This window comes from Copadichromis virginalis, linkage group LG8 (genome assembly GCF_057382275.1).
Source record: "Copadichromis virginalis isolate Kocher_CV1m ecotype Utaka linkage group LG8, C_Virginalis_male_GT1.1, whole genome shotgun sequence".
NCBI lineage: Eukaryota > Metazoa > Chordata > Actinopteri > Cichliformes > Cichlidae > Copadichromis > Copadichromis virginalis.
Genome location: NC_140625.1, coordinates 6,622,176 through 6,900,628, shown reverse-complemented (window position 1 = coordinate 6,900,628; position 278,453 = coordinate 6,622,176). Strand labels below are relative to the sequence as shown.

At 41.3% G+C, this 278,453-nt stretch overlaps 19 protein-coding genes, 1 long non-coding RNA gene and 3 other non-coding genes across 30 annotated transcripts; 13 read left to right on the top strand and 10 right to left on the bottom strand.

Moving 5' to 3' along the window:
- The first annotated feature begins 22,838 nt into the window (after positions 1–22,838).
- On the top strand, positions 22,839–25,999 carry LOC146702607 (uncharacterized). The gene is made up of 5 exons (XR_014921863.1): positions 22,839–23,173; positions 24,432–24,526; positions 24,622–24,924; positions 25,005–25,049; positions 25,151–25,999. It is a non-coding gene; the product is annotated as an uncharacterized LOC146702607 (long non-coding RNA).
- A 4,616-nt stretch (positions 26,000–30,615) lies between these two features.
- On the top strand, positions 30,616–33,257 carry LOC146702606 (uncharacterized). Its single transcript, XM_085467195.1, has 4 exons — positions 30,616–30,769; positions 32,024–32,389; positions 32,495–32,619; positions 32,712–33,257. Exons 1-4 carry the CDS (start codon positions 30,673–30,675, stop codon positions 32,856–32,858), a joined length of 735 nt encoding a protein of 244 aa, XP_085323321.1. The 5' UTR covers positions 30,616–30,672; the 3' UTR covers positions 32,859–33,257.
- A 2,006-nt stretch (positions 33,258–35,263) lies between these two features.
- Positions 35,264–48,670, top strand: fdxr (ferredoxin reductase). The gene is made up of 12 exons (XM_085465537.1): positions 35,264–35,685; positions 36,070–36,167; positions 38,850–38,945; positions 42,135–42,257; positions 42,350–42,463; positions 42,610–42,711; positions 44,418–44,525; positions 45,378–45,462; positions 46,924–47,123; positions 47,204–47,375; positions 47,461–47,634; positions 48,137–48,670. The coding sequence occupies exons 1-12, from the start codon at positions 35,604–35,606 to the stop codon at positions 48,265–48,267; spliced, it is 1,485 nt and encodes a 494-aa protein (XP_085321663.1). The 5' UTR covers positions 35,264–35,603; the 3' UTR covers positions 48,268–48,670.
- Positions 48,671–53,861: 5,191 nt separating this feature from the next.
- Positions 53,862–56,936, bottom strand: LOC146702604 (uncharacterized). The gene is made up of 5 exons (XM_085467194.1): positions 56,744–56,936; positions 56,480–56,530; positions 55,905–55,982; positions 55,459–55,609; positions 53,862–55,062 (listed from the first exon to the last, which is right to left on the bottom strand). Exons 1-5 carry the CDS (start codon positions 56,877–56,879, stop codon positions 53,904–53,906), a joined length of 1,575 nt encoding a protein of 524 aa, XP_085323320.1. The 5' UTR covers positions 56,880–56,936; the 3' UTR covers positions 53,862–53,903.
- Positions 56,937–62,960: 6,024 nt separating this feature from the next.
- On the bottom strand, positions 62,961–65,379 carry LOC146702603 (uncharacterized). The gene is made up of 4 exons (XM_085467299.1): positions 65,160–65,379; positions 64,896–64,946; positions 64,322–64,399; positions 62,961–64,027 (listed from the first exon to the last, which is right to left on the bottom strand). The coding sequence occupies exons 1-4, from the start codon at positions 65,293–65,295 to the stop codon at positions 62,961–62,963; spliced, it is 1,332 nt and encodes a 443-aa protein (XP_085323425.1). The 5' UTR covers positions 65,296–65,379.
- A 5,245-nt stretch (positions 65,380–70,624) lies between these two features.
- On the bottom strand, positions 70,625–75,605 carry mrpl38 (mitochondrial ribosomal protein L38). The gene is made up of 9 exons (XM_085465536.1): positions 75,498–75,605; positions 74,213–74,401; positions 73,976–74,107; positions 73,690–73,892; positions 73,528–73,600; positions 73,339–73,384; positions 71,950–72,108; positions 71,011–71,147; positions 70,625–70,863 (listed from the first exon to the last, which is right to left on the bottom strand). Exons 1-9 carry the CDS (start codon positions 75,580–75,582, stop codon positions 70,727–70,729), a joined length of 1,161 nt encoding a protein of 386 aa, XP_085321662.1. The 5' UTR covers positions 75,583–75,605; the 3' UTR covers positions 70,625–70,726.
- Positions 75,606–75,980: 375 nt separating this feature from the next.
- trim65 (tripartite motif containing 65) lies at positions 75,981–81,485 on the top strand. Its single transcript, XM_085465534.1, has 8 exons — positions 75,981–76,044; positions 76,425–76,876; positions 77,004–77,099; positions 77,227–77,457; positions 78,386–78,554; positions 78,646–78,735; positions 78,836–79,053; positions 79,434–81,485. The coding sequence occupies exons 2-8, from the start codon at positions 76,427–76,429 to the stop codon at positions 79,740–79,742; spliced, it is 1,563 nt and encodes a 520-aa protein (XP_085321660.1). The 5' UTR covers positions 75,981–76,044; positions 76,425–76,426; the 3' UTR covers positions 79,743–81,485.
- Positions 81,486–82,367: 882 nt separating this feature from the next.
- On the bottom strand, positions 82,368–89,193 carry wbp2 (WW domain binding protein 2). The gene is made up of 8 exons (XM_085465535.1): positions 88,941–89,193; positions 87,788–87,896; positions 87,426–87,561; positions 87,249–87,341; positions 87,015–87,161; positions 86,808–86,930; positions 85,670–85,746; positions 82,368–82,809 (listed from the first exon to the last, which is right to left on the bottom strand). Exons 1-8 carry the CDS (start codon positions 88,997–88,999, stop codon positions 82,762–82,764), a joined length of 792 nt encoding a protein of 263 aa, XP_085321661.1. The 5' UTR covers positions 89,000–89,193; the 3' UTR covers positions 82,368–82,761.
- Positions 89,194–90,904: 1,711 nt separating this feature from the next.
- On the top strand, positions 90,905–108,234 carry unc13d (unc-13 homolog D (C. elegans)). The gene is made up of 35 exons (XM_085465530.1): positions 90,905–90,963; positions 91,978–92,168; positions 93,018–93,044; positions 95,187–95,240; positions 95,354–95,410; positions 95,499–95,606; positions 95,700–95,759; positions 95,972–96,038; positions 97,307–97,487; positions 97,568–97,612; positions 98,106–98,177; positions 98,258–98,327; positions 98,416–98,520; positions 98,802–98,894; positions 100,161–100,261; positions 100,680–100,797; positions 101,078–101,199; positions 101,289–101,379; positions 101,469–101,525; positions 101,615–101,712; positions 101,809–101,860; positions 101,958–102,088; positions 102,510–102,627; positions 102,717–102,869; positions 102,958–103,053; positions 103,135–103,341; positions 103,424–103,498; positions 103,781–103,860; positions 103,978–104,092; positions 104,806–104,877; positions 104,966–105,049; positions 105,130–105,250; positions 105,339–105,462; positions 105,554–105,774; positions 107,281–108,234. The coding sequence occupies exons 2-35, from the start codon at positions 92,109–92,111 to the stop codon at positions 107,391–107,393; spliced, it is 3,348 nt and encodes a 1,115-aa protein (XP_085321656.1). The 5' UTR covers positions 90,905–90,963; positions 91,978–92,108; the 3' UTR covers positions 107,394–108,234.
- On the bottom strand, positions 107,413–117,929 carry unk (unk zinc finger). Its single transcript, XM_085465531.1, has 15 exons — positions 117,600–117,929; positions 116,878–117,087; positions 115,239–115,415; positions 115,012–115,142; positions 113,649–113,784; positions 113,419–113,536; positions 113,241–113,325; positions 112,853–113,148; positions 112,649–112,714; positions 112,366–112,549; positions 112,178–112,279; positions 111,882–112,067; positions 111,621–111,802; positions 111,225–111,485; positions 107,413–108,900 (listed from the first exon to the last, which is right to left on the bottom strand). Exons 1-15 carry the CDS (start codon positions 117,746–117,748, stop codon positions 108,745–108,747), a joined length of 2,439 nt encoding a protein of 812 aa, XP_085321657.1. The 5' UTR covers positions 117,749–117,929; the 3' UTR covers positions 107,413–108,744.
- Positions 117,930–118,134: 205 nt separating this feature from the next.
- Positions 118,135–120,548, top strand: LOC146702597 (histone H3.3A). Of its 2 annotated transcripts, none has more exons than XM_085465533.1 (4): positions 118,135–118,254; positions 118,981–119,118; positions 119,202–119,355; positions 119,438–120,548. In XM_085465533.1, the coding sequence occupies exons 2-4, from the start codon at positions 118,991–118,993 to the stop codon at positions 119,564–119,566; spliced, it is 411 nt and encodes a 136-aa protein (XP_085321659.1). In that variant the 5' UTR covers positions 118,135–118,254; positions 118,981–118,990; the 3' UTR covers positions 119,567–120,548. The 2 variants fall into 2 exon arrangements, with proteins under 2 accessions (XP_085321659.1, XP_085321658.1); XM_085465532.1 differs by having other exon boundaries at positions 118,137–118,249.
- A 53-nt stretch (positions 120,549–120,601) lies between these two features.
- LOC146702596 (uncharacterized) lies at positions 120,602–124,821 on the bottom strand. The gene is made up of 16 exons (XM_085465527.1): positions 124,101–124,821; positions 123,692–123,799; positions 123,530–123,605; positions 123,260–123,416; positions 123,092–123,137; positions 122,950–123,008; positions 122,838–122,873; positions 122,659–122,711; positions 122,443–122,575; positions 121,687–121,901; positions 121,546–121,591; positions 121,399–121,464; positions 121,267–121,326; positions 121,108–121,193; positions 120,778–120,872; positions 120,602–120,690 (listed from the first exon to the last, which is right to left on the bottom strand). Exons 1-16 carry the CDS (start codon positions 124,135–124,137, stop codon positions 120,656–120,658), a joined length of 1,308 nt encoding a protein of 435 aa, XP_085321653.1. The 5' UTR covers positions 124,138–124,821; the 3' UTR covers positions 120,602–120,655.
- A 170-nt stretch (positions 124,822–124,991) lies between these two features.
- Positions 124,992–132,781, top strand: LOC146702595 (butyrophilin subfamily 1 member A1). Of its 2 annotated transcripts, XM_085465529.1 has the most exons (10): positions 124,992–125,178; positions 126,669–126,760; positions 126,857–126,955; positions 127,037–127,144; positions 127,222–127,380; positions 127,555–127,695; positions 127,976–128,027; positions 130,144–130,170; positions 131,466–131,492; positions 131,572–132,781. In XM_085465529.1, the coding sequence occupies exons 2-10, from the start codon at positions 126,698–126,700 to the stop codon at positions 132,129–132,131; spliced, it is 1,236 nt and encodes a 411-aa protein (XP_085321655.1). In that variant the 5' UTR covers positions 124,992–125,178; positions 126,669–126,697; the 3' UTR covers positions 132,132–132,781. The 2 variants fall into 2 exon arrangements, with proteins under 2 accessions (XP_085321655.1, XP_085321654.1); XM_085465528.1 differs by lacking the exon at positions 124,992–125,178 and having other exon boundaries at positions 126,611–126,760.
- Positions 132,782–133,181: 400 nt separating this feature from the next.
- On the bottom strand, positions 133,182–157,610 carry itgb4 (integrin, beta 4). 2 transcript variants are annotated; one of them, XM_085465526.1, is made up of 43 exons: positions 157,268–157,610; positions 155,353–155,435; positions 154,812–154,894; positions 154,182–154,283; positions 153,861–154,065; positions 153,690–153,786; positions 153,421–153,592; positions 151,926–152,189; positions 151,730–151,819; positions 151,521–151,643; positions 150,500–150,667; positions 150,338–150,414; positions 150,010–150,218; positions 149,447–149,550; positions 149,259–149,354; positions 149,029–149,161; positions 148,808–148,933; positions 146,409–146,527; positions 146,285–146,318; positions 145,999–146,193; positions 145,792–145,895; positions 145,657–145,715; positions 145,519–145,542; positions 145,264–145,412; positions 144,977–145,156; positions 144,730–144,878; positions 143,821–144,028; positions 143,400–143,717; positions 143,075–143,247; positions 142,543–142,723; positions 142,185–142,322; positions 141,917–142,099; positions 141,705–141,833; positions 140,886–141,041; positions 139,058–139,222; positions 138,814–138,960; positions 138,293–138,427; positions 137,085–137,234; positions 136,768–136,956; positions 136,502–136,657; positions 136,244–136,408; positions 134,513–134,632; positions 133,182–134,423 (listed from the first exon to the last, which is right to left on the bottom strand). In XM_085465526.1, the coding sequence occupies exons 2-43, from the start codon at positions 155,426–155,428 to the stop codon at positions 134,293–134,295; spliced, it is 5,982 nt and encodes a 1,993-aa protein (XP_085321652.1). In that variant the 5' UTR covers positions 155,429–155,435; positions 157,268–157,610; the 3' UTR covers positions 133,182–134,292. The 2 variants fall into 2 exon arrangements, with proteins under 2 accessions (XP_085321652.1, XP_085321651.1); XM_085465525.1 differs by lacking the exons at positions 138,293–138,427; positions 140,886–141,041.
- Positions 157,611–165,007: 7,397 nt separating this feature from the next.
- Positions 165,008–184,554, bottom strand: sap30bp (SAP30 binding protein). 2 transcript variants are annotated; one of them, XM_085465523.1, is made up of 10 exons: positions 184,228–184,554; positions 182,863–182,972; positions 179,872–179,916; positions 175,280–175,319; positions 169,865–169,953; positions 167,264–167,355; positions 167,036–167,148; positions 166,851–166,960; positions 166,138–166,225; positions 165,008–165,744 (listed from the first exon to the last, which is right to left on the bottom strand). In XM_085465523.1, exons 1-10 carry the CDS (start codon positions 184,367–184,369, stop codon positions 165,566–165,568), a joined length of 1,008 nt encoding a protein of 335 aa, XP_085321649.1. In that variant the 5' UTR covers positions 184,370–184,554; the 3' UTR covers positions 165,008–165,565. The 2 variants fall into 2 exon arrangements, with proteins under 2 accessions (XP_085321649.1, XP_085321650.1); XM_085465524.1 differs by having other exon boundaries at positions 166,902–166,960; positions 184,228–184,550.
- Positions 184,555–198,021: 13,467 nt separating this feature from the next.
- Positions 198,022–213,955, top strand: LOC146702592 (cerebellar degeneration-related protein 2-like). Of its 2 annotated transcripts, none has more exons than XM_085465521.1 (6): positions 198,022–198,340; positions 206,606–206,718; positions 208,234–208,382; positions 208,469–208,633; positions 208,755–208,962; positions 209,875–213,955. In XM_085465521.1, exons 1-6 carry the CDS (start codon positions 198,262–198,264, stop codon positions 210,640–210,642), a joined length of 1,482 nt encoding a protein of 493 aa, XP_085321647.1. In that variant the 5' UTR covers positions 198,022–198,261; the 3' UTR covers positions 210,643–213,955. The 2 variants fall into 2 exon arrangements, with proteins under 2 accessions (XP_085321647.1, XP_085321648.1); XM_085465522.1 differs by lacking the exon at positions 198,022–198,340 and adding an exon at positions 202,929–203,569.
- A 1,011-nt stretch (positions 213,956–214,966) lies between these two features.
- trnar-ucg (transfer RNA arginine (anticodon UCG)) lies at positions 214,967–215,039 on the top strand. The gene has a single exon. It is a non-coding gene; the product is annotated as a tRNA-Arg (tRNA).
- Positions 215,040–215,407: 368 nt separating this feature from the next.
- Positions 215,408–215,479, top strand: trnam-cau (transfer RNA methionine (anticodon CAU)). The gene has a single exon. It is a non-coding gene; the product is annotated as a tRNA-Met (tRNA).
- A 136-nt stretch (positions 215,480–215,615) lies between these two features.
- Positions 215,616–220,347, bottom strand: mrpl58 (mitochondrial ribosomal protein L58). 3 transcript variants are annotated; one of them, XM_085465519.1, is made up of 7 exons: positions 220,289–220,347; positions 219,744–219,785; positions 216,659–216,683; positions 216,502–216,561; positions 216,315–216,397; positions 215,978–216,147; positions 215,616–215,899 (listed from the first exon to the last, which is right to left on the bottom strand). In XM_085465519.1, exons 1-7 carry the CDS (start codon positions 220,340–220,342, stop codon positions 215,815–215,817), a joined length of 519 nt encoding a protein of 172 aa, XP_085321645.1. In that variant the 5' UTR covers positions 220,343–220,347; the 3' UTR covers positions 215,616–215,814. The 3 variants fall into 3 exon arrangements, with proteins under 3 accessions (XP_085321645.1, XP_085321646.1, XP_085321644.1); XM_085465520.1 differs by lacking the exon at positions 219,744–219,785 and having other exon boundaries at positions 220,289–220,344; XM_085465518.1 differs by lacking the exon at positions 220,289–220,347 and having other exon boundaries at positions 219,744–219,984.
- Positions 220,119–220,190, bottom strand: trnaq-cug (transfer RNA glutamine (anticodon CUG)). Its single transcript has one exon. It is a non-coding gene; the product is annotated as a tRNA-Gln (tRNA).
- Positions 220,348–220,557: 210 nt separating the features above from the next.
- Positions 220,558–222,725, top strand: LOC146702587 (uncharacterized). Its single transcript, XM_085465517.1, has 3 exons — positions 220,558–220,618; positions 221,681–221,769; positions 221,868–222,725. The coding sequence occupies exons 1-3, from the start codon at positions 220,610–220,612 to the stop codon at positions 222,598–222,600; spliced, it is 831 nt and encodes a 276-aa protein (XP_085321643.1). The 5' UTR covers positions 220,558–220,609; the 3' UTR covers positions 222,601–222,725.
- A 1,270-nt stretch (positions 222,726–223,995) lies between these two features.
- daglb (diacylglycerol lipase, beta) lies at positions 223,996–234,979 on the top strand. The gene is made up of 15 exons (XM_085465516.1): positions 223,996–224,693; positions 224,795–224,946; positions 226,104–226,278; positions 226,384–226,651; positions 226,783–226,905; positions 226,992–227,119; positions 227,201–227,327; positions 227,426–227,509; positions 228,412–228,489; positions 228,575–228,655; positions 230,222–230,349; positions 230,588–230,656; positions 232,674–232,746; positions 232,841–233,094; positions 233,815–234,979. The coding sequence occupies exons 1-15, from the start codon at positions 224,599–224,601 to the stop codon at positions 234,008–234,010; spliced, it is 2,031 nt and encodes a 676-aa protein (XP_085321642.1). The 5' UTR covers positions 223,996–224,598; the 3' UTR covers positions 234,011–234,979.
- Positions 234,980–236,847: 1,868 nt separating this feature from the next.
- spag9b (sperm associated antigen 9b) lies at positions 236,848–276,794 on the top strand. The gene is made up of 29 exons (XM_085465515.1): positions 236,848–237,478; positions 249,614–249,734; positions 252,075–252,145; positions 253,074–253,171; positions 260,104–260,251; positions 263,499–263,937; positions 264,046–264,139; positions 264,427–264,551; positions 265,085–265,142; positions 266,332–266,484; positions 266,592–266,649; positions 266,781–266,911; positions 267,029–267,085; positions 268,521–268,700; positions 269,860–269,989; positions 270,083–270,172; positions 270,299–270,460; positions 270,667–270,838; positions 270,989–271,189; positions 271,282–271,438; positions 272,245–272,373; positions 272,481–272,561; positions 272,652–272,719; positions 272,803–272,951; positions 273,039–273,210; positions 273,290–273,403; positions 273,579–273,758; positions 274,824–274,955; positions 275,043–276,794. The coding sequence occupies exons 1-29, from the start codon at positions 237,179–237,181 to the stop codon at positions 275,144–275,146; spliced, it is 4,074 nt and encodes a 1,357-aa protein (XP_085321641.1). The 5' UTR covers positions 236,848–237,178; the 3' UTR covers positions 275,147–276,794.
- The last annotated feature ends 1,659 nt before the right edge of the window (positions 276,795–278,453 follow it).

Here is a 278,453-nt window from a genome sequence, read left to right as displayed (position 1 = left end):
TCCTCCGGCGGTTCGGGGTCCCTCCATACCCCAGTGTTTGCCATCGTAACTTACGAATGTGCATTGGGGTTGCGAAATACCCCAAGGTGGGTACACTTTGACCCCATAGTAATCATGGAGTAGAGAGCATCCCTGGTCCTCGCGAAGGCTGGTTTACGCGTAACCCGAGGCCCATGAGGCTAAGCACTCACCTGCGAGGAGCAGGAGAACCGAGGAACAGGAGGTAGGAGGACTAGGATGCAGGGGGCATCCAAGGTCCTCATAGAGGCCGGTTTACGCCAACACTGCCCTCTGCAAAGCTAAGCATCCGACAGCGAGACACAGGAGAACCGAGGAGAAGGAGGAAGGAGGACTAGGAGGCAGGGAGTGTCCGAGTAAGTGTCCTTACTTAGGCTACAGACATTTTCATTCTGGTAAGTTCTAAATAAGTTCATATTAGGGCTGTTCGATATAACGATATATATATCAGATGATAATATAAAAACGTCTATCAATTCATTTTACACTAGGTGTCGCAAAATAAACTGTTTACGACAATATTTTTTTCATCGTTTTGATGGTCACTGTAGTGGTTATATTAATTTCTTAAAGTTCTCTCTTTCTCTTATATTTAATATAACCACACTAGGGATGGACAAGCGACTATCTTTATGCCTTGTCGTTAGCTACAACCACGGTAAAACCATCCGGTGTCCGTGAACTCTGCCCTCTGTAAAGCCAAGCGTCCAACAGCGAGGCCCAGGAGAACTGAGGAGAGGGCCGGTTTACGTGAAGACTACCCTCTGTAAAGCTGAGCATTTGCAAGCGCAGGGTAGAAGGACCAAGGAGAAGGAGGAAGGAGACGATGATGATGATGATGATTATGTGAAGTTGAGAGATGTTTGCTCCGGTGGTTCGGGGTCCCTCGAGACCCCAGTATTTGCCATCGTAACTTACGAATGTGGTGTGGGGTGGCGAAATACCCCATCATGATCACTAAGGGGTCACAGAGTACCCACGGAGCACGGAGCGCCCGCGGTCCCCACTTGGGCCGGTTTACGCGTAACCCGGGGCCCATCCGGCTAAGCGCTCGCCGGCGGGGAGCAGGAGAACGGGGGAGAAGGAGGAAGGAGGTCGAGGAGGAACGGAGAGTCCGAGGTCCTCACTGAGGCCGGTGTACGCGAACACTATCGAGAAGGAGACGATGATGATGATGATGTGAAGTTGAGAGTTGTTGCCGTGGCGCTTTGGGGTCCCTCCAGACCCCAAGGTTTGCCATCGTAACTTACGCGATCGATGGAGGGTTACAACCAATTAGGTGCCTTTGTCCGACGCTGTGACGAGACCCACTATAGCCGGGGGTCCGCCTGACCCCTATGTGCCCCCACCGCGAACCGGCGCCCTGTTTCGCGACGAGACCTGGGTCCGCGCTGCCGGGATCTGCGTGACACCCCCCCTCCTTTTTTTTTTTGGTCCAGGGTGCACAAGGGTTAAAACATTGCTTCATATTTGGATATGTATGATGTTAGTGTTTCTAAAATACTAAAAAATGTGTTTATTAACAAAGTAAACTAAAACTAGACATTATTAAATTTTATACTTTTAACTACTGAATTGAACATAATATGAAATAATGTGTTTCCACTGTGGAAATGATGGATCCAATGACAAATAACTTTCAGATTAGTAAAGCTATATTTTTAATTTTTCTAGTTTTCCATTTCTATTTAGATGATTTATATTTAGATTTGAAATGAACAGGATCATAACAAAATAACACCACTGCAAGTCTAACAAAAATATGTTGAAATCAAATGGTATGTTATTTGAAATCAATATGAAACAATGACACATGCATTTTATCCAATTTTTTTTAATTTATTTAATTTTTCCCAATTGTCCAAATTAGTCTGTGATTTGCCTTATTGTCCAACAGATCATATTTATATACAAATATATGTGACTCTCAAATATGATTTAAATGGATCATTCCTCACTTGATGACGAATTATCCATTTAAATATTTGCAGAGTCCTGAACTTGATGCCAGTGAACTTATCAGCGGTTGGTTTTAAAAAAAAAAGCCCAAAAAATCCCCTATGAGCAGTGTTGGTCAAGTTACTTGAAAAAAGTAATCAGTAATTAATTACTGATTACTCCCCCCAAAAAGTAATCCCGTTACTTTACTGATTACTTATTTTCAAAAGTAATTAATTACTTAGTTACTTAGTTACTTTTTAAAAACACGATTTACAACCTGAAGAGGTGATAAAGTGATAGATCTTTCAGCCCAATTCTACTTTTTCTACATAATCCATCATACAAAATGTAATCAAATGGAAAAGTCTCTTTTTTTAACTGGTTTTATCAGTTTTAATCTTTTAACTTTATGCATCAAGCAAAACATTTAATTATATGCAACATTCTCTGACTTGAATAAATTAGTTTAACATTTAAACCTATTTTCTACACATTCCAGCACATAAAATAAAATATTTTTTGTGTTTTCACTCACTCTTTCAAACAGATGCAAGTAAAACACAGCAGAAAATAAATAAAGTCAAAGACTCAGCGGTCCTTTTGCTCTATTTTCACCTGTAAAGCAGGAGCAGGGTAGGCGGAGGGTTACCCTGGTGTAGGTGTGCTGCGGTCAGTTGAAGAATCCGCGCGAGTGTCTCTGTGAGTTTCCCATCACGTCGTAGCTACTCGGTGCTTGCTCGGAAGTTTAGGGTTTTTTTTCGCTGTAAAAAGAAGTTTTCTTCCCACGCACGATGGACGCTAATGTTTTTGTCACTTTTTATGGAATCAAACTCAAAGTAAGGTCAGTACTTCCACACTTTAAACGCTGCACGCTCATACTCTCTCCCGCACTTGATATATTATCCATTGTTGATCTGCACACAGCTGCTGTCACCAACGTCGCACTTGCTTACGTCACTGTCATGAGACATTCTCGCAAAAAAAAATCACGGTTTTAGTAACGCAGTAACGCAGCGTTCCTACGGGAAAGTAACGGTAATCTAATTACCGATTTTGCAATAGTAATCCCTTACTTTACTCGTTACTTGAAAAAAGTAATCAGATTACAGTAACGCGTTACAAGTAACGCGTTACTGCCCATCTCTGCCTATGAGCAAGCACTTGGCGACGGTGGGGAGGAAAAACTCCCTTTTAACGGGGAGAAACCTCCGACAGAACCAGGCTCAAGAAGGGGTGGCCATCTGTCGCTGCCGAGTGGGCTTAAAATGTTCACTGTCCGTCCTCCTTCTGACAGGAACTTCCTACAGACCAGGGATGAATGATGCCTGAGTGGACAAACAAAACTCACAAGTTCCTGGCTCTCACGGCTCCTATGCAGAGGGTTAGTCGAAGAAGGAGGGGCATCGCGAGGGGCGTCGGGGGACGGGGGACTGTGCCTCACTGCCCTCCCCTTCTCCAAGAAACCCGTCTTCAACCGAGTCGAGAGAGCCGGGAACTTGTGAGGTGTGCATGTCCTGGTGAGCCTCCGCCTTTTATAGGTGGGTCCAGCCTCGACTGTACAGAGACAGACCAGACCAGCTGCACCACACAGACACTTCAAACCTCATCTGAGGACAAAAGACACATACATACATACATACACACATACATACACACATACATACATACACACCTACATACATACATCTTACTGTTAAAAAAATAATAAAGTTAGGGTTCCTTTACAATGTCAGAAGGAGGAAGGCACTAAGGCACCGCCTTCCGCCCCTCGACGCCCTCGCGGTGCGCCCCCCTTCTGACAGGAACTTCCTACAGACCAGGGATGAATGATGCCTGAGTGGACAAACAAAACTCACAAGTTCCTGGCTCTCACGGCTCCTATGCAGAGGGTTAGTCGAAGAAGGAGGGGCATTGCGAGGGGCGTCGGGGGACGGGGGACTGTGCCTCACTGCCCTCCCCTTCTCCAAGAAACCCGTCTTCAACCGAGTCGAGAGAGCCGGGAACTTGTGAGGTGTGCATGTCCTGGTGAGCCTCCACCTTTTATAGGTGGGTGCAGCCTCGACTGTACAGAGACAGACCAGACCAGCTGCACCACACAGACACTTCAAACCTCATCTGAGGACAAAAACATATACATACATATATATATATATATATATATATATATATATATATATATATATATATATATATATATATATTCAAACCTCAAGGACAAAAACCAGAGGACAAAAACTACAAGAACATAAATATGGAGAAAACTAACCTTAGAAACATGCAGGGTGACAGGAGACAGCAGCACTGCAGACATGAGGACAGGCAGACAGTTCAGGCTGTGTGAGAGTCAAGTTCACTCCTATATATGACCTCCTATCGCAGAATGCGTTACTGTGACAACGCAGGCTTTGTGCTTTGAAGTGTCGTGATATGTGACGTCATTGGAACGGCCTGTGATCTTACGTCACACTAGCCCGGATAAATTTGAAAAAGGCGTTTTCGTCTGAAAACACTCCGTGTCCAGACTACCGTTTTCACAGAGTTGTGCGTCCACATTGAAACAAACACTTACGTTCCAGTACTGCGCATGCGTGAAACGCAAGGTGACTCGACCTGCCTCATTTCTGTCTGCCGTTTATTTACTTTCCGGCTCTTTGAAACGTCGCAGCAAAATGTCGAGGAAAAACGACGAGTTTTTTAAATGGACTAACAATGAGGTGGAGTTGTTGCTGCAAGTAATACAGAAGTACAAAGTTGCAAAAGCGATTGAGAATTAAAGAATTTGAAGAAAAGCTATCTGGAGCATGTACAAACTGATATTAATCTTTCACGGGGCTGTCACAATTTATCACATGATTGCATCACTTGACTAGGCTACGTCCACATGTATGGGTATTTTTGAAAACGTAGATTTTTCTATGCATTTGTACCTTTCGTCCACACGTTTCGGCTCCTAAAAAAGGGAAAATTTTAAAAATTCCTGCCTGGGTGGAGATTTTCAAGAACTCCGTTTTTGCGTTTACTATGGACAAGGAAAACGCAGGGTCAAAGGTGTGCGCCAAGTTATTGTTTCGGTGAAATTAATTTCTACAATGGCGGACATAGACAAAATACTGTTAATTTTACTCTCTGTAGTGTTTAAATCCTTACATACACAGACAGTTACTGTCCCTCCACACATAGGACTCAGTTCTGCTTCTCTGCGCCGCCATCTTTGTTTACTCTTTCCCGCCCAGGCGTCTAGACATCTGATTGGCCAACATTTCTACACGGTTAGGAATATATCGCCACCTGTTGCTTTGGCATGCTCCTGGCAGCATTTTCCTTCATTTTTGGTGTTGAGGTGTGGATGGGATTTCTTAAAAAAACGAAAAATCTCAGTTTTCAGAAATACCCGTGTACGCGTGGACGTAGTCTACAATGTATCATTGTTTTTAAAAAGGCTCCAGTTCGCTTTCCACAATGCTACGCGAAAACGGCGTCAAATGTATACGCTTTGGAGAGCTTTTTCAAAACGCTGTCACAGTGTGGACGGAAGGCCAAAACGGAGAGAAAAAGATGCGTTTACAAACGAAAACGCATCTGAGTGATGAGTCATGATAGCATTACAGGCTGTTCACTTTTAAGTGTGGTAATTAGAAATATTGCAAAATAAAAAGAATACACACAAATATACTGTAAGAAAAGGCTTTTATTTTTTAGTATATGCTGAATTATCAGTTTCAAAGCTACTCTACCAGAGTTTAACTAAAAAATGAAACAAAGGATAAGCTTTAACCCTTTCATGCATGAATTATGACAACCTCTCAGAAAATAGCTTCTCTAAAATCAATAGAAACCCAACATTAAGTTCAGCTGAAGGTCAAACTGCAACAAAAAACTCTTTAATCAACAGTTTACGTTAAAAACGGCTTCTTTGTTTGGAAAAAAAAAAAAACTAACAAAAATCCCAGTACAGTACAGTTCCTTTGTATCGTGCTGCTGCCACCTGCTGCTCTCGGGTGGGAACAACAGCACTTTGGATTTGCGTTCGTTATCAGCAACAAATGAGTTTTACTTTTGAGGCTGCAGTTTTTAGTTATGTTTATTTGTTGGATCCCATCAGTTTTTCTTCGAAGAGCCGAAAGACTTTCAGTTACTTATGATAAACTGTTTGTCTTATACAAACAGATAAATACAGAAAACAAAGAAGAAAACAAAGCTTGTATTCTATTTGATTTTCAAGATATTGAACTTTATTTTTTCTATTTCACCGAGTTCTTTTTTCCATGTACTTTTTGTCCAATAATTTTTTTAATAATCAGATTAATGTTTATTTTAAAATTAAGAATTATTTATATTTTTTATATTTGCTATATACTGAGCTGAAACATCCTTCTGTGTAGTCATGTAACACATTATTTTAAAATAATATATTTTAAACAGGTGGACGCAGGAATTAAGAGTTAAAACAGAGTCTTGTTCCATTTAAGCTATCTTTATTTCACATTTATTTGTACACAATAAATACAGTTAAACATCCATGGGTGTGTAAATACGATGCCTGGCAGCCTCCGCATAGCCGACGCTGTAAAACATGGGAGTTTTTACGTCCTTTTTAAAAAAAATGAATTTCAGATTCTGACTTGATGCATAATCAAGACCAGTAAACAGGTTAACAAAAAATTCTCTAATGGAAAAGAAACTTTAGTTATTCTTTTAATACAACAGGGTAAATGCAAACTTCAAAAATAAGTTTGATGTCATTCAGATCTCAAGGAGATCAACGAGAACGCAGCATCACGGCTGACGGATACCTCTTTTCCTCTGATCAGATCAGATTATTATTAATTCACCGGCGAATACAGCATTTTGAGCAAAACTCTCAAAGCTCTTAACATGTGTGCTACCAAGTGAGTGCTAATGAAACTTCTCCATATTTATACCAGGATCATCTTCTAGCTGGCATCTGTCAGATATCAGTTATGTAGATTTTGCCTGATGCTGCTGGATGGATTTTGATGGCCTCTAAAATGACTGAAATAGACCAGGTAATCGCAGATAAAGAAGACTGCAGATACTCTGTCTCTTTTCATAACGTTATTGCTCAAGATGAATAAACAACAAGTGTTTGGACTTCTAAAACGAGGCGAAACTCTTTGATTTAAAGCACAAGACAAAACGAGAGCTTGGAAGCAAAAGTAAATGGAAAACAGTGACAGTCTTTTCCAGATTACTGTGTCTGTATCTTGTCTTATAATCACAGGTCATTTAGCAGTGAGGACAATGAGTTGAGACACTCTTTAAAGCACGCGTTTATCTGTTTACACTTCCTGGAAGTGTGTGATGACAGAAATTAAGTTCAGAGGAATAAGTGTGTGTTGTGCATTAACAATAAAAATGGAAAATGTCATTATATTGTGCAGATATTCCTCTGTGTTTAGGATAGCGACTAGTTAAGATATGCTTTTTAAAAGGTGCTAATATATATATATATACACTCAACAAAAATATAAACGCAACACCTTTGTTACTGCTCCCATTCCCCATGGGATGGACGTAGAGACCTAAAATTCATTCCAGATACACAATATAACCATCCCTCCCAAACAGTGGTCACAAATCAGTCCAAATGTGTGGTAGTGGGCACATCTGCTATATTGAGATAATCCATCCCACCTCACAGGTGTGCCACATCAGGATGCTGATCTGACATCATGAGTAGTGCACAGGTGTACCTCAGACTGCCCACAACAAAAGGCCACCCTGGAATGTGCAGTTTTGTCTCACAGCAAAATGCCACAGATGCCACAAGCAATGAGGGAGCGTGCAATTGGCATGCTGACAGCAGGAATGTCAACCAGATCTGTCGCCCGTGCATTGAATGTTCATTTCTCAACCATAAGCCGTCTCCACAGGCGTTTCCGAGAATATGGCAGCACATCCAACCGGCCTCACAACCGCAGACCTCGTGTAACCACACCAGCCCAGGACCTCCACATCCAGCAGGTTCACCTCCAAGATCGTCTGAGACCAGCCACCCAGACAGCTGCTGGAACAATTGGTTTGCACAACCAAACAATTTCTGCACAAACTGTCAGAAACCGTCTCAGGGACGCTCAACTGCATGCCCGTCGTCCTCATCGGGGTCTTGACCTGACTCCAGCTCGTCGCCGTAACAGACTTGTGTGGGCAAATGCTCACATTCGATGGCGTCTGGCACGTTGGAGAGGTGTGCGCTTCACGGATGAATCATGGTTCACATTGTTCAGGGCAGATGGCAGCTGAGAATGTCCCAGTTCTTGCATGGCCAGCATACTCACCGGACATGTCACCCATTGAGCATGTTCGGGATGTGCTTGACCGGCGTATACGACAGCGTGTACCAGTTCCCACGAATATCCAACAACCTCGCACAGCCATTGAAGTGGAGTGGACCAACATTCCACAGGCCACAATTGACAATCTGATAGACTCCATGCGACGATGTGTTGCACTGCATGAGGCAAATGGTGGTCACACCAGATACTGACCGGTTCTGGGTCCCCAGACCCCCAATAGCGCAAAAAACTGCACATTCCAGGGTGGCCTTTTGTTGTGGGCAGTCTGAGGTACACCTGTGCACTACTCATGATGTCAGATCAGCATCCTGATGTGGCACACCTGTGAGGTGGGATGGATTATCTCAATATAGCAGATGTGCCCACTACCACACATTTGGACTGATTTGTGACCACTGTTTGGGAGGGATGGTTATATTGTGTATCTGGAATGAATTTTAGGTCTCTACGTCCATCCCATGGGGAATGGGAGCAAAAACAAAAGTGTTGCGTTTATATTTTTGTTCAGTGTATATCGATCACCTGGATCACCTGTTGAGAAAGAAAAAAGAAAACAAGCAGAAGAGAACAAGAGTAATAGAATAAACAACATCACAATAATATATGGGAATATGACAGTAAATACTAAATATTAAACATTATTGTGCAAACACTCTCCACTTGCGAGTAAAAAAAAACACCCCTTCCCTATTGGTGTTAGATTGTACCATGTCAGCCAATTAAAAAAAATGATGTGGCACTTAGTTGTTTAGGGAGAGGGGGAAGTTTTAAGAGTGACACCTGCGATGGAAAGCGGGCGAGCAAAAGAAAGAGAGCGTGAGTTTTCATATGTGAGACATTAGTGATGTTTAGCGTGTTTGGAGGCTAGAGTTAATGTGTAGTGTAGTTATTGTTTTGTATTGTGTGTCAGTTATACTGCTGAATGTCACATTTGCTCCAAAAAAGCCATCAAAAGCAGATTCCAGTGTAAACGCGGTTCCCACATGGAAAACAGGACTGATACACCTCCTGTTGTCAGACCTGCAGGGTCTTCTGTCTTATACTGCACACAAACTATTTTTTGGACTGGCACAAATAATTTGTGTGCCTTCTTATTTGATGCAGAACACCTGATTGTTCTGTAAATAGATTTAAATGGTTATATAAAAAATTGCATTTTTAGGTAAATAGTACCATATAACTTTGTTTGCAAAACTTGTGCATGAACCTGAAGTTCCCAAATTGATATAAAAATTGTTAGTTTTCAAAAAAGTGTCCTCCTGAATGGGATTATAAGATAAGAAGCAGCGCTGTGTGTTTGGCAGATGGCAGGTCATGATGGACAGTTCAACTCTCATCCCACTCATGCCACTTTTTGTTATAAATGTTTTCATAAGTGTGCTACATTGGTTTTGCATCAAAATTACTTTAAAAAAACCAACAAAACCATGAGCAATTATCTGGAATAACTCATTTTAACATCTTATTTCTTAAGGCTGTATTTTTAGCAACAATTAATGTGTTTTTAAAACAAAATGGTAGGTTTATAAATGAGACTGAGTCTTATTTGATTTCCTTGTTTTAGGTCTCAAACATAGTCCAGCATTGACGAACCATCAGTTTGGAAGGGTTACCGATATTTGTTCGCGACGACGAGACCAAACTCTTCTTAACATGTCTGGTGAGCATGCAAATCTACTCAATCTTCAGTTTTGGTTTACAGAGACTTATATGTACTGTTGTTAATTTTGCATAGGATACAGATCCAGTTGAGAGGGCAACCCGAGGTGTTACGGCGGGCATCCTCACTGTTCTGGAGGACTGCGTGGGACCCAACTCGCAGTCCACAGGGGTCAACACTGCCATTGTTTTGGAAGAGGACATTATTCTTGATGATCTGCCAGACCTTCCCACTGCCTTTGCCTACCTGTTTGGCCTACTTTATGGGCTCAACATGGAGTTTCCCAAAGAACTCAAGTACACATTTGTTTGCTGTATGGAAACCAGATAGAAGAGTTCACATCCTGCCATCTGATGTTTTCATCTGTTTGTTAGTGACTATCAATCAAGATAGGTTTGATATTCTGACTGACAATACCACACCTTTAAAATTGGATGAGTAACATTTATTACAAAAATTTGACCTTTTTTTGTTTTTGGAAAAGGACTTTATTTGTGGCTGAATGTTGTCAGTATGTTAAAAATGGCTCATCTCAAAACATTGTCAGTGGTGCAGTTGTGTTTGAACACAATATAGTTATTTGAAAATCAACATTGTGTAAATATTCATTAATACAACAGGGAGCAACTTATGAAAACTATAAAGGGTACTTTTTCTAGACTTTAGGAAATTGATTGGCAAAACAAAAAAAATGTTGTGTAAACTTTAGGAAATACATTGTTAAAACAATAAAATATGAGTTAAGAAAAAGCACAGTTATTAATCTTGTAAAGACAAAAACATTAGTTGAAGCAACTTTTCTCCTAAACTTGAAATTATAAGTTATCCATCAGAACCCAAAAGTGTAAATGCAGTGGGTTGCCTTGAGTTTTGTTTTTTTTTTTTTTTTTAATATCACAATGATATATGGGAATATAACAGTAAATCCTAAATATTAAACATTATTGTGCAGCACGTAAGATCGACAGGCACACAGTGTGCTTTGAGGCAGGAGCCAAAAAGGGTGTAGTTTGTGTGTGTGAGCACCCGTGTGTACACCTGTGAGCATGGACGCGCTTGTTTTTTTTAAAAGGTTCCTTCATGTAATGATCTGCTAGAGGGTGTGGGGGGGCCACAGCCCCGTCCTCCAGGGCATGAAGCAGGTGTGGAGGAGATCAAAACTCCAGACATCCAGAGGCCCCCAGAACACAAGAGACCAAGGAAGACCAACAGAGGGGCAGCTGCGCCACTGTCCCAGAAAGAGCTGAGGAGAGTCCCAGATGAGGGCTCACTCAGCAGCTGCGGAGCAGAAGCCAGGGGGAGTTGCAGTGACGCGCCCGTGAGCTCCGCCGGCAGCCAGCTGTGCCTGAGTGACCAAGCCCCAGACCGAGAGGCCGGGGGCACCCCACCTCCGAAGTGGCCCGAGCGAGCCCCAGGCTCCAGGCCCCAATAAGCGGCCACCAAGGAGTGAGCCTGTGTGTACCCGGACGCCCATCCCCGGACACAAAGAACCACCAACGCACCAATGTCTGAGGGAGTCCGCCACCGGCAGGGGAAGTGGTGGTAGGGGGAGATAGGCCTCCAAACCTTGGAGGGCCTGAGATGTCCCCAGAGAGGTGGCGCCTGATACCCAACCTGACATATAGACACAGACATACAGGCACACACAGACACAAACATCCATTCCCCCCCTCATGCTCTCATATGCACTCACTCCACACTCAACCAACGTGGAGACAGACATAAAGAGACGCTGTACACACGATCACACTCCCCAAGCGTACTCTACGAACCGGGTCTAGGTACCCTTGTCCCTGGAGGGGGGAACTGCACCCAGACCCAGGTGGTGTTACCCTTTTCCCTGCGGTGGGGAGAGGCAGACCACCCCGACTCCGCAGCAGCAGGGAGGCCCCACACTCCAGACCCCAGAATTGAGTTTTTAAGTTATCGCAACAATTTTTTTTTTTTTTTTACAGTGTGTGACTGTATCGGAGCCAACAAAATCACAGTGCCATGTAAGAATTTTTTAATAATGTCAGGGTTAATAGATGAAAACTCCTGCTTATTTCTTTAAATGTCCATTTTAATATATAAATGACCTTCTGCCCACAATCCACCCCCGGTTTTGTAATATTTTTGTTATTCCTGCGAAGCCTGACGTGTCCTGTGGATTGAGACCGATGAACTGAATTGCATTGAACCTGGATGTTGTCTTACAATCGCAGCAGGGTTATTCAAGTGCAGCATTCAAGTTGCTGCCATTCAATGTGATCACTGCCATTTGCTTTTGATTTTTTGTCTTTTTTTTTGCTTTTCTTTTTTGTCTATTAATCCAATTAAATTGTCTGTTAAGTATGGTGTTGACCATGAAGTAGGACAGGCTTCAGATAGACCAGAGGTCAACTGGATGTAGCCCCAAACAGAAAGTCACTATGAAAGCAACAAAGACAGCAATTATCAGGTGTCTCCCTTCATAAATGCAGGTGTGGCGTATAGAGGAGAAGAGCCGGAGACCAAAGGCAGTCGGCTGCTAGAGGAGGACCGATCACCAACCACTTACCAATTCTGCTTGAACCATCAAGTGTATTTAATTCTGGCCCAGGGAAAGACGAACCATGGAATAGTGAAATCTCAATAGGTTATTCTTACTTTTAACCACCTGGGGGAGCTTGTCTGTATTTGCCTGTGGCTCTTGTGTTGAGCCCAAGGGCACATGACGATCCAGAGATTAACAAAGAAAAAAAATGATGCTGAGTTAATCAGTAGAGAGACAGACAACCATTCAAACTCACATTCACACCTGTGGGCAATATGAAAATCCCTAGTTAACCTAACCTCATTAATTGCATGTCTTAAGGCATGAGCTGACCTTGACAAACAAAACGTAGTTTAACAAACACTCCCTTGAAAATGGTCAGTTACAAGGCCTGGGATCAAAATAAGTTATTAGTAGCCAATATCCAAATTAAAAAAAAATAAACTGTGGATAACTATTTTTCTATTGTTTTTCTATTCTCTTACTTTTCTTTATTAATGACCCCAAAACTGGTAGCTGGTGGTTTATTCTTACCTGAAGTGCCCCATTGGTAGAGTTCATGTTGAGCAACCTGTCTGCTTCTTACTTTCTCTTCTTCAGGTAACTCCCACTGGTGTCCTGTGGCAGCTGTGAACTGGATTAATGCTGTCTCTCCTGGTTTTTGAGTCATTCTCAGATACCCTGCAAGGAGTTAAGTTCCCTGCTAAGTAAGTATTACTTTTCAGTGAACCTAGTTTACCAAAATTGTCTGCAAGAGATGGTATAAATTGCTTCTTTTCCCTAGAATACGTAATGAATGATATGCTTGGTTTTATTTGGGTGATAGAGAGCTGCTGATGCAAACAGATTTGCTTTGATCATTTTAAACAGATATTGGGAGAAATATTTTATATTTAAGAAAAGTGCCTTTAGGTGAGTTTGTGGAAACAAAATGTTGCATATCAAAAGTAAAAGTACCACTCTTACCTGTCTAATTTAATTTTTTTTATTAATTTAGTCAAATATGCATTGCTTTGATCTGTATAAGTCACATCCATTACATTTTATTATTTATTGTTTGTTTACTATTTGTTTTGCTATTATTTGCTTTTATTACTTTTAATAGATGATGCCTTTAAATTGTAAATGATGTGGATGCATGTGCAGGAAGCTGGCTGTTTACCATGATGACAGATGTGCAAACTTAGATCAAAGCTACAAAACTTATCATATTCCAACCATCTTAATGTGGACAGAATAATTGTTAGTTGAGGAGCTGCAGCTGTCCGATGAATGCAGAGGTTTAAAGTACAATATTATTCCCTGAAATGGGAACAAAAGTCTACTTTATTGGGAAATTAAAGAGAAAAATTATTAAGGATTACTGTGTGCTGCGGAGTATTGTTGATCAGCAGACTCCTGATCAATGTACTGTGACACACAATGTTGTTAGTAATGTACAGCCAAAGTCTATCACAACAAAAGATCAGGCATCAAATATTACAGAATGGAGTATCTTCATACCTAACCTGGTTTCAGGTGTCTTCCATGGATCAGTTATTCCACTTTCTGTTTTTTTGCAGGCTATCAGCATTCTTACTATTCTTTAAGGAAGCTGTCGAAACTTGTTGCAGGTTTTTTTTTTGTAATTCCACATAAAACGATCGCGCTCAGTAAAAGTGAAGTGTATTGTGTGTGCAAGTTCCTTTTGAGATGCTCACTGATTGCACAGCTTTAAACAAACTAACCTGACAAACACTGAAGCTTAAAAACATTCAGCTTTTGTTAGAGCATTTTAAAATTTTGCTTTCACTCATTGTTTGCATAAATGACTGCTATGGTTGTTTTCTCAAATTTTATGATGATCTTAAATTACACAATAAAAAATAAATTAAGACTACAAAACCCTGTTTCTAAAACAGCAACACTTTTCTGCTTCCTTCCAGTTTTTAAAGACATTGAGGCTTCCAGGATGTTCTACCTGTGCATATGCTTGAGTCTGCTCTTTGCTCTACAAAGCACTGTATCATCAGATCAAGGTAATTATACAATGTGTGTATCAAAAATAGAAGTATTGCTATTCATGTAAATGCATTAGAAAGAAGAAATATAATAATATCATTTGGTGCTTTTTTTGCTTTCAGCTGTGTCAGTGAATTGCAGCAAGACTGCAGAAGTTAGACAAAGTGTGACTCTAAATTGTACCATAAATTGGAAAGATGGCTCAAACTGTAGCGTTTTTGATATATATACCGTGGAGAACAAAAATGAGCCCATACAATGTTACAGGAGTTTGACAAAACACATCTGTAAAGGGGATCGTCTGAAGTATGTCTCAGTGACCGTCCCAAGTGTCACGAAAGAGGTGAACGTTACAGTTGAAATCAGGTCAGGCTGTGGTATGGCTAAATCCCATCCTGCACAACTATTCCCTTCTGCAGGTTAGTAAGTTTCAGTAATATCATCAGAAATATACAGTACTGTGCAAAAGCTTTAGGCAGGTGAGAAAAAATGTTGTAAACAGAGAATGCTTTCAAAAATGGAAAAGTCAATAATTGATTTTTGTCAATCAACAAAATGCAGTGAATGAACAAAAGAGAAATCTCATTCAAATCAATATTTGGTGTGACCACCCTTTGCCTTCAAAACATCATCAATTCTTCCTGGCTAAGAGATAAGAGATAAGATAAGAGGAGCCTCTGTTAGTCCCACACGTGGGAAACTAACCACAGATTTTCTGTGGACGTAGGCTTCCTCACATCCTTCTGTCTCTTCATATAATGCCAGACACACACAATGATATTGAAATCAGACCTCTGCGGGCGCCATACCATCGTTAGGGGTCGTTGTCCTGCTGCAAAATACATTTGGGGCCAATAAACAATCATTTATATTTCTGAAAGCATTCTTTGTTTACAACCTTTTTTTTAACACCTACCTAAAACTTTTGCACAGTACTGTACATTTACAAGAAATATGTCTGTGAATTAATATTTTGTATGTCAATTGTATTTCATGCTCATGTTAACTGTACTTTAATAAATGTACTTTACTTTGTCAGCTTCAGTAAGGGTGACAGGAAATGGACGAGGAATGCAGGAGAAGTCACATGCGATGGCCGTCGTACTCTGTGTTTTTCCCACAGCTGTGTCCATTTTCTCTCTATAGAAGTCACAGACACACAGAAATGTAAGTGGCACAGATTCTGCACTGTGAATTAAAGACTGATTGTGGTGTTATGTGGCATGTATTTGATGTATGAATGTGGATCCACCTGCTTCCCAAAAACATTACTGTCATTACTCGATAGGTTTATACAAACAACAACAACGAGCACAGCTGCAGCTGAATATTGTCTGCTGTGCTCCTGAGAGGAGCTTTGTTACAAAACTACTGTTTACTTTCATTCAGTGATGTGTGAACACTGCCTCTGTACTGTACACAAGCCTACAATGTCTCCAGTTAATGGTGGGATAGTGTGACCACAATAAATTCTAAATATTGTATAATCTGTTTGTTTGTTTGTTTGTTTGTTTGTTTGTTTGTTTGTTTGTTTGTTTGTTTGTTTGTTTGTTTGTTTGTTTTTGGAGGGTATTTTATATTTGATTACATGTGGAATAAAACCTGAAAATCTCTCTGTTACGTCCCCCCACCACATTACAATCTAGCATCTACAAACTGCACCTTGACTAGTGTACAAAGAAATCTAATTGTGTTACTGTAATGTGGCCAGCTAGAAACAGACCCTGATGATGTCACTAGGGCTGTCTCAGCTATGTCTGGAAAACCTGTGCTGCAATCTTGCTGGCTGTTTTACAAAGATCATAGCCACTCCTTAAGCAAGAGGAAATGATGAGATGTCAGATAAATAGTCAATTTTCAGTCTGCTTGGACAACCACATATTTGATTCTGGCCCAATGTACGATCACAGATAATTCTTCCATTCAGCCAAGGAACTGGTCAAAAACACGGCTCCATTTGAAGCTGAGCTGACGGCACATGTGTCAAAAGAAAACCAAGACATTGAGAGACAGAGTCAGCGAGGAAAAAAAACAAACAGAATAACCTTATTTTATGTTTTTATTTTACTAGTTAATAAGCAAGTGTACCCCCGGGTCCAAAACATACATACAAATACACTATACATAAGGGTTAGAATATAATATATATAAATGCACAAATTAATTACATAATCACGTTGAGGCAGTTACCTAACAGCAGAAGCATAGTCCAACCTGTTATAATACTTTGTGATATGTCGTTATATATGATGTCATTTTTATCTATTTGTTTACAAACGTCAGGAAGTCACAAGCAAAGTCAGGCCGATGTCACAGAATGTCACATGATATTAAATATAGGCTGGCAAATCAGCATCTCTCAGTGGGCAATCATAATACAGCAGTTTTCTTTTCATTTGTGGATTAAAGCTGCTGTTCATATTTGTGGCCACCAAATGTCACCAAAGAAGCATGTGTTGAAAAGCTTCAGTAGTGAACCTTTTTCAATACATGAGCCGGTGCTGCAGAAAGCTTCATTTGGCCATTACCAACTCCTCATAATAAGAAACAAAACACCACAAAAGTTCATACCAGGCTTCACTGCTACAGTAAAGAATAACCCTTCCTTATAAAGCAGCAAAGTCATCAGGAACAAGTGTGCGATTCACACAAGGTGTGTGGAGACCAGTTTCTAGTTAAGTGACGAGGATGGAAAGAGAGAGGACAAGAGGTTGTGGAAGAACAGAAAGAACAAGCGAGGTGAAAAAAAACATTGTTTAATAAAACAAGGGTTTGTACAGTATGAATTCAGAAACTTTAATATAAAGCAACTCTATTACCAGTTTACTTCATGTACAGGTATATTGAATGGCAGCCTGAGTTTCTAGTGTCTGTACTGATTAATGCTACTTTAAGTGCTCAATGATTTGTATGTGATTCTGTGTAAATATGAGACTGCACTCATGTTGTGCGTGTATCTCATCTGATCTGCTTTGCCACAAATAGTTCTTTACCTTGAGCCCTTGCCTTGGGTATGGTAACTAAAGGCTCCACCCTGAAAAGGGTGGATGAGATTGAAATGTCTGATTATTCACTCTGAATTATTCTTAGACACTACAATAGGTCATCCAACTGATTAGGTTGCTTTTCAAGATAGCCTTATAATGTTTATTCAGTTGAGTTGAGGTTTGATGATGAGGCTGATTACATTTGCAAACAGCATATTTCATTAACATAAATTACAAGGCACTGCATGCATAAAAGTTTCAACTTAGAATCTCCCCCGCTGTCATATATTTGTCATGTGAAGCTCTAAAAAGTCTGAACCTGTCTGAAACAAGAGCTGTCTCATTTCAGTGTAGACACTCTGATGATGCTGAAGTTGATGTAGCCGCCATTATGTCGCCCATTTGTTTTGGGTTTTGGGTTTTTAGCTTCAGTGCTACCTCCTTGGCCCGCATAAATATTTAGAGGCGAGGCTAGAATGTATGTCACGAGCTAACATTCGCAAGCACCCCGAGGAAATGCAGTTTCCTCTTTCATTTCTTGAGTGTGCGTCTTGGTTAGCATGAGCATGCTCAAATGCAGAATCAAAATAAGTATATTTACCTGGTACAAAAAGGTGTTTTTAGCATCTGGCTTCCACTACAACTCAACAACATTAGTGCTGCTGATATTTACTTGTTTGTGATTTTGTGGACGATTTCCTGTCTTTAAACTGAGAGCCTTCAAGAGAGTGAACACCAGGAAAGCAGCAGGACCAGACGGCATCCCAGGTCGTATCCTAAGAGACTGTGCATACCAGCTAGCTCCTGTGTTCACTGAGATATTCAACATCTCTTTATCTCAGTCGGTGATCCCCACATGCTTCAAAGAGTCCATCATTGTTCCTGTCCCGAAGAAACCCCACCCTGCTTCTCTCAATGACTATCGCCCTGTAGCCCTCACCTCAGTAGTGATGAAGTGCTTTGAACGCCTGGTCAGAGACTTCATCATTTCTTCACTACCAGACACACTGGACCCACTACAGTTCGCTTACCGTCCAAATCGTTCCACAGACGATGCCATCTCTCATCTCCTCCACACATCACTCACTCACTTGGACACTAGAAGGGGGAATTATGTTAAAATGCTCTTCATAGACTACAGCTCTGCATTTAACACCATAATTCCCTCCACACTCACCACCAAGCTGGAGCATCTGGGACTCAGCTCATCTATGTGTCTGTGGATCTCCAACTTCCTAACTGGCAGACCACAGGCAGTAAGGATGGGCGGACATGTCTCAGCCTCCACCACTCTCAGCACTGGAGCCCCCCAGGGGTGTGTTCTGAGCCCCCTGCTGTACTCTTTGTACACATATGACTGTGTGGCCACTACCAGCTCCACCACCATCATCAAGTTTGCTGACGACACCGTCGTGGTGGGCCTGATCTCTGATAACAACGAGACGGCCTACCTGAAGGAGATTAGGAATCTGGAGAACTGGTGCCAGAGGAACAACCTCCTTCTAAACGTCAGTAAGACAAAGGAGCTGATAGTGGACTTCAGCACTAAGCAGGAGAGGAACTACCAGACCCCCGTCATCAACGAGTGCCCAGTGGAGAGAGTGGACAGCTTCAAATACCTCGGAGTTCACATCACGCAGGACCTGTCATGGTCCTGTCACATCAACACCGTGGTGAAAAAGGCCCGACAGCGTCTCTACCACCTCAGACGCTTGAGAGACTTCCAACTGCCCTCCAAGGTGCTCAGGAACTTTTACTTGTGCACCATAGAGAGCATCCTGGCGGGAAACATCTTAACCTGGTTCGGGAACAGCACCATGCAGGACAGACGAGCTCTACAGAGGGTTGTGCGGTCAGCTGAGCGCACCATCCGCTCCGAGCTCCCTGACCTGCACTCAATCTACAGCAGGCGGTGCTGGACCAAGGCCAGGAAGATCGTGAAGGACCTCAGCCATCCCAACAACAGACTGTTCTCTCTGTTGAGGTCAGGAAAGCGATTCCGCTCCCTGAAGACCAACACAGAGAGACTGAGGAGGAGCTTCTTCCCGCAGGCGATACGGTCTCTCAATCACACCACCACACAGTACTGACCCACACATATGGTTCTTACACACACACTGGACTTTCTGGACTTTGGTTTTGCACAACACTGGTCACTATATTCTTCATTTCCGGTTAATACTTGTACAGCTGCTGTTATTGTGTATATATTTATTTATATTTAGATTTCTTCATACATTCTTATATAGTTCTATATTGTGTATTGTGTATTTTGTTGTACAGTTATTTTATTTTCAACTTTAATTTATATATTTTATCTTATTCTTCCCAGTTAAATTTACCCTTCATTCTAATTTGTGTTGTACAGTTATTTCATTTTTAACCTTAATTTATATTTTATTCCTTCCTAGTTAAATTTACCCTTTTTAATTTTTCATATTTATTTCCTATCTTATTCATAGCCTTTCCTTTTTTGTTCTCTTTAGGTCACGAGCAGTTGTCCAAGCATTTCACTACGTATCGTACTGTGTATGACTGTGTACGTGACAAATAAAATTTGAATTTGAATTTGAATTTGAATTTGAAACTGGCAAACGAATAAGATTAAGTTCCTTCAGAGGGCGTTCAGCACAGATTTAGATCACACATTAGATTGTTGATGTGATTGGCACTCTGTCAGTAAAAGTGAACTGAATCGAAATAGTTTGGCTCAGCATCAGCGCTACAGTCATGAGTAAACGTTTCTGTTCTCTCCGTGAGATTTCTTATGCAACACCTGCTTTGGCACCTATTTCACTTGTAAAAAAAAAAGGTATGTAAAACCTGCTGCAGGGAGCTCTGTGAGGATTTAAATGACAAGCTGGCAGCAAGGTTGATGACTTCCTGGAGTTTTTTATCACCTTTACCCAGAAAAGTAGCTTAGAGTCAAAAGACTCTGCAGTTGTGTGGTTCCGCACACATTAGCTTCAGCTGCTGGTTTGTTTGTTTTGGATTTTTTTTTTTACATCAGTCATGTAGATTTATCATGTAGGGTTGAGTCATCCTGCAAGAAAATGGTAATGTTAAATAAAAACCTTTGTGAATAATAAAAGGATACATTTGAGTTTTGTATAATCTGTTCAAAGTGGTTTCTGTTTTACAAATGCAGTGAATGGCGGTGCATTGTTTAGTGCTGGCACTTTTTCTGCAGAGTTTGTGAACAGGTCAGAGCTGTTGTTTGTTACGTTTCTTTGTTCTCCCTGTGCCTGTGTGGCATTTCCTCCCAGCACTCTGGTATCCTCCAAAGGCATGTTTGGCAGTTTAACTTGTGATTCTAAACTGGTTATGGGCATGTTTGTGGGGGTGTATGGTTGTCTTTAACTCTATGTCAGCTTCACGCTTTATTGAGAGGATAAACGGTCAAAAATGAATACACTACCAGTCAAACTTTCTCATTTAATGGTTCTTCTTTATTTTTACTACTTTCTACATTGTAGATACATACTGAAGACATCAAATATAGAGAGCAGGATATATGGAATTATGCAGCAAAGCAAAAATACTGATATATAACTCTGAATATATCTTATATTTTAGATTCCTGAAAGCAGCCACCCTTTGCTTTGTCGACGGCGCTGCAAACCCTTGGCCTTCTTTCAGTGAGGTTCGTGATGTAGTCAAATGAAATGGTTTTCACTTCACATGTGTGCCTTCTCAAGGTTCATTGTGAGACCATCAGATGTGTTGTACAGAAGTCAGGTTGGTACACAGCTGACAGCCCTATTTGACAGCGATTAGAATTCATATTATGGCGAGAACCAATCAGCTAAGTAAAGAGAAACAACAGTCTGACTGCTTGCTCAAAGGGGGTCATGTGATTGTTGGGTTTTCCTCTGTATGTATTATTGTAGGGTCTCTGCCTTGCAACATAAATCACCTTGAGGTGACTGTTGCTGTTATTTGTTTCTGGATAAATAGAATTGAATCATTAGTTTAAGAACTGAAGCTCAGTGAGTCCGGAAAATTGCTAAAACTTTGAATGTGTCCTCAAGTGCAGTGGTGAAAAACCATTAAGCGCTGTGATAAAGATTAGGGCCCAGATAAATGCCACACAGAGTTCCAGGAGCAGACACTTATTTACATCAACTGATCAGAAGAAACTGTGCGAATCAGATCTTTATGGTCTAAAACCACTGATAAGAAACCATTGCTAAGGAAAAGCAACAAGCAGAACAGCTTTGTTTGGGCAAAGAAACACAAGGGATGAACATTAGACCTGTGAAAATCTGTGTTTTTGTCCAAATTTGAGATCTTCGTTTCCAGTCGCCGTGTCTGTCTGCGACACAGAAAAGGTGAACGGATGGTCTCTACTTGCATGGTTCCCACCGTGAAGCATGGAGGAGGAGGTGGTATAGTGTGGGGGTGCTTTGGTGGTGACACTGTTGGAGATTTATTCTGAAGGCACACTGACCCAGCAACAACATGCCTTCCCATCCAGTTTAGTTCTACCATCATTTATTTTTCAACAATGACCCCAAACACACCTCCAGGCTGTGTAAAGGCTATCTGACCAAGAAGGAGAGTGATGGAGTGCTGCGCCAGATGGCCTGGCCTCCACAATTGCCTGACCTAAACCCAATCGAGGTTCGGTTTGAGATGGACCGCAGAGTGAAGGCAAAAGGCCAACAAGTGCATCTCTGGGAACTTCTTCAGGAATGTTGGAAACCTATTTCAGCTGACGACCTCATGAAGCTCATCGACAGAATGCCAAGAGTGTGCAAAGCAGTGATTAAAGCAAAGGGTGGACATTTTGAAGAATCTAAAGCATGAAACATGTTTTGAGGTATTTCACACTTTTTTATTTACTACATAATTCCATATGTGTTCATTCATAGTTTTGATGGCTTCAGTGAGAGTCTACAATGTAAATAGTCATGAAAGTAAAGATAAACCATTAAAGGAAAGGTGTGTCCAAACTTTTGACTGGTAGTGTACACGTGAAGGTATGAAAAAAACTCAAAGCAAAAATGTGTGACAGCTAAGTCTGTATGAGTTCCCTCTTTTACCTTTAAATTAACTAATAAATTAAAGTGAATGGTGGCACAGTGGGTAGCACTGTTGTTGCGAAGCAAGAAGGTCCTGAGTTCCGGCTTCCTCCCACCTTCCAAAGACATGCACCCCCTGTGACCCTGAAGAGGATACGTGGATGGATTGATTAAACTGGCATTAGCAATAAAAACAAGACTACAACTTATGTTCAATACTAATTTGTATTATATGCTGATTAAAAAATATAATATATGAAAATAAAAGAATGAAACTAATAACAGCATTCTCATTATAAAGCATTGTCTTTAACCTTTGCTTATTTCTTTTATTCTTACCTGAAAGGCCTCACAACTAGTTTTTGAATTCAGTCTGTTTTTTAACTTACCAACCAAACTTTTAGTAAAATCTAAAAAATCATTTCAAGCCAGTGTTATTCACTGACGAAGAAAAAAAGCATTTAGATCCAGTTCATTTGTTCTCTCATAAATGAAAAGTGTCACCTTAGACCCTGTTTTAAGGAATGTGTTTGCTTCTTGTTTTCCATTCTTCTTTGCCAATGAGTCTTGTAATCTCTGCAGGCAGTTTCATTTCACCTGCAAGAAACTCCCCCTGGTATCATGTGTCACCTCGACTGGATAATCTAATCTGCCCTGATTTTTTACGACTCATTCACAAATGTTGTCCAAAGAGAGACGTTCTCTACCAAGTAAGTATTAATCCTTTTTTTATGTATTTTAACTAATTCTACATGCTGGTAATTGTTAACAGTCTCGTTTTCTTTCAAAAAAGGTTATAAATCATATGCATCTTTTTATCAGGGTAATCAAGTCATTTAAATGTAAATAATGTTGCTTAGAAAACCTTCAACAAATTGCTCACATAGTAAAAGTTACTTCTTTACTTAATGCTTAAAGAAATTTACAAAAGCAAAATTTTGACTAACAAAAAAAAAAGTGCTTATTATGTAAAAAGGCTCATTTGGGGTATCTAAATTTTTATTACTATATCTATCTATATAAAAAAAAAAGTGAATACAACAATTAATTCATTTTATTAGTTTAAACAAAAATTATTATATTTTGTGATTTACAGTTTCTACACCTTACTACTAAATGCTTTCCTCTGTTTTTCTTTCTGCATCTGACAAGCTGTAATTTATAAGCAATCTATGCCACTTGTAGCTAGAAGCTAACAGGTAACACGAGTTTCCAGGCAAAAAGGAGAAAGAAGAATATTAATAAGGAAGTACTAGAATAACTGCAGCACTCCATGAATGCAGAAGCATAAAGTGTCGGAATATGAATCTGCTTTTATTGGGGAAACCACCAAAAATGCTTCTTGGGTGCTTTTCACTGTCATCCAGGAGACTGTTTAACAATATTAAGTCATCCTAATCTGGGGAGTCTTACAGAATACAGAAGAATGTACCGAACACATATGCTCAGAAGCACATAAAATGTGACACTAAAAAAAAGAGGTGGGATTATTCCAAACAGTCCATTTTGTCCGTTAACACCCGTAAAGTTTTCTGTTTTAATTCTGCAAAGCTATGAATCTGGTCTCAGCAGTGCCACGCGACTTGATGATGGCACATGACCTACAGAAGCTCCTGTTTGAACCAACATTCTTGGCAGCTGTTGTGGAGCTGTTCAAACTTGTCAATCTCACAATTGTTTGGTTTTCACAGCAAACTAAAGTAGGAAGCGTGACTCCACATGTGACAGAAGATACAATGCGTGTAACACTGCTGATATGTCCGTTTATGTCTTAATAGAACTATTATAATCATATGTTACTGTCGCTGCTGTTTTTCTTGCATTCTCAAATGATAGAAATTTAAATGATTTTTTAGGTATAAGCACATTTTACTTTATGTTTAATGTGTCAAAGAGAACATGTTTCTTGTGTTTTCTAAAACAGCATGACTTTATGTGAACCTGCAGTAATCACTTTGTTCTTTCCAGCCGTTTGGGGTGAGGTGAAGCTTCCAGGATGTTGTACATGTTGACATGTTTGAGTTTGTTCTGTGCTCTACAAAGAAGTGTTTCATCAGATGAAGGTATTTCTATACTGCTTGTACCAGATATGTTACTAATAGACATGACCGCTCTAAAGGAAGAAGAAATTGAACATCAAATATTTCCTTTCTTTCAGCTGTGTCACTTAATTGCAACAACACTGTCAGTGTTACAGCTGGAGAAAATGTGACTCTAAATTGTTCCATAACTTCGACTTTTGGAGGGAAAGTGTGTACTGGTCAAAAGTATGACTGGCATAACACAAATGGCAACAAACTATGTGAAACTGATGCCACAAAATACACTTGTGCATGGGATGCCCTTACCTACCTGTCACTGACCATCTCAAATGTCCAAGAAGAGGCAAATGTCACAGCTGAAATCGTGTCAATCTGTGGAATGGTGAAATCACTTCCTATCAGAGTACAGCTAATCATTGGTGAGTGTATGTTTAGTTCAGATATCCAGAATAAATTGTTGTCATTGCCACTGTTAAAATAACTGCAATTTACTATCCAGATCCAAAAACGGACGTTTTCCAACCAACAACACCACCAGATAACGGTAAGCTGAAAGACAACGACTTAACCATTGTACATTGTTACATATTGTAACAAATGTTATTCAGTTAGAATAACTGTATTCCACTTCCACATGTGAATCAGGTCCAAGACCAGAACCCAGCGAGCAGCAGGAGGAGTCAACACACTTGACCACCATTGTACTTTGTGTTTTTGCCTCTGCTGTAGTTGTGTTCATTTTGTATTTCCTGTATAGAACTTACAGACGCAGAGTAAGAGAGAGGACAGTGACATACACTGCACCAGTCAGTAAAGACTTCACGGTTGTTTAAAATTTTATTTTTTCTTTGTATGATTGTTTATCAGTGCGAGGGGAATATGAATGTATATGAATGTATGTGACATATTTTCCATTTGTAAAAGATGCTGCTCATCACTGCTGACTCTTTGATCATCATATTGTTTGTTTGTTTTTTATTAACCTTTTTTTTTTATTAGACTTCTTTGATGTCTTATATACAATATATAGATATACAATAACAGGATGTGAATAACAGAGCGTTCACATGACTTTCAGTCTGCTCAGTAAAATGAAACAATTTTGGGGAAATTTAAGAACATTTGGGACTGAACCTGTTATGTGTCTGATGAATGTCTACAGATTTGTCACAGCTCTGACTCTTCATTGTGTGAACATCAGGTCAATTTTGTTTACTTATCATCCACGATCTAATAGGGAAATGATCCAAAGTTGGATTACATACTTACTTTGTAAATCCACTGATGTTTCTGTACCTTGACTTCTTTACATAATTGTGACCACAGCTCACAGTAAAAATCATCCAACTGTTACTTTAGGCTGTGATGGATGAATGAATGGACAGATGGGACTCTCGTGGGCTGTGGATAATGCATTTCCCTGTTCCACACATGGATTTTTTGCCACCTGTGTAGCATTATTATATGTTAACTCAAGTAAACTCAAAGACTGTGGCAAGACAGTCCGTCCACATCGTTACATCATTACAGTGCTGCTGTTTTTGTTGCACATTGGTTGGCACATTATCAGACATATACTTCCTTCAGAAATGACAGAGAGCAAAAAAAGAGCAAAAGGAAGATTGACTGGTAATATTTTTCCAGGCCTACGTGTAAACCACTGTTTGTTAAGATGTTAGCCCAAAATTAAATGTCAGTGTTGTGTTTATAGATGTTTACAGCTAACACCTAATGCTGGAGTTAAAAGAGTCACTTGTCACTACAAAATAACTGTAAATGTAATAACTGTGTAAAATTGAACAGTGTTTTGTTCAAAATACACTCAACTTGTAACAAGTCTTTCAATCAAATGTGTCATGGTTTTTTTTTCATCCCATTTGAAACTATTCCAGCCTCCTGAAATGACCCATACGAGCATTTCTCCCTGAAAGGATTAAAGAGAATCTGTGTTAGGTGAACCTTTAGGTCAAGTGACATACAAAAAAAAGTTTTTAAAAATTCTTTCATGTAGTTTCAAAAGACGGTGAAGCTTCCATGATTGACTCAAACATATCCACAGGTAGAACCTAGAACCTGGAACACACTAGAACCATCATCTTTTCTATTATCCCTTCACTTTCAAGCCTCAACAGTTACTTTTTCACAAGAGGCATGAAAAGTTTAGGTACTCGTCTGACTGCGTGAACTGCATATGGCTGTGCATCTTGTTTAAGAATTATTTTAACTGGTTCAGTTTTTCATAGTCTACTTGTACCAAAACAGTACTGATGTTTTCCACTCATCTGCTGAGTAAACTGCTATTTTGCCCTTTAAACATTATAGACTTTAGGAAGTGTATTAAAGGTTTCTTCACTTCTTACAGTCACATATGGTCCAGTATCTATTTTTAATGTCAGAGGAACATCATCAATGTTCATGGTGACAGTTCACTTATCCTGGCTATTTTTTTTTTTTTTTGCTGTTTTTGAAGTCACCTCATGCATGAGAATATCACCGGGTTAACACGAGACATTATTTTATGTATACTGTTGGCCAAGCACAATAAAAATGACCGTTTTTAAATTAACTTTGCAAACATCACAGATGAAATATTTGGGGTTTTATTTCCTGGACTGAGCCACTGTACTTGCTGTCATTGCTGAACATCTGCCCCCCTTCCTTCTCTCACATAATGAGCCCAGTCTACCACTGCATCTGATTGGCCGAATGGTGTTCAAAATAAAGTCAAAATAAAGTCTCAGCAGGGCTGATGGCTATTAATAACTGAAATTATCTCACAGACCAGATGTGGCTCACGGGCTGTATGTTTGTCACCACTGACCTAATCTGCCCTGTTTGTTATGACTCCTTTTCAAATGTTCTCCAAAGACAGAAGTTCTCTGCCAAGTATCACTGCTTCTTTTACATATTTTAACAAAATTCTCTTCATGCTAGTGTTATTTGGCTTTTCTTCCCTTGATAAAGTCATGAAACATATGCATATTTTTATATGCAATGCAAGTCTAATAATGCAAATAGATTTGTTTAGATAACCTAAATTGCTCACAAAGTTTTATTTAAGAAAATTAAGTTTACAAAAGTAAAATGCTGAGTATCAAAATTAAAAGTTCTTATTATGTAAAGAGACGAACTAATTTAAACAAAATTTATTACATTTTGTTATTTAGTGTTTCTTACGATAACTACTAAACTTTTTGCCCTGTTTTTGCACAATATGAGATTAGATGTCACATTTACAGGCATTCTCTTTTATCTGGAAACTGACCAGTTATTCTGGCAATAAAAAGTCTGTTAATTACAAATCCTCTGAGGACTGTTACACAATAACATATTTATGAGATAAATGAGAATTCTGCTGCTGCTTCTGTAAAGTCTATAAAATGTTACACTAAAGGAGAGCAGTTAACGTTATTGTTATTGAAGTTATCTATGTATTTGTGCTGAAATGTGGGAAAAACTCAAATAAACAGAAAGCTTGCATGCTATCTTTGCACTTAACTGTTTCTAGTATTTATCTCTGCTGTTTCTTTTGCACTCTCAAATATGAGAAATGTTTAAATCTGTATTTTCAGTAATCAGTATACAGTATACTTACAACTACTACTCAAAGAAACATGAACTAAACTTAGCACAAAGGACATTTGTGTTTGGCCAATTATGTCTTTCTTGTAACAATGCTTAATGCCAATAAAGCTTATGTAGCAGGATACTTGCTCAGCTGGTGTCTGCTCCAAGTATGCCATGTTTCACTGATCTGATTAGGGTCTGTGCTATAGGGCAACTTCAAGCTGGCAAGTTGCAGCATTACTTGGATCTGCTCATAGCCAGTGTCCGGCCTCATAAGGCTTGTCATGATTCACGGCCAGACCTGTTTGCGCTGGTGTCAGCAACATGTGCACTCTAACCTGAATATGCAGAGGAACATTATGTTTAGCGATGTGTATTTGCGAGTGGAGAGGATGGCATGGCCTGCCTGCAGACTTGACTTTTTGAACACTTGTGGGATCAGCCTGGGCGTGCTGTTTATATCAGAGTGACCAGCACAACTACACTGGCTGACTTGCAGTGAATGCTTGTTGAAGAATGGGATTCTACAGCAGTTTGTGACCAAGGTAGTGAAGAAGAGGTGCAAGGCTGTTGTGGCTGTGTTTGGTTCTTTCATATAAATAGGGTTCAATTGCCAGTATGTCGTGTTTCTTCAGACTTATCACTGGTGGAGAATATCCACCAATCCACATGCTCAACTCTGCTGCTCAACCCAAAAATGCATTTGACTGACAAATGTTGCACCATTTAAGGGGAATAAACCATATAAGATTTCACTGCCATGAAGCATTGTTACAATAATGATGTAATCAAGCCAGTAATCAGATTTTGAGATGACTTTTTCATTTAAAACAAATATACAGGCAAAACCCTGTTTCTTGATTCATATGTGTTTTTTTTCTTTCCAGTAATTTCAAGTGAAGTGAAGCTTCCAGAATGTCCTGTGTGTGGAAATGGTTAAGTCTGTTCTGTGCTCTACAAAACAGTGTCTCATCAGTACAAAAGTATGTACCAAAAAGCATGACAACTCTAAATACATAAGGAAGAATAAATGTAATAATATATTAAACAATATTTTAATATTTTTTCTCTTTCAGTGGTGTCACTTAATTGCAGTAACCCTGACTATGTTACATTTGGAAAAAACGTGACTCTAAATTGTTACATAAATTCAAAAGGGGGCTCAGACTGTAGAGCTCTAAATTATTCCTGGATAAACCAAAATCATACCAAACTCTGTGGCTTGTCACAATACGGCTGTAAATGGGATCCCCCGAATAGCTTGTCAGTGACCATCTTAAATATCCAAAGAGAGGAAAATGTCATAGCTGAAATCGTGTTAAACTGTTGCGTCCACTTACAGAGTGAGTATCTATCAGCATCTTAAAATTTATGTGTTTGAATGAGTGTATGTTTTGTTCAGACATACATAAATTGTATTCAGTGCATCTGTTAGAATAACTGTGTTGTACTTTGTCAGGTGGACCAGCTCCAACACTAGGTCACATCATTAGGCCCGAGGAGTCAACACGCGTGACAACCATTGTACGTTGTGTTTTTGCCTCTGCTGTTGCTGTAGTAATTTTGTATTTCCTGTATAGAACTTACAGGTACAGAGTAAGTGAGAGGACGGTGACATAGACTGCACCAGTCTGTAGCAGAACATAAATGCATATGTTTGCTGTTTGTGAAAGATTCGGCTCATCAGTTACCACAGCTGACTCTGTACATACAGAATAATTTTTAGAATTCTTTGATGCAGTCTAATATGCATACAATAATAGGATGTGAATAATAAAGCATTCCACGTGACTTTAGTCTCCTGAGTAAAAGGGAAAGACTATGGGTCAAACTTGGGAATGTGAATTTCTTGCCTGATGAATAAACATTTAAGAAAAAATAGGACTGTACCTGTATGTGTTGTAAAACGGAGTCTAATTAATGTCCACAGAGTTGACTTCTCATCCATGTTCTCATTATGTGAAGTGACGAGAAGTTGGATAACCTACTTACTTTGTAAATCCATTGATGTCTGTCCACCTGGACTTCTTCACATAATTCTGATCACAGCTCACAGTAAAAGTCATCCAGCACTTGCTTTAGACTGTGATGGATGATGAAAGGGGATGTCATGGTGGAAACATAAATTCTTATCAATACAGTCCATATTTATACAGTAGACTGAATGAAGCATTGTAAACATGTTATTATGGAAACAATGTAATTCCTCTGAGACAACTCTTCCTCTGTTTCATCTTTTTTTTACCATTTCTTTCTGTGTATATGTGTCATTTGAAAGTGAAAACCATAATGGAAATAGGAATCATAAGAAAATGTACCGTGAAACTGAGAACTGTGAAAAGTGATTAATATCCTGTATGTGCCGCTTGTACAGATTAACTGTAAATCAGACAGTTTTCGTACAATGGAACATCTTTTCAAATAAATTTATGTCAGTAACAAACTCTTCCACATCTTTGATGTTATGTAACACATATGCACACACCCACGTACAGCTGATAAAATACCAAGAGTCAGTGTCTCATTTCCTCTTTACGCCTCATTTCTCTTTGTCACACTCGTTCATGTTGTAGTCAATCTGTCTGTCAGTCAGAGAGCATATGCGCGAGCCTGACTGCATGATGAAAGCCTACTGGTGGAGCTGTGTGCTGGGACTGCTCTGCATGCCTGCGGAGGTAATATTAGACATCAGGAAAGGTGAGTGTGTTTTGGAATTTTTGAATCCACAAAAATTATAAATTTATGTGGGAAAAAATGTTTTTCACAGGTCTCTCTGCAGTCCTGTGAAAAACTAAGTGCACCCTATGATTTAGGAGCTTGCAGAAGCACTTAGGCAGCACTAGCTCGCAGTTATGCTTTGTCTGTGTGATTTTATCAGTCTCTTATGTTCTTTTGGAGAAATTTTGGGCCACTCTTCTTTACAGCACTGCTTCAGTTCACTGAGGTTTGCAGTCATTTGGTCATACACAGCTGTCTTAAGATCTGGCTGCAACATGATTAAGCTGAGTTATTGAACGCCTGGATTCTTTTGCTTCTCGGCCATTCTGTTGTAGATTTGCTGCTGTGCTTCGGATCGTGACACAATTTCAGCCATGCTTTGCTCTTAGACAGGTTGCCTCACATTTGAGTCTTGTTTTAGTACACAAAACAAGATCATTATGTGCTCATTAACTGCAGAGTGCCCAGGTCCTGTGGCTGCAAAACAAGACCAAATCACTACCCCTCCTCCACTATGCTTCACTGTTTACTGTGAGGTGTTCGCGCTGATATGCTGTGTTTGGTTTTCTCAGTGTCGTGCATCATGACCAAGGGTCCCCACATTGCTTTAACTCTGTCCAAAGTTCATATTTCCAGAAGTCTAAACCTAAGCTCTTACGTTTTTTGCCTATTTCTCTGAGCCCTGCATGGTCTGACCCCAGGGTGAATTTATTGGGTTTTCTGCTCCTGGGAAGAAAACCCTGTTTTTTACATAACTGTAGATGTCATTGAAGATGAGTCTGAGTCATCTTTTCCTGTTTGTTTGCAGCTTCATCCTGTTTTGGGCCTCTTAGCAGTGTCTCAAAAAACCCATCATTTAAAAAGGTCTTTTTAAATCACTCTTTACAGTAAATGTAGTGATGCACCAAAAATATGTACGTAGAAGTTAGTTGTCTACAAAAAAAGCCCACTGCAAGTGACATGACTGGAATATGTTGCTGCAGCTAAATCTAGGTTAGGCCACTTTATATACAGTTACTGGGTGTAGTTTGGTTTTGTGGTTACCTTCTGCAGCCCCAACAACTGTACTGAACTGAGCAAATGACGAATTGGATCAAATTGTGCCTTTTCTGCTTTATTGCAATTAAAGTTTATTTGCCAGTGCCCTGTGGTGGAGCTGATGTATAAGGTGTTAAAACAAAACAAAAATTCTGCATAAGTGATTCTTTTAAACGATCCATCTCTCCCTGACAGCTTTCCAAAATCCTTCAGCCATCACTTTCATGAGAGTCAATTCATCTGCTGAAATCGTGTGCACCACATCCTTGGAAAATCCAATGGGGCTGTACATGCATAGGCGTTTCCACAAGGAACAAGATGTTGTGTACCTGGACTTGAATGGATTTTCAGTCACCAAGAATACCACATCTAACAAATTCAAAGGCCGAATAATCATAAGTCCAGCCAAGAAGATCACACAGGAACTTCGTGGGTTCACTTTCCAGTTGTCTTTGCTGGAGCTCGAGGACACAAACTTGTATTACTGCGAGTGGATTTACACGGACGAGAAATTCAACAAGCTGCTCATGACCAGCAACGGCACAGTCATTATCGTCAGAGGTGAAGAGAATTGTGCATTTCAGTATATGCAATCCACTTCCATTAAAAGTGGTGTAACTTTCAATTTAATTGTCTATAACGTGCTTTTTTCTCTCTCACACACAGAGGGTGGCCCAGAGGAACAATGCACAAACTCCATACTGGATCTGACCTTGATTTGCTCTGTCGTCATAGGATTTACTGTCATACTGTCCCTCATCATTGGAGTGCTGATTATGAGGTGCAAACGAGTAAGTGTGAAGTAGATAGACTTGTTGTTAAAAGTCAAGCAAAGAGGATGTGACTGTGTTCGAGTGAAAACGTTTCCTTTGTCTTCCTCCAGTATAAAAAGAAATTCAGACCTGCCGTGCCTGAATTACCACCAAGATCCCAGAGGCCTCGGCAGACCTGCTCTTGCCACCATCACAATGCTTACTTAGTTACATCTCTAAGCACGGATGTCAACACAGACTTCAGGGGTCTCCTGTAATGCTCAGAGACGGTGCAGTGCTAATAATTCAACACGCGGTGATGCACAGTTAATTGCACAGACGGCTTCAGATGGCTGAACTCGTAATCTTTAACCTTTTGCTGTAGTGCATCTCTCTTCCTTTTACAGAAATTTGTGTTTTATCTGCAGTAAAGTGATTGAGCTACCACATCCTGGTTTATGCTTAGTGTTCAGGTGCAATGTGTGAAGAGTGTGGGTGAAAAAAAACTGCAGACCAAGCACTTTTTCCTTTGATTTAGCACACGCTGGCTTTACCTGTTGAGTTTTCAACAGCTTTGTGTTGTTTTGTTCTTTTTTCTTTGTGAATGCTCTAAATGTTTTGAACCATAGTTTTCTACCTGATTTGATGTGTACAATAAATCAAAGATATTTTTAACATTTTGCCATTCCTTTGAAAAATCTTTGTTTTGTTGTATTTGTTTTTTAAATGATAAGAACAACTCAATGGGGCTCAATTCAAAGTACTAGTAAAAGTACAAAAGTATCAAAGCATCAAAATATTCTAGAAGTGAAATAGTGAATAGTATTAGTCAAATAGTGGAAGTACTGATATAACGCAGAAGGATCCGTTTCACAGTCCCATACCATGCATGCATATTGATTTACTGTTGAAAATGATTCTAACTAATTAGCCTAGTAGATGTACCACTGGGTCATTTAGCTCTATTAACACAAATGACTTACTAGTAGAGAAAAAAGAGATGCTTTCAGCTGCTCCCTTGTCATATGGATTGCCACAGCAGCAGGTGCTTCTGCATATTTGATTTGGCAGAGTTTTACAATGGAAGCCACTGACTTTCAACTGTGACTAGGAAACAGCTATGCCTGCAACAAATATGTGAATACATGTGAATTAGTCATGAGATAATCCCAATCCAAACAGTCCACTATGTTCAGGGAAACTGCAGAGGTGGCACTGCTGCCACCTAAAATATGATTAGAAAATGTTTCTTGTCTTTAAAGTGAATAAAGTAAAATACATGGCAGAGTAATCAGGAAACAGAGTAATCAGCAAACAGAGTAATCAGGAAAGTAATCAGGAAAGGGAAACACAGCTGGGACTAATTGGGCAGGATGAGACAAGGGAAGCAAAACAGAATACACTGACATAAGACAAGGACCTTCAACATAAAACAGGAAACACACCAACTGAACTTACAGACTCAGAGATATGAGCTTCACATTATGATAATACTGACGGTACAGAGGGAACACATGGGCAGGGATGACTAGACAGGACACGTGGGACCAGAGCAGGCACAGAGACACAGACTAGACACTGAACAGAAGGAGTATGGAAACCAAAACCTAAGAACTAAACTCTTAACAAGAATTAAACTGAAGCATAGGATAAACGAATCAAAACAGCTCAACTAGTAAATCAGAACATAGACCATAATACAGAATAACACCAGGACACCAGAAACTCAAAATGCTGGGTCAAAATGACCCTGACTCGTGACAATAAGAGTACATTTAAACACCTAAACTTAACTTAATCATTATGCAGAATGGCTATTTTCAGTTAATTAAATAATGTCGGCTAGTTTGACCTATAGTATTGCTATTTATCCGCAAAATAAAAACTAAATGGTAGAAAGGAGATGGGGTGCAAAGCACAGTAGTTACCAAAACAGTGGAGTAGAAGCCGAAAGTAGGATGACACATATACCTACATAAAAAACACATATTTTAGCAAAGTATTTGAGTGAATGTTCTAAGTTACATTGCACTGGTACCTACTAGCATAAAAAAGCTTCAATAAAGCGATTCCGTTTCTCCATTGAAGAAAACAGTTTAAAGCCTTGAACAACCAGCTGCCAGCTATAAGGTAAATCATGACTAAAAATACTTTATTTGGATTTAAAAAAATAAATTTTAAATAAATACATACATACAAAAGTAAAAAGGAAATGTACAAGATTGTGCTTATAATTACTTTTAACGCTGAAGGAACTAATCATCCCATAACCCACTCCAAATCCAAGATTCCACAGCAAATAACTCCCAAATTTATTGAATTTAGTCCTTTTCATTCGCGTAGTAAGGTATTATTATAGTTTTTTTTTTATATTTTTTGTTGTTTGTGTTGTGTATGTGTAATGCTTTGTTCGCCTGGTTTCTTTAACTTCGCGGTCACTAAGTATCCTGTTTCACCAATCACTGTTTCAATATAGTTTTATGGGTAAAATAGTTCCTTTCCGATCCTTTACAAATAACTCATAATTTTTGTTAAGACAAGGTTGAGATAAATACCATCATTTCACAATATCATAGCTTGAAGTAAGTCTGACAGTCACGTGTAAAAGTCAATGGAAGGCGCTAATAAATGTATACTTAACCATGTACGCCGTCATTGTGGAACTTTAATTGTCAATGCCGGTTTCCCACGGACTGTTATGGCCGTAACGCAAGGTACAGCCTTGAAAACAGTTTGTTATGGTAATGATGTTTTACGTGATAAAGTGCATATGTGTAAAATAATTAATCGATATTAGCATTAGCTAGCCATTTGAGGACACGAAGCTTTAAAAATAAATAAATATAAGGAAGAGTAAAGATAAGCGTTTTCCACCTTGGCTTCTGAACTCAGCGCTGCTCAGTGTCCAAAGCTCAGAGGAGAGGCAGCTATGCAGAGCTGGTCACCACGGTCAAGGAAAGCAACGGAGAGGGTTTAAGCGTTTCATGCTTTAAAACGAGGCAGCTCGTCTAAGTCAGGAAGCTATGGGCGCTCATAAACTGCTGTTTTCCGAGCTGAAGCTGTGGACCTCAGGAAGAGGTGGATGGATAGCGCGACTTCACAAAGGTGCGGTAATCAGGAAATGTTTACTCGTAATACACTTGATATTCAGTGTGGACGCGTGCCAGACCCAGAACAAAATTTAGCCAACTTAATGTTCTTATCGGCTGATCTACACACCTGCTTGAAGAAACTTTAACAGGCTGATTTAACTCAGCAGTACTTAATATATCAAGCAACTCTGAGCATCAGTAAAACAAAATACTGTATAACTGCATGCCTTACTCTGCTAGCCTTTCATTAAAACACTGTAGGCTGTAGCTGTACACTACACTGCCTTAGCTTACTGAGACCCTTTAGCTCACTAAGAGGATTTAATTCAAACTAAGGCCTTGCTGTTTTGCTGCAACTCCAATGAGTTAGACGTGAACTTGTCACGTGTTTTTGCAGGCGGCTGTGGAAAGGCTTCATTGTCCTCATGCAGCCCAAAGGTGTGTATTGTCGGAAGCGGTCCAGCAGGTTTCTACACAGCACAGCATCTAATCAAGGTATGGACTGCTTGTTATGACAGACACAGGAGTAATAGTAGGCAATACTGATAAATATCTGAATATGTAGTACTGTGCCAAAGTCTTGAGCCACCCTTGATTTCTTTTTAATGTTCTTCCAATGAGCTGGCCCTTCTTGTCATTTTTAAAGCGGTGTCTTAGTTCAGCAGGCTTTTTAAAGAGTTTTCTTTAAACTCTCATTTTTGGCCCACTTATTATACCTGAACATTTTCAAAAAGTGCTTTTGTTTAAGAAACCACTTAAAAAGGCAGCTAACCCAAGGGATGGGGCAGCAGGGATGTCAGTGTGTGCAGGATGTCCTTAAAAAAAACTGGGCAAAGTGGGGGAAAAAGGAAAAACATATTTACTGGGGGGGGGGGGGGGGGACACATTTACAAAAAAGGAAAGGAAAGCTATGTTCTTAAGAAGCAGTTGTTCTTAACCTACAGTTACCAGGTAACTGTAGGTGAACTCTTAATTTAGTATGCCACAGTGTTTAAATTACACAGCTTGCTGAAGACTGACAGCAGCCTTCCTACTTTCTGTCACAGTGATACCTACAGCAAGCAGGGGTGAGTCTAAAGGGGGGGGGGGGGTTGGTAAGGTGTATTAGACCATATTTCTTTCAAGGCTTAAAAAGTTTAGATTAAATTAAATAAATTCTGTTAATTTAATGGTAATTGGTGCTGTTAGACTGGACAGTGACTTATTAAAACATGCACCATCATAGCATTTGTTTTCTGCTCCAGGAAACATTGCATCAGTTCTGAGAATATTGATATCATCTCTTTTCTTCAGTGCAGACACCGCATACTCTTTAAAAAGATTACAGACATGCATATTTACTCACTCACTAGCACACTCAAAGACACACACACACACACATTCATACACTTGTTAAAAAACACATGCACATGAACAAACACCAAATCTACCTCATCCGTGTGATGCAATAGAGTCAGAAATCTTTTTTTTTTCTCCTATCGATGCAAGAAAGCATTTTGAACATTTTGAATTAACTTGGAATATCAACAATAAGACAGAAGAATTTCTTATACAATTTTACAGCTGATGGAATAATAAGTAGAATTCTCAATTACTAAAATAATCAATAGCTGCAGTCCAATTCTAAATGAATTTGCTAATGACTACTAATTTATTGCCCAATAGTTGTGTGTTAATTACATGTTAATTTTTCAATTTGTGTGTGTGTCATTAGTTTCTCCAAATCCGGCCAGCATCCTTTAATGTGAAGTCAAACAAATGAGCGTGCCCCTCCCTGCTTAGTACACAAAACCACTACGCTATCACACACTAACCAAAATATAGCCTTTGAGCTGCCTACTGAGTACATGCTCATACATACGACTGGAAATAACTTGCAGGGTATGCTGTGTCTTTGAGCCCAAGGTTATGTCATTGCAAGCTATGCCCCCCACACACAGCAGCACGATGTGCATTGGCCATGCAGCACTGTGGCTCTTTGATGTTTTTCATGTTGTGTTTGTATGATTTTAAGTTCATATATTAATTGTTGTCTGATTCAGCACAACATACTTTAACTAATATAATATAAAATTATATAATAACCAGTTTCTGATGATTAAAAAAAAATGTAATCAAATTTTAATTTCATACATTTTGTCATTTTTATTTACTTTGTGTTTGTACTTCAGAAAGTTTGTAAAACTGTTGGCACGAGGAAGCTGCATTCGATACATGACAGTAATTAATATTAATATAATGGTGGATGTTCATATTTGTCAAGCTTCAAATAAGAGTTTAGTGTGTGTGCAAATAAATGGCTCAGTGGCTGTCTAGAACCAACCACAAGAGCAATAATGTAAAGTAATAATTCTCTGTATGACTTTATGTGGTTTACATCATTGTGGAGGAACCGAAGCAGTGAAACAGTTCGTCAGTTCATTAAGGTTTATACATATTTGTTGTAAGGTCCCAACATACTTTTCAGTCAGTGTTACTGATTAGTCCAGTGTTACAATGGACTAATCAGTCCATTGTAACACTTTGATTCTTTTCCTTTTCAACCGTTCAATTGAAGGTTTTCTGGTGCGCGTGTGATCATTGTCCCGTTGTGTGACCTAATTTTGGTCAAGCTTTAGCTGATGGACAGACAGCTTCACATTTGACTAAAGAACACTTTGTCATACAGAGGAGTTCATAAGTGACTCATTTATGGCAAGGTGGCTGCAAATCAAACCTAAATCATCACCCCTCCACCACCAACTTAACAGTTGGTTTGAAGTCTTTGTGCTGAGACCCTGTGGTTGTTTGGCTTTCACCAAACATCACACCATGCATTAATGCCAAGCATCTACACTTTGACCTCATCTTTCCAAAGGATCTTATTCCAGACGTCCTGTGGTTGATTTTCTAAGCCCTGCTGCTGTGTTCTTTTTAGAGAGATGACACGAACAAGCAATCCTTTTTGGTTTGTTTAAAAAAATTATTTAGATTATTTAATTTTTAGTGGTTTTATTGGTTTTGAGGATTTTTATTTTTGGGCTGTGTTGAAAATATTTCAAGACTAAAACTAAAGATATTCCAGTTAGTTTTGTAACCACACAATATTTGTTTCTGTTTTTTCTAAAGCCTTTATTAACAGTTCACTTTAAGCTTTACGCATTATATTTTGGATTTTGTTTCTGTTTTTTCTCTCAGGCTCGCCAAGATGTTGAGGTGGACATTTATGAGCGTCTGCCTGTCCCCTTTGGCCTGGTCAGGTTCGGAGTGGCCCCAGATCATCCTGAAGTCAAGGTGTCTGCCTCTAATAGATTTTAAAGAACAGATAATTGCCTCAAACCATTTTCTGTATATTACCTGTTTTTAAGCAAAAAGGACAAAAAAGATTCATTTAATTAGTCCAGTTTCTCCTCAGTAGTTCTAACACCAGATGCAGTGAAAATCTTTTAACACAGGGATTAGTTTTGTTTTGGAAAAAGAAACTCTTCAGACAAACCCGTTTCTTAAAGTCTGTTTAGTTTCGCCAGACTGTGTAACGACCTGTGGTACCGTTAATGGAAAATTAAAAACCAGTCAGTGGTTAATGCAGACCAGTCAAACAGAAAGAGACACGTTAGATAAGTCTGTCAGTGAAGTGAAATTCCATTAGAAGTGTGAATAACATCACAGTGAACGGGTGTTATCACGTTTATGTCTGAGGTTGAATGCAGTGTTTGAAGCTCGCTATATTTCCATGTTGTGTTTGCACATCTCTGTTGCTTGTGGGGCTCGCACACAAGAATTTCACTCGCATGTGCTGTGCCAGTGTGCCTGCACATGTGATGTGACAATAAAAAGTGATTTGATTTGATTTGATGTCATCACACCCAACTCATTAAAATGTAACTGAACAACAAAAGCAATATTATGCAACCCTCAACAGGACACATATCCCAACATGCTGGCAAATATAATGACAGATAAATACTGGTAATAATGAGACCTATCTGCTTTGTTTCCCACAACCAATAATGTCACCTTTGCATGTCTGATATAATCGTGGTTAGAGATGTGGTTAGCCTAGCTCAGCAGAAATACTACTTTGAAAGTAATACACCAAGACTTTTAAATCACTAGTGTGTCTTCTTTGTTCAGTCAATACTGAGGCAAAACATGCGAAAACAACAACAAGGTTCTTTTCGGTGACGTGCAACCATTTCTTGTGAAGCAGCAGTTGATTTCATCTTTAAAGCACATGAGTGAGTGCATGAATCGATCTAGTCTGGTCTGATATTTCTGCTGAGCTGTTCCCTGCTTTTAATTCCACTAATCATAAAGGTAAGAGAGCGGTGGGCCAATAGTGTAGTGGTGTACACATTTGGAAAAGATCCCCAGTTTGATCCCAGTAGACACAAATCTATTGGGGGTTGGGTCAGGAAGGGGTACCCAGCATAAAAATCTACCAAATCATGTGGAGCGAACCCATGTGAACAAGATAGCAGCCAAAAGTATTTGTTTGAATGTAATAAGATAAGATAAACCTTTTTTAATCCCACACGTGGGAAATTTTCTGCTCACGGCAAAAAGTACAATTAAAGAAAAGTAAGATTTAAGAAAAACACAACAGAATAGGAGAAGATAAAATAGAATAACATACTGTACAAAATAGAATAAAATGCTCTGTCATAGTAGGAAAAATTGCACTTGGTACTATTGCACATCAGGGAAACGGGGCGAAAGTTACAGCTGTGTATCGATGCATGTGTGTGTGTCTGTCTCCACGTATGTGGTTATCTGTAGAGGCGATGTTGTAGAGACAATTTCAAGCTCAGTCTTGCTCTTTCTGGTAGTTTTGTTTGTTTTTGTTCCTGATCCCAAATCTTAACATCAGATTTTTCTCAGAAGCAACATTGGCTCCATAAGCATTATTGAGAGTTCAAAACAATGTTATTGTAGTTGTTAAAGCAGTCACACGGACAACTCAAGAATGTAATAATAATTAAAACTGGGTTCCACATTCATCTATGAAGCAAATTCAAGTCCTGGAGAAGGCACAAATATATTGAAGGTTGCCTTTAATGCATTAAAATTTTGCTTATCAAAAGATGAATTTGTGTTTTTGCTTAAAGCTGTTTCTTAAAGTCTTTATTAAATATATGCAGCATCATACAGCAGCAGGATCCATATGAGCAGCTCCATTAAGGCGCCTATATTCAGACAGGATTATCATTACTGTCTAAGTAGCCTCTGAACAACCACAAATGTCTAAAGTTAAATGAATTATTGGTATTTGTGAATTTTCAATATCACTTCTCACAGATTGTTTGGTCCTTCCATCATTATTATTTTTAATATTATACAAACATTTCATCGCCAACATCAGCCTTTTGTCTCCTGAAATCTTCCGATGACTGTTCACCCAAATGAAAGTATATTATTGTGTATTTATTATGAAATATAACTGGCATTTAAAAATTACAGTGAGGATAATTAACATAGTCCCATCTACCATGTTTTCTCTTCCATATCTCAGTGCAGCTGGGAGGTGAAAGGTGGCAACCTCTGCACTCATTGAGCTGTGCTCTTATTACAGTCTGAGTCTAAAGTTCAATTCAGTTTTATTTATATAGTCATCAGTCAGTTTCCTGCACTTTGTCAGCAAACAGTGAAGTGAAGGAAATCCATTTTTCCTCCAGCCCTTCTATCGTGAAGACGTTAGAACTTCTTTATGAACTCTTTGTTCTTACAACATGCAAATAATGGGCTCTGTGATCTGTTCTGTACTTGTTTGTAAATGCAGGTGAACACTTTGAACTGAAACTAACATGACGTAATTTTGCTGGCTTTTGTATCTGGCATAGTTATTAAGGCATCGTCTCCAGAAATAGATAATAACACTGTAAATAAATGCACTGCAGCATTAAAAACTAGACCTGCATGTGTGAACACAGATGTCTGCTCGCGCCGGGTCTCTAATTACACAGATGTGTAAAAAGCAGGTGCTGGCGTGTCGAATTCACGGAGAGAGTGTGGACGTCATGCGTCTTATCTCCTGCCAAACTCTTTTGAGGCTGCGCCCTCACTTCAGCCAGAGTGTTCAGAGAACTGAGAGCGAATCTGAAGCAGGCTATCTCATCCTGTGTGCTACATAAGAAAGGCCAATACTGCACTCAAATCTGAGTTCTTGTGTGAATGTGGACACAGTAATGTATACTTCATTTATTAAAGGGAATTAGTTTTCCCAAATAAGTCTAATAAGGGTTTGAGCACCACTACAGGAGCTATAAAACTATAAGACAAGAACAAGAAACCTTCACAAAGTGGAATATAGTGAAGTTTTATGTAAATATTCTTAAATCAGAGTTTACCCCAACAAACTTTAGTCATCTGCTGTCCTGAGGTCATTAACCACTGGATAGAGAATTACTCCCATAATAGGTGGAGTTGAAATACAGATGGAGAGTCCAGCTTGCTAACTTAAATTTTACCGATTCTTGTCCTCAGAACGTCATCAACACATTCACGCAAACGGCCAAGCATTCACGCTGCAGTTTCTATGGCAATGTGAACGTAGGCAAGAATGTGAGCATCACCGAGCTGCAGCAAGCCTACCACGCTGTCGTACTGGTAAGGATGTGAAAGCCCACTGCGGCTCCTTCACCTTAAACGTGTGAAAAATAATCATCTGTTTCTGTTGAACTCTGTAAATTGTGCGACAGAGTTATGGTGCAGAGGGAAACCGGAGCATGGGAGTACCGGGCGAAGACTTGGCTGGTGTGTACTCTGCCAAAGACTTTGTGGGCTGGTACAACGGACTCCCCAGCTGTCGAGAGGTAAGACTTCCAAGTAAGTGTTTCACATAGACACACAAGATGTTTCCATCCATCAAAAAGAGCCTCAACAAAGTTAGATCATTTCACAAGAAAAACTGTCAGGTGAAACTGCTTCTCTGTCTCATCTGTTCGATTTCTTTCTTCAGCTGAGTCCAGACCTGAGCTGTGAAACAGCAGTCATATTGGGACAAGGCAACGTGGCCTTGGATGTAGCAAGAATTCTGCTATCTCCCATCGACATTTTAAAGGCGAGTTGGTTATCAGTAAATTTATAACAAAAGAAACAAAAACAGTAAGAGCAGACATGTTTCAGTCAGCAAGTCTTGAGTGCTCTGAGATGTATGAAAGAACCGCTTAAGCTGAGGAATTTTATCTGCTTAAATAATCACAAATGTTTTGTTTGTCTGTTAGGCATGAAAAGCAAAAACACCGTTGCTGAAACCTCAAAAATATTTTTGTTTTTCATTGCATCAGCGTGAAGCCAAATGGAGAAATGTTGTGTCTTTATCTGTTGTTGTTTCAGAATGCAAAACTAAACTAAACTGAACAGAAAATCATCAATAGATGAAGATAAGATAAGAAATAGTGCTACAGAGTAGTTTCACTAGTTTTGACAAGTAAAGTTTGACCTTTCTAGTTTCCTGATCACAGTCCTCCACCTGACACTAAGAATTAATGGGCAAACGTGACTGAAGAAGAACATGAGGGGAAAGTAAGAGCCCCTAAAAAGGCTGGTAGGTTATGTAAAATGTATTATTGTAGGGTCGTGCACCTTGAGAAGTCAGAATGTTTTCAAATAGTGAAGATATTTTCTTTACCATGAGACAAATACATGACTTTGTTAATAATTACAGTTGGTTTCCTTTTAAACCTTGGGACCTGTACTAATAGCAGCTTCTGACCCGCTCGGGCTCAGTTTAAGTACACATGGTTTGGCTTTTTAAGCTAGCATCTCTGAGCCTGCATGACATCATAGGATGTACAGGAGGTAACCACAGGAAGCTTTTAGGGCTGAGAAACACAGCTAACGTCTTTTAAAATGTCTAACTGAACTAACAGTCTCTGAGAAAAGTCAACTTTAGTGGAGTCATTTTCATCAGCTTCAAGTTTCTCTGATGTGTCATTTCATACAAAAGCACCACTGATAACCACAAAATTAAAGGTCAAAGATGACAGTGACCTTTTGTACTTGACTGGTAGATGTAGGACACCATGGTGTCAGTTATAATAGTGAAGTTTGATTTGTTTTGTTTGGAATAAATAAGTGATGAGCTGCTTTGTCAGACTAAAGTGGGGAAATTGGGCATACAAATATCAAAAGGTGATACAAGAGCTCACATACATTTGTTGGACTAAGACACAGTTCCTGTAGTTTTGCCTCTGTGTACCAATAAAGTGGATTTTAAATGAAATGATGTATATGAAGCATACCATAATATTTGTTATATACTCTACCGAGGGAGCATTATTGAATGGGAATGTATGGCTGCCAGTGGAACAGGATCGCTAAGGTTTATCGATGACTTGACTGCTCAGTCAGTCAAATTCTGCAAATTGGTCGGCACTTCACAAGTGAAGCCCAAAGCATAATCCAAAAGAAAAACAAAAAGAAAAAAGGCCCTGGCAGTGCATCTCAAGAGAGGAAGCGCAGCATTTGGTGATGTCTGTTGGTTCTAAACTGCAGGCAGTCATCAAATGTAAAGAAGTTACATGCTGAATTAAAATCAATCACATATTGACTGATTGTTTTTAAAATGTGTCTGTACGCCTGTGATGGTGCAAAATTACAAAAGTTGGGTATTTGTCCAAGAAATTGTGAGTCAAACTTCCTGTGTTAACCAGCAATATGAGCTAACAATAAATAGAAATCAAATCACTTGGGGAAAAAAAATCTCTCTAAGCTGTTCAGTTTTCCAGCTGAAAATGTAATTTACTTGTCAAACTTTTTCTGCAGAAAACTGACATCACACAACCAACACTGGAGGCTCTGGCAGAGAGCCAGGTCCGCAGGGTGCTGATAGTTGGCAGGAGAGGACCCATTCAGATCGCTTGCACAATCAAGGTGTGTGTCGGACAGAAAAGACAACAAGAGGAAAGAATAATATGTTCTCTAGTGCCTCTTCCTCAGGTCACCATTCATCTCCACGCCGCATCTTCCAAAACCTGTTTCTTAACACCACAGACACGCAGAATATTATTAGAAGGCTTTATTTTAATCCATTGGAGTGGTACAAACTGCACTTTTTAGCCACTGTGCAAGTGTTAACCAACTGTTTTATCTGCATCTTTGCCTAATGCTTATTGATAATTTTAGCCGTTTTTAGCATTTTCTTAAATGACCTGTTTACGTGTTAGCTTTGGCTTGCTTTTTTAATTCCACTTCATTTTGGGGTAAAAAAATTCAACAATTTAACTATTAAAAGTTACAACAGCTGGGTCCAAGAGTAAAGAATAAAAATATGGAAAATATAATAGTCGCTTTAAGAGTTCCCACATATGAGAGAAAGCCAGAGCACTTTCATGCACACTTGGTCAGTGACCTTGTAATGTTACTGCTGAGGTTGGTAGAAAATGTGTCCTCTGCAGGGAGTAGCTTTATCTTGTAGTTTAAAGTGAAAAAAACAAGACCAACATCACATTATTTTCTTTTCTGCTTATATTATTTGAACTATTCTTCAGTCTTTCAGTGTCACCCTGAAAAATCAGAGGTTCGTCCTGTAAAATGAACAGTTTGGTTGTTGTTGCCAGACTGTTTCAAACTTGTCTGATCATCACCCCTCTTATATGTTCGCTGTCATTGTTGGTACTGCAGTAAATATAATTTCACTAGAATTTTACCAAAAGAGATTCTCCATGTTTTTAATGATGCTTTAATTTGGCCCAGTGAACCATAACATATGCTCCTTTTCTACAGGAGCTCAGAGAAATGGTGAACCTGCCGGACACCAGGCCGGACATGGTGGCGGCTGATTTTGATGGAGTCAAAGAGGCTCTTAAAGGTGAGACCACATGCAGCTTTATCTTCATGCTTTCCCCTCTAACTGACCTGCTGTGTTTTTAAAGCCAATAAATGTTTACATAGTTTCGTCTGCCTTTAAGATCTGTAAATTTCAGTGTTTTTAGTTTTTCTGGTGCAGCTGGAAAAGATGCCTGGTGTTTTTAAGTGAGCAGTGAAAACATGTTAGATATCTACATGTGCATGTAACACATGTTCAGACTGCTGAAAGCGCCATCAGGAAGGAAGAAAGGTAAGCTGTGGTTAACAACAGCATACCCAGCTGAGACGTATAGCTTATACATACTGTGAGGTGAATGGAAACTGCCAACCTGCCCAGACTGCTGCTGCTGCTGCTGCTGGCTTTAGTTTGAAAGATTTTCTGTTGTTGTGTGGGAACCTGCAGGTTAGGGTGCAAAACAGAATTGTGCAACAACCCCCCCCCCCTAAGCTGGCCTCGTCCTTGCCAGAGAAATGCTGCTGGCCTCTTTGATGATGGCAGGCACTCTCAGATTTATAACGATAACCTTGACTCTGGTCACAGATTGCTAAAATAACCCTGAGCGTATGTTTCGTTTTAGTGATAAATAGCAGTGAAGGATGGTAAAAGAAGCTGGCTATGTTTATCTGTGTTGTAATCATGCCTGCTGAGCTTGCATTACTGGAGTGACAAGTCTGTGGTCGCAGCAGCACATCAGAACTTTGCAGTTACAGGAAATTTATAAAGACCAGTTCCTTAAAGCCATTTCTAATGTGTTCATATGTGCACATACAAGGTGCATGCACAGCAACACTCACATATCACTTACTGAAAGACCACATGCACACTTGTATGTAAAAAAAACACATGCATTCACAGCCATATACTAGTCATGAGACCACAGCATGTGTCCATAAAGTTCCCAAGTATAAGAGTAGCTGCTAGTGACAAAATTCTAAGAAGATTGTTAAAATTATGGAGTTTTGTTGGAATTTCCTTTAAAAATCAAAAGACTAAGTAAGGAGAAAGATAAAAGTTATTCACAAAGCATCTTATCCCTTAAGATGAAAACAAGTATAGGAGTGGAGATGGGGACTAGTGTTTCCTAAGGAGAGGGAAGAAATGGTACAAAGTACAGAGCATTGATTGGTCACGTCTCTCAGGTGCCGTGTCAGGTTTCTTAAGGATATGATTTTCGGATTCAGTTCATCTGCTGTAGATTGATAAGTTGAACGGCAGCCAATGTTCAAAGAAAAACTTTGAAAGACCTTCAGAAAGGCTCTTTAGAATGTACAAGAAGGTCCTGGCTCCATGGAAGCAAAATATAAAGACATAAGGGATGATCAAGACTTTTGCACAGCACTGTATATGTTGTTTTCACAACCTATTCTATCCAAAAAAAATAATTGGAAGATTAAAAATTTGGACGTTATAAATGCAAGCAAAGCAGGGCGATTTTAAGCTGAAGTATCTCTGCTGTGTCAGACTTGCCGAGGCCCAGAAAGCGTCTGACAGAGCTGATGCTGAAGACGGCCCTGGAGGTACCCGGAGAAAAGGAGCAGGAGAGACGGAGCAAGGCCTCCCGCACCTGGGGCTTTCGATTCTTCCGGAGCCCCGTGGAAGTTTTGGCCGAACCCGGCCACAGCAGAATAGCTGGCATCCGACTGGCGATCAACAAGCTGGAGGTTAGCAGGATTTGGTTTTCCAAAAGTGCCTGTCACTGTGCTGCTGCTCCTTTTAAAGCAGATATCCTCTCTGTGAGCAGGGTTCAGGTGACGGAGCCCAGGCTGTGCTCACAGGAGAAGTGGAGGACGTGCCCTGCGGCCTGGTCGTCAGCAGTATCGGCTACAAGAGCCTGCCCATTGATCCATCAGTGCCTTTTGACTCCCGCAAAGCCATCGTTCCAAACACCATGGGCCGCGTTAAACAGGCTGCAGGTACCCTGTAAACACTCTAAAGAACAAGCATTATATTATATTTTATTACTTCAATAATATTTAATGATTCGATTTTTCTTTGTAGGTCTGTACTGTAGCGGCTGGCTTAAAACAGGCCCCACAGGTGTCATAGCTACCACTATGAACAATAGCTTTGACACTGCACGATCCATTTTGGAGGACATGGACTCGGGAACGTTGGATATGTCTGCCGCTAAGCCTGGATCACAAAGCATTAGTGCTCTGCTGGAAAAGAGAGGTATAAAAATGTTAGTTTGTCATTCACAATACATCCTATAACTGTGCTCTCGACGTGTGCTGCTATTCTATGAGCCAGTATAGAGTCATGAAAGTAAATGTGCGTGGACCAAAAACAGTTGGACTAAAAACAAGGGAAAATGAACTCAATGCTGGAACAGTCACCAAAAAGTCGGGCTGTAGAGATTCTGTTTGAAGTGACTGTTTGTGTTTATTGTGAAGTTCATTAAATGATTACATAAGAAGTAAAATGACGAAGAGCAAAAAAAAAACAAAAAAAAACAAAGATGCAAAGAGATTTGAAAGAGAAAATTACAAAACAAAACTAGCAATAAATCCTGCATGCCACCAAAACATTTGCTACGGAGAGCCATAAATCAGTAGCAACAGCAGCAGTGAGGTATGTCGTCATCATCTCAGTGCACACAGTGACCCGTCTGTATAATCCTGTTCTCTGAAGTTGCCACTAAGCCACAGCCAAATGTGATTTTTCTCTTCTGTAGGAGTGAAACCAGTGACTTTTTCAGACTGGGAGAAGATTGACAATGTGGAAATGAAAAGAGGTGAATCCCGTGGGAAACCCAGAGAAAAGCTACTGACTGTGGAGGAAATGCTGCACTTGGCTTGGACATGAAAGAATGAAACCGTTTTCATGTGAACAGGCAATGCTACCTAAAAAATGACTGCACTTGTCTTTAGGGATCTCACTGATTGATCACACAATAAAAATGACTATTTGAACTCCTTAACATGGATTTAATTCATATTGTATACATGGCACTACTAGGAACTGTTATTTGCTACAGTGTAATTTAGTTACCTTGTTACCAATACAACACACTGACTGAAAACAACAAGGACTGAAAACCTGCTGCGCTCAAGACCAAACTATAATGGGTCCGATTTTTATGGAAGTTGTGCACTGTAATGTACCGTTAACTAAAAACTATGTGGCAACATTTTTTTGCACTTTTATATAATGTCATTGAACATCTTAAATCTGTATTTGAGGAAATAAAATGACGTCTATCCTTTGATTCCTGTCCTCAGAGCTTCAATTGTTACTGCTGGGATCCATCGTTAGGTCCACAAGTGTTTGAAAATGTTTTGGCACTACTTTCATATATTTGGCTCTTCATAATTTGAATTGAAATTCTTATTATATGCGATTAAAGTGCAGATTTTTATATTTTATGGAAAGGTCAGCAGGACTAGAACATCTATAGGTGGCAAAAAAGGATGGGTTTTTGTTTTTGTTTTTTGAAAAGGAAAACTATGTGAATTGCAAAATCAAAGGTTTGGACAAGGAGGGTGTTCATACTGAGCTTATCATAAAAAGGCCTGGACATCAATGAAGACTGGTGGATGATCACAGCATCCTTTCCATAGTAAATATAAACCTCTATAAAATATAACAAAATGATTCTCCAGAAGGTTTGTGTCCCTTATTGTTGGTCTACTATAATGAGAAGACTGCAGGAGCACACCGACTGTTACCATAAGGTGCAAAGTGAAGAAAAAAAGAAAAGCCAGATTAGACATTGCCAAAACATCTAAAACCTCAGCATTGGAAGACCATTCTTTATTCCTTAAGGCCTAATACCAACCTATACCGCAGTGTGAGGTATTTGGACATTTGAAACATGCAGATTGCAGTTGGGATGATTTGGGCCACAAACTGACAGGAAAATGTGACAGTTCACTCAGTCTCAACACTGTCACCACTTTGTGTGAACTGACAAATTCACAGGTTTTCAGTGGTACAGCAGATGTTGGCGGTGTTATTGATGAAACCTGAATCATTTTCACCCTGATAACAGTTTAAAGTAGAAGCAGAGGTGGGAAGCAACAAAGTACAAACACTGATACTGTACTCGGCTCAGCAGCTTAGAACCAAAAGCTATATCAAAAACATTGACAGGTAAACTTATGTAACATGTTAACATAGGACCCTTTCTTTCATATAAGCTTTCCAATTCTTGCATCCATTAAATGTGGAGAGATAAGGCAAGACATCACAATTGCCTCCAACAGCTGCTGTTTTCATGTGAATTGCCTCTCACCCTCAGACCTTTCTCAACAGGGTTGAGGTCAGGGGAGTATGGGGCCACACCATGGGTTTCTCTCCTTTTATTCCCATAGTAGCCAATGCAACAGATGTTCTTTGCACCATGAGATGGTGCATTGTCATGCATGAAGATAATTTTGCTACGGAAGGCACAGTTCTTTTGGTACCATGGAAGAAAGTGGTCAATCAGAAACTAAAGGTAACCAAATTACACTGTCGCAAATAACATTACATAATACATTTATGTAAATTACCAAGGTCATTATCACAGACCTTAAAGGTGCACATCCGCATAGTAGTAAACCTCAAGAGTTCTGCATTTCTGCTCAAGTTAAAAATAATTTACATTTCTGTATTTTCACCATTCTTTAGTGCACACACAGTAAATTGACATAGCTACTGGCCACTATGAAGTTTGGTGTTTTGTAGGTTAAAATTCAGCTTATTTAAGGATATTATTTCATTATTAGGAACTATATCTTTGAGGTCCGTATCATTTTCATGTCATACCTATAAGCAATGAACTCACCACCCTTCCCTATTCAATTCAATACAATTCAATTTTATTTATATAGCGCCAAATCACAACAAAAGTCGCCTCAAGGCGCTTCATAGATACAGAGAAAAACCCAACAATCATATGACCCCCTATGAGCAAGCACTTTGGCGACAGTGGGAAGGAAAAACTCCCTTTTAACAGGAAGAAACCTCCAGCAGAACCAGGCTCAGGGAGGGGCGGCCATCTGCTGCGACCGGTTGGGGTAAGAGAAGGAAAACAGGATAAAGACATGCTGTGGAAGAGAGACAGAGATTAATAACAGATATGATTCGATGCAGAGAGGTCTATTAACACATAGTGAGTGAGAAAGGTGACTGGAAAGGAAAAACTCAATGCATCATGGGAATCCCCGGCAGCCTACGTCTATTTTTTTTTTCTGCCTGTCCCATTTGGTTCTTTAGCCATCAGAATTGTTGTCTGAAGACCAACAAGGATACCCAATGGATTTACTTTGCCAAGTGGATCATCGTGGCATTGCCGTATTGGTCCATTTGGTCGATCTTTGTTTTTATTATTTATTATATTTTATTTTCAGATGTTACAGACGGGACAGACATGAGTGAGGGATAGGAAAGGGAGAAAGAAAGAGGAAGGAAAGGAAAAACAGAAGGGGAGAGGGACAGTGAGAAAGGGGGGGAGAAAAAAAATCTCCTGGATCACCTGTTGAGAGAAGAATAGAAAACAAGCAAAAAAGACAAAAAAAAACCAAAGCAACATACTAAACACAACACCATCGAATTAATCTAGCTAAGTGTAAACAGCAGTAAATACTAAATATTCAATGTTGTTGTGCAGCACGCAGGACAGATGTGCTTCGAAGTAGCAGCCAAGAAAGGTGTAATTTGGGTCTACGAGCAGTGAACACCCGTGTGCATACCTGTGTGGATCAGCGCGCTTGTATTCCAAAGGTTTCTCCATGTAATGATCTGCTAGGGAGTGTGGGGGGGCCACAGCCCCGTCCTCCAGGGTGTGAAGCAGGTATGGAGGAGATCAAAACTCCAGACATCCAGAGGCCCCCAGAACACAAGAGACCAAGGAAGACCAACAGAGGGGCAGCCGCGCCACTGTTCCAGTAAGAGCTGAGGAGAGTCCCAGATGAGGGTTCACTCAGCAGCCGCGGAGCAGAAGCCAGGGGGAGTTGCAGTGACGCGCCCATGAGCTCCGCCGGCCGCCAGCTGTGCCTGAGTGACCGAGCCCCAGGCCGAGAGGCCGGGGGCACCCCACCTCCGAAGTGGCCCGAGCGAGCCCCAGGCTCCAGGCCCCAGGCCCCGATAAGCAGCCGCCAAGGAGTGAGCCGGTGTGTACCTGGACGCCCACCCCCAGACACAAAGAACCACCAACGCACCGACACCTGAGGGAGTCCGCCACTGGCAGGGGAAGTGGTGGTGGGTGGAGATAGGCCTCCAAACCTTGGAGGGCCTGAGGTGTCCCCAGAGAGGTGACGTCTGATACCCAACCTGACATATAGACACAGACATACAGGCACACACAGACACAAACATCCATTCCCCCCCTCATGCTCTCATATGCACTCACTCCACACTCAACCAACGTGGAGACAGACATAAAGAGACGCTGTACACACGATCACACTCCCCAAGCGTACTCTACGAACCGGGTCTAGGTACCCTTGCCCCTGGAGGGGGCCTACGTCTATTGCAGCATAACTAAGGGAGGACTCAGGGTCACCTGGTCCAGCCCTAACTATATGCTTTAGCAAAAAGGAAAGTTTTAAGCCTAATCTTAAAAGTAGAGTTAGTGTCTGTCTCCAAACTGGAAGCTGGTTCCACAGAAGAGGGGCCTGAAAACTGAAGGCTCTGCCTCCCATTCTACTTTTAAATACTCTAGGAACAACAAGTAGGCCTGCAGAGCGAGAGCGAAGTGCTCTAATAGGGTGATCTGGTACTACAAGGTCATTAAGATAAGATGGGGCCTGATTATTTAAGACCTTGTATGTGAGGAGCAGGATTTTGAATTCAATTCTGGATTTAACAGGAAGCCAATGAAGGGAAGCCAAAACAGGAGAAATCTGCTCTCTCTTTCTAGTCCCTGTCAGGACTCTTGCTGCAGCATTTTGGATTAGCTGAAGGCTTTTCAGTGAGTTTTTTGGACATCCTGAAAATAATGAATTACAGTAGTCCAGCCTGGAAGTAATAAATGCATGAACTAGTTTTTCAGCGTCACTCTGAGACAGGATATTTCTAACTTTAGAGATGTTGCGCAAATGGAAGAACGCAATCTTACATATTTGTTTAATATGTGCGTTAAAGGACATGTCCTGGTCAAAAATGACTCCAAGGTTCCTCACAGCGTTACTGGAGGCCAAGGTAATGCCATCCAGAGTAAGAATCTGGTTAGATACCATATTTCTAAGATTTTCAGGACCGAGTACAATAACCTCAGTTTTATCTGAATTAAGAAGCAGAAAGTTAGCAGCCATCCAGGTCTTTATGTCTTTAAGACATTCCTGCAGTTTAACTAATTGGTGTGTGTCATCTGGCTTCATGGACAGGTAGAGCTGGGTGTCATCTACATAGCAGTGAAAATGTATGCTGTGTCTTCTAATGATGCTGCCTAAGGGAAGCATGTATAATGTAAACAGAATTGGTCCTAGCACTGAACCCTGTGGAACTCCATAATTAACCTCAGTGTGTGAAGAGGACTCTCCATTTACATGCACAAATTGGAGTCTATTAGATATGATACAAACCACTGCAGTGCAGTACCTGTAATACCTACAGCATGTTCTAATAGGATATTATGGTCAACAGTATCGAACGCTGCACTGAGGTCTAGCAGGACAAGCACAGAGATGAGTCCACTGTCAGAGGCCATGAGAAGATCATTTGTAACCTTCACTAAAGCAGTTTCTGTGCTGAACTCTGAAACCTGACTGAAACTCTTCCAATAAGCCATTCCTCTGCAGATGATCAGTTAACTGTTTGACAACTACGCTTTCAAGGATGTTTGATATGAAAGGTTGGAGATTGGCCTATAATTAGCTAAGACTGCTGGGTCTAGAGATGGCTTTTTGAGTAAAGGTTTAACTACAGCCAGCTTGAAGGCCTGTGGTACATAGCCGATTATTAGAGATAGGTTGATCATATTTAAGATCAAAGAATTAATTAATGGCAGGACTTCTTTGAGCAGTTTTGTAGGAATGGGGTCTAAAAGACACGTTGATGGTTTGGAGGAAGTAATTATTGAAGTTAACTCCGAAAGATCTATTGGTGAAAAAGAGTCTAACATCAATGGTACTAAAGTAGCTGTAGATATTACATCTGTGGGATGATTATTGGTAATTTTTTCTTTAATGATAAAAATGTTATTTGTGAAGTTCATGAAGTCATTACTGGTTAACGTTAAATGGATGGTTTGCTCAAAAGAGCTCTGACTTTCCCTCTGATTGTTCTTGGCATTTTGGTAAACTAGCTTTTTGTTGGGCTTTTTTTTTTAAAATTAAAAAAAATATAAAACCACCCAGAGCTTACCACCTACACAAATTATACCAATAATTTAGTTGTCTAGGATTACTATGGAAATGACTAAAATGTTAGAAATAGGTAAAGTACCTTAATCAGTGGACAAATAAACACATAACTTGAAGTTAAGAGTTTTATTCAAGAGCAAAGCAGTTTTCTTGCTATTGTGTCAGGACTGTGGAATTAGTGTAAGATTCCAAAGCCAAAGTCAAGTCTTCCAGCACCAACTTCAGCTGCTTCACATTTAGTGAACTGGAGTCACTCAGCAGGCCGCCCGCCGTGGCGTTGGAGTCACTCAGCAGGCCGCCCGCCGTGGCGTTGGAGTCACTCAGCAGGCCGCCCGCCGTGGCGTTGGAGTCACTCAGCAGGCCGCCCGCCGTGGCGTTGGAGTCACTCAGCAGGCCGCCCGCCGTGGCGTTGGAGTCACTCAGCAGGCCGCCCGCCGTGGCGTTGGAGTCACTCAGCAGGCCGCCCGCCGTGGCGTTGGAGTCACTCAGCAGGCCGCCCGCCGTGGCGTTGGAGTCACTCAGCAGGCCGCCCGCCGTGGCGTTGGAGTCACTCAGCAGGCCGCCCGCCGTGGCGTTGGAGTCACTCAGCAGGCCGCCCGCCGTGGCGTTGGAGTCACTCAGCAGGCCGCCCGCCGTGGCGTTGGAGTCACTCAGCAGGCCGCCCGCCGTGGCGTTGGAGTCACTCAGCAGGCCGCCCGCCGTGGCGTTGGAGTCACTCAGCAGGCCGCCCGCCGTGGCGTTGGAGTCACTCAGCAGGCCGCCCGCCGTGGCGTTGGAGTCACTCAGCAGGCCGCCCGCCGTGGCGTTGGAGTCACTCAGCAGGCCGCCCGCCGTGGCGTTGGAGTCACTCAGCAGGCCGCCCGCCGTGGCGTTGGAGTCACTCAGCAGGCCGCCCGCCGTGGCGTTGGAGTCACTCAGCAGGCCGCCCGCCGTGGCGTTGGAGTCACTCAGCAGGCCGCCCGCCGTGGCGTTGGAGTCACTCAGCAGGCCGCCCGCCGTGGCGTTGGAGTCACTCAGCAGGCCGCCCGCCGTGGCGTTGGAGTCACTCAGCAGGCCGCCCGCCGTGGCGTTGGAGTCACTCAGCAGGCCGCCCGCCGTGGCGTTGGAGTCACTCAGCAGGCCGCCCGCCGTGGCGTTGGAGTCACTCAGCAGGCCGCCCGCCGTGGCGTTGGAGTCACTCAGCAGGCCGCCCGCCGTGGCGTTGGAGTCACTCAGCAGGCCGCCCGCCGTGGCGTTGGAGTCACTCAGCAGGCCGCCCGCCGTGGCGTTGGAGTCACTCAGCAGGCCGCCCGCCGTGGCGTTGGAGTCACTCAGCAGGCCGCCCGCCGTGGCGTTGGAGTCACTCAGCAGGCCGCCCGCCGTGGCGTTGGAGTCACTCAGCAGGCCGCCCGCCGTGGCGTTGGAGTCACTCAGCAGGCCGCCCGCCGTGGCGTTGGAGTCACTCAGCAGGCCGCCCGCCGTGGCGTTGGAGTCACTCAGCAGGCCGCCCGCCGTGGCGTTGGAGTCACTCAGCAGGCCGCCCGCCGTGGCGTTGGAGTCACTCAGCAGGCCGCCCGCCGTGGCGTTGGAGTCACTCAGCAGGCCGCCCGCCGTGGCGTTGGAGTCACTCAGCAGGCCGCCCGCCGTGGCGTTGGAGTCACTCAGCAGGCCGCCCGCCGTGGCGTTGGAGTCACTCAGCAGGCCGCCCGCCGTGGCGTTGGAGTCAGTCGGTTTGGAGAAACCTCCCTGGAAACCAACATTCTGACTGACTGCAGTTTTTCCCTTCACGGTTTTAACGTTGTTTGGCTTTTTCAAAGGCAATCCAGATTTCAAGTTTCCAACTGATGCTTCAGTATCCACTTCATTAGTTTCCTGTTGTACTGGAACAAAAATAAAAACAAAATTTAAAACAAAACCACAAACACGATTAAGATTTAGTCAAATCCACACCGAGCAACTGGTCCCAGACTTTGTGCCCTACATGACTTTTTGGTCATATGTAAGGATACTGTTGCATAAATATCTACATCATGTCCATGAACAATGTAGATAAGGATTTTTAAGTCAATTACAACACCACTGACCAAAGCCCTCATGCATGTGCCCCACACAAGTGTGCTGTCACATGCTTGTCAACTACTGGCAACAAACTACATAAAACTGGATCTTGCTTACCTTCATCAACATTTTGAGTCAATATTGACTGGAGCAGGACAAGCGCTCTCTGTATTGAACCATCATTGGCTCCAAGACCTATAAACACAACATTCTTATTATACAAAAGGTTTTCACATTGAGGGAAAGTTTATACTACAACCTTCAGCTGGTTTCCAAAGTTAACAAATATCTTCCTCCGAGTCCACACATACAGACAGTAACAGGTACTTACATAAGTGTCTATTTGAATTATGACCCTGTGTTTTATACTTTGAAAACATTACACATAATATAACCATTAAACTCAACTGCTGGCAACAACCCAGTTCTTGACAATTTAAGCATTTCCCCCCCCCTTCATTTTCCTTATTTAATAACTTCAAATCACATTGAGTGGTCTTGTCACAGGATACAAGACAAAAAAAAAATGAATACACTTAGTACAACATGCCCTGATAAGCTTTTGAAAATTTTGTGTTCTATACACTTTTCACTCTTTCAGATGAATGACAGGCATTTTAATCACCAACCATCTTGAAATGAATTTTGTAACGGTGTGACCTCAAGCATAAATTAGAAGCCAGGGACCTTACCTGTCTTTTCCCTCTGCAGCACTTTATTCTGTCTGTGATTCAATCCACTGACTGCAAAACAGGAGGAACATGATTTACAATTAGCGCATTTCTGTTCATTCTTTATGCCGTTTGATGCCAAAAGAGATAACTTGCAATAGCTAAGTGATATTTCCGAATCTTTACACCAGAACCTTCTAGCAGTTCCAAGATCTTATCTTACAAAAATCTACTCCTAAGTTAATTAACATAAATGTCAAACGAAGCAGAAAGAAGCTACAAAACCTCCAGCAAGCCAAACAGTCAGCAGACAACCGAGAATGGTCCGAACAGCTCCCATTGTTCCAGCAACCAAGCACAGATGGAAGTCACCTGTGAGGTTTAAAAAGGCCACTGTGCAGGCGTCACACCTGCAGCTCATCAGCTCCAATTATCTTGCTTTGGAAGAAAAAGAGGAGCAAAGACGCACTCCACACCAGTTGCTGGCAGTAATGCACCATTTTGCTGTTTACAACTGCCAAGAAATATTTTTAAAGAAGAAGAGCCGATAAGAAAAGGCAAGAAACTTTGCAGTCTTTCAGCTCATGATAGATCGTACAGGGTTCAGTTTAACTATAAAGATTAATACAGAGCAATGTGGAAATGCCAAGATAAGGAAACATCGGAACATCAATTATTGAAATTTATCTGAAGGGGATTAAAAATATGAAAACCACAAACTTTTGCAAATTTTCAAACATATGAGGGCATGTTGTACTTAAATATTTGTATTTTTTGTTCTGTTCTGATCAGACAGGCACGCAGAAGTTTTTAAACTGTAAGTGCAATCCATCTAAACTGGCAGTAAAGAGACATTTCACATAAGCAAACATGGGCAGCTATAATTGATAAGCATATGCAGGCAAATATGAGTCATAGCTATAATCAGATTCTACAAGCTTTTGTGCCCCACGCTCCCTCCCTTTTTTCCAATTCATTAAATATTCATTAGTACGTGAGGATCTGCCTAGCCCAGGAGCCATCGTCAATCTCCCATTGTTTGCTAGAAATGCTTAAAATGAAGATGTGGAGCTATGTGACATATTATATATGGTCTTTAACAAAGCAAACTATAAAGCAACACCAGTGCTGCTGAAATTTGCTTTATTTTTACAATCATGACATAAATATGACAAACATTGTCCACATAGTTGTTGACGTTTTCTCAAATATGCATGTGTTGCATAACCAGTACATTCCATAGTTGTGCTCTTTTCCATCTCTGTATCTTTCCAGCTAGCGTAGGGGCTGCCGGTATTTGACACGTTTCCTCATGTCTGCAGGGAGAAGATGCAGGAAAGCAAACCGTTAAACTCACATTTCCAGCTGTCACAAAAATCCTGGCCCAACTTAGATGAACGCGTTAGAGAGACGTGCAGGTTCCAGCATGTATTGTGTTGTTATGTGATGTGTCTTGTGTTGTGCACGGTATCTGTCACATACTGATCACACTGGCATTGGAAGAAGGCCAGACCCACAGGAGTCATGTTGTCCTGGTACTTTCTGTAGAGATCCACCGTTTTAAACGTGCGCTGCACCAGTGAATGGCTGTGTGGAGAGACGATACAGCAGCAGATGTTGGCGGTGTTATTGATGAAACCTGAATCGTTTTCACCCTGATAACAGTTTAAAGTAGAAGCAGAGGTGGGAAGCAACAAAGTACAAACACTGATACTGTACTCGGCTCAGCAGCTTAGAACCAAAAGCTATATCAAAAACATTGACAGGTAAACTTATGTAACATGTTAACATAGGACCCTTTCTTTCATATAAGCTTTCCAATTCTTGCATCCATTAAATGTGGAGAGATAAGGCAAGACATCACAATTGCCTCCAACAGCTGCTGTTTTCATGTGAATTGCCTCTCACCCTCAGACCTTTCTCAACAGGGTTGAGGTCAGGGGAGTATGGGGCCACACCATGGGTTTCTCTCCTTTTATTCCCATAGTAGCCAATGCAACAGATGTTCTTTGCACCATGAGATGGTGCATTGTCATGCATGAAGATAATTTTGCTACGGAAGGCACAGTTCTTTTGGTACCATGGAAGAAAGTGGTCAGTCAGAAACTAAAGGTAACCAAATTACACTGTCGCAAATAACATTACATAATACATTTATTTCAATTGCCAAGGTCATTGTCACAGACCTTAAAGGTGCACATCCACATAGTAGTAAACCTCAAGAGTTCTGCATTTCTGCTCAAGTTAAAAATAATTTACATTTCTGTATTTTCACCATTCTTTAGTGCACACACAGTAAATTGACATAGCTACTGGCCACTATGAAGTTTGGTGTTTTGTAGGTTAAAATTCAGCTTATTTAAGGATATTATTTCATTACTAGGAACTATATCTTTGAGGTCCGTATCATTTTCATGTCATACCTATAAGCAATGAACTCACCACCCTTCCCTATTCAATTCAATACAATTCAATTTTATTTATATAGCGCCAAATCACAACAAAAGTCGCCTCAAGGCGCTTCATAGATACAGAGAAAAACCCAACAATCATATGACCCCCTATGAGCAAGCACTTTCGCGACAGTGGGAAGGAAAAACTCCCTTTTAACAGGAAGAAACCTCCAGCAGAACCAGGCTCAGGGAGGGGCGGCCATCTGCTGCGACCGGTTGAGGTTAGAGAAGGAAGACAGGATAAAAGACATGCTGTGGAAGAGAGACAGAGGTTAATAACAGATATGATTCGATGCAGAGAGGTCTATTAACACATAGTGAGTGAGTAAAGGTGACTGGAAAGGAAAAACTCAATGCATCATGGGAATCCCCGGCAGCCTACGTCTATTGCAGCATAACTAAGGTAGGATTCAGGGTCACCTGGTCCAGCCCTAACTATATGCTTTAGCAAAAAGGAAAGTTTTAAGCCTAATCTTGAAAGTAGAGTTAGTGTCTGTCTCCAAACTGGAAGCTGGTTCCACAGAAGAGGGGCCTGAAAACTGAAGGCCCTCCCTCCCATTCTACTTTTAAATACTCTAGGAACAACAAGTAGGCCTGCAGAGCGAGAGCGAAGTGCTCTAATAGGGTGATCTGGTACTACAAGGTCATTAAGATAAGATGGGGCCTGATTATTTAAGACCTTGTATGTGAGGAGCAGGATTTTGAATTCAATTCTGGATTTAACAGGAAGCCAATGAAGAGAAGCCAAAACAGGAGAAATCTGCTCTCTCTTTCTAGTCCCTGTCAGGACTCTTGCTGCAGCATTTTGGATCAGCTGAAGGCTTTTCAGCGAGTTTTTAGGAAATCCTGATAATAATGAATTACAGTAGTCCAGCCTGCAAGTAATAAATGCATGAACTAGTTTTTCAACGTCATTCTGAGACAGGATATTTCTAACTTTAGAGATGTTGCGCAAATGGAAGAACGCAGTCTTACATATTTGTTTAATATGTGCGTTGAAGGACATGTCCTGGTCAAAAATGACTCCAAGGTTCCTCACAGTGTTACTGGAGGCCAAGGTAATGCCATCCAGAGTACGAATCTGGTTAGATACTGTAAATGGCGTCGCTAGAAGTCTGACTATCCACACAGCTAAACATGAACCCAGGAACTCCAGACAATAGATGAGATTAGGGCTGCCACAAACGATTATTTTGATAGTCGACTAGTCACCGATTATTTATGCGATTAGTCGACTAATCAGATCATCATCCACTGGACGTAAAACTACAGCTTATTGCACCAGCAGCATCTGCTCTTATATAACTATCATTAGCTTACAGCTTTAAGCTTTTAAGGTGCTAACTAAAAATAAAGACAAGATGATAGTTTATTCAATTTTAATGAAATTTGCAGATTGTTTCGGTGAAGTTTAATAAACTCCTTGCTATCTAAAATATAACAGGACAACGGAGTATATTCTCCAGCATCTCACACTTCTGATAATCAGCTGTCTGCTTGACGTTTATTCAGCTGTGTAAAAACTATAACTTTAATCTCAGACAAACCGATTTACTCAGGAACAAATAAAATACTAAAAAAAATAAAAATAAAAAGCCAAACAACAACATTTTTAATTTATCTAAGTGACTCATATATATTTAACCTGAGTAGCGAAAGACGGCGGTGGGTTTGAAAACAATTTGCCGGGAGTCCGGTGTTCTCACCGCGCTAGTGACCTAGCCCCCGGCTAGCTATCGAGCTAGTGGGTAACAGACGTCTCCGAAAACGTCGGAGCGCTTTTGAAAATATGTGGTGTCCTGATAAACTGAGCCGATATTTGAGGTTTACACAGCTACATTCTCGGCTGAAAATATGTTAAACGTTTATTTTGTGACCCAGAAAGAATAATAAGAGTAATATTAAAACTAACTAGCTGCCGCCATTGTTGGAAACTGAGCTGGGCCGCGCTATGAATTCTGGGACACAGCTGCTTCTTCTTCGGGGTTTAACGGCAGCTGGCATCCTTGTACATGCAGTGCTGCCATCTTCTGTTTCAGTCCGTTATTACACTCTTAAATCCTGCTACTTATTCCTGCGTCTTTTGGGATCTTACAAAGCTTCAAACGACGCGTCGACTATTAAATCAGTCGTCGACGATTTTGATAGTCGACGTAATCGTGACTAGTCGACAAATCGTGGCAGCCCTAGATGAGATCTTATGAAGTTTACTGGTTCTTTCATTTTGTGAAACTGTAACAATAAAGCATATGTGGAAATGTATATTACTCATCTGTACTGTTAACAACAACATGTGCCAATGACCTAACAATGCATTTGAGAAGCTAGCATGACGATTAGCACCGCTAATTAGCATATGAACTGGCGATCTCATTTACATATGAATAGCACAGAAAACTTGTTAACTGTAGTCCATCACACATAAAGACAACACTTGGAGTGTCTCATTGCCTTTTACCATTAAATACTTAGACAATGCTTTAACAAACACCCAAAGAAGGACATGAATGTGGAGCAGCCATCTTGAACAGCATAGCAAGAAAACATGAACTTCATGTCTAACTCTTCTTCTACTGTCCCAAAATATCGACTTAAAGGGGCCACAGGGTGGCGCATTTACTAACATTTAAAACGTGAAATTAACTAAGCAGTAACATAACACTCCCCGCCTGGGATTATAACAATCCCACATTAAACTGTCAGTCACTAAACTTTTCGGGGGACAGCAGCAAAACCACTTCTGTTACAGGACGAGAGAAAGTCTTCTTATTGCCTGAGTGCGAAGTATTGGGGGAGGCAATTATTGAAGTTAACTCCGAAAGATCTATTGGTGAAAAAGAGTCTAACATCAATGGTACTAAAGTAGCTGTAGATATTACATCTGTGGGATGATTATTGGTAATTTTTTCTTTAATGATAAAAATGTTATTTGTGAAGTTCATGAAGTCATTACTGGTTAACGTTAAATGGATGGTTTGCTCAAAAGAGCTCTGACTTTCCCTCTGATTGTTCTTGGCATTTTGGTAAACTAGCTTTTTGTTGGGCTTTTTTTTTTAAAATTAAAAAAAATATAAAACCACCCAGAGCTTACCACCTACACAAATTATACCAATAATTTAGTTGTCTAGGATTACTATGGAAATGACTAAAATGTTAGAAATAGGTAAAGTACCTTAATCAGTGGACAAATAAACACATAACTTGAAGTTAAGAGTTTTATTCAAGAGCAAAGCAGTTTTCTTGCTATTGTGTCAGGACTGTGGAATTAGTGTAAGATTCCAAAGCCAAAGTCAAGTCTTCCAGCACCAACTTCAGCTGCTTCACATTTAGTGAACTGGAGTCAGTCGGCAGGCCGCCCGCCGTGGCGTAGTCGGCAGGCCGCCCGCCGTGGCGTAGTCGGCAGGCCGCCCGCCGTGGCGTTGGAGTCAGGCCGCCCGCCGTGGCGTTGGAGTCAGGCCGCCCGCCGTGGCGTTGGAGTCAGGCCGCCCGCCGTGGCGTTGGAGTCAGGCCGCCCGCCGTGGCGTTGGAGTCAGGCCGCCCGCCGTGGCGTTGGAGTCAGGCCGCCCGCCGTGGCGTTGGAGTCAGGCCGCCCGCCGTGGCGTTGGAGTCAGGCCGCCCGCCGTGGCGTTGGAGTCAGGCCGCCCGCCGTGGCGTTGGAGTCAGGCCGCCCGCCGTGGCGTTGGAGTCAGGCCGCCCGCCGTGGCGTTGGAGTCAGGCCGCCCGCCGTGGCGTTGGAGTCAGGCCGCCCGCCGTGGCGTTGGAGTCAGGCCGCCCGCCGTGGCGTTGGAGTCAGGCCGCCCGCCGTGGCGTTGGAGTCAGGCCGCCCGCCGTGGCGTTGGAGTCAGGCCGCCCGCCGTGGCGTTGGAGTCAGGCCGCCCGCCGTGGCGTTGGAGTCAGGCCGCCCGCCGTGGCGTTGGAGTCAGGCCGCCCGCCGTGGCGTTGGAGTCAGGCCGCCCGCCGTGGCGTTGGAGTCAGGCCGCCCGCCGTGGCGTTGGAGTCAGGCCGCCCGCCGTGGCGTTGGAGTCAGGCCGCCCGCCGTGGCGTTGGAGTCAGGCCGCCCGCCGTGGCGTTGGAGTCAGGCCGCCCGCCGTGGCGTTGGAGTCAGTCGGCAGGCCGCCCGCCGTGGCGTTGGAGTCAGTCGGCAGGCCGCCCGCCGTGGCGTTGGAGTCAGTCGGCAGGCCGCCCGCCGTGGCGTTGGAGTCAGTCGGCAGGCCGCCCGCCGTGGCGTTGGAGTCAGTCGGCAGGCCGCCCGCCGTGGCGTTGGAGTCAGTCGGCAGGCCGCCCGCCGTGGCGTTGGAGTCAGTCGGCAGGCCGCCCGCCGTGGCGTTGGAGTCAGTCGGCAGGCCGCCCGCCGTGGCGTTGGAGTCAGTCGGCAGGCCGCCCGCCGTGGCGTTGGAGTCAGTCGGCAGGCCGCCCGCCGTGGCGTTGGAGTCAGTCGGCAGGCCGCCCGCCGTGGCGTTGGAGTCAGTCGGCAGGCCGCCCGCCGTGGCGTTGGAGTCAGTCGGCAGGCCGCCCGCCGTGGCGTTGGAGTCAGTCGGCAGGCCGCCCGCCGTGGCGTTGGAGTCAGTCGGCAGGCCGCCCGCCGTGGCGTTGGAGTCAGTCGGCAGGCCGCCCGCCGTGGCGTTGGAGTCAGTCGGCAGGCCGCCCGCCGTGGCGTTGGAGTCAGTCGGCAGGCCGCCCGCCGTGGCGTTGGAGTCAGTCGGCAGGCCGCCCGCCGTGGCGTTGGAGTCAGTCGGCAGGCCGCCCGCCGTGGCGTTGGAGTCAGTCGGCAGGCCGCCCGCCGTGGCGTTGGAGTCAGTCGGCAGGCCGCCCGCCGTGGCGTTGGAGTCAGTCGGCAGGCCGCCCGCCGTGGCGTTGGAGTCAGTCGGCAGGCCGCCCGCCGTGGCGTTGGAGTCAGTCGGCAGGCCGCCCGCCGTGGCGTTGGAGTCAGTCGGCAGGCCGCCCGCCGTGGCGTTGGAGTCAGTCGGTTTGGAGAAACCTCCCTGGAAACCAACATTCTGACTGACTGCAGTTTTTCCCTTCACGGTTTTAACATTGTTTGGCTTTTTCAAAGGCAATCCAGATTTCAAGTTTCCAACTGATGCTTCAGTATCCACTTCATTAGTTTCCTGTTGTACTGGAACAAAAATAAAAACAAAATTTAAACAAAACCACAGACACGATTAAGATTTAGTCAAATCCACACCGAGCAACTGGTCCCAGACTTTGTGCCCTACATGACTTTTTGGTCATATGCAAGGATACTGTTGCATAAATATCTACATTATGTCAATGAACAATGTAGATAAGGATTTTTAAGTCAATTACAACACCACTGACCAAAGCCCTCATGCATGTGCCCCACACAAGTGTGCTGTCACATGCTTGTCAACTACTGGCAACAAACTACATAAAACTGGATCTTGCTTACCTTCATCAACATTTTGAGTCAATATTGACTGGAGCAGGGCAAGCGCTCTCTGTATTGAACCATCATTGGCTCCAAGACCTGTAAACACAACATTCTTATTATACCAGAGGTTTTCACATTGAGGGAAAGTTTATACTACAACCTTCAGCTGGTTTCCAAAGTTAACAAATATCTTCCTCCGAGTCCACACATACAGACAGTAACTTACATAAGTGTCTATTTGAATTATGACCCTGTGTTTTATACTTTTAGTTTGAAAACATTACACATAATATAACCATTAAACTCAACTGCTGGCAACAACCCAGTTCTTGACAATTTAAGCATTTCCCCCCCCTTCATTTTTCTTATTTAATAACTTCAAATCACATTGAGTAGTCTTGTCACAGGATACAAGACAAAAAAAAAATGAATACACTTTGTACAACATGCCCTGATAAGCTTTTGAAAATTTTGTGTTCTATACATTTTTCACTCTTTCAGATGAATGACAGGCATTTTAATCACCAACCATCTTGAAATGAATTTTGTAACCGTGTGCCCTCAAGCATAAATTAGAAGCCAGGGACCTTACCTGTCTTTTCCCTCTGCAGCACTTTATTCTGTCTGTGATTCAATCCACTGACTGCAAAACAGGAGGAACATGATTTACAATTAGCACGTTTCTGTTCATTCTTTATGCCGTTTGATGCCAAAAGAGATAACTTGCAATAGCTAAGTGATATTTCCAAATCTTTACACCAGAACCTTCTAGCAGTTCCAAGATCTTATCTTACAAAAATCTACTCCTAAGTTAATTAACATAAGTGTCAAACGAAGCAGAAAGAAGCTACAAAACCTCCAGCAAGCCAAACAGTCAGCAGACAAACGAGAATGGTCCGAACAGCTCCCATTGTTCCAGCAACCAAGCACAGATGGAAGTCACCTGTGAGGTTTAAAAAGGCCACTGTGCAGGCGTCACACCTGCAGCTCATCAGCTCCAATTATCTTGCTTTGGAAGAAAAAGAGGAGCAAAGACGCACTCCACACCAGTTGCTGGCAGTAATGCACCATTTTGCTGTTTGCAACTGCCAAGAAATATTTTAAAAGAAGAAGAGCCGATAAGAAAAGGCAAGAAACTTTGCAGTCTTTCAGCTCATGATAGATCGTACAGGGTTCAGTTTAACTATAAAGATTAATACAGACCAATGTGGAAATGCCAAGATAAGGAAACATCGGAAGATCAATTATTGAAATTTATCTGAAGGGGATTAAAAATATGAAAACCACAAACTTTTGCAAATTTTCAAACATATGAGGGCATGTTGTACTTAAATATTTGTATTTTTTGTTCTGTTCTGATCAGACAGGCACGCAGAAGTTTTTAAACTGTAAGTGCAATCCATCTAAACTGGCAGTAAAGAGACATTTCACATAAGCAAACATGGGCAGCTATAATTGATAAGCATATGCAGGCAAATATGAGTCATAGCTATAATCAGATTCTACAAGCTTTTGTGCCCCACGCTCCCTCCCTTTTTCCCAATTCATTAAATATTCATTAGTACGTGAGGATCTGCCTAGCCCAGGAGCCATCGTCAATCTCCCATTGTTTGCTAGAAATGCTTAAAATGAAGATGTGGAGCTATGTGACATATTATATATGGTCTTTAACAAAGTAAAATATAAAGCAACACCAGTGCTGCTGAAATTTGCTTTATTTTTACAATCATGACATAAATATGACAAACATTGTCCACATAGTTGTTGACGTTTTCTCAAATATGCATGTGTTGCATAACCAGTACATTCCATAGTTGTGCTCTTTTCCATCTCTGTATCTTTCCAGCTAGCGTAGGGGCTGCCGGTATTTGACACGTTTCCTCATGTCTGCAGGGAGAAGATGCAGGAAAGCAAACCGTTAAACTCACATTTCCAGCTGTCACAAAAATCCTGGCCCAACTTAGATGAACGCGTTAGAGAGACGTGCAGGTTCCAGCATGTATTGTGTTGTTATGTGATGTGTCTTGTGTTGTGCACGGTATCTGTCACATACTGATCACACTGGCATTGGAAGAAGGCCAGACCCACAGGAGTCATGTTGTCCTGGTACTTTCTGTAGAGATCCACCGTTTTAAACGTGCGCTGCACCAGTGAATGGCTGTGTGGAGAGACGATACATGCTCAGTGCGTTTTTAGTTATCACACAGATTAACAGTTATGTGCCCACTCAATGCACGCTTTAATCCGGGAGGTGTTTAGAGTATTTGTGGTAAATCGACTTAAAGTCAACATGTCAAGACAATTGATTTTATTTGTTTAGTAATATTCACAGAAGAGAGAGGTTATATTTAGAGGTAAGGACTACTCTGCAAGATTTAATAAACTGAAAATGGAAAGCCGATCTGTAAAGTCCTTATTCGTAAATCAGATATTGGATCTGTATGATTCAAGGTTCACTTTGACAGCAAATTTTCATTTAATTATATTGATAGTCTACTATGACATTTAGTCATAATTTAGGTATCTCAATTCTTTTAGTTTAGTGTAGTTTTAGTGGACCAATTCACACTGATGTGAAGGTTTTTTTCATATTGTGAAATGTCCTGAAAAACAGGTTTCATGAATCTACTTGGCAATTTAATATAGGATAAACAGGTTAGCTTGCCCTGAAGTTACAGTAATGTATTTTGCTGGACGGGTACGATATACACATTTTAGAAGCCATCTGAAGTCTTGCATGGGTCCTCAAAATTGTTCCCAACTTTTCCTGTTGCTGTGTCAGGGCTGTGGATACAGTGGAGTTTCAAGTGCAAGTTGGCGCATTAAGCAACGTGTCAGTTTAATAATCTGAGGTTGATGCTCACCCGAGGCATGTTTCATTTAGTTTATAGATGCTTCCCTTAGGTTGTATCATTATATGATGACCCACATTAATGAGTTAAACTGGAGAAATCTCTTAAAGACATAAATGATCAGGTGATCTCTAATTTCCTGCTTCTTACTGAATGTATTACTCGGCCCTAAAAATATAACCTGATACTTAAACTGGATTGCATCACCTTGGCCTTCAGCAGCACTATGAAGCCACGGAAAGTCTTGTTTTTTACCAGCATTTCCTAAAAATACAGGGAGTGCAGAATTATTAGACAAGTTGTATTTTTGAGGAATAATTTTATTATTGAACAACAACCATGTTCTCAATGAACCCAAAAAACTCATTAATATCAAAGCTGAATGTTTTTGGAAGTAGTTTTTAGTTTGTTTTTAGTTTTAGCTATTTTAGGGGGATATCTGTGTGTGCAGGTGCCTATTACTGTGCATAATTATTAGGCAACTTAACAAAAAACAAATATATACCCATTTCAATGATTTATTTTTACCAGTGAAACCAATATAACATCTCCACATTCACAAATATACATTTCTGACATTCAAAAACAAAACAAAAACAAATCAGCGACCAATATAGCCACCTTTCTTTGCAAGGACACTCAAAAGCCTGCCATCCATGGATTCTGTCAGTGTTTTGATCTGTTCACCATCAACATTGCGTGCAGCAGCAACCACAGCCTCCCAGACACTGTTCAGAGAGGTGTACTGTTTTCCCTCCTTGTAAATCTCACATTTGATGATGGACCACAGGTTCTCAATGGGGTTCAGATCAGGTGAACAAGGAGGCCATGTCATTAGTTTTTCTTCTTTTATACCCTTTCTTGCCAGCCACGCTGTGGAGTACTTGGACGCGTGTGATGGAGCATTGTCCTGCATGAAAATCATGTTTTTCTTGAAGGATGCAGGCTTCTTCCTGTACCACTGCTTGAAGAAGGTGTCTTCCAGAAACTGGCAGTAGGACTGGGAGTTGAGCTTGACTCCATCCTCAACCCGAAAAGGCCCCACAAGCTCATCTTTGATGATACCAGCCCAAACCAGTACTCCACCTCCACCTTGCTGGCGTCTGAGTCGGACTGGAGCTCTCTGCCCTTTACCAATCCAGCCACGGGCCCATCCATCTGGCCCATCAAGACTCACTCTCATTTCATCAGTCCATAAAACCTTAGAAAAACCAGTCTTGAGATATTTCTTGGCCCAGTCTTGACGTTTCAGCTTGTGTGTCTTGTTCAGTGGTGGTCGTCTTTCAGCCTTTCTTACCTTGGCCATGTCTCTGAGTATTGCACACCTTGTGCTTTTGGGCACTCCAGTGATGTTGCAGCTCTGAAATATGGCCAAACTGGTGGCAAGTAGCATCTTGGCAGCTGCACACTTGACTTTTCTCAGTTCATGGGCAGTTATTTTGCTCCTTGGTTTTTCCACACGCTTCTTGCGACCCTGTTGACTATTTTGAATGAAACGCTTGATTGTTTGATGATCACGCTTCAGAAGCTTTGCAATTTTGAGACTGCTGCATCCCTCTGCAAGATATCTCACTATTTTTGACTTTTCTGAGCCTGTCAAGTCCTTCTTTTGACCCATTTTGCCAAAGGAAAGGAAGTTGCCTAATAATTATGCACACCTGATATAGGGTGTTGATGTCATTAGACCACACCCCTTCTCATTACAGAGATGCACATCACCTAATATGCTTAATTGTTAGTAGGCTTTCGAGCCTATACAGCTTGGAGTAAGACAACATGCATGAAGAGGATGATGTGGACAAAATACTCATTTGCCTAATAATTCTGCACTCCCTGTATGTAGGACTGCTTTATACCTCATAGTACTGTATGAGGTAATAGAGCACTTTGCTCTCTGACTGCAGGTTTACTGATGTTTCCTGGGATAGTTAAAAATAGAATGGGAGGCAGAGCCCTCAAATTTCCCACCCCTCTTCTGTGGAATTATTTCCCAGTTTGGATTTGGGAGACAGACATTTTCTTTTATGATTAGGCTGAAGACTTTCCCTTTTGAAAAAGGTTACATTTAGGACTGACCAGGTGACCCTGAATCCTCCCCTAGTTACACTGCAGTAGGTGCTCAGAGTGTTTATTCTTAACTCAGCTCTTTTAACTTGCGTGTGTTTACTCCACTCTGCATTTGATGATTAGTTATTAATCTCTGTCTCTCTTCCACAGCATGTCTGTTGTCCTGTCTTCCTTCTCTCTCCCCAACCGGTCACAGCAGATGGCCCCGCCCCTCCCTGAGCCTGGTTCTGCTGGAGGTTTCTTCCTGTTAAAAGGGAGTTTTTCCTTCCCACTGTCACCAAAGTGCTTGCTCATAGGGGGTCATATGATTGTTGGGTTTTTCTCTGTATGTATTATTGTAGGGTCTACCTTACAATATAAAGCACCTTGAGGTGACTGTTGTTGTGATTTGACGCTGTATAAATAAAATTGAATTGAACTGAACTGAGTTAAACCCCATCCGGTCACAGCACTGCCACCACCAGCTCCTCTTTTTGTTTTCTCTTGCCTACCTTGACTTAGACATTATCATATTATACCACATATAATGTAATATCTGAAATAGCACAAAAAGAAATGAATAAATAAACAAATAAAAGATTCACATGAATAAGAGGAGCCTATAGAGATTCTATATAGCTGTTTGTGCAAAAGCAAAATGTCTTCAGCACCACCATGCATTCAGATCACAATTCTGATTGCAAAAGCTGCCAGAAAGGACCACATTTAAAAAAAAGAAAGAAAAATAGATGTCTGGTTCTGCCCTCTGTCTATTATTGTAGAGTTTTTAAAGCATCTTGAGGCATCTGTTGTTGTCATCTGTTGCTATGTAAATAAAAATGGAATGAAATTAATGTGCAATCAATCAAAACTGGCATAAAACAGACACATGAGCAAAGATCCGCAGCTATTATTGCTAAGAATTTACAATCAAATATGAGTCATAGTTAAAATAAGGTTCCTGAAAAGTTCTGACTCATCAGTGTGGTCTCTGGGGATTTTAACTCAGCAGTGCCATCTGCTGACATTTCTTTGAATGCTTCAGTATACACAAAATTAGGGATAATTACTCAACATTAGAGCAACTGCAGCAATAAAAGTTTATAGTATCAAGTATGAATAAATGTATCTTTTTCTAGACGGCTTTTAGACAAATTTTTGGTCTTTGACATGAACGTCTCGTGGGCTTAAAACTATAAAAATAAATAAATAAATAGTTGAGGCATAAAAATGTTACTTCTATCACATTTTGACTCCACATGTACCTGCTTCTTATTGAGCTGTTAAATGTTGCTGACTTATATTTGGTGTTGCTGGCTGGAAAAATCCCTGCCAGATTATCATTAATAAAATGCTGATAATTGATGTTTAGTGAGTATAAAATGTTTGTTTTTTGGCAAAGGTAAATAAAATGCAGCCCCAGTGCAGCTGAAAATTGCTTTATTTTTACAATCATGACATAAATATGGCAAACACAATTCCACATTGTTGTTGCTGTTTCCTCAAATGTGCATGTGTCTGATAATCAGTATATCCCATAGGTGTGCTCTTTCCCGTCTCTGTATCTGTCCAGGTAGCGTAGGGGCTGCCGGTGAGGGTATTTGACCTGTGGGGGGTGGTACACTGGAGGCCTGATGAACTCAAACACGGGCTCCCTTATGTCTGCAGGAGAAGATGCAGGAAAGCAGACCGTTAAACTCACATTACCAGCTGCCACACAAATCCTGGCCCAATTTAGATGAACACGTTAGAGGTGGGAAACAAGTTCCAGCATGTATTGTGTTGTCTTTTTCCCACACCGTGACTCACTTAGGGTGTTGTGAAAGGTATCTGTCACAGATTGATCCCACTGGCATTGGAAGAAGGCCAGACCCACAGGAGTCATGTTGTCCTGGTACTTTCTGTAGAAATCCACCGTTTTAAACGTGCGCTGCACCAGTGATTGGCTGTGTGGAGAGACGATACATGCTCAGTGCGTTTTTAGGTATCACACAGGATTAACAGTTATGTCCCCACTCAATACATTTTTTAATCCAGGAGGTGTTTAGAGTATTTGTGCTAAATCGAGCTAAAGTCAACATGTCAAGACAATTGATTTTATTTATTAAGGTTTGTGGTATACTAGGAGCATCAGCCACTTGTCTGAAGCATATTTAATATGGCAGAGTTTTTTTTTCCAGCATTTGTGGTCTGCAATAACACGTCATAATTCAGGTCCTATATAGTGATTGTGCGATGCTAGTATTTTACAGAGAGATCTGTATCTCTATCTATCCATTCATCCACATGGTGGTTGCCCCACAGAAACACAAGTTTTGCTTTTAAATTTCCGTCCTCTGCTATGTGTCTGAGATCACCATGTTATCTATATGGTATCTCAACACTTAATGACATTTTAGAGTCAAGAGTAGAAAAACTCAATGTAGCAGAGTGTTTATAGCAACCAGCCTGAGAGTTTGGCTCACATGGGTTACTCGCGCATAAAATGACCTCTAAATTTGAATTGTGTTTAGTATATGTTGTAGTATATCCATCACTACAACCGCACATATATGCCAGGTTTGGGTGGTTCGGGAGGCAGTTGCTAATGCTACACTGAGATTAGTGTTATTCCTACCTACTGAGCACAACACATTTCCTAGTCACAGGTATCTTGCTGTAACTTGCTGTTGGGATGGACTTTGTTATTGTTGTAACTCCATCCAAAAAGAATACATCATCCACCACTCTGATTAGTGTACTACTCACCATGGCGAGGGCCTGATGTTTTCCTGGAAGTTGATGGGCCCATCCTGCTTGAAGAGCACGTAAATATAGCGATGGAAGCCTGTTCCTCTGGCAGGGAAGGGTGGCAGGTAGTGACACAGCTCCTCACCAGCCTGGACTGCTGCGCCCGGTATGTTCCCCCTGCAGAGACATGGATCATTCGAGGAATCCATGAATAACTCGAAACGAGGTTTATTTAGCTTAGATTTAAACTTGAAGTGAGAAATCAATGACAGTAAGCCAACCAGCATAAAGTGAATGGACTGTAAGTTTTTTAGTGCTCATCCAGATGATCTGACCAATCAAAACATCTTACACTTCAAGTTAAGAGCAGAGAACAAAGCTCTGTTTTATTCCATTTCCTTTTTAGGGTTCGCCTTGCTGGGGAGCAAACAAATGCCCTATTTATTAGTTTGTCACCAGCTCCACCTTATGAGCCTCAGTCTGAGCACCACCTGTGTGTGACCTTTGGCACAGATTTTTTTTTTTTTTAAATCTCTGAAAGTCTACCGCAGCGATGGAACACAATTCTTTCAAAAGTCACTCCATCATTTGGTGTTTGGTTTCTGTTGGTAGAAAGCAGTTTCAAAATCTCTCACAGGTGTCACACCTTATTATTGAGTGTTCCTCAGTCCTGACAGAGACCACTCAAGTAAACACAGAAAGGTTTATTTGCAGGATAAAACTGATTACGCAGAACAAACACGTACCAATTTGACTGTGTCCTCAAGCAGACCAATACATGTGGAAAATACTAGTGTAAGAGGATGAAAACCCTGCTCCCACAGCAGAACACAGCCACCAGATTCTCTTGCTGAAGGGGTTGTGCAGGAGTTGTATCCTCAGTTGGCCACAAGATGTCTCTTTTTACACAGAAACTGTACTTACTACACTGATCAGAATCAGAATCATTTAATAATCAATATGGAAATTATGTACTTTGATTATAAACTAGTTTTGACATCTAAATCTTACTCCTGTGAGACAAAGCTCTGTAAATGCAGCAGTCTGCACCATGAAGCTCACACAGTTAAACAGTGCGCCCCAGGGTGGCTGTGGCTACAATGTAGCTGCCATCACCAGTGTGTGAATGTGTGTGTGAATGGGTGGATGACTGGATATGTAAAGCTCTTTGGGGTACATGGGGACTAGTAAAGCGCTATATAAATACAGGCCATTTACCATTTACCATATGTTTTGTGAAACTGGATGCTCAGATTTAGTGGGAAACCTTATACTTTGGAAAATTAGATCAGTAAATTGATCTTGTTGACTTAGGAATTATCTGATTGCACTTTTGTACCTCAGCATAAACACAACATGGTCAGCATATAGTTTTAAAGCTTATTTGACTGGTATGAGACTACTCACACAAGCCAGTGGATGTATTCTGCCTCGTTATCTTGAAGATGCTCATCTGAGGGGGGGAAAAAATTGTACTTAATTTGGACAGTCTGCAAAAGTAAAGAATCCTTCAGTTACTTGTGTGGATTCACTTTTAAACGTATTAAAAGACAGCCAGTCATTCTTAGGACTGTCCACTGATCATTTTGTGTGTACCTGGACAGGTAAGCAGGAGGGTCCACAGGGAGCCCTCCTCTGCATTGAAGCTGATCTGTGGTGCCGTCGCTGCCTGGAGGACCACAAAGAACAGAAAGAACATGATGCAAGAAGATTTATAAAAGGTGTGGGGGGACATAGAATCAAAATCTCTTAACGTACCTCAGTGGGTGTCAGTTGATTCCCATAGTGCACATGAGTGCCGTTATCCTGGCTGTAGCAGACCTTGAGTGTAACCTGAGGTAGAAAATAAGCCATGGGGAAGAGATCTCTGAAGACCCCATAGTGGTCCGCAAGTCTTTTAACATGAAACGGCCCGGTTGTCTTCTCCCAAGTTTCCTGCACTTGATCCAGAGGGATCTTAACTGGTGGACAACAAGGAACCTGTTACCACAGGGTACCAAAACAGAGCGACAGGAGAATTCGTTAGAAACTGATGTAAGCTTACACGTGCGCAGACGAGACGCCCGCTCCAGCTCGACGTTCTTCTTGTTCTCCTTCATCACCTGCCTCTTCTTCTTTACTTCTTTGGTCCTGCAGGGTTGATAGTAGGGCAGTCCGATGTCCACTCGCTCTGCGCCTTCAAACACAACAGAATTCTTTCGTGCTATCTGGAGTTTTTACCATTAAAAAAATGACATTTACAAGACATCACATTGCCCCGATGTTCACTCCATCATCTCACCGTGCTCAGGGTCAGCGTTTTCCACGTAGCTCCTGTAAGTCTTCCACCATACGTCCTTGTTCCTCGCCTCCGCCGCTTGCCTGAAGTAACGATTGTAGCTGCGATACTTCTCTACCGACGCCAGGTTTTTAACATCAATCTCTTCATTTGGCATCGGGCCCAAAGGAGGAACCCGTTTGCAGAGGAATGCTGGAAACATCCCAAACAGTTAGACACATCGCTTTTGAAAATGCTACATCTTTAAATGGTAAAGTGATAGTGTACAATAGTGATCATAGATGGTGATTCACATTTACTTTTCCAGCTGCTGCGCTGTTCTATTTCACCTAATTTGTATTCATTCTGCACCAAAGTATGTTTCTGTGCCTTTTGATTGTCAAAGCTACTGATTTCCCAAATCTGAGTGGGGAGGTGGAAGAATCCATTACATTTTGATACCACGCGGATGACTTTGCCTACATCTGTGAAGTACACAGATGTAGGCATTGCATCCTCAGCGCCTTTCTACTTTGTAAGCAAGGCTACGTAAAAATTATGGGCCAAATGTGAGGAAATGTGGTGGAGAGAAAGAACAAGAGCATGCATTCAAATCCCCTTCTTTAAAATTGAAAACAATGCCTTTAGGGTCTTGGCAGAGGATCAGACAAATGTCATGAAAAGTGAGGATCAAGTTAATTAACTGGGCAGTGTAGTGCCTGTGGGCGAGTCAGACTTTGGAGGAAGAGCACCCCTCATTTCTCTTTGTGTTATTTATCAGCTTGTTGCTGGTTTTACAGCATGACTGAAAACTGCAAAACAAATGGAAATGTGCAGAGGACATTTTGCACTCCGAGTCAACTGTCAGCGAGTGATGAGTTCACTGTCTCGTACTTTACCTGTTTATTCTAAGGCAGATATCTTTGCACCTTTATAACTATGGCTGTGAGTATTTACTGATAACTATATTAGTCACTGGATAATGGCACAGCATACACTTTGCAGTTCAAAATTAAGAAGAAGAAAAAAACAGTAGCAGCTAATTTCCAGAAAATAATGTAACTGATGTATGAGCCGTTTAGCATTAAATGTGTTGACACTCTTACAACACCTCAGTTGTTTTCCTGATCAATGTTTAGCTTGACCAAATTTATTCGTCACATTTGTTTATGAGATTTCTACCATGTCTGTAAGGGGACAGCGTGCATCAGGGTTCTGCTGCAACTAATATAACCTACCGAAATATTTTCTATATTCAAGACGTTCAGGAAGTATTTTAAAAATTGCCAAATACAGATGGACTCCATACCTGTCGTGACAAATGCCCTCGCATTATTGACCCCTAAATCTGTCCCGGTCCGTAAAGCAGCAGCACATACTGTGCGCAGCGCCATCTTGGAATGACTTTCCCCGCCCCTACTTTTTTTTCTTTTTTTTAAACAGAATACGGTGGCCGAGAGGGAAAAAAGAAAAGAAGACACTTAAAACTGAATTATGCAGTCATATACATTATAACATTAAAATTTAATACATAAAAAAATTATGTATATTATGTAAAAAATTATGTAAGGATTTTTGAGGCGAATGTTTCAGTAAATATCTATTCTACATTAATTAAAGCAAAATAAAGCAAACGATTGACATAAATTAAGTAGTATTGCCCTCGCAACTTCACAGCGGAACAGTGTTACAGTTTGTCTCATAGCATACAAAATACAAAATATATGGGTCTTTTTTAAATTTCATTGGTTTCTCGAAAGCACGTGAAGGCGTCCCTTTTTGCGTCATACGTCATCCGGAACGCTTCATCTAGCGATATTCATACAGTGTTCTGCATGAATCTATCTGTTTACGTGGTAAGAATTATTTTTTTGGTACAGCATCTTGCTGGTGAGTGTGTAATGGTGCTCTGTTTTAAGATATCTTTTGACCATTTTAATATGTTGACGAGTATTTGTTTGTAACAGTCCGCGCTAACGTTGAATGACTTGAAAGCATGCTAACGCTGGCTAACATTAGCTTTTCCGTTCACTTGTGTGGTAGCTGACATTAGAATCTGGGACTGCTGCCTTCCTGCTCGCCTGTTATTTTTCCCTATAAATGTTAAGCCAGTTCATAAAGAATATTTTCCTGCCCAAAAATAAAATTGTTTTCTTTAAAAAAACGAAATGAAGTTGTTTGTCTCGAAAGGTGTCATATTATGGTTAACCTCAGCCTTTTTTGTTTCCCTCTACAGAGATGTCTGCCATGTCTTCAGAGATGGAGTCTCAGAATGCAAACCTAAACTGTTCCATTTGCCTGGAGTTCTTCCGGTATCCTGTAACCATCCCCTGCGGTCACACCTTCTGTAAAAGCTGCATCAGCAAGCACTGGGACATTAAGAGCCAGTCTGACATTGGCCCTCAGTGCCCCATCTGCAATGAGGAGTTCAAAATTAGACCTGTCTTGAGGCGTAATGTGTCCTTGTCGGTCCTGGCAGAGACTGCAAACAGCGCTGGCCCCTCATGTAGGGATGCTCTGGTGAGAGGAGGTGAAGGGGCCAGAGCCATGCTGCTGTGCGAGCGCCATAAAAAGCCTTTGGTTTATTACTGCAGGCAGGACAAAAGGTCTGTGTGCAACGAATGTGAAAAGTCAGAGTGCATGAACCACGAAAGGGTCATATTGGAGGAAGAAAGGGAAACTCAAGAGGTATACAAACACAAAGCCTCTGCAGATTTAAAACTGGGAGTGGATTATAGATGATGATTATCACATATTTGTATGACTGTGAAAGAATAAATGATTTTTTTCTTGACTTGATATGTTTTCATTACAGCTGCTGCTGGAAAGGAAGAATACAGACGTGGGGAAACTGCTTGAAGAGACGCAGAAAAGTATAAATGACTTGACTGAGAATATCAATCAAGCTAAGGTAAACTCTCACTTTAAGCCTTTGTAAATGCTTCGCAAAAGGAGGCTTTTAAGTATAAAAGAAATCGAAAGCGTGTGCCCAAATGAACCCAAGCAACTATTTTACACAGCATATTTTAAATTAACAGGTAACTCTTGAGCAGACGTCAGCCTGGGTGAACGCCAAGTTTTCTAACCTGATGAAAATCCTGTCCGAGAAGCAGGAGGCAACAGTGCTTTTTATTGAGGTGGAAAAGCAGGCAGCCCTCGCGGAGGCAGAGGCGCGGCTAACCGAACTCAGCGAGCAATCCCGCCTGCTCAGAGAGCGCCAAGACCAAATTGCGGCACTACATGACCTCCCTGATACTGACCTCATCAGGGTTTGTATCCCTTGCCTTTACACATTTGGGAAGGGGAGGATCTGGTTTTTTATTTTGGTTCATTTTATAGTCCCAGTAGTTTACAAAGGTAAGTATGTGCAGGTTGCTGTTTCATGTAACACGCACAAGTGGATGCGTAGAGCTTTCAGCAAGCTTCCTACTGCTGGATGGCTGCACAAGCATTTTTTTTAAATAACGAAATGTGGGCTTAATTAAACAACACGAGGCTGGTATCTGCTCAATCACAGAAAACCTCAGTGTTTCGCTTCTTTCGACTACAAAGTTTATCAGAGTTGCGGCCCAGGCCTTGTCACGCCTTTCCTATGAGCCACGTAAAAAGAACATTGAGTGTCACAAGAGACATCTTGGAAAATTAATGTTTACTTTATTTGTTATCTCATTAAGAACTTTCCACATAAGTTTATTTTGTCAGATTTTAGTTCCAGGCCAGTGAATGCAGCATGATACTTATTTTGTAAGTTATAGTCTCCCCTTTGCGCTCGATCTGTCTGGTTTGAAAGGCACTGAGAAAATATTCCAACTCTCAGCTTCACAGCAATGCTTTCCTGACCAGTGGGAAACATCACAATGGCGTCTTTTACATATCGACAGTGTGTGGGCCAGACAAGTAGAGGCATTATTTGAGCCAGCTAGGGCAATAATTACACCGTTTAACAGAAACGATGCCTGAAACCTATTAACCACAAATTCTAGGAGCACACTGTAGAGGATCCAGACACATGTCATAATGTAATGAATGGCAGGTGATTTTGAATTGTCATTAGAATTGAGTTTTTATTTCATTTAACAATTGCAGAAGCAGCTTAAACTCACTGTTTCAGCTGTAAGGTCAAACCAAAGTAATTAATCAGACATTGAAACTTTTGCCTATTCGTTAAAGCACTGCCTGAAACCCGCTTCTTCACAGGAATCATCGCACGTAGAAGTCCCGCGCTTCAAGGATATTTCCACAGATGTGACTTCGACCCTGCAGGATCGATTAAACGGCGTCACCGACATCCTCTCCCGAGTGTCTAAGCTGGTGTCTGAGGACCTGGAGAAAGCTGTGACCACCGCTGTGGGTCATGACAGAGAAGGTGACCTGTCACTAGGAAAGATGAAGCATGTTAGCTCGATCCGCCTTCAGACGGTCCTCATGTGTTCTCATGCATTGTCTTTGGTTTCCAGGTTCTCCTCAGGACAAGAGGCCAGTACTCGCTGTGGTTCCCAGCCCCGCTGCTCCGTGCCACCCTGTTGGGAAGGAGGGCCTCAGTGCTTGTGAGTTCTAAGAGACATTTTATAACTAAGGACCTCTAAAACTTTTCTAGATCACTGTTCCAGCTTTAATCTGCCTGATTCATTTTCTTCCTTCTTACAGACCGATGCTCTCTGACTTTTGACCCACGGACAGCCAATGGGCATCTAGTTCTTTCCCAGGAGAACCGCAGGGCTGAGCACTTGACATCAGGGCCACGCGCTGTCCCCGCTCATGAAGCCCGCTTTGATCACACCTGGCAGGTGCTGTGCTTTCAGGGATTCAAACACGGACAGCACTACTGGGAACTGGAGGTGTCCAAGCCTTGGGCCTACCTCGGGGTAAGGATATCATAATGCTGTGTAGGCTGTGGCTTTGTGACACATTGCTTTGTAGAGGGTCGCTAACGGGAACATTCTAGGTCCTGCCGAATAAATCGTTGATATGTATGTAGAGGTCATCAGAACTAATGATTCCATGCAGATTGTAGCTGCACGTATTCAGTCCACAACAGGTGGAAATCGGCATGTAACAAGCTCAGGAACCTAACTTGTGACCCACACATGTTACATGAACCTGTTCAATAGTAGATCCACTCTGTCTGATCAGTCGAGAATGTTTCAACAGATTTTCCTTATGTGTTATACAGGGATTCATTGTTCCCAGAGAAATGACCACAGGATGCTAATGTTTCACTTGTTCTGCGCATCTTCCTCCCCAGGTAACCTACGAGAGCATCCCCAGGAAGGAAAAGGGCAAGAGATGCATGGTGGGAATGAATGAACTGTCCTGGAGCCTGCAACTGGACGAGCACCAGCTCAGCGCCTGGCACAACGGCCGGCGGGAGACCATCCCCGGCAACTCCCATCACAGCCGCATCGGCATGCTGCTGGACTACGAGGCGGGTACGCTTACCTACTACGGAGCCGGCCAGACAAGGCTGCACGCCTTCCACTGTGCCTTCACCCAGGAGCTGTTTCCCGCCTGCTGGATAGGAGAGGGGGTCAGCATCACCCTCTGCTCTTCATGAGCGGACTTGTAAAAGAGGGGAACAAGTGGAATTCTAGGAATACTATGAATCATGGCCACAATCTGACTTGACATAAAGAACCCCCTCCCCCCGCCTCCAAACAATCTAGGAGCTTCTTTTAAATTCACTTTTCTCTTCTGGGACGACTGCCTTCCTGCATTGTTTTTAGTAGAAGAACTGACTTACTGGGATTTTCTTTCCTCTAACATGTTTGCCATTTGGTTTTGCATTGTCACTTATCACAATGTTGCTAAGGAAACCGTTTATATGCATACGTAAGGGGCTTTTAAAACGATTTGCAGTTTTAGTTCACACTAATTCATTTTTTTTAACATGTGATAAATAATGTTCATGTGTCCTATTTCAGGTAGGAAAAAAACAGTTACATTTCAGTGGGTCACACTTTTGAGCTTTCATTACCTAAAGCTTAGAAACAAGTGTCTCCTCATGAGACACTGAACTCTGCATACATGCTGGATTATGTCTTTAATTAGGGCACACACCCTTGTTGAAACAAATGTTCTTTTTTCCAAAATAGCATTACAATATATGCTGTGTGATTAGTGAAAAGATACCTACTGAGGTGGAGGTGAATGCATCAGTAATACTGTGTTGTTTCTGTGCCAGCACAGGAGGACAACTTGAACACACGGTCTTACACATGTCAGATTTGAGTATTTTTGATTCTGCCCTAAAGAAATGCACTTCAGGCTACATGAGAAGTTTCCTATAGGTTGGCGAGGACCTGTTACACTCATTCCATTTGAAAAACATGAATTGACTCTAAGGGAAATTTATGATTCTTTTTAGCAAAGGTGAAATTCGATATTGTCCTGACTTTATTTTTAAAGTTCAATTAAAGCATCATATTAGTAGATTCACCTATTGTATCAATTTGAATATCTTCAGTGACTTCACTCGGAAGTTATCTCATTCATATTTTCAGGAAACTTGAGGTCGGGGTTACCAAGACACAAACCGACAGAAAAGCATAATGGGCCCACTTTTGTAGCTTTATGTTCATCACACAGAGTGAATTGTATCAGATGGAAACTGATGAATATCCGCCTGTGCCAGAGCATATGTCCACATACAAATGAAAACAGCAAATGTAAAGGGATGCTTGGGAAAAAAAATTTCAAGGCTCAGATGTTTAGGGTAAATATTGTACTCATACATGTCCAAACCTCATTGTGTTTTCTGATAATATTCACATGTATGCTGAGCTCATTCTACGGAAGTATGTGAGCTACTGTAGGTGAAAGAAAAATGTTGCAGGCTGTAGCGCTACTACTGAGAACACAACTGAAAATCGAAGGCTGCGTTATCACGTTGCGATCTGATCTTGACTGCGCAAACAAATGGTGCCGACGGTTGACGGTGCTGAGCCGGAATCTGATGTATTGTGCTGGTGTGTGCATATTTTGGGGCAGATGATTTTTAGATTATGAGGGTTTACAAATCTTAGCTTAGCTGAGAACTTTTAGCACATTTAAAGTGGGTTACTGCTGTGGATTTGCACAAGTTTCCTGAAGACAAGGAACAGCTGAGGAAAAGCACATTTGGCTGTTTTGGCCTAATGATTGGGGGAAAACTTTCTGTCACTCTTCCTGCTGACTGTTGCATATGTTTGTCAGAACTGCTAATGCACTATACTGTGGACTATTAAAACTTATGATAGCAATACTCTGCTGAAATAAAGACAGACACTCTGAATTCTTTATTAAAATCCAGTCCAATGCATACATGCATCAGTTGAGCTCATGCCTTGTTTTCTTACTCGAGTTGTTAATTATTCAATAAATTAGTTTGAATTAAATACAGAGCTTTATTTTTATTTTACACACAGCCATGACGGAGCATACAGGAACCCGATGCATAGCATTCTAAAAGTGCAAAGAATCAGCCGCAGATGTGCCACAGATACAGTATATAGATTGGAGACCGCAGAGGAAGGAAGAATAGAAGATGAGATACTCAGATTGGACCTCAAACTGAAGAGTAATAATCACGACCACAGAAACAAGAGTTCACTGATGGTTCTGTTTGTGTATACAATGTTAAAAATGCAGTGAAGATGAAAGCAGGCTGATGGTGAGTCTGACCGTGCGTCTTCTCTAACATCTGGAAGCGTAATAAAATAGGGAGTGACATCATTGGGTGACTGCTTTGCTCTTGCAACATTATAAAGATAATCCCTCCTGGCAGTCGGTCCCTCCAAAAGCCCAGCCGTCCTCTCCCCTGCTCTAATCCAGGATCAGGGATTGGCTGCTGTGGCTCAACGCCGCTCTAATCTTTGTGGTCCGCTCGTCGGCCAAAACGCGTCAAAGCAGGTAGGGCCACCCTGCAACCCGCTCGTTAAAAAAGCTAGTTCTTCTTTAGGTTAGTGTTCTTGATAAAATAATGTTATTTTTAAGTCTACATATTAAAAGCCTGTACACACAAATAATAGAAAAATAAAATACTGCGTTCATTTCGCCTCTGGACAGGTTAGCAAAGTATTTACTATCATTTATCTGAGTCTAGTTTTATAGACAGTCACAGGACATCATGAGCACAGCTGAAGTTAAGGTTGCTGCACGATTCTGGGGAGGCTTCCAAGGCAAGAAATACTAAAATAGCTCATCAGGTTACAAGGTTTTAATCAAAAAGCCCTCAAAACCACTCCAAACACTTTGGCCTGAACAATCTGTTCTTCCTCAGAAATTGCTACCAACACTTCTTCTTTGCTACTTTACATCACGTAAAGGTGCATTTGAAGAGAATGAAGCTGATTACAATATATGAGTCGTTACAAGGAATGCAGGCTGAGGCGGGAAAGCAATTGGATGACTTTAAGGTTAGATCAAAATGGAGATGAGCTGGAAGGAGATTAGGATGAAAAAAATTGATTATCTTGGGGGGGGGGAAAAAAGAACATACTGGCCCTCCTACTGTCCGGTTAATGTAAGAGAAATAATGAGATCCAGCAGGATGGAAGATAGAGGACAAAGAGGAATGAGGGAGACATTAAGCAGGTCTATTGGTTCTTCTTGTCTTCTGGAGGAGAGTAGGGAGGAGGCTTGTCCTGGAAAGAGAGGAGAGTTTTGTTTTGAGCATGTGAAAGATGGTGCCATGTAAACAGAAGAGTAGGAACACACAGTGGTCTTGGATTACTGCCATTCACAGACTGAAGCTGTGGCAAACAACTGGCTTTTAACCCCATAAAACGTGGTTTTATCAGTGACTTCCACTTGCTGTAACACCTTAACCAGGTCATCCACTGATGTGGTTTCTGCATAGCTGCTAGCATCAGTGACTGTCTCACAGCAAAGTAGAGACAAAATAAATACAGGGAGTGCAGAATTATTAGGCAAGTTGTATTTTTGAGGAATAATTTTATTATTGAACAACAACCATGTTCTCAATGAACCCAAAAAACTCATTAATATCAAAGCTGAATGTTTTTGGAAGTAGTTTTTAGTTTTAGCTATTTTAGGGGGATATCTGTGTGTGCAGGTGACTATTACTGTGCATAATTATTAGGCAACTTAACAAAAAACAAATATATACCCATTTCAATGATTTATTTTTACCAGTGAAACCAATATAACATCTCCACATTCACAAATATACATTTCTGACATTCAAAAACAAAACAAAAACAAATCAGCGACCAATATAGCCACCTTTCTTTGCAAGGACACTCAAAAGCCTGCCATCCATGGATTCTGTCAGTGTTTTGATCTGTTCACCATCAACATTGCGTGCAGCAGCAACCACAGCCTCCCAGACACTGTTCAGAGAGGTGTACTGTTTTCCCTCCTTGTAAATCTCACATTTGATGATGGACCACAGGTTCTCAATGGGGTTCAGATCAGGTGAACAAGGAGGCCATGTCATTAGTTTTTTTTCTTTTATACCCTTTCTTGCCAGCCACGCTGTGGAGTACTTGGACGCGTGTGATGGAGCATTGTCCTGCATGAAAATCGTGTTTTTCTTGAAGGATGCAGACTTCTTCCTGTACCACTGCTTGAAGAAGGTGTCTTCCAGAAACTGGCAGTAGGACTGGGAGTTGAGCTTGACTCCATCCTCCACCCGAAAAGGCCCCACAAGCTCATCTTTGATGATACCAGCCCAAACCAGTACTCCACCTCCACCTTGCTGGCGTCTGAGTCGGACTGGAGCTCTCTGCCCTTTACCAATCCAGCCACGGGCCCATCCATCAGGCCCATCAAGACTCACTCTCATTTCATCAGTCCATAAAACCTTAGAAAAATCAGTCTTGAGATATTTCTTGGCCCAGTCTTGACGTTTCAGCTTGTGTGTCTTGTTCAGTGGTGGTCGTCTTTCAGCCTTTCTTACCTTGGCCATGTCTCTGAGTATTGCACACCTTGTGCTTTTGGGCACTCCAGTGATGTTGCAGCTCTGAAATATGGCCAAACTGGTGGCAAGTGGCATCTTGGCAGCTGCACTCTTGACTTTTCTCAGTTCATGGGCAGTTATTTTGCGCCTTGGTTTTTCCACACGCTTCTTGCGACCCTGTTGACTATTTTGAATGAAACGCTTGATTGTTCGATGATCACGCTTCAGAAGCTTTGCAATTTTGAGACTGCTGCATCCCTCTGCAAGATATCTCACTATTTTTGACTTTTCTGAGCCCGTCAAGTCCTTCTTTTGACCCATTTTGCCAAAGGAAAGGACGTTGCCTAATAATTATGCACACCTGATATAGGGTGTTGATGTCATTAGACCACACCCCTTCTCATTACAGAGATGCACATCACCTAATATGCTTAATTGGTAGTAGGCTTTCGAGCCTATACAGCTTGGAGTACGACAACATGCATGAAGAGGATGATGTGGACAAAATACTCATTTGCCTAATAATTCTGCACTCCCTGTAAAGACTGGCTGACCTTCTGCAGAATGATGCAGGTAGGGATGTTTCTGATGTTAATGGCTGATGGCCAATGCCTGTGCTGATTATTTTGCTTTTATTATGGTTTTTGTGTCAGGGGATAACACGAAATGTTACCCATGGAAAATATCTGACCTGATTTCTTTCCCACTGAAAAAAAATTTGATGTGATAATATATTGGTTATTCATCGTTAAATGGCATTTTAAGGCTGATATCTGTCAACTACATTGCTACATTTCAGTGTTGTACATTAACCGTAGCGCTGAAACAAATTACACATTTCTCCAAAGTGGTGAAGACGGCTGCATGAAGGGCATCTCCTCTCTGGAGCTGTTGTCCAGACAGTAGATTGCCCTTCTTGTTGCACGTTGAAGCTCTACTTGGAACCTTGTTAAGATCCAACCATGCAAAATATGATTTTCCAAGTGGTCTTAAACTTTGATCAGGACTGTAGCATCACACAGTTGGTGGAGATCTGCTGTCTGCGCATTAATGATATGAATCTCACATTCCACCACATCCCAAAACAAGGAATTTTCACCCACAGAACTGCTCACTGGATATTTTCTCTTTTTTGCTTCTTTCTCTGTAAACCTTAGAAATGGTTGTAAAGGAAAATCACAAATTCCCAACACCAAAATAAAATAAAATGACTTTTTTTCTACACTGGTAAATTAATCTGACTTGATGCCCCAGCTTAAATTTAGCAATACGTTTAAAAATCATGCAAATACACTGCGCTAAAATACACTCCTCTGTATACAAAAAGGCCAGCACTTTTCAAATTTCAAATTTCAAATTATACACCAAATGAGTTTATTTTGGATCTGCAGTCACTGTTAGTATAGCAATACTAGCAATGACTACAAACAAACAGATGACAAATGGAAAGGAAATACAGCTCAATTCAAAGAGACATGGAAATTCAAACACTGTCTCACAGCCACTGAAAGAAAATCTTCGACAAGATTTACATTCTCATTTTAAAAAAAACTTGTAAAGCAGAAACATGAAGGGCAGCTCACCTGCGGCAGGTACACATGTGTAGGGGGCAGTGTGGCACAGCTGGCACTCGCTGCTGCTTCAGCGGCTTTGGCCTCCGCTGGGAAAGCGAGTGAGACAAAGGAGGGGTTCATTAATTAAACATGGGTCTTACTAATAACCCCCGGGACATATGAGATGAGAGGTGCTAAACGCGCTGCAGGTACGACGGCCTTTGCATTGAGAGAGAAAAAAAAACGGCAGTTTAAAATCTCCATGACTTGCAGATAGCATTTTTCCAGCGCAAAGTGTTTTAAATATTTTGGAGATCTGACATTAGCTTATCTTTAACCTTAAATTCCTTAGTACAACATCTCTGTGATGCTGAATTAAGCTCATGTGATATCAGTGCAGTGCATTCATTGTTAGAAAGCAGGCAACATGTTGCCCTTCCTACTGCTTTATGTATCCAGGCCCAAACAACACAAAGTACTTCCAATAATGTACTGTATGCATCGCTTCAAATATCTTGAGAAAAAAAAAAACTATCCACACTTTCCAAACAAATTACTTTTCTTAGTTTTCAATTTAAAATTTACCTGTAATCATTCAATAAAGGAGAATATTTTTTAAAACAATCAAGGTCCACAATCTATATACCACTAAATATATACTAAAGACAAATGATTTTTTTACAGCAGATATTTCACTTGGTGTGGCAGGAAAAAGCAAAAATATAATGAAAGACATTTCATTAACATTATACTGGGTCTTGGTAAAGCTCTCCTTTTGTATATGTTCTGTACTCACATCTTGTTGCATGCTCAATCATCCAGGTAAGTAAATCTCCAAAAGTTGATTCTGTTCATCTGGACGTTGCGTTTTTCAGTAGGAGAAACATTTCTCCCACTGAAAAACGCAACGTCCAGATGAACAGAAACAATTTTTGAAGATTCTGTACTCACATATAATGTTTGTACATTTATGAAATGACAAAGGCATTCTATTCTTTTCTAACAAGACCTGTGTGAGCAGATCTGTTCCAACATGATATGTAAATGTTAAAGTATAAAATAGAGTGATGAACGCGTGCAGAAACTCAACATCCCTTTTTTCCTAATAGCATGATGTTTTTATTTAGGCTGTAGCTGAAGTCAGAGCTTCTCTACCGGAGATTTTCACCTGCTGCCGAGGAGGGGAGGTCTGGATCATGTGGTGGCTGCTGACCCAGAGGAGCAGAATAAGGAGGTGGAGGTATGTATGCTGCAGAGGCATCAAATGCTGGAGGAGTGGCGTAGAATCCATCTGGAGTCCGAGAACAGAGAGTTGCAGTTTAGTTTTCACTTTCACAAGATGTGGATCTAAGCTGACAACAATTCTGAAAAGCACCTGGAGGAGGAGGGTTAGGGTAGGAGTAGCCGGGTGGAGGTCCTGCTGGGTACATTCCATTAGCAGGTGGAGGTGGGTAAGCGTAGGCCCCATTAGCCATGTAGGGGCATCCACCAAAGCCAGCAGTTACAGGCTGACCTCTGGATGCTGAAAATGTGAGGCAATAAATCGATTAATAAGTCCATGAAATATCAGGAACTGTACTATTTCATGTGTTCTGCTTTGTTAACATACCCTGAGCTGCAACCTGCAACATGTACTGGCCAAACTCTATGGCTCCTCCAACAGCAAAGATGAGCTTGAAAGTAGCACTGCCCTCCCAACCGCCTCCAAGAGAGATTCAAGAGAGGGCTTAGAGACACAAGATGCTGCGTGTTCCATTACAGCATAACGGGGAAAAAGTACACCTACCTCCAGGCTCTGCATTGACTGTGCCCTTGATGTAATTGGCTCCCAGGACAGGCTGTTTGATCTCACAGCCCTTCATCAGGTAGAAAGGCATCATAAAAGACTGCAGCGCATCCCGCCCTTTAGCCAGGAAGATCACCTGGGATTAAAAGAAGAAACAGCATCATATTAGCAGCTAATATGATGCTGTTTCTAATAATTAGCTAATAATTAGCTACTCCCAAACTAACCTTAAATGATAGTAATTAGAATGATAGAGTTCTGCTCTTCTGCTCTGCTAGTACGTGATGTGAATTGTGGCACCATTATGCCAGCACAAGGCTTCGGCTAAACAAAGAGGAAGACTTGGTGGTGTTGTCACTCACCCTGTATGGAGTCAGGTAGATGCTGCCCTTCTTGCTCTTTCTGAAGGCTTCGGGCAGCCTTTCCGTGTCACAAAAAACAAGCTCCACATTGTCATGGTTCATCAGCACACTAGATCCAAAAAGAGAAAGGAGACGCTGGAACCAGCTGATTGTAGGAACCAGAATTCTTTCCAACATTTTTTGTGTGCATCAAAAAGAAAATCTGTAATGTTTGTATAAGCATTTGACCTACTTTCATCTTAAAAGCTTAAAATGAGATCATTGGGTTATTGTGCAACCGTCCATTGCCTTTAGTACAAAGTACTATAGGCAGAGGATTAACATGCCATCTAGTGACAGAGCTTACTACAGGTTCCGGGTTAGCTCTAATGGGTTTATCATTACACTGCAGCATGTTCTAGAAGAAGCTGGCCATTATTTTTGACTCATGCTAATAAACAAAACAAATACTTTAGCACAGAGGCCAGGCCAGAGCGCAGACTGAAGGCTATGCAGCTATTGCATTGCAATATATGCTCAGCTATTCCTGCAATGAGGCGAAATAACGTTTTAGACTTATTACAACATTTAAAAACCACTAAACATTTATGTAATCCTAGTCTGCGGTGATGATATAACAGACTGAAGGGCCATATTTCGGCTAAGAGTCCGGGACCCGGTTCTGTAAGATGCGACGCGAATATTAGATTAGAAAAAATGACGTTGAAATAATTAACATAGCCATGCTAGTCGTGAAGCATTCAGAGGTTTATTTTGCATCGATTAGGAGCAACTCTTCAATTCGCACTATATCATATAAAAGGCTCTTTGTAAAAAGAAAAAAAATGATACTGTAGTTAAAAATGAAAGCAAAATTATTATTTCACGGTGTTCGACAAAAGCTTTTACACATATGTTTGTTTAAAAAAAAATAAGCTACCAAATGCTAAAAGTTAGAAATTCAGTGCAGCGTTTACTGTGTGGCAGGTGTGTCTGTGTATTAACCGAATAATAATGTTTGCAGTGCTACTGATATGTAAACTATCTCCATGACATGTCAGAGCCACATTATTTTTGAATGAGTCTGGTGTGACGCTCGTCCCAAAGAGCGGGTATAACTTATCCGTGGCTGGTTAACTGTAACGGCTAGCTAACAGCTGCTAACTGACGTTACCTTTCACTGTTGTTGATGATGACACCACCGGACTCCGAGTGATTCTGATTCAGAGTCATGTCGACGGCCCTCCAGATTGTCTGGAAAAGATTAGATACTGTTTTATTCAGTCAGAAAAACGTATCCAAAGGCCTCTCTGGATCCTCGGTGACTTCCCTCCGCGCGGATAACGGTTGTTGTGATACAGAGCCAGCTGAGGTTGCCGCACCTGCCCTTCCGCCATACGTGTGAAACGCCCACCGCGTGACGTCACGCCCCTTTAAAAAGTCGGTTTGCCCTAAGCCTTTCAAAACATTCAGTCTGATTTTAAATATTTCTTTAATAAATTTACGATCAAATGTCTATGACTGAATGACGTTTAAATGACCGACACGAGCTCTACAAGGTTCTACCAATTGCAATATAGCTTCTAATAATAGTAATAATGCTAGAAAATCATCATATACGTAAGACTTTTAATGTGGCTAACTACGCCTCTATAGTTAGTAGTACAGTTAGATGTAAATAATAATAATAATATCAATTAATTAAAAAAAGAATGAAAGACTTCTTTACATCATGAGTCTGGCTGATGTACCAGTTAGCCTAAATAGAAATGTATTCTTACTTAATTAGTATTATTACCGTCAAGGCAGGGTCAGCCTTACCTGTTTAAGGGACAGACAATATATTTCAAGTGAGTCACAGGCATTGACAAACAGAAGTAAGTCAAAAATTCTATTTGTAGTACTGAAATGCCTCTTACATTATGTAACAGAATGAGTCAGGAGAAGGTGAGTGGTCAGGTTAGTCAGAAGCACCCACATCCTTGTAAAAGATGCAACAAGTGGTGTGTGTTGGCTAACAATAGTTGACATCTATGTCTGACCCTCTAAATTCCATGCACAAAGCTATTATATGAGCCAGAAAAACAAGGAACAGATAATAGATTATACAAAGTTGTTAAATGAAACAGATGGGTCAAATGTCACTTTTCACTCCAATGTGCTAATACACGGGAGGTGATGTAACTACCCTTACTGTCAAAGTTTACTGCTATCACATGAAGCTCTAGGATGCCATCATGGAACATGTCATACCTGGATTGCAGCTCATATCACTTCAGTGCTACCATAGAGGTAAACTCTCAATGCCTACACAAGCAGCTGTGTGGAAACACCTGGCTGATGATTGAAATTTACTCTAAAATGATTGTATAAGAATTCTGAATAATTATAAGAACTCCATCACCTCAACATCAACATAAATTATTTGTTTAATTCAAATAATTTTCAACTAAAATTCCCAAATATTCATTAGCTGTGTTTTTTAATATGCTGCACACATGCTAATAGATTTGTATATTGCTTCTATATTATTAGTCTAATAAAAGCAAAAGTCCTTAAGAATTTTATTTGATTGAACATTTTATAAACCAAAGATTTTGAGATTTCATTGAAAAAAGTCATCAGATGCACTGTAAAACTTGATATACTGTCACCTTAACCGGTGTGTAGAATGCAAAATTTAGCTAGTTAGCTATAAGCTAAACTTGCTTTTTTAATCTAGCTAATTTAAAAACGATGTAGCCAGTTGAAAATAGAGAATATATAATATAGTGAAAGCAATTACTGAAACAGTTTAAGAAAGGGTACCTTAAAGTAAAGACTGAGATATGGTTTTGTATAGAATGTGATGTCTTTGTGATTGATAGTGTTAGAAATAAGGTTTCTTTTTAACATTAGTTGCAATTGTACACTCATAATAGAGTTGATACACTCTTCATTAGAATTATACAAGCTTTACTAATCTCAAGCTGTGAAGGGTTAACAAAGAGGCATGGAAGGAGTTGAGTGTTGAAAGTAAATTGCTTCACCTTTACACAACACAGTTTCAGATAGGACAGGCTGCTTGGCTTTGGGTGTCTGACAACAGGTGGTTCTAGTGGACAAGACATGGAGACTTTATTGTGACAGGACAAGATCCCTGAGTGGAGGACAATGACCGCTGCCATCCAGAAGGACTTCGAGAAGAACAAATCAGGGTATGTTGAGTCTAAACCGTGGCATCTCTCCATCAATAGCCAATCACAAATATTTCTTGTTTCCATGTGTCTAAGTATATACTTTGAATTAGGAATTGTGCTTCACTTCTCCGTGTGCAGACTGCCCGAATAGAGGTCCACAGCTATGCAAGCCAAATCTTTAACTGCCTGATAATAAAATACTGCAAATAGTGTCTCCTGAACTTCTCTCAATTAAAAAAAAAACACCAACTCATTAGCCAGTCTAGCATTGCGTGCTATATAGACGTGTCTGGACAGGCACCACTCTGTATTTCTTAGGCAAATGCCATTTGAGCTGTAAATGCTAGTCTGTGAACACAGATCCCACTAAATGATCTCAGGACCTTGCCCCTTACTCAAGGAGTCTGATCAGAAATATGTAGATCAGACAGTGTCCAGCTCTCGCTATTTAATTTTCTGGTACCTCCTCAACATTCTTCAGATTGCATTAAATGTGCCCTCCTGGAGAAACTAGATTACCTGTGCAACCAAAATAGCCTGCAGATACTGTCTTATGCTACAAGTAGTGACAAGGACACTAGCAAAAAGCAAAACAAGAGAATAATATCACAGGTTTAGTCGGCTGTACCGTTTTTTGGAGCAGCGTATATGAACTCATAGTGGAGTAGTATAATGGAGTAAGTCAACATTCTAAATAAACACAGGTAAAACTAACCACACTCCACAGACAGGCTGCACTGTCTCATGTTACACGCAGTTTCATTATTTAATTCATCATCTGTCAAGTTATGGAAAATTTGCTCCCAGGACATAAATTTTATTTCATAACGCGAACAGTGAATGTAACCTTTAAAGCTTGATTTACAACAAATCTCATGTCCTGAGATGTAAAACACTGTGTGTGTGTGTTGATGTTTGTATATGCAAAGGTAACAGGGAGCCAGACCAGTATTTTGTATTCAAACAAAATGTAGGGCACTAGATGAAGAAAAAGTCATAAGTCACAGTCATTGACATTACCACCTTCTACAGGAAGTGATGACTTCCGGCTGCTGTGTGACAGTTCATCGAAACACACCAAAGCACTCAGCTTCCCTATATCGCGCACACTAGACTCAGCAGCTCACGAGGCAGGAGTCTGATGATCTTAGATTCGCATCAATATGTCAAGTCAAAGTGAGCCCACGAACAAAGGAGACAATCTACTGCAAACACCTGAACAGGTAAGGACTACAGTGCATTTCAATATGTTGGCATGATTGTAGGCTACACAATATTTATTTAAATTTGATTCTCCTTAAGTTATTAACTACTTATGTTACACGGTGATCGGGCCACAAGCAAACTGATGATCCCTTCAAATATTTCTGCTCTGGGTTTGAAAGATTTTCCTGGTTTGGTTTTCAGTGGCTTGTTATACTAGCAAAGCTTTTTTGCATTTTAGGGTAATTATATAAAAATTAAAAGAAAAAAAAAACATAAAATGGCAGCTACAACAGTGTTGTTGCATCCGAAGTTGAGTCACTGTCTCCAAATGGCTATTTTGAGATGCTGTGACTATGATTCATTATTATTTTAGGGGGGGAAAACATCAGATCATGAAGAATTAAACATATTTTTCACAAAAGTGTTTTGCAATCATTTACTTTTGAAGGGTTTGCTACATTGGTACATAATGAAAATGCTGTACTCGTGTGCATGTGCGTTTGTTGAGGTTGGGTACGTGTGTATCTGCATAATTATTTTCAGACTATGTTTATAACGATTCCCTTTCAAGTGAATTTCCTGGATTGTTGGTTTGCTTTTGCTTCCAAGTCAGTTTCATTATCAGTGACAGAGGAAGTCTCTTGCATAGGCAGGCCTTATCAGAAACTTTAAAGAAGCACTCGCATTTCTTCAGACCAGCATTGATGTACTTTTTGCACAGGAAGAACTTGTAGCGAAGGCTGTAGTGACTTGAGATCACATTTAAATTCCTGTTAGTTTCAGTTTGATTCAACTGAAGTAGTTGCTTTTTTTTTTTACATCCATTTAAATGTGCAACATAAGCACCTTTCCCTTGTTTTTTCCAGGAGCATGGCTTACCAAGACTCAAACAGGTAAAAAAAACACACAAACAATTGGCTTGGCTGTGATGAACTAAACCAGTGTGTGTTTTTGTGTGTGTTCGGGGGGGGGGGGAATTTAACTAAACCAAACTAGCCAAACTGAAAGACCAGAGCCTAAAGACTCTGTATCACTGTTCTCAGCATGTTGACACTGTCATATTTATAGATAGTTAGATGTGTAATGGTTAGCAGGTTTATTCTAATTACCACTCAAGGCTAAATAATGGAATGGATTTATATAGTTCCTTTCTAGTCTGACCACTGAAAGTGCTTAGACTACATTAAGTATACACTGCAACTACACAATTTACCTTTCTGTTATACATGATCACCATTTTTAGAAGTCATGTGATGCAAGATCTATTGATCAGTAAAAAGAACAATAACTTGTTGAGTTACTATTGAGATGTCTCTCTCGCTTTCTCAAAGCTTAGCTGCTGCTTTTGTTCCAAGAGGAAAAATAATCCCATCGCAAGTCATTATGCTACACTTGGTACAAAATGTACCCAAGTTTTTTACTAGTGGAGATTTCATCCTCTTGTGACAAAAACTGTTGTACTAAATTTTAAGTTAATCCCTCCGATAGCGGTCAAGAAATTTTATTGCAGATCAGCTTGGTTGCACTGGCTGAGAAAAAGTCAGATATCCCCCCCAGAATCATTACGATAAATCCTTTAAGAATAGCCATTTCGTTCTGCTTATCCAATGCGGGAAGGGTTGGAGCATACCCCAACTCCAAGAAGGAAAAGTCAAGGAACACATGGGACAGGTTGCCAGTTTATTGCAAACTTACAAACCAGAATTGCCAAAGAGAAATTAACCCACATATGTTTGGACTGGTGGAGGAAGCTCGAGTAGAGGCAACGTGAAGAATATGCACTTTTCACTTAACATCTGCAGACCTTGTGCAAGTCTGTCCTGTAGATATTGGGAGAAATTGCTAAATTACATTATGGTGATACTAGAGAATAAATCTGTAAAATTCATCTTTTGAGGACCATGAACATCTGTGCACAATTTCATTTCAATCCTTCCAGTCTTTGTCAGGACAGCACCTTCAAAAGTCCTCAAAGTCATTAGCAAATGTCCTCTGTGGACAATGTCAAAATGTACAAAATCTCAGGAATTTTTATAGGGAATTTGCTCAAAGAGCTGCCAATGTGACAAGTAGATATTGGACTATTTTACTGAATATGTTAAAGCCAGGAGGTCTCGTTATTAGAAGACTTTGAATGTGTGGACAATCCTTCCCATAGTTATTGTACTGGCTTTGGTACAGGAAAGTCCCCTCATGAACAGGGGAACAGTTACTAGGACATATCCTCTTCGAACAATGAATGTCACAAATGGTAAATGGCCTGCATTTGTATAGCGCTTTTCTAGTCCCTAAGGACCCCAAAGCGCTTCACACTACATTCAGTCATTCACCCATTCACCCTGGCGATGGCAAGCTACATTGTAGCCACAGCTGCCCTGGGGCGCACTGACACAGGCGAGGCTGCCGGACACTGGACATCTTGTATAAGTCTGTGAATAGATGTTGGATTATTTTACTAAATAGGTTAACGCTTTGACACTGTGGTGGCACAATCGGTGTTACCCTCTGTACACAATGAATGTCTGTATAAAATTTAATCTAAATCTTTCCAACAGTTGTTGAGAACTGTGTTTCAGAATTCAACCTGGAGGTATTGCTAAAGAAAAAATCAAGTTGCAGACAAACCAGAACACGTCCTATAAGAAAAGTGAATGTCAAAATATGCAGAATCTTTGTGGTAATTAGTTATGTAGATACAAATGTATCTACATAGGATACTAAGAACTAAGGTATCTACATGAGGCAAAAAAAAAAATAGAAATTTGGAAGCTTTGATATGTTGATTCTAAAGTAATATAGAGAAAGTTGCATTGTATGAGGATAATGAATGGATTTTATATGTGTGCATAATTTCATGTCAAGTCCTTCAAGTTGAATCTATATTTTTCACTGTACAGAAATGATGACGTTTTAGATCGTAGATACGATACCTTCACTAACTTGAAACTCACTGTGATCCATTGTAATCCATTGTATAGTTTTAAAATGTTCCTTTCATGTCTGCTTTTTGACGTTTTCTGTGTTTCCCTTTCCAGTTTTCACCTGTGCATACACGTAAACTGGGGTTGACAAGGAAATTGAGAGGGAGGGTAAGTCACCCTGCATGTGTTTTAAATGCTTAAATTTCAGGTTAAAATTATGCATGATTCCCATATTTATCAAACAGAATCATGGAAACATAGTTTTCCCGTGTCTCCTTTAGGATTTTAAAGAAGATGAAAATCCAGAAGAGAAAGCAAGGAGACACAAGGAGATGGAGGTATAATCACTTCCAGTGTATGACTATGTTCAGCACATAAAATGGCATTTTCAAACAACGTTCTCAATCTGATTATGTCTGTTAAAAGCTCAAGCCTCTGTATAAGGAGCTACTGTACACCATCGCACACAAAATGGGGAAACCGTCTTCAAATGAGATTTTCACAGATGACCAGCTTCGACGGTACATCCGAGAGGTAAAAACGTACACGCGTGTATAACGGCACTCATAACTTTCCAACTGCGTTGGTGTGCAACTAGATGATTGTTCAATCCATCCTATCTACCAGGCTTTCACTATGACAGAATCAGAGCACGACAGTCTGCTGGAGAAAGTACAGAGCACAGAGGTGAGAAAAGGAAGTCTGCATACTTGTTCCAATAAATGCGATGCTGAAGACCACCAACATCTATTAATAGTAGTCATAAGAATTCTATTTTCCACTGTCTTTACTGTGGCAGAAATGATGTCATCAGTATGTTTAATGCTGCAAACAATATTACATTAAACAGTTAATGCTGTTTAATGTTGTTTTATTATCTAACCCTCTTATCCATCCAGCCCCCAGTATATTGTCTGATGGCCACTGTCAAGGAAGCCAAGGGAATTCTGGGAAAAGACATCAGTGGTGAGTTCTTGCCTTTCCCGTACAGAGAGGGGGTTATCACTTTTCAGTGATGTGATGATTGAGACTCCTTTTAATGTGTTTCTTTTTTAGCCAGAGATTCTATATCGATGTTGATTTCAGCTAGGCTAGACTTGACCAGACTGCACATCATCTTACTATTTTTTGTTTGGGGGTTTTCTTTCTTTCTTTTCTTTCTTTATTTTTTTAAAACAAAGAAATAGAAATTATACTATGAAAGTTATTAATCAATCAAATTTACTGTGTGTGATCACCTAAAAAAGTCAAACACCGAAAGTGCCTAAAAAAACACGATCATATACATTTAATGCAAAAGCAGACATAGCTTCCAAATGGTAATGGATGGATTGACATTAAAAAGTGCAACTTTGGGTATTTCAGATTTTCCCTTTTGAGCTGGAATGTTTTAGAAAAGCTGAACATTGTGCCTCTTTGCTGCCATCTTTCCAGTACTGTGGATTATAACTAAAAGCCCCAAAACTCATGATATAAAATGATGATTGATGTCTAAAAATGTGATTAAATACTAGCAACTTAATGCTGAAGAATTGTCGTGTTTCCATTGTCATTGTTACCTTTTTAGCATGTTAAATTAGCATTTAGCTTGTAAGCTACAATTGAAGTTTCTTACATGATGGTGGGGGGGATTGTTGTCTGCCATGTTCTTGATACAACCATGCTAGAGAAAAATGTGTATGACCTGATTGGTTAGCGGTAGTTCCTGGAGAATTCTGGTTAATTTCGTAAATAGACTGCTATTTATATAGTATCTTTTTCCTCAGTTAAGTCTCATCCAATGGGGTTCTGCATCTTACCCAAGGAAAACTTTGGGATGTGGACTGGAAGAATCAGGGATCGATTTGATTTGATTTATTTTGTAGACAACCCTAAACTGCCAGATGGTTATGCAGCAGTCTCCAGCCCTGTGTGACTGGGGTCTGATTCATTGTCGCCATGATTGTCACAAATCCGAAATGCCAGACTAGTTAATGTCGTATGGTTAGTGTTCCTCTGTTTGCAAATCCTGATAAGGTTAATAGTCTATAGTTTATAATGTGCATATTTTCTCAAAATGATTATCCTCAGAAAAAAAGAAGTGAAGATCTTGTGCCTTCCTTCTAAGAATCTTTAGTCATTCTCCTCTACCAAACGTGATTCATATTTGAATTTACTGAGTTTACATTTTTATGATTGGTTAATCTCTTTTTGGAGGTGACTTGAGTTAATCAAAAACTGTTTGTTTTGAACAGGTTTCAGTGATCCATACTGTTTGCTCACTATAATGGAGGATGAGGAGGAGAGTCGGACTCGCCAGTCCAGAGCCAAACCCCTTAAATCTGTCGTAAAGGATGCAGTATCACATGATAAAATCTACCAAACAGACATTAAAAAGCAAACTCTTAACCCCATCTGGAACCAAACGTTCATACTGTGAGTCACAATTCTTGATCATTTCTGCTGAAGTAGATTGAAACGCCCACATTACCTTCTACTGTTTCTCTTCCTTTCAGAGAATTTGGACATTTTGCAGGTGCCAGCTTCCACCTTGAGATGTGGTGAGAAAAACAGAAACCTTCACTTTGTTTGTTTTAAAGTTAATTAATTATGCTTTTCCTTATCTTCTGTCAAATATATGGAGTTACAATAATTAAATTAAATGTGGTCAAAGTCTCAAATGATGGGTGAACAAGAGATTGTGCTACAAGTGAGCCCAAAGCTCGGGCTTGAGACTACTGTCCTCTCATGCATACAGAGCTCTAGCTGTGAGAACAGATGCCCCACCCACCTGCTGTTCCTAACATTTGTTTGTGAGAGGCAGCCAATCAGAACAAAGTGTGCTTGAAGGGGGCAAGAATGAGCTAAAACTGTTTATTTCACAAAGACGGCTAGCTGAAAGGATTAATAAGGATTAGCTTGAACTGCCCATCATGCAAAGCTGCTCTAGTAGGGTGCAAAAACAATAATATGGCATTTGAGATGAGCATATTAGATTCCCTATAAAATGGTCTTTTCACTGCATTCCTTTGTGCTGTGCCTTTTCTGCTACAGGGACAAAGATGAAGAGGTGTCACTCACACAGAAACTAGAGGAGTTCACAACCAACCTAAATAATTTAAGAAGGTATTCTACTTTCTCTGTGACTTACACATAAAAAGTTGATTATGCAAAACAGCTAAGTGTTTCTACTCGTACCTGTTTAGGATGATCAAGGAGGCCAAAAAAGAAAAAGGAACAGACGACTTTTTGGGAAAAGTCGTTATAAAACTGAAGGTATTAAATGATCTTATTTTTGTATCGTCTGTTTTTGCTCAGCGCTCTCTTTCCAGTCTAGTAACCATTTTCTATCCTCACACTACAGGAGCTCCACTGTACTGAAGACAACTGGTACACTCTGGAGCCCAGAACAGAGACTTACCCTAATCGTGGCCAGTGCCACCTTAACCTCAAGTTCATCCACAAAGGGGTAAAAAGATGCCCTCTTTGCAGTGTCCGTGTAGTTTTACAGAGCGTAGTTTTACAGAGCGTAGTTTTACAGAGCGTCTCTGTTAGAATAAATGAAGAAATGTGCACTCATGAAACCTCTTTGATGTCTAAACTTACTCAAGAAAGAGGAAGTGGATTCAATAACAGTGAAGTTAATGACACAATACTCTAATAGGAGAGACTTGCGCTTCTTGCACAACAGAGAACATAGCATTTATATGTCTAACAGAAAATACTTTCTATGTGTTGTGTGACTGACAGAGAGATGGGACCCTGAGCGCCGGCCGAAGCGCTTACGTCAACTACTGTGGCATTCTGCAGCAGTTTGTCCAGGCTTACATCTCAAAGCAACAGGTTAGGCAAACATCCTCTCAGCTCTTCTCAAAATCCTTCATCAGTCTCTCATTTCTCTCTCTTCGTGCTGTCTTTTTCTTCTTTAAAGGGACAGTTCACCAGAAAATAAACGTAAAGATGTGTACTTTTGCTTAATTACGTAGTTAACCCTAACCACTTCCCCTCTAATGCTCAAAGCACGAAAAGTTAATTTGAAAAACTCAATAAGTTTCTTTTTCTGTCCATGAAGCATAATAGATAATAGAAACAAAGTTCACTCGAAAAGTTCACAAACCTTCTTATGACCGTTTCATGTAGGAACTTTTTCCTTTACACCCAACTGCATCGAGTGTGGAGCTAGCTAACATTACCCATCAGCCAAGGGGGGCACCATCAGTGCTCGCATCTTGTCACAAGAGCAAGCCTCAAATTCTTTTGTAAAGTATTACGGTTGGTGGTTGTTGGGAAGAAAATAGTGCTTGCATGAAACTTCTCACTATTTGTTTCTGGATTTCTGGAAAGACAGTGATGGTGACCTTTTTATTTATTTTGTTTTATTGGATTGGATTTAGCCATTCTGTTCAGAAGAAGACAACTAATTTTACAGCTGGGATCTCCAAAAGTCAGCAACTCACAACAAAGAATATTTAGAGGAATAAAGCTTACTGTAGTACCGGAAATGTCTGTCTGTCTGTCTGCAAACTACACATTCAAGAGTTGCTCAACCAAACTTGGCACCCTTCATCTAAGTCCACTTAGAGATATCAGATATGTTGATGCCATCATGATGTTATTATCCTTTCTGATGATGTCAATGAGCCTTTATCCACCAGCAACACCTTATAAAAGCGTTTTATCATTTTAAGAACATGACAAAAACGTCTGATTTACATCTGAAAAAAGCTGAATTACACATGTCATATCATGATGCTATCCCATTACTCGGAAACCACTTATCAGCAGAGTATTTATGCACCTATCACGCCTTAATAAAAGCGTCATATCATTTTAATTTGACAGGATCTCATTTATATCTACAAAAGTTGAATTATGCAGGATATGTCAGGATGCCATCACATTGCCTTTACAACCACCTTTTTAGCCCTTATGCACCTGCAACACCTTATAAAAGAATCATGACATTCATCTTTATATTTAAACAATTGCACGGATGGACAATCGAAACAATACTGCAGCACAGGCCTGTAGTAGTACTAAAAAATGTCTGGATTTGATTTTAGGGTGAACTCTCCCTTTAACCTTCTGATCTTGTTTTGTGTCTCTCAGAGTTCTGCCCCGTGGAAAGGGGAGTTGTGCGGCGAGGCCCAGACTCTGCTCGAACTGTACGCTACGCAGAACGACCTCTCACCTTTTCTTCAGGACCTGGCGTAAGCACCATATTTAACATGTTGTAAATTTCATATGAGAAGAAGATAAAACAAGCCCTGCGTTAGCTGAAGAGAATCATAAACTCTAGATCTATCAATCTATTGCTATATTTTTATCATTTATCAGCTTCCAGTGATATTGCATCAGAGGTATGATGGACATATTGTAAGTCAGTGTGATCCAAGTCAAAGAATCCCCACAAAATGTAACTGAAACCTAATTACATTCGTCATTTTGGGATTTTACCAATACACATCAGTTAAAGACAAAATTAGAAGACTGTGTGTCAAAAACAAATTCACTTTAAAAATGGTCTTTCGAGTACATTAGTGCGGCTGTTAACCTTAGTTACTGTTACTGCTGTGCCAGCTTTCAGTTGTGCTTCTGAATAAATGTGGATGTGTGTGCCCCTGACAGGAAATGGGTGGCGTACAGTAAGTTGTACCAGAGCTTAGAAGTGGACTCGTCTGTGCTGTTACAGCAGCTCACGAGTATAGAATACCACTGGCACCAGCAGGAGCTGCCCTACCAACAGGTATAAGTGCTCAACTCACTGTCACACAGCTGCATAATTCAGAAGCAAATGTGCTTTACTGTGAGAATTTCTGAAAAGAGGTGAAGAGCTTTAACAGCGCAGGGACCTGCATACTTTCACTGCTAATGCAACCTAACTATGTCACCTACTTTTACTCGTCATCTTGCTTTAATGATGATTTTTCTGTCCTGTGATAGTCATTAATAAAAAAGTTAAAAGAAGCCAGGAGCTGACTTTCAATGCCAGAAGTGTTGAGGAAGGTGTTGCACTCTGTTATCAGAAACAGGAACTTGGGGACTCTCTTCACGGCTTCCTACAGTACGGCCTGTGTCTGGTGGCCAAATACAGAGACATCTTCCCTCCAACACCCAGCGCTACTCCGAAACTACACAGACTGCTCAGGTACACGTGGTTATAAGTGTTTACAGACTCGGCGGCAGAGCTGTTGTAGCTGAGGATTTTGATTATGAAGTACTTGTGCTTTTTTTTAGGATATTAGTCCAGATCTGTAAGACACAGGCTTTTCAGAAATTAAATCCAGCTCAGTTTGACCTGCATGATGAGGTCACCGATGCTATGCAGGTCAGTCATCATACTTGGGAGATTATTGCCATCTTAATGTTTAGTACATCATATAACTGTAAGTACTCATCACATTACTTTTATATCAGAAAGGTACAGAGGACTGGTTCGTGATCAAAAAGGGTTTGCATCAGCCGATGACTAAGGTAAAGTCAAGCACATCATGAAAATCTTACCTGGCATCTCCATTTTTATTGCACTACACTTACTATTTTTGCACTATGCTGTCACACAGGACCTCTCAGAGATTGGGAGCGCCCTCTCTAGGTTGATTGGGGAGGTGCAGGAAGACATAAAACACAACAAAGACGTTTGGAACAGAGTATTTGTGAGGTAAGAAGGCAATTAAATGTTATTTTTTACTTGGCTTACAGTAGCTTGAAATGAATGAAAACCTTCCCTGTTCTCATGATGTTTTTATCACAACAGTGCTGTGCAAGTTGATGTGTTCACTGTCACCTATAAGAGGTTTGACTCCCTGGTAAGTAGAAATGGAACAGTCCCTTCAAGCCCCGTCAACCTTCTTCTTAATGAATCTGGTCATTTCTCGCGACATTGTTCTCTCCTTTCCTCCACAGATTGCAAAAGAAATGAGGGAAACCTTGTCGTTAATGGAGGATCAGATGGAGCAGAAACTAGCCAACAGCCTGTTCCCAGTTTATCTGAGCTTGCAGGCCATCTACAAAGACAAAGCTTTCTTACAGAAAAGGTCAGAAATCATCACACTCAGTGATCTATCTTATATGGCAGCCCTTCACTTGTCCCATCGCTCCAAATGTACCACCCTGTTTCTAAAACAGCTGCTGGAAAACCTCACAATTAGTCATATAAACTGTTTCCTTATCAAAAACCCTAAAGATTTTGTCAATTACATTGTGTTGGATACAAATTATTCCAATCACTGCCTTTTAATTGTATTAACATTACACGTGTGGGCCCAAATTTGCACAGAAACCGGGTTGTATTCATGTTTTTTAAAGTGGTGCTGACACTTCAGTTAAGCGTTCGATCCATTTTTTAATCTATTTATTTTTTGTTTGTTCAGCTGAAGTTTAAATTCCTTCTGTCAGTACTTTGGAGTTTAATGCAAGTAATGTAATAGGAGCTCAAGAGCTTGTTTGCCTTTTCAGGGGAGTGCTAGAGCTGTCAAACTTTCATGAGGGTTTCCGAGAGGCTCTGCCTTACTGGCTGAACCAGGCATTCAGCACCACTCAGGACAGGGTGGAGAGGGCTGTCCAGGTGGACCAGGTAAATGACAGAAGACTCTTATTGTAATGTAAATTTCTTCCACAAAGAAAAATGTCAATATATATTTTTAAACCCTTTCTTCTTCTCAGCTCCAACCACTGCAAACTGGTGTTGTACCAATAAAACACAGCTCCTCAGCAGTGGACCTGGTGGCGTGCATCCAGCCCATCTGCCAGCTGTGGGAACAGCTGTCCTGGCCTGACCCCGAGGAGGCTTTCATGCTCATGGTCAAAATCACCGAGGTGCATATATCAGATTATAAACTGGTTACATTACGTGATTGTTGGAAAGATTGTTGGTTGTATATCCCGGCTTTCTGTGTGTTTTCAGGATGTTTGTAAGATTGTGGTGAACTATTGTAAAATCCTAAAGGAGAGAGTCAGGGTGCTGTCTAAGAACTCTGACCACGGCTCTGCTATTAACATGGTAAGAAGAAGAAAACAACAAAAATAATCTATAGGAACAAATTAATGCTACAACCAGATTGTCCTCCTCCTCTCTGTGCAGTTGTGCGTGGTTGTGAATGACCTGGAGCACTTGCGGACTGTGTTGACCCGACTTCCCACGCAGCTGAACTGGGCAGGGCTTCGAGACAGGACTCACGATGTGATAGGAGAAAGCCAGTTCAAAAACACGCTGCCCTCACAGCTCCAGCAGGCCCAGAGCATCTTGGGCCGAGAGATCCGATCAGCTTTAGACACTCTTGGGAAGAAGGTATCGAAGACTAGAATGGAAAACTGGACAGTTTTTTAAAAAACGCTATATTTCACACATTTAAAATGAAATATCTCTTCAGTTAAACACAGACATTGAAACACACGTCAGAAACATGTCGACCAGACGGAGGATTCCTTCCAAATCCACAGAGGATGTGAGTCATGCCTGCTCTCTTCCAGTCTTTTGTCCAGTTTTCTCACCTCATCCCCAGTTGGTCACAGCAGACGGCTGCTCCTCCTCTGCCTAAGGTTTCTTCCTGTTAAAAGGGAGTTTTTCCTTCCCACAGTCACCAAGTGCTTGCTGATAGTGGGTCTGATTGTTTGGCTTTTCTCTTTAACTCACAACATAAATCACCTTGAGGGGACTGAATTGAATCAAGTCTATGTGAACTGAATTTCTGTGTTTGCCTAACATTTAGCCTCTTTTCTGTTCTTAGGCTGCAGCCCCTCTTATGCGCTACATAGAGCAGGAGCTGCAGTACATGAATGAAAACTTAGTTCAAGAGAACTTCAACAGGTACTGAGCCTAATGTCTGATAGCTCTGCTTGTGTTGTGTATTTTCCAGTAGTTTGTTTTCAGTGTCTCAAGAAAGTTTTCTAAAGAGTGTCAACTTATTTTATCTTCTATATCCAGTCTCCTGACTCCTCTGTGGAATAACTCAGTGAAAATCATCCACCAGGTGGCTAATCAGCATCAACTGCAAGAGGGGCTAATGGTGTTCTCCCAGAGGTTGCTATATACACTGCAGGTTGGTCCACAGCCACAGAAAACTGTCTGGCTGTCTTGTTATTTCTTTAAGCACTCTTCAGGAAAAGTTCTCCAATCTTCTTAACATTCCAAGCTCCTCTTTGAATGTTGGCTCCGTTCTTCTGTGATGTTGAGACTGTTATATCTCTCATGACCTCCTCTGTATATACTGATGAGAATTTATACCAAAAATATCGAATATCGATCTATCACTCAATAAGGCCTGTTGTCACTGATTTTCAGGAAGGTTCTTATGTAGTTTGGCATACCTCAGCATTTTTTCCTACCTTGAATATGGCATCTTAACAGCTACCCTTCCACTAAGAACATTTCTCATGAGGTTTTGGTGACGTGTATATTAACCAAGGCCTTCTAAAATGATCTCTCAGCTCCTGTAAGATCTTTGCTGGATTTTGTCCTCTTTCTTAAGGACGTGGCTTTGAGTACTGTTCATCTGCTATTCTTTATCATCCTTTTTGACTTAAATGGGGACCACTATTTACCAAATGAACATCATGTTGTTTCAGTTAGACTTTAAATTAGTAATTGAAACTCATCAGTAAGGTTACTGCAGTGTACCCAGGTTACAGATCAATGAAGCAGACGAGCTGTGACTGCTGGTCATTAGAACAACCATTTTGAGCGGACGTCATCAAAATAAAAAAACCCGTAAAAAGCGTAATAATTTATTTTTGCATTTCTTGAAAATGTCAGTGCCTTGAGCAGTGCTTCCACGCGGAGGGAAACGGACTTCCTCTGAATAAACTTCACTCTGATGAGTACAAGGTGAGTCTCTGCAGAAGAAGAAACTATTCATTTCACCGAAGAGTTTAAAACGATTTGACTTTATTATTTCACTCTTGTGTCTGTCGAGGCCCTCAAAAGCCACCTCACTCACCACTCCCTGAATAGCCAGCAGCTTGTGGAAAAGTACCTTGAAGGGAAAGTGTTTGAGCAGGTGAGTTTTGCAATAAACACTTATCACACAAATTTCTTTTGCAGCTCTTTTAGACTGTCACTGTCTCTGCTGATTTACAGAAAGCATACAGTGGGGAGAAATACGGCGCTGTCACCCTCCTAGCATCCTACAGAACATCAGACCAAAGACTCAGAATTGACGTGCTGAATGCAGTCAACCTCCTACCAATGGATTCTAATGGTGAGAACAGTTACAAACACATCCTGTTGATACAAACAGGCGCTCTAGATCCATGATAAGTATACAGTGACGTGTGCATTGACGGCAGGTCTCAGTGATCCATTCGTGCATCTGTGTCTGGAGCCTTACCACATCTTTCCCGAGGTAGAACCTCGCTGCACTCAGATCAAAAACTGCGATCTCAATCCCCTTTTTGACGAGGCATTTGAATTGTAAGTAGTTCACTCTCATACGTGAGCCTGTGTGGCTGTCTTCTTTCTACGTGTTTCATCTCATGTATCTGCCTCCCCTCCTCTGTCGTAGTCTGGTTTCACTGGAACAGTGTCAGGCCCACAGCGCTTGCCTGGTGATCACAGTCCTGGACCACGACACCTTGAGGTCAGACGACTTTGAAGGCGAGGCCTTTCTGTCCCTCAGATCAATACCGGGAGTCGCTAAAGAATCCAAAGGAGATGAACTCAGCTTACAGCCAAATAACGTTCCTGCTCAAATCCGCCTGCCTCTGATGCATCCTAAGCCTAACAGTACGTCAGTATGTTAAACTTACATCACAACAACAGATGCCTCAAGGCGCTTCATATTGTAAGTACTTGCCTATGCCAGAAGGTTTGGCATAGGCAGTCTCAAAAGCATGAACATGCCGTAGAACAGCCGTCCCAGCCTGTTTTGCACCACAGACCGACCTTTAAGGTGTCGCAGGTAAATACAACAAAATAAAACCAGTACTGGTACCAAAAAAAGAAGATTTGTTTCCTAACACGTGGGAAAAGACCAAGGGAAACCTAACAATAAAAACGATTAAAAAATAAAGCTAAAAAACGATTAAAAACCCTGAAAACCGTAAATTTGACACTCTCGCGGCCCGGTACCAAACGACTCACGGACCTGGGCACCGCTGCCATAGAAGGTCTTTAACCTATCAGCAGGGACAGTATCTGCTCCTTCATGGAAGGAGGAACAGGATGAGCACTGCCAGAGCTACAAAATGATCTCCAGCAGGCCACTGGTGTGAATGTTGATGACAAACAGACTTATTGAGGTTGGCATGAAGTCACCACTGGCTTTTCATAGATGAGAGCAGGTTAACCCTGAGCACATGTGACGTCCGGAGATGTCGTGGAGAATGTCTAACATTGTTAAAGGTGACCAGTTTGGTGGTGAGTCAGTGATGGTTTGGGAAGGCATATCCGTGGGTAGATACATAGACAAAGCAACAGCAACCTGCCTGCCATTAGGTATCAGGATCAAATCCTTGGCTCCATTATTAGACCCTACGCTGGTGCAGTAGGTCCTACGTTCCTCTTTGTGCACGGCTTCACAAGATAAGATCATGCAGGCAGTTCCTCAAGGATGATGAAATTAATTGCACTGATTGGCCCGCACACTTGCCTGATCTAAGTCCAACACAGCACCCCTGGGACGTTATGCCGCCAGGTTGCGCCTCAAACTGTCGAGGAGCTCATTGATGCTCTAAAGTGAGCTTGTTAGTCCCCATAGGGAAATAGTTCCTCTGCATTTAACCCATTCACCCAGTGAAGCAGTGGGCAGCCACCAGTGCAGCGCCCGGGGAGCAGTGTGTAGGGACGGTACCTTGCTCAGGGGTACCTCAGGGTAGCCGTTCAGTGGAGTCGAACCCCCCGACCTTCCGATCATGGGGCCACCACTCTACCTACTGAGCTATCCCTGCCCCCTCTGGTCCAGATCTGGGAGGAGATACCTCAGGACACCATCTGTCAGCTCATTAGGAGCATGCCCTAACTTCCGAGTATCATTTTAACTTGCTGCAATGAAATTTATACTAGCCTGCTATATCACTGTTTCACTTTGAAATCAGCCCTCTGTAGGTTTATAAGTTTCATTTCAATCTCACAATGTGGCATCCCTTTCCTCCCTAACCCATTAACCATATCACTATAGACATCACCATCACTTTTTTTCCATTGAGATCTGATGTGTTTTTAAAGTGTTCCTTAAATTGTAAATCATCAGTGGCACTCAAGCCTAACCCATGTTTGTGTGCATTTCTGTAGACAACAACATCCTGCGGTTACTGGAGTCCAGGAAAGGAGACCGGGAGGCGCAGGCTTTTGCAAAGAAGCGAAGACAGAGAGAGAAACAGTCACAGGAGGCCATTCAGTCATAATGAACACACAGAAACAAGCTGTTCCTCCAAAAATATACAATTTGTTTTAATGATCTGTACCAAAAACAATGAAAAAAATCCACTCAGAAGGAAACACTGGTGTTGCATGAGTTGTGTGTGGACCTTATGCTGAGCATGAGTTTACTGAAGACCATCACAGTGATCATGAACACTTTGAGCCTCACACAGCTTTACATACCTGTATGCTTCCTGATGCTTTGTCTAATCAGTGCAAGAGATAAGTATGACATCACTTAACTGTGTGTGTGTGTGTGTGTGTGTGTGTGTGTGTGTGTGTGTGTGTGTGTGTGTGTGTGTGTGTGTATATTATATTATATAAGACTACATTTGACGCTGAAATGTCAAAGATTACTACAAATGCTAAAATATTGGCAGATAAACCTGTTGCGCGTTGATTTAAACACAGCAATGGGGCCGGTTTTAATAAAAATACTTATGTCTGAGTTAACATGAAAAAGTAAAAATTAAAAATATGTCTTTTCAAAGAGTACACAAGTTGACTATGTTTGCCTCGATTGTGTTAACATGCTTATTCTTCCAGTTTATGTAGAAGAATATTAGACCTGAGTGCTTTAAACAGAGGCCATCTGTTGTAAATTCAAACAAATATTCCTACTATTGTTTTTATATTTCTGTTAACAATGACCAGCAAATAATTTTAGCTAAAGACAGGGAGAAAAAAATGCAGTAAAATCTATAAATGTGATATCAGTAGACTGGGATATCTTCTTTTTGACTGTAACAATATAGACTCATTGCTAGATGAAACTAACCATGCCCTTTAAGTGTTTTCATTCAGACCTCTTGATTTTTGTTAGGATGGCTCAAAAATATTAAACAATAAATAAAAAAATAAAGTCAAATAAACTGCTGACCTGTTGCACATGGATGGAAAACACTCTGTTTAGAGTAAAAAAAAAAACATAATTGAGAACTATTTGTGTAAATGTTTCATAGCTAGGGTTACACAAGAAATGACAGCAGGTCTTAAAGTGATTTTCACAACTCAGGGGCAGGTGGAAAGAACAGTGTTGCTGGTCAAAAGCATCATCTAGTTTAAAAAAAAAGAAAGAAAAGAAATTGTTCCACTGGAAACATCATTCAAAGTTCCACATTAAGAGCTTTTACTTAGTGACTACAGCTCACCAAGCTGGCAATTTGTGAGTAAATCTCATCTTAGAAGTACACAACTAGGTCAGTGCTTGATTTGTTACCAAATAACAAAATGACCTCTGGGTAATTCTGAACTGTTGACACAATTCGAGGCTGGTGTCTGTGGAATCAGGACTGACTGGTCTGGAATCTGTGGTGGTCCCACTGAATTGTGAGGTCAAGAGAGCTGCTGTTCCAGGCTCTGTTCAGGGCACAGTGGGCAATCTGTAGAGGTGGAGCAGCCCTCACACTGTAGTCCATGGCCACAGGGCAGCGACACCGAGCCCTGCTCTCCACACGTCACGCAGCACTGTCTCTGTTTCCTGTACACCACCTTAATAAACACAAGAGGGACATGTTAACATCTCTTAAACTGGACAAAGACATTAATACATGGTTATGTTCATATACAGTGTTAGTGAATCATCAGGTTACTGGGTGTTTGTCAGTATTAGTCATACATACATGTAAGTTACTGTCACACGTGTCAGCCACTGCAGTACCTTACAGATATGTCGTTTTACAAGTCTTGTTGTAGTAAAATGCCTTTTATCTATAGTAATTTGTATCAGTATGAATAAAGTTAAAGACAATCTATCGTTCTTTCCTTTATTTTCTGCCATATATGGATGGCTACAATAGTGGAAACTCAGGTTAAATACAGGTAAAGGTTCAAATAATGAAGCCAGCACATATAAAACAAGTTCTATAAACAAAAGCTCATGTTTAAAACCTAAATCTCTGTATCAGACACTTATTTTTTGCTCTTGGCTCTGTAGGATGTCACACAGAGACAAGATCTCTCTAATATGGTCATGTCCAGAATTGTTTCTGAGGAGCAGCCAATCAGAAAAAAGTGGGCTTAAAGGGAAGCAAATCGAGGTTGAGCCTTACTTTCAACTATGATCATACAGTTTACTCTCACAGAGCCTAAAAACACAGAGCTGAAAGTTAGTATAATAGACCAAAAACATTTTTTTTGTCTAATTTTGAAGTTGTGGGATTTGGTTTCTCCATTGCCATACAGGACACCGGCCTGTGATGGGAACATCAGGGCATGCTCCAATCTGTTTTAGAGTGCTCTGACTTTCCACAGGGCTTTATTTCTCCCCCCCTTATAAGTGAGATCAACATAATTACTTTGATGGGCTGCCTAATCTTGAAGAATCTGTCTCAACTTATTGAATTGGCCATAACTAGGAATGAGTCAATTCAGATCTTAGGTTATTTACGTCACCACAGCCACACCCTATTGCTGAAAGTATTCACTCACTCATTCAAATAACTGAATTCAGGTGTTAAAATCCCTTTCATGGCCACAGGTGTATAAAATCAAGCACCTGGGCATGCAGACGGCTTCTATAAACATTTGTGAATGAATCAATTCAGAAGCGGCTCAGCCACAAAGTAGCAGTCCACATAAAATCACAGAGTGGGGTCAGCTGAGGTGCATAGTGCACATTGGTGTAAAGCACCTCAGCATCCACCACTGGACTCTAGAGCAGTGAGGGCGTGCTCTCTGGAGTGATTAATCGTGCTTCTCTATCTGGTAATCTAATGGGTGAGTATCCAAGGAGAACAGTACTTGTCTGACTGCACTGTGCCAAGTGTAAAGTTTGGTGGAGGGGGGATTATGGGTAATGTTTCAGGAGTTGGACTCAGCCAGTGAAAGGAACTCTTAAAGCTTAGTATACCAAGACTTTCATGGTCCTAACTTTGTGGGAACAGTTTGGGGATGGCCCCTTCCTGTTCCAACATGACTGCTCCAGTTCATAAAACAAAGCCCCCAAAGACATGGATGAGAGAGTTTGGTGTGGAAGAACTAGACTAGTCCTGACCTCAACCTTTGACCTTTGGGATTAATTATACTGGAGACTGGAGCTGTTATAGCTGCAAAGAGTGGGACAATATAACATATGGTGAAGAATGTTTGAGTTCCAGAACGTTTTCAGTTTTGATGCTACCTTCAAAAAAAAAATGAACATTTCCCTCTTGTTTGTGTGACTTTTTTTTCTAAAACCCGGTTGCTCGTTTTCTGGTTGTGGGTGGCACTGTCCCGTTTTCATGTTTCATGCTAAAAAAAACAATTTCAACACAATTTCAGAATTATATTAACGCTGCTTTCCTCGTGTAGCCAAGATTTCTAATTAAAGTCTAAGTGTGTGATGGAAGTTTTGATAGAAAATTAGGTTAATAAAAAACATGAGATCACTAATTAAACTACTGCACTTCTGTTGCTAAGAAGACAAACTGGAGGAATGTGGTGTGACTGTAACCCTCACTGTGCTTCGTACCATTTCAGATACTAAACAATGACCCTTCATCTACCATCTTTGAGATAGGCTGGCCAGCTTTGTGTGTTAGCCTTCTTACATGTGCTATCAGATATGAAATATCACATAACTGGGACATTTTCTTTTTTTCTTTTAAGCCAGTATCAGTATCAAAACATTGATACTACTTTTTTTGACTGGTAAGATAATTTCTGAGGATTTCTGAGTAAGCTACTGCCTACTTACTTAATTAACTAAACATCTAAACTCCTTAATGTTCTATGTGGCCAAAAAGTGTTGGTTTGCTAGAACACTAGAGTGGATGCTATTCGACTTCGAAACAAGCAGTGTGAGGCTAACAGGTCGTGGAGGTTGTGGGTATTACCTGTTCCACAGCATGTAAGCAGGTACAAAGCTGAGCCTGTAAACTGAGGACCGACTCCAACGGCAGCCGGTGTAGTAGCTGGAGTTGGTGCAGTGACAGATGAGGATTATCTCCGCTCCTTAAGCTCTCCAGCGCCTCCTGCAGGAGAGTAGCTTGTCTCTGCGCCTCCTCCTCAGCCTGCCTGGCTCTTTCTGCTTCCATGGCTAACCGCGTTGCATGGGCACGTGACTCCTCTGCATCCGCTTTCAGTGCTGCAAACGACTGCGAGAGAAAGCAGGCGGAACAAATGACGTGCGGTCCAGATTGGGATTTGTTTCTTCTATTTCTGCAGGTCACGGCACACAAACTGCTGCTTCAGGGACACGCTCGCATTTGCATGCCCCACTACCTACCTACCTGAGCTGTGTGTCTCCAGCTGTGACCCCACTGCTTCAGTGTCCTGTGAGCTTCCTCCAGCTCCTGTTTGAGCCTGGAGGTCTCTGCACAAGGAGCAGAGGGCAGTAGGGTAGGAGGTGTACCAGGAGACCCCTGGCCTGATGGGAAGTGCTCCCAGATATTAGTACTCATACCATTCAGACCTACAAAGAAACAATTAAATATAAGCAAAATCATGTTCTGTATGAGACTATTTGATCATTTAAACAAAAATCTACAGACCTAAAGAGCTATGAGATGGTCCCAGGAAGCTGCTCTCTGATTGGCCAGGTTGGGACAGATGAGTAGAGAAGAATGGTGAAGCATGCGGCCTGACTGGGGGAGATGGTGAAGGTGAGCTAAAAGCAGCGGAGCTGCTAAAAGAGCCTGGGATGTTCACTGGGGCAGAACTCTGAAGCTGGCTACCTCCTGTAGGCCAAGAGAAAAAGAAATGATTTTTACATACATGTACATAATGTTTGATGTCAGACAGATATTCGCATGTCGATAATTCTGTGTGTGTTCATGCTTTCAAATACCGAGCATGACTCCCACACTGGGCAGAGCAGAGCTGCTCTCCAAGCTTCTCTCCAACGCCGACACACCAAAGTCATTCAGGTCGAGATCATCCAGGGCTGATTCTGTAACACATAAAACACCACAACTTACATATCTACTGTCACAACTGCGAGATATGTGGATTTTCTTTTTTTTCACTTTTACTTACCAACAACTGATTCCACCGTTTCACTAGTCGGGTAAAAGGGCAAGGCATTAGCATTCATTCCAGAGGATATGCTGGATCCTGGGGGTCCAAGCGGAGCAGGGCTAGGTGGTGTGGCTGCCAGACTAGAGGGGATACTGGAGGACAGACTCAAAGGGCTGCCAACTGGCAAAAACACCTGAAGGTCCTTATGAAGAAAGAAAAAGAAAAGGTTTTGTTACTTTAACAAATAAATAAGCAAGAAATACATTTCAAAATGTTTGATCGTATTAGAAAACAAGAAAACCTGTTTGTTCTGAGTTGATGCTAGTTCTCTGTGCCGCTGCTCTAGAGCAAAACCCCTTTGTTTGGCCTGAAAAATAGTGACCTTAAATAAGCAGGACAAATATTTTGCAGTAATGTCGTCATTCTAGAGATTATATTTCTTCAGTATATCTTAATAGGAACTCATACGACCACGTTCCCTTTTTCTCATGCGCGTCCTTCTTACCTGATCTTCCCTCTCAAAGCCAGGTGCCCTGCCGTACCCTCCCTCTCCCGCCCACGGAGACTGAGGTTCTGCAGATCCACTCATGTCCTCACACAGAGACAAAACGCTACCAAGAAAGCCCCGCTCTGCTACACATGAGCCTGCAGAAGGAGAGAAGGGGTCCGACATAGAGCAAGACCCCATGCTGTGACAACCGGGACTGGCAGAAACCTCCTGGACAGGAATAGGGTCTGGAGGCCTAGGGGGTGGAGGGGAGCTGGGGTTGGGGAATGATGGTTCCTCTGGAACAAAGGGCTCTGGAGGAGGAAGAAAAACAAAAATTACAAGTTGACTCATCAGGCGCCTTGGGTTTCTGAGACATGATCACAGGTGTTTTGTGGGGATTTACTTTCAACATGAGCAAAGGCACAGAAGGGCCCTCTGGGACAGCTGCCACACTGCTGCATGTCATTGCACTTGGTGGATTTATAGATCTGTAACCAAAAAAAGAAAAAAAAAAGACACTGCTTCACATCTTGGGTGATTTCCAGTCAAGTTCTATAAAATTTCCTCTAAAGGAGACAAACCTCTGGGTGGAACTGTTGTTCTGTTCTTGTGTGGCAGTACTGACATGACTCAGCTCCCTCACATTTACTGGGATCTCCCCACTCTTCACTTTGCTTCACCGCAGGACATGGCAACGCTCTGCGGTGGTAAGAAACAAACAATTTGCTTTAACAACTGAGCCCCAATTGAGCAACAACAATAGCCTCATGTTTTAAATGCCTTCTTTCTTTAGCACAATGAAACACAGCACCTGTATTTGTGCTTGTGTGGGCTGCGTCTCCTGTCTTTGCTGTTGTGATAATACGGACAGGCATAACCTTGACGACACAGGCGAGGTGGTTTCTTACAGAGCTCCGTCTTGTAATGGGACAGCACGTAGTCATTATCTGAGGAGACACAGAGGAGAGAGGAAAGACACAGTGAGGCAGGCAGACTGTAAGGGCAGATCAAGGGAAATTAGGTAAAAATATTTGACCTTACAGCAACTGGAAATCTATATAAACAGACAATCTCAAAATACAGCCCAATATGGATGGTGATTGGACCTGAAAAGATTCAAGACTTGTTCAAACTTGTACGTTATCACAACCTTTGAAAAACTGATATATACATTTAATTAAAGCAAAAAACATGTTTTTAAATAACATTTAAGAGGTTTTGTAAAAACACAACCTAATTTACTTCACATCTGTAAGCACTGTTTAACAAACGGCATCATATCAGATTTCTAAAAGGATACAACAGAGTTTTGGAAACTGAAATCTCTGCAGAGGATTAGAAATCAGTTTGTGCTGTAACTCAGACTAACACATTAGAATAGGTTCATGCAAACATGCATAACTCCAACCAAGTTGAATTGTTGCAAAAACGCTATAGCAAACATATGTTAATAAATGTACGCAAGCTAAGGTAATCCTGTATTACTGTGTTTGTCAGTGTAGGAAGACTAACAATTTTTCATGTTCTTATTAGAAAAGAAATGTAGAGATCCAGCTCCTAGTAGTCCAGTTATTTGTAACTGTTAGTCTGTCTGCTTATCAATCTTGCTTATCGGTTCCACTTGCACTGATGCTACAATCAGCTGATTTCAGTTCATGTGTTGGAGGAAAATAGTGGCAGTCTACAGCATGGATATTTGCATTATGCTGCTAACACAACTTCAGCTCTTTGCAACCATCTGCACAGACAGCATGCTAACGCTAAGCTACCTAAGAACCCACAGTGACGTTAAAGCAGAGTGAGTGCTGACCCCAGCCCACCAGCCAGACCCTAAGCTTCAACAAGTAAACTGATGAGCAGTCAGGCTACAGCCTCTGTTTCTACGTCTTCATGTTTCTAGAATCACTGTGGTGATCGCTTTAAGACTCCATGTCCTGGTTTTCATCTTTGCTTTGTGTTCTATTAAGAGAGTTTTTGTGTACTACTAAGAAACGATCTACAGCTACTAGCTACATCCCCACACACCAACGCAATCCATATCCTAATGACTACACACATATGATCTTTCTCTTAGTACTTAGGTAGGAACACAAAGCCGATAGTACATAGCAAAGATTGAGCAGTGAGCTGTTTTTCTGCCTGAATTCCTCCTGAAGTGGTGTTCCAGATGTTACCTTGCCAGCGTGGCTCCTCACTCAAGATCTTCTCTATGAGGGCTGTACTCGCTGCCTGTCCCGACTGCCCATCTCCTCCACCTCCGTCTGTGGTCCCTGAGCCTCCTTGAGACTCCATCACCTGCATTTCCCTGTGTAGCACGTAATGAGAAAAAAAACTTTGTCAACACACAGCCACACACATAGAAACTACTTCAAAGATCGCTTCCATGTTTTATTTGGTGTACCTGATGTCATAAACGGGGCTGCGTAGGTCATGTGATCCGTGAGCAAATGCACAGTGGGAGCCGTTCTTGCTGCAGTGGCCTTTTGCATCAGTTTCATGGATACACGATCCAGTTTTATAGTAGCGGAGATGGTACCTGCGCTCTGTGTCACCTGCTGTTCGATGCAGAAATGGGCACCTGGAATGTAGAAAAATAAAATTCAAAAATGTTAAATTATTTATTTAAAGGCATGCAAATCATGCATAGATTTCAATGTTTTTTTTTTAATTATGAACTGTTTTGTATGGATAGTATTTTAAAAAAAAAAAGGTAAAGAAAAACACACTTCATAATTCTTTGTTTGTGGCAACTGCTGATGTAAATAGGACTGTGAGATGTTTTAAGCACACAACATTTAAAGGACACTTTTGTATTCTGATTTGAAGCTCAAATCACAAAATATATACCCTTTGCACCTTTATCCATAGGTGCCAACCAGGACTGTACTGGTAATCAGACATGACATGTAAATATAATTTTTTATGTTTTTTGTGTCCATATGCACACAGCATACAGGTCGGCTTGATGGGCCGCTGTGCACTCTAACACTACCCTACAAGCACTGACAGCAGCCCATTGGTTCATTTGTATTAGAATTTGGATTGCCCCATCACTGGCTCGCCCCTACCTTCCCTGTGCAGTCATGCACCTTGTAGAATAGAGTTTAGTGTGGAAGAAGTGGTTGATAAGATGGCTAAACAAAAGGTAAAGCATGGAACTGAAAAGCTGAGAGAGAAAAAGAAAGAGAAACAAGAAATAAATGCAACAAAATGTGCCAAGGTAAGCAATATGTTAGCAGCTGCACCGTCAGTAGTACCAGCAAAAACTAGTAAGAAGTCGCAGTCACAAACAGTTGCTGCTGCAAGCTTTGGAGAAGTGCAGGAGGAGGGACATCAGTCCCAAAAAGAGACTTATGAAGAGACAGAAGAAGGGGTCCGTGGTAGGAAAATAGATGGAGGGACATAATTAATTAAATAAATGGGCTACTTTGACCATAACTAACCACAACTAAGATGCCATTATATGGTGGGCTGCCTGAACCAAAAATGTCACAGAACAGGAATCATGTTGCATCCTTTAGATCTCCATTTTCTTTGTTAATATTAAAATAGGTCATTGTGAGGATTGTACAGCACATTTCACTGGAGGGAGACCCTCAGAGTGACAGTACAGGTGCTAAAGCATCTACTAGACATACATCCATACAGTTTTGGCCCATTTGTGTTCCGAATTACCACTTTGATGCTTTTAATGGAGATAATAAAGGTCTATTGACATTCAGAGACCTACACAATTGCACAATACGCTTCATAAAGAACTTGAATTTGACATTCTCCTGCCAGATTAAACTTGAAAGGGCTGCTAAAACAACAACAAACCTGAAAATGTGGACATTTAGTTAAATACTATGTCTTTCTGTTTAAATTAACCTTACAGAGACTATACATACCACTAATATAGACCTTCCCAGACATGGTGTGGCCAGTTATGCCATTCAAAAACAAAACTTCCCCCTTACACAAATCCCTATTTTTGTTTCTGTTGTAAGTATAATCAAGGCAAGTATCTTGTGCTAAACTGAAGCCTTTGTTACACTCACTCATCTCCGTCGGGGCAGGTGCCTGTTCCCTCATCATATTTGGTACAGTAAACATCTGGGCTGTAGTTGAAGGTTCCGTCCCGTCTGCGTATTGGCCTGCGGCGTCGCTGGTTCAGGAAGTGCCAGTGGAAACAGGAAAAAGGACGGTGCTGTGTACATTTATGTTGCACGAACAGGGGACACTGCTCCGTTCTAAACTCCTTCAGATATCTGGGAAAGAGGTGAGCAGCCAAAGAGACTGAAATATGTTGTTGTACGGTGTCACCATATTTTGAAGTGGCCTACACAAATAGGAATATATTGATATCATTGAGTTTTTCACGAAGATAATCTCATAAAAATAATTACTGTTTTAGCGCAACACAGTCTCGGCAGCAGTGAGCAAAATTCCTCACGGAGATTTTTATATATATATATATATATACTTTCACAACACAAAGACTTAATGAATGCTGCCGTGACACACACACACAACAAAGCACTTAAACGATGCTCCACCGCACAGCCTGTAAGAAATGGCTACTGTTAATGTCCAACGTTAGGCCTCTTTATGGAGACCTACAGCGCTAAATAAGCACATTATTTGCTTTGTCCATTTTACGCAGGTTTACTATTCATGGAGTTTCCTTAAATACATTTTAACAGTTGTTTTCTGTGTTTAAGTGCACGTGAGGTTGTGTACACTTGTGTACACAAGCTAATCCCGCTAACTAGCTACGTACGTGTAATGTTGAGGTTTCTCGGGCTGCACGTTCAACACGGTTGCAGGAGATGTTGACCCCCCTGCAGGCGAAGACGAAGAGGACGAAGAGTGTCCTCCGGCACTCGTCGCTACCGAAGATGACGGGGGCTGTGGATACGTTTTAGACATTGTACCCTTCTAAACCCTAACAACAAGAAGCTTGTTTTTAGCTTACTGGCTAGCTATTCTCATTAGCTTCGAAATCCGCATTCTGTGGCGATGTGAGCCTGCGCAGGGCAAGAGGAAGTAATAGCAAAGGGACAACTAATAACACGGAACTATGGGATTTGAAGTTCAGTTATAACGTGACTAAAGCTGTGATTCAAAACTAAAGTGAAAGTCATAAAACACTCAAGATATTAACTGTCACATTGTCACAGAGTTATGGCATTTGCACAAATGTGAAACTGAAGAAAATAAGGAATCGAGGTCACGTTTATTTTTTTATTTGCTTGCTTCCATTGGCTGTACCTTATATCCATTGACCCAATCAGTGTGTAGCGTTTTACAAGTATGACGTCACGACAAAGTATTAATAGTCGGCCTCGTTGCCCTCTATCATAGAAAACGCTTTCGGAGGTTCCGGTGTTGTCTTCGTGATTAGTTTCACGCTCAACTAAAGTCGAAAAGGTAACGTGAGTATTTCTTCTTGCGAATAATACGTCTAATGATTGTATTGTCTTTGCTGTGACATGTGTTGTGATTTTTGTTTTAGGGTTTAAGTGTCGGCTTGCTAACGATAGCCTTAGCTAAAAACAGAACAATGGAGTGTCTTGCGGTTCGTCGTTTAATGTCACCATTGACTCGATAAAGTGAAGTTACAACTCACAAACGATGCTAAAATTGTTTAAATGTTACGTGAAATTTGAGCGTGATATCTTTACGAAATGGCTAACAGCTTATATAACCGTTTGTGCTAACATTTGTAGAGTTGAGTTAAAGCAATGTTGTTTGAGGTACAACGAGAAACTGAAAATGGCGAAGTCGAAAACCAGAAACTGGCTGGGCTGTTTTGGGCTCCCACTGTTTTGACGCCATTGTTTGCGGCTACCTTGGGCCGTTAAAAGATTTTTAATCGTTCATGTCAGTATGTTAATAAACGCGTTAAGCGAAACGTGTTAAAGGACATAATCACTAGTTCGCTTTAGTGGAAACTGTTACATAAGCTGCGGTGGCGTATAAAAGTAGCGCTGCTTATGTTGGTGTTGGCCGCCTTGGGGGGGAGGGGGAACCGACGGTGCTAGCCATGTAGGCTAGGCTAACACGCTAGCTTGACTAATTGGTGTACCCGTTTCTGCCGAGCTGCTTTATTGATGTAGCAGTTTCTGACCTGGACTTTTGTTTTTCGTTTATCCTAAAAGCTAGTACAACATGGCCCGTACCAAGCAGACTGCTCGTAAATCTACTGGAGGAAAAGCGCCAAGGAAGCAGCTTGCGACCAAGGCCGCCAGGAAGAGTGCGCCATCCACGGGAGGCGTGAAGAAACCCCATCGTTACAGGTGTGTGGCACTCTGGTTGCCCCTAACAGAAATAAAGATTTCCTGGCCTACAGTGTTGAATATCTGCTCGATTCATCTGCTAGGCCCGGAACTGTGGCTCTGAGGGAGATCCGTCGCTACCAGAAGTCCACTGAGTTGTTGATCCGCAAACTTCCCTTTCAGCGCCTGGTGAGGGAAATTGCTCAGGATTTCAAGACTGACCTGCGCTTCCAGAGTGCTGCTATTGGCGCTCTTCAGGTAAGTGAAACATTTGACCTGCAGAGTAATAGCACTGTAACGAGAAGCTTATTTAAATTTCTTTTTCTCTCTCCTTAAACAGGAGGCCAGTGAGGCCTACCTTGTGGGTCTGTTTGAGGACACAAACCTGTGCGCAATCCATGCCAAGCGTGTCACCATCATGCCCAAAGACATCCAGCTGGCACGTAGGATAAGGGGAGAGAGGGCCTAAGTGGCTAATGACTCCATTGTCATGACAAATGATCCTATTTATCATACTTAACCATTTTGTGGACTTTTATTTTCTTGGCTTTTTTTTTTTTTAAACAGTTGTTTTTGTTTTTTTTTTTACTTGACACAAATCAATCATTCCGCAAGTGCGAGCCCCTTGCAGACATACAATTGTCTATCATTAGATATGGGCTAGGTTTGCTCTAATGTCTAAGCTTCATTAATGCAAGCAATGGTTGAGAGCAAGCTATCATGCATATAATTGTCCTCTGAGCAAAAGGGTTGTTGCCACAAATGCAGTATGAACTATCAGCATTGACAAAAGTGTAGCTACTGTTTGAAACAATAAGTTCTCCATTGTCACAAAGGGGCGAAGCCCAACTATATCCTCCTATAGCCAATTGCTCTGCATCCTACTTCTATTCAGTTGGAGCGCATCACTAGGAATTCTCATTGTACCTTGCTGTGGTGAGATTGGGTCGCGGCATTCTTCTCGGCAGCTGAGCAAATCACAAAGATGCACAAGCAGTTGTACTCTTGTGCGCCCATCTGATCACAAAGTTCACTTTGAGAATGAGACTTACATGTCACTACACAAACTTGTGCTCACTCAAAGTACCATCAATGGAGACAGAGTTTGTCTGAAGGGGGCTTCAGATTATCCATTGTGGGTCATATCATAAGATGTAACATCACTTGACTTTAAACTTGTGGGTGCCGGGGTCCATCTTCCATGGGGGGCAGGATTTTTAATCCATTTACCACAAAATGCCAGCGTGTCATGCTCAGTAAGGCCTAGTGTCGGGGTGTTGGCTACCTCAGTTGATTCTCTATACTTGGTAACAAAGAGCATGGCAAACCCCTGCATATATCGATGGCTTTTTAACATGTTTTTTCCAACATAAAATCTTGGCAGCTACATTTAATACTATTTATGAAATGTTGTCACATGTCTTTCTATTAAAGGTCTTTATGAGTAGTAAGAGGTGTGTCCTTTTGTTTTGTTTTTTTACTATACAGACAGTGAAGAGGTCTATATGGTCAATACACATCTTTTATTTACAACACAAAGTTGGTCACAGCTGGTTTGTCATACAAACCATTCCGTATGCTTGAACCCAGTGGCTGTAGGTGGGGGAAAATACAAGTGTTTAGTGTTTGAGTGACACGCCTGTAAGCACATGACTGCGTCTGAGAGCCGTGATGCCTCACCAATCCTGCAGACGATGTCTTCGCACTCCTTGATGCTGCTGGCTCGTAGCACCACACAGCAAAAGCCTGTGGACTGAGGGGTTTCTGGGGAGTCTCTGTGAACACAGCCAATCATGTGCTTAGATGACATGGGGGCCCAGCCAATGACTAGGCTTGTATATTGCATCATGACATCCTGTCGTAGGAGGAGTGCGATCTAAACTACAAGCAGCCTAGTTTAACAGGGATGTGTGGAAAAGCCTTTAATAATAAAATAGCTTAGATTATGGTATTTTGCCAGGATGTACTGCAATATCAGTGAAGGGCTTTCATATAAAATGTGATACTTACGCCACACAGAAGGCAAATGCTGTGTAGTCTGGCTGTGCATATCTCCCTACACATGAAATCTCGGGATAATGGTGCTCAAACAACTCCTGATGAGAGAAATGAAGACAAAACTTTAGGAGAATTAAAGTACAGGCAAATCTTTGTGAGAGATCTACTTACCAATTTACTGTTTCTGTCTGTGCACGTCAAATGTGTTTCCTTCAAATCTAAAAGCACTTCCTGCAGGGAAAATTAAATGGGTTATGCATATATAAGTGCTTTGCAGAAAATTGGGGAAACAGCTTTCATTACCTTGCTAGGTAGGTTTTTCTGCAACACCTGTGGGATTGCATGCTGGAGCACCTCCTTTCCTCCAAACTGAGAGAGGCAGACAAATGACAGTTACAGGAGGTGTGTGCAGAATGTTTGAAAATGCTGTAAAAACAAATTGTCATTTACCATTCCAATGTTTGCCTTTCCCAAGAATTGCACTATGTAAACAATCCTGTGGAACAGAGGTTGTTCAGAATGTATTTCTCAAATGTCACATCATGACGGCAGCTTGAATACAGATCGCAGCGATGGCGTGTTAACACTTGCCTTCCCTCTTTGAGACACTGTGATGGAGGAGGCTTCTGGTCTCTGCTTGCTGTCTCCTGGGAGGGAGCAGGACCCAGCTGCAGGGTGGGGTTCTCTGTCCTCAGGGCCCGCAGGAATTTGATAAGGGGTCTATACACTGTTCCGTCGTGGGCCCTCCATCTTATAACACGGATGGACAAAGGGCAGCCTTTAAACCGAGACAGAACTGCACCGGCCTGGGAGTGCAAGTAAAAAAGGTCTGGTAAAGAAGTGTATATATATGCAGCACCTTTGCATCCCGCCTGGCAGCTCAAGCTTAAATATCTACATCTATCTATATTTATCTATCAATACTCTCTTGCTGCTATCCTGTCAAAAATCCCTCCCCGACATTCATCTCTACCCACTCCACCCTGCCTGCACTGTCTTCTTCACCTCCCTTGTGCACTATTTTTCCATCTGTCTCCCTCTCATCACATGTATGTATTCCATTTTGCTCCCACCAACTTTCATTCCTTTATAGTGCGTACCTCCATCTTTCCAGACTCTCACTATAGGTCACAATGTCATCATCTGCAAAACATAATTCACGGAGACTGCCCCACCTGGATCTAAGGCATTTATCAAAATATAGATGATCCACAAACACGAAATATCCACGGATATTGCATGATATATTTAACATGAATTCGTTTTGCTGGATAATTGTGTCATGAAAATGCAATATCACAACAGCCCTAATGCAGTACGGCACTGTATATCTGAGGGATTTCTCACATGTCCACTTTTAGAATTCCTCAGCGAGGTCCCATTGATCTCATCGAGGATGTCACCAGCACCGATGAACTTGTCGACGTCAGCCTGACTGCCGGGAATCAGGTCAAGAACAAAGACGCGCCCGCTGAGATACCTAAGAAGCAGATCCATAGATGTTTTTTTACTAGCCCACGTGCTCAGTGTAATGGAAATATTTGTAGACTGGAACATACTAACCTCAGAACCAACCCTACCTCCCGGCAGGGCACAACTTCGTATATCTCACACACCTAAAAACAAACAGCCAGCAGTCAGTCTTTCACCTCCTTAAGATTGTAGTTTTTTTTTCCTTCTATGGATTTATATAATATCCAAAGACAAATAACATAATAACAGTGTTACTGTGATGCTCTTACCGGCAGGAGCCAGCTCTCATCCAGAAAACTGCAATTCTGTATACAAGAAAAGAAAATTCTTATTAGATTGGAGTTCAAAGTGATTGGAAAAAATCACAGTAGCAGCTCTGACCTCCATGTCCAGTTTGAAGTCCATGTGTGAGAGCACCAGCAGCAGCGACATGAAAGGTTCTGGAAGAGGAAGAACAGCAGCTCTTAAGATTTTGTTGTTGACAAGAACTTCCTCAGTTTTGTTCAAGCTGCTGTAACCTCACCCACAAATTCCTCATTCCTGAGAATTGATAAATCTGGGCTGTACCACTGAAGGAAAGAGAAACAATGTTAATCACAACTATGCAAGTCTGTTAGAGAAACACACTTTCTAAAATCCCATTTTTGTGTGCTCAACACTGGGGAACAATGCATCTGTCCATGTATCAGACCTCCAGGAGTCTGGCAGTGTGCAGCAGGTGTGTGAAGAACTGCGGCAGGACCTTGCGGCTGAGGGCCAGCCTGAGCAGGTAGCGCCCTCGGCCCTGAGCTGAGAGCAGCTTCCTGCAAACTCTGGTCTGCTCAACTGCCAAGGACAGAGCAGACAGACTGCACGGGAGAAGACAGACAGAGAGGTGACGGGCATTAATGAGTGAAGCTGTCACTAAAAAAAACAACAAAAAAACCTTCCCCATCTGCTAAACTAAGCAGGATGTAGTTACCTGCCACAGGCATCTTGATGGGGTAGCTGTTCGAAGCAGTGCCAGTAATCTCTGTGCACCAGACTAAGAACGGGCTCTGGAGAGAAATGAAACACACCCTGAGTGAATACTGCAGAAGTCTCTTTCAAAATGAATTCAGCTACACAAAATAATGATACTGACGCTGGAGTCCCTTCCTGAGGACCAGCTCCAGCAGCTCACAGCAGGAGGCGAGGTGAGGGTTGGAATCTGTCACCGTCTCTCCATCTGACTGCAGGTTCAGGACACACACTGAGTGGGAAGGGAAAAAACACGCAACACACATTGAATCTGTTGTCATCAGCATGACATAACTGCATTTTTGCAAGCCATGTGATCATCGCCATTTCACTCATCAACACTAAAACAGAGACTGTGTTGATGATAAAAAACGTAGCGGAAGCTTTTTTGGCGTAAAAATAGCGCGCTGCAGGGTCAGAAATTAAACCCAATTCTAGTTGTACGTTTTATTATGAGTACGTCACGATCAGCTGCTTACTGAAATTGTGATCCAATGGCATCGTACCATCACTCATCTATTAATGATGCTTACCTTTGAGGGAGCCAAGGAGAGGGTCTTTGGGTGCCATGTTGATCGTCCAGCTGTGATCAGAGCCTGTCCTTGATAAGAGACGCGCCGCTTCTATCCTCCTGTCATTTAAGCACGCTCTGGGGACGCGCGCTGTGTACACACTTCCGTGAAGCTAACATATCGAGAAACACCTTCCAGTTCCACTGTACCTGCCCGAGACCGTGAGCAAGGACGGGCGATGTGTTGCTGTCATTAAGTTATTATTTTAAATAAATAGCGAAGGAATATTGAACCTGCAAACACAAGCGCCTGAAATAATAACCACGTACACCTGCGCACTGACTGACAGTAAACCTGTCGTGCTGCCTTCAGAGACCCCGCCCTGTTGACCAAACAAACTGTAGGTTCGTGTTTACAACCATTCACTTCAGTAGCTAATATTTATATTTTCAAACGTGACAGAAGCTATACAGGCTACGGGAATATAAAGGAAGAAAAGAAAACAGACAAACGGAATCTTAGTCGTTAATTTAAGATTTTTATGGACACGATAATAAAGACCCAGCGAGTTTATATAGTCAAGGTCCTTCTAGAAGCGAAGCTCACCATTTGGCAGACAAGTATTAGTTATTTGGTCGGTGATCTTGCAGCCTTAGTACTTTGCGTCTCTCGCCTATAATATCTCCGTTGGTAAACAAAGGCGTGTGTTCGAGTCCACCTCAGGCTGTTTGCTGTCGCAGTGCTCTTTCTAGACTATTTAACGCTGACTTACTTAAATTAGAATAAATAAATAAAATGTATTTTCGGGCTAAAAAAAAAAGTAAATTAATCTTTAAATAGAAAAAACTCTGCGACGCTTCCGTTTCTGTAAAGCTAGTTGGCGGCCTCTAGCGGCCCGCCTTTGGAACTGCCGCTCAGTGGAGGCGGTGGTTGATAAGAGCACGCGCGCTGTCTCTCGTGCCGCAGTTGTGGATGGGTGAAGGAAGCGGTGAGGCTGTGGAGGATGGCGGAGCACTAAAAAATTAAACCGAGTTTCGCGAAAGCATCACAGAAAAGCCGCGTAGAGTTTTCTTCCTGAAGGGAATTTATCCGTTACAAGGTGAGGTGTTATTTATTTCCCTCTAGAGCGAGGTGATAAAAAAACAACTGGTAAACTGGTTGCATTTTGCCGGTGCACAGGGCCTAATTACATGGAATAATGTGTGCGCTTGCTTTGATTATGTCCTTTTTTGTAAACATCGCTTCATGTGCAAGAGGCCTCATTTTTTAACCTTACAACACTGGCATTTCGAAATTCTGTTCTATTTATTATTAAGAATAATATTTTACAAATTGGGAACAAATAATTAAATTCGGTGTGTATGGATACACTGTTGTACGGTAACGTGAGCCTGTTGTTGTGCAGTGTGTTTGTTCTGATGCCAACTTGCATGCAGTGATTTGTCACTCACTCCCAATATAGAAAGTCACTACCTGCGTTTGTACAGCACCGATAATCCCGGATTTCCTCTAATCCTGCAGCTCCTCTGTCACCTACACGCTCAGCCTCCGCTGCCAGAAATAAACCCACCATCCAAACATGAGTCAGTTACAGACAAGCAACGCTTTGACATCTGCTGCCCTCATATATAGTGAAAGAGAGATTAATAAATACTACAAATCAAGATGCATTAGTGTGGTTGGTGTTGGTATCAGACATGCGCAAACTCATGATGGTGTAAATAAATGTTTAAAAATTATAGAAGGGAGTTGATTGGAAGTTATAGTTGAATAACACTGTATAACTGATTCCAACCCCCTTTCCATAAAACCGTTTCTAACAGTTCAGGGATGCGGGTGGAAGAAATTCATATGCATACTCAATAGGCAGAAAGCAGGCATACCTATGAATGTCAGAATTTACTCTCTAAAAGGTCAACTCAGTCCTGAGTTTGTGCTCCTCAGTGTTTGTTGCCTCCTTTTTTCTTTTCTTTTTCTTTTTTTTTTGTAGCTCTCCTGCTGCGTCTACATCACAGCAAGAACAGCAAATCCCCTCTGCTTGTCAGACTGACTGCTGATTCAACAGCAAACTGGTCCAAGGACCCCCCCCCCCCCCACCCCTCCTCCTCCTCCTCCTCCACCCCCACCATGGCTCCACAGTGTTTTTATTAAAAGCGCTCTGCTGTGCTCACGTCTCCATGGGAATAAATTCCCACTTTCAGGATGCATCGATCCACACGCATGCAGGAAATCCTGTTACTGTGCAATATTTTTTTTAATGTTGCTACATCTCTGTTTGCCACCCACTGTGTGGTCTCATGGATATATATATATCTATGCGGAGTGAGTGGGCTGAGCGAGTGGGCTCAACACCTAATGATAGCTCGGTGGGGATCTTAATGAGCTCTCTGTGGACTCTGAGTGCAGAGCTGTGATAAAAGTTCTGCAGTGAGTGCTCCTCTCTCCGCCACCTCACCTTTTTGCCACCTTCTCGCGCGTTAGCCATTTCTGCACCCTCATCGATTTGTGTGGGCGACGGAGTGCAGTCAGCTCCAGCTCTTGACAGAATGAGTGCCAGCGTGCTAAAGGTTTTTTATTATCATACCACAGGGCATCGGCCCCGCACTCCAGCTGCCAGCATGGTGAAAGAGTGCCTGCAGTTCCTCATCGAGCCAGCCAAAAAGCTCAAGATCCGACTCAAGGTATACAAATCCTCCCACAGTAATTGCTGCGGGGGCTAAATGTTCTGGAAGTCATGATGTTCTTTTCCCTTTTAATTTTCTGTTTCTTTGCTCCAGGAGTCTCGCAAAAAAGTGAAGCTTGAGAAGAAGGAGCCTCTGGTGGAAAGTCAGTTGTTTATTATGGAGCTGGCCCGGGAACTCAACAGAATCTGCCAGGTAAGCTCTTCTCCTCTCTCCCTTTTTGCTCTTTATTACTTAGAGTCTTCTGCATTTATTCGCATTGCCTTTGTACCTCAGAGATCAAATATCCTGTGTCACATCTGGACCGGAGAGGACATCTGGACAGCCAGCGTGTGCCGGGAGTTCATCGTGGAATGGGCTGCTGTGCTGGAGAAAAGAGTGCAGGTACGAGATAGCAGCCATTTACAGAAATAAATTGTGTTTTTTATGGATGTTCTTAAAAGTCTCTATTCTTTATTCAGCCAAGGACAATCACATCAGACTACCAGTATGAGAAGTCTGAGAAGAAGGACTGGAAGGGACACCTTCTTTGCATGCTTGAGGGAGGCGGCGAGTACGACATGGGCCCCCATAAACGGGTCATCATGGATTGGACCCGGAATATTAAAGGCAGACCTCAGGTGACTTTCTTACGGGACATGGATGGTTATTAAAGTCTGACCCAGTTCCGTCGTTGCATCTGATAAAGATGATTAGGCTTAATCGTGCCCTTGACAATGATCTCATGATAATCGGACTGTGCTTGAGCTCTGGCCATAAATTCGAAGCAACTGTTTCTAAACCTCTTTTTTCAGCCCACTGTGTGGCCAGGTGAGCCTGTGCTCATGATGCTGGATGACCTGGAGTTCCAGTGGAAGAGGGGCCGTCTGCCCAACCTGTTCCCGGCCATGGAGCTCGTCATGCTGGCCGTGCTGAACGCCGACAGCCCCATAAAGGTCTTGATATCTGTCGCTAAGTGATCGTCATTAAATGTTTTTGTACTCTGTGGTGTAATTTATGGGATAAGAAGCATGCTAACTTAGGTGATTCGAAACATGAACGACACTTGCATGACATTCTCACATTCGATATCTGGGCTAAGTGTGTCAAGCATGCTGCATATAGGCTGCACGACAATCATGCTAATCTGTTTATCTCTTTGTTCAGCTCACCTTGTCCTGAATGTGTCCACTGTCTACCTTGACATACTCTGTATGTGTGTGCGTGTCTTTGTAGGTGGATGTGACAAAGCAGTGGCTGGTGAAGAAGCAGAAAAGTCAGAACATTGGTGAGTGGATCTCATCCAGTTTAACAATATGAAACAAAACATCCTGATCTTGCAAAGTGGTCATGAGTCAGAAACCAACATTTGTACAATACCTGTTGCTGCTTCGACCAAAAACTTGTTCTGCACATGTGAAAAAAGGGATTCTCCCCATCCTTGCCAATGAAAATAAAGTAGGGAATAAAATGACAATACATTTGGTTTAATTAATTAAATTATGAAGAATGGGGTCTTTATCTTTTTTATATGTTATTCTGGTGGTATTGTAAAAGTATACCACTACTGAGTCAAGCAGAAAGTGAACAAGTAGATAAATATGCTTGACAAATGTTAGATAAATCTGTTTTTGTTTTGTTCGTCTGAAAGAAAAAAAATATTGGGATATTTTTAGCCTCGTGCACTAGCTCAGGCTCAACCCTCTCATCCCAGTGGATGAGAGGGTTACTTCCTCCTGTCCTTGGGCCAGTAAACAGGTCCTGGTTGCCTTTTGCCCTTATTTACTCAGTGACATTTCAGAGTACCTAGTCTTCTTAGTGTGTCTGAGTGCCCCACCTGGAATCTCCGTTGTGCTACTAATGTTCACATGGGCATGGACAGTGAGACTTGGAGGAGCATGACTGGGAGGAACCGCCTGTTCTCTGTTATGTTCTCTGGACAAATCACAGTTTGTCCATAACAAACACCGTGTTCACAAGTGCAGGTGACACTCAAACAAACCTGGTCGCAGGTCAGTGATTGATGCTTGGTTCTCCTGCGGGACTCCAGAGGCAGCTGTCATGTAGTGGCACGCCAAGCAGAGTGTGGCTCTGGCAGCAGTTCGAGCAAACTCTCAGGTGTGGGAGGAGTCCGGCGAGGCCATGGAACAAGATTTTTGGTTGGCCTTGAAGCGATTCCGCTCTGCTCACACCGCTGCAGTTGAGGAATACTTTGAGGGTCTCCTCAGTCACACTGACATGCCTTCTGTAGAAGAAGCAGAGTCTGGGTAGGACTCAGCGTTATAGCCTCAAAGCTATATCACAAAGTTTCCAGAACATTTGTGATACCGACATTTCTGACAATACAGAAAAAATACTGAATGTTTCTTTGATGCTTGCAGCTTTGCGGCATTTATAAATATTAATGACTGAAGAACAGTTTCCAATGAGCTACTGTCACTTATGACACACTACCTAATTAGAAGTGTGAGTCTGCTGAAACACGGTGCAGCAGCAGCAGCATTGTATCCAGTTTCCTCAGTTTATCCAGTTTTTGCCTGAAGCGGTGAAAGAAGTCATCGGAGGCTGACACGACACAGATATTATCAGTGTCTATATTATATATCACAGCCCAAGACCTCAGTAATTATTTTCCTAATAAATTTATGGGCTTAGTCACTTACTTCACATTTTAAAACAAGAAGTTCATCAAATAAATAAAGAATATTCTAGCTTTGCAGTAATTCTACCATTAGTCTAATGGTCAGTTTAAAGCTTAGACCAGTGTGAAGGTGTTCAGACCTGTTTATCACTAGTACACATTTATTATCATGGTGAGACATAAATCCTTGAGAGGTTCCAACAGGAAAGGGCCACCTGCCGTGTGACCCCATGTGAATAAAGGAGCAGCTGAAAGTGGCTTTTGTTAAATTACATATTAGCTCATAGGATTAGCATTTTTCCATGATGAGGCAGTCTTACTTTTCATAGGCTCAGTTGCCCGGGTTACAACCAGCTAAAACTGATGACCTTTTTATCTTTCTCTATGTAATTAAAATAATGCGAAAATAACATTTGATGATCATAGTTTGACTAACCCTGACTTCAGAGCTAAGGCCAAAATAAAACGTAGCCGACTAGGCTGAAGTGAGGCGCAGCTATAAAGCCTCACAGACGACTGAGTGGGTGACATACAAAATGTTGGTGTCAGCACAAAAACCACTTGGCAAAATCAGGATGTGAAACGAGTCACTCGGTGATGTGGCTGTTGTGTGTGGTAACAGAATACACTCCACTGAATATTTAATTAGAATTAATCTATAAAAATGTGATTGGAAGCATGTTAGGAAACAAGCTGGTAGGAGGGTTTGAGTTGTGAGTGGAACACTTGTCTGTCTTTAATCAGTCTTTGTTTGTTCTTTCAGACGCTGTGCGCTACATTCCCCACGGCGGTAAGTCCAGAAGCTCACTGTAATGAATAAATGAATGACCCCTTTAATGTCTCTGTATAGGATTATATGATCTGAAATCTATAGTATGTAACGATAAACTTTAAACTCGATTATTAGCAAATGCAGTCTTTTTTTAATGGTTCGCCACTGGATTATGCACTTTTACTATATGTCAGTACAGTCTGACTGTTGGCTGGTGACTGTGGAGGCCTTTGAGTACAGTGAAGCTATGCTCAAGACACAGATTTGAGATGATTTGAGCGTTTTGACATGGAGGCAGTCGTCTGAAGATGGGTATAGGGTAGTCATAGAGGAAGCCACCCATCCTCAGGTTGACAGGCTGCTTAGTTGGCACAAAGTGGCCCAAAGCGTGACAAGAAAACATTACACCACCAGTAACAACCTGAACTGTTGATACAAGGCAGGATTGATCCATCCTTTATGTTGCTTAACTCAAATTTGGAGACTTATCAGACCAGGCAACATTTTCCCTTTCTTCTATTTTACAATTTTGAGCAGTCTGTGTGAACTGTAGCCTCAGCTCTTTCTGAAATCCTCAGACACATAACATTAACTGAAAAAATGTTTATGCCAAATGTCATAAACTAGATCCAAAACTCTAGCTTATGTTCAGCAGGATTTTTTTCCTACAACCACCTTGGAGCACCTGTATCATAGAATATATATTAGTTTAAAAACTGCACCATTTTAATGTAAATATGGCACAGAATAACAGAAACAAATAATGAGAATAATAATGGTAAACCTAACAAAGTGCTGTGACAAGAAAGAGTTTTCCTTTTACCTCCATGTTGATATTGGGCTCATTTTGTAGCTGTTATTCTTCTTTTTGTCAAAAGAAATTGCACATATAGTCATATTTGAACACTCATGCATACATTGGACTTTTCATGCTCTGTATAATAGTTGGGACCGATCACACTGAACAACTTTAAGCCGTGGACTAGTTTTCAAAATGTTTCCAGTGGGCACACAGAAGGCTGTGGATCACAGCGGCTGTGAGGGGAGTGGGCGTAAAATTCATTTGGTTGCATTTTTTTTGTACAAAGCATTAATGTGTTTTTCAGCTCTTGAAATTACATGTAGTTATATTTATACTTATAAAGTAATACTTCACAAGTACTTCAGCCCCCTTTGTACTTCAGGGCTTTGAGTACAGTGGGGTGGATGTAAGTTGCTTGTGTGTTATCGTGTGAAGGTAAATTTTGCATGCCTTCTTTAAACTACTGTACAAAACAATGAGCTAACGGAGTTTCTCTTCTTTTTCTTTGCAGTGTGGAACTGGATTTGTGATGCAGCAGGTATGAAAATCTCTTTTCTGTTTTTCACCTTACTGTGACATCATTTTGCAGTTTGTAATCCCGCCCTTTTATTCCACAGAGGACGTCACCCTGGACTCCGAATCGGCCCACTCAGGCCTGCTCATCTCAGATGATGAAAAACGAATGCGGTGCGGCCTGGAGCGCCGCGACATCCCACGATGCCCCCGACGCTTCGATGGCTGGTGGTGTGCTGTGGGCCAGGAGGGCTACGCCTCTGGACGCCACTACTGGGAGGTGGAGGTGGGCGAGCGGGACTGGCGGCTGGGAGTGGCCAAAGCCTCGGCCGTGAGGCAGGGCTTCCGCTCGCTGAACACAGATACGGGATACCTGACCCTCCGTCTGGAGAGAGGCACAGATTTGAAAGCCCTGACGGTGCCCGCTACGCCTTTACCTCAAAGCCTGGTGCCCAGGAAAGTCGGCATTTATCTGGACTATGAGCAGGGCCAGCTGTCCTTCTACGACGTGGAGAAGCGCTCCCACCTGTACACCTATACCGAGAAGTTCACAGAGGAACTGTACCCTGTTTTTGGGACTGTGGAGGTGGTCAAAGACCTGGTGATCAGGCCTGCTGATGCGAAACAGCGGTGCCTGTGCCCGGGGCCCTGCCTCTGGAACTGAAACGGATCAGTCCTAATCCTCGGCAGCTCACAGAGCTCACGCTTTTATTCTACTGATTTAGAATCGCGTGGCTGTTTCTGGACTAAAAGTCTTTCTGTGAGGTGCCTCGTCAAATCCCAAACAGGAACTGCTCTTCTTTCGACATGTCCATCTGCTAAACACTTTCCTGTTACTCTGCCTTCATAGAAACATACAGTATCTGATTCTTTATATTTTAAAAATGAGCATTTAAAGAATGAACAACGTTTTTCCCCATGGGTTTAAACTCCTCTCAAACTTCATTGGATAAAGTTGGGGATCAGTTTAAACCTGTAATGTTACATCCATTCATTTTTTTTTTTACATTTTTTTTAATTGTTGATGACAAATAAACATTAAAAAGTTACAGCATGAGCGCACTGTGAATGATGATACTTTTAGCTTCAGTGCAGTGAAACAGTGCCGCTGACGAGGCAGATATTTGCAGAGCGGGCTGACGCATGCCTCTAGTTGAATTATAGATTATTTGATTCTTTGTCTCAAGCTTCCTGCAAACATTTTTCAGGCATGAGCTTGTTTTTGCAGCTGTGTTTTTGTTTATTTGTGCTATATAAGACATGGCAATGCTTTCCTCTCTCTAGCTCAATAAATCTTACTATTAATTCCAGAAATCTCTGAAAGTCTGTTGTCTCTTCTTTGCTCGTGCGAACAGCAGTGGATCTGATCTGCTTCAGACTTGGTGGGTGTGCTGCTATGAATGCAAGCAAGTCTAGTGCTGATTTTGACCTAATTTGGATGAAGGGTTCTCAAATTTTGACTATAAGTTCTTCCCTGTTACCCACTGTTTCCTCTAGAGCAGGGATGGGGGTACTCAAGGCGTTCAAGGGCCAGTGTCCTGCAGATTTTAGACACGTCACCTCGTCTTGAAGTTCTCCAGAGGCCTGGTAATGAATTAAGCATTTGATTCAGGTTGACCCAGGGTGAGATCTAAACCTGCAGGAGTTGCATTTGTATTATTTTTGGTTCACTTATTTTTGCACAAGTTTGCACAAACCATCAGCCAGCACAAAATCCTTTCAAATCTTTATTATGTGCAATAAAATAGTTGAAAAATAAAATAATAAAAGTTCAACTGTTAAAAAGTAAGAGATACATAATTGATCGAAAGAACAGGAAAACTACTGAAAATGTTTTTTGGTGAGACGTTTATCCACTTATCCATTTTCCTACCAAGGAGCTTCCCTCAAAAATGTTTCACAAAAGCATTTTCAAAGAAAATATAAAGCCAAACATAGTAGCACTTGCAGTAGAAGCAAATACAATCTTTCTGTCTTTACACACATTTGTACGGGGGCCTGAAGATGCAAAATACAAAATAAAGCAAAAAACAACAGGCAACAGGCAGTATGGATAGTTAAAAATCCTTATCACTCTTAAATGCAACAAATACTATTTTACTGTTTATAGGGAGCACCTTGCTTTCTTACAAATGCAGATTTCCTCATGCCTCTATGCTCAGGCCTAATTCTTGATTTCAGGGTTTGAATGGTAAATATCCTTTGTGAAAATATTCCCTAATAACTGCAATATCTTCCGCTGTTTCAAGGGCTAGGACTCCTTCCATTTAAAAAATGGTGTCCCAAAATTTTTAGGCAAAGTGAAATGGTTTTATTTTCTTGTTATTTTTTTGTGTGTGCATCTGTTTTGTAACTCAGGACGACCGTACACATATCTTACTGTCAAAAACTTCTTAAAATGCTAAACACACGGGGAGAAGAAAAACTTTAAGCATGAAAAATACCAACTTAATTCAAATGTATGAGATACAAAAACATGTTACATCCTGTATATTTTTGATCATGTGCCTGCAGTAGAGAATCAGGCTTTTTCCTCGTTAGCAGGAAATGTGCAACACAAAGTGAGTTCATAGACCTAGCTTGATATTTGATACGTATGGATATGTTAAAACAAACTGAACTTATAGAAGAAAATGACGGCAGATTGTAACATACACGAGTTCTTATGTGGAATGTAATTTTGGTTGCAAAGTGAAAGCTACACCCCCTCGCACATATACAAAAACACTCTCAGCACTGTGAAGTCGACTCTTTTTAAAAGAGATTCTCAAATATGATTTCTCATTATGTCGAACACTTGGATGCCAGTTTGTCAAACGCGCCCTTTAAGATTCATAAAACATCTTCTTTGTGACAGTCGTTGCTCCCATGACGCCCCTCTGAACCACCTCCTTGGTGATCTGACGAGTCACCATGCCGCTAGTCTCTGTGTGCTGCGTAGTCATCATCATCCCATCTGTTGGACAGACAGTGGTACATAACAGTCAGTGAACACATCCTATTTTAAAAAGAAGAGAAATGAAGCTTAGTTTATTATTTTTGTACCTGAGAAGAAGGGGTCGTCGAGCACGGTGTGGGAGATGTTAGTTCGTGTGCTGACTTCCGTTGGCATGTGGAAAACCTCCCGCCGTGTCATCGACTGGCTGCTGTGCTGGGACAAAGCACCTACAGGCAAGGAAGGACAAAAACAGATGGATGAGAAGTCTGTTATCTCCAAGAAGGAGTGACAGAAATGCGTTGAGCAATACATTATCATATAAGCTTAAGCTAATTTGCAATGCTTCATCCTACATGAGCTTTTAAAGGTATTTTAACCAAACCTTCACCACCAGGGGGCAGCATTCTACAAGTGGTGTTGAAATGTAGCTGAAATGTGCGCTGTTGTTTAATTTCTGAAATATTAGGAGGTGTTATGCTTTGGCTGGCTGCCTTTATGAACAAAAATGTTATCTTAATGGCTTGCCTGGTTAAATAAAGGTTATAATAATTAACAGCACCATCTTGTGGTATAAAGTGATATTACACAAAAGCAAAGCCCAACTCTAGGATCAACCTATCTCCTCAACATAAGACATATAACTTTTTTTGAAATACAGGTATTTACACTGTGTAAAAATTCATAAAACCCAGGAGCACACGCAAACCTCAAACCCCAGAAAATGTAGACAAAAAAATGTAAATGGCGCCCAAACAGTAGTACAAAGAAGAGCATGTCTCACGCCTCTTTAAAAACTGTTTCAGCTTATATTTTAAAATAACCCAAATCAGGATCTACTTTTAGTTCCTCAAATAAGGACATCCACATGTTGATCGCCAAACAGGAAATGCTGATCAAATCTGACAGTTACCGCTGCTCTGCTCTGAAGAGACCGTCAGTGACTTTGAACAGCTACCAAAATAACGCTGCAACTTCAAGGTGAGCGACTAAAGCCAAAAAGAATGAACACCTCAGAAAGTTATCTAGGCAATCTGACTCTACAATGTCCTCTAGCTAACCATCGAGCACAACAAGATGTGCAACTAGCCAACTGCTTCCTGTGTGGACGCCCTGTAACTCATTCCCCCATAAAGACGACATTTGGTGACCTCAACGGTACCTTTAATGATGGGAGTTTTTTTTGTAAAGCCTTCCAGTGGGCTGGATCGCGTTCCTCTTTTGGGTGTCATGTAAGGTTCCCTATCTGTAAGCGGAACCCTGAGGTCAACAAGCACCTGTCAATCTTCAGATTTAACTCAATAACTTCTATTGTGCAAAGCAGCACAACAAAAGCTTGCTTTCTTAATGTTGAATCTAAGTTTTTAACATTTAAAAATGCATATTAACTCATGGAAATGATAATTTCTGTCAATTTATGCTAAAAGTAAGAATCGCTGGACAAATTTCTATTAATTCTTGATGGATTACAGAGACCTCTGCACCTTTGCTGCGCCACAGTCATGCCAATATTTCTCCTTGACTGAGAGGATCATAAATTACCCCAGAGGTTCCCAGAAGATGGATCTTTTTTGGTACCAGCTTTAAAATTCATCGAGCATATTCCTGTTACATAACTCCAAAATGTTTGCTCTTGCATAGCCTCAGTCTAAAATGTCAACTCTGGACAGAAGCTGCCCTGCACTCCAATACAGACAAAGAGACTGACATTTACGCTCATCCCTCCGAGGGGATCAGCTTTTTGTCTATTTCAGCTTCTAGCAACAACCGCTGGGAGTTTTTTTGTTGTATTTTTAAAATTAATATCAGACGCCAATCTGTCAGTACGGGCTTTATCTTACTTCCATCCTGAGATTCAATGGTGATGATGCCCTCCCTCTCCGGACCGAAGCCCTGTGTGGTTCGAGCCTGGACCTTAAACTTGTAGGGCACGTTCTCAGTCAGGTTGGGAACGGTCAGACTGGTTTCAGCGCCATCGCTGTTCACCTGGAAGGAACGCATATCACCTGCAGGAAACAGGAAACAGAGGTCAAACCAAATTCGCACAATTTAAAATGTAACAGCTTTACTGCAAGTGACCTTTGTGCAGAAAGCCTCACCTCCGCCATGCAGCTGTTCGCAGGTGACTACATATTCCAGGATCTCTCCGTTGGGCTTGCGTGGTTTCTCCCAGCTGAGCTGCAGCGAATCAGGACTCAGAGCTGTGAACACCAGAGGTCCTGGAGCGCTGGGAGTGCTAAGAGTGAAAGGCGAACCTGGAGGAAGAAGTGACAAGCGACAGCATGAGGAAGGAGAAATATTAGATCGAGTGCCTTTGTTAAGATAAGCAGACGTTGTTTTTGTGGACTGATAAGTGAATGAGCACCTGGCACAGGGCTGAGGGGGCTCTTGGGGTCGACAGCAGACTCGATGGTGATGACGCCCTCTCTTTCCGGACCCCAGCCCTCCTGGCTCTGAGCCTTCACCTTAAACAGGTAGGAGTGATTTGGCAGCAGGTCCTGGATGATCACCGAGTTCTCTGCCGGGTTTGTCACGTTGATACGCTTCATCTCACCTACAGGGAGCAGAGCGTGGTCAGCATCACCATCGGAGAAGATGTCAACTGCCTCCATAAACAGGAAGTGAATACACGCACATCCTGTTCTCGCTCTTCCACATTAACGTTGTGCTCCTTGCACTTACCTCCGTTGAGGAGCTGGTAGAGGACGCAGTATGCGAGGATGTCTTTCTCACAGTGGGGCTCCTGCCAGCTGACTTTGAGGGCCGTTGGTCCCAGTGCAGAAAACACCAGTCTGCTCGGGGTGTCTGGAATGCCGGGGGCGAGTCGTGCATCTGAGAGATAACACACAAAAACATGAGCATCCTAACAGATGTGTGGTGCGTCTTCAGATCAGAGAGGGGACAGATTAGATTTAAATGACTTTTCTAATTTCACAAAGCCGTTTATCTCCATTACTCTGAGTGCTTTGCAGCGATGGAACTGATTTTAAGACTGTCACAGATTATATATTGCATTATACATTACAGCTCTTGCGTAGTCCTAATAGCACTGCGATTAAAGGCAGCAGGATAAACTGTATTTAACATCAAATTCCCTCACAGACCTTTTATGACATACGAGTTTTGGTGGTTTTGGCTACAAGAAAAATATAATAAACCCAATATTCATCTCCACCAACTCCTGAAACTAATTCAAGCACCAAATCACAGCAACAGTCGCCTCAATGTGCTTTATATTGTAAGGTAGACCCTATAATAATACATACAGAGAAAAACCCAACAGTCATATGACCCCTTATGAGCAAGCACTTTGGCAAAAGTGGGAAGGAAAAACTCCCTTTTAACAGGAAGAAACATCCAGCAGAACCAGGCTCAGGGAGGGGCGGGGCCATCTGCTGTGACAGGTTGGGGTGGGAGAAAGTCTAGCTGTTAAGCAAATGAATAAATTCAATAAAAAGCAAAACTGTAATGTGTTTGACTATTAGCATCCCTGCTAGGTCTGAAAAAAGTGATGCCAAGGCACAATTCTTTCTAACGGCCAGCAGGAGGCGACTACTCTGATTGCAACAAGGAGTCAGTTTGTATGAAAATCTAAGGTCTCGATTCCCTTTGTCGGTGAGGCTGGTGATTGAATTTATGATATCAATTGCTAGCATCAAGTCTGTTTTATGAGTGTGTTCCCCTTGAAATAATGATGTGATGTGTATACATGAATGAAATATTGTGTTAATCTAAAACAAAAGGGATTTCTAGTTGTTAGAACATCGGATCTCAGAGCGAGGCAAAGTTCCACACGTTTAAAGAAGCAGCGAAGATTGCAGAGGGGTGCTTTATGCATCACACCCAGCAAACCCTTCCAGTGCTTCCATGCTTGTATGCTGCAGACTTACCATGGAGAACCCTGTCCAGACTATACAAGGCTTCATTGACGTCTGAAGACTGATTCCTGGCCCTCGAGCCCTGAGACAGGCTGTAGCTGAAGTGACTCTGAGAGCTGCTCTGCATCCCAGTGTAGCCGAACCCACCTGATGGCGCATTGAGCAGGGGAAAGGAGGGAGGGGTAGAGGGGAGCAGGACACCAGGAGGTAAAGAAAATGATGGAAGCAAAACAGAAGGGGGAGGAAAAGCGCATAAGGAGGGAAGAAAAAAGAAGTAGAATAGAAACGAGGGGAGGGAGGGAGAAACAGCGATAGTCAGCTTAGCTCCTGCAAAGTCTGCTGTGCAGCCAACAGCCCCAACCCTGCTAACAGATGTCCAAACCAATGGGCTCATGCTCTTGCATAGTTTACCTGCCACGGCATCTTTACTGTTGCACTCCAAAAAAATAGAAAAGCGTCTCTCGTGGCCAGAAGAACAGAAATAATTCATTCTCAATTTCTCTAAATTAATTCAAACCTCTGTGAAAACTTACCAAGATCTGGGAATTTGCTTGACAGGTCCCCCATGACGATAGAATCACGGATATTTTCTTCCATGTAGCCTCGGTTCTCCGAACGCTTCCTCAGGATAACGTCAGAGGTGTGGACACCTCCGATCAAATCCTGTCTGCGAGAGCCTCCTGCATGGAAGGAGAGACAGATGAAGGATAAAGACATGCGGCGTTATGAAGTTTTACTTTACTTTTTCTCAGCGCTGCTCCCACCCTCCCATCATACCTGGCCCAGACAAGTAGGTGGTGGTTGTTTCCGTGGTATAGGAGCCGCCCGCCCCTCTGTAGTTTGAGCTCAGAGTGGACATGGGGGAGGACGATGCTGACAGGTTACGTGTTCCTGACCCTCCGGGGAAAAGGAAATTCTGTTCCCACTTCCCGTTCATATAATCTGTGATGCACGACAGCGAGAGCCGGGGTTGTTAATAACACAGTACACAATCTGCAACATTTAAAGCGTTCATTCACTCTCAGTGCCACTGATGGGAAGCAGCCTCAGCCAGAACGCGGAGAGTAAAGCAGCAACAGTTTCAGTCCCGCTTATGTGCAATAGGGCAGTGAACACTACAACCGCACTTTTTCATTCAATCAAGCTGAAATCACTTCTTTTTTATTGCTAGAAGACTGTATTTTTCTCCAAGCAAATCACATGTTATGCTTACTTGTATTGCAGCAGGTCATAGAGTCATATTTTAAAGGACGCTCACCTTAAACATGGCCAAAGTAACAAATAATGTCACAGTATGTACAAATAATCGATGTGAGCCAAACTCGGAGACGGCGCAGATTTCCTTATATGGTCATTGTATTGCAACACCAGCGAGTATCCAGGTGTACAACAACTTGGGGAAGCCAGGTAAGGAAGAGCCAGTCAGAAAATTTTTTTTACAGCATAGAAATTTTACTGATTTTGTTTAAGCTGGTTAGTAAAAATAAAAACATAAAAATCACAGAAATAAAACAGCAAAATAGAACTCGGGTTAAAGGCTAGGAAGCTAACACACACTACCAAACACAGTTATTATATAATCTCGGCATGTTGGTACACATAACTTCTTAGTGTTACAACACTCCCCTTAGGCTTGGGGCGATCGTGGCTCAAGAGTTGGGAGTTCGCCTTGTAATCGGAAGGTTGCCGGTTCGAGCCCCGGCTCGGACAGTCTGGGTCGTTGTGTCCTTGGGCAAGACACTTCACCCGTTGCCTACTGGTGGTGGTCAGAGGGCCCGGTGGCGCCAGTGTCCGGCAGCCTCGCCTCTGTCAGTGCGCCCAGGGTGGCTGTGGCTACAATGTAGCTGCCATCACCTGTGTGTGTGAATGTGTGGATGACTGGATATGTAAAGCGCTTTGGGGTCCTTAGGGACTAGTAAAGCGCTAAATAAATACAGGCCATTTACCATTTAGGCTGATAAGAAATATTATTAGTCTTAAAGTTTAGCCATTCCAAATTAATGTAGTTAATATTGAGATATTTCATTGACCTGTGAAACTAAAGTACTTTCTCTATAAGCAAGTAGAGAAGTGAGCATGTCTTCATCTACAGAAGCAAAACTGTAAATGCTGTTGCTTAATGTGCAGAAAACATATCAAATACTGGCAGCCTCCCCAATGTGAATAACCGAGCCGCGTATGTAAAAGCACATTCGAAAATAAAAGGAAAAAGAGCTGCGAGAAAAGTGCTCTGCAGAGATGAAACTGTATTTTAATTAATAAACCCCCCAAAAAGCCTGTTTATTCTGTGCTTCTGCACACTAACTAAGCTTGTAATACAGCTTTATACCACAGGCAAGCTGCCTCCAGATCACAACCTCCCCAGTGGGACACAAAGAGAATAGACCCGATCATCAACTGGAGGTGCAGCAGTTGATGCCAGTGCTCGTCTCTGGGCAGGATAGATGGGGCAGGTGCCGACTAAGGACAAGTGGTAACATTTGAGTATGAGTTAAACCACGAAAGCAGAGAGAAACGTTGTTGCCTTGCTGGGAGCATGACTGGCCGTGCGTAACAGCTGGCATGCCGGCTGCCTATCTGCGGGGTCGGATGGAGTGTTCTTCACCTGGCAGGGGTGTTTTGGTGTAGCTGGGGTTGGGGGTCTCATCTGAGCTCGTCTCTGTGTCTGTGCTGAGCCGACTGGGGATGACATCCACTCGCCTTTTCCACGACACCTTACGGAGATCCAGGTTGGACCCCACCAACTTGACATATTTCCAGCCTTGATTTGGTGGTTACAGTGGAGAAGCAAGCAGGCCAAGGGTGGGTTTGTTTGTTTTGCTATAGAGTACTTTACAAGACAAACTGCATGCATGTACTGTAGATGTGATTATATATCGCTTAAGTGCAAACTGTCTTGGAAGTGAGTAGCAACTTTAGCACTACTGGAGAAAAATGAGAGCAACACAATGGCTGCAAAAAGCAGGAGAGTGACAGCAGACTGAAGACATTTTGGTTTGTGATCACAGAGACATCTACTGCATATTTCTGCGGATGCAGTGGAAGCAGACTTTTGCTGCTGCTTGACTGGGGCGCTGCCTGTAGGAAAAGGCCGCCAGATGGAAGTGGTATCAAAAAAGCATGACAGAGCCTTGAGAATAACACAGAGTCTCAGAGCTCTGGTGGGTCTTTTTTATGTTTTCAGACGTTTTATACTAAAAACCTGAAAAAATTAGAAAGAACCCAAAAAAGGAAAAGTATGTATGTTCCTTCTCTTTCAGAAGGGCCAGCATATTTTGCATAAAGAACACGTTGCCTAACACACGATGCCTCGGAGCATCAAGAGTATGAATTGAAATCACTGGATCCACGTTACAGTCACAGCTCGTTCTCTGACACTATCAGCTCTCAAGAGGAGGTTGTGCTTTTGGCTCTGGATACCCACCGTCACCAGACACACTGGGTGTCTTGGAGCCTACAGGTGACTTCAGCACCTCGTTGCTGTACATCAGGTAGCCGTCATACTCATCTCCCGCCTCGGCATCCACAATGGGGACATCTGGAATGATGGGAACTGGGGGCAGAAAGAAAAAGAAAGGGGTAAATGATTTTTCATGGAGGCTGAGCGCTCTGGGGAGGTCTTTGTCACCGACTTACTGGACAGCGGTCTGGCTGGCTGCGATGCCAAGTTGATGGTTGCATCTCTGAAGGGACCCCAGCCCACGCTGTTCTTGGCACGGACCTTGTACTGATAGGTTTGTGCGTTCTGGAGGTTCTCGATCAACAGCATTCGCTTTTTAGGATTGTCGATCTTCACTTTCTTAGCTGGTCCTACTGGCTCTGCGAGAAGCAACAGGATAGAATCAAACTTTGGCGCTCCCAGCGCATGTGGAGAACTTTTGTGTTTTACGAGCGGGTCTCTTACTCATATCGTCATCGATGGGCGTGTAGATGACCTCGTAAGCCGTAATGTTGCCGTTGGTCTCTGCAGGCTCTGCCCAGCTGAGCTGAGTGACAGTTGGACTGATGACATTGAAGGCCAAACGACCAGGTTCTCCGGGCACTACGGGAAAATGCCACAGCAGCCACTTGTGAGTTTAAATTTACCCTTGAGACAGGTTGTTCCAAACAAACTAGCTCTAACGTGGGGGGTAAATTGTATCGTAACATGATTGCATTGAACCACGGCATCCTTATTAGCTATAAGCTGGAGGAATCTGGGCTTTAATGTTAAAAAAAAGAAGTTGCATTTAACAGAAATTGACTGGGTTTACAGTAATTACCATCCTCCAGTGTTTGACAGGCGACGACGTCAGTATCGTAGCCATCTCCCACTGAATTGTAGGCACACACTCGCATCTCATAGTCACAGTAGGGATACAGGTTGGTCAAGTCAGCATGTGGAGTCTTCACATCTAAGACCTGGGCATCTTTCTCTGGATCACCATAGATCCAATACTTGACCTAAAAGAAAACACTGACTTGATAAATATTCCAAAAATCTTCTTGATGGGATTCAGCTCTTAAACTAAAGCCCTCTACACACCAAGCGCGTTGCGAAAAAATGAAATAAAATCCTGAATTTTTTTGAACTTGACTGAAAGTCGTGCGTGATTTGCAGAAAATCTGTCCTAAAAAAAAGCTGCCAAATGCAGTGATGTGGTTGGTGAGACCTGTTTTTTTCGTGCATAACAATCAGAAAAATCAAGCGTGATTTAAAGAAATTTGTTCGCTTCTGCAGTGTGAATGGCCGATTAGGAGTCAGTGAGTTTGATAAATATTGTTTCAAGGCCTTATCAGCGATATTTCGCGTACCTTGTACCCCATGGGGTTACCAGGTGGAGGTTCCCAGTTGAGGCGGATGCTTCTGGGTCCAGTTGCTACAGCCTTAGGGTTTTCTGGGGAGAGGAGGTGACCACCAGGTGAGGCAGCTTTCCTGTTTATGAAGCCCTTCTGTGCCATCTGTGCTATTTCAGGAGATCTTGGAACTGTGGGGATTGGAAGGAATTACCAGGTAAACAAACTTGCAGTAATTTTGTTTCACAATGATTGAAACTTCTCAAATGCCATTTCAGTAAATCTTTGGATGAATGTGTTTGTGGAACTAACAGTTCACTCAACATCACCTCAACACACTTACCTCCATCTGTGACATTGACAACGGTGGTCTTCTTGTCTCCAATAGAAGCGTTGGTACTTGGGTCAAATAGCTCAAGCTGGAAGGTCTCAGGCTGGATGGGTCCGGGGTAGGCTTTTGGATCAATCACAATGTTCTTTTCTGTCTCTCCGGGAGAAAACTTCAGAGGGCCAGATAACTCAAAGCGCTGGGCCTTCTTGGTGCGCCATTTCACTGTGGCAGGGGTCTCGGGGCTGCGAGTGCGGACCACTGGAATGGTGTAGGTTGGATCTGTTGTGGTGAAGTTCTGGGTGGCCTTCTTGAACGCCATCACACTGGGTTCTGTGTGATAAAGAGCGATAATGTGGGAAAGAGGAGCAACTTTAGCGATCAATTCTTCTCTTAGAATCAAGGCTGTGATCAGAACACTTGTGCATCCATTTACCTGGCAGGTCTGCGATGGTAACAGTGGTTCTCGGGTAGCGTCCCAGCTTGGCACCCTGCCTTGGATTACTGAGGTCCATGACAAACTGTTTGACCTGTTTGTCTTCTAGTAGACCATCTTTCTCACTCAGCTCCAGGAGACGAACAGGAACTATCTTCTGAGTCTCACCTGGACCATAGGTCAGGTCTCCTTCTACAGTCGAGTAGTCCTGAAATACATTATGGAGGAACCGTTTGGTAATGTGGAAAACCCACTGACCTATACCACACACGCTGACTGTGATTAGAAGTTGGCACAAGCCTGTAAAGGCTCTAAAGTAGGGGTCTCCAACTCTAGTCCTCGAGAGCTGCTGTCCTGCAGCTTTTAGTGTCAGCTACTCCAGCAAGCTGAATCAAATGCGCGAATTACCTCAAGTGTGGCAAAGCCGTTCATTTGATTCAGGTGTGTTGGAACAAGGATGCATCTAAAAGCTGCAGGACAGTAGCTCTCGAGGGCTGGAGTTGGAGACCCCTGCTTTCTAAATCTGGCTGAAAATAATACATTTAGTGTTTTGGTCACGTCCTTGGATTTTTAGAGGTAATCGTGACCATATTTGGATGATGGTTAACAAGCTGCATCCACCTTTGGTATATAAATAAAAATAAAATAAAATCTTTTTGAATTTAAAGTCCCAACAGCATCCAAATGGATGAGTTATAAAACACTCACCCAGTGTACAATTGTTATTAACAAGTTGTAGAGATGATACAGTTTTCGGACTGTAAACGTGTTAATGTCTTAACATGGACGTCTGTGAGTGCTTACTCACTTTTCGGAGACACCTTAATGTGGCCATGTTGGCTTCATTTTTCAGTCCCATCCATATCATACATAAAAAGCCGCACATGCTACCAGTACGCAGCAGCTCACCTTCTTATCCTTGGCAGTGAGGTCTCGTGAGCGGTATGCGACTTGTGTGCGTCCGTCCTCAATGATCTCTCTACTGACTGGAATGTTGGCCACTCCATCCTTCCTGCTGTAGGTGTAAGACGGCTGGAGGAATGAAAAGACACTGGTGGCTGGTGGAGGAACAGAGGAAAGAATCAGTTTATACGATCAAACATCATACACTGTTCAAACCACAGGGCCTCTCGAACTTTAACTCAACATTCCTCACCGTGCTCTTTGATGATGGTGATGTTAACCAAACGTTTTCCAATCTCTGCAATCCCCAAAGGCACATCTACAGCCTCCACCAGCAGTTGTTTCTTGTCATCGTCTTCATCTTTGACAAAGAGCGGCACATGGACGTCTACTGATTCCACACCTTCTTGGAACTCTATGGCTCCAGCAGCCTCTGCAGAAGAAGAGCAGATTTATGGCAGGCAGTAATAAGAGTATAGCTTGGCTTTGCTGCAAACAAAAGATCCATTTTAACCATTTGGGCACGCAAATAACACACACCTCTATCTGTAGCTACTGTGTAGTAGCCCGGCACCACTTTCAGGTCGTGGAAGTTTCCAGACTGGACGTTCTTTTCAGTAAGTTTGACGATATCTGGGTAGCTGCTGCGAGGAGCAGACAAGACTGTGTCCATGATGGTGTAGTCCTGCCTAAAGAGCACAGCAGGGCCAGAGAAGTTAGACATGAATCACCTTAGGTTCCCTAAGAAGACAAAACCTGTACCGTTTTCTTGCATTATTACAATATTAATGATACCTTTTTCCAGCATTTCTCTGTGTTCTGCAAGGGCAAAGAAAAAGCAACAATTACTGAGAAAATCAACCATTTGTTTCTAGCTTTGATGACAAAAAAGCACACATATTTTGGTGTTACTGGACATTTAGTCCATCTTACCTGAAGGAGGTCTTCTGCACCTTCTGCGCCCCAGGAATTTGCTTGTACAACTCATTTAGCTAAATGGAAAAACAAACAGCTAAGTGAAACTGTTCCTACACTGATACATGCCCACAAACAATCCAAAAGACTCACATTATCTGCAACTTCCTTGCGGAGCTGGTCACCCTCTCTGGAATCGGGGTGTGTCAGGCTCTCAGAGAAGAGCCTGTTCAGTCGAAGTGAGATCGGGAATGGGACTACAAAAGTTGAAAAGAAAGAAAAAATGTGTGTAAAAGTTTTTTTTACTCCAAAACTCCATTTGACTTTTTCTTCAATTTTTCTGCTTTTGAAAGAACTCACTGGTCTCTTTAGGGTTTGGCTTTATTAGAGCCTGGGGGTGATTGGGTCCACGGTGGACATTGTCTGTAACCTTCCAGCGAACCACATCAGTACCTTTGGGTGGACCGGTCCTCACCATCGGTGTGTCAAGATGATCTGAGGTAAGCAGAGACTGACGGAGCAAATATTCATCTTCTTTGAATCCAACTATGCGGCCTGAAAATAGAATTCAACATGAGGTCGCTCACCTTCAACACAAACCCCTGCTGGAAATGATGAATAATATACAACATGATAAACATCTTACCTCTCCTACAGCAAGGCAGCAGAGCCAGACAGCTCTGTGTTGAGAAAAGACAGAAACCATTACCTCCCCTGTGACTTATATAAAAAATTAATTATTTACAGTTCCAAATGTGAGTGTTTATTACCTGAAAGCAGGCCTTGCAGCAGGCGCAATACTTCCAGCAGCAAAGCAGCAGAAGAGCCAACAGCAACAAGAGGAACAGGATGAGGGGAAGCAACCACAAGAGGCTCCCAGGGGGGCAGTCTGAAGAGTCGTCAGGAGAAATTGATAAAGTTAGAAACAAAATCATAGAAAGCACAGCTGCTAGAGCTGCAGCTTTGTTGTTCTAAAGTCTGTGTGATATCATTAAATCTTTTGTTGAAAACAGTTATGGATATCGGTTTATGAGCAGTCACAGAATACTGCTGAAAATCTTTATTTCTTAACATCAAGACTGGATTACAAAGTGTGGAGTGAAGCCATCTACTCCAGGGCTCAGAGCTCATTCGCCGTAACATACTGGAGGAAGTTCTATCCAACTGCTAACTGTGATTAACCCTCTTTTTTTAAAGAAAGGACCTTATCTGGCTCGCTGCATTGGTGGGGCCATAGTGACTGCAATCCAGGAGAGGTAAAACAGGAGTTGCTTCCTCTGAAGGTTGTACATGGTTTTCACTTTGAGACAGGGTTAAGAGCTTGGGCAATTGGGACACGCTCAGTGCCAAAGCCACTACTTCGCTACATCAAAAGGTGCTAGTTGTCATTCAGGTAACTCACTAGCTTGCCTACTGGGGGTTTCAGGAAGGAGGCCTTTGGGGCAGATCCGGGACACTCTGGAGTTTGCGTCCCGGAGCCTCGGTGTTTTACCAGAAGAGCTGGCGGTGTGTATGAGGTTCATTTTTTCAAGCCTGATAAGATTCACTGCACTTCTTAGTGTCGTTAAATACGTTTGCCTAAATAAAGAGCGCATAAAGTTAAAGAACAATTAATCCTAAGGTTATTATTAGGTTGAAGTTATTAGGCGACCGTGGCTCAGGGGGTTGGGAATCGCATCTGTAACCGGAAGGGCACCGGTTCGATCCCTGGGCTCTCTGTCCTGGTCGTTGTGTCCCTGGGCAAGACACTTTACCCTACTTGCCTACTGGTGTTGGCCAGAGGGGCCGATGGCGCGATATGGCAGCCTCGCTTCTGTCAGTCTGCCCCAGGGCAGCTGTGGCTACAACTGTAGCTGCCTCCACCAGTGTGTGAATGTGACAGTGAATGAATAGTGGTATTGTAAAGCGCTTTGGGTGCCTTGAAAAGTGCTATATAAATCCAATCCATTATTATTTACTATTAATAAGATTACAACACACGACCAGTGTTGGTCAAGTTACTTGAAAAAAGTAATCAGTAACTAATTACTGATTACTTTCCCAAAAAAGTAATCCCGTTACTTTACTGATTACTTATTTTCAAAAGTAATTAATTACTTAGTTACTTAGTTACTTTTTAAAAACACGATTTACAACCTGAAGAGGTGATAAAGCGATAGATCTTTCAGCCCAATTCTACTTTTTCTACATAATCCATCATACAAAATGCAATCAAATGGAAAAGTCTCTTTTTAAAATTTGTTTTATCAGTTTTAATCTTTTAATTTTATGCATCAAGTAAAAATTTAATTATATGCAACATTCTCTGACTTGAATAAATTAGTTTAACATTTAAACCTATTTTCTGCACATTCCAGCACATAAAATAAAATATTTTTTGTGTTTACACTCAGTCTTTCAAATAGATGAAAGTAAAACACAGCAGAAAATAAATAAAGTCAAAGACTAGCGGTCCTGTTGCTCTATTTTCACCTGTAAAGCAGGCGTAGGGTAGGCGGAGGTTTACCCTGGTGCAGGTGTGCCGCGGTCAGTGGAAGAATCCGCGAGTTTCTCTGTGAGGTTCCCATTACGTCGTAGCGCACTCGGTGCTTGCTCGGAAGTTTAGGGGTTTTTTCTCTGTAAAAAGAAGTTTTCTTCCCACGCACGATGGACACTAATGTTTTTGTCACTTTTTATGGAATCAAACTCAAAGTAAGGTCAGTACTTCCACGCTTTAAACGCTGCACGCTCATACTCTCTCCCACAATCGATATATGATCCATTGTTGATCTGCACACAGCTGTTGTCGTTAACGGCGCACTCGCTTACGTCACTGTCGTGAGACATTCTCGCAAAAAAAATCACGGTTTTAGTAACGCAGTAACGCAGCGTTCCTACGGGAAAGTAAAGGTAATCTAATTACCGTTTTTGCAATAGTAATCCCTTACTTTACTCGTTACTTGAAAAAAGTAATCCGATTACAGTACAGTACACACCATCTCTGCACACGACACACTACACCTGCAGTTAATTTTCTCCAAGCTACTCTTATCACACTCATGACAAGAACTTTGAAATTAAAGAAATTTGTGTGATCATGTAGGATTCCTCCACATTCAGCAATCACATATTATAACACATAAGCTGTTGTCACAAGAGCACAGAGCAGATGTAAAATACAAACACTCACCCTTCTTCTTGAGCACCTGAACCTCCAAATCTGTCTTTTCTGAATCTTTCGCGTTGTCAACGGTGTAGTGGTACGTGCAGTCATCGTCCTCATCACGGAAACTGCATGACTCATACACTTCCTCCTCTGAAAACGCAAATCATGATCATTAAGCGTGTGTTATTACTGCTAAAAGTGTCCTAGCTGATAATCATTGTTTAAGTTAATTTGTAGGTTTTTACTTTTTTTCAGTTCGTCCACCATGATGACTTTGAACGGACACTTGTCACACTTCTCTGTTTCCTTCATCTCTCCCTTCTTCCAGGCCTGACACTGGACACAACTCCTCGTGCCCTCACACACACCTAGCTGAGCCTAGAAAAGTTACGAACACACGAAGAGAAACTCAAGCAAGACCACTCAGATGTTAACTGAGGCTAAAAGGTATTTACATATCTACTTATCCACCCACCTGGAAATTTGGCTCACAGGTTGAAGTCAACTCCATCCCAGAGTCTGAACATTCACACCGGCCGCATACACATTTACCTCGACCACCGCAGATAACCTGGCACACACAAGGACACAGTCATGCGCTTCTTATATTTAAAGATACATGATAATTCAATTTAATTAACAAATATAAATGGCTCTGCTCACCCCTTTGCTGTCCAGACAGGTCTGGCTGCTCGTGGGACACTCGCAAGCATTTCCTGTCCAGCCCTCAGTGCACGCACACTGACCCTTAACGCAAGAGCCACGGTCTGATGAGAGAGGAAAGAACATTTTTGTACATTTAGAGAGTTTTGGAAGTAACACTGCTGGAAAATAAGATCGCTATTATCAATATTATCAAGGTGACAAAGCTAACAAACCCAGCAAACAAACACAATTACAATTTACTTGAGTCTTTATCTGCTAAATGTCCCTTTGACTTCTGACTGAAAAAATAAGCTAACATGAAAGTGTCAAAAATCTGCAGTTCCCCTAGTGGCCACTTGAGGCTGTCTAAAAATGTTCAAGAAGTCTGTGTTTCAGCATTAATGAGTGAATTTCCAGTATTTTATTAGCCTGCTGCCTAGCACTAATTAGTAGCGCCAAGCCGATAATTTCTAGGGTAAAATACACAAAATGACAAAGTCATATGGTGACATCACCGTGACTACATCCATTATTCTTAGTTTGCAGTGGCAAGAGTCACAAAACATCACAGTCTGGCGTACCATTGCAGAGGAAACCTGCATGCCTTTGGCACTGGGTCTTGTCATACTCGCAGTAGGGTCCTTCAAACTGATTTGGGTTGTAGCATATGCAGGTTCCACACTCCTGACATTCTCCGCGTCCGGAACAAGGTTCATCTGTTTCCTTTGCTTTGCACTGGTTGATGTCTGCAGCTGAACCACTCCCTGAACAATTACAGAAAGGACCCACCCTGGAGAGGAGACGTGACAGCAAACTATATTAAACCAAAAAGTCTGAAATCATTTTCATATGTGCCATCCTGGTAAGTTTTTTAAAATTATTTCTATAGAATGAATAATTAAGTCTCACCAGCCACCATGGCATCGACATTTCCCACACGCCAGGTCTCCTTTTCCATTGCATCGAGGTGCATTACGAATGGGTGACTGGAGGAGAGTTAAAGATAGTCTTTTAAAGATGATCTGCCATAAAGAAATGTGACTTTAACTAGGCTTTTTGTGTGCTTCTAACCTTCTCACAGTCACAGGTTGGACACAAAATTGTGGCATCAACCATGACCCCGGTGCTAAAGGTGGTCGGTTTGACTCTCATTACTCCCTTGTTTTCATTCGGGTCCATTTTGCAGACGTGGTTTTCATCAATCATCCGTTGAGCTTTGAGCTGCATCACGAATTTGCCCTAGAAATCACACAAACACACACACACAAAATCATGTCACCAAATCCATTTAGGTAGTTCCTCCTGTTCCTGCTTCCTGTGGTTGGCTAAAAAAGTAAATCAATCCCCACAGACTGTCATGTGAAAATATCAGACTTTACAGTATTAAAATGCATTTTTTACAAGCTGATTCAAAACTGTTTTGGCCTGGTTTCCTTTTATAACTCTGATTTGGATCTGGTTACATCAGTTTCATCATTCATTACTTATTAGGTTAATTGGTGACTGGCCGTGGCATGAACATGAGCATGTTTGGTTGTCTCTCTCTTGCTTTCCTGTTAAAGACTGGTGATGTATAGCTAAGTTGGATAAGCAGGAAAATAGATCTATGGATGTTTAACAGGGAAAAAATGTGTACAAAACAGTAGTTTTCTGCCAGGGCAAGCAAAACCTAACGATTTGTAAATGATTTGTACAGTGTATCCTTTTCCACTGTAACACAAATTTTCTCTTAGTAACCACTTTGGCCAAAATGTCTGGGGCTCATTGTCTCTGCTTGCCTTTCTGTAAAAGTCACCACATGCCACTAGTGAAAAATAATTATTTACCATTTGGCAACAGAGTAAAATGGTTATTACATTTGATAGAATAGCCTCACGTTGATTTTATGACTCTTTTGTTGTTTGCTTTATCATGCAGTTAACTGTAGTGAGTCTTAATTATGTAGATCAGTTTTTTTTTACAGTAAAATAGGGAGTGCGGTGTTACATCATTTAAATTCTGAAAATCCCAGTTGTTGCCAACAAAAATAATAATCTATTACACAAATACATTTATTAGTAAAATAATTGTTTATATCTTTTTTGGCACATACAATTTTTCCTGGCTGGAAATTAAATTCCCCGTATTTTGCAATCTGTCCACTTTCTTTCAAGAACTTCGCCTCGAAAGCCTTGGGCCTGTCCTCTGCACGGATGCTCATCTTAGCTCGGATATTCTGAAAAGACACACAGTATAAAAACCTATCAGCATGCAGAGATTGACTGAACAGAGTACAAAGTGCTAGCAACCGTGAGCTGTTACCGTAAAGGCAGTCTCCATGACTTCAAGGATATTGGATGAGTCTTCTTGCAGCAGACCAACCTCAGCAATGGGAAAATACTCTTCGAGTTTCTGCACACAATACAAAAAAATGTCATGGCATAAAAAAGGAGTTATCTATTTATCACAGACTTTCGGTATGACTTAAGTGAAATATGAAGATCTAAAGCCCACCAACCTGGTAGTGCGTGTAGGAGTGGTCAGTGACAGCAAAGATTGGGATAATGTTGTTTTTTCCCAGGAGACGGACCAGCGTTGGTATTGATGGGTAATCCTGTTTTGTAGCCTCTGTGTAAGAACCCTGCTCATTGAGATGGCATTGCTCATCATTGCGTGGCAAGACGCCTGCTAGCACATTAGCACCATCAGCTTCATAGTGGAAGGCTGACTCCGTGGAAAAGACCAGGAGATGTGTGCTGCCTTGTCGCCAGCCAATTTTATCCTAGAATAACAAAATACAATGTAGCGCAAAAGATATGTGGTAAATAAATTACAAGGGCATTTAGGGAAAACGTGCATGTTCAACCTTTGCTGGTCAGAAGCCTTTCTTTCCAAATATTCCTCAAACAGTAACTCCTCATTTTCTGCCCACTTGGAAACAGAAGAAACTAAACTGTAATGGAAATAGCATCTATTTGACAGGAAAGAGATATTGTGTTTATAAGCTACTTGGTAAAATTACCACCAGGGTTTTCAAAATATGGCCTGAAGGACCTAAATAACCTTTTGTACATGAAAAACTAGTGTTCGTTTCATTACGTCACACTTCGGTTCATATTATGATAGAGGAATGGAGCATTGTAGACATTGTTTTTCTTTTTTTAACTGCTGGGAAAAATATGTTTACAAAAAATTATAAACTGGCACAAAAGTATAGTTATATGTGAGAATACTGAGAGTTAGTGTGAATGACACAGTGATGTGGTTCTCTTAGTTTCATCAGGTGGTGATCTCCAGCACTGGAACAGTTGAGAGCTGAGCTGGAATGAGAATGAACACCTTCATGTCTGAGGCTATAGTTCTGAGCAGGAAGAGGGTGAAGTGCCCGCTCCAGGTTGCTGCTCCAAGCAGAGGAGTTTCAGTATCTCAGGGTCTTGCTCACAAACGAGGAGAGAGGGAAAAGAGAGGGATTGACAGACCAACTTGTATCACATCTGCAGTGATGTGATGTACAGGTCCGTCGTAGTGAAGAGAGCAGAGAGTCAAAGTGAAGCTGTCAGTCTATGAACCTACCCTCAGCTGTGATTACAAGCCCTGGGAAGTAACTAGAAGAATACAATTGTGGATACAAACAGTAGAAATTAGCTTTCTCTGACAGGTGGCTTTGCCTCTTCCTGAGGAAGAAAGGAGCTAGTTGGGCATCTGACAAAGATGCCTCCTGTTTGAGGTGTTCTGGGCATTTCCTACCAGGAGAGGTAGAACAGGAGTAGGTCCTGGGGTAGATCCAGCACACAGTGGAGAGATTACATCTCTCTGCTGTCCTGGGAATGCCTGTGTTTCGGTTGATGAGCTGGAGGAGGTGATTGTTCAACGGACTGGGCTTTTCTACTTAAGCTGCTGCCCCTGCGACCTGGCCCAGACAAGCGGCAGAAAACGGACCCGGTGACAGTCTTAGACCTGTGAATTTAACACAAATGTAGGCGTAGCAACACTGGTTTAGTATTTTTATTTACCCCGCACACTGCAGCCTGCAATATGGCATCGAAGCCTCCCTCTGGGGCATCCAGGTTGCCAGAAATTCTCTCCTTCTGAAGTTTCTCGGTGAATTCACTTACGTTGCTTGTCAATTTAATGACATTTTTGAAAGCAAACGGAGGGTCGCTGTTGGGCCATGGCTGTTTAAGTCTGACAAAGAGGATGGAAAAAAGACAAAGAGGAAATTATGTTTTGACTATGTTAATGCACGTACAGACTGTGCTCAACTTTCTTCATTTTTTCTTACTTGATGGGCCTCATGTCAGTCTGGGGCTCTATCACTTTGTCCACAAACTCTCCAAATCCAATAGTGTAGTCACTCGACAGCTTCCCCACCAGCAAAGCTACAGGAAATACATTCCCAGTCAGTATAACATCGACACTCATCAGGACACATCGCCTTTGCAAGGATGCTCACCCAACTGATTCCCCATTTTTTTCAAGTTGTCCAAATCGTCCGCCATGGAATTTGAAAAGTCCATAAGAATATAAAGATCCAGGGGGCCTTTCTCTGGGGCAAACACCTGCACCGTCATGTTTTTCTCCTCCCCTGGCAGGAAGGTCATCATGGTACTCTGTGGTGACACCTGAGACTTCTCAAGATTGACGTTGATTGATTCGTTCTGCGCAGAAGGAGAGATAGAAGAAGAAGAACATGTGAAAGTTGAAATCTAGAAATTCTTTTGACTGAAAACAATTAATCTGAGGCCAAACTGGTGGAAGAGTGATCAGGACTTACCTTTAGTATCTCCTGGCTGCTTTTAACTGTAATGATGCTTGCAGCCTGGCAGCCATGGACAATTATGTTCTTATGCAGGTCACAGCGAGGGCCATTATAGGTCTGAGTGAGAAGGAAGATTGATTTGTGAAGACTGCTTTCCTGCAGAATCTTCATTTGACCACTTAGGTAAGATGATTGGAAAGGGAATACATTCAGTCTATAGACCAGGGACGTGACACTCATTATACAGAACATACACAACAGACTTAAGTGGGTCGGACCAGTGAAACTACATGATAAATGTGTAAAATCACAGAAAAGGTTTTTGCAGTTCATTGCCCAAACTGTCCTGTAATTATAAAACATAAAGTTTTCATTAATTCACAGAAAATATCCTTTGTTCTGTGAATTTACTTCAAGAAAAAAAAAAACCAGACACTTCTTTAGTGTATAGTTGAAAAACAGGAATTTTTCTGTCATTAAAATGTCATTGTTTATGTATTAGTTGTTGACTACAACCTAATAGATAAACTTCACTACTTCACATAAGGCAACAGTGTCACCTGAAATTCAAAATGCTAAGAATGAGAACATTGAGAATGAATCGTCTTTCTGCTCTTTCGTATTTCTGCAGTTTTTTACTCTCACCTCTTCAGAGCAGTAAGCGCAGCCGACCCCGGCTTGCAGACATTCTGAGCAGGAGCTGGCCCTGGAGGCAAAGCAGTAGTTCTCTGTTGGAGCAGAAAGAAAATGAAACGCTCTCAGAAGGAATCACAGAGAGGAAACGCAGTGAGAACCGAACCTGTGAACAGCAGCTCAACTGACACCAAGCACATCTTCAAATCTCTCATTTTGGTCCTGTATTCCATAAAAGTTGGCTAAACCAGCAGGTTTAATAGAGCTTTTATAAAATTAAGGTCAAATCCAACTTCTTCATTCGTAAAAAAAAAAAAATACGCCAGTTATAGCTTTCAGTAATCAATTTGTAATTTAGTCGACATAATGAAATGAGTACAAATCTGGTGAAAAATCTGCAAATGAGCACAAGACAGTTTGCAGATAGCACAGGTTCTGTCAATCTACACCTCAGTAGCTTCAAACAAACAGCACTGAGAAATATTTCACAATAAATGTTCTCAATAAATAAATGTGTGTCTAGTTGAGGTAACATGTATCTGGTCTTTCTCACCTTCAGCATAGGAGCAGGTCAACAGGACCGCTACAAGCGCGATCCCTACCGAGAGATGTAACGTCCATCTCCCCATCTCCTTCCTGCAAGAGAAACAGAACAAATTTGAAAAAAATCAAATGTAGAAGAATTCTCAAATCCACTTTTAGGGAAAGAAAAGAAAAAAAGAAGGTCAGAGAATCTACTTCCCTCTGGTGTAATTTGAACCACCTGCACTCTCGGGGCCAGACAGAGAGACCAGGCCCAGACGCTCCCCTTACCTTCACTTCAGTTTGGGAAAACAGCAGCTTCCAAAGACAAACACTAGACCCTATTAAAATACATTCACTGATTTCTACTCTTTAAAACACTGGACACTTTTTAGGAGTGTTAGCAAAGAGAGAATATGTTAGTACAGCCATTTACAATAAATAAATCGTCATCTCTAATTCAAACTGTTAACTGACTTCTCTAGAAGAAACTTCAGCAGAAGAAAAAGCTGCTTCTGAGGTCGATCGTGGCCAATACTGGGGACCGTACATCTTGCACTACACACATTCAATACAGCTCCACTGTAACGGTGTAGGTGGAAATCTCAGATACAGATCAATAAAGAAAAAAAGGTTCCCAGCAAACTTTATCTTTGCAGCAGAGTGATGGATCGAATCCTGACATGAAAGGGCGGATGCAGGGTGGGACCTGGAAATATTCGCAGCAGCACGCTGTGCAGACTCTTCACAACAAAACCACTTTATAATTTCATTCTGGAATCTTGGATGGAAGCTGCAAAAAACACTCCACCGAACATGGCACTGAACAAAGGGCGCTGTGTGGCATGAAAGGTCTCTGTAATTGCTGCAGTGGGCATATGCGATTTGAGTGCACACGCAGAAAAAAAAGGAAGAAAAGAAGGTGATTCGCGCCACGAAGATTTACAACCCTGAAAAGGAATTTCTCCTTTGGGCGAGAGAATGACCTGTGCGAGTTAAAAACACAGCCTGAAAAACACATGGGAAAGCCAACCTGGCAACTCGGTGTGAACTTGAGCTGGCTGCAGGTGTGTGCGTGAGCAATAAAGAGCTGGGCCTGAAACACAGAACAAACCAGCTCTTATCCCCAAACTTAATCATGAGTCGTCGAATATGAGCTAAAAAAAAGTGCAACTTTGCATTTTGCTCCCGCTCAGGCGAAATCAAAGGCACGCAGGCATTTATGACACTGACACTGACACAAATTACAGCTTTGAGGGGACAGAAAACAGAGCAGAGTCATTCGTGCTGTTTTTTGTTTTTTTCTTTGCTCAGAAGGAGTCTGCGGGGCATTAAGCTGGGCTTGTTTCTGCACAGACAACAACATGCCCGCCAGGTGAACATACCACCGCTGGGTGCGGGTCCGACCTCGTCTTGACATCATCAGTGAAAGGGCAGGAGGGTCTTTTGTAACGTGTTTGAAGGGTGACACCTGAAACCCGCCCTGCTATCTGCAAATTCCTCCCATAAAACCACAAACAGCACAACACAAGCAGCAACACAACAGGCAGCAAAAGAAGAAGGATTACTCTCCCCATAGCTGATCCACTTCACCTGTGCTACACTGCAGTCTGGGTTTTGATGTGAGCAATCATGCAGAACGAGAAGCCAAATTCACAAACACACACAAAGAAAAAAGAAAATAACAAGTAAACTTAAAGCAACTTTGTTTAAACCTCAGTCATCGGTCTTGCATGCAATTCTAAAACCATGTGGCCTGATATAAAGTTATATAACGCACGTTTCACAGCCAGACACTTCGCTCAAAAGTCATGCAAACACCAACAGGTAGAGTAGCCAGTCGATTTCTCGAAGCTCTGCGATTATCGTTTAAAGAGGACGCTGAAAACAATGGAGCCATCAGGCAATTTACAACCGCACACAAAGAGATTACTGATCAAACAAACCTGTTACTGTGTTCTCGCCCAGTCCAGGTCCAAAGGTGCAGCAATAAATAAGAAAACTATTTCCCCGTTTTTTTTCTCTGCTTTGTTTGACCCAGGAGTTTGGTGAAGAGTTTTTGTATCCACCTGTTAGCAGAAAAAGGAAAAAAAAAACCCAAAAACTTCAAATCCTTGTGACCAAGTTGACAGTTCCCCTTACAAACAGAAACGGACGCACTTCCAGCTTCTACTCTCTTCTGTTTCTTTGTTCCTGTACAGTCCGCTCTGGTCAAATATTGACTTATTTGCCCTCAAACTGCGCTCACTCAAGTAAGAGTGAGTGTGTGTGTGTCTCAGAGTGTATGTGGGAGAGATATGAGACTCAGTGAGAGCAGCTGACTGAATATACTGCGAGGGCTGTGACTTGATCCCTCCTTTTGCTCCTGCATGCTCTCACACACACACACACACACACACACACACACACACACACACACACACACACACACACACACACACACACACACACACTTTCCTATCCAGGTGAGTAGTTCTAACAGATAGAGTTAACTCCCTTCCGCCGCCTCCATCTTCCCCACCCTGTTAAGTTAAAAGGTCCACACCTCTGTGCGTCAGCCCCCCCTCCCGCCCGTTGCATTCCACCCCAGCGGGAGTTCACCTGTGTGGGCTTGACACTCTGCAGTCAGTCCCCTCCTTCAGCAGCCTCCTCCCATGCTCTTGGGAGTGGCACACAGAGCAGCTCTGCCTGCAGGCTACGGGAAACAGTTCTGTGATTTGTGTTTACACAACCGTGTACTCATACTTGCAGGGCACATTTTCTTCTTGTACTTACATCTTCCAGTATTTCATATTAATGTACTGATTGCCACACTTCACAGTCCTCACTGTGTTTCCTTTTTTTGGTGTAGGTACATTTTAAACTGAAGGTAAAGAAAATTTCACAGTTTCAATGTTTAAATATATTCAAGTGTCATTCTCACAATTTGTTGGAACATCTTTCCAACCGAACAGCAAGAAGAAGTATATTAATGCCTGATGGGGCAGCTCGTAAGAGCTCCGTGTTCCAACTCTGCACGACATCGCATTTTGTTCAAACTCATGTATGGAGGTTCTAAAGTGCGAAACAAAACATTTTTTTAAAAAAGGGAACATTTTCAGTTTGATCTGTTTTCTTTTTTTCTTTTCTCTTTTAGGGGGTCACGCTTTTGAATTTTATTTATTTTTTTCATGTTTGGATTTTGCAGCTCAGGACTCCTGCAGTGACATTTGCCCAGCACGACAATGGTCAGTAAAAGAAGCATATATTTATTAGGGGTGCAACAATACTCGTATCGATATTGAACCGTTCGATACAGTGCTTTCGGTTCGGTACGCATATGTATCGAACAAAACAAAAAAAATTATTTATTTTATCAACTTTTCTTCTGACGATGCTGTCTGTGTTGAGCGCTCAGTGGATCTGCGTTCGACTACTCCGCCTAGGCTGCACTGTCGAGTGCAGATCCACTGAGCGCAGCACAAGCTAGCAAGACAGAAGCTAAGCTCGTTGCAACATGGCAACTGCCTCAACGCTACCCGAAATTGAACCTCCCCCACCCTCATTCAGATCTGGCCTTTGGAACTATCTTGTTTTTCATGTGAAGCATGACCCTGATGGTAAGCGCGTCATGGACAAAAGTAAAACAGTGTGATGGATGTGCCACGCAATGCTCAATTGATGGGAACTAGTGCGTTAGCGCAGTTAGCTTGTTAAGGTGTTGGCGCCATCCAGCCCCACGCACGGGGCGATCCGCGGTAACTTGTTAACGGAGATTTGCCGCGTTATGATGTTAACGTCATTTTAACAAGATTAACGCTGACAGCACTAGTGGGAACACAATGAATATGACTGCACATTTACTCCGACATCATCCTAGTGCAAAGACAAGTGGAAGCAGACAAAAACAACAAGCACGCATGCTACAAACTTTACCCGAGTCATTTAGACAGCCGTTAGCACATGATTCTCCTTATGGGGACCTGATATGTTTAATATGCTGCTGAGAATATAGCCCAGAAGAAGCGTATAGTATAGCTTTTATTTTGGAAAGAGCCATTTCTCTGTAATAAACTCTCTTTTCCAAAGATGAGTGATTCCTCGATCAGATAGATTTATTTTTATTATTTTGTTGTTTCAACAACATTAAATTTAAAAACTGTACTTTTGAGTTAAAATATATATTTATAATTTTAATAAATGACAAATTAAAAAGGCATGAACATTTTTTTGTATCGAAAAAATATCGAATCGTGACACCAAAGTATCGAACCGAACCGAACCGTGAATTTTGTGTATCGTTGCACCCCTAATATTTATTATTGGTTGGGTTAGCAACATCAGGACCAGTTGGCCAAAGTCCCAAATTGAAATTGTGTTTCTTTTGACTTGATGGCTGTGAAGGCCATCCAAGCACACAACTCATTCTCATGTTGAAGAAACCAGTTTGAGATGAGTTCAAAATTCAATTTTATTTATACAGCGCCAAATCACAATAACAGCCGTCTCAATGCACTTTATATTGTAAGGTAGAGCCTACAATAATACACACAGAGAAAAACCCAGCAATCATATGACCCCCTATGAGCAAGCACTTTGGCGACAGTGGGAAGGAAAAACTCCCTTTTAACAGGAAGAAACATCTGGCAGAACCAGGCTCAGGGAGGGGCGGGGCCATCTGGCTGGTTCCTTTGGTTACTCTCACTTTCATATCAACTTCAAGATGTCTCCACTGACCTCCGGCATCAACAAGGCATTTTTTGACCTAACAGCTATGCCACGTTCAAAGTCACTCGGGTTCTATAGCGTAGGGGGCGGCCCAAAAGCAATTCGCCTGCCACCAGGCCTTGTGATGTTTATCCAGCCCTGCCTATGAGTGAGAATCATTTCCATTTTAACACTATATTGCTGCAGTGTTGAGTGATCTTCACAGGAAAGCACTTGTGCTGCTGTGTGCTCGCTTGTGTTCCGGTTGAGTTCTATGAGAACCCACATATTAGATGTCTGTTTTGGACTTTAAAACACTTCAACTATTATCTTTTACTTGCCTACATTCCTTCAAAACCCATGCCCCTCAGGCTTTTTTGTTTAGATGTCAGGATTCTCATTAATCATTGGACTGTTTTGTTGTTAAACGTTCTCAGTAAACCCCCGCTCTGCCCTTTTACTGTAACTAACCCTTTAATCTTTGCTTCAGTCTAAGTTTTTGCTCTTTAATAAATTTCTTGCATTGCATGAAGTTTGCAAAAGGAAGTAGCAGAAATTCCAGTAAGGGGCAGAGTCCAATTGAGCAATTTTATGTGTATTTATCTGGAAAGCCTTTTCCTCTGCTCTCCAGCAGACCACACATCAGGTGTTAAAGGTTATTCACAATCACTTACTGTCTCCGCATCACATCTTATCCAACGCGTGGACCAGATCTGGGATTTAAGGACTCAAACTTAAATGTGAAAACATCTCTTTTCCCTTTCACAACATGAGCAGTCTGAATGGGGACATACACTCCTAGCAACCAGATCTGGTTTGAGACAATGGCTGACTCTCCAGGGGAACAAAACTTGTTAGAAACAACTCTTCTTATTCAACACTTTTTGTATTTTGGCTAATGCTGAAGGAGAGATGCCAATCTAAACAGCCCTTTCAGATGTTGAACGAGTTAAGGGGAAGGTGTGGCACACCTGCTGTATCGTTTGTACAATCAAGCAAGGGATCATGTGAAAGAAGCTTTGTGCTAATTATACATGTACATACATGGTTATACATATACCAGTCAGTTACCATGATTCACCCTCAGTGGGAACTAAAGGTAAAATTGATAATAAACCGTTCAAGGACCACAAATACACTGCTGGTTCCTGCATATGCAGACATGCTGATTATGAGTTTAGACATTACTTACTGTTTACACGATGCTCCTGTCGTGAATTGGACTCATCTGCAGAATTGATGGAGCTGGTTTTCTCCCTACCGCAGGCAGCTGGAAAGAAAGGGGTAAAGTTTTGGATTCAGACAAGAAGCCCAACAAGAATGTCCCCATTTCCCAGCTCCCCTCTCCACGTTTCAGTCTGAGTCACTGGCCCACTCTTTGCCAATTTACATGACAAAAACTGCGCTTGTTGGATCACTGAGTTCATTCACCACTTATAATGGCGTCTCCCCGTTCTTCTTCTTCCCACTAATAAATCTGCTACTACGCACACATTTCACACACAGCTTTGCAACCATGTATGCTACAAAACAATCATGCTACCAATTAATAACTTTGGTAAAACTGTGCGTTGAAGTGTAGCAACAAAAATTTCCTCATGTCAAATATCTCTATAAAAGCACAAATAACTACCCTTTACATTGTAATAGAAAGCTGTGTTAATGAGGTTGACATGTAGTAACGCAGACTATGTGAATAATTACCTCAATAAAAACACAGCTACTCTGTCATTTTAGGGGTAAAATGCTATATGCTAACAGAAAAAGTAACACTTGTTTTAATTAGGTTTAGCTAGTATTAGGGAGTATTAGGACCACATTAAGAAAATAAACTGTAATGTTCACATTTTGACTTTTTTTTTTCTCAAAATAATATTAATACTTTTTTACTTTATAGCCGTGTACTCCTTTGTAGCTAGCTGTTAATTAGGGTTAGGGGGGAAAATGGAGTTTTATTAAATAGTGGCTCAGGGTTTTTTTTTTTTTTTAAATCAGGTTTAGCTACATTAACACAAGTTTTAAAATGTATTAACATAAGGGTTTTTGTGTACACATTTTTGAGTCATATCGTGATGACAGTGGATAAATGGGGTAAAGTTGTAACCTGCTCAGCACAAGCTGTACATTGGGTGTGTCTGGCGGGCTCACCTCCAAAGTGTGCCCTCTCTTGTTCCTTTTGAATTATAACCCAAGGGGAAAAGGTTTAAAAAGAAAAAACAAAATAGAAATGAATAATCAACCTTACTAAGGTTTTAATTGTGTATGAAGGTTTATAAAAACACCTAAACATAAAAACAAATATACTGCTACAGTGGGGCAAAAAAGTATTTAGTCAGCCACCGATTGTGCAAGTTCCTCCACTTAAAATGATGACAGAGGTCAGTAATTTGCACCAGAGGTACACTTCAACTGTGAGAGACAGAATGTGAAAAAAAAATCCATGAATCCACATGGTAGGATTTGTAAATTAGTAAAATTAGTAAAATAAAAATAAGTATTTGGTCAATAACAAAAATACAACTCAATACTTTGGCTCAAAATCTCACGATACATGGCCCCATTCATTCTGTCCTTAACACGGATCAGTCGTCCTGTCCCCTTGGCAGAAAAACAGCCCCATAGCATGATGTTTCCACCCCCATGCTTCACAGTAGGTATGGTGTTCTTGGGATGCAACTCAGTATTCTTCTTCCTCCAAACACGACGAGTTGAGTTTATACCAAAAAGTTCTACTTTGGTTTCATCTGACCACATGACATTCTCCCAATCCTCTGCTGTAGCATCCATGTGCTCTCTGGCAAACTTCAGACGGGCCTGGACATGCACTGGCTTCAGCAGCGGAACACGTCTGGCACTGCGGGATTTGATTCCCTGCCGTTGTAGTGTGTTACTGATGGTGACCTTTGTTACTTTGGTCCCAGCTCTCTGCAGGTCATTCACCAGGTCCCCCCGTGTGGTTCTGGGATCTTTGCTCACCGTTCTCATGATCATTTTGACCCCACGGGATGAGATCTTGCGTGGAGCCCCAGATCGAGGGAGATTATCAGTGGTCTTGTATGTCTTCCATTTTCTGATGATTGCTCCCACAGTTGATTTTTTCACACCAAGCTGCTTGCCTATTGTAGATTCACTCTTCCCAGTCTGGTGCAGGTCTACAATACTTTTCCTGGTGTCCTTCGAAAGCTCTTTGGTCTTGGCCATGGCGGAGTTTGGAGTCTGACTGTTTGAGGCTGTGGACAGGTGTCTTTTATACAGATGATGAGTTCAAACAGGTGCCATTCATACAGGTAACGAGTGGGGGACAGAAAAGCTTCTTACAGAAGACGTTACAGGTCTGTGAGAGCCAGAGATTTTCCTTGTTTGAGGTGACCAAATACTTATTTTCCACCCTAATTTACGAATAAATTCTTTACAAATCCTACCATGTGGATTCATGGATTTCTTTTTCACATTCTGTCTCTCACAGTTGAAGTGTACCTCTGGTGCAAATTACTGACCTCTGTCATCGTTTTAGGTGGGGGAACTAAATACTTTTTTGCCCCACTGTATATACATGCCCATTTTCATATGTATATTTTAACTTCTAGATGGCTGAATTAATGTGACAGTTTTCAGGAAAAAGGGGCCTTTAACTTTTCACTGTCCAAATTCTACCAGTGTTATCAGGGTTTTAGCAGTTGGATGACTGTTTGAATATTAAATGTATCAAGAGTCTGGTGGTGTAAACTGTAAAAGCTGAAGTAAAGCCCATGAAGCAAATAGCATAACGCTGAGTCAATGGAGAGATCTAAGACTGCAACTTCCAGCTATTAAATGCTCAGGGAGGACTTGCCAGGTGCTCCCAGGAACCTGCAAGGCATGACTATGGGACAAACAGAGCACTACAGGGCAGGCCCCGCCAAAGCACAGGGCTCAAGTTATAAGCTTTCAAGTCAGATAACATCAGCCAAATGTGATAAAACAACTATCCAATCAGCTCCAGTCTGGCTCTAATTGTATTTCCTCTATCCTAAATCACTGAAGCTTGGAGAAATCACAGTTGTGCCACCAGCAGTCTTCAGCCATTCATTTGCATTCCAGGCTCTGCAAAAACATGTTGAGATGCAATAAGAACACGAACATGCAACTCTACCAAATGCATGACTTCTATAGAGGCTTGTGGCCAAATGTGGGTATGATTCAACTGAATGTCATAAATGAGTCAGTGCTAAACCATAATCTGCACTTTAAACCTCCCTCAGGAGTCGCACCGACAGCTCAGATTCAGAACGCAGAGTCTTCTCCAGCCTCTAATACCAAAGGTTTAATGAGTGAGAGCCAATTTAGGAAGTCAGCTTGTGATTGAGGACAAAGTATAAAGTTAATCGCAAAGCTGTGCACGGTATATTTACATCAGTCTAATTGCAGGCCATCATGGATGATTATACGACAACATCATGACTGGGATCGCAGGGTGAGGTTCTGATAAACAACCGGAAAACAAGGAAGACATTTACTTTTGCATATTTCAGATATTTAGTTAGGCAAGTTAAAGGACTGCACCCACCTTCCAAGTATGAAAGGTTATGAAAAACTATGTGCAGCTTTTAAAAATAACTCAATGGGACGTGCTGCTGCTTTAAAATTCAGAGCCTGCTGATTCTTGCCAGCTTTAACCCACTACAGTACCTCATAATCACATAAATGTCTTGACACTCCCCTTTCTAGAGAAGTCAGATGAGGAGTGTGAGGTTAGAGTGAGCATAACCTCACCTGGAACGCAGATGCTTCGCCCTGAAAGATAGAAACTGTTTGAATGTGTTGGCGGCATCTGCACGAAAGCCAGAGAGAGTCTTCAGTCCAGATTCAGGCCAATGTGTGCAGTCAATAAGAGCTTGTTCCTGGATAACCACGGAGCGTCCTTTCAAAGCACAAAGACGTAACGCTCTCCTAGAAGCAGCCATATGTGAAATGACAGAGGACTGAGTGATCACAGTTTGCGCAAATGACGAGAAACCAAGTGAAAAGGCAACATCTCATCCATTTATTCACCTTCTTATCAATACATACGTACAAGAGTAAAAAAAAAACAAAAAAACAAACATCTCAGCTCAGAGTCATTCACTGTGCTACAGAAGAACGATTACAATCGAGTGCTACAGCAGGCATGAAAATACTGTACCACAACTATGTATAGAAAAATAAACTTCAGACATTTTAACTACATCTGTTCTGTGAGGGACCCTTTTACAGTTTCAACAATTTCCTGTCTTAAATAAACAAATGTTGCCATCAAATAAAGAAAAAGAAAAAAGCACAATGACATAGTCGCTTGTTTAGAAAGATCTGCATGCATCAGATTTACAGAGGAGTATTGTCCCCGCGGTCAGTTTGGCTTTGTGATGCCATAATTGCAGATACAATCCCAGAGATAGAAGGCAGTTTTTAGTCTTTGTCAGTCCACGAGGAGCAGAAAGAATTTGTGGGCTGGTTCTGAAAATGTGTCCATCACTTTTCACACATATAACGGCTGCAGCACAATACAGGCCGTCGGTCACGCTGCAGCCCGTTCATCATCCTCACTGCTTTGCTTTCTTTAAGATGGTACCCACTGCGGAGATGACGGTGGTCTTGGTACCGCTTGCTGTTGTTGTCACAGAGACGACGGCGGGCAGCGTGGCTGTGGTTGTGATGAGGGTGGGCTGGGCCAGGGTCACAGGGAGTGCAGAGTCCCACTTACTTTTCCTCTTCTGGGCATCTGTGACATAGTAAACACAGGGGAGGAGTCAGTAAGAGCAGGTCTGTGTTTTCTGGATTAACCGATTGGCAGGATGCATCATTCATCTCATTTTTGTGACCGCCTGCTAGCAACAAAGCGTTTAAAAATGATATTAATTTTAAAATTGTTTATTTGCTACTGTGTCTGTTATCTGTAACAATGGCTTACCAAACAAAAAAAGCCTGAAAAAGCACAAAGAAAAAGAAGAGCCAGCTTCTTGGAAGCAAAATAGAAACAAATAAGAAGTGGCTTAAGATTTTTGGACTGTACCTCACTAACCCAATAGCCTCATTTGTTCGTGTACACCTGAGGTCCAATCTGATCACACTACTACTGGAGCAGCTGAAGCTAGCAGATGTTGCAGTGCTTTACCTGTGGATGTAGTTGTGGTGTTGCTGGTGGTGGAGGCTGCTGTGCTGGAGGGGTTGGTGCCCTTCTTAGTCCCCGTGACAAACTCAATCTGGAAAAAAACAACAACACACACACACACATATATATTAAAACACTGGTTTAAATTGTTTGATTTATTATTGTTTAAAAAAACAACTTGACCGCAGTCACTGAAAAGTTCAACTTAAGAATCTACAGCAGAGGTTACAATAATATGTAAGCGAAGCATTTTGCACAACTACAAATACTGTGAACAGCTCTGATGTCTCTTAGCTTGAATACTGTAGCTACATAACAGTGAGTTCATTTCACATCAGGCAGAATAGCTGCTGTGCTCTACATGTTCATTCAAGTCCAGCTCAGTGCAACAGCAGGAATGATGCTGCTGATGGCAGCAGGTATCACTATGTTTTTAAACAACATTGTCCTTGGAAACTCCCATCACCCCCAGCATTTAGCTGTCTGAAATGATGCCCAGCATAAAGTCAAAAGAATCCATAGCAAAGAAAGACATACTGGGGGGGTGGGGGGAGCAGTTGGTTTTTATGTAGCAACCCAGAATGGGTGAAGCCGACAAGTACATCTGCCCTGGGCTGGGCCCGAGCTGCTGTTACGAGAGCTCAACTTGGCAACATTGATTTCTGTGTGTCAGATGGAGGTAAAGTAGAAATGAAGTACAGCTGGTGGAGACTTGCCCCTGATGCAGACTGACAGAGTAATCCACTCTTCTTTGTCGTTAGGCTCACCTTGGTCCGTTCCTTCTTGGCTTTCTCCAGTTTGTCCATCTCCACCTTCTGAGCTTTGGCTGGAGGATTAAAAGCAATTATGAGCGCTGATATGAAATCACAAAGAACAAGTAAGCGAAAATAAAAAGACTTACCGAGAGCTTCATAGTAAGAGTCTTCCGACCAGGCATGAGGATCGAACATATCTTTTGGGTAGTTGGTTCCCAGTTCATCTATGGCGCAGAACTGAATGAGCTTCTCGTAAATACTGAAAACAAAGAGGAGCTTCATAAGAGTCAAACAGTACATCTGCTGTCACGTGTAGCTGACAGCCCATGTGTGCGTTTGACGGTGTGGGTGCATTCTCCAGCTGAGCTGCATACCTTGGGTTTCTAAATTCCTTCTTTTGCTGGATATGGGCGTTTGTGTCAAAATCTCCATGGAGCTTCCTCTCATACAGCTTGTGAATCTTCTCCTGTTACAAAACAAACAAACTGGTGAAGGAAGAGAACACACACACACACACACGCCGCTGTTACAATTCACTTCACTTGTGTCACAATGCAGTGTCACTTAGGAAATAAACAACATGTTTATACCAGGAATGGAGTTACTGTAGATGAGTTTCCTGAATTTGCGGAGAAATATTTCACATCCACGTTCAACTAAACCACATAGAGCTGGCACATGTACCCAGATCCACAGTGATGCATGAGGTCTTAATATAGAAAAAGAAGAAATAAGAGGATAGTGCTCTTGTTCATCCATAGAGGTATCTCTATCATCACTACATGTCTAGGTCCACTGTTACTGTGTTAACAGCAACAAAACGAATTCCTGTGCTTCTAATATTAGTGTTTTCTAAAAAGCCATCCCTATTGGCTGGATAATTTGATGTAAACAACTACAAAAAATTATTTTTGAAGACGCACTTTCTGACCTTCCTCAAGTAAACTCTTTAAATGTGCACAATAAATCCCCGACTTAATTAAAATATCTTGTGTGGATTCTTGAGATTAACAAGCACACTAATATTAAACATATCTGGACTATAATGAATTATATTTACTTTCAAGGTTCAATAAGCATCCCTCTGCCACATGTAAAACCACAAATAGGATGTCAATAAACAGTGAAATAAACAAGGTTAATGGCTGAAGGCAAGCAGCGAGCATGTCGCGAATAGATCAGCACCAAAATATGCAGTTTGTTCCAGGATGAGTCCATCCCTATAAACTCCCACAGAAAATGCAAAAACAAACATGCTCACAGCATTGTCACTATGAACACTCTGCACCCTTAAAGTAACTGTATGCCCCACTTAAATTGTAATTACAAGTTATGCATTTGTTAGAGAGCAACCCTTAGGTGTTGTACCACTTTGGTTGGACAAATGACATTAGAAGCTTCATTTATACTTCTGCACTGATGCATGTAGATCCTATGAAATAACCTATACAAGTATAGCTGACGACTGTCAGCATTTAAGCACTCACTGGCAGTGATGTTATTTCTCTTTTTATTAAAGAAGTAGCCAAAAATGCACAAGAGGAAACTGTGAGTGACACTTGCTGCAGACTGTCTACACCATGTTGTCACATTTTAACTTTTAAACTACAAAAGAAAACACATCTTTACAAGTCTTCCAATTTGACACACTCTCTATAACAGGTACAATAGTCAAATATCTACTTTACACTGATGTAAAGCCCCAACAAACCTACTGGTGACTGATAAAACTATTGGAGCTGTTGCAAGTGGTTTTTTTTGTTGTTGTTTTTTTATTAGGCTAACACATGATAGTGATTCTGCTGCTCTGCTTTGGACCAGTCTGGACACTTCCTGCCTCTCCCTCAGAAGGTTTCACTTGAATTTCCAGCAGCAAAATTTTGTCAAATGCAGACTTATAAAAAATAAAAACAGATATTGTGGTCAGCTTTTCCTAAAACACAAATCTTTTCCAGAGATATCCGAGTTTCAGACTGAGCTCAGTGAGTTGGCAGCCAGTGGATCGCTCTAATCTGCTCTAATCTCAAGGTCGCGGTATGATTGCAAAAGGCATTTGGAAACAGTTCACAAAGTGGCTACATTCCAGCGCTGGTGAATTGACAGGAAAAACAGAATATTTGCGAAATCCAATTAAGCCATACTGTGAGAGTACATGTGCTGCAGCTCCTCTGAGCCCAGAGGGCAGGGATATCCAGGCTGTTATGGTGAAGGTGAATCATTAGTTGTTCGTCTGATAGGTGGGGGAGTGTCAGCCCAGAGGGGATACTGCTGAGCTGTTCACTTACTAAGTCAGCTGTATGTCCTGACCTGCCTTTGCTCCTCAGAAGACAAACCTAACTGACTGAAGCTGGAAGCGCCGAAAATGCAAAGCAACGAAAAGAAATCAGCGGCGGTGATGCTGAGCAGACTGAGGATGACACTGTGTGCCGGTTTAATTACAGGGGTGCGCCTCAGGATTTATGTCGCCACCAGAATGTATTTCTAACCCGAGAGGGAACAAGTGAAAGCTAAATGAGTCGCTTGGCGTCAACAGGAGGTTATTTTCAGTGCATAAATATCCCATATGTTTCGTGTGTGGATGAGGCAGCTTCGAACCTTTAGCGTTTCAAGTCTTGGTTTCTAAATCTGATCTTATGCCAAGGCTGTGAGCGCAGACTGTTTTCTCTCCCCATGGAACCAATTTCTTCTTTTTTAAGCTAATGACAAGTTCTTTTAGGAGGATGAATTTACTACCTGGAAAGTAGTTATCCAGCACATAAACAAGTCTACAAAACCCCAGATTATTCAATCAAGCCCTTATAAAACCCCAAACCCCAGCTTTAACCACACCCTCCCCCCCCCCAATCTGATTAGCAGGCATAACTGTGGCCTAAGTGGTGTTACTCAAGCTGCTTGCATGATACAACAGCATTAAAGCGTGTGCTGCAAGTGAAATGTATGTGGTTAAGAGAACGTTTAGCAGTGGTGTTGGGTACCTGTAGATGGCTGGAGCAGCGTCCGGGGGGTTCGGAGGGGATCTTGATCTCATCAGGTGACATGTTTCTCACCTTTTCTGAAAACAGAGCTGGAAGGAAAGAAAAATAAACATAAGCCTAATGTGCTTTCACCTCTGTGGCTTTTCCCTGCGTGTCTTTACATGCAGGATTAGCTACGTTAGACGGCTAAAATGTAGAAGTACATCCACCAAATGAGAAATTGGAGAGGTGGTGGTGGAATACGGACATGAATTGGAGAAGAAACTCGATTAATGTGCGTCAAAGTATTACTGGAGAATTCCTGAGCACCCTTGTGTTCATCTTACTCCTAAGTGTGTGCCAGTAAGTTTTACAGGGCAGTGTGGTATGAAGAGAGCATGTCCCAGGCAGGGAGTGGCTGCTGTTGGGGCTTGTATAGAGAAGGCAGACTCCTTTCGTCTCCTTTGTTTTGCTCGACTTGTCTCCCTCTGCTCTCTCTGACTGCAGGCCAGGCATTCTTCTGTGTCACTAACTCTTAATCACACAGACACAGTCATTTAGAGCTGTCAGTACTTCGGTGAGTAGATGCTGCAAGTGTGCATGTATGTGCAGATGGAGGAACTCGTGTCTGCTGAAGCTCTATGAAGAACACTGACAAGTAAGAACCTGACTGGACATGAAAAGACCAAAAAGAACGTGCTTACTGTGTCTTGTTTCACACTTTAGCTTACAGAGCAGAGCAAAATCCCATCATCACATACGCACAACCCAATTACTTTTATTCTTATATTTAATGTTTTTATTCAATTCAAAAGAAAACATCCCACCCAGCTTTCAATCAGGGAACATAAGGGAAAAAATCCCGTTAGACCCAAAGTCATTTATCAGAGTATATATTCAAATTCCTGACACAAGACCAAAAACCAAACCTGAGCTCCCCTTCAGGTGTTACAGGATTAAAAATAGACAATTCTCTTAGCAAGCCATCATTTAAAATGGACTTAGGCAAAGTGGAAAACCTGTGTTTGGAAATAATGGAGACTGCATCATCTTGGCTCTATGTGAGCAGAAACATTACTGCAACACAGTTAAGCAACATGTGCCAGAGCTGAACTCTGCTCGTGTGCAGACACGATGCTAATCATTTTCTATCTTCATCAGCCTGCTGATCATGATCATATGGGTCCACAGAGGCGCACATGTCTATACTGTTTTGGTGCACCGATTGCCCGCATGTCAGAAGACTAAGAGGCGGAGCACCTCTCTTTCCCTTTTGTTGGATAACTGATATGGTTATAGTTAACCTCCCCCGTTGGAGTAAAGGAGGGGCAGGGCGTTCCCTCTGTTGGCTAGACACAAAAGTAAAGCTGAGCATGCATGTGCATAGGTTCATACGCATGCCTAAGATGTGAACTAGTTTAGAGATATATAGAGATATACAGAGATATTCAGTTACGTGAACATGAACTGGTCTTGTGTAAATAGTCTGTGGCACTAAACCTCAGTTATTAGAGACAGAAAACTTCTGTAGCACCAAACAATAAAAACCTGACAAGGCAAGTCCGATGACTCAGAGGCATTAGGTGGTAGCTTGGTATTTTACAAAACTCTCTCTACACAAAGACTTGCAAACACTGTCTAACAGTGCTGCTGCAACAAGGTTTAACAGTGTGGAAGCCTGCTAATCCACTTAAAACAACCTGAGATTTACTTCACAATTTTGTGCCCTTGTACAAACTCTAAACACTAAAGTGCGTCGGATGGTAGTAGCAGTGTGAGTGTGAATAAATCACAGCCTGTGTAATAAATACAAAAATAAATAAATCCCTGCTAATTATTCAGCTCAGCATGGGAAGGAATATTCTCAAACAACAGGAAGAATCTGAGAGTAATAAACAGACAGAGAAAAGATTATATTCTGTTTCTAAATCACCATCTGTCTTCCTAAAAACAGACAGAAAGTCAAAGTCTGTGCCCTGGGGTTTTTTTCTGGGAAAGGCAGACAATGTCCGTCCCTTCAGTAAACAGACAAAGAGCCATCTTCAGCTTGCTGACAGAAGGCTTTTAGCCAGATGCTCTGTGACATTTACTGACAGACAAGACGGAGGAGCCGAGCTCCACTGCAGGAATGCCAAGGGTCCGGGCTCAGGCTATGAGTCACACTGACACTACAGTACACTCGTGGCAATAGCAACTGCTTTGAAAGCTTTAAAATCGCGCTAGTGCATCTCCTTTTCCTCTGGGACTTGTTTTTATGCCTGAGCCAGGCTAGAAGTTTGGAAGAGGTGACGGTAGCGGGAAATTATTTGTGAGCAGAGGCCATTCCTCTCGTGGAGAGTGATGGCAGATATTACACAGTGAGATGTGCTGACACCTTTTAAAATGATTTTCATCCATTTTATAAACAAATATGTTACACAACTCTTCTCACACTCGTTTTCTGTGAGACATTCTTTCAAAATAAAACATTTAATCCATGAGAAATCACATAATTTTAATTGTAATTATGAGTTGTCTACCCTCGTGGCAATGCATTACCACATGTCGAATGGGTGTCGCACTGCCTAATCTGTGCCATCATCCGCATCCAGCTGGGGGCTGCATTAACCAACAGCAGAGAGAGACGGTCAGTGCCAGAGGTTTACAGTCTAAGAGGTTGGTGTATAAAACGCCACTCCCTGTATCACTCATATCCTGCCTGATTTGCTGTTTCCTTACACACCTGTACAGATCAGTCATTACTCACTAACCACTGCCAGGTCCTTGTTAGTCCTTCATTTATTAGTCAGTGGACAAAGAGGCTTGAATAAGTCAACTAGGTCTAGGTAGTGATTCATACACCTACTGTACCAACACCCAGCTGGCATTGCTAAAAAATCTGATTCTTTCACATATTTTTGAAAGAAATTCAACAAATGTATTATTATCCTTTTAAGCAAATAATTACAGCCATGTCTGAGGCACTCAGCTTTGAGTGCTATTAGGTTCTACAAAGGATAAGTCAGAATATATACTGTACTTTTTCCAAAAGGTGTAATTTTCTACAACAATTGTTTTGTTTTTTTTTTAAATATATTTTTTACACCTGACTAAAAAAGGCAAACTGTGGATTTCCCGGGGATTACATTCAGCTAAAGAATCATAGGTTTTCTGCAAAGATATCAAGCTCTAACGTAAATCGAATGCAATTTAGTACCTCCTGGATGATCGTAGCAGCCATCTATATATCATCACATCTTTTTAAATTCATTTCAGGTGGGCTTCATTAAGGATAAAACTAAACTATTAAAGATTACAACTTTAACCAGGCAATAACCATCTCAGCTCTATGTGGCTAACCAGCAAAGCAACAAGGCTGTTGTTGGAAAACCATCTTTATAATCACTCAGTCACTGGATATTGGACAGTTTTAACATAAACTGTATTTCAAATACAGTTTATGTTAAAACTGTATTTCTCTACAAAGTTTGGCTAATGTACTGGAGTATAATTATAGCCATCCACATTTCACTGCAATGAATGCCTCCTGGTCTTGTCTGCATCTTTACGTTCATTTACAGTCAGTTACATAGTTACGAGTTCAAAGGTGGCCGCTGATGTCATTGCAAAGTCTCAGAGCCATCTTGGATACAACTTTTGTTTTTTCAATAGGAAAAGGGCCATGTGACACATCAAACTTATTGGTACTGTCACAAGAAAAACAATGGTGTGCTTGGTTTCTACGTAACTTTATTCTTTCATGAGTTATTTACAAGTTTCTCTTTGTTCACAGCCATTAACATGTCGAACCCATCACTTTTGTTGTTCCAACAGTCTTGGAGGGATCCATCCAATGTGGGTTAGTGTCAGACCAATAGCGGTGGTTTTGTTTGTTAACTTCACCATTCACATAAAAGTTTGCCTCATCACTGAACAAAATCTTCTGCGTGAACTGAGGGTCCTGTTCCAATTTTTGTTTTGCCCATTCTGCAAATTCTGTGCGCCGATCTGGGTCATCCTCGTTGAGATGCTGCAGTAGCTGGAGTTTCTAAGGGTGCCATTTGTGAGTAGCTAATATCCGCCGAAGGGATGTTCGACTAATGCCAGTCTCCAGTGACATGCGGCGAGTGCTACGCTGTGGGCTCTTGCTGAATGAAGCTAGGACAGCCACTGATGTTTCTTCATTAGTGACAGTTTTCTTGCGTCCACATTTTGGCAAATCCAACACTGAACCAGTTTCACGAAACTTAGCGAGCAGTTTGCTAACTGTAGCATGGGAGATGGGTGGTCTCGTAGGGTGTCTTGCATTGAAATCGGCTGCAATGACCCGGTTACTGCGTTCACCAGATATCAACACAATTTCGATCCGCTCCTCACGTGTTAACCTCTTCGACATGTTAATGGCTGTGGACAAAGAGAAACTTGTAAATAACTCATGAAAGAATAAAGTTACGTTGAAACCAAGCACACCATTGTTTTTCTTGTGACATTACCAATAAGTTAGATGTGTCACATGGCCCTCTTCCTATTGAAAAAACAAAAGTTGTATCCAAGATGGCCAACTTCTAAATGGCCACCATGGTCACCACTCATCTTGAGGAGTTTTCCCCCTCACATATACTAATGTGCCACAAACAGGACTTTAATATCACCAACCATTCCCATGTTATTACGGTGTATCCATATAAATGGCCCACCCTGTATATACAGTGGAACCCTGACTTACGAATACCCCGTTTCACGAAAAATTCAAGTTACGAAGGCACTGAACGGCAATATTTCTGCCCGTGTTACGGCAAAATGCCCGAGTAACGAAACCGCTGGCTCTGATTGGCTCAGCCAAGCCTACAATGCCCACAATGCCTTCCGAATCATGTGACAACCCCTTGGCTTCCGTACTTGCGCTTCGCTGTTCCACTTGAACGACGCATTGTGGTTCTAGTTAGCAATTAGCCTATCAATCAGCATCGCCTCACTCAAAACGTGCAATGGGTGCTTCGACTTACGAAAATTTGCGACTTACGAAAGACCCTTGGGAAGAAATTAATTTTTAAGTCGGGTTCCACTAAAATTAAAAAAAAAAAAAAAAAAATATATATATATATATATATATATATATATATATATATATATATATATATATATATATATATATATATATATATATATATATATATATATATATATATATATATATATATATATATATATATATATATATATATATATATATATATTTTTTTTTTTATTTTTTATTTTTTTTTTTTAATATTAAATCAAGTCCATTTTAAGAGCTTGTGGACAACAGTGGGGAATATATCACAGGCTTGGGCTAATACTTCTGTGTAGGGTCAGTTTATTGTTCAAAGTTAAAGATTGAGCACAAGGATTACTTTAATCCTTTAATTGCCGCTCTATATTCTGCGTGAGCACGTGCGAGTTCATGCGTATACTCACCAACTAGCTCCTTGGGGTCCTTTTTTTCTGCTTCTGAGATCTAGAAATCACAAGAAAAGGGATGAGAGTGGGAGGGCAGAAAAATGAAAAAACAGGGGACATTTAGGCCTCTTTTTATCATTAGTGCTCGATGGTGGGAAATAAATGCAGCATCAGTCATAGATATTATGAGACCATGATTCCTGCTAGGGTTTAGTTGGTGAGATGAATGATCTAATCAAAGGTGTTAGATAATTAGATAACTCTTTATTGTCATTGCACAGTCATACATAGTACAATGGTACAATGAAATTGGAAAACTGTACAGGTGAAAAAGAGAGAGCTAAAGACAAAAGCTCATTCTCTGTATACCTGAAACCTAAAAATCACAGAACCCAGAAGCAGACTTCACACACTACAGAGCAGTTTCTTAGCAGTAACAGAAGCCTGAACTGTAAATCTTAGAGAAGATTCCAGAGAACGACTTGGCTCAGCAGGAGGAGGAGTCTTGTACAGCCCTTAAAATATGCCGCCTATTGTGCCAGCATTCTGGGCATAACACAGGTTCAGCACAAAAGAACAGCGCTGTTATTCACAGGAATCATGCCGTCACCTAGCAACTGCACGGGCACATCAAAGAACTGTCCTGAAGTGGGCCAAATCACAAGGTGGTGGTGGAGGAGGGAGGACGGCAGAAAGACATGTAAATACAGCAAAGAACCCCAGCAAAAAAAAATTAGACTATTTGATACAGAGCTTAAAATTAAACGAATTAATTTAAAAAACAAACAAACAAACAAACAAAAAACAAAAAAACACTCATCACTTCACTGATCCTCCAGTTGGCACGGCTTCCCCTTTTAGCTCGCCCTCACAGTAAGGTCACAGTAAGCAGCTTTTGAGGACTTTTGTACAGAGAATATAAATTTAGCCATCTCACAAGGCCACACCAAAAATATTACCACCCTTTCAGATCAACAACAGGCCCTTCTAATTTCAGCTAACTGTGCACATCGTCAAGCCATCTGTCTAGCATGAGTAAACACGGACTTGTAACCACACATATACCAAAAGATTATTCACTGGAGGGACGCTGATCACGTATCTACTCATTTAAGTTTTAATTACTGGAAACAGTGTAATAAAGGCCAATGCTACATTATTATAATAACAGAATATGGTGTTGAATACACCATAAGGGGGTTACTTCTAACTCTACATTTTCTTCTTTCTTGATGGGATTTCTGTGAGACAGCTGTATGAAATATCAGCTGTTAGCGTTTTGTATACATCCAGCAAACTGGGAAAAAACGATTTAAGACTGACCGGATTGCTTTAATTGTATCAGCTGTATAAACAAAGCGATATGCTTCCTCGTTAAAAGGAGCACTCCACTGAACATGAGGTTCAGTCTGTTTCTCACCAGGAACAGTTCTGTGTGTGGAAGATCCACAGAAAATGGTATCCAAGTGGATTTGAACTCAGGCCTCTGCAGCAGCAGCATTTTAGCATGTGGGCTGCCCTCTTATAACAGACTCATTCAGCACTGCTACAATAGCAGGAATATTATTACTATTATTATTATTATTACTACTATTTTGTTTCCCTCTCCTTTGGGCTGCTCCCTTGAGAAGATGAAACAGTGGATCATCTGCCTCCATCTCATCCTATTACCAGCATCCTTTTTGTGTCACATAACTTTCTTTCACTACATTCATGAATGATCTCTGTGGTTCTTTTTTCAGCGTCACTGTGTCCAAACCACACAGCTCACCATCTCAAACCTTCCCCATTACTCTTGCTGTTATTCTTCTGTCCAAAATATTCCTCTTCTCTTGAGAGTGTACCTCCAGCTCTCTTAAACCTGCTCATCTGTCATCTTTCTTGCTCATACATGTCGTGCACCACCCTCACTTCCCTTCCACTTTTACATGCAGTATCACAGTTTCTCTCTTCAAACGCCACCATTTAGACCTACAAAGACAGTGAGGCTCCTTCTGATCTGTACTCTTAACACTCTCAGAAGGAAACATTGCATCTGCAGTGCAAAAAAGCCATAATGCTGCTGACTGATTGTCACGTCTCTCCTTAATCTAGCTTCAACAACTCCTGGTATGGTTCATTATCTTCAGAGCGTTTTTCTGGGCCAACCTCTTTTCGACCCTTCGTATCTGGCCTCACCTCCTCCTTGCTAATCCTCTGCACACCTTGATTCACTAACTGTCCTCCATCTGCTCTCTCATTTTTTTCATTCATGAGATCCTCAAAGTACTCTTTTCACCTTCTCAATACACTCTCTTCTTTTGTTTATGACATTTCCATCGGTATCCTTGATCACCCTAACCTGCTGCACATCCTTTCCAGCCAAGTGCTTTTCTCCTTCCTTAGTGTTCAAGCTCCAGGATCATTAGCCTCGAAGGAACACTTAACACCTTAGTGCTACTTGTTAGCATGTTAAACTGGGAAAAACGAAACACTGGAGAGAATTGCCTGGATTTATAAAACCACATAGATTTTGGGTAACAGAATGAGAATTATAGTCGAGATAGTGGTTAAAAAATGTGTAAATGAAATAAATTGGTCACACCACATAAAAACAAAACTGACTTTTTCACCAGATGGTACTAGAAGGTGAGGATCCCAAAATTCAGAGCACTACTCTCAGATATGTTGGACAATAATATCTCTAAATATTTCAGAGCTCTGTCACTTATGACATTTAGTTTGTCTAATTTTTTTTTTTAAATTAACATATCCTCCAGCAAGCTTAAAAATTATGAGCAAGATTATAGAACAATCCATTTTACTGAAAATTAAAACTTCCAGGCAATTATTAAATAAGCATTACTGGAAACATAACAGATCCCCTCTTCTCAATATCTCAGTTGGTCACCAACTAACAGAAACAGTGCTTTGAAATTAAGCGATAGGGACTCTGATGCACGCTCTTCAAGGAAACGTTCTCCTGTAGTAGGGGGCTCTGCTGCACAGCTATCACAGATCTAAAAAGAACTATCAACTTTATCGACAATACAAAGGCTTCACACTACAGATTATCCCCTTTATCTCCATTCCAGCAGACAGTTCCCCATGCCCGAATGTGTAAACTCAATGTTTTCTTAAGATCTCAGACTAGATCACAGTACAATCTAAAACATTAAAGGAGAACTTGGATATATCCAACCACAGTTCTTATCGAGCACAACAGTCTTTGTGGTTAAATGAGGCACTGCGCACTCTCAATTAAGACACGTATCACACCAACACCTAACAGCTGCCATTCACAGATAAGCCAACTGCAAACGACAATAAGTTTGAGGACAAAGTGAAAGCTAATATAAACATTCACTCTCTTTTTGGGTTTCTAAATCTAAACCCAAATATTAGCCTGTTGACCTAACATCTGCTTATGCAAACTACACTGCTGCTAGATTTCACCGCAGAATTTCTAGCAAAACCAAAATGAGTAGTATCCTATTGCTTTATAACAATATCCGGTAACAAAAGCAAGAAAACACATCGAGGCTTTAAACTCTCTCTCCCAACGTAGCCAAAATTACACGACAACCTCTGTTTTTAATGCAACTGCTCACAAAAGGTATTTGCAGCAGGTTTAAATAACACTACTAAACACATGGGCACGTTTCCAAAGTAGTTGGGATGCTTTGTAAAATAAAAACTGTCCTTTGCACACAGACATTCTCCAGATTATATGAATATACTTTAAATGATCAGATATTCATTGTAATCTCTCTGAAGGTTTATTCCATTTAAATCAAACTGGTTTTCTTCTGCCTTACCTCAGTTCACTTGTGCAGATGTGAACATGGTAATCACGCTAGTAAAACAAATCGACTGCACTGAGACCCTTTGGAGGAGGTGGTCTCAGTCTTCATTTATGGTGTGAATAGGATTCTTATGTTCTATAGTGAATAAAATACGGGTTAACGAGAGCTGCAAATTGTTTTTTTAATTTTCATTTTGCACCACATCCCAACAGAAGAAAGTGAAGTATTTCCCTACAAAGTACACAGAATATGTTTCATTAACTTTCCTGGAAATGTTTCTCTTCCATGGCAATAAAGCTCTACATGTTGATACACGCAGCACTGAGAAACCACATCATGAACCACAGTTATCATTACCATACTGCAATGTCCTTTCATTGCCATCACTTCATGATGTGGCATAACCAACAGGCAAAACTCACAAAATCCCCTCAGACAGCCATCACAGAAATGTTGTAAATCAAAGTCTCAGTCAAGCTATACATCCTCTGCCAAACAGTGCAGCAGGAAGCTGGCACACCGTCTGGCTCATACAGTTTGAAAACACATACAAAGGGTGTGGTTAGTATGGTGTGAAGGTCCAAGTAGTGTGCTTTACAGAATCAACACGGCTGGTTCGCCTCTTCACTTTAAGCCACACATGAAGATGCATCAGTGACTCATAGCGTACTTCAAATCCATGAACCCACAGCACCATCTAGTGAATATGCTCTATCGCTGCATGTTGTGGCCGCCATCGCTGTGCTTCAGGTTAGTCACAAAACAGAATGACAAACTAATCAGGCTTAATCACTAAATCTAATCAATCCCACAGTGTTCAAATACCTCAAAGTCATCTGCGTCCCTCCCCTCGTCAGATTCGTCCACTTCCTATAAAAACAAAAATGCAGAAGGTTAACACTGTAAGGGGCAAAAAGGAAAAGAGACCATAATGGGGAGCCGAGCAGCAGGACCAACAGCCAGCACTGGGCTGAAAACCTATTAGTCAACTATTTCATCTACAAGTGGGCCTTAAATAAAGCATTTCTGGGAGGTTGTAAGGCTGACTGTGATTTCTAGCAACTTAAGCAAGGCTCGCAAAATTTCAAAATCTCTGGTAGCCCTTTGAGCCGGCACTCTTCAGTTTTTGGTAGCCCAAAATAAATTTAGGTAGCCCGAATAAAAAAAAGAGAGCAATTTTTTTATGTTTTGTTTCCGTTACAATATTATACATTAAAGTATAATATTGTAACAGAAACAAAAATTAATCAAAAAATTGTTAAAATACAAATCACAACATTGTATAAAAATTACAATCATCAACTCAAATACTTGGTTCTCATTGAACAGAAATTTCTATGAACTTGTAAGAACTGTGTAGGACATGAATCAGTCTGTGTCAGATCCTGAATATGACATTTCCACTGGAGTCACGGGTCAGAGGTAAGTGGAACCAAGATCGAGGCCATTTGCTTTTTGAAGTTTGCAAAGACTGCTAAATTTTGCCAGTGGTAGTTCACTCTTTGCAACATAGCACGCTGTTCTAAACAGATTTTTCAGGACTTCTTCTTGTGCTTGGTTTATTTTTAGTATGTTTTTGCAATTGGTGTTTGTTCCGGGAAAGATACTGCAGACTGAGCAATAATGCATTTCTTGCATTTCTCATGGGTTCTGATGGGGTCTTTCTTAAAATTACTGGTCCCAGTAACAAAGGCGCTTGTCGACTCAGAAATCGAATGAAACTCACAACACACCTGGCAGAACATCATGTTATTTAGCTCGTCATATTCCAACAGAAATTCTTTTGTCCATGAAACCAAAAAAGCTGCGCTTTTTTTGTCTCATTGTCTGATTTGTCATAACTTTTCCGTTTTGTGGTCGGCTTTTCTTTGGCTGTCCCTTCTTCACCCTGACCTGTCTTATTTGGCTGAGCAGAACTAAAACACCGGCGTAAATCCTGCTGCTTTTACACACGTACTTACATAACGGTCAGCGATTCTCTGCGCAATCAACCTCTCACATGTTTAAGCTTGCTGCGAGAGATTTCACTTGTCATGTCTGAATAGTAAGCTAATCACCGATAAGACGACGTCAGAGGAATTGGTGCGCAATTAATCGTCACTCACCAATCAGTGCTGAAGCTCTCTATACACCATTCACGCGGTCGCAAAGTGAAAGCAAAAAACAAGCGCAAATTCAAACGCGATTTCAATGTGTCACATATTGACAGTGGCTCACCGATGCCAATGACATAATTGCTCAGCTACATTTTCGAAAGAATGCAAAAGCATCGACATATATTTTTCCTTCCTATGATAGCCCGACAGGCAGGGCAGAGATAGATTTTGGTAGCCTGACTGGAAAAATTTTGCAAGCCCTGTTAAGAGTGTGATACATGTGTGCCCAAAGAACACTTCAAAAATTTACAGTTTCATTTAAAGTTTGATGCAAATTAAAACATTTGCAAAGGTGGCTACAGCAATAGTATGGAGGGGAAAAAAAGTAAAGCACTAATACCCGCTCTCATAATAATGCTTGTATATGTTCTTGGCTCTGTATGGCTGCTCTGCACCCGCTCTCAGCCTAACAACATTGTCTATATTGTGACTTTGGTGAGCTAATGTAATCTGCACAAAGATGCCAGAGAAAACAAACAGCATTGTAATGGAGCACTTTAAGAATAAGCTCTAAAACTAACAAGTAACTAAAGCATAATTTATTGTCCCAAAAATGTGCCAGTCTGTGTTCTGGTTTGCTTTTGGACAGAGCACAGACGGAAGTTTTCACCCATCACAAACTTGCCACCGCAAAATCCCAAATACACGTCACTGGATGTGAATGTTGATTGGTTGACAAGTGAATAGGGAGGGGTGTGACAGCAGAGATTACCGGGAATAGGAGAAGCGTGGAAAAATCTAAGATTGTAAAAACAGTAAAAGTACAGACAGCGCCTGCAGTGGACACTTCATTGATTTTAAACACTGTTAAACTTCAGCTCTTTGTACATTAAAAGTTCGGTCTTTTCTGAAGCTTGCTGACAGACCAACAACAGGACAAGATAGCTCAAAGATCAGTTGTATTACAAGTTTCTTTTTTTAACCCTGGCTCCATCTGACCACAAACATTCTCTGCAGGCAGACAGGCTGTCAGTGACCACCCACAGATTGGATTCGTGCAATCCCAGGTCAAGCATAAAGCAAGCATGGATAAGACTACATATGTGGCATTCAACATCAAACAAAGGAGGAACCATGGTTTGTCTTAGCCAACCGTTAGCCTTTTGATGTTGAAGATTTTGTCATTGATTAGTGGTCTTTGATCAATGGTCATGAGAATTTGCATCTTAATGATCAATGAACTGATCTCCCAGTCCACTGCTCCTTCGGGCGTGCTAGTTTCAGTCATTATGCAAATGTACTGAAACCTGCAGTCAGCCAAGACTGAAGAAGTCACTTGGATAAGTGACGAAACGTTTCTCCCACTGAAAACGCTACATCCAGATAAACAGAATCAACTTTTGGGGGATGTTGAAGATTGCACTTATGCTTATAAGAAATCAAATAATGTGAACGTAAAACTAAAGAAAAGAGGGAAAAAAAGTACTTTGGTGATGCTGATTTTGTAGTGGGGAGATCCTGATTATGATGCAGATCCAACCAAGCAATCAGCCTTCCAAACCCCTCTGTACTCAGTGAAGATTCAATGTCTCAAAACACACCACATACTCCGAGAGCACACAACACGTGAACTATTTTTCTGTCAGCTAAAGACATCAGTGGAATGGAACTGATTGATGAGTAAAAATAAAATCTAGAAAGCTCAGAATTCAAAACTGACCGAGTTGTTTTCTCTGCTGTCTTCATCTGCAGACTCTTTTTCTTCTGGGCCCACAGTTTGGTTCAGGTCATCCTCATCATAGCGATATACAAGGCTTCCTACACGCCCCCCTATTGATGCGAGATGGGGGGGGGGGGGGGGGGGGGGTGTCACAAAGACACAGAAGTAAAAGAAATCAATTAGGCAGCAAAATCATTCTTTTATTTCACACATAACTAATTTTGAGTGATATCATTCTAACTATTGAAACCTCAAAGTAAGCCAGCCTATGAGACAACAGGAAATAGCCAAAGAAAGAGTTCGTCCTCAGTTTTAAATTGTCTGTTCTAGCCCTCATTGCCTAGACTAAAGCTTAGCAACACTGGGACCTCACTAATGGTCACTATACTCTGAAAACTTTACCGACTCCCTAAATTGGCACTTACTCATGAATCCCTGCTCTGAAAGCTTCTGTGCCAACTAACAACCACATGTCATATTTCTCTCGCTCTCAAGAAATTTACTTTAAGCTTTAAAATTAGAAGAGCTCAGTGGACAAAAAGGTCCCCTTATACTGATGTATATTTTATCAATGGGTTATTAATGTAAAGCGGTTTTACTACTGGTGTAGTTGCTTCCAGTGGAGTACATTACGCACATCCATCTGTAGCTAATGACTACTTAATTTGAGATTAATCTGATAATTATTCTGTCCATTAACAAATTGAAATATGGGTTAGTAAAATTAGGATTACAATGATCTTATGTCACAAGTCATAATCCAGCAATCCAGAAACAAATCAGTATATTTATATCGATTGTTTGTTTACATCATTCAACACAAGCAGAACTGTATTACTGCATGCAGAAGACACATCGTCCACATTCAGAAGCACATCTCTGTGTAGTGACAGTTCTTATGATTTAAACAGGCAAAGGGACGGCAGTAAAAACTCCGGACCTGTGACAGCATCAAGTACGCTGGTGTTCCAATTGTACAAATCGCGAATCCGTGTTCGTGCTCTCGGCAAGTCCGGACTCGCGTACTTGAGAATTGAGTAAGGGCCTATCTCACCAGTGAACAAGGTTATCTCGGAGTCAAGAACACAACCCGGTATCCTGACACAAAACGCACCCTCCTCCGTTAACTAAAGACGCATGTTAATTTCCGTTTGGCAACAGTTTCTCTCAATAAAAAAACACCATCCAGCGAAATATGCGCATATTATGTTTTACGAACAAAACAACATGAACATGAAGATCGTCTAACTAGCTACATGCTAACGTTAGCTCCTACATGAAGTTCCGCAGTAAGGCTGGCGGACCTACAGCAAAGTATTTCATAGTCGTTAAACGTATGAAAGGAAGTTAAATACTTTTATATACCTGATTCTTCTTGTTCAGGGTCAGAGTCGGGCTCCGAATCATCTCCATAGACCGCTAAAGACGACAGCAGCGTACTCTTTTTACCGCTCGCCATTTCTGTGTAGTATCGCATAAACGGTGGGTCGCAGAATATTGACGTCATCAAAACGGTAACACACCGAAGGAACTGGTCTGCCACTGGGAAATGTAGTCATTTTGTTGGCCAGCGTTCATTCTTCTTCTTCTTCTTCTTCAGTCAAGTTTAACGGCAGCTTGCATCCAAAACTGTTGCATTACTGCCATCTCCTGGCTGTTAACCGTCCGTCACTCCTGAATCCTCAGATCCTCTTGATGAGACCAGTACTTCTCAAAAAACCACCACTTTCCCTTCACCATGACTTAACTTATTAACCACTTGTTCAAATGTAAGTTCCCTTCCACCACTCATTTCACCCCACATCACCCTCCTGTGACTTAAATACTTCCTACAACTAAGGAGTACATGCTCAACCGTCTCCATATCAGTGCACCCATCACACAACCCAGTCGGATGTTTCCCTATTCGAAAAAGAGTACCATTTAAAAAGCAGTGGCCCGTTCGTATTCGACTGATAACAACCTCCTCACGTCTCTGCAATCCGCTACTCCTCTTAGCTTCTATTGTGTTTTGCACCCTATATAAATGTCTCCCTTTTGTTTCATTATCCCATGCCATTTGCCATAAGTTCCGACTTTCTGCCCAAACTACACTTTTCCCTTCAGATTTTCACAATGGTAACTGTACATCTATGTCCAGCGTTCATTCTATTGTTGTACCAGGTATTTCTAGGTATTGTTTCACTTACAGGTATTGATTCTTTAAGTTCACTTTGCATTTTATTTTGAAGGTTAGTTTCTCACAGGGCTGTGTTTTTACTTCCCTCCACTGTTCTTTTACCTTCCTTCCTTAATACCTGGATTGAATTCATGTGTGTCTTATTATCCGTCAACCTGGTTCATGTGTAATCACACTGAAATCACATCAAAACAGTCAGTTTTTACTGTGTGAGCCTAAAAAGTTCACCAGATAAACATATGAATTTACACAAACATTTGTGTATCTTGACAGAATGGTTGTGGATCATTTCAAATCACAAATGCTAGTCAAACTTGGAATAAATTAGAAGAAAAAGTTTAATAGTTATTAGTGTAATAGGGTTATGATATTAGTGGCTATTTTTCTTACAACTGCAATATTTAAATATTTTCTTCTTGTAGTGAAAAGTACTTTGAGCGCTCAGAGTAGAAAATGCAGTCCATTCACCATTTTACAATTCTTACAATCAGCTGCTTGGCAATGACGCGTTACAAAGTGGAACAATGGTTTGGCGTCTGTGATGTGGTCAGGCCATTTTTGCAGATACTGAAAAAATATATGGGCATTTTAATTTCATTCAAATTTTGGTTGAAGAAACCTTTAAAAAAAAGAGTCCTATACTATGTAGCAAAGAAATTCAAAAGTGGAAAAGTGTACATTTTCTCTTTTATCTGAACACACTTAAATGACTCTGTCCTTTGAATTCTTCTGCCTTCTCTTTGTCTTCTCGTCTCCTGAGCTGCAGCAGCATCCATACAGCAGAGCAAAGATGACCAGAGAGAGAATTACCAGGACAAACACTCCAATGACGGCAATACCACCCAGTGCCCACGGCTCCTGATGCATACGATGAAGGAACCACTCCACCCAGTCCTCAGGTGACCCTGTGGGTTTCTGCTGGTCTAGTACACTGTATAGAGAATGATCAACCAGATGAAAACCAGGTAAACCTGCCCTGATATTTACCAACTCACACAATCTTATTAATACCATTATTTGGCACTAAGAGCTGAAAGAAGCACATTATCTGCCAACTAAAAAAGCTATTTCACACTCCAAATATCTAAGCAACAGATATGTTATATTTTTATTGGCACGGCCCATTAATCTGCAGGTGTTAAGGCCTTTCGTCACCGAGCATATTCATTTTCAGAAACTCACCTCTCCACCGCCATGTCCTGCCAAGTGAACGGCTCACTGAGTCTTAACAGAACGTGAAAACACAGCAGAGTATGACAACAGAAAACTTCGACTCTTTAGCTGCTTTTCTGATCCACAAGCCGAACTAGAAAGGATTTTTTAAATAGTCCAAAATAACAGTTTACTTTCACTTCGAGCGCAGGAGTGGTGTTCTGAATATGCAAACATAGCACAGTTCCTGTTTGCATTTCCAGGTGACTGCCATTTCAAAGTAAAAGCAACAGCTCATGGTTAATGTTTAAACTCACAATGGCAAAGAGGAATTCTGCTGATAAGGAATGTGCACGATGGAGCAACGAGTCACTGATGACATTTTGATCCTCGCTCTTATAGACTGTGGTGACTACATTAGGTATAAGAACAAAGAAATGTTTATTTAATTAAAGTATTTAACATCTGATACATTTACAAAAGCAAGAAGAAGCAAAAACACATAAAAGTGGCGTCTCAGAAACACTTTCCTGTATGTCACACTACTATTTTACAATATAACGGGAATACATTTAAAACTGTGGCATCAAACAATGAATAGTTCACATTTTCCATTGGCACGATTTGCTTCACTGAGCCAGCAGGGGGCGCTTTGTTTTTGAACAAAGCTATGTTTCTGCTGAACTTCGTGCCCAGAGCACACATACATGTTGGAATGTACACTGTCCGTGTTGTTTCCCACATTCCTCCTGAATGTGAACATCATCGCAAACCACATTTGTAATAACTGAGTCACTGTGACATTTCAGGACATATCAGCTTTGTTGTTGTGTCTCTTTGCCAATGAAACTCTGCCACACAGTGTTACATTGTTCTGGTTTATAATGAATCTTGATGAGTTGTGCCTTTCAGCTGCATTGCAGTGGTGTGGCTCTCTGGATGATAATCGAGTACTGGAAATATCATGGCACCAACTTCCCATCCTTGCCTGTTTTTGATACCCACTTAATTCTTCCAGAGAAGCGCGAAGAAGGATGGAGATGATGTTTCTAGGTGTGTTCTGTCCTGTCTCTTCCTCAGATGTTGTGCAAGGGTTGAACTCTTGAGGGCTGGTGCTTTGGCTTCGTAAAACAACAGCAGTGGATGCACGAGAGTAATATCATGAAGAGAACCGTGGCTGTGAGGAGAAAAACAAGACAGGAGGGAGAAAAACAAAACAAAACAGAGTCACGGGGTGGGGTCAGCACAAGCTGGGAGACAATTTTGAGTCTAGAAATTTTCTACACAATTACTGGGTCCTATACTGTGAAGCAAGAACAGCATACTCAGGCAAGCTCAGTGTACCTGGGCACATGAAGGAGGTTATCAACTCCACAAGTCAACCCACAGTTTATCAATCTAGCTACAAGCATGTTCTTTTAAAGTGGATAAGTCTACTGGCAGCAGAGTGACTGATTTTTACAGAAGAACATAAAACTATATTATTAAATGCAAGCACAAAACACAGCTGCTGCAGGCAAACCAGCGTGGATGTGTGTGTTATTAAAAAAGCACTGTTGTGTGCTTTAAGTGGTCAGTAAGACTTGAAAAGACCTACTGTATGGAATAACTGACTGCTGATTTTACACCTAATGGTTTCTTATCTCCAACCGTGCATATGGCCCACCTTTTATGTAAACTGCCTTCATATTACTGAATAACCCACGATTAACCCTAAAATTATCTGGATAAATCCAAAACCTAGTAATATAGATGTCAGGGTCGTTTTGAGTTTTCTCTAGCTTTGTACTCTTATTTATCTTTATGACTCTGTATTCTTTAGTGTTGACATTTAGCTTCCTATTATTCGTTCCTTTGATTCCTGAGTGCCTTTAGTTCAGTGCTCCTGCTCTGAAGGTTCATTCTGTGTTTGTGCTTTTGTGATGGAACTGTGTGTGAGCTCCATAGCCCTCTGCTTATGGTGTTATCTTTACTCTCCGTGTGCTTACAAGTTTCCTGTTCTTCTTTGCCATTAGTCCCCTGTCTGCTTTAGTTGATGATAGGTTTGTTAATCCCCTTCTGTAATCCCATTTTGCTCCTTCTATCTTGTCCATGTGTTTATCATCTGTCTCTGTGTCAAATTGGTAATCTCCATAATCACGAGGTGTGTTTTTATCGTCTCCTTCTGTTATTTGTTGCGTTCTCCCCTTGTGGCAGTGTGTTCCCTGCGTGTGTGTTTCCTCCAAGTCAATTCCCTGTTCACCTTACGTGTTGTTTTTTTCCCTGTATGGACACGGTTCAGCATTAAAAGCTGTTTCTGAGTTCAAGTCTCGTCTCCTGAGTCCTGCATTGAGGTTGACTTCAACAGTGCCAAACTGTGACAACAGGCCTCTGGTTTAGATGGCCATGTATGATAAAGTTACATGTAAACTCCCCACCTGCCACATAGAACATTTAAGTACCTTTTATTTTACTGGCTTATTTGTGAGGCCTGCAGCTAGACTGCTTTGGTTTACTTTTACTAGTAATGGCGAAATGTCTAAGCATAGCTACATCGCTGCCAACCCACTGCTGAAATGCTCCTGATGTCATCCATGTTAGCAACAATGAGCTTTCAGCCATGGACCCCTATGATTGGATCGACTTGTCTTGCATTACACCGGCCACTGACTTCACTTCTTTACTTTATATCCACTCCACACTCCAATATCAAGAGGGAGGTGGAAATGAAATAACTACTCAGCATTTATCATACACGGGTGAAGTTCAAACCAGAGGATTTACATAATGAATAAATAAATGATTTTTTGTAATTCCACTTACATATTCAATTCAATTCAATACTTTATTGTCCCACTAATTTCGCCTTGTGTGGCATATTTTGAATGATGGATCAGTGCTTAAAACTCACCAATAAAGAGGAGGAGGACGGCAAAGGCTCCCACTTCCACTGGAGTTGCTTCTGGGAGAGCCTGTAGTTTGGTCCACACCCTGCGAAAAATATCTTGCAGCTGCTGGTCCATGCTGACTTCTGGGTGCAGGAGTTGAAAAAATGATATGAATGATTTTCCAAAAGAAAAAGGCCTCAGTAGAGCTCTAAATGTAGAAATGAAAAAAAAAAAAAAAAGAAGTTCAGCTCCACCCTGGACTGCTCCGATTTTACTCTTCCACCCTGCAATTACACCTCAAGCCTGATTTTTTTTTTAATTCTTTCAATCTCTAAATCCTCTATGCTTTCCAAGTACTCACTCATTATATATCAGCACCACTAATTAGTCTACTGTATGTGTAGTGAGATTTGGCAGACCACATGTCTAGGCTATACGTGTTTGTGAACAGACTGTGTGCGAGGCTTGTGTCAGGCCTGGTGCGTTTGTATCCACAGACAGGAGAAACCTTCCTGCGTGTGCAGTTTAATTATAAACAAGGCTAACTATTTCAGGCCTGGCATTTCAAAACTGAGGCCTGTCATCAGCACTGGAGCAGCTGTGTGTGGGAGAAGCTGCAGAGGCGATAAGGGCACAGGAACACGACAGGACACTGAAGACAAATTCTGAATGGACTTAAAAAACCTGCCGACTAACCTGTGTGGAACCAAGTCTGTACTGATTGAGTCCAGTCTCTTTAACACAGTGCCAAAACACGTCACATAGTAATTTCAAAGCCCTGGATTTTCATATAATGTTAAAATAGTTGTTAAATAAATAAATTGTGATAAATCTAGAAACAAAAGGCGTTCTTCCGGCTTTATCCATTTTTGTTGTAAAGCTAGCATTTTTTAATGTAAAAAAGCAAAACAGTTAAAAAAAAAAGATTTACATTTACTTTTTGATTGGCCAAACTCTCTAATTTAGTTGTTTTGATTAAGTTTACGAAATTATTTTTTACTTTTTTTTTTGTCTTTGTCTTAACCCTCACCCATATTTAAGAGACTTGCATTGAGTAAGTTTAGCTAATGCTAGTTTTTTCGCCTACCAAGCTAATGTAATGCTATATATATATAATGCTAACTAGCAGTTAACTGATCTTGCTGAAGCGCAGCAGGACTGGTGTATAAAACTGACACTGGTTACACTGGGACACTCTCCAAGTAAAAACATTTAAAACACTGTTTTTGATTTAGTTGAACAGTTAATATCCAGCTATTAAATATAACATTAAAAGTACGATACCCAAGACGCCCTGCTGTTTGTTGCTAGGCAACATAGTCACAAAAATGTTTTAAAAAAAGTTTGTCATGGATTACTGGATTTATCAATTTATCTATTTTACCATTTGACTATTTTATGTATGGATGCAATGTTTTGTATATCCGTGTTGTTTCTTTTAGTTTCAACTGTTTGCTCTGATGCTTTTCTGTCTTTGTGTTGTGTATTACACCATATATCTTGGTGTATGTTCATTTCCAAGGATGACTAATTAACTACTGATTTAGAATGGTCTTTCAGTAACTGTACAACCACATAGTGGTGTACACAGTGATTTTAGATATATTTAATATACTAATATCCCCTTTTTTCATTGGCATAAACAAATTCAGTACCTATGCAGATTTAACATGTCATTTTCAACCATTTCATATATTAGACACTGCACTTATATCATTAATATACTAAATAATGAATTTTTGATCCAATGCAGAACCCTGTGGAACACCACATCTACCGTCAAAACTGATGACGGTGATCTGCAAACTGTACATATTAAAGCTTAAAGCATATTAAAGCCTTACTTGTTGTTTATTAGTGATGCATACACACATATGCTGTACTGTACTAATCTATTAAATCTGTTTAGTTTAATGTGTGCGTAACTCTAAGTAAAACTATGTGATTATTCAGAATTTCTACCGACTCTTATTCTTTATCAGATCAGGAAGTACTATAGTTTTTTCTTCTTTTTTTTTTTGTGGTTGTCATACTTGACATGTTCTGTTGCTTTAGTCATGAAACATCAGTCTGCAGTTCATAACGGATTTCCTGTTATATTTGTTTTTGACAGTCAGTTCCACATGACAGAGTGTGCTTTTAACACTTAATACCCCCAAACACTGCATTATTTCATCATAAGTGCCTAAATACAGATACTTTTACCCTGGGCGAATATATGTGTATATTCTTTTTGTTTATAGCAGCTCCTCCAGCTGATTCCAAGCACCTGCTGGAGTGAGGCTGAAGAATGTGAGGCCTCTGCTGCTGACCCTCTTCACACTGCAACCTCTTGTCTTTGTCCTTCCGCTGCGCTCACATTATGTTTGGCAAGGCACAAACGAGAGTAAAACATGTAACAGAAATCAAAGAAATCACCTTCTTTGGGCTTCATGTAGACAAGTTTGCTTATTTAGTACCTGTTTTCTTTACTTTACAGCACTTAAGCATTTCCATTTGAGAATGACAAGTACAGTAAGTGTGGCCTTCAAATGTTAGTCTGTATAAACTTGGCATAAAGCACAGTAAAAGCTGACATGTGCAAAGACAAGAAAAAGCTCTTACCTCTTTAGCAAATGTGTGCCACTACTTCCACTTGGTAACTCTTCTCTGACAGCAGAGCCAAAGGCAGAAGTAAACAGTCCCCAGAACGTTTCACTGACTTTTACTCCTGCTTGTTTTCTCCCTCCCCCTCTTCTTTCTCTCTTCTCATAAGTTAGTTTGTGGTGCCTGCAGGTCTTCTGCTCTTCATCTAATTAGCCTGCTTCAGTTCAGACTGAGAGAGAGAGAGAGCAGCACTGGATGTTTGGACGTAATATGACTCTTTGAGCAGATCAGCAGCCGTTTCTTTTTTATGACCACAACTGTTCCTCCTGTGAGAGTGTTCACTTTCTCCTGCTTTTCTCAGAGAGTTTGCGTACCTCCTCACTCTTCCCCCTCCCTTCTCCCTCCTCCAACTAGTTTCCAAATCAACTCTTTCCCTGCTTTCGCTGTGTCTCTCTCCCCCTCACCCTCTATCCTGTCTGTACATCTGAACACTCATTCACTGTTTTTTCCTCCTCCTCCTCCTCCTCCTCCTCCTCCTCCCTCTCTGTCTCTCTGTCGCTACAGACCAGCTGTGCCAAGGCCTCTTTTTTGTCTTCAGTCACCCTGGAGACGAGGCTGCTTCTAAAAGAAGCAGGGGGTGGTGTGTGTGTTTGTGTGTGTGGTGTGTGTGTCCATCCTTCTTGTGTCCTGCCATCTTAGCTATTACCAGCGTGTTTTTCTTTGTTTTTTGTTTTGCGTTTGCTGTTGATTCACTTAAGTGAAAAAAAGAGAAAACTCATGACTTGAGGTGCGGCTGATATCCGCCCTGGGAGTTTCTCCCGGATCAGAGGTGGGGTGTTCTTCACTGGAAGGTCTCTCTGAAAGAAGGAACAATCAGGCCATTTCTTCTGTTTTTCTGTTTATTTTCTGACCAGTCCGCCTGGCTAGGATGTGTTCTCTAGTTTGTTTAGAGAAACAAACTGGTTGTGGAGCTTTGGTGAATGTCGTTACAGGGAATTGCATTAGAGGATATGTGGACATTCCAAGTTACGCTTATTCATCCATAAATGACCGTTAGTCATTTCCTAAAAGTTTACCAGAACGCAGCGCAGAGTTCCTGAAACTGAAGACTGTTAATTTGCCTCGAACGTCAAGCCTCAGATAATGCATCTTGATCAGATCGCTGCTTTTGTTTCACAAAGCACAGAGGGATATACTGCATATGAAAAACAGTGCATGAACCACAGATTGCATCTAATGCGTTTTGTATTTTTCATAGAACTTACACTTAGTTAAAGTCGGCCTTGGGGCATTTGCTAATAGGATTTGTTGCAGATTAAAGCCTTTCCATCAAAGTCTTATGGCAGTGCAATTAGAAGGATTATTGTTGTGGTCTTTAGGAATAGTGTGATTGAAGATTTCTCCTAGGACATCAACTATATCCATTAAAATACTTAAATTACCTGGTTTATTTGATATTTTTTAATGATCATTTTGTTTGAATGCCTCGAGTTCATCATTGTAAAGTACTTTAAGGAACAATTTTGACTTCATATTTGAGGTACTTTTTGAAGTATACGCAGTATTGATACCATTTTAATTCCTCCCTTGCCATGAGGGTGCCACATGTTTCATTTGGAGTTTTACACCGGATAAGCTTCTTGATGCAACCCCAAAGGAGATTTGTATCTGCAGCTGGAATTGGACCTACAGCACTGGAGTTTAAATTACTTAAAAATCGGCTTGATGTGATTTTCGCATCAAGCACAGGTGAAGCTGTGTTTCTGGTTTTTCCTTTGGAACAGGAGACTAATGTTGCCTTTCAGCTGTCTTTTGGTAAGGGGTCAGCTACACATTCCACTATGCTCTGAAGCTGCTAACTTTGCATGCTGAAATGCTTAAATTCCAACTGTTTGTTTATCTCTTTCACTGTTACTGTAAATAAGTTACAACAGCTTTAAATGCTGTATGATAAATGTGACACATCTAAATATTTATTTTTTTATTTTTTTATTCAGTATCTCCCTCCTGGCTGTGAGTAACTCATTCAGTTAAAGGACTCTTTAATATAATCATCTCCTTTACAGATACTGTGGAAGATTGATTGTGGGGATGTCATTAATACTGATTTAAAAGGTTAGTGGCTTCGGGTCAGATAGCTCAGTGTGTAACAATAGGGTGATTTTCATTGACCCCTGTGTAGGATGTGGGGAGGTTTGTGAATAAAGGCCTCTGGCTGAATCAGTCTCCTTTCAGGCTTTGTTTTGGTCAAGCACAGCAAGTAATGTGATCGTATTTTAACCTTGTGACCCCGACGCTGTCAGACTCATAGTGTACTCAACACTCTTGCTTCATGAACTTTGGTGTCCTGTATAAGGAAAGAATAGCAGCTCAAATTCTTTTGATTGGATTATAAGATTAGTTAATTGATGAAGGATTAATAGTTGTGAACGTGAGTGCCTTGCCACAGGCTAGCAACCTGTCCAGGGTGCATCCTGCCTCTCACCCTTTGGTCTCACCCCCCACCCTCTAAATTCCTGCTACCTTGATAAAGATAAGCAGAAGAGAATGAATGGATTAAGAATTAATTCTGGATTTCTGCACCACTTCACACTAAACAGTGTTGGAACAGCCTGTCTTAATGTAATCAGTGATTAAAGGCTAAACATTAACATTTGCATTTAGTTTTTAGGCTTGAGTGGTTCTGAGACCTGGCTGGCTCAGCGTTTGTGTCATTTAAACCGAGCCTTTTCTGCATCACTCCTAAACATTGTGCTGACATCATATGTTTAGTACACCAGGGATTCGCTCTTGTTTCCATTAAATCAAACATTCACTGACACAAGGTAGCTTGTTATCCTGTTCCTGGAATCTTTGGGTTTATTAGTTCAAAACTGGACATCACTGTCAGTACTGAACGTCATGCGGTGAAAGGAAACGCATGGATTGGACCGTACAGGTGAGGAAGGCTGGTAAAAATCACCGACTGTGGTCATACTTTTTTAGAATAACAATTTAAAGCACGCATGGAAAAATGCATTCATGCACAGATTTATTTATACGAACATCACTCTTGCCAGTCTAATTCAGAGAACTGCAGGGCGATGTTAAGAAGCACATAAAACCTCAAACTTGTCCTCAATTTCCAACAATTCACTGTTCGAATATAAAACTATCTTTGGTCATCTTGTTTTTTGTTTGCTGCAGTTATTAAACCTACATTTGGTAATGATTAGGCACTAGGTGTTTCTCTTTTTTTGTGCTGTGCTTTGTTCTGCAGGAGATAATTGGAGTGTAATTAGCTGAACGTGCTACCTGGGCTCATTAAAGCTCTCTTCCTCTTCTCGCTCCGTGTCTCCCAGACTCAGACTAGCTCAACAACAGCATGTGTTTTTGGTTTTATCCTGCATTCCTCATACTCTGCCACTCCTCAGTGCATGCTTTACACTGCTGACTGATACACACATATTCCTTTAGTTTATGTTTCGTGTAAATAAATGGTCTTTTTCTAAATTGTCTTGTCTTCGCCTTCTAGTTGGGCTGTGACATCAGGAACAGCATGTATTGAATGTTTCAAAAGAAAGGCAAACTAAAAACTTCCCTGTACTACTGCATATTTCCTCAGCTTTGTTTAGTCTGGGTTTTTTAGTATATAACTACTTGTATTAGTTTTTAGCATGCATAAGACCACACCAGTCATCAGTAGTGCTTCAGAGATTAATGCAATGCAGCTACTTGGGGGCAAAAATAGGAAACCAATTGGTAAAAAGCTTTGAAGCCACTTCTATTTCAAATTCATTCAGTTAATTCTGACTGATCTAGTATTGTGGAACCAAGGTATGCATGTGTATGTTGTCAGTTTTAGTCTAAAACCAGCTTTTTCAGTTTAATAGTTTCTGTTTTTTTTATTTTTTTTTATCTCTTGGATTGCATTAACTCCAACTCCTTCCCCTTTTTCTGCTCAAACTTTTGTTATGACTTGCCTAAAGTTTTTTTGCAGTGTGTGTTAGTCGATCGATCATAACACACTAAACATTTTTTAAAGAGACTCGTGTAGAAGGCACAATAGGGCTGTGCTGCAGTTTTTAGTTGTGTGGTTTTGTGCCACACAATAGATTTTTGTGCATGTCTGGTAAAGGAAGAGAAGGCTTGTGGGTGAGAAGAAGTGTGAGATGAGTGAACATGTGAAAATGTTGTGCGACTGAATGGAAAAATAAATCATTTGGTGTGAGCAGCAGAGTTGTGATAGTCTTAATCACTTTATAAATCATGCAAAACCGGCCATGATGCCTTTTTTTGTTGTTCACCAACTGCTCAAAAAGCTTGTCCATTAACTCCATAGTCGGGCTGATAATACATATGTATGTATGGGGGTAAATAACACACTGCTTTCAGCACACAAAACATCTATTTGAATTGCAAAACTGGTTATTTTCCCTCTGTTTTCATCCAACACAAAGCTGCTCAGAATTCAGAGCAGAGGTCTGTTTTAAATCAAAACTGTTGTGTGTAGCCAGAGTTTGGCAGCTCTTCATAAATGTGTGCAATAAAGAGATTCAACTGTGGAGGATGATGACTCCTCTGTGAAGCCTTATGTTACACATTGTCATAGTGCAACAGTCACCAAAGGGGCTAGAGGTCAAATCTAACCCTCGTGTACCCAGAAAATGTCCCATTTTAGTCACCTCAACAACAGCTCGTATAGATAGCCCAAGTATTCGTGTATGCATGAGAACTGCTTGCCCAGCTGAGTTACTTAGTCACATTCCTCAGAGGACCCTCCAGCTCACAGCAGGCTGTCACAGTGTCAGAAAGCGTGAAAATGGCTCCTCTGACTGGGAGACCAGACCCAGTCTGGCGTCCATCTGTAGCTCCAGTGTCACGTCAGGGCTGTAGATGTCACTGTTATACAAATACACACGTGGGTGAGTTATGTCAGTGGATTTGAAGCGCTTGAGTGAATTGACGTCAATGAAAGCGCATGCTATACATTTGACATATCATCATTAAAAATGACCAACATGTAAATCCCAATCCTGTTTCATTAGTGTTACAGCTTTAATCAGTGAAAATGGACAAGCTCAAAGGTGCAGAGGAGTCCATATAGGTCTCTCTTACAAATGAAGGAATCTCTGTATGTCAGACCATGCATTCTTCATTTGTCTTTACAACCATTACACCTGGCCGGCAGGAGAGTCACTGTGGATACAAGAGAGTGAAGTCTCTTGGTGTGTTTGGGGCAATGTTGGTCTAGTTTTGGGGTTCCTCTTCCTGTTTCTCAGTCTCTAATGGCTAAGAAATAAATAATGTGCCATCCATTTTACCGGACATGATCATCAGGCTCTTATCACACCAAATGCAAAGTTGTCCCTCCCTTGAATGGTCCTCAGTAGGTCTTAGTTGGGTAGATTCAACCTCTAATAAACAACAGTGCATGACATGCTATTCCATTATTTATTTAACCAAAGCTGTGTGTGAAAAGGTGAGCACACCTCATGATTCAATAGCTTGAAAATCCATCTTTAGCAGTAATATAAAGGAATCGTTTTCTATATGACTTTTTCAGTCTCTGTCCTGATATACAAAACATTACAAAGTAAACGGTCTTGTGTTGCTGTTTCCCCCCCCACAGGACTGTAAGAAAGATCCAGGATGTTGTTATGACAAGCATGAAACACCAGCTCGCCCTCTAGTGGTGCAGATAGCATGCAACATATATAGTGCAACACAGTGAGATGACTTTTAATGATATTGCCTGTGAGATGAGATGAGACACAAAATTCCTCATTTAAGTCAAAATTTCACAGTTTTACATTCTAGATGATACCCAGGCCTAACAAATAAAGAATTGAGTCCATTAGAATATCAAGACATAAGCAACAGACTTTTTTCTGTAAGTGTACACATTTATTTTTTACAATTTATTTTTATTCCATTTCATTTTACGGCCACAGCAATGCAGAAAAACCAAGACGTACTGCTGAAATAGCACTTTTTTTCATATATTAAGACATCTCAGGGATTAAATGTGTAGTTAAACTTCTTTACACAGAAATTGGGCTGTATGTGGCCCACAATGTAAAATTCCCTTCTCTAAAACGAACAAGTAGACCCAAATCACGTCAACAAATGCCTAGGTGTAGGGTAAACATTTTTCCTTTAATTTGTCACCCCGCAGTAGTTGCGCTTGCAGTTAATGAGCTTAAATTATGGACGGCATGTCTTGACCTGTCTTTTGACATCAATGTAGAGGGCGCACTTGAACAAAAGCTGGACGAGTGGAGATAATCGGGTGTTACGAGCGGTACGTGAAGGCGTCGTGAGCATGCTGGCGCTAACAGCGGCAAAGGAAGTGCCGTTATTCTCTGCCACGTCTGTAGGCTCCTGAAGCGGCGCAGCCTGCAGAGGCGGCAGGTCAGAGCACCGGGATGAGCCGGTGCGTGGTGGTGTTGGGGGGGATGAGAGGGGGGCAGTGGGAGTGACCGAGGAAACGCGGAGGAGAGGAAGGAAAGAGGAAACACGTCGAGGCACAACACAGCGCTGAAAAGAGCTCCGGCTTCTAGGAGCCACCGCTGTCTTCTGGAGGATCCTTTCCTGCAGGACGTCTATTGTCCGGACAGAGCCGCGGGGAAACCCATGCTAAGCTCAGGGAGAATGGAGGAATTCATAACCGAAGAGGAAGAGCCATGGTACGACCAGCAGGACCTGGAGCAGGGTAAGACAAGTCACCATCCTATCCTATCCTGCCCGCAGCATCCCTTGTTTCTGTCAGCTTCTGGCACCGGCCGCTCAGCCGGCCTCTTCGAACAAAGACTCTGTTGTCGTGAGATACGACAGAGAAGTCATTTGGAGCCGTTTGCTTGCTCTGCTTCAGCGCGATCAATAAAAACAGCGAAGGAGTTCCCAAGGAGCGCGCTTCTTTGACAACAATGCTTTGAAAGCATGCCAAGCAGGGCCTTTGCATGGCTGGAAGTAGTCAGCATCAATGTGATGCACCCGTGTCAGGGTCCACCATGAAAGTCCTAATCGAACTAAAGCGCATATTTTTAGGCACCGATGTTGCAATTCTGGGTCGATGTGTTTAAAATATTTTTCCACCTGTTTTGTATTGATTTATTAAATGCTTTGTGTGAGGGATCCCCATTCTAAAATATAGCTGAGCCATTTAATTTTTTAACCTCTGCATCACAATTATTTTTATTATATTTTGACATCAGGAATGTCCTCTATGTTGCGGTTATCAGTAGAGTTTGAGAGGAAATATCGATACAGTATAGTTAAAAACAAGGAAAACCAAATATCAATATTTTATTACAGAAATTCAAATACTTTGGGACATGCACCACCACCCTGAGGTAACCCAACACTAGAAACACTTAGCTTGAGAAAATTAGCTCCTAATTTGGAGCAAGTTAATAGATGGCGACTAAATGGCTGCAGAGAGCAGGACCCGTTTGATTGCAAGGTATTTGAAACCTTTCTGCAAACAGTTGCAGTCTGACTCGGACTGACTGCAATCGTTCTCAGTGAGGTTGTCAAAGGCTGATTTCTGTCTAATTAAAAATGCAGACAGATTGCCAACATGTTGCCATCAGTCTGCATGAGTCTTAGTCAATGAGTACAACTCAGCAGGCTGCCAGCTGGTTGTATTCTGTTATATTCCTCAAGAACAGGAAGGTTACTGAGCAGAAATGTAATAGTTAGATTGCTGTTCATGTAGATGGAAACAGCTATGTGATTTTTCAATGATTTACCACTGTTAATGGCTGTATTATCAGCTAGCATGCAATTGCTAACCATTAAACTACAAACTGATGCCAGACTGATAGCAGACTAACTGCATGTTATGGTGACATTTATGGCAGGTTTTTGTGACAATGTTGAGATGGTTATCTGATGTGAGATAGCTTTATCTTACTGGACAAAAAAATGTATTGACAAAGTTTAATTTTAAGGACAAAAAAATCGAAATATTTTCATATGGCGAATAAGGGGCTATGATCATATCGTGGGATGTCTAGTGATGGCCAGCTCTAGTTACCAGTGACTAGTGATGATAAAATAAGATAAAAAAAAAAAAAAGAGATAAAAAAACATTTTTCTGTAAAATAAATAAATGAAAAAAAAAAAAAAAGAATTGCAGTTTGCCAACATTATTCTGATTGAACTAGCTTTTGTGAAGGAAAAATCTCAATAACCTTCCAGTTCAAAGCTTGCTAATTAACTCGTGTCTTTCCATTAACACCATAACCTCCGCCCAGTAACAACACAAGGGACTCGACTGTCAGTGTTGCTATATTTAAAGAACACCTAATGTCCTCATTTCCAGCTCTAAATTTTTATTTTATTCCTTGGTGAAGTCCCTGAAATTATTGTTGCTGTTTAGTTTGGCCAACTCTCTCCTGATTGGCTGCCCATTGTAAACATAAAGTCTGAACTGCTGGTGGGTGGAGCTGTGTGCCTCGGATGACCATATTAGGAATATCCTCTGTTACTGACATCATACAGTGCCAAGAGGAGAAAACACTGGTGCATTTAGCATCCAATCTGAAGCTTGTACATACACTGACTTTATTATTTGAAAAATTTGCCATGTTTAATATGAGGATTTCCTATTATAACACTGTATATATGACAAAAAATTAGTAAAGCCCGACGAGCTGAAGATACAATAAACATTTACTAAGCCTTTCAAATCGATTTCAGTGTTCATACAAATTGCAGCTGATGTTGTAGCAGATGGATCCTGTATCAGCTGGTCTACATCTGAATGACAGCAGCTTTTTATATTCCATTTCCAGGGAGCTTTTAAATGTCGGTGACTCAGGAAATTACATTTTGAATGAAGTCACACAGTCTATTTATTGATGAATGGAACATCTGCAGATATTCATGAGCCAGTTTGAAACCAGTCTGAACCTGATCATTCAGGGACTTGTATAATTATGTTTTTAGGACTTATCCACAGCTGTGAGTCTTCACATTCTCTGTACCACTTAGCTCATTTCCTGTCGTGTATAATCTCTCAATCACCTGCTCCCTGCTCATCTAATTATAATGCTAAGCTACATTTCCCCTGCCTAAGGCTAAATGGTGCTGATGCTGTGATTTTACCTGACTAGAAACACCAATGGACGCACAAACAAACACACTTACCATCATGATGTCATCGATTGATAAGCTAACTTGTTTCCTGTGCACCAAGTGTCACACATTAAGGAAACCGAGGGTTAAAACGGGTCTTTAATTGGCTTTATTTTGGGAGATGGTGAGGAAGAAGAGAGTGAAATTAGAAGAAAGACGAGGCAAATCAGAGCGACAGTGTGAGAGCGGAAAGTCAAAATGGCTGGAGCCAGAGAAACGAGCTGTGTCTCAGAGAGATCTGAGTTTGATGGAGCAGAGAGGATGTCAGTCCTCTCTGAACAGTGCTGGGCTACAAAGTGCTGACTGCCCCATTTCTAGGTGCATCGAGTCCTTTGGATAGGCACACCACTCTCATCGTATTACCTTGTTGTCATGCAGGAATCACTGTAAGTTGATGTTCTTTGGGATGATTTTCCCCACAGAAGTGTTGGCTAAAATGTGGATAAATGAGGATTTCTTTCTGCACCAGAGACCTGCCCAGAGTGTACCCTGCTCCTTACCTGGTAGCTGGGTGGGAGAGTGGGTGGATGAAATTAGGATATTTTTCTTTTTAGTAGTTTTTAATAAGAATTGCTAAAAGAGTTTAAAACTGTGTAATAGTAGCCTGTTTTTGCCATTACCGTCTTTGACCAAGGATCACTGTCAGTTCATATGGTAACCTTCTCAGCCACAATGTAGGCCTGCCTTCAAGCCAACCCTGCTTTATCACATTTGTTTACTTTTTTAGCTGAGCTGCAAAAAAGCTTCCTCATCCTTTTAGGGTTTCTCACATGAGCTCACACGCAGATTGCTCAAGAGCTATACTGACCATGATACAGTCATATCATGGAAAAAAATGTATATTTTCAGACTGTTTGGCAGTCGTTCCTGGAGGTTGCTGGCTTGTGTGTGCATGTTTAGACGTCTTTTTCAGGACAGAACATTGCTGTGCTACTATACTTGTGAGGACCAACAGTCCCAAAATGCCTGTTCCCATGATTTTGAAGTCATTTTTGAGCCTAAAAATGTTGTTTTAGTGTCAGGTTTCTTATTAGGTTATGGTTAGGTTTAGGCTGAGGGTTAGGGATTCATTTTTGATGGTTAGGGTAAGTGGCTAAGGAAAGCATTATCTCAGCTAGATGTCCTCACTAAGATATGAAAATGAGTGTGTATGTGTCTATATTGGCGGTGAAGCTAAGAGAAGTGGCTGAACCTGTTTTCATCTTATAATCCGATGTTTATGAGAGGTGCATATTTTAAAATATGATAGTTGCATCATGGGGCTGTATTTGAGCGAGTGGTGTTGGGGATGAAAATCAATGGCATTGTGAAAAAGTACAGTCAGCTTTTGAACCACTATAAAATGGCATCATTTCTCAGCATGACAAAAACTCTAGTAAAAGCATACTTGGATGGAAAAAACACACCTGAGTCTTGCCTGGACCTCAGCATTACTGAAGCGTTGTGGGATTATCTTGACAGAGATTTAATTTCCCCAACTCTTTATCCAACTGGAGAAATAAACATGATTCATATTTAAGTGACTTTCATAATGAGCAGTATATACTGGTTGAATAGATTAAATAGAGAAAAGAACAAAAAGTGCTATATGAGTGAAAAGAACAAAAAAAATGAAGGGTAACATTAAGTGAAAACAAACTGAAAGTCTGAGTGTGTGTTTGGATGTGGCAGGTGTTAAACTAGGCCTGTAACTGTACAAACTACTCATGATGTCACGTCTCAGCTTTCGACTCTTAAAGGAGGAGAAAGCAGGAAGGATGCAGACGTGTAATTGGGATGCTTCTTTGTTGCTTCTTTGTTTGGGTTTATTGTGTGTTAGCCTGAGCCTCTCCTGGCCGATGACCAAGAAACTAATAAGTGGCTCTACCAGCTGAGACTGGGGGGCTGTTAGGGCTGGGCCATATTATACCGTTCACGGTAATACCGGTATAATGTTAGGCAACGATAGGAAAATGAAATATCGCGATAGAATGGGAGTAAAACGCGCATGCGCAGTGCCTTTGTTTTCATACGCACATGGCCGATTGTTGAGTGAAACAGATGAACCAGAATTGGTTTGTAAAAATGGTGCAACTTCAGTGATGTGGAACTGGTTTGGTGTTTGTCCGTCAGATACACAACAAAGCACATTTTTTTTGCAGAACATGCAAGCGGGCGTTGTTATTGTCGTATTTGTCAGACTAAGATGCTCTTAAATCTGGGAGTAATCTGGGTCCTAAACTCCGTATGCTTCAGGTCAAACAACACTGCAGCATCACTTAGAGTTAAAAACTGTCTAAATTCTTTCATCTTTAATAAAACGATCAGCATTGCTGCTTTACCAGGTGTAACTATAAAGTTTAACTTCCAGGCATCCATGAAAACAAAAGTTATTACATTTAACGGAGTTAGAAGTTAGCAGGAAGCTAGCGGAAGTTAGCTCGCTAGTTTCGCTAGTTACCTAAGCATGATATTGCATGTTCTGACTGAGAGATTTCTGAAAAAAAAATCAAACGTACAGCTCTGCTATCACTTCCAACATAAATGAAGACAGGAAACTAAACAGCAGTGACGTTTGTAGGGTTACTGAAGTTGGGCTAGCTGGTATATAATGATGTGCTACGTGATCGCTAGCGACACAGCTATGTTAGCATAACATAAGCAGTGAAGCTGGAGGACGAACACTAACACTTTTCCACTTATAAAAGTTAACGTGAAGGTTCTTCATGGTTAGAGACAAATGCAATCGCATGGCAGGATGCTGTAAACGGACCAAACTTCAGTCAGGAGAACAACTGAGATAATCCATCCACAATACGAGGTTAGTCATTAATATACTGCAACAACATGGGAATAGAGCAGCTGCCAGAGAATTCAACATTAATGAATCAATGGTACAGAAGTGGAGGAAGCAAGAAGAATGAGTTTAATAAAGTTTGATTTATCTGACTGCTTTGTTTCGCTTAATGTGCCTTATAATCCCGTGCACCTTATGGTCCGAAAAATGCGTACTGCACACTGCAGTTTAATGTTGCAAAGCACCTCTTTTTAACTTCAGTGGATATTATACATGGTTATGCTCAGGATATGTCAGCCCATTTCTACTGGAAATGCCTTTTGGTTAAACTTTCAGCAAGGAATTTGCATTTGCACTGTTACATTTTTATGAAGCTTTAATGTACATAAAAACCAGCTTCTTGTTTAAGTGAAAATAAATGGAAGGTTGTCTTTTTGCGCTAGTAATGTTGTGGAGTTGTATTTTGTCTCGCATCAATTATATCGTCGGTTATATCGTTATCGCAAATTTTCAAATATATATCGTGATAAATATTTTTGGCCATATCGCCCTGCTCTAGGGGCTGTTTGCTTGCATACATCTGATGAGAGAGCTCTCTAAGCACTCCTGTTACATCATAACTGTTTACATCACTCAGGAGTAGAGAGCAATATCCCAGGATGTTTTTATAAATTGCTACTTTGCCATGTAGTATGCATCATTGCAGTCAGTATTACAGCCCGGATAAGCACTATGGTGTAGTTCTTCTGTCTGGTGAATGTTTCTAGTGCATTTTCTGTTACAAATTTAGTCTGAAACACTAGAAAAGAGGAACCAGAAGTCTTATTTTCCACATTCCAGTGAGTCGTGGGTGATACACACCTAACCAAAAATCAGCCTGTGGAAGACATCACTACGTGCTATACTGAATGCATGGATTCGACTGCAGATGCATTCACACACTCTTAAAAATAAACTTTTATTTTTCTCTGAAGTACTGACACTCTGGCAGCTGGCTGCATGGGTTGTCTGGATAGCTTCTTCATGCATGATGTAATTGTGTCGGTGTTCCGGTCTCAGTGATGTCACCTGTGGGTCAATGTCAGGTCTGTCTGGAGCAAACAGTTGTCTATGACAGCTATTAACTTGCAAAGTTGTTGTCTTGTGCAGTGAGTTTCATCGATTGGCCCTCTTCCCCACTTCTACTCTTCCTTTGTTTTCCTCCTCATCTTTTTCTCTCCTCCCCCTCTTCCTCTGTTGTTGTGTTGATACTGAGGCTTTAGGCTGTGTAGCGCTAACTCTCCCTCCATCAGCCAAATCCCCTTCGACATCTTGTAGACACAAAGACTTTTGGGTTGTCTGGTTTTATTTGGGCTGTATTTCACATCATCAAGACAACTTCTGAAAAATGCAGGTTCGTTTTCTTTATATTTATAAGAGAAGCGCTAATTAGGGTAACATTGTGCTAATTTTTATAGCAGTTTCATGGTGATGGAGAGAGACAGAATATAAACCACAAATCAGGAAATAACACTTTGCATGAAAAGTATAAATTGATTTGCATGTCATTGAAATAAGTTTGGTTCCCTATAAACCAGCAGAAATCTGGCTCCCACAGACTGGCTTTGTGCCCACGTGGCACACAGATTACAGTCAGTCACCTTCAGCCCAACCAAAACCAAAATCAAACTCTTTGGCATCAACTCAACACACAGTGTTTGCACGGAGGTGGAAACATTATGCTTTGCGGCTGTTTTCCTGTTAAGGGTACAGGACAACTTCGCTACATTGACGACGGTAGAGGCCATGTATTATAGATACTGGTTGAGAAACTGCTTCCCTCAACTAGAACAATGCAGAACGGTCTTGGGTGGATCTTTATACCCCCACAGCAACACAGGAGTAGCTAAAGAGCCTAGCCAGTTTCCAGACTTTCATTCTATCAAAAATAAAATCTTTAGGTTTCTTTACCAGTTAGTAAGTCGTGTTTTGCTTTCATTTCAATGACATGCAAATCAATTTATGACTTTTATGTCATGTGTTTTGTTTTTTTCTGGATTTGTGGTTCATATTCTCTCTCCCTTAAAATGAAACCACAAACACAATTTAGACTGGTTGTCGACAGTATCCAGATGGAAAGATGTAATAATGTAATGTAGAATTACTGAAAATAAAAAAGCTCAAACTCAAATCAATACATTTAGAAAGTGTGTAAGAAGTAGATGATCATAAAGTATTTTGCACCAGTCATACAAATATGATGAGTATATATCAGATCTAATGGGGGAACAGCTCTGTGTACTCCTGCTTATGTGCTTGCAACTATAGGAAAATGTTGCAGTGATGCAGGTTATCAGTTGCCTGGATGTATTATGGCCTGGCATTGATCCATTTGCTAACTATTCATTACTTAAGCCAGAGGCTGGACTGCATGACGGATGACTTTGTTGGCTGTTTAGTCCTTCACTTTCTGAGAGGCTGCAAGCCACATTTTGCTGACTCAGAGCCAGTAATGTAGGCCATCAGTACTGCTGAGTCAGCGCACGGTTTAAGTGGATGCTGCTCATCTTAATTTGGAGTATTTTAGCAGCCGGGACGTATAAATAAAACACTAAAATGTGCTAAAATCAGAGTAAATGGTCTCTCTAAGAAAAAGACAGCATCCCAGCGAGTGAAATCTCTATTCTCCTCTTAATCTCAGATGTGTCACTCCAAATAATCTGGGTTCCAATCTGTGACCTTCGTATTCAGTCAGTGGAGAGTAGGAGGCTTGGAGGGAGACGTGCTGCAGGGAGGAGCGCTGCCTCGCTGTCTTCCCTCTATAATTGAATTGGTCCAGGGCAGACTAAGGCGATGTGATGGATCATTGTAGTTATAACCTTGCTTAAAATAGAGCTGTGTGCGGCGTTAAATGTGGCAGAAGTCATCTAAATTGTGCAGCTGCATTATGTCTTCTTCTGTGAGATACCCCCCACCCCACTGTCACTGTTCATTTCACACCTCTCCCTTCCTGTTCTCTGCTTTCACTCATTCAATCTGCCTCCTTCTCTTTAAAAATGTTTCATCTGCTTCTTTTTCTAGATCTCCACTTGGCAGCAGAGCTGGGAAAGACTCTGTTGGAGAGGAACAAAGAGCTGGAGGACTCTCTGCAGCAAATGTACATCACCAATGAGGAGCAAGTGCAAGAGATCGAGGTGTGGACCACAGAGCAATGCCAATATTACATTAATTAATATCACAGGACTGCCAGCTCAAGGGCACTTAGTAACAGCAGTGAACAGAATTGTTACAGGAAGTGCAATTGCAAGTGAATTCTTCTGCAATACAAAAAATGTGTTATGGAGTCCCACAGGGCTCTGTACTCCGCAATAGTATTAGGTGACAATGCAGATGACACCCAGCTTTTTTCCTTATGCCACATGAGTCTGCTTAAAGACATTAACGTGCAGATAGCCTGTTGGTTTCTACTCGTGTCCGAAGGGGACACGGTGTCTTGCCAGATACCTTACTCTGGATGGCATTACCTCGGCGTCCAGTACTACTGGGTTGAACTATTTTTGTCCTTTAATTGTACATAAAAAGTTTTTTTTTTTTAAGACAGTCGTTTTTCATATAAACAGTTATCTACATTAGGAACTTCCTGTCTCAGAGTGATGCTAAAAAACAACTTTGTGCATTTGGTACACATTGGCTAGACTATTGTAATTTCTCATTATCAGAATGTCCTAATGGATCCATTAAAAGGCTTCATTTCCAAACACAAGAGAGATCATGTTTCTCCTTCTGCATTTTCCACAGCCTTCCGCTGTTACATTCCTCTGTGTCGAACCACCAGACAGTATGTTTGGCAGGAGGCCTTCTCTCTGTTTTGAAGGTTAATCTTAAACAGGGCTTATTTTCTTCATTTCTGTGCACATATTCCTGTTCCTAGACTCTAGTAAAGTAGCTCTGCATGGCTAATAACAGAATCTAATCTAATTAAATTACCTTATACTGGACCTTGATGCAAATCCTTGGTTCGGAGTTTGTAACAAACTTTCGTTTTGGTTTTCTTCGAGCCAGCTTGTTATTTATTTGCTGCTCCTTGTACAGAGAGTATTTGAACAGCAGGTGGGTGGAGCCTTTGTGCTCACACTTCTCAGTGACAAAGAGCCAAAAGTATTTAAAACCCAGCCTTAAATGGAGCATTTTAGAACAGAATGACGTTTGAGCTTATGGTGAACAGGGCACCCATAATTTCTGTGTGCATGTACAATGAAAATAACGGGCTATTCTATTATTCTATTATTCTATCAATGGAGCTGGATGAGGTGACCTGTGAACTGTCCCTTTGTTACACTGCTGTAGACTATTTTCTTCTGTGTAACACAATGCTTTAGCACAATTCTTGAATTAAATTAAATTGGGTGGAAACACCCAACGTGCTTATTTATGCGCTTATCTTTAGTAAGGAATTTTCTGCTAACTGGTGAAGTCCATCTGCTGAATGATATCATGCAGTATGGTGTGAAGCTGTACAGCAGGTGTTTAGTGGCTCAGGAGTTAGGTTGCAGTGATAAATCCTACATATGTGCTGTAAAAGTAAATGAAAGCCAAATTTAAGTGACCGTTAAAAGCTTCTAGCTTCAGAGATCTAAGAGATTGTTGGAACTTTACCTGAAGTTGTGCATTTTTATTTGCGCTAAATATGTGTATGCGTTTGTTTCCAGTACTTGTCAAAGCAGCTGGAGGTTCTTCGGGACATGAACGAGCAGCATGCCAAAGTGTACGAGCAGCTGGACGGGACTGCCAGAGAGCTGGAACGCACCAACCACACGCTGGTGATGGACAGCAAGTCCTCGCAGCAAAAGATCGAGAGGTGAACGGGACTGGGAGCTTTCCTTTTTCCATGTTTTTGGCCTTCTTTCATTCATTTATAAATCTTTGCCCTCTCTTATGCACCAGGTTAACGGGGACTATTGAGACTTTGCAGAACCAGGTGGAGTCTCTGTCAGGGCAGGTGGAGCAACTTCGCTCCATGGAGCAACTGCGGGTCAGGAGGGAGAAGAGAGAGCGACGCAAGACCATCCACTCATTCCCTTGCCTGAGGGAGCTTTGCACAGCACCCAGGTACCTGTTTTGTCTTCCATAGAATGAGAAAGAAGAGGAAAGTAGTTATAGAAAGTCACGCTTAAACACTGCATGCCAGCATCAAACTGCTAAATATTTGTCTCATCTGTTATTTTGTCAGGTATGAGGATGAGTTTGTAGTGGGCAGGGCTGAAAGTTTTACTATGGAAGCCAAGCGTCAGCCATTTGAAGAAGAGAACCAGCACCTGAGGGAAGCGGTGTCGGCTCTGAGAGCTGCTGTCCGGGCCGAGAGGAGTCGCAGGGAAGGGGTGGAGAGGGAGTGCAACCTCCTGATATCGGAGTTCTCCCGGCTGCAGACACGGGTGCAGGTGGGGTGCAAAAATAATGCACTAAGCATGTTTGGCTGTTAAGATACAGGAAAACATACAAGCAGAAAAGATATCGGCAAGTTGTTTTTTGTTTTTGTTTTTTTTCCACCAAAGTGAAACTAACTGCTAGCAGGGACAGTGCTAATTTGTCAGAGTCCATTTGATTTCATTGGTTATGACATTTAATTATGTCTTCAATGCTGATCACCCCTAATGAAAACTACTGACTAATGGAGTGTCGTTTTGAATTATGGCCTTAATCATAATCATATTGTTCTATTCAAATGTGGTCAAAAGTGTGACCATGTGAACAGCGAGGCTTGGTGAGCTAGCTGTATATGTTGTTGAGGTACGTCACAGATGCTGATACCACATAATTGGTGCTCATAAATAGAGTATTAATAAGATGCCACTCAGCTTTTTTTTTTTTTTTTTTTTTTTTTTTTTTTTTTTTTTTTTTTTTTTTAAAATAACCAAGTGGTGAGCATGTTTATTTTTCCTGCAAGAAAGGTTTTTTTTTTTTTTTTTTTTTTTTTTTTTTAAAAGTAGAAGTCCATGTGTACATGCTCGCTTGAGCGGCCTCAAGTGGCCATTAGCAAAACTGCAGGTTTCTGCACTTCAGCACACTGGCTTCTTTTTTTCCAGCCACTTCAGCCTAAAGTTTCTGCATCTGTCAGACTAAATAGTCATTGATTATGGAAAGGGGTAAAATGTTCTTTAAATCTGATCTGTGTGCAGTTTAATAAACTACCTTGTAACTTGATCAACTGATCCAAAAATGATGATTTGTTGATTATAAATTAAAGACAATTAAGTGGAGGAGAATTTTCCTATGATGTGCTATTTATGTCTTTATATCGAGTGTGGGTAATGAATTTTATTTGAAATAAAACTAACTGGTTGTGCTCACAGGATGCTGAGAGATGCCAGGCGAGAGTGCGGGAGCTGGAGGTGGAGCTGCAGGAGCTGCAGCAGCTGCGCCGAGCTCGAACTTTCCTCCTGAGCAGTGAGGATGATGGTGTGGCTCTTACCCAGACTGTCCTCAGTATCACCCCGGAGACCGACACCTTTTTGGAAGTGGAGGTCGGGGAGACGGGAGGAGGCGTCAGGGAGGAGACAGCAGGTGGAGGAGGTGTTGGAGGTGAGGCGTTACCTGATTCCAGTCCTGTGAGGAAAAGCTGCAGCGACACGGCGCTCAATGCCATCGTGGCCCGGGATGCGTCCGGCAGAAGGAGAGGCAGCTACGCTCTGCACGCCAATAGCGTGAGGAAAAGAGGGATGTCCATCCTAAGAGAGGTGGATGAGCAGTACCACGCCCTGCTGGAGAAGTACGAGGAGCTGTTGGGGAAGTGTCGACGACACGAAGAGAGCCTGTGTCACGCCGGCGTCCAGACTTCCCGGCCCGTCTCCAGGGACCCGTCTATGAAAGACTGTGCCATGGGCCCCATCGTGGCACCTCCCCCTACTCCCACCCAATCGCCGTCCACCCCTGAAGCCATCGAGAGCATCAGCAAACAGGTGGAGGCGGTGGATAAGCGGCTGGGGCAGAACACTCCAGAGTACAAAGCCCTTTTTAAGGAGATCTTCTCTCGTATCCAGAAGACTAAGATGGACATCAAAGCTACCAAAGCTGCGAAAACTAGCAAACCTGGTAAATCTGGTAAATCTAGTAAACACTAAATTTACACCGACTGGCTCTAGAGACGGTGGCATCGTTGCTTGTTCAGTGTTAGGTTGCGAAGGTGCCCGGTGCGAACATTCTTATAGAGGGTGCTACTTTTAAAACCACTAAATTGAATTATGGTTCAGGTTGACTGAGGTCACGTCAGACTCTTGTGATCGAGAGCTGAAACCTTCTGATTTGCATGCGATCAATCTGTAAAAGTTGGAGAACTTAAGCATAAAAACATAAACAATTTAATTTCAGCCTGGTCCAAAGTCTGTTCTGGCTTCACTGCCTTACTAACTATACTTAAAACACTATTACACAGCTTGTGGGCCTGACCAGTACACCAAAAGCTAAAGTTTCACAAAAACTAATAAAACTGCATATCTGAGAGAAACACGAGTACAAATCAATGTCTGTCATGTGTTGCTTTTAACATAGAGAACTAAACTAGCATTTCTGTGATTATAATAAGACAAAGATTGATTCCTCACCTCACAAGCCGAGGATGTCAAGGGTGACCTGGAGGTGCTACTTTGACTAATATCACTAGTCGCGTTAACTCTAGTGAAGCATTTTTGTCTGGACGAGATTCCTCCTTCCTGTGTGTGACCTTACTTTGGCTTAGTGAAAGTTTACGGGGCTTCGCCTTCAATAGTTTGAGATTTTGGGAAAGTGATGAAAAGATCCATACCAGTGCTGTGTTTGTATGTTATTAAGCCACCGCTCATTTAACATAAACACTAACCCGACTCTTGTCATAACAAGTTGTGGGTTTTGGGGAGCAAAAGTGTTGTGAATGAATATAATACAGAGATTACTGACTGATACTGGATTATTGTTGCTAATACTAGGTAGTAAAATGATTATCTTTATACCTGGTTATATTCTTTATCTTTCAGTCTTCTACATTACTGAGTGCACTCAAAACCTATAGCTGGCCAGTTGCCTTGCTAGCAGGTCAAAAGCAGAGATGAGCACTAGTGAAATGACAGTTACGTTGAAAGTGTTTGAAACGTTGGGGTCACTTTTTGTTTTTTTTTTAAATTAATTATCAAGCAATACATTTCACACTGGCTTTTGTCCAGCTGACACTAACATAGCTGGTAGCTGCCAAAATCCATTTATATAAGATAAGATTAAGTAACCATTTGGACAACATTGCATATATCCACAGTTTGTATGGCATAGATCAGCATATATATAACTAGTACTTGTTTAAGATTTTATTTGAATGTAACACGGTGCAGGTACTGCAGACAGGGTTTCTAGTATGTGATAAAACATTAAAACAAAAAGGGCCAGAAGGGTCCAAAATTGAGGCTGCAAAAGCAAGTCAGTCCCCCTAAACTCTGATGGAAAAATGCCCACCTCTGGAGGAAATGCACGTTTACAATTTGGTACTAAAACCCATTTTGGTCTGCTCTTCGGCCACAGTGGATCATCTGCCTCGATCTCTCACCCTGTCCCTAGCACCCTCTTCTGTCACACTAACCATCTGCATGTCCTCCGTCACTGCATCCATGAATATTGCTCTTCCTCCTTTCCAACCTGGCAGCTCCATCTTCAGCATCCTTTGTCCACTATTACGCCTTTCTGTCTGTACAAACCTTATCAGCCTTACCTCACTTAAAACCTGAGCTTTTCCTCTAATTCACTCCCTTCTGATCCTGTCCCCTCCTGGTCACCCAAATAAAAGCTCAGTATCTTCAACTCTGCTACCTCCAGCTCCACTGCCTGTCTTTTTGTTATCAGCTTTCACTGTTACTGTTATCTTCCTGTCACAAATCTACTCACTCCACCTTCCCTGCACTCTCTTCTTCTCCTCTCTTGTGCACTCTGTTGCTTTGGATGATTTAAACTCCTCTACGTTCAAAACTCCTTGCATCTTCACCGATTCACCTGTCTCCCTTTCATAAAAAATAGCATGACTTGCTGTTGATTAATTCTACTAACTGCTTGTGCACCTCCTTTGTTGATTGAAGTGCTAGTATTATTAATACTATATATCTAACAAGACAGCAACAGCCAAAATGCTAAAGTCGAGGTTCATAAGGAATATCTGTTCCCAACCAGCTGTTTGCAACAGTGCTTAAAAAGTACGTGCAGGAAAATGAAAGACCTGGCAACCCTGGCTGCAGGCAGTACTGAGAGCTTCTTCAGAGCCCATCGCTACCATTTCCAAATTACCCCAGTAATATTTTTCTACCCATGTTCTGTTTAAAGTTTGCATATTGGCACAAATCTGACAACAAAAATGCTAATACCGACTGATCTGTGATAGGCCCAGTAAATACTACAAAGCTTCTGACTTAGAGATGAGTTGCAAAAGGAGAATCTCTGCAGATAGCTGTTTTCACTGTTTCCTGGGCATTATGAGCTTTCATACAGAATACAGTAAATATAAAGCATGAGGATTTCTGGTTGCTGGGGTGACAACTGAATGAAGACGGCATGAAGGTTTGTGAGGAAGTAGATTTTATATAGTTAGTCATTCACACTTAATAGCTGATGTGTAACCGGTATAAGGCTTCAAACCAGGGCTTTTTCTAACACCTAGCAGTCTTACCAAACTATAAAGCTAACCTGCAACATATTGCACCTTTTTCACAATATACAATAACTATGCCTTTTTTCTTGGTAACCTCCTATATGTAAACCTTTGTTATAATGAATGTTATTACGGTTATATATTTTATACACAGCTCTTCAGCGTCGTGGAGGACAAATGGACACAGCTAACACCGGAGGGATCGTAAACTAGTGTTTGAGGCTCATGTGTGTTTTTAGGAAGAGAAAAAACCCCACTGTGGATAATGGATTTTGTGTGCAACCCAGAAAACAGTTAGTGAACAAACTGTGGTGCATTTGAGGTCGGCGCTCGTGTCATTTCGAATGATCCAAGCGCAATGAGAGAACACGTGTTAGCAATGCCAAACCAGAGCCTGTTATTATTCTACCAGGTTCATGGGGTTTCTGTACTGTAATGACTTACCTATTGCACTTAAAATGTCTGACGCCTCATCTTTTCATATTTAGGATGGGTAACATTCAAACTGTACCTGTATTTTGATTTTTTTTTTGTGTGAATTTTTAATTTTTTCTTTTTTCTTTCTTTTTTTAATTTTTAGTGCCGATATGTGAATGTTGATAACATGCTGTCAGAATAAATTTATTTAATTTGCTTTACTTTTATTATCCAGTTGAAACTTGTGCATTATTACTTCATAAGACATTTGCATTAATGTTTAGTCTAATCTGGTATTAGTTCCTATTATTACTGAACTAAGACTTACTTTACCCTGTTAATAAAGCATTTATATAATGCATTCAGTCTCTTTGTATTTGTTGTATAATTAAACTGAGTAAGTAACACTTCCTGACTCTAGAAATAGTTTATGCATGTGCGGATCAGACCCTAAGGTCTCCTCTCACACAAACCTCTCTCCCTGACCCGGTGAGATAATGTCATGTCAGTCACACAAATTAGTTGATCTCCATTCCTTTTTTGGTGGCTGCAAGCTGTTGGTTATGACGGAAATAATAAGACTATGGAAGTGGCCACAAGATAGGAAGAGTTTGGTCATCCAGGAAGCGTTCAGAAGCATAGAAATAAAGTATCGATCCTGTCGCGCTTGTATTGATCCACACCATTGATATTTGGATTTATAGGCCCAACTCTATTGTCTACTGATCGTTCCACCAAGTGAGGCGTTTCAGTCATACAAAACTGGAAGGAGACCCTGGGGAAGCTGGAGAAATTCTATCACAATACTGAGTTGGGAACACTCCAGCACACCATAGGATGAGTTGGAGGTGATGGCTGGTAAGAGGAAGGCTAGGTTATCCCCTGTCCAGAGAATTGACTGCATAAACCAGATATGGGCAGGGATGTTAAACTCATTTTGCATTGTGGGCCATATACAAGTCAGATATATAAAGTGTAGGTATTTGTTTAAAAATATAAGGAGCTAAAGTAAAAGGTTGTCAGAAAAATAACTACTTAAGTAAAGTACAGGTATCTGAAAAGTTAACGAAGAAAGTAAACAGTAACAAAGTATTTGTACTTTGTTGCTTCCCACCTCTGTGCCACTTTTTAAAGTGACTTTAGCTGATGTATTATTGGAGTAGTAAAAAACCACAAGACTTCAGCACATTTTGTGAGTACAGGGAAAGTTTTCTCATCAACAGCTACTGATAAAACGCTGCTGTTCTATAAGGTATAACATAATTTGTGTTGTAATAGAGGTTGAAATAGTGGTAGAAAATAAAGTACCGACGTCGTATAGTTATATATTTAGGTATTTGGATATACTTGGGTTCCTCGTCTATCAATCTGACCGCGTGGCCTAATGGATAAGGCGTCTGACTTCGGATCAGAAGATTGAGGGTTCGAGTCCCTTCGTGGTCGACTTTTGCTTACGTCGCAGCCGCCAAATTCGCTTTCGATTCAGTTGCACTTAGGCAGCTAACCTTCCACCAAACGACAGCAGTTTTTTGGAATGTTTGTGTCCTTGAGTCAATGTTAAAATTAAAAGCCAAACGAAATGAAGATGTTGTGTATGTGAAACGGAACTCCTACTGAAGCTAATAATGATTGATGGTATCCGTCCAAGCGAACGCTAACGTTATGGTTAACTTACTAGCGAAAACGATTATTCCTTAAGATTAAGACACTAATGTTACAAAAGCTAGCAATCTTACCAGTCAGTTCTGGCAACAACAAACACGTACAACAGTGAGTTAAATACAGAAATAATCACTCTCCTCACCATCGGCAGCAGAGTGGCGCAGCGGAAGCGTGCTGGGCCCATAACCCAGAGGTCGATGGATCGAAACCATCCTCTGCTAAGCCTTCTTTTTTTTTCATGAAAGAATAACCCTTGGCTCTTCTCTCGTCAACAAAGTGCTGTTTATTATTACTATAAGCGTAATTTTATAAGTGTCGTTAAACCTAGTGTGTTAAAGTAGCATTCTTAGTTAAAAGTAGTCTTCACTTAAAACATTGTTGGTGTTTATTATGAAACGCTTTCAGTGTTTATTTTACAAACAACAACAAAAACAAAAACAACAACAAAAACCCAATATGTACATCAACCACTTAATAAATAGTATAAGTATAAAATCACAGGATTGATTATTATAGCCACTAAATCGCAGGAGGGAGAAGTATAACAGTCATCCACTTAGTCAAAATCCACACGTCTGTTCTGCTTGGTAGCTGAATGAATCTTCTTCTTTCTGAGGCGCTCCTTGTTCCTCTTTTCCAACCTGCACAACACATTTAAGGTCAAATTTAGCCATTTTTAAAGTAGATCAACAACCAAATAACGCCACTCTAAGCAGTACCTTGCTGCCCTGAGAGCGATGTCTTCAGCTGTTGGCTCATGGGGCTTCTCACTGGCTTCTGCTATGATAGCAGAGATCTTCTGTATGCAGTCAGAAAGGTTTCTCTGCTGACTCCTACTCAGCTCTGAGGTCACCAGCAGTTCCCCCGCCTTAGTGATTCGGGTTTTGTTCTGCACAGCAACATCAAAGTGAGGGGTGAAAATTAAAAAGTTAAAAAAAATAATCTGCAAAGAGAATAACTGTATTTTCTGTTAACTGTGATGCAAGAGTAGAAATGAATGAAATTGACATCAACAAGTCAGACATATTTCTTAACTCACAGTATGTGAAAACAAACCTTTTCAAGGATTTTTTTCCGAACATCTTCTGGGATCCATTCTGCTGTTTGCACATGGAATCGGACTTCTGCTTTTGTGCTGACTGTGGATTAAAAATGGTAGACCATCTTATTAACATGCACTATGTTATGCACTAATTATGCACCAGAAAGTATTTATTTTCATTTAAAATTAAACTGTGGTAACCTTTGTTGACATGCTGACCCCCAGGACCGCTGCTTCTGCTGTAAGATACCGTCAAACGTTCTAATACATAACACAAGACCATATGGATTAATACACCGTATAAATGACATGACATTTATATGTGATTCCTCTTGAAAATATGTTTGTTTGTCCTTACCTACTGGAATGTGAACTTGGGTTTCCTGAAAAAAGTCAAAATAAAACCTGTTTCTCGATGGCAACAACTCGATGCTGTCTTATTTAATGAATCATTTCAATGTAAGCAGCTGTCTCCTGGAAGTTTTCAGTCTTTTGAATATGTGGCTTTACAGCTGAAGGCCCCATCCAAAGTTGTGTTTCTTAATGTTTACAGGCCTCCCAAATACTGCACAGACTTTTTTAATGACCTCAGTGAACTGCTGTCTGTGATCTGTGTTGATTTTGACTGTGTAATTATTGTTGGGGATTTTAACATTCATGTGGACAACCCTCAGGACAAAGGGACTAAAGACCTGAGTAACACTCTGGGCAACTTTGGGCTGACTCAGCATGTAACAGAGGCCACACATAATAGAGGACACACTCTTGACCTACTGATCTCCAAAGGCCTGAGCATTTCAAAGGTTACTGTGTCTGATGTGGGCCTGTCTGATCATTACTGTGTTTTCTTTGAAAGTAAAATCTCAGCCCACACAAATATATCAACAACAGTGATCACAAAACGGTGTATAACTGAACACAGTAGTGCAATTTTTAACCAGGTCTTCCCATTAACACCTGACCTGCCCAGAGGGTCAGTCAATGAGCTCGTCAATAGCTTCAATGCTAACATGTTAAATGTAATGGACACTATTGCTCCCATTAAGGTGAAGGTTATCTCTGGAAGGAAAAAGTCTCCATGGAGAAACTCCACACTGGTGAAAAAAGAAAAAAGAGAGTGTAGGAAAGCTGAGCGCAGATGGAGAAAAACAAACCTCCAGGTTCATTATGACATCTATAAAGAGAAACTTCACAATTATAATTTACAACTGAGGAATGCAAGGAGGTCCTACTTCTCTGACATCATCACTAAAAACAGCCATAATGCTCGGGTCTTATTTTCTACAGTTGACAGGCTAACAAACCCTCCTGTGTCAGTGGCAGCTGAACTTCATTCGACCATGGCCTGCAATGACTTTGCCAAATTCTTCACTGAAAAAATCCAAAAAATTAGACAAGCAATTGGTACATCAACAACAGATCCAGGATATGTACTGTGTCCACCGAAAAACTGTTTAAACACCATGAAACAGTTTCAACCTATTAACAGCAAAGACCTGGAGGACATCTTAGGTCAACTGAACTCCTCCTCCTGCTGTTTAGATGTCCTGCCAACAAGTTTTTTCAAAAAGGTCTCAAAGACTTTAGAGTCAGACCTGTTACAGATCGTCAACTTTTCTTTATTATCAGGTGTGTTTCCAGAATCACTAAAAACTGCTGTAATCAAACCTATACTGAAAAAAGACAATCTTGACAAGACACAAATGAACAACTACAGGCCGATCTTAAATCTCCCGTTTTTAAGTAAGATCATTGAAAAAGCAGTTTCTCAACAGCTCAGTTACTTCTTAAAACAGAATAATTGCTACGATGCCTTCCAGTCAGGTTTTAGACAGAACCACAGCACTGAAACCGCTCTGACCAAAGTGTTTAATGACATATGTCTGAATACAGACAGTGGAAAAATGTCAGTCCTAGTTTTACTGGATCTCAGTGCAGCATTTGATACAGTTGACCACAACATATTACTCAAATGACTGGAGAACTGGACAGGTCTTTCAGGAACTGTACTAAACTGGTTCAAAACATACGTAGAAAGCAGGAAATACTTTGTATCAATAGGTAACTTCACATCTGAGCAGACAAGTATCACATGTGGAGTTCCCCAAGGTTCCATCTTGGGACCCCTTCTGTTTAACATCTACATGCTCCCACTGGCACAGATTATAAACAACAACAAAATAAACTATCACAGCTATGCAGATGACACACAAATATATATCACAATGTCACCAGGAGACCGAGGCCCTGTACAGGCTCTTGGTAAATGCATTGAGGAAATCAATGACTGGTTGTGCCACAATTTTCTCCAGCTAAACAAAAACAAAACTGAGGTAATAGTCTTTGGCGCCAAAGAAAAACGATTACAGGTCACCAGAGAACTTCAATCTATACATCTAAAAACCACAAACCAGGCGAGAAATTTGGGTGTAGTGATGGATGCAGACCTAAACTTAGAAAAACACATTAAGACAATAACAAAGTCAGCTTACTATCACCTCAAGAATATATCAAGGATAAAAGATCTGATGTCTCAACAGGACCTGGAAAAACTAGTCCATGCATTCATCTTTAGTAGGCTTGATTACTGTAACAGCATCTTTACAGGTCTACCTAAAAAATCAGTCAGACAACTACAGCTCATTCAGAACTCTGCTGCTCGAGTCCTCACTAAGACCAAAAAAGTGGACCACATCAGTCCAGCTCTGAGGTCCTTACACTGGCTGCCTGTCCGTCAGAGGATAGACTTTAAAGTTCTGATGCTGGCCTATAAAGCTCTGAATGGTTTAGGACCAAAATACATCAGTGACCTCCTGACCCAGTATGAACCATCCAGATCCCTCAGGTCATCTGGATCCGGTCTTTTATCAGTTCCCAGAGTCAGAACCAGACACGGAGAAGCTGCATTCAGCTTTTATGCTCCTTATATCTGGAACAAACTCCCAGAAAGCCTCAGATCAGCTGAAACACTCAGTTTATTTAAATCCAGGTTGAAGACTCACCTGTTCTCAGCTGCATTTGAATAAAGCACCAAATCCACACTTTAAGCTTAAATTTCAAAACTTACATTTAACTACTGATTTTATCTACTGTTCTGATTTTATCTGTTTTGATTTTATATACTGTTGTTTGTTTGTTTGTTAATTAGTTAGTTAGTTTATTTGCTTGTTTTATTCAATTTTAAATCATGCTTTTTATTTGTTCTTGTTTCTAATGTCTCTGTAAAGCACTTTGAATCACCTTGTTGTTGAATTGTGCTATACAAATAAACTTGCCTTGCCTTGCCTTGCCTAAACTACTCAAACTAAACACACCCTACGTTCAATACGTCCAATAAGTTTTATTCGGAAACAGTTGGTAAACTAGTCCTTTTTTAAGGGACTTTTCAGAGGCATTCTTCCTACAACAGAAAGACAGAAACTGTTCGCGTTTATTTTACTGACCTGTGTGCCGGCTGCCTCTCGGGTCCCGTAACTAACACTCGACTGAAAAGTGTTGTTAGTGTGCCTCAGTACAACATTCCGTAATGTTACATGCTGCCTAATCACGTTTATTCCTACACAACGACAAAACACATAGGAACGTCGCGCAATGGAGGCCGCCATGTTGGAGTGACGTCTTCACGACGGTCGAAAGAACGTCGTGTAGCTGTTGCTGCGTCTCGTGACGGTAGCACATGTATGTGTGCTGGTGTATTCCACACCAAACGTCGGGGTTTGTTAGTAGTATTAAAGCTGTGTGTGTGCTAGTGAGATACATGTTAATTTACATTTGGGTTTGGTCCACATGTTTGCAAGCAGAAACATTAAGAAAAAGTTAGGTTCCACCGAGATTTGAACTCGGATCGCTGGATTCAGAGTCCAGAGTGCTAACCATTACACCATGGAACCACACGTGCGAGTGTCAATTTTTTATGTATTCAACCACGAGAAAGAAATGTCACGCTACTACCATTGGCACATAAATTATTAATACAATGTTAACTCACATGATGCAGAGGCCTGAGTTTGTTTAATGGCTCCACTAACTGGCATTTTACCATGTCACCTGTTGCTACGAACAAATCCTGTTTTTCCCGCTTTAGTCTGAACTAGGTTCTGACATTAGGGTTCCGAGGTATCTGGAAGGCGACCCTGACCTTTTAAATGACGCAAAAAACGGATCTCACTTTCTCACTGACCTTCGTTGTGGAAAGTACTCGGAGGAGACGGCTAGCTGGAAAAAGTGCAGATTGTGCAAAACTGACAGAAGGAGAAATTTACCTTTTGGACAAAGTGCTGAATTGCTCAGATTAAACAGCGGCTCTAAAATGAACAAGGTAGAAGATACACACTTTGATTTATCGCACACATTTGAATCAAAACATAGGGCCACTCATATTTGTCTTTCGATAAAATCCTTTATAAGTGATTATGAGATAAGGAGGGAACTTTTTGGGATATTTAGTATGTTTCCTCTGCTACCTGTAAACTTAAACTTAAATTAATTGTATCTCTAGGTTATTTGTTTAAACTGAATATGAACAACCCATGGTAATGTCAGGGTTGCTAGCTAGCAAACAACTACAGGCATCTTGTTTGTATTAATGGCATTACCATCAAACGGTGACTACATTTAAATTTAAAATGATACCTAAAAATGAAGAAGAACATATGAAGGATTTTGTTTCTCTTCATTTTAACTAATTATTCAAATGTGGTCTTTACACGATCTTTTTGCGTATTTCTGTTATGATCTGTTGTTAAATCTGGTAATATTGCAACTTCTGTTAACATCTGTTGTCTGTATCAATGTAAGACTCATCAAATCATCAATCTGTTTGAGTAAAATGTACTTTTAACTCATTTCAAACAATAGAAACAGTAGAATATTTGCAAAAAAACAAACAAATGCCCCTATAGCAACGAAAGCTTTATTTAAAAGTTTTGGTTCATTATATATATATGTATATATATATATTGTCTATGTGATCTCATTGCATGATTCTGTTAACATGATTTTAGTGTAGTAATATATTTTTATATCTGTTATCTATATTTAGACAAAAAGTGTTCTTGACTTTTTGATGTATGTTCTTGATGTATCATTAATCCATCTCAAAAACATTTGCCCCCATCAAAGAGGCCATAGTAACACTCACTTCTTACATGAAAAAAATGAAAATACAAAATGTAGTCTTTATTTATTTCTGCTATATAATCTTAGCACACGGTGTCACTGGGGTTTATATGTGGTGTTTCAATGCAGCCTGCTCCCAGATTTGGTTCGTGAGCGGCCGCATGAAGCAGCAGCTGATTTTAAAGTGATGATTTAAAAGTGTAAAACTGAGAGCTTTTCGAGATCTCTTGCTTGCTGAAATGTGGTTGTCTTTCTTTTCTAGATTCCCTCTGATGGAGCTGGAGGACTGGGGCCTGCTCAGTTGGACTGTGAAACAATCGCCACCCCATGCCTGCGAGATGTGTCACATGTGTAAGAAACAAGTCTAAACTCATCAGTACACCCAGAAATTGAAATTATGAGCATATACTTATTTGGTTTTCTTAATCATTTTTAATTGTTTATTCTAGGCTGCAGATGTATTTACCTGGATGTGTCGAGCCAGAATTGGAAGACATCATTTGCCCTCCGTTACAGAGCTCAAACGTCTCAGATCGTCCAAATACACTTCCACAACCTTTTAATTGTGGCACGGCTTCTTCAGAGGAGCTGATAGAGGAGGAGAGGTTTTTCCTCAAGTTGTTTATCGAGCAGTTGGTGGCTCACATTGAGATAAAGACCCACACACCAAAAAGCAATGTGGACTTGAGTAAATTAGAGGCACGTGTGAGAGAGAGAACCCCTCTTGACTTACGGTTTACTGACCCTAAAGCCTTTGACAAAATGCTCATCCCCATCTACAAAGACCTTTGCACACAGTTTGGCTCCAAATACCTTCTGCTTGCTGCCCTGGACTCTGGGGATGTTGCCTTTGAAGCAGCTGTTGCAGAAGGACTGAAAACACGGCTAACAGCGTGTGCACGGAAACCTGACAACCTGTTGAAGAGGCTTTTCTCCAAGAGGTCATCCAAGGTTGATCTGTTCAGAGATGTGAAATCACGTCACACTGATGAAAACAGCCAGGACGATGGAAAACCGATTCCATCTTTGATGAAAAGAAAGGGTGATGGTGTCCGGAAGAGGCTGTCCTCCATGGCTTCTGCTGTAAAAAAGAGATTTGGTGACAACTTTGTCACCAGCGAATGCCAAAAACGTGATTTCTTTAATGGCAAGCCTCAATTTATGATTGCCCCCCTTCTTTAATATTTATCCTGAGAGATCTGAAGATGAGCTATTAAATTTGTCTTTTTTTAAAGTAATGTTTATCTTGAAGGATTTAAGGAGGATTTGTTATATTTGGACTATTGTAATAAAACATTGAACATGGATCAGAGTAAGCTGTCAAGTTTTTTTGGATCCTCGATGGTTTCATCATATCCTGAAACTAAATGTACATCCAAAGACGTGCGTGCAAATAATATTGTAAACAAACAACAAACTGCAGTGAGAGTCATATATGTATGTAAGTATGGTATCTCTTGAGTGACATAAAAATATAGCAACAAAACCATATACTGTGTAATAAAGATGGAAACCGCATTATGCGTTTGAAGCCTCAACTTGTGTATTTTGATTATCACCAGCTCTTTTTTCCCCCACATTTATTTATTTATCTATTTTAGCTCATTTTAATTGGTGGCTCTGATTTAGGAATGAAGGACACTGCATGCTCATATGTAAGAGTCACAAAACCACAATGCTCTAAAACATGCCCAGTCTTTTTCATAATCAGTTTAACTCTTCATGAGGAACCAAATAAGAACTGTAACTAATGACTAAGACCATAAACTTCACAGGAGAGTGTTTATTGATTGATTTATTGACCCTGTTATTGTAGGGTCTACCTTACAATATAAAGCACCTTGAGACGACTGTTGTTGTGATTTGGCGCTATGTAAATAAAATTGAATTGAATTAAAGCCATACATTACACACACATAATCTTTGTCACCCCCTGTGGTAACGTGGCAAAATAATAATTTACTCTTCTAAAATCTGTCAGGCAGTCAGTAATCCAAGAGATGGTGGGATAATGTTTCTGGCATTTCCCGTAGCTTCTCTCTCAGGAGCGGCTATACTGTATACAATGCTCTTGAGAAATCAAAGAAGGAAGCCCATTTGTACCATGCAGCCATTACTAGAAGTGGTATCCAAATATTGGTAGAATCAATACCAACACTGGCATATGTATTGGATCGATACTGTGCGATAGGATCTATACTTAGATACATACAATCATCAGAAAGGAGACATGTCTGTGTAAATACTGGTCCTTTCAATAAGTCACACTTAACAAGTTTTATTTTTGTGATAGCTGTTGCTTTAGAAGACTGATTACCTATTAACTATTCAGGCATTCAAATAATAATGAACAGTCATTAAAAACGTGTTTTGACAGGTTGATGATAATTTAGTTCATAAGTCATGTCATGCTGCTCTTAAGCTGCCTTTAAGTTAAAAGTATCTGTATCGGTATAGGTATCGACAATACTCTCTCCAGTATCTCGTGTTATGAAATCGTGCTTCAGCTGGAAACTCTCAACAGAAGAGAGCTATATTTCTGTCTGTATGGTGACCAAGAAAGCGGAACTCTAGTTTGTCCCTGTTTCACCGGAAAACATATGCGGACGGACACTGCTAATTTTCCTGACAAAACAAACCCAAACCTACTCAAATGTATCAGTTTTTTGTTTCCCTAACATTTATCAGGCGACATGGCGTACTCAGTAATATGCTGACACATTACTAGCTAAGTAGCTAGTCCTTGTCATTGGTATTTGTGTTTAGTTTCTCGGAATAGCTCGATAGTATTTTTAGCTAAGGTTAGATGCTAATCGCGTAACATCCTGCAGGCTGTCCCATTAACAGCATTAGTTGCACGGTCTAATGCTAGCCAAACCAAGTGCCAGCAGGTCGCATACGTCTTAGAACAACAGAGTCACAGGTCGGTCTTGTCGGGTGTAGCTGACACAAGCGCCAGGGTGGAGTTAACGGTGTGGGGTCTAGATCGTATTGGATAATTATGCAACGTTGGAATTTTGATGAGACACCAGTGGGTGAAGATCGTTGCCAGCTGGGTTGGCTGTTGCTTTGTCAGTGAAGTCATGCATGACGTGAACTTTGTGTTGCTCAAGAGAAGCCTTTCCACCGTGTAGCGCCGAAGCCATCCTCAGTGAGAGATCTCCGCTGTTTACCTGCAAAATGCCTGGAATGGTGGTGTTTGGTCGGCGCTGGGGGATAGCCAGCGACGACCTGGTCTTCCCGGGCTCCTTTGAACTGTTCATCCGTATACTTTGGTATGTTGATTACTCTCGTGAATACTGAAACACCTTTGCTAACCTAAGCCTGCCTAACTCGGCGCATTAATATAACTGACTTTGTTGTTGCTTTTCTCCAGGTGGATTGGCACCATGGTGTTATTCATTTATCACAAGGGTCACTTCGAATGTAACGGGAGAGCAGTTCTTCATAGCTACCTGGTTGGACTGCTGGTTGTGCTGGCACTCATCATCCTCTCACTGTGTGCTATTGTCTACATCAGTGCTCAAGGTAAATTAGTTGGGGTTCATTAGAGGTCTGCCTCCTTAGTGCACACACAAGGGCCACAACCTTAACCTGAAAATGACTGAACTGTAACAGAGCAACCTAGGAACCGCAAGTAAGCCTGCAGTCTAAGAGCGAAGAGCTCTAATTGGGTGATGCTGTACCCAGTACTATAAGGTCATTAAGATAATTTGGGGCCTGATTATTCAAGACCTGAAATGTGAGGAGCAGGATTTTAAATTCAGTTCTGGATTTAACAGGAAGCCAATGAAGAGAAGCCAGTATCGGAGAAATATGCTGTCTCGTTCTAGTCCCTGTCAGTACTCTTGCAGCAGCATTTTAGATCAACTGAAGTGAACCCTGAACTGAACAATGCCATTGAGTCATTTCCCGTTTGCTTCTTTAGCAACATATATTGAGCATCTCCTTTTTATTGTGTAAGAGTTTTCTGATGGGGAAAATTGGCAAATCCTAACCCATGCATTAGACCGTGCTCGAGAAGGAGTGTGTCTTTTCCACACCTGCACTTTTCTAAAAAATGCCCAACAGAGGAGTGTATCACTACAGTCATTCAGATATGAGTAGTCTTTTACTGGCTAGCTCCCTAGTACAGAGTACACATGATGTGGGAATAGAGCAGCTAGCGAGTGGGCATCCTGTAAGCTCCCTGCATGCTCTGTTCTGGCAGCTTCTTGACTTAAATCTAATGGAGAATTTGGGGTAGTGTGGATACTTCTGAAGCGCACATTTTTCATGCTAGGTGCTACATGTGAGAAAGGACAGCTGTGAAGAATATTTTGATTTAATTCTTCTGCCTTTTCCTTCTTCATGTTGGGCAGAGAGCTGACTGAATGCTGGACTAACTTGTTGTCGCATCAAGTTGCGTTTTCTAAAAGATGTTGGATAAGGGATAGCTGGTTAGAATACTAACTTTAGATGAAAACAGTTAAAACTGTCGCAGACCATAGCATGCATCAGTCCAACACGTGATTGGCTCAAATGTTTTCTGGTTTGGCTGGTGATTGGCTCTTTGCAGAAACAATTTTACTGATTTGAAAGTTTTCAAACTAACACTCTTATATGTTGCACATTTAAAGATCTGCCTGTCTGTTATGGAAGTTTCTTTCTGTATCTTTAGTGTAAATTAATTTTTACTCTGTCAGGTACCATTACAAACCCCGGCCCGCGGCGCTCTATGCCTGCGCTGGTGTACCTGCGGGCGATACTGTATGTCCCTGAGCTGGTGTGGGCCTGTCTGGGAGCTGTCTGGGTGTCGGATGATGGCCGTGGCTGTGATCCTGCCACGGTAGGAGCCGTTATCTCGGCAGTTGTCGCCAGGTAGGTTGTTCAGGTGTGAGGATTTTGGTTTATTCAACTAGTTAATTAGTTAACGTTGCTTTGATCAACCTTTTTCCCCCTCGCTTGTTTCTGTTGTGGCAACAGCTGGATCATCCTGCTGTTCACGGCCGTGGGGGTAGTGTTTGTTTTTGACCCACTGGGAAACCCTCGTCCTCAGCCTCCTGCCATGGAGCCACTGGGAGTGCGAGACATGCAGAGCAGCGAGGGCACCCAGTTTCTATCCACGGCTCGCTCACTTGCTGTTAAAGTGTGGGAGAGCAGGCTGCGGCTCCTATGCTGCTGCCTGCCGCAGGACGAGAGCTCCCGGGCAGCGTTTTCCAGCATCTCTCAGCTCTTCAGCAGCTTCTTCTCTGTAAGAGATTTTTGAAACGAAGCAGAATACAGGCTGAAAAAAATAATGTATTTAACATTAAAATAAGCTGCGTCGAATATAATTTCCACTGATGCAAAACCCACTGTGAGATCCTCTCTGTCATGCTGCAGGACACAGATCTGGTTCCAAGTGACATAGCAGCCGGTTTGGCTCTGCTGCACCAGGAGCAGGATAAGATGGAGCGAAGCAGAGATCCTGATGTCGTAGTCCCTCACAGCCCTTCCTCTCCTGTAGTAAGTCATGATTCATGTAGATGAAGTCGAGCTCATGTTGTGAAACCAGCAAAGCAGAATCCTACTTATTTATTTACCATTTCAAGGGAGAGGATCTGGAGGACGAGCTGGAGAAAGCCACCCACTGGATGCAGTTTGCTGCGGCGGCTTACGGCTGGCCTCTGTACATTTACTCCAACCTCTTTACCGGGCCCTGCAAGCTCAGTGGAGACTGGTAAGATGCTGTGCGCGTTGGAATCAGCGGAACCTTTGGTGAGACGAGTAACCCAAATCCTAATGCGTGCACGTGTTTCAGCTGCATGAGTCGCGTAGCCGAGGACGAAATCGTTGGAGGAGATCACCTCGGCTGCCACTTCTCATCCATCCTACAAACCACTGGTTTGCAGTACAGAGACTTTATCCACGTCAGCTTCCACAACCAGGTGGGGGTTTCACTCGCCATTTACGTTACATAAGGTTCAAGTTGAAGGCCACCTCCAGCCTCACGACAGCACATCTAAGCACACGTGGTATGTTGCAGATCTATGAGATCCCCTTCTTCGTGGCTCTGGATCATAAGAGGGAGGCGATTCTGGTGGCTGTCAGAGGAACTCTTTCACTGAAAGTGAGTTGGGACCTATTTTTTCCCCCCTTTTCCCTTGCCAAAAATAGTATGGGGTATCAGCTGTCTAAGTATGGATTGTTTGTTGTATGTTTGGGGTTTTTTTCTTCCCTTCCCCACAGACAGCCCTCTCATTCTTATTTTGAAAGTTGATGCTAACCAGCTAGACATGAGCTTTCCTGTCTTGTGTTTACTTGCTGGCAGGCTTTGATGTCACTCCACCAATCTGCCTTTGTGTCCTTGCTTTATATCACAGGACACCTTCTTCAGAAGTCTTTTTCTGGCAGCATGAGATATGAAACAATACAATTGGTGGTGATTTTAGAATCATGACTGATCTATGCGTGGTGCTTTCCTCATACACAGACTTTAAGTGGCTAACCCATGTGTATTTTCAACTCATTTTCTTTTTCATCCCTCTGAGAGAACAGAGCTATCCACCATCACATTAATAGTGGACATTCCCTTTGTTCATATTTTGAAAAAAGCAGTTTTTGTACCGGCCTTTTCTGTGTGACAGATACAAAATCCAAAGAATACACTCAGAGCCACATTTGTAATGCTTACTGTCTATTCTTGTCTCTTAATTTTCAGTATCACTTCCCTCTTTTTGTGTTCAACGAAGTGAAAAGTCAGTGAAAGGATAGACTGATAAATATAGGTCTCATGTCCCCATCTGATGCCATGTGACCCTTCAGCACTCACTCAATAGCACTTATACAAAAACAAAGTTGAAGTGAAAGAAGGTGTGTTTGCATCACTGAGTGTCGACACATGTGAGTGATGTAGGTGAAATGGTGATTAGATTTGGAATAATTTAACATTTCTTCTTATGAGTCTGGAGCTTCAGGAAGGAGCTGAATGATTTTTACCCACAAGAGAGTTAAACTTCATGTCTCCTGCAGGATGTCCTCACAGACCTGTCTGCTGAATGTGAGAACCTGCCTGTAGAAGGAGTGTTGGGAGCCTGCTACGCCCACAAGGTGAACATTCATTTAAATACAGCTCTCCAAGGTTGTCATTGTTGAGGTTCCTGCCAGATTCAGCAGATGTCTGTGTCTCCTGCAGGGCATCAGCCAGGCAGCGGGTTACGTCTACAAGAGGCTGGTGAACGATGGCATCCTGAACCAGGCTTTCTCCATTGCACCGGTAAGAAATGTAACTGGGCCAGAGGCTACCTTTCAGTTGCACTTTAGGTTATTTTAGTTTTATCACAACTAGATCATTTCATCAAAGATCAGGTAGTACTTCCCACTAAACCACCTGAGAATCAGTAGTTTTCTTTTGGGGGTTTTGTTTGTGTTTTTTCCTGTTAAAAGGGTTTTTTTTTCCTTCCCACAGTCGCTAAGTGCTTGCTAATAGAGGGTCATTTGATTTTTCTTTTTTTATTCTAATATTTTAGGGTCTTTCCAATATAAAACACCCTGAGACGACTGTTCTTGTGAACTGACACTTCAGAAAATTCAATTCAGTATTATTTATAAAGTCAGTCTGAGTTACTGGTGCTTGAAGTACACAAGGGTGTGTCCAAATGTGCTTTTTATTTTGCATAATTTTTCCACCATTTGTGATCCTTGATGCTTGGCCACAAGAGAGAGCAACATAACCTTTTCCAGGCTAAAAACCAGGTTTTTTTCCTCATAACCACCTGAACATCAGTGTCACGGGACTTGTATAAAAACTGCACCGATTTAATGTCAAGAAGAACAGAAAACAAACGTTGCTATCCTGGATGTTTGAGCTGTTTTCTGATAATTCATTGAAAAGAAAAAAAAAACCCCATTTTGGTTAAACTCTCAGGGGCCAAATCCCAAAGGGGGATTGGTGTTTGGTCAGAACAAGTTATGTGATCTCAAAGGTGTCCTTTTTACCTACATTGTGAAACGAGACTCATCTTCAACACATAAGAGTCAATGGTATCTTTGAATGTAGTCATATAATAAAGAATTGTTAAATTATCCAATGTGCTCAATCCACTTATACTTAAAGCTTTATAACAGTTCTGCTTTTTAATCTGGTAAAACGTGTGATGCAAGAGCCAAGAGAACAATCACAGGGTTGTGGCTCCAAACCAAGCCCAACATGAAGGAAAAACAACTTTTTTCAACATCAGAAAGTTGTTAGTAGGTTGTTGCACATATTCTTGGTGGAAAAAACATTTTTACTACTCGAAGTATATTCTCCTTTGGATTCATTCTGCGGCACCAGCTAAGCTTCACATGCTCATGATAACCAGTTGGTAAAACCATATATGATACTGCGATTATCAAGAATTTGCACGTGTCTCACAGTGTCACCATAAGTTGTCAGTTAAACTTGCAAACCGCACCTAATTTGCTCTAACTCAGCCTTCTCAGTTTTGCAACCTTGAGTGCAGAGAATTTCAAATGTAACGTTCATTTTTATCCCACGTGGTGATGTCAACACCCTTGAAAATTTACCCAAAAAACACTTTCTGAAGTTTTCACTTGTGAATTCTCAGAAAATGAGCTTAAAGTTTGAAGGGGCTGTGTTTCAGCTGGAAACTCTATTAAAAAACTCACAAGATTTTATTTGTGAGATAATCGGAAAATATAAAACTGGCCTGCTTTTTTCCCTCCTATATGGAAAAATAACAGCTCTGCTTTCTGTGTGTGTGTGTGCACGCGGGCAGTTGTCTCCCTTCTTCTGTTTGAAGCCACACAGATGACGTGTTTGTGTTCCTGTTTTTCGTAGGAGTATAAATTGGTGATCACCGGTCACAGTTTGGGTGCTGGTGCAGCCTCAGTGCTGGCTATCCTCTTGCGCAATTCCTTCCCCACCCTGCAGTGCTATGCCTTCTCTCCACCAGGGGGCCTCCTAAGGTAAGGCTGACAAAGTCTGAGGTCAGGACCGATTTTAATTGGCAGCTACAGGCAGCTGTCTGTGGACAGATCTGGTGGAAGAGCTGGATGGCTGAGCAGTAATTAGAAAAACTGCTTTGCCACCCAGCTAATGTGATGTATGTAATGTCATATTTAAATAGTTGATTACGCTTGTAAACTGTCAGGTATGGGACAGTTTTCTTAATGTGTTTTTGTTCTACTTCCTCTCTGTGTGCAGTAAAGCTTTAGCTGATTACTCCAAGGACTTTGTGGTCTCAGTGGTCCTGGGAAAGGATCTGGTTCCCAGGTAACACGGAAAGCTCGTTACTTTATTTACTTCTTAGTAATCAGAATGTATTGAGTAACTAAATTCAGAGCTCATAGTCAGTATGTGATGCTGAATAGATGCTTGTGACACTGATCTTCACTGTTCACAGTGGATCATTAAAGGTCGTGTATATTTGTGTGTTAGCACACAGCAGTGCTGTCTTCAAAAAGCCTGCATGAATGTTCTGTGGTGAAACTATTATAGACTACTGCATGATGGAGATTCTATATTTGGCTCTACCCTGTTATTACTCACATAGGAGAATACAAGTGTAACTGACACACTCCTTTACTTTCTAAGCCTTCGTCAAAATTTTAACTCAAATTTCTATATCTAAGGATGTAAACTTGTGTGAACAGATGGTGACATGTTTTAAAAAACTGAACATTTTCAGACTCTGTAGTATTTCCTCTAAGTTGATTTCTAATAATATATTATCATGTGTTTGTATACATGATGCCATTAAAGTGATCTAAATATTAAGGAATCAAAAATGTGATCAAGTAATATAACAGCCGTGAGTGTTTTTATTTTACGTACTTGAAATATTTAGAATCTAAGAAGTCTGTTCTCTCTGTCCACTTAGTCTCAAGCCAACTTCAAATCAGGACAAAAAAGAAAAAGTGATGTTTGTTTTTGTCCTATAAGTAAGACAACGAGGAAGAGTTAGTTCAGTCACTAGCAATATGTCATTGTTAACTAATGCTAGCTCACCTGCTAACATAGACTAGCTGCTAACAGTGTGAAGTAGCAAATTCCTATCTTAAGTAACATCAGCTAATTTGGCTAATTAATGCAGCTGTTTATTTTCAAGTTATTCTATGAGCTAATTTTGTGAAATAACGATGTCACAGCAGCATTACAGCTGCTGGCTAACCATCGCTCTCTGTTCATATTGCTAGCAGTATATCTGCTGTAACAGATAAGTGGGTACATTACTACATTTATTTCACAAACAGCGCGCACGTCAGTCTGTGATTCATCAGTATTTTCTTCCCTGTACTCTACCAACATTTTTTTTTTTTTGTATTATGGTAAGAGTACCTTAGAAAATGATGATGCTGATGATAATAATAATCATTTCTTTAGGAATTAAGTTTCATGTGAAGAATATAACCGGAAGGTTTTTTTAGGCTGCAACTTCCTTTTTTCTTAAAACGTATTCTAATCACAAACTTTTTCCACTTCTGGGTTACCAGTACAAAGATAAAAAAAAACAGTAAAATAAATTCCAGACTTTTCATAAATAATATTGATGGTAGAGTTTTTTTTTATGTGTTTGTTTGTTTGTTAAAAAAAAATCCAATCCACACTCATTTGATCTAGGAAAAAAATGTGAGGGGGGGGGGAAAAATATTCCCTATTTGTAAAATATATTAACTCAAAAAAAAAAAAAAATCCTTATAAAAATCTAATAAAATAGTGGACCAGTATAGCAAAAGCCGTAATGGTCCACTTGGGGAAATAAATTTGTTTGGCCTTCAGACAACAATTCTGATCACTACACTGCCGGACAGCACAGGCAAAAACAAAAAAAACCCCAACAAGTCACTCTCAAAAGTGTGTCACTTTTAATTACACACCTATGATTATAAGCTACTCAAGGGAAATGTCAGCTTGTGAATTTAGACATTTTGCTACCACCCAACATGGATCTTTCACTGTTGTCCTCTTTCAAACCAGTTCATCGAGCAATAAAAAGGCTTTATGAGCCACCAGGGAAAGTTCGCTGGAGTTCGATGACATTTGCTGGGAAAATGATTGCTAAAGCCCCAATCACACAGGCCTACTGACTGGTCAGTGACCCCCAGGCAACCACCTGTCACTAGGGGGGAAAAAAGCATGGATGGACCAGAGTACGACACAAAATCTCCAGTTTCTCAAGTTGTTTTAGTGAATGTTTGCAGACAAACGTGATCTTTTGAGTTTTTATGAATGTTGCACAGACAACCTTATAATCAATCAACTGTCTCTGTTTGGTTTTTTTTCCGCTAAGACTGAGCATTCCAAACATGGAGGATCTGAAGAGAAAGCTACTGAAAATAGTTTCAAACTGCAATAAACCCAAAGTAAGAACCCTTCATATAGCCCTACGCCTCTAGACTATCTGGAAATGAAGTTGCACTTGTGAATTTTGGACCCTTTTTCATGTTTGCATTGCAGTACCGCATCCTGCTGCAGGGATGTTGGTATGAGTTGTTTGGCGGAGACCCGGATGACTGCCCCACTGAGATGGATAACAGGAGGGAGCAAGAGCTTAGCCAGCCCCTCCTGGGAGAGGAGTCTCTAATCGTTCGCCACTCATCCTCCTATCAGAGCCTGGGATCAGATGAATCACCCGCCCACACACCTGCACACTTGCCTCTCTTCCTGCCGGGACGCATTCTGCATATCACAGAAGATGGGCCGACACGGAGGTGGGTCTGCAAATGTTTCATGTTCCCAATGAGCAGATTCACAGCAGACTTTCCAAGTGTTGATGACTTTGTGTATCTTGTAATTCTTTTTCAAGAAAGGCAAAAGTTCTTGACACATTCTTGGTTGATCACTGACTGGTTTGCGGTTCAAAAGTACTTCATATCCCCTTCAACAGTAAAGCAATTAGGGAACCCAATGGCAATTTTGCTAGCTTAGCATATGAGGACCAGTTGTGTATTTTTGATCACTATGCTAGTGTTTCAAACTAGATGTGTGGGGGAAGGACCAAGGGTTACTGCATACTGATAGAGTACGACTGCATAGACAATTTGAATTCTTTGGGACACTAATGAGAGAAGTTATGTCCAAAGTCAACATCGTGTTGCATTTAGTAAGACTTGAAACTGGAAACTGAAGACATAAACTCATCAGAAAAATATTTACTGATGGCATGGATCAAACAGCTGAGAGCAGTTTTCCTATGCAGTTCATTTTACAACCAGAGGAGTCGCCCCCTGCTGGACGTTAGAAAAAATACCCCCATTCTTTTAAAGCAAGCTACTTCCATTATGTATCTATAGTCTGTAAACTGTGTTTAGGCTGTCATGTGTTCATGTTCATTATAACCCCTAAGCCTAACTAATAATTTTAGATGCGTATAGTGTTATGAGAGATAAGCACATAAATTATTTGGTCACTCTGTCCTCTACTTTCCTTAGATCCTGCTTTTCCCAGGTCCGGTACCGTGCAGACTGGTCAAATGAAATGGCATTCCGGAGTATTTTGATCAGCCCCAGGATGCTTACGGATCACATGCCCGACATTGTGCTCCGAGCACTCGGCACTCTGACCAAGGACAAGCCCTTTTCCCTGTGCCCTTCATCTTTAAGCGACAGCCAGCACAACGCTATCTGAAATGTACCATAGAGACTGTTTCCTTGTGTCTTCACTCCCAGCCTCCGCAATGTTTAAACCACCTGCCGATCATTTGTTTTCTGTGTGTCGATGCCTGATAAAGGACTGCTTCAGGTAGTTCGCGTGGCCTGTAATCACAACATTTCCTCATATTTTGGCTCCAAGCCTTATGAAATTTCAAAGATTTCAAATATACAAGTATTTGATCAGAGAATACGTGAAAGCGTAGCCTGTTATGATCGCCATGGAGGGAACCTTATTTGTAAAGAAACTCTCTGGAGCACAAGTTTCATTTGTTTAATTGCACTTTTAATGATTTATATCAAATAATTGTATGTATTTTGACTTTGAGTTACTCCTTGAGCATCTGAATGCCATGATCTTTGAATGTGCGTTGTGTACAATATTTGACAGTGCTGCAGTTTTTACCGTGATGCCGGTGTTGTTGATTTTTATGTCTGTGTGAGCGGTGTGTGGTTGGAAGAGGCTGCCCCCTCCTTTCTTATCTTCTTTCTCTTCAGAGAGTGAGAGCAGACTGAGTCAGAGTGATAAAGGGGTAGCTTTCGCCACAGAAACCTGTACCAGATTCACACCTTCATTGTGTAGTAGCTGTGGTTAGCTTGTCCTGTGTTTAATGTCTTGAGACATCAGGGTGAACAGTGCCTATGCATTACAGAAACCAAGCTGAGAGACACGGTGATGAGCACAGCTTGTTTACAGTGAGATTTTTTTTTTTCTTCAGTGCAGTTTGAATAGTGCATGGTGTTTGACATAAATGTGTTGGTGTAAGAAGTAGAAAGATTGTACTTACACAAAAGGTGGGAACCTGTTTACTTGCCATGGATATTGCTCATTTCAGGTGATATATATATATATATATTATATTATAATATGCCTGCATAACAATCTCAAATCCTCAATAGAAAGCATTGGACTCCTGGATGCAATTAAACTCTTTTGTGAAGCACACCTTTTTTATTCTTTCATTTTTCCCCTCTTCTGAATAAACAATGGGTTTCTCAGTGAGAGGAGCCTGTTGATCTTAGAGCCAGCAAGTTTTATAAAGCTTAACAATGGGATTAATCCACGGACTGAAGCCACAGGAGTCAGTTGGGGGGATGTAATTATGAACAGGCCAGGAGGCATTAGTTCTTACCCTATTTTTAACTTTAAACACAAATTCAAGAAAAAGGAAAAAAAAAAAGTATGACTATTGTTATGTAATGTAGACAGCTCATTTGAAAGAGGCAGCGAGATCAATGTAAGCAATAATGAAGAGTTTTAATATATATATATATATATATATATATATATATATAAATAAAATTAGTGCAGAGATTCTTTTTAGAACCTCTGCATTAATGCTATACTTGAGGCTATATATTACATGAAGACTGAAAGATACATAAAATGTGTTAAACTTTGATGTTTGGTATAAAAGGTTGCTTTCATGGAAGTGTTTACCATAAATAAAAAAGAAATTAACAACATATTATCCCTAAAAACACTTTTTTCTGTTCCAAATTGGATAAATTTGTCCTGTAAACACATTCAGTTCAGTTGATTTTTGCTTAACCTGTGCCATATAGCAACAACAGTCGCCTCATGGTGCTTTATAATGTGAAGCAAAGAACCCACAGGAATACAGAGGAAACGACAAAGATCAGAAGACCCCCTATAAGTAAGCACTCGGTGACAGTGGGAGGAAAAAAACTCCCTTTTAACAGGAAGAAACCTCCGGCAGAAACCTCATCTACCTTGACCGTTTGGGGAACAGACCCAACGTCAGATTAAAGAACATCTTCACAGGTAGAAACAGCTGTAAATAATCTTAAACCCCACCTCTAGGTAAAAGCATGACCAAATCCACTTAATAATTTAACAAGTATTACATCAAAAGGAGATCACAGTATGGAGAGCTGATAGAATGAGGGTGAAGTTTCTGCTCATTTTGTTGGATGCTTTGTTATTGTGAAAACTGCAGCAATGGTCACTATATGTGCTTGGATGAAAAGATGATGTGATGCAGTGGCAGGAGAGGCTGAAACGCTGACTGCACAACTGACCGCATTAGAAACAACTGCATATTCTCTTGATAGTACTTGAAATCTAAAGGGATGTAAATTTTGAACATGAAAGTAAAATACCGTGTGGATGAAGGAGTTGGTGAGACAGGCACATTCTTTTATCGAACCATCTTTTCATTTTTTTTAAAAAGTGTCTTACTTTCAGTTTTTCACACTCTGTCCCCCGAGGAGATGTGACGTCAGCGTCACCAACATGACATCTTCAAGTGATCCCTGTGAGCTCATATTTCCAAACTGACTCGGGAAATGACAGAGTGGTTATTCAATGCGTTACTAACGCTGCCCAAACGACATCATCCCAGGTTTGACTTATGAAGGGAATCAAATGGTACGCCTACATAACTGCTTTGTTTGTGCTGCAGTGCTAGAATTAGAAGTTGGAAGCGTGTACTAACTCGGTCAATTAAATAATTTAAATAATTATCGATATCCTTTAACGGGAAAATTACGGGTAAATTCTGTATTTTATGCATATGCAAGAAGGCGAAGCTACAAGTGTTTTTCTTTAAACCAGTTTTTGATACGATTTTTTCTCCGCCCCTCAAACGTCACTTAAAAGTAACTATATATGAGCAATAGTTAAACTCCCATTATTATTATTTTTTTAGCTCTGTAAGCACAAGCTATATTTGCTAGCATGGGCTATTGGGCTATACTGTCACCTTTTAGTGTTTTGTTTTTCCATAACTGCTAAATAATTTGTTCTGTTATGTTGCGCTTACTACTTTTTTGATTCGTTGAACTTCGCTTGTTCCCATCTTTCCAACAGCGCGTGAACGCAGCAGCAGAAGCCCATCTGTTGGATAGGGAAACTAATCAGGAGCCAAGTAAAGACTTTTCAGTACTGCTAGCTTCTAGGCTAGCAAGGTTTTAAAGTCTGCCGTCCACACGACTAAGGGATAGGACTTTGTTAATGAAGTACAGCGCCTTCGCTGCATGAGAAACAACATTCGAGCGATGTTTTAGGAGCACAGTTTTGTTGTTGCCGCGAAAGTAGAAGGTGGGTAGCCTCTGGTCAGCCGAAGCTTGCGGCTAGCTCATTAACGTTAGCTGGGAAAGAAGTGCAAGTGGAATCGGGAAAATGGAGCTGGACGACGTAGTCCTGTATCAGGACGACTCGGGCAACTCGACCATGATGTCTGAGCGGGTCTCAGGTCTGGCCAGTTCAATATACAGGGAGTTTGAACGGCTCATAGAAAAATACGACGAGGATGTGGTAAAGGAGCTGATGCCGCTGGTCGTCGCAGTGCTGGAGAACTTGGACTCGGTGTTCGCTGTCAACCAGGAGCACGAAGTGGAGCTGGAGCTGCTGAAGGAGGACAACGAGCAGCTCGTTACCCAGTATGAGCGAGAGAAGGCACTGAGAAAAAACACAGAAGAGGTGGGTCTGATTAAAAAAACAAGCAGCAACAGCGCCAAACTAATTTACAAGCGGGATTAAAGATTAAAGGCGTGTATTATGCGCTCGATGAAAGGATTTGAGCCAAAGTCAGTTGGAAAATCTGGCCACTTTACTGTTGCAATGCTTTTCAAGTACACATAAGCGCATTACTTATCCTTTTGTACTTTTTATAAAGTATATAATTATTCGGTACACTTGCATTTCATTTTCTTATAAAGATCGTCCTGTACCCAAGCCATCCCTTATGGTCAACTCTGAGACACTACACTGCTCAAGTTTTGTTGCAACATTAGGGTCTCCTTGGACCAGTAGTTGCATTATATGATGGGTTTATGCACCACCGTGTAGTTTGTTGTACTTCGCATAACCTGGCAGTGTCAGATATATGCAAACCAGTCAGTGATCTATTTGCCAGCTGGCTGCTCTTGCCTCAACCAAAAACAAGTTTGAATCTCAGTGATCAGATTCAGCTTCATGACTCATGGCTGTCTCACTGACCCTGCATTTGATTCCGCCCAAATGACACCCCCGTTGCCATGCTCTTCATGACTACAGGGCGGTTTGTGTTGGAAACACTTGTTTAGGTGCCACAGTCTTGCACACTGGGTCTGAAACCCAGGCTTATGCAGATTTGTACTTATACATTTTTCTCGCATTTGACTGCTAGAGTAGCTTTGCATGAGTTTCACACAATTTGGTTTTTAAGTAATTCATAGTTAGCTTTGCTGCAGCCCTTCAGTTCAACCACTCTTTGAGGTCTGCCCTGCCTTAAAGAGTTATGATTGGCTGCTCTTCAGAAACACAAAGTTTCAACAACAGGTGGACTGTGGACCAGTGCTGCATCCCTGAGATGGCCTTTTAAAGATGGCTCCTCTCTGATATTGTAAAGATCCAATAGTAGAAAAACTGTCTGACACATAGGATTTAAACTGTCTGAGGATTGAGCTTTTAGTTCACATGATAACCTGACCTCATTATTTGAAACTCTGGCTAGATTTGTTACAAGCATCACCACTGTGAAGCACTTAGTGTTAGTGGTTGCTTTTCTTATTTATTGCTGGGAACTTTGGGGCATGTTGCATGGGCGTGTACCTGAACGTCTACAATTACCTCAGATTGAAGTTTGGAGTAAAACTGAAGCAAGTGAAAAGATGATCAGTGTTGTATTGTCTTTTACTCAGTTTCCTCATCACGTGGTCTTATTTAAGAGAGTTGGTGTAAAACCTGCAGCTATGTAGTATGCTGTAACCGCTTCAGTGTGGCCCTGGTGCATTGTGGCTTGCACTCCTTATTCTTGCTTTTGTGAGCTGGGTAAATTTGGGGCTGTTTCTTAGCAGCTGCAGGCATGCTCATGAGTTTGATTGGCTGTCTACAGGCACTCTTATCTGTGCTTCTGTGTACATGTGTGCTCCCCTTTGTCTTTCGCTTTCAGTGTCTATTGTTAGCCATAAGTACACATTCTAAAAGTTCACTTTCCTTCAAAGAGCTGAATCAGGACTGTTAAAGTTGTTTTTAGTTTGTGGGCCATATACAATCCAATGTAATCTTAAGTTCAATTCAAATTTATTTATATAGCGCCAAATCACAACAAAAGTCGCCTCAAGGCGCTTTATATTGTACAGTAGATCGCACAATAATAGATACAGAGAAAAACCCAACAATCATATGAGCAAGCACTTTGTCGACAGTGGGAAGGAAAAACTCCCTTTTAACAGGAAGAAACCTCCGGAAGAACCAGGCTCAGGGAGGGGCGGCCATCTGCTGTGACCGGTTGGGGTGAGAGAAGGAAAACAGGATAAAGACATGCTGTGGAAGAGAGACAGAGACTAATAACAGATATGATTCGATGCAGAGAGGTCTATTAACACATATAGTGAGTGAGTAAAGGTGACTGGAAAGGAAAAACTCAATGCATCATGGGAATCCCCCGGCAGCCTACGTCTATTGCAGCATAACTAAGTGAGGATTCAGGGTCACCTGGTCCAGCCCTAACTATATGCTTTAGCAAAAAGGAAAGTTTTAAGCCTAATCTTGAAAGTAGAAATAGTGTCTGTCTCCCGAATCCAAACTGGAAGCTGGTTCCACAGAAGAGGGGCCTGAAAACTGAAGGCTCTCCCTCCCATTCTACTTTTAAATACTCTAGGAACAACAAGTAGGCCTGCAGAGCGAGAGCGAAGTGCTCTAACAGGGTGATCTGGTACTACAAGGTCATTAAGATAAGATGGGGCCTGATTATTTAAGACCTTGTATGTGAGGAGCAGGATTTTGAATTCAATTCTGGATTTAACAGGAAGCCAATGAAGGGAAGCCAAAACAGGAGAAATATGCTCTCTCTTTCTAGTCCCTGTCAGGACTCTTGCTGCATTTTGGATTAGCTGAAGACTTTTCAGCGAGTTTTTAGGACATCCTGATAATAATGAATTACAGTAGTCCAGCCTGGAAGTAATAAATGCATGAACTAGTTTTTCAGCGTCACTCTGAGACAGGATATTTCTAATTTTAGAGATGTTGCGCAAATGGAGGAAAGCAGTCTTACATATTTGTTTAATATGTGCGTTGAAGGACATATCCTGGTCAAAAATTACTCCAAGGTTCCTCACAGCGTTACTGGAGGCCAAGGTAATGCCATCCAGAGTAAGAATCTGGTTAGATACCATATTTCTAAGCTTTTCAGGGCCGAGTACAATAACCTCGGTTTTATCTGAATTAAGAAGCAGAAAGTTAGCAGCCATCCAGGTCTTTATGTCTTTAAGACGTTCCTGCAGTTTAACTCATTGGTGTGTGTTATCTGGCTTCATGCACAGATAGAGCTGGGTGTCATCTGCATAGCAGTGAAAATGTATGCTGTGTCTTCTAATGATGCTGCCTAAGGGAAGCTTGTATAATGTAAACAGAATTGGTCCTAGCACTGAACCCTGTGGAACTCCATAATTAACCTCAGTGTGTGAAGAGGACTCTCCATTTACATGCACAAACTGGAGTCTATTAGATATGATACAAACCACTGCAGTGCAGTACCTGTAATACCTACAGCATGTTCTAATTGCTCTAATAGGATATTATGGTCGACAGTATCGAATGCTGCACTAAGGTCTAGCAGGACAAGCACAGAGATGAGTCCACTGTCAGAGGCCATAAGAAGATCATTTGTAACCTTTACTAAAGCTGTTTCTGTGCTGTGATGAGCTCTGAAACTGAAACTCTTCAAATAAGCCATTCCTCTGCAGATGATCAGTTAGCTGTTTGACAACTACTCTTTCAAGGATTTTTGATATGAAAGGAAGGTTGGAGATTGGACTATAATTAGCTAAGACTGCTGGGTCTAGAGATGCTTTTTGAGTAAAGGTTTAACTACAACCAGCTTGAAGGCCTGTGGTACATAGCCGATTATTAGAGATAGGTTGATCATATTTAAGATCAAAGAATTAATTAATGGCAGGACTTCTTTGAGCAGTTTTGTAGGAATGGGGTCTAAAAGACACGTTGATGGTTTGGAGGAAGTAATTATTGAAGTTAACTCAGAAAGATCAATTGGAGAAAAAGAGTCTAACTTAACATCAATGGTACTAAAGTAGCTGTAGATAATATTACATCTGTAAATAAAAACAAATAAAGTTAACTATAACTGAGGAGAATTTTAAAGATAATTTACACCTTCTCAACAGAAGTCATACATTATCCTTGCAAGTCTTACATTGTTTTTTTTTTTTTGGTTTTTTTTGTGGTTATAGTTGCATCTTCATTTTTGACCGTTATTCATATGAGCAGTCTCCATGAAATTCAAGAGTTGTGAACTGCTGCAGAGGTTTGCTCATCTGACTTTTTTGCCAGACAGTATGCTAACAATCCAAGCTGAATTACTCACAACCGATAACTGGAATAGACGTTGCAGTAATACTTCCCTGCAAAAATTTGTTACATTATTTTAGATTGCATTAGTAAACCATTGTTCCATGTGTGAATAGGTCCTGTTTTTTTAATCCCAGTTGTTGACATTTGCCTTGACGGTTAAATGTTGAATGACAAGCGCAACAGGTCACAGAGAAGTGCATTAATAATTGATGTCATGTTGTAACATGTTCCCTCAGCTTTGAGACCTGCAGATGACATTTTCCATCAGCATGCTGAGGGTTTTTTTTCATCCAGCTGTGTGAAATTTCTCACCTCTGCTATACAGTGCCCTCTGTAATGTTTGGACACAGACACACAGACAAACCAATATGTGTGTGAATGACAGATGTTTTTATTCACAGTCGCCTAGTTTAACAGGTTCCAAATTAATGGGACAATTATCATGCAGTTTCAGGACCTGCTCTCTTGTTATTTCACAACAAATGGCACACCTTTACAAAATCGCTGTCAAAAATGTCAAATAGACTGTAACAAAGAAACTTGTGTTATTCTCATATTTTCATAAACATAAATACTGACGTGTTCAGATGACGGAGAACCATCATAGCAAACATATTACCAGCTGATCCTTAAGCTATGCAGGATGACTGATCCTACTGCATCAGCTGTTTAAATAGCAAGTGATGTTTTTGTGATTGCTTTTGGAAGTCTCCCTTGTTCTTATTCACCACTTATCTCATGCTCTGTTATAGAAGGAGACAGATTTCACAAAGTCTGAGCGACCACGATCACAAGCAGCCCATGTCAGTCTGCACACAGCAACATGATCGTGACTTGAATGTGTGAAAATTGTTGATACTGCACATACAACAAAATAGGGCTGCTCAATTAATCGAATTTTAATCACGATTACGATCTGGGCTTTCAACGATCATTAAAAATGACTGAGCCGATTATTACCCCCTCCCTCATTTATCCGCGTCACCTTAAAGGCCGGTCCGTGAAAATATTGTCGGGCATAAACCGTCCGTGGCGCAAAAAAGGTTGGAGACCGCTGATTAAGAGGACCCGAGGGAAGCTCGGAAAGCTAAGCAGAAGTTATTTGGAGAGTGACTGCCGTTGGTTGAAAAGAGAGTTTAAAAAAAAAACTTCAGTGGTGTTGCACACTATTTTATATTATTTTTTAAAGTCATTGTTAACCCTTTAAAGCCGGTCAGAGCAGTAAGCTCCGTTTTGCGTAACTATTGTTAAATCCCTGTAGAACCTGAACCGTGTAAGCTAGCGCAATAATTTGTTTTGCATATGAAACCGGAGGAGTTGTACTTACATCTGATGCCATCAGCTTGTCCTCGGTCACGGTTTCGTTCCACATATAGCTTTGCAAAAATTGCATAAAAAGCGCTTGCAGGAACAAAAACATAATATTCCAGAAACACGCTTTGCCGTTCCTATCAGCTGTTCGTAACACTTCCCACAGTGAAATGATGCACATGCTGTTTTCTTTGCAAATTTGCATCATAGGATTGTTTTTTGTTTTTCCTGCAGTATATAAAAATTGCTGTATCTCCAAAATAAAACTATGAAGACACTCAAAATAAATTTCCTGTGGTGGGAAACTATTTTTTGCAACTTTATTGTATTTAAAGTTTTGAGGGATAAACCTCTTAAATTTCTCCAAGTAGAAATATATGTAAACAAAACAAAAGCAATTTTCAATTTTTTTTGTAGTTTATTGCACTTTTTTGCAATTTATGTAATTACTATGGACTTAATGCATACATATTATTAAAATATGGGCTATAACAGTTGTATTGATGTATAGCAACTTGAAATGCTCCCACAAATGGCACTACAGCATGTAAAAAAAAAAAAAAATATATATAAGCTCTGGTGGACTTGGTTCTATAGTAGGTCTTAAAGGGTTAAATAAATATCGTCAAATAATCGTGATCTCAATTTCAGTGAAAATAATCGTGATCATCATTTTTGCCATAATCGAGCAGCCCTACAACAAAATGTATTCTTCTGCTGAATGATAGGTGCCGTCACTCAGAAAAACACTCATCAATGCATTAATTTTTTGTAGGGATACACCTGCTCTCTCTGTAGATGGTTCCAGTGCAGATAGCTGTGATTTTCACATTTACACCCACGTGTAGATGCACACAGCCCACACCAAAGCAACTGCCTTCTCTAAGGCTGATGAGCAGTGTGGCACAGATTCATTTATGAAGCTGCTCATTTAAAAAAGTCACTCTCGGAAAAAAGAATCAGATTAATCTCACCAAATCAACGCCGTATAGGCCAAGTCCTGCTTTTCTGTCCTTCAAGCTCAGAGGAATTCCTCTCATTGGCTTGCCTCAGCGAAAGGAGGAAAAGGCAAGGCAGGAAATTCTTTGGGAAAAACGGCACTTCCCTCAGTTCTTTTGTCCGTCCATGGTTATCTGCTGCTGATGTGGGAGAGGTCGCGCACTACTGACGAGTAATGCCAACTGATTGATCACCGTGAATCACTAACATGTACCAGGAGCAACCAATACTGGGTTCAGCATACTGTTGAATGGGTCCGTTTGACTGTGTCTTAAAGAAGAAAAGACTGAATTGTGACAGATGTGTCTGGCCATATTAGTTAAACTGCCGGAAAAGATAAACGTTTCTCAGTTTTCAGGCGAGTGACTGAAGCAACTGTCAATGAGAGTGAATACTGGTCATGGACATATGAGCTGATGCTAAGTACATTAGGAGGTTACATAGGCAAGAGGAACCTGGGCTTTAAAACAGGAGTTCACAAAACCAACTGGTGATGTTGCTGTAGCTATATCAGTCTGTAATACTCTCTGTTTGCGCGACAAGCAAATCAGCTTCCACTATGCATGAAAATTAGCAAAAGTGAGGCGAACAAAAGCATGTTGATTACTGCTGTAACATTAGAAATGTGACATGGTACCTATTTCAGCATTGAAAAATATCAAATATCCCAATACCCAAAGTGAAACCTGAATATCTGCCAAACAAATAGGCCTATAACCAAATCTTAGACATATGTCTGGGATAGAAATGTGTCAATCACTGTTGAACTGATTGTGCACAATTTTAAATTGTCTCAAGTAGATGAATCCTTTCAGACTTGAGTTATATTCCATGTTTTCCTCTAGCTCCATCATGATGGAAATCTGATTCTGGAAATCTGATCCTTTCCAGTGCTGCTAAAAAGTCCAAGTCTTCCCCCATCTAGAGAAATAACACAACATCTGCTGTGTAATTGCCACACAGTTTTGTGCCATTCACAGTCTATGATTATGTCAGGTGATCACCTGAAATTTGGTGCACGCATATTTATCGTTCCCTCAGAATGAGTCGTAAGCACTGCAAAAGTCTGTTATCAGGTCAGGGTGTGTTTGTTTGTGTGTTCATTCGTCATTAACCAAACTACCAAAAGAGCACAACAGCAGTCTGACAATAGGGATGGCATGCTAGTATTAGCTCAAAGCGCTGATTAGTCTGCAGTAAATACAGCCTCTCATACACTGCATGCTACCAGTGATTATTGTAATATTAGTAATAATTCACTGTGATGCATTTCTGGCATCTGAGAAGAAAGTTTTGGTGGTTTTGGTTGAAATTTTGTGTGAAGATTAATTATGAAAGTAGTTGGTGTTTTGTTTGACTAATAAATCGACTCATTGTAGTTCTAAGAAAGATGAGTAGGATCCCACAGTATGTTGTCAAAACAGTGTTATCTACAAGACAAATTATTTTACCATGACCTTTGGAAATCTATTAGACTACTGCAGGAGATCATCTAACCCTTTACTGCATCTGGTGTCCAGGACCTCAAACGCCCCCAGCTGTCCTAAACATCCCAGCAGGAATCTGTAGCCAAAAGCTCTAAAAAGGAGCTGATTTCAGTCTCTGTCAATTGAGTGCCAATACAGTGAAGCCCTGTGTGGGGGTAGGCACACACTTGTTCTGGAAGCACATGTGTTTGTTAGCAGGAGAGTGTGTGTTGGCACCCAGGGACAAAGAGATCATTATCCATGTAGCGTAGGGGGAAGAGTGCATGGTCAAACGCTGGAACACTTATTCTCTGGAGCGCTGTCATATGTGCAAGCCTCCTTCCCAGGTCATATGAGGAGCAGTGTGGTGAGAAAGAGTTTGGGAGTTATGTAGATAAATGTGTTGCTGCAGTGTGTGTTGGGTGGGTGGGGGTCAACATATGTCAGCTGTAGAGTCAGTTAGTCCTTTATGGTGGTAAATGGTGTCTTTTAAAGTTAATTGTTGAAAGTCTTAGGGGGGAACTGGAGAAGGTTTTTAAAACACAGACCCCTGCTGCTTCACCTATTTACCTCGTGTCTTTGTTATGTACATGTGCAGACTGCGGCACCACAGATAGAGACATCTGACCGTGTTATTTTTTAAAAATAACAAAGTTTTCTTGATGAAACACCTTTTTTTTTTTTTTTTTTTTTATACTCCTCAGGTCTTAATGGGACATGTTTAAATAAGAGGCTGCTTGTAACAGGCTTCTCAGGTGACCCTCATCTCTCTGCAGATGATACTCACCACCAGCCCGGGGCTCTACTGCAGGGTGTCTAATTCGCATCTGCATCACAAGACTGCATGTTTACAGCATCAGACACCTGATTCAGCTGAAGTATCAGTACAAATGAGACAAAGAGGCCAGCAGTACCCTGTGTATTCCCTTTTACTAGAAGTTTGGCTGTAGCCTTTAACCTTTAGTTATCAAAACAGTTCTAACAGTGATGCTGTCTGTCATGTTTGATGCTGTCTAATGGGACCTACTGTATTTTATTGTTGCAGTTATTCTGACCTGTAGCTATAAGATTCCCCATTCCTTTTAAGTTTTTAAGTTCTCTTGTAACTGTAAATGCAATCTTAACAGTTCCCCACCTCCTTACTTTCCCAAAGATCTGAGTAATGCAGCATTTTATTATTTTAATTATTTGTTCAGTGATCTACTGAAACATTTGATCTCTGCTGTAGACATAGAAAATATTCATGTAAGAAACAATAACCTTTTTTTTAGCCGCATTAGCAGCAAAGCCTAAACACATGCTGATCCGATGCACTGGATAAGTGCCTATACTTAGTCGCCCGTTTGGCTAATACAAGATGTGCAACCCCTAATTTACCTTATAAATTAGTCTACTGTTGCCAGCTTGAAAAAAGAATACAGAACCAGACAGATTTTCTAACTTCAAACATTTTATATGTTCAGCTTGTACCGTTTCAGTTAAGTCCGTTAATAAAAGAGAGTCGACTAGTTCCTTATTTGTTGTGTATGAACAATGTTAACTCTGTTTTGTTGCTGGTATAAACAGTAAAGTAGGAAGTAAACTTTCTTGTCTCTCTCTTTGTCACCCACTGTGTGTGCAGAAATGCACTTAGGCCAAAACGCTTTGCTGTTCTGTCTGTGAAGGTTCTCAGTCATCCAGGTCATTGTAGTCTAAAGAGCTGGAAAGAAAAGCGTCTGGACTTTAAGTTTCCTTGAAGACGTTTCGCCTCTCATCTGAGAAGCCTCCTCAGTTCTAAGAGCAACTGGTGGAGAGTCTGCAAGAGGGTCATGGACCCCCTATTGATCCTCCACCTAATCACACAAGCCAAGGTGTGAAAATGGGTGTGGGTCACAATCAGCCAAGGCTTTGAGTGAACTCATTGTGAAACCTAGCCCCACCCTATCATGTGAATACTGAGGTTTGCTGTTCTGTTCTTCATTATAACCGCTGTAGCAGACTGATAGTGCTACATGAATCAGCATTACTGATTTCTGTTTTATAATGTAATAAGAGTCTTGCTTTATTGTAACATACTGCTGCACAGTATGTTACACTACAAGAGCAAAATGATGAGTGCTAGACTGAAATAACTGAAGATTTTATGGTCACTCTAGTAATGTAGCTCTACTGGCTTGGTTACTCCACCACCTTGGTAAACAGTCAGTGTCAGCACCTATGGTGATTTCCTGACTTTCGTACTGGTGCCACAAGGTTCGTGCTTGTAGTTAAACAGTATAAGGTAGTTTTGTTTATGTCGTACTGGAGTTCACTCAAAGTTCATAAACCTGTTTTGAGAATTCTTGTGGTCTTTTGAGTCATATTTCGTCGTATTTGCTTCTTTAAAGAATTTCATTTACTTCTTTTTTTGTTATTGGATCCTTTAGAAACCCACTTTGCCAGATCTCTTTACAGTTTCATCTTATGTGTTAGATTTAATGTTGACTGATGGGTTTTTGGCTGGAGACAGTTTGAAGAAAGGGGTTGAAAATCAGGAGGTGAGTTTATCATAGTAATGATTTAACATGATTGCATGTCCAGTACTGTTTTAGAGGACTGAGGTTGCTGACAGCTGCTGCTGTGAAGGCTGCAAAACCAATCCTGATACGGATATCAAATAGTACACAGAAAAGCACTCAAGCACAAGCTGTGAGGAAGCTGTTGCTTTGCACCTGTTGTGCTGAGATGTTGGATAACTTTGATAATGAACAGAAGACAGACTCTGTGCTTTGTTTCCTATTTGTATTAATAGTATTAATATCGCCCAGATTAGGGCTGGGCCATATTATACCGTTCACGGTAATACCGGTATAATGTTAGGCAACGATAGGAAAATGAAATATCGCGATAGAATGGGAGTAAAACGCGCATGCGCAGTGCCTTTGTTTTCATACGCACATGGCCGATTGTTGAGTGAAACAGATGAACCAGAATTGGTTTGTAAAAATGGTGCAACTTCCGTGATGTGGAACTGGTTTGGTGTTTGTCCGTCAGATACACAACAAAGCACATTTTTTTGCAGAACATGCAAGCAGCCGTTGTTATTGTCGTATTTGTCGGACTAAGATGCTCTTAAATCTGGGAGTAATCTGGGTCCTAAGCTCCGTATGCTTCAGGTCAAACAACACTGCAGCATCACTTAGAGTTAAAAACTGTCTAAATTCTTTCATCTTTAATAAAACGATCAGCATTGCTGCTTTACCAGGTGTAACTATAAAGTTTAACTTCCAGGCATCCATGAAAACAAAAGTTATTACATTTAACGGAGTTAGAAGTTAGCAGGAAGCTAGCGGAAGTTAGCTCGCTAGTTTCGCTAGTTACCTAAGCATGATATTGCATGTTCTGACTGAGAGATTTCTGAAAAAAATCAAACGTACAGCTCTGCTATCACTTCCAACATAAATGAAGACAGGAAACTAAACAGCAGTGACGTTTGTAGGGTTACTGAAGTTGGGCTAGCTGGTATATAATGATGTGCTACGTGATCGCTAGCGACACAGCTATGTTAGCATAACATAAACAGTGAAGGTGGAGGACGAACACTAACACTTTTCCACTTATAAAAGTTAACGTGAAGGTTCTTCATGGTTAGAAACAAATGCAATCGCATGGCAGGATGCTGTAAACGGACGAAACTTCAGTCAGGAGAACAACTGAGATAATCCATCCACAATACGAGGTTAGTCATTAATATACTGCAGCAACATGGGAATAGAGCAGCTGCCAGAGAATTCAACATTAATGAATCAATGGTACAGAAGTGGAGGAAGCAAGAAGAATGAGTTTAATAAAGTTTGATTTATCTGACTGCTTTGTTTCGCTTAATGTGCCTTATAATCCCGTGCACCTTATGGTCCGAAAAATGCGTACTGCACACTGCAGTTTAATGTTGCAAAGCACCTCTTTTTAACTTCAGTGGATATTATACATGGTTATGCTCAGGATATGTCAGCCCATTTCTACTGGAAATGCCTTTGGTTAAACTTTCAGCAAGGAATTTGCATTTGCACTGTTACATTTTTATAAAGCTTTAATGTACATAAAAACCAGCTTCTTGTTTAAGTGAAAATAAATGGAAGGTTGTCTTTTTGCGCTAGTAATGTTGTGGAGTTGTATTTTGTCTCGCATCAATTATATCGTCGGTTATATCGTTATCGCAAATTTTCAAATATATATCGTGATAAATATTTTTGGCCATATCGCCCTGCTCTAGCCCAGATTGTTATCAAGTGCACACAGATGCAACATTTAGTCCACACAGCTCTATTTCATTCTTCTCTTTCAGGCAATGATTGCTTGACTGGCTAAGGAAGCTGACCGCTCACATGCATGTGTGACATTTTTTCCTCCTGATGCTGTCATAAACAAATCATCAGTGGATGTTCTTGTGCTTACAGTAGCTTACAGTACTCTTGTTAATGTCAGTGCTGTGGTAATAAATATCTGTTTTCACTGTGTCAATCTGCAGAGGTACATCGCCTTGGAAGACTCCCAGGATGGCGAGAAGAAGGATCTCCAGTGTCGACTGGTGACGTTGGAATCTCACACACGGCAGCTAGAGCTAAAAACTAGAAACTATGCAGATCAGAGTAAGTTGAATTTGCGTTTTATCTGTAACGACACACACACACACACACACCCTGTGAACAGCATCCACAGTTTGAAGCTTTTGTGAATGTTTATTTTCCTGATGTGCCACAGGGCAAAAAGACCACCTGAATGAAGCCTATTAGTGACATACTGTGAAGTGCTTAACTTACTAAATGAGCTCCAATAGAGTACGTTTAAAGCCCAGGAAAGTTTTACTGGGCTTTAATCTAAAAAAATAATATATTTTAGATGTGATATAATAAGTTCATTTCTGAAGTAGTACTTAAGAACGATACCATCCCTCACAGTGTGGGAGCCTTTCAAAGGCATAAAAAAAAAAAAAACCCTTCATGATGTGGGCATTACTCCACTGGTGACATAGTGTGTCACTGTCTGTTTGGTCCACCACAGTATCGCAGCACATTCCTCTTCTTCCATGCTCAGGGGAAATTTGCGAATTCTCAGCAAATCTCTTTTTAATTCTTTCGATCTGACGCTTCCTCTTTTTTCTGGTTATGTCATTGTGCCAGTTTCATTTAGTCTGTAATTTATGTTCATGGTCAGAATTGGCAGCAGAGAGAACTGCATCACTGCACTGTGTTCCTGTCAGTGGAAACACGTCTGTGTAAAGCGCACCAAATTTAGCTCCAAGCTCTAATTGGATAATGTGTTTTGACAACAAGACATTTGTTATCAGGAGTTTTCATGTTTATATTATTTCCTGGCACATAACAGGCCTTAATAGGCATGACGACGTTTGACTAAATGACATCTGAATTGGAAAACTGATTTAAAAATCTGACTTTTTATGTAGAAAACTGTGAATTCATGTAGACTATGTGCAAATTCTGACACACAAGTGAGCCAGATTTTAACACAAGTCATGATCAGAACCAGATCAAGTCTTGTTTTATTTGTGAGAGGATTAATTGTTTGCATGTGGGGCTTTCCTTAACAATCACACTGTTTTGTGAACACACCTGTAAATAACACCGCAGTTATTTCTGCTGCACTCTTTCACATCTACTTCCTCTATGAGCCCCCTCAAAAAAACCCAAACTAAATCACAGTTTTCCCCACAATATGCAGCTGCTCTGGTGCTCGTCATTGCTAACGTGCATGTTGATTCTCAAGAATTCTCGAATCAAGCTTTGCTAAACATCTGCGGATTTGAAACTTTGTGCATGTTCAAGGCAGAGGGTGCTGCTAGTACTCGGGCTTCTGCAAACCTTTAGGGCCACCTTTGACGGAGTGCACTTGCATGGCTGGAATCTGAATAACACAGTAATCTACTGCCCGACTGTTTGGCCCTGAATGAGCAGGGCCACCTGAGAGCCACAAACACTGGAATCAGTAAGTTGTCCTCAACTGGCTGGATAGAACTCAGAGCAATGTTTATGTGTTTATTTATTTTTTACTAATTATAAAGATGCATCATTTCCATTCTTATTCCTTGAAGTTCCTTTAGCTTTTGTCAGACATGGATACAGCTACTGCAGACCTCTTTCTGTTAAAATCTGTGTTTAATATGAAGGTGTAAACAGTCATGATGCTAACAGGTTCATCTCCATGACACTGACAGTAGTTGCACTATATTGTCTATGAATGAGGTTTTAGATCTAGCGACATCTGACGCACAACTCGGCCTTCTTAATAAAGGTAATCTATTTTTATAATTAAAGTCAAGTTCTACATTTACTTCGTTAGCACACTGATACACACTTAAGTAGATATATCAAATATTAAATTTAGGCTTATACGTAAAGTTTATTAATTTCTATGAGTTACATTGAAAACTTATTCCAGCTTCTAAACTGTGACTGTGCCTGAAAGCTCAACTCTAAGGATTACAGTGTCATTTGCTGTTAGATCAGCCCTGTAGTAAAAACTCAGAAGAAAGACTCCAAAAAAAAAGAGAAATAAAACTACAAACAGCTGGAATCAGCAGCATTTGTCTTTTATCCAACTGAGCTACTCAACATGCAGGAGATACACATTCAGAGTGATGATGATTTTTTTATTTTTATTAATTTCATTATTATTTTTAGTAGTGGAAAAGCAAAAAGGATGCCTTTTGGACTTGATGTTGGGTATTCAGAGCTGTGGGTACATCTGCCCCCAGTTCTTTGGTGGCACTCGGGAGGATTTTGTTGGTGCATGGCAGCCCTCTTCTGGCTCTGAGATATTACTGCAGCAGATAACTGTATCATGCTCAGTGACATAACATGTAAAAACATTGGATTTTCCACTCTCATAGAGTCTAGTCTTTCAGTATTTTCAGTAAAATTGGTTCTAGTCCTGTTCCTGTTTTCATTATATGAACTTTGTTTCTTATCCAGTTAGCAGATTGGAGGAGAGAGAAGCAGAGCTCAAAAAAGAGTACAATGCCCTTCATCAGAGACACACTGAGGTAAGAGTGTGAGGAGATGTTTGTATGGATGCTTTTACAGTAAGCTGTGGGGAAAAAATCTGTAATATTATTATTTTTATAACTTGCACAGCATATAAATAAAGAATAAGTGAAAACGTGCTGGGATAAGCAGCCAAGAAACTCCATATGGTTTCCATATCCTTAAGATTTGATTGGTTGATAGCTGTTTTCTGTATTTTAGTCATTTTTAAGATCAGATTATTTTGCAGTGTAATGATATTAAATATGTCTCATTATCCCAAAAAACATCAAAAGTAACAGGTTATAATCTCAGCATGACAGAATGTTTCACTGAACTAATGTGTATGTCTGTGTGTACATTTAACATATGCTGTTCTTTACCTGCATATTCAAGTTTATAAGGTTATTCATGTGCATTCATGTGTGGGGAGGACTTACCTGTGACCACACAGTGGAGTGTTTTCAAACACCGTGATAAGTAATGGATCATAAGTAACTGCACATCAAAAGTCGAGCCTTTTCTTTTTTTTTTCAGGAGACCATCAAGAATCAGTTTGAGTCTTAAATGGAAAAACAAATGTAACAACAAATTGTTGAGGAAAAGAAGAAAAAGAATGATTTTAAACATGAAGAATCTGACTGTAAATGAGGTTTTTGCTGAGCCTTCAGTCTGTCCCTGTCTGTTGTTCATTATTTATCACTAACTGTTGCCTCTATGTCCAAATAAACCTCTGAGGCCTCAGCAGCCAACTGCTAATCTGAATAATGTTGAACAGGGGAGATGAAAGCCTAATGAAGGCTGTCACCTACACACTGCATCAACATGGTTCTTTGTAAGGCTGACTGTCACAGCTGTGGACCCAAAGCACTTCATATTCATTAGTGCAGTTTGTATCAGTGAGATCACTTCATGTCCTAACGATCGTCTCGCTTGTATATCTTTTAGATGATCCACAGCTACATGGAGCATCTGGAGCGGACTAAACACCAACATGCAGCGATGACAGCAGAGCCCTCAGATACAGGAACATCAGTCAGGACACGGTTAGACAACCGCACTGTTTTTCTTTTTTTTTTTCTCCTCTTTTCTTTTCTTGTTTCATATTATAGTTGGAGACAGTTGGGTACCTTCAATATCTGAACCAGCACAGGTACCTGAGAGTCCATATTTCACATTTGAGACTTTTTATTTATTGAAAACTTTTTACCTTCTTCACCACAGGGATGTAATAAAAAGGAAGTTCAAACAGTCAGGCTTTAAAAAAAACCCAAAATCCCAGTAGGAGATAATTGGTGTCACGGTGATGATTACCAACTTTCTCTGTTAACCCGGGCTTTCTGCTTTGGGCTCTGCACGTGCTCACCCACAAATGGGCAATGAATGCCTCCTATTACTCTGCAAAATGATCATTAGGAGTGTTGCCTACTCGAGCCACACATGTTGTAACAAGGTGATGCTGATGAAATTGTGATTTTTATTTTTTTTTAACATTTTCTATAAAATCTATTTTAAAAAAATAACCGTATTACGACACAGCAGCACTGTTGCAAAACAGACAAGAAGTCATTGAGATTAGTTAATATTGGTGTTTAGCAGTGAACATGAGCAGTGAAATAGCAGCTTACTATTTTAACGCTGAGTGTGTTCTCGGCGCTGCTGTTTATTTCTCAGGTGAAAGGCGTACATGAGAGTTCTGACACTTTAAACTGGATTCATTAAAAACGGTGAAGGTTACAGTCACATAGCCCACTAAAGACGTGGAAATGTAAAATGTATTTTATGTATTGGACAAGTATTGTGTGTGTGTGTGTGTGTGTGTGTGTGTGTGTGTGTGTGTGTGTGTGTGTGTGTGTGCGCGCTGTTATTCCAGTGATGTAAAAGAGACTTGGAACCAAGTACAACAGCATTTATATTTTCTGCATCATCATCTCAAACAGTGGGAGTGCACAGTTTGTGCTGCTGTAACTTTACAGCTTCATGTTAGTAAGGTCCAGCTTAACAATTTGCACATTTAAGATGATTTTTTTTTTTACCCAGCAGAGAGTCTTCCTTGCACTTACAACATGCTGTAAACATGGTGAGTCCATGCTGTTAACTGTTAAGTTAAAACATTTACAAGCAGTAAACAGTCCAATTCCTGTGATAACTTATCCCGCTACAGGATTGGAAGCTATCGCTGCCTCTCTAAAAGCTTCATCATCACCATCATCCTCAAATAAGTGCAAAATTTAGCCTTTAGTCCTTCTGTGAATTTGACATTCATGCTGTCAGATGTGGTACATTCAACTTTGACAAGTGTTTGGTTGTCCAGATATTTCCTCAGATTAGACGTGTTTCCATAACCAGCTTTGCATTTTGATCTACAAACATCTGCGTCAAAATTTGAAAAGTGTAGCCATAAAAGTTGAAACACTACTTTCGACCCACCATTGTGGGAGGTGGAGTGCTAAATTAGTTTTTTTCCCTCTTTTCTTGACTTTGTATGATGTTATTTATAACACAACAGATATTACTGTGCTCATCATTAAGAGTACAGGGGAAGTTGTCAAATGACAGCCTCACTTGTACCCTTAATGATGGTTTTGACACCTCAGTGTATATCAATAAAAACTTTGATGACCATTTGAATAGAATCAAGGGTAGCTGCATAGGCAGAGGCTGCTCATTTCAGAAAAGAGCCTCAAAGGTTACAGCTAGTAGCTTTTCAAGAGATAAAGGGTTAATCTGGGCAGCTCGTGCACACATCTCTGTCCAGAAGCCCCACCCACCTCCTGTTCAAACTTTCTCTTTACAAAGGGCAGCCAATCAGAGAGCAGTTGGCTTAAAGTGAAGGGGCATATATACAATAAGGATTATTATGAAGAGCTAATCACACAAAGCTGCTCTAGCGGAGTCCAGGGCCCTGTGCTTCGTACGTCGCTTACTACATCCAAGATCAAATGAAACATCCAAGACCAAATCATCGCGCTAACTCTGAGCTCGCTATTCCGGTTCCCCGAACACACCTGTTGTTGACGATTAGTATAGCTGGATGAAGTAATGTGAGATCACTGGGTGGCCCAACAGGGGCTACGCATCGATAGTAGAAACATTGATCGGCAACCCTTTGATTGGTCGGCGAAAATGTCGAAGGAGCGCGCTCGGTATTTTTCGGCAGCAGAGCAAGAACTCTTGAGTGAGGGATTTCAGGAGTTTCAGAGTTTAATTAAAACGCAAGGGAACACTGCAAAGGCTGCAAAAGCAAGGAGAGAGGGCTGGCAGAAAGTTGCTGACAAATCAAACTCGTAAGTAATTCAATAATAACAATAATAATGGAGTGGATTTATATAGCGCTTTTCAAGGCACCCAAAGCGCTTTACAATGCCACTATTCATTCACTCTCACATTCACACACTGGTGGAGGCAGCTACGGTTGTAGCCACAGCTGCCCTGGGGCAGACTGACAGAAGCCAGGCTGCCATATTGCGCCATCGGCCCCTCTGGCCAACACCAGTAGGCGGTAGGGTAGATTTATCATATCACACCATATTATCCAATATTATATTACATTATATTATATTATAATATGTTATATTATATCCCCTTTCACATTAGAGCCACAACAGGACCCACTAGAACATGGGAACAAGTAAAAGTGAAATATAAGAATATTCTACAGAATGGTAATATTTATCACTTATATTGCTTTTCGTCTCTTGGAAAGAGACCCTGGAATGATCTGTTTGTTTGTTCATAACAGCAACCAAGAAAAGGGCAGAGCAAAAAAAAAGACAGGTGGTGGTCCTGCACCCCCTCGTCAACAAGTTGGTTAAGTGAATAATACCCTCACGGGAAAATCGATATCTCTCTATGAGCACACTGTCGCGCTGAGCTAAAGGATCCTGTCTGTCCCGCAATATACACTGAATTCTGAGGACTCTCCTTATCAATCTTGCACCTTCCGCAATGGGTTGGTCGCGTATACGGACAGGACATGGCTGCAACAGACTTCCCAAATCCACCTTCGCTTTTATAGCCGTGGTCTCTCATCTTGATTACACGAAGTAATTTACAATTGCTACTCTGAAATATGAATTACATCTGTAATAATCACATACATGTAATAGAATGTTAATAGTACATTTCCCTTTTTTAGGATATGACCTGTATGTATCTGTGTGAAATCAATAAAAGGATCAAGTGCTGCATTATCTTTAGTTACATTGATGTTATTTATTTATGGTGAAACAGTGGTGGAATATCGCTGTTGCTTTCGTATGAATGACGCGGACATACCTGCGTGGCCGCGATCTAATCCTGTTTACATAAAGTAAACCTGCTCCCCAGCAGGTTTACGCTTACGGCTCTGTTGCTATGACAGCAAGTCCCGGATGGGCTTCGGGGAACCGAACGATCCAGGATCACGCGAAATCGTCAACAATCTAATCCAGCTAACTTACTTAGCGAGGTACGAAGAACGGGCCCCAGGACTTAAACTATTGAGCTGAAAATGAGCAGAATAAGATGCCTACAACATCAGCATGAAGCATGTTAGCCTTGTGACATTAGCGTTTAGCTCAACCTAACATGGCTGTGCTCAAATAACTGAACATGCAACACGTTCCAGGCACAGATGCATACAGATTGCTATACTGAGTTTACATATATAATCTAAATGTAGTAATCTAATTTTATTATAACTTGGACTTGAACTTTGGACTCAAACCTGGGCTGCTGCTTTGTGGCCACACAGCCTGTAGTCACCTGAACACCCACTGAGCTAAACTGAAGGCCCCCCCCCCCCCCCCCCCATATTTTTTTTTTCGTCCAGCATTTTTTACTGTTGACAAAATTTAACATTATATACCTGATGGATTCAGTGAATGCAGTTTCTCACTCACACCCTCGCATGCAGATGCACGCACTCGCACTCACACACACACACACACACACACACACGCTCGTTTTGATCAGTCTCCTCATTATGCAGCCAGTAAGCTGCAGCCTGAGAAGAGGCATATGGAACGAGCTGCCTCAGCATCCAAAAGGGAGAGGGAGATGGAGAGAGAGACTGAGAGGGAGGGGTGGTAGTGGGTGCTATCGCACGGAGAGAGGGAAAGCGTCAGAGTGTTCTAGACTGCACAGTGGCTGCCGTGTGGCATCTCGGCAGAGGATAGGAAGAGGAAAGGAGCAAGAAAAACAATCACCTTCCAGTGGAGTACAGTGAAACGAGAGCTGAAGCTACCAGTCTCTCTCTGCTCCGGATCATCTGCCGCGCTGCTCTAATCTCTGACTGGTGCTGAAGCCACCAGGATTACTGTTGTTGTGATTGTTGCTGACACATTGCTGCGCTTCTGACCTGCTCCCACTGTCTCTTGGTGCCTCAGCACTGAGCTGCAGAGCCCACAGCTCTGCACTCATTGGGGACTTTGACCTAGGAGGATACAACATCTTTGACTTCTGCCGTAGATGTACCCGCAGTAGTAAAACCGAAAACAGCAGAGTGCGGTTACCTGTCTCCGGCGAGGGGCCATGATTTGGGGGGGGCCATGAGCCCCGGGTGTATGCTGCTGTTTGTTTTTGGCTTTGTAGGGGGAGCGGTGGTCATCAATTCTGCTGTGCTAGTCTCTCTATCAGTGCTGCTGCTGGTTCACTACTCTGTTTCTACCGGAGGCTTACCTGCCCTGCCTTCCTTACCCTCCTTACCCAGACCCAGCAGGTACAAAATATGTTTGTTTGTGTTATGTGAGTTGCGTAGTTATGTGAAATCAGTAATTGCAGTTACAGAGTCTTTGAAACCTTGTAGTGTTGCTGCCATGTGGGTGCGTTTGTCTGACACTATCAGACTGCACTCTAAAAGTAGGTCAAAAGAGAGAGAGGGATGTGAGTGGCATGAGTCATATCTTGACTAAATCATCTTTCCCAATTTCACTTTTGAAATTGGTGGTTTTGGTGGGTGTACCGGTTGATAATAACCATCTTTTGAAAGTAAAACTGAAAACTGGCGCTGGTAAGCTTAACATGTAAAATATATTTTTCCCCCTGTTATGTTTCAAAAAACAAAAACGAGTGCCGCTCACCATCAGTGGGCCTGCGTGTGACTGCTGTGTCTATTGTTTTTTTTAGGGCTGCTTTTAATCGCTGCTTGCCGGCTGCTTTATTCCCCATGGCAGCCATTGTTCTCTTCACTCTACAACAGTTGTTTTTTTTGGTCACTGTAGTGTGAAAAGCTGCTTGTGTGTATTAGCTCGATGCAGTGGAGAACGCTGTGTTACAGTTGTTGTCAAAGTTTGTGTGCATCACTTCCAGGCAGCTGAGCTGCCAGAGTTTATTTATTGAAGCTGAAGATGATTTCTTCCTAAGCTGTACATTAATAACACAGATCACAAAATGCACCTTTTCTCTGATAGAGGCTGGTAAAGTTGGTTTTGTGTGACTTGCCTGAGCCTAGTAGTTGGGAGCTAATTGAGTTTATGAGGCAACAAGTTATTTTTCTCCTCCCACCACTTCAGTGCCAAGGGAGTCTTTGCTACAACACCTCTCTGTGAAATCCCCATTCAGTTTTGTCACACACTTTGTGTTGTTTTGTCTAACTGATTACATCATGATGATCTGCTTTCACTGCACTGGAAAATGTCCATTTAATTTAGCAAGATCAAATTAAATGGAAGATTTTTTGGGGGAGTATAACAGTAACTGTTTAACAAAACAGAACAAAAAGGATTAAATTCAGTAAGAACCCATGGTTTGTATAGTATCACATAAACTACACTCATTAATGTACACGTCCTGCATTTTTCTGTGGTTCCTTTTTAATTAAGACCTCTGCTGCAAAATAAATGTAATCTTTAGCTCTGCTAGCAGTGTGACTACAATATCTCAGCAACTAATGGATTAAACATTGTAAAATTTGGTATAGATATTCATGGAGCTTATCAAATTCAGTCATGATGAACTTACTAAGCCAATTCAAGGTGGATTTGCACAAAGCGTAAAATCCTCTATCTATCATACAGACCTTGTCAGTCACTTGCCAAGGGAATAATATTCTTGGGATAAGTTGTTAACTTTAGTGATACCTTCACCTTTTTCTTTATGAGCACTATAATCAGGTCAGAATTTTAGTTTTAATTAATTAATGCTGTAGTTTAAGACCAACTACTAAATAATTATTAGCTTACAACTTGTGATTGCCAAGACAAACGTGTGCATGGATAATTCTTTGCTATGGGAATGACCAATGGCCTTTCTGTAGAGCTTGGAAGTATATTTGTAACTGCAGGTGTTGCTGTTGTGGTCAGTAGAAAGAATGCAGGCTTAAAACACTTTACTTTTTAAACTCGGAAGATTTTTTTTTATACAGTCTGTGGGAGTGACCCACAGTACCCATGTGGCAGCTAACGTCAGTGTATGTGGCTTTGTTTTTAAAGCCTCACATGCTGAGCAGCGAGACTAAAACGTAGACCCGGAGTTTTATTGTTCCGATAATGCGGCACTATTGTTTTTGTGCAAAGGTTATGCCTTTGAAAATTAAAATGATTAATGTGGACGTAGCTAAAGATTGACCTCAGAGACCAGCTCACATAAGTCTCTGAGGACATATGTAGGTAGGTATGCTGCAGCAGTTAATTTCCAGTAAGAAATAAAGAGCTTTCATTTTCTACTATGAAAGGCTTTGTTTAAATATTTAGTATTTGAACAAATAAAAACAAACTGCTGGTATTTGAAAAATATGTCTCATTCCTTTAATTTTTTTTTTATTCTGAACATCTTTTCTACCTTTTATGTATTGAAGGAAATTATTCATTTACATCTTGTTTCAGTGTTTTAATAAAAGTGTTTGGATGATTTTCACATTTTCAGTTGGGATTTTTAACGTTGGCATGGCTAATTGTAAAACATTAACAGACCAGCCCCTTAGAAAATCGTTCACTCCTTCCTAAGTTGTTCTCATCACGTTTGAGTTATCTCTCTTTCTGCGTCTCTCCGTCTCCAGGAAGGAGCGTCCAGTCTCCATGGGCCTGTTCCAACTTCCTGCAGCTGAAGGCATGACCCCTGACCTCCACAGAGAACCCGTGGACACCCCATCTGAACCATGGAGATTCAACAACCTTAGCCATCCACGGTCTAACACCAGCCTCAAGGTATGACGTAGGCAGGTCACTGTTTGCACTGTTAATTCATTCCAAAGAAAGACTTCTCTTCATATCAACAATTCCAAAGTGTAAAGTTAGCAAGCTTCCCACGGATCAGATCCATGACATCATCTCGTGTTCGCTTAAGAGTTTGTGAAGCTAAATCGAAAGCATCCAGTGCCAGCAGAAACACCAAAGAGACTACATTTCCATCTAGAGAGAAAGGGTTGTTCAGTGTGCCCAGAATTTTTAACAGCGCGTGCGAGAGAGAGCGAGATGGGGTGGCGTGGAGCCCAGGAAACAGGGAAAGTGGTACCATTCGGGGGCCTGCCTTTAACCTCAGGGGAGGGTAGAAAGGACAGTGTGTCTTCACATTGTTGCTGTTGGTAACCATGCTTCCAGCAAAGCTCCATCATGAATATTTATGAGCATCTAATAAGTATTCATTTGTAGTTATTACACTAGTACTGGGTCAAGAGGACATTTTAAGAGTGTGAAAGTGAAATAACATTCAGTTATCAAAGTTTTGCAATGCTGGTATATCCCAGTGTATCCTTTTTCCAACTTAGCTTTTACACAATGACACGGTTTTACACTTCAAACTTAGTCCAGCTGCACAGCAGCGCCTTTGTGTTTGGTCCTCTTAGTTGACCTTTTCAGAAGATTTAGTTAATGATCCCATTCTCCCGCCGCGTTCAGCAGCTTGTATGTGTTTGTGTGCAGATGTTTTTTTGGAAGCTTAGGAAAGAGCCACAGGCAACAGTTGAGCACTGTTCTCCCCCAATTGGCTGTACAGTGTAACTATAGCAACAATGGAGTGACGCCATTGTGCAGACAAGTAACCTGAAAGGAAATACTCCCACCGGTGCAGAGGGAGGAGAATAGGTGGACTCGGAGAGGGAAGAGGGATTATGTTAGAGGAAACTGTAGCATGGATATAATTTAATTCTCTAATACTGTCTGCGAACGCCTCTTTATTCCTTTTGTGTTTGTCAAGATGACAGAGGGATCTGGATGATGGCGTTATTGTCCTGATTGATTCTTTTGCATCAGCACTGTCCTATTTATGGGATAGAGGTCTCCGGCATTAGAGGATCAAAACAATTGAGGCTTAGAAAATCGAAATGCCTCTGCTAAGTGCTCGTGAACTTTAGAGGACGAACGTAATACTTGAAAGTTTTGATTTGATTGACTTTTATAGAGAGATTTCGGCAAAGCGGTGACCTTTACTGCCAAAGGAAGCCTTGAACAGGACTCACTGCTATGTTTCATAAGTTCAGGCCTTTCCCACACTTTTCCTGTTGTTGGCTTTTGAGCTTTTCATCTTCCTTAGAGTGGTTTCACATTAGCGTGGCCACTATATAGCAGTAAAACTACATAGTGTGTTTAGTGAATAATTCATTTCCAATGTTTCTCAGCTTGAAGAACTGTTTTCTCCAGTCACAGTGGAAGGTGAAAGTTCACCACAGAATGTTCCCAATGTGGATGTTGATCAGGACCAGGTAGAAACTATAGCCTGTGCATCCACCAGGCTAATGTAGTTCTGTGCCTGCAAACCACCTGTCTTAGGTGGTTTGCAGGTTTTGCACTGTGTGTGTTTGTGTGTTTTAATATTTGCTCATGCTAAAAACTAAAAATACTTTGTCCCAGTGATAATGCACGATGCTTGCCTAGCAACAGAGTGTTTTAGCAGTATCAGAAGGGGAAGTGCCTCTTTGCCTCTTTTATTAAATGAACTAGAAACAATAATTCAGGTTTAATGACATTTTAAAAGATTTGTGAAGTTGAGCTGTTTGGGGCCTGCATCCCAGATTGAGGGAAACTTAAACCTGTTTAAATGTGGAATGATTCTTTGAGGCGGAATGGACTCTGCACCAGACCTGTAACAGTGCACCACTCCTGGCATTGAGGATCCTAGAAAACTGATCAAGAAGCTGGTAATCAAGTGATCCAGTTAATTAGCAGATAACTACATGCGGCATCCACTAAACTTGGATTGATGTCCTTTATAGACTTTTAGTAATTACAGCAGCAAAAAATGCCTTGTAGCGGAATATACAGTGTAAACTGAAGCCTGTCGGAGGTGAGGTCAGATAAGTAACTGAAAATCAGTCAAAAGTGACGTTTCTTATTTCTTATATCGGAATAATCCTGCCCATGTCGGGCACAGTTTCGACTGGAAAGCTCGAGCAGCTTGTGCCAAAATAAAAATGTGTTTTCTGTCATTGAGATACATTTTTGGTTTTTAGTAAAGATGACATCAAACAAGATGATGAAAACTGCAGGATGGAGTAGTTTCAACGACACTTGGAGCACAGTCATAATACAGAGGAAAAAAGTAGTTTGGCGTATTTGCAGTACAAGCCTAGTGAAGTACAGTGGGGGAAATAATTATTTGCTATCCTGCTGAATTTGTAAGTATGTTCACTTAAAGTAATGAACAGTCTGTTTTTCTGTTAATTTCATTTTAATGGAGCGTGAGAAAGAGAGAGAACATGAACCACAAATAAAAAACAAACAAACCCCAAAATCAAATTACACAAGTCATAAAAAGATTTGCATGTCATTAAGTGAAATAAGTATTTAATCCCAAAGCAAAACATGACAGTACTTGGTGGAGAAATCCTGTTTGGCGTGCACTTTGAACAGTAAGACATTTCTTGTAGTTGGTCACCAGGTTTTCGCACATCTCCGTAACGAGTTTGGCCCACTCGTCTTTACAGAAACTCTTTAAATCTGCTGCTTGGCGACTCGAAGCTTCAGCTCCGTCCACAGATTTTTATGGCAGGATTGAGGTCTGGAAACTGGCTCGGCCACTCCATAATCTTACTCTTCTTGTTTTTTAGACACTATTTGATGCCTTGTTCATCTATGGTTTTGTAATATTTTAGCTTTAATTGAATAAAGGGTTTGTTTAGCATGTTGCATTCTGGGTTGGGTTTTTGTGTGTATCCGTGTGTTTAGCTGCATGGTAAAATGTTCCCATTTTAACATGGTTAACACATAATGTTCTGTTTGAATGGAGGAAATGTAGATTCTCCTTACTGATGATGTCCTAGTGGAACTACAATTGAATGACAGTCATTTTTATGTGAACTTTGCTTGGCTTTGTTATGAATGCAGTGAGGTGCACATAACCTACTTTTTACAATTGATAAGGAGTGAATTTTAAAGTTTTAAAGACTTCCTGAGGCTCATAGTTTTATTTTTTGCTACCTCGTATCTTCTGATTGCTGTTTTCCTCCTTCACCTTAAGGATGAACTGTCCCAACTGAACTGTGGGAGTTCCAGGTCCAACACGCAAACCAACCAGGGAAGCGTCTCTAAAAACGGAACACCTGTGTCTTTACAAGATGGAGGGTCCAAATCCACCACTCCCTCGCTGGGGGGTGCCTCTAAATCAAACACCCCCACATCTAACTACAGCAATAATTCTCAGTCCACCACACCACTGTCTCCTTTTGATGGTGGTTCCACTGGCATGAGTCCCATGTCTAGTCTTGGGAGAGGGTCTGCTTCTGATGTTGCCATGGAGTCTGTGGACACCCCCTTAAAGGACCAGGAAACTTCAGATGGCCACAACAAAAACCTGGACCGGAGCAGTGGAAAGCCAGAGAGCAATAAGAACATAGCAGCGGTGCAGGAAGGACAGCAGAAGGGTCCTGAGTCTGATACTACACCTCTTAAAGAGGATGGTCAGTGCTTCTCTTATCACAGCTTCTCTGTTGCGGTAACATGACTGCACTCCCTTGTAATTGTTCTCAGTTAAGACTGTGCCAGTATTAAATCTGTGCTGGTTATAGATGGAGCAGATAGCCTGGAGAAGTCTGAGGTGCAGGCTATCATAGAGTCCACCCCTGAGCTGGACATGGACCTCGCTGGCTGCAGAGGAACAAGGTACAGCAGTAACCTAAGAGCATAAGCAATAATTATGTTTATCAATGAATAATATGAAGTTATATGTATTCATCAGTTTATCTGTGAGCTTTTACATAACTATTAAAATATATATATATACAATTACACTCATGTCCATCATATTCATTGTAACTTCGCTAATGAGCCTCACCTTATCAGTCCGCTTTATTGCTGATAAAAGTGCTAAAGTATTGCAAAATCACGCATTCTTCTTCATGATAATAATCCTTTTCTCCCTTTCCTCTGTGTCCCACCTGTCCTTTCAGCACACCAACTAAAGGTGGCGTAGAGAATCTAGCATTCGACCGCAACACCGACTCTCTGTTTGAGGAGCTGTCGTCTGCAGGAAATGACCTCATAGGAGATGTGGATGAAGGAGCTGACCTGCTGGGTAAGAAGTCTCACTCTGTCAGGAGTAACGATGTAGCCTCAGTCTTTAATTTTACTACCAATTTTACCCTCCTCTCGTATTCTCTGAATTGTCTTTTCTTTGGCTGTCGGGCATTATCATCTATACAGATGAGTTTTCTGGTGTGTGTCAGTGAATTTCTCTCTCTATTAACTAGCTCATCGATTTCCTCATTTGTGTGTATAATGTGTCCCCTCTGTGACGTTTCTTTCCTGGATAGGCTGAGTAAATTATAGTGCCTCTGCTGTGCTGTGAAGAGCCGTGATGTTATAAATTAGACGTGTTAAAACGAGAGCACTTAACCTACTTGCAGAGTCTCATAAAGCGCTTTCTTATTCCCCTTTGCATGACTCTCAGACTACAACTTTTTAGGTAAGACTGAGAGAGTTAGTGTGTAGGATAGACATACACATGTAAGAACTTAAAAATACTAAACAATATAGAATAAAAAAAATAGGTGTCAGTAAGATTTTGATTGATATTTTGATTTAATATCGGTCTCTGATCATTTTCAGGTATGGGGCGAGAAGTTGAACACCTTATCCATGAGAACACCCAGCTGCTAGAGACCAAGTGAGTAATCACTGAAAAGTTTTGGAGGCGAGCTGTTCAAGCTGTACACAAGTATTTTATTTCAATGGTAACCAATGCAGACTATTAAGAGCAGCAGAAATAAGTGTATCCCAGAGTGCTGCAAACCTGCCAGCTGCCACAGGGCGAGAGGCGCCTGGACAGGTGAGCCGCTGTGGTTGTCTGCAGACAGACAATCACTCACACTCAAACCTGCGGTTAATTTAGAAGCACTAATGAGCCTACAACAGTGCAGTTATAATACAGTGTGAGGACTCAGTTACAGCCCACAGTTTGGACCTTTTGTACTCACAGCTTCTGACACCAGTGAGTACAGACATGTCATAAACTGACACTGTGCCTCGCTAGTTAAAGCCAGATAAGTATTTATTTATTTCTAAAGACATAAGAGGGTCTTATTTTGTCACAAGCTGTTAATAAATCTGTGGTCCAATATGTCACTGTGCGTGCACCAGGAGGCACAATGTGGCTGCAGATGAATTTATGGTCATGCAGAGAGTGTGTTCGCTGTCCGCCTGTCTGTCTGCAGTGAGTTATGGTTTGGTTACAGCTGGTCTGTGGGCTTTTCTTGCTCGTGTTATTGTTGGTCCGTGAGCCACCTGCAAAAAAGAGCGGAGTTGTAACATGCAAAGCACTGAAGTGAAACAGCAGCAGAGCAACAGCTGAAAGTGTTAAAAACAATGAAAATCGTCCTCTGCAGCCACTGTCTCTGCTTTTCATGCTTTATTTTTGGATCTTTGAGGTACGTGTTTCTCCCATTCCCGATGAACTGTGCTATTACTCCCTGCTCTACTTTGGCACCAGTTAGCATTTGACAGATGCATACATGATTCATCATCTGCCTTCCAGCGGCAGTCAGGATCTCTCTCCTGCACTCTCTCCAACCGAAAAGAGTATACGGATGGACACGTATGCGGGACCATAAATTCCACTTTACTTCATTTTAAAAATGGCTGATGGGTGGAGTCATGTTTCCACCTTTAAAATAACCAGCTGGGCATTTTTTGACTCTACTTGATAGACTTTTACCACAGAGTTAAAATTGGTCAGTTTATGGATAAATGAATATAGAAATAACCAATATTGAGGAACAGAGTAATGGTGCCCCCTTGTGTTTAAAATTGATATTACAGCAGATTGTGTGTTTTTCTGCATATGTATTACTTTTCAGAAATGCTTTGAATGTGGTGAAGAATGACCTGATATCTCGTGTGGATGAGCTGTCGTGTGAGAAGGAGGTACTGCAAGGAGAGCTGAATGCTGTCACACATGCTAAGACCAAACTGGAGGAAAAAAACAAAGAATTAGAGGAAGAACTTAAAAAGTGAGTCGGCTTCAAAACACAATGTATAAATGAATTGCCCACCAGTCGAGGGTCTGCACTTTTACAGTTCTGACAGACTGAGTGTGTACTTTGTTACTCTGTCGCAGAGTTCGAGCAGAGCTGGACGAAGCCAAACAGAAGGTCAAGAATGACAATGAGGATGATGTGAGTCCTTGGCGCTTGTTATTTCTGCTTGTTGCATTCGTATACAAGTCTGAGCAGCGTAGAATGTCGAGGTATTTGACTTGCTATAAGTATCGGTTATCTTTAAGTAAAGATTGGTCTCCTGCCTGCAGAGTGATGTGCCTACAGCACAGAGGAAGCGCTTCACCAGGGTGGAGATGGCCAGAGTGCTGATGGAGAGGAACCAGTACAAGGAGAGACTCATGGAGCTGCAGGAGGCCGTCAGATGGACGGAGATGATCCGGTAACATGATCATCTGAGTCCATATATAAATGTTCTTCTGCACACAGTAAAATATATGCTAAGACAGAAAGTTTGTTAGAAATTGTTAGAATTTTTTGTTTGTTTTTTTTCTTTCAGGGCTTCAAAGGAGAACCCAACTCTTCCAGAGAAAAAGAAGTCCAGCCTCTGGCAGTTGTAAGCTCAAGTGTTTTTATGTTTTTGTTTTTTTTTAACTTGAGGACTTAAATCACGACTACCATGATTGTTGATATTTATTGCTCTTCTTCTGTATTCCATGTTTGAATGGTTTCTCCAGGATGTAGGTAAATCTGACATGATAAACATAACTGACCATTGAAGCTCTCATCTTATAACAAACCCCTAACAGAGGAGAGGAATCCAGAGAGCAGTGCCTCTGCTTTCAGTTCTCAGACCAGTCGTAGATTCTTGATTACGTTTTAAAACTGGTTGTAAAAATCAACCTCAGAAGCTTCCGAGGCTGCTGTTCTTCTCCTTTGTTAGAGTCCATAAGGATTGAGTTTGGTTTGAGGCTGGGCACTATTTGAAGCAGTTCTTTGGGACTGGAATAACTGCACTTATAAAACCGTATCTGACAAATGTGCATCTCTGCCTTTTTCCTGTGTGTCCCTCTATTCTGCCTGATGTTGTGACGTCTGTGTGCAGGAGGTGTGTTGGGAGGGTTGGTGTAGAGTGGGGAGGGAACTCAGAAATATGGGTGGAGTGTTTTGGTTGAAACAGTTAAAGATATAATAGATTTAATAGAATCTAACACCACATTTAAAAAATAAAAAATTAAAGTAGCTTTGCATGATTTACAGTTTAAAGCGATTCTTATTTATCTGGTACTGTGCCACTGTGTGTAACGAGCACTTTTAGCTCCCTTCTCCATCCATTTAAGCCAGCTTTCTCCTGATTGGCTGTCCCTTACAGACAAAGGATATAAATAGCAGTTGGAGCTGGTGTGCTCACAGTGGGCAGTTTTCCAGAGATGACCATATTAGGGTTTTCCAGTCTCTCTGAAAAAAGTCCAAAAGTAGAAAAGAAAACGGTCTGAAAGGAAGAATTTAGAGCAGTGGGAGGCCTCAGCTTCAGCCTCAGAGGATTTGCTTGCACATTCATTAATTATATATATCATATATACACTAAGGAAAAGCATAATTGGTCCACTTTAATTGACAGATATTTTCTTATGTTAATTAGAAAAATGGTAAAAATGTATCACTGCATGTAGATAGCTAAAAAGCTTGTTTGCTTACTGTAGAGGAGTTGTGGGAATGTGAAGTTGTTTTTGGTCAGGCCTGTTCTGCTCTGTGTTGACTAACATCCTAGTCGGTGCTCAGTATTAACCCCGCACTCCCTGCTCTCCAGCATTCTGGATTTACAGGTGCTCTGATGCTTTTCTGTTTAGAAGACGAATTAATTCCCTGGTTTGAATGAAAGCTAGCATGGCGTGTTGGCACTGGGAGAGGAACCTTTTTTATTCTTAAACCCTACCTGTGTTGCTGGAGCTACTGCTTTTGTGTCCGCCCCTCTATATGTTTGTCTGTTTGCTTTGTTTCCCTCCTTCCCCCCTTTTTCCCTTTCCACTTCCCTGCCCTTACACCTCCAGTTTCAGCCGTTTGTTCAGCTCGTCGGGCGGAGGAGCCAAGAAGCCGGCAGCGGAGGCCCCAGTAAACGTCAAGTACAACGCACCCACCTCTCAGATTCAGCCGTCCGTCAAGAAGAAGAGCAGCACCCTGCAGCAGCTGCCCAGTGACAAGAGCAAAGCCTTTGACTTCCTCAATGAGGAGTAAGTCAGAAAACACACACACTGTTAGTCGTGTTTCCTGAGATTACTTTTGGAGCACTGACCAAAGATCACAAACATCCCACTCATATTCATTGTTAATTTTTCCAAATATTTTCTTCAGTGATAAATTCTTTGATCCAAGTGTCCAAAAGTATTCAGCTTGTTTTAGCTTTGCTATTGAACTTTTACACTAGGAAATAAAAATCCCACTTCAAATGTTCCATTCATCCATGGTCTTCCACTTCAGGGTTGCCTATCCCAGCTGTCGTAGGGCGAGAGGCGGGGTAGACCCTGGACAGGTCGCCAGTCTGTCGCAGGGCTAACACATAAAGACAGACGATCATTCACACTCACATTCACACTTATGGTTAATTTAGAATCACCAGTTAACCCAACCCCACTAACTGCATGTCTATGGACTGTGGGAGGAAACCAGAGTACCCGGAAAGAACCCACACGAACATGAGGAGAACATGCAAGAAAGGCTCTGGCCACGTGGTGCTGAACCCAGAACCTTCTTGCTGTGAAGCAGCACTGCTAACCACCGCGTCACCTCGCTGCCCTTCAACACACATTTGATAAATTAAACATTTAGGCTGTCAAGATTTGAGCTCTGGTCAGTGCAGCCACAGAAACACATGTGAGTTGAGGAGAAGTGAGACAAGTTGAGAATGTGCAGGAAGACACAATGGACAACAAATCAGTAATTAAATCAACGAGTAAGTCATCAGTGTTTCAGCAGTTTCCTGTACCTCGCTCAAAATCATAGCAGCCTACCTGCACCTCAGTCTGACTTAGTTTGCATGTTTGTTGTGAGAAGCGGATGCCCTGATCTGTAGTCACCTTTCTTTAGTCAACCATAAACTGTGTAGAGGAGCTGAGGCGGTAGTATAGTGGCTACTGACATGAAAGAAGGCAAATCTTCAGTTGAAGAGGAAAAAAGAAAAATAATCAATGAAAAATGTTCTTTTCTTTTATTTAGCCTTTAGTCATCTATGAGTTCAATAATTTCTCATAACTTTTCTTGTCCGCTGTCTCTGAACTTCATTCAGTGGCTGTGGCCGTATGAAGCAGGGGAAGAGGAGCAAAGTTTAGCGCAGAAGAGAGATGGGGAAATGCAACATGGAGTCGAGTTAATAGCGGCTCTTTTGTCCCGCAGAGCGCCAGCTGATAGTGTGGTATCCAGGCGAGAACAGAAGAGGGCTCAATACCAGCAGGTCAAAGCCCACGTCCAGAAGGAGGATGGCAGACTGCAGGCGTACGGCTGGAGCCTCCCTAAGAAGTACAAAGTAAGGAAAGGAGAATATTAATTGTACCAAAGGGAAGTTCACACTAGAACAAAGCGTTAAATGCAGTGACTGTTTGTGTGTTTGGCTTTTCAGGCTAACGGTGGTCAGGCAGAGAGCAAGATGAAGAGTCTACCTGTTCCTGTCTTCCTCAGACCGCTAGATGAGAAAGATGCTTCTATGAAGGTTTTAAAGATTTGGTTCACAACAGGAAATATGAACATTTTGAGACTTTTGTCTCAGTAGTGTGGTGTAAATTATTAGCTTATTATTCATATGTCTGACTGCTGTATCTGTGTGTCTGTGCTTCAGCTGTGGTGTGCTACCTGTGTGAATCTTTCTGGAGGTAAAACCAGAGATGGAGGTTCAATAGTCGGGGCCAGTGTGTTTTATAGTGACGTGTCAGGACCAGAGAGCCCGAAAAAGGTGGTTGGATCTCAGAGCAGTCTGGATAAGCTGGATCAAGAACTCAGGGTACATACGCACACACTTTGATGTGATCTTTGACCTAAAATCCTGATTTCCAAATTTGTATTTTTTTTATTCTTTGATTCTATTAAAGTAACTTTGTTCAAATTAATCTTTATTTGAATTCCGATGGGTCTTGCTGTTGTCTTTTGGAAACTAAAGGTTTGTTAATAAGTAATTTATTTTCCGCTTCTCTGTTTTTGTGGATCCAGGACCAGCAGAAAGAGCAGCGGCACCAGGAGGAGTTGTCGTCACTCGTGTGGATTTGCACCACCACCAAGTCTACTACTAAAGCTGTCGTCATTGATGCCAACCAGCCTGGGAACATCCTGGAGGGCTTCTTTGTTTGTAACTCTCACATCCTCTGCATCGCAAGCGTGCCAGGTCAGTTAATCAGTGTATTTGTATCCCACAGTTGGAGACGTTTTTTCTTTTGTCCTTTTTGTGGAGATAACTCACTTGGCATTCACTGGCCTGCAGAAAACGCACATCAGTTATAAAGAACAGCACGATTTCTCTATTAATTTTCTTCAGGTGCGAGAGAGACAGACTACCCAGCTGGAGAAGAAGTGCCTCCAAACTCTGAGGTGGGACCGGTGGGAGATGGCAACTCTTCAGCAACCAGTACCAGCTCAACAGGTGGTGACAGCGTGCTGGGAGGCATCACAGTGGTGGGCTGTGAAGCTGAGGGAGTAACAGCTGTTCCTCAGACAGCAGGAAAAGATGGAGAAGCCGGTAAGAGCTTTCGGGATCACTGCAAAGGAGTCTTCTTCTGATACATTTGCAAAAATAAAACTACTGTGCTTCTGCATGATTGGTTTCCCCAGAATCCAGACCAGCGGAAGAAGCCACAGAGGCGACAGAGACCAGTGCAGAATCTGCTGACCAACGAGAAAGCCTGCGGGAAATCTACACTGAGCACGTCTTCACAGATCCACTGGGAGCACAGCACAAAGTAGAGACGCCAGCCAACTACTCTCAGAGGTAACATCAAGAGGAAAAGTGGTGTTGTGATCCAGTCTTGCTAATAAAAGCTTCACTTTGTTACAGAGCCATAAACAAACCACAGAGCAGCAACAATAGCTTGCTGTAAACCATTTACTGTATCGTGAGCTGCATGTAAACATTAGTGAACGATTACTGCAGTGCACCAGAGCTTCAGGTCAGGCTCTGTTTCTGCATCACTCATCGACTGTGTGCCTTTTACCTTGAAACGTGATCTATACTGAATTATATACTGTCTGATCTGCATGTTTAATGGCTGCATATCCGGCACGCACTTTATTCCTTTGTTAATCCGCTAATGTGCAAAGAAGAACTTTGAAAGATCTTCAGCAAACTTGGAGAACTATTGCTCCGGACCCTTTGAAATCTGGCTGCTTTTTGAGAGCAAAAGGGAAAGAAATGTGGGACGATTTGAGACTTTTGCTCAGTCCTGTATCTTAATCCCCAGTGCATCGCAGTGAAGCATTTAATCCATTATTCCTTGAAAAGAAAGTTGGTAAAATCAGTCCAAGATTTATTTGTCTCCTTTTGATTGAAGCGGCGTGACTAATCCACTCACTTTTTAAGTTTAAGACTCACAGTGACAGACGACAAACAGGACTCATTTAGAAAACTTTGTCCTTTTGGTGATCAAGCATAACGACGATAACTGACTTTTTGCTCTTTTGAAGTACAACAAACACACACAATCAGTCCTTCTTGGACACTCGGGTCCAAACACATAAAGTGTCCCAGTGCAGACGTCTGATGTAAACACTGTATTTACTGTGTTCTCTGACGAGCAGGGAGAGCGATCTGCTGAAGGATGGCGTGAGCTTGAACCCCAGCGCAGAGGAGCAGGACCTGATGAGAGAAGAGGCTCAGAAAATGAGCAGTGTTCTTCCCACTATGTGGCTGGGCGCACAGAATGGATAGTGAGATTTTTTTCATTTTTCTTTCACTCAGCACTTTTGTAAGTGACTGAATTTAAAAACAGAAAAAAAACCCTCTGTCTAAATCGATGCACCTGCTGTGATTCCAGTGTGTACGTGCACTCCTCCGTGGCTCAGTGGAAGAAGTGTCTTCACTCTATAAAGCTGAAGGACTCTGTGCTCGGCATAGTGTAAGTGCATTCAGACAGGTGGCAGCTGGAGTTTATTTCCTTCCTATTTGCCTGTTTAAACATGTAATTCTCACACATTTCCTCCCACAGACACGTGAAAGGGCGTGTGCTAGTCGGCCTCTCTGATGGCACGTTAGCCATTTTCCACAGAGGTGTAGGTGAGAGAGTTGAGCTGTTGCCACTTCCTTCTTTAACGTGTGTACACATTATCCAGCTGTCTAACTTGAGTTTATTTTGTAAGATGGACAGTGGGACCTGACAAACTACCATCTGTTAGACTTGGGGAGGCCTCACCACTCCATCCGCTGCATGACAGTAGTGCATGATAAGGTGTGGTGTGGCTTCAGGAACAAGATCTATGTGGTGCAACCTAAAGCCATGAAGATAGAGGTACAGTAACCTCGTGGTAATGATTAGCACTTCTGAAATCTTCCCTTTGCTTCATGTCTAAACTGCTAATGTCTTTGTACACTGCAGAAATCATTTGATGCCCACCCTCGTAAGGACAGTCAGGTACGTCTGCTGGCCTGGGACGGCGACGGTATCTGGGTGTCCATCAGACTCGACTCCACCCTCAGGCTGTTCCACGCTCACACCTACCAGCACCTCCAGGATGTCGACATCGAGCCCTATGTCAGCAAAATGTTGGGTCAGTTCTACAATCGTCCGTCTTGACAACAGCAGCATGTTTTGAAAATGCAGAGATAAAAGTTTTGTCTGTGTTCCAGGCACGGGCAAACTGGGCTTCTCATTTGTCAGAATCACGGCTCTGATGGTGTCGTGTAACCGTCTGTGGATCGGAACTGGCAATGGCGTTATCATCTCCATTCCTCTGACGGAGGGTGAGTCTGAGCTGGATCTGTTTAGTTCTTTTCTAACCTCTTAGTTGAGACTTTGGTTATGCTTATTTGTTCTGTATGTGTTGCTGCCTTTATGTGTGATCTCTGAATGAGCTGTTGCAGTGTAGTAATGACATTATGTTGCTTAATAGTTGATTCACTCCTGCTCGATCATTAGCAGCCAGCAAGGTTACCAAGGCAGCAGGTAACCAACCAGGAAGTGCAGTCCGTGTTTATGGTGACGACAGTGGCGACAAAGTCACAGCAGGGACGTTTGTTCCATACTGCTCCATGGCTCACGCTCAGCTCTCTTTCCATGGTCACCGTGATGCTGTCAAGTTCTTCACAGCTGTTCCAGGTGAGCAAGCAGAAATGGACTAAACAAACTGCAGAAGCCCAAATCCTCTGCTCTAAACCACTCACAACCTGAGGGTTTAGTTTAGTTGAACAATGTGATTAATGGTGTCAAATCGTTGTTAAATAGACATGTGATATTACGGCAGTCTTTATTTACTGCAGAGTTACATTTTCTCCAAAGCTGTTCTTGGTTAGAGGAAAGAGCGGCAAGTCAACTAATCCCCCAAAACTGGAAAATTAATAAGTAAATCTCCACTTCACAGAGTAGGATACACCCAGAACTGACCAAGGAGATTATATATCTCATCTAGCCTGCTAACAACCAGGAGGGACCAGAAACCTGATGGAAAAAGATACAATAAAATAGTTACAGAATATAGAAAAAAGCAAAATATAGGGAGTTTAATCATTAAAATCTAACAAATGAAAGTATTGTGGTATGAGATTGTAAAGATTCAATGAGGAAAAGTGAAAGGACTCTAGATCCCTCCCAAACATAAGGCAGAAGGGCCCTTACCGCGTCGCGGCTGCCAGTGACGACACCTGCGGCTCTTTCTTTGAGGGGCCTCCCTTCAAGTTCAAGTTCACATCACGGACCGCAGCCAGTCTGTCAACAACGTGTTAGCGCGGTTAACTCATTAACGCGTTCGCTCCGTGAAGCCCCACGCACGGGCCGATCCGCGCTAACTTGCTAACGGAGATTTGCCGGGTTAATGCAGTTATGGCGTTAACGTCATTTTAACGAGATTAACGCTGACAGCACTAATTAAATGATGACAAAACAAGTGATGCAAACCTCGGCTTTCGGTCCTTGCTCGTGTTTGTTTCTTAACTCTGCATTAAAACTGAGTAGGCATAAAATCCAATGCTTTAGCACAACAACTCGGCTAGTAATAAAGGGAAGGCAATGCTTCGTTATAGTTCCTGTCATTCTCAAACAGCTGACTAACTAGTGAGCTGAAATCTGACTGGGTGTAATTCTGGTAATTAACAAGGGCTAAATGTGAAAACTAGAAAAAAGTGGCTGAGCAGATGCGATCTGGAGTTTGTCCCTCTGTGCTTTCAGGTCACGCAGCTGCATCTGCATCGTGTGCAGGAGAAGCAGCTGGCGACAAGGCGGCAGATGCCACAACTCAGGAAGGAACTAAGTGTATGCTGGTGATGAGCGGAGGCGAAGGCTACATCGACTTCAGAATGGGTGAGTTTATTGCATGACGTGCTTACAGACCAGGCGGTAACGGCGCAGTGGTTGTAGAGGAGAACATGACGACTTGTGTGTCTGCAGGCGATGAGGACGGAGAGATGGAGGAGGCGGAGGACGCCCCCATCAAACTTCAGCCTAAAGCCGAGCGCAGCCACCTTATCGTTTGGCAGGTGACTCAGGACTGAGCTCTCGAGGCCTGATTTGCCTTTTCTCTCAAACCACGGAGTCGTCGAGGTGGGCGAGGCTTCTCTATGAGTTTAATCAGCACTTTCTTTTCTTCCTCAGTCCTGGACAGAAAGAGTAAAACAAGCAAAAACTGCTCTGAGCTCCTCCTCAACGTTAACCTTGATGCATGTTGTTTTATTATTGTTTTCTTTCTTTTTCTTTTTAATTTCATGGATTTGAAATGTAATCTGTTATAATGCCTCTTTTAATATTATTTAATGTAAAGCGGTTGTTGAGGACAGAAGAATTACTTTTGATTTGTTGTATTTGACATTTCCAGGTTCCCTTCATTCAGTCCAGTTACTGTGTGCCCATGCTGGACTTGGCATATGTAAAATCGGTCAATGAAGACACAACAGAAAGTGGCCACATAATAGTGTAAAATGGAAAGCCTTCATTTGATAACTTTGCTTTTGAAAGTCTTTAGGTCAAATGCAATACACCACATATCAAGCTGGTTTGTGTCTGTTTTGTTTATCTATCCTAATAATCAATTTGCAGTAATGGTAGCCCAGTTTGTGCCTCGTGTGTTGCCGCTACATTCAGGCCACAAATCTGCACCACGCTGCAGAACCGAGCCCTGGAAAAAAAGAGCCCACGTGGAAGCACCAAAGATTGTAGTTCTTCTAATGGCCACTAGAGGTGCCACAGACTTCCATGTTATTATTCCCAACTTCACCCATGAGAATAACTTCGAAGCCTGTACAGCTAATTAGTCCGTTCAACACAAACACATACAATCAGTGTTTCTTTGTTTGTTGTTTTTTTTTAAATATGCAACTTATAATTCTGGACTCTGCTGAATGAGGAATGTGAGCAATCAGGCTGCTGAGTTTTACATTCTCAAATTTCGAGTCACTGAAATGAACTTCTGCATCATGTTTGTGCTGTTTGTCCTTCCAATTTTATCAGACAAATAATTTCATGCTGTGAGGTACAGGCTGTTTCTGCTTTGGTTTTGGTGAAATTCTAGCATTTGATTAGTCTTACTGTAGTGTCTGTAGTTACACCTGCACAATTTAGAGATGCAGCAGCAGTTTGCAGCATTTGCAGCAGCAAATGTTGCTCTATAACAACTATAAAATGTCTCGTTTTGCACAGGTATTCATTCTTGAAAATGTTTCCTGGCACTTCATGTAGTGCTGCTTCGTCTGTATGAATCTTGGGACATAATTTGATTTTGAGATTTTTTTCCCCCCCTCCCAGGACGTGTCTTTAGACTCTGCATGGTTGGGGTTGTTGTGTTTCCTGAAAATCCGATGCTTAGCTCTGTGACTGAACCCAGTGTTAATGAATGAGAGGCACAAACTGCAGCTCTAACGGAGTTGCAGTAGCAGCTACCATTTTAACTCACTCACAGAACATTTGATGACATAACAAGCAGAAGCTGCTGTGTCTGTATAAACCTAAAGAAAGGACTTTCTTTATGTTTACACACCACAGACTTGTACTGAATCCAGGATGAGGTCGAGTCCTTTGGCTCTTTGATATGCGTGAGGACTGATTTAAAGGCTTTGAGTGTAACAGAGTATTAATTTTTTTCTCAAAACAATGCTCTGATTGTTACCAAAGGTTAAAGAATATAAAGTTTTCCACATGCTAAAACAATAGTTGTGTCTGATTTAAGTGATGGCACCTTTCTGCAGCATGTGAGTCTGCCTCCATGTAGATACTGTGTGAGTTTTTCTAACAGAATTCCTAATGTATAGATGAGATCTATTTTTAGACTTTGATATGTGGGAATATTTTTAGGGTATGGGAAAAGAGAATGTGCTGCTGGACCTAAAACTGAGAGGATAAAAAAGCCACACTGAGGATTATCACCCCGTGTCCCCCCAACCACCCCCCAAAATTCTTCTTTTTAATAGGAGGTCAAAACTGGAACATATGTGTCAATTAGCAATATCGCAGCCTGGCAGCAAAGCCCCGTTTGCCATGTTCCATATGAACGTTTCTTTTTCATGTCTGTCCCCACTGAGTGCAGTGTGTCAGATGTCCACTGGAGACGGTCTCTGGCCTGCGTGTCAGCACGCTGCACTTTTGTTTTGTTCTTTGTATTGAACCACTATAGCGGAGGCCTGTTCTCGTTTTGCGAGGGTGTGTGTGTGTTTGTGCGTCTTCTCTCCAGGAGAGAAGAGTAATTATATTGCAATTTAGCCATTTCAGTATTTATTTACAATGATTGAGCCTTTGCAATTCAGATTGTATCTTTGTACATGGAATATGAATATATATGATATATATGATATATATATACACATATATATATATATATATATATATATATATATATATATATATATATATATATATATATATATATATATATATATATATATATATATATATATATATATATATATATATGTATATATGTGTATGAAACATGAATGTGGCTTGGGTTTTTTGTTTATTGTATGACTTTACTCAGCTATGCACCTCTGAAGCGGAGTGAGCGTGGGGTGTTTGAAAGCAGAAGCCCTGCTGCCTGTCAGCAGACGCATCAGTTTCCACCTCCAGCGTGGGAAATGAAGTCAAACTGAAGTCTGGGAGGCACTGATTGGGCGGCTCCATCCCATCACAGCACGACAGAGGAAACTTTGTTGTAGAGCCTTCAGCAGAGCTCCTCCACACAGCTGTGTCATCCCTCCCCTCTGCGACTGCTTTCATTAACTCAGCAGGGGCTCCTCCTCTATGTTTGCAGTACAAATATCTTGTACGTCTGCAGCATCTATAGCCTTACTTATTTTTAACAATCAATTAAAGCAACTTTTGTGGGCAAGTTTGGTCTGCTGGGTATATTATTATGATTATTATTATTGGTTATTATACACATGGTGGCTCTGCTTGTAAAGTGAAACGAACAGAGCCATCCATCCAGTAACACTTTAGAGTTACACCATCATTAAACTGTAAATCACTAATTGAACTTTTGTTACAAACAGTAAACTATTAATGAAATGTTGCGTGTTTTGTAATCTGTGTAATATTATTTGTATTGCTGCTAAACATTAGAACTAATGTTTGTAATATTTGGATTATTATTCAGTTTCGATGTTATTTGTAGCTCTTTTAGTCGAGTTGTGTCAAGTCGAATAGGTAGTGATGAAAAGGGACATAACAGTTTACAGCAATGACCATCTTAAGATGCTTTCATTTTGTATCCACTGTTGGCCCGATGGTAGCGAAAAATCACAAGACTGAACCTGCAGGCGGCCATTTGTCCCATTTCATTTAGGCACTAAAACAGTTTATATTTAGGGGAAG

Excerpts from the sequence above, each read along its gene's own strand:
- mrpl58 (XM_085465518.1), bottom strand. The coding sequence starts at position 219,905 with ATGGCGGCCTCCATTGCGCGACGTTCCTATGTGTTTTGTCGTTGTGTA. Across the intron at positions 216,398-216,501 it reads GGGTCAGCATGTCAACAAAG|TCAGCACAAAAGCAGAAGTC; the intron begins GTTACCACAGTT and ends TTTAATCCACAG. Across the intron at positions 215,900-215,977 it reads ATCGCTCTCAGGGCAGCAAG|GTTGGAAAAGAGGAACAAGG; the intron begins GTACTGCTTAGA and ends TGTGTTGTGCAG.
- LOC146702592 (XM_085465521.1), top strand. The coding sequence starts at position 198,262 with ATGCTAAGCTCAGGGAGAATGGAGGAATTCATAACCGAAGAGGAAGAG. Across the intron at positions 206,719-208,233 it reads AGCAAGTGCAAGAGATCGAG|TACTTGTCAAAGCAGCTGGA; the intron begins GTGTGGACCACA and ends GTTTGTTTCCAG. Across the intron at positions 208,383-208,468 it reads TCGCAGCAAAAGATCGAGAG|GTTAACGGGGACTATTGAGA; the intron begins GTGAACGGGACT and ends CTTATGCACCAG.
- spag9b (XM_085465515.1), top strand. The coding sequence starts at position 237,179 with ATGGAGCTGGACGACGTAGTCCTGTATCAGGACGACTCGGGCAACTCG. Across the intron at positions 237,479-249,613 it reads TGAGAAAAAACACAGAAGAG|AGGTACATCGCCTTGGAAGA; the intron begins GTGGGTCTGATT and ends GTCAATCTGCAG. Across the intron at positions 268,701-269,859 it reads TTTGACTTCCTCAATGAGGA|AGCGCCAGCTGATAGTGTGG; the intron begins GTAAGTCAGAAA and ends TTTGTCCCGCAG.
- LOC146702595 (XM_085465528.1), top strand. The coding sequence starts at position 126,626 with ATGAGTGCCAGCGTGCTAAAGGTTTTTTATTATCATACCACAGGGCAT. Across the intron at positions 126,956-127,036 it reads AACTCAACAGAATCTGCCAG|AGATCAAATATCCTGTGTCA; the intron begins GTAAGCTCTTCT and ends TTTGTACCTCAG. Across the intron at positions 131,493-131,571 it reads CTGGATTTGTGATGCAGCAG|AGGACGTCACCCTGGACTCC; the intron begins GTATGAAAATCT and ends TTTATTCCACAG.
- LOC146702603 (XM_085467299.1), bottom strand. The coding sequence starts at position 65,295 with ATGAGCTGCAGGTGTGACGCCTGCACAGTGGCCTTTTTAAACCTCACA. Across the intron at positions 64,947-65,159 it reads GACTGTTTGGCTTGCTGGAG|TCAGTGGATTGAATCACAGA; the intron begins GTTTTGTAGCTT and ends CCTGTTTTGCAG. Across the intron at positions 64,400-64,895 it reads GCTGCAGAGGGAAAAGACAG|GTCTTGGAGCCAATGATGGT; the intron begins GTAAGGTCCCTG and ends TTGTGTTTACAG.
- LOC146702604 (XM_085467194.1), bottom strand. The coding sequence starts at position 56,879 with ATGAGCTGCAGGTGTGACGCCTGCACAGTGGCCTTTTTAAACCTCACA. Across the intron at positions 55,983-56,479 it reads GCTGCAGAGGGAAAAGACAG|GTCTTGGAGCCAATGATGGT; the intron begins GTAAGGTCCCTG and ends TTGTGTTTATAG. Across the intron at positions 55,063-55,458 it reads CAGGGAGGTTTCTCCAAACC|GAGTGACTCCAACGCCACGG; the intron begins GACTGACTCCAA and ends GGGCGGCCTGCT.
- unk (XM_085465531.1), bottom strand. The coding sequence starts at position 117,748 with ATGTCTAAAACGTATCCACAGCCCCCGTCATCTTCGGTAGCGACGAGT. Across the intron at positions 115,416-116,877 it reads ACCTGCCCCGACGGAGATGA|GTGCCCATTTCTGCATCGAA; the intron begins GTGAGTGTAACA and ends TCTACATTCCAG. Across the intron at positions 111,803-111,881 it reads ACCATCTCATAGCTCTTTAG|GTCTGAATGGTATGAGTACT; the intron begins GTCTGTAGATTT and ends GTTTCTTTGTAG.
- trim65 (XM_085465534.1), top strand. The coding sequence starts at position 76,427 with ATGTCTGCCATGTCTTCAGAGATGGAGTCTCAGAATGCAAACCTAAAC. Across the intron at positions 77,100-77,226 it reads AGAATATCAATCAAGCTAAG|GTAACTCTTGAGCAGACGTC; the intron begins GTAAACTCTCAC and ends TTAAATTAACAG. Across the intron at positions 78,736-78,835 it reads GAAGGAGGGCCTCAGTGCTT|ACCGATGCTCTCTGACTTTT; the intron begins GTGAGTTCTAAG and ends TCCTTCTTACAG.
- LOC146702597 (XM_085465533.1), top strand. The coding sequence starts at position 118,991 with ATGGCCCGTACCAAGCAGACTGCTCGTAAATCTACTGGAGGAAAAGCG. Across the intron at positions 119,119-119,201 it reads AAGAAACCCCATCGTTACAG|GCCCGGAACTGTGGCTCTGA; the intron begins GTGTGTGGCACT and ends TTCATCTGCTAG. Across the intron at positions 119,356-119,437 it reads CTGCTATTGGCGCTCTTCAG|GAGGCCAGTGAGGCCTACCT; the intron begins GTAAGTGAAACA and ends CTCCTTAAACAG.
- LOC146702606 (XM_085467195.1), top strand. The coding sequence starts at position 30,673 with ATGCGCGAGCCTGACTGCATGATGAAAGCCTACTGGTGGAGCTGTGTG. Across the intron at positions 32,390-32,494 it reads CACAGTCATTATCGTCAGAG|AGGGTGGCCCAGAGGAACAA; the intron begins GTGAAGAGAATT and ends TCTCACACACAG. Across the intron at positions 32,620-32,711 it reads TGATTATGAGGTGCAAACGA|TATAAAAAGAAATTCAGACC; the intron begins GTAAGTGTGAAG and ends GTCTTCCTCCAG.
- daglb (XM_085465516.1), top strand. The coding sequence starts at position 224,599 with ATGCCTGGAATGGTGGTGTTTGGTCGGCGCTGGGGGATAGCCAGCGAC. Across the intron at positions 230,350-230,587 it reads CCACCAGGGGGCCTCCTAAG|TAAAGCTTTAGCTGATTACT; the intron begins GTAAGGCTGACA and ends CTCTGTGTGCAG. Across the intron at positions 230,657-232,673 it reads GGAAAGGATCTGGTTCCCAG|ACTGAGCATTCCAAACATGG; the intron begins GTAACACGGAAA and ends TTTTCCGCTAAG.
- fdxr (XM_085465537.1), top strand. The coding sequence starts at position 35,604 with ATGGGCGCTCATAAACTGCTGTTTTCCGAGCTGAAGCTGTGGACCTCA. Across the intron at positions 35,686-36,069 it reads GATAGCGCGACTTCACAAAG|GCGGCTGTGGAAAGGCTTCA; the intron begins GTGCGGTAATCA and ends GTGTTTTTGCAG. Across the intron at positions 38,946-42,134 it reads CAGATCATCCTGAAGTCAAG|AACGTCATCAACACATTCAC; the intron begins GTGTCTGCCTCT and ends TCTTGTCCTCAG.
- LOC146702596 (XM_085465527.1), bottom strand. The coding sequence starts at position 124,137 with ATGGCACCCAAAGACCCTCTCCTTGGCTCCCTCAAAG. Across the intron at positions 123,606-123,691 it reads CCTCAGGAAGGGACTCCAGC|AGCCCGTTCTTAGTCTGGTG; the intron begins GTCAGTATCATT and ends ATTTCTCTCCAG. Across the intron at positions 122,712-122,837 it reads ATGAGAGCTGGCTCCTGCCG|GTGTGTGAGATATACGAAGT; the intron begins GTAAGAGCATCA and ends GTTTGTTTTTAG.
- mrpl38 (XM_085465536.1), bottom strand. The coding sequence starts at position 75,582 with ATGGCGCTGCGCACAGTATGTGCTGCTGCTTTACGGACCGGGACAGAT. Across the intron at positions 73,893-73,975 it reads GGCGTCTCGTCTGCGCACGT|TTAAGATCCCTCTGGATCAA; the intron begins GTAAGCTTACAT and ends GTTGTCCACCAG. Across the intron at positions 71,148-71,949 it reads AACATCAGGCCCTCGCCATG|CCAATCACTGGTGCAGCGCA; the intron begins GTGAGTAGTACA and ends CTCTCCACACAG.
- itgb4 (XM_085465526.1), bottom strand. The coding sequence starts at position 155,428 with ATGGGGAGATGGACGTTACATCTCTCGGTAGGGATCGCGCTTGTAGCG. Across the intron at positions 144,029-144,729 it reads TCACTGCCAAGGATAAGAAG|GACTACTCGACTGTAGAAGG; the intron begins GTGAGCTGCTGC and ends AATGTATTTCAG. Across the intron at positions 142,323-142,542 it reads CTGTCAAACACTGGAGGATG|TGCCCGGAGAACCTGGTCGT; the intron begins GTAATTACTGTA and ends ATTTTCCCGTAG.
- sap30bp (XM_085465523.1), bottom strand. The coding sequence starts at position 184,369 with ATGACGTCAATATTCTGCGACCCACCGTTTATGCGATACTACACAGAA. Across the intron at positions 167,149-167,263 it reads AAGGAATTTAGAAACCCAAG|TATTTACGAGAAGCTCATTC; the intron begins GTATGCAGCTCA and ends CTTTGTTTTCAG. Across the intron at positions 165,745-166,137 it reads CACCACAACTACATCCACAG|ATGCCCAGAAGAGGAAAAGT; the intron begins GTAAAGCACTGC and ends ACTATGTCACAG.
- LOC146702587 (XM_085465517.1), top strand. Across the intron at positions 221,770-221,867 it reads CTGCGAGATGTGTCACATGT|GCTGCAGATGTATTTACCTG; the intron begins GTAAGAAACAAG and ends TGTTTATTCTAG.
- wbp2 (XM_085465535.1), bottom strand. The coding sequence starts at position 88,999 with ATGACTCTGAATCAGAATCACTCGGAGTCCGGTGGTGTCATCATCAAC. Across the intron at positions 86,931-87,014 it reads CCCTAACCCTCCTCCTCCAG|ATGGATTCTACGCCACTCCT; the intron begins GTGCTTTTCAGA and ends CTCGGACTCCAG. Across the intron at positions 85,747-86,807 it reads CCTCCCCTCCTCGGCAGCAG|CGGAGGCCAAAGCCGCTGAA; the intron begins GTGAAAATCTCC and ends TCGCTTTCCCAG.
- unc13d (XM_085465530.1), top strand. The coding sequence starts at position 92,109 with ATGTCAAGTCAAAGTGAGCCCACGAACAAAGGAGACAATCTACTGCAA. Across the intron at positions 95,241-95,353 it reads CAAGGAAATTGAGAGGGAGG|GATTTTAAAGAAGATGAAAA; the intron begins GTAAGTCACCCT and ends TGTCTCCTTTAG. Across the intron at positions 101,526-101,614 it reads TGCATCAGCCGATGACTAAG|GACCTCTCAGAGATTGGGAG; the intron begins GTAAAGTCAAGC and ends GCTGTCACACAG.